This window comes from Odontesthes bonariensis, chromosome 22 (genome assembly GCF_027942865.1).
Source record: "Odontesthes bonariensis isolate fOdoBon6 chromosome 22, fOdoBon6.hap1, whole genome shotgun sequence".
Lineage (NCBI taxonomy): Eukaryota > Metazoa > Chordata > Actinopteri > Atheriniformes > Atherinopsidae > Odontesthes > Odontesthes bonariensis.
Window position 1 is genome coordinate 18,808,892 of NC_134527.1, and position 227,564 is coordinate 19,036,455.

Sequence of the window (227,564 nt, forward strand, 5' to 3'; positions counted from 1 at the left end):
CCGTTTAGTTGAAAGTGTGTATGAGAGTCTCAGGATTCGGTCATATCAGTAGCACGAATAAAAATACTCAGGAGATGGTGTCAGACACATTTGGGATTTGGTTTTATCTCATCGCCAGCTGCAGCGCTCACTGTCTGACCTCATCAACCACATCATGATGTGACTCAGCCCAGGTCCTCCAGCAAACTGATGTGGTCTGTTGGCCGCAGCTGCTGACCGTGCATGGATGTCTGTGAGGGCTTTCTGTAATCTAGAACTCTTCGCTTATGATGGATCATTCTGAAAACCAGTTGAAGGGTAGATAAACTCCTGAGTGTCCTGGATGAAATCCATATCAGTACTCAACGAAACATCAGAGCAGCTTTAAACAGACTAACCTGTGCTAGATGTATGGAAACTGTGACTCATTTGCTGCTGTTTGTTGCTATAGATACCTGTGTTTATCCGTATTTATGGGAACATCATCTTGTGGCCAATGAGACTCTTGTAAGAGTAAAGGATTCCAGTATTTTTAAAAGGGATTCTTTGTTCCTTGTGCTCAGACGTAGGTGGCTTAAAAGAGAATGCAAAAGGCAAGACAAACATCATTAAGGTCTGAAACTCCTCATCTCTGCCAAATGCGGCAAGTTGTGTGGTGCCAGACATGCTGACGACCTGCTTTCCGTTTGGCCAGCCGCCTGTCTGAAGCCAGTTAACATGGCTTGTTAAGGCATAAGCTCATGAGCACCCTTTCCTACCTTTACCTAAATATTGAAGGGGAACATTTAGGCATTCGGGAAAATGTGTTACTTTTGATCCCTGAGGAAAGTTAAAGGATGTCTATTTTTCAGAGAGTCTGCTCGAGGTAACATGAAAATTCACCCCAACCATGACTAAAAGTATTCTGGGCTCAAATTAGTAGAAAACATAACTTTGGTAGCCAAATCTGTGACTGAATTAAAAGCTGCTCAAGCCTGTGGGAATAAGTAGCCACCAGTAGGAGCCAATGTAAAGAGTTTTCCCTGATCACTCCTTCTCTGCATGGGGCCGTCTGAGGAAGGTTTTAAAAGCAGGTTCTGGCCCTAATGCTCCTCCCTCAATAGCACTCCTACGATCCCTTCTTCACATTCACAATTCAGACATACTCACAAAAACAGTCAACAGTTTATATTAGGTTGGACATGACAGCCTTGACTCACTTTTAATTCACAGCACTCAGCCATACAGACATCTCTACAGAAATACTGCAGATCTGAGACCAGTTGGAAGGACAAAATGGGTGTGTGGACAGCCCTTATTCTGGCCTCGCAGCTGCTATTAAATCTGCACGTGGAAGCCCAGGCTCTGAGTGAGTTTTATTTTAAGTGTTTTCATTTGCTTTTCACATCATAACAATTTTAAAAAATGTATCACATCGATTGGCATTTACCAATTGCAGTAGCTGTGGTTGGTGCTTGGGATGAGTTCACATTTTAAACCTCTTTTTATGTTTTTGTTTAAAATTCAACACTTTTTTTTTTTTTTGAGGGGTGTATTTTTTTGACATCCTGCTGATATATAGTGCTTTACCTTTAGAACCAGTCAAAAAAGATTGAATAGCTCCACCATTCTGTATTTTAACACACTATGTAAGAGTTTCATGCATAATGGATGAAGCAGACTCTGTGAAAGAGAATATCATTTGCAGACCCAGAGAACACAAAGGATTAGACACGATGAGTGACACTCACTGAGGTACAAATAAAATGCTAAATATCCCTGTCAGTTGCTGAGGAAATGAGCCAGTCGAATAATTTTTTTGTGTTTTTGACAGGGAGCAGAAGAAGTAAGAAAGCTCACCAAAACATAGAATTATGAAAATTCTAAAGCTTTTCATAGCCAACCAGCCAGATCTGCTTGATTAGTTCAGCTCAGGGGTTTCTGTTTTCTGGCTTGCATAAATTTAAACAAAGTTCCAGCTAGGTCACACGCATGGGAATAATCAAGAGGATCTGGGTGCAGTACTGAACTTCAAATCACACTCTCCACTCTCTGTCTTCAACACACACGCAGGCACACACAGACTTCTGCCCAAGGTCACACACAAACACTTTGCAGTTGCAGACGACGTGTGGAAATGTTGGAGTTTATGGTTTATCAGCTTCGTACAAAGCACTCGAGGTGACCGATGGTGTACATTTCTAGGACCCATTAATCTTTATAATATTTTGGTAATAAGTGCCTGATGTTATGTATAAAACAAGTCCAGACCAACAAGATTCATCATCTATCATTTCCCTTGCCAGTGGCTGTCTGCATGACATAAACTCACTGTGTTGGAAAAAAGGGGAGACCATTTTAAAGCAGCCATTATAGTCTTTAAGAATGATTGGAGCTATTGATCAATATTAAAATCTCAAGGATGACTTTATTGGTGGCTGAGATTACTGGAACTTGAAATCGATTCTAATCTGAGCTCAAAGACTTCCTGCTCAGGGCCAAAGTAAATGCATAAAGTGTCTTAAAATTGATATTTTTTCAGTAATAAAGTCTGAAAAGATAAGAAAATAATGTAAAAGATATAAAAGAGATAATTTTTGAAGGGAATTGTCACATGAATCAGCTTTGCAGAGTTTCAGCTCGTGGTTCACTCTAATTCATTTCACCAACAAAGCAGTGCTATCAAATAGAATTCTTCAGTTTTTTAGATACGTGTCACAAGAGAGTCGGCAAATTTTCTGTGTTGTTGTGGGATGAGTCAACAGGGTAACCAAAGGTATGTTGGAGAGGCTTGTTGCAGAATGCCAAGATTTTATTAACTATGTGAAAGAGGGTATTTTCACCCACACCATGAAGTTTTCCTAAACCTAACTGAGTGGTTTTATTGCCAAACCAAACAGCATTGGAATGAAATAACTGCAATAAAAAGTATATAATTAAGAGTCCAAGACCAGTTTGATTTGACACGTTGACTGTTGTCACCCGACAGTTTGAAAATACCGAAACATGTATTAAGACTGTTAAAATGTCCCGAATAATAGTCCAATATGACAAATTGGGAGAAAAAAAATCTTTTTTTGTTGTTAAATGGTAGTCTGGACCTGTAGATACTTTTTACCCTTCATATTAAATATAGAAATACTTTAAATATTAAAGTTGTTGATTTTTAAGCAATCATTACAAGCTTTCATTATAAACAGTTATTGTTGCTGGCAGGAAAATCCTCCTGTATCTTTCTTTTTTGCAGTGGAGATGAAGAAGCCTTAAACTGATCACAATCCACTGTTTCAACACAATGTTAACGGATGGTCAGTGTTGTTCTTTATGTTAACCAACTTGGGCTGCATTCTTAAGTTTGTTTGAGTCTGGGTCTGATGTTGCTGCCCCAACAGATGACTGTAAAGAGCGGATTGCACTCTCCACCACAGGCTTGTAGAGGATATGCAACATTTTGGTGCAGACACTGAAGGACCTTAGCTTCCTCAAGAAGTACAGTCTGTTATGACCTTTCTTTAAGACAGCCTCAATGTTGCAATTCCAGTCCAGTCTGCTGTCCAGGTAAACCCCCAGGTATCTGTATTCCTCAACCTCCTCCACCTCTTCACCTTGGATGGACACAATGTTTGGCTTTCCCCTGGTCCTCCTAAAATCCACAATCACCTCTTTTGTTTTGTTTGTGTTTAAGATGAGGTGGTTGTTCTCACACCATGCCAAACAGTGATCAACCAGTTCCCTGTACTCAGCTGCTATTCCATCACTGATACACCCATTACTGTAGATGACAGAACTCTGAGTTGTACTGGAGACTTGAGGTGTACAGAGTGAAGAGAAATGATGAGAGTACAGTCCCCTGTGGGGCTCCTGTGCTGTTTACCATCTTCTCAGACACACAACCCTTCAGTCTCACAAACTGTGGTCTGTTTATCAGGTATTCAATAATCCAGGTGGTTGTGGTGACATCAACCTGTATTTTCTGGAGCTCCTAACACAACAGGGTAGACTGAATTGTATTAAAGCGCTGGAGAAATCAAAGAACATGATCCCCACCCTGGTGTCTGCTTTGTTCTGATGAGAGTGGGCTCACTGAAGCAGGGAGATTAACACCAAATCCAAGACGATAAACAAACTGTAGTGGGTTCTGAAAGTTTTCATTGTTTATGTAGATGAACCAATAATAACAACCTCTCCACGACTTTTACGATGTGGGATGTTAGAGCAACTGGTCCCGTAGTCACTGAGGGCAGATGCATGAGAATTTTTAGGCATGGGAACAAGGTAGAATGTCTTCTACAGCACTGAAACAGCTTAGTTCTGATTCAGTCTTACCAGGTTCTTCTTAACCTGACTGCTGGAGACACATAGTCTGAAGGGGGAGGCAGAGAAGGTTTCAGTTGTGTCCTGATTGGGGGGAGATGTTAGTGAGGCTGCGTCAGGAGCTACAACTGAGATCAGTCTGAGCCTCTTTCACCTTTAGGCCTGTGATCTTTTTAATCCCTGAACCCACATCTCTCACATTATTTTCTTCACAGTTTTCTTCACAGCTTTTTTCTGTACACCTCCTTGCACTCTGTTGTCTTCTTTTTAAACTGTTTTTGAACAGTCCTCAATAACTGTCCTGTCTCCCTCCCTCAGGGCTTTCTTTTTTATGTTAAGCGGCTTTTTCAGGTCGCTGGTGATCCAGTCTGTTATTAACCTTACTGTCCTTGGGGATATAATACCCTCCACAGAGAAGTTGATGTAAACTGTCACATACTCAGTCATGGTATTGATTTCATCTCCATGTGGTTCACAGAGTGCATTCCGGTCTGTGATTCAAAGCATCCCTGCAGTTTATCTTTGGCCTCCTGAGAAAATATTTTCAAAGTTCGTACAGTGACAAGTTGCTTCTTAGCAATGGGTGTATAGTTGGAGGTGAGGAGAACCAGATTGTGATCTGATTTTCCTCATGGAGGTAGGGCAGAGGAGCTGTGTGCATCTTTGACAATAACATAGAATAAATCCAACCTTTTGTTTTCTTTGGTGGAGCGGTTTAGAAACCGCTGAAAGGTAGGAAGTGTAGCTGAGAGGGTGACTTGGGAATTTTTTAGGAATCTAAACTTCTTGGTAAGGGTTGAAAAAAAACATCATAGCTTGTCCTGAAACAGACCCTTTCTATGTCCACTTTCAAGCTTAGTGGAATGATGCCTAAAATTTCAGCAAATAGTGTAAAAACCTTAACCTGACTCACGTCATCTGGCTGCGTTCACCAACTACACGCGGGGGTGTTCCCTTTCCTCACACAACCATCTGAGGAGCCTGGGAGTCATATGTGTTTCGTCCGATTAGAAAATACTCAGAGCCAATCATTAATCGCTGGGTGGGACTTTGGATGAATGGGCGGCCTTATGGCGGCGTTATGGCCGCCTCATTCATGCTCCAGAGGGCGGGAGTCAGGTAAACTCGGAGCTACGTCACGGGTTGAGTCATTGGGAGTGGCTGAAGTGGCGTGTCAGTCAAGATGATGGACAGATTCTTCATCCAATCACATACACGAGTTTTAGAAAAAATAGCCCCATTTGAAATCATGTCGGTTGTGGGCTCGTCCCAGATGGTATGCGAATACCAGAGGGCGGGAGTCAGGTAATAAAAACCTACCACTGACAAGAATACGTTACCATGAACGTCTCCATGTGGTTCAACAAGGATTTACCAAGAAAAGAAAAAAAAAGTAAAGTTTGTGTCCCTCTACCAACATAAAATGAGTTTTTGCTTAAAAATGGATGAACTTCATGGAGACTCACAGAACAGAAAGTGAATGGGAGTATATATGAATGAACAAATAACAGATTTGTCAAATCAAGTCTAAGAAACGATATGTTGGTGCTATATTTTCAACTAATTTCTGCTGGCCTAAACAACGTGATCTTTAACTCACATAATGTAACTCAAATAGACACTATGAGAGTGTGGTCAAATATTCTCCACTGGAGACATCACTGTTGAAAGATGTAATTGGAAAGTGTTTAATCAACGTTTAGTCTAATGTCTGTAATAGTTGCATGTATTTCTCAGTTATCCGCTCCAGCAACAATTGGAACACAACACTTGGTTGCACACATTCATTTTCAATGAGAGTGCTTACTCTGGGGCTACAAGAGTGGGCACAACTAACTGTTTCTTTACAGAAACACACAGTTCTTCCAACGTCTAACATGGAGGCCCTGAAACTGATGGCAACAACTCATGGAGAAAAAGATTTTAACTGACTGCAAAACAGCTAGCATCTCACTCTCAGTCCTTCTGAAATGGTTTGCAATCCAGTCAAAAGTAATAAACTTTTCTAACTACCCCAGAAAATCTTGTCCAACATAGAAAGAAACATAGGTTGTGCACCCTTACTAAAAAAAAGAAGAAAAAAAACATCTAAACACAATACATGTGCTGCTGAAATGGCATTTATCGTTATGACACCTCACCTGGCATGATGCAAATGCACACTGTATGCTGAAAAATGATGGTGTTCAGTACATCAAAATGTGACTGACCAACATGAGCCAAATTGGGGGTGAAAATGTGTTTCCCACAATATCCAAAAAAAACTGTTTTTATTCAAACAAAAAGTGAAAATGAGATCATAAAATGATTTATGTACAGTATGTTTTTTTGCGTCCTGAAATATAGTGGAAGTCTGCCCTTATTAGTTAGCCGAGTAATGGCGTAACGAAACTTCACTGTTTATGTTAGCTACATTCTGATGTTGATGAAATAATTCCCTCATCATCGGTAACGTTTGACATGATATTTTCAATACTGCAACTATAAATCTGAGCTTTCTTTAAACAAACTCAAGTGTGGATTTTTTGTAAAGCACTAAAATGAAGAATGCCAACCATTTGTTTACTTTATAGTAAACTAGCTGTGGCAGATTTATATGTAGATGGAAAAGAAAGAACAATATGCTGGGTTACTTTATGGCTTTCAGCTAAAGAAGTTTTATGAAGCTTGAAATGTGAGGTTAATCAGGGGGTGAAATGAGGCGTTTTGTCAGGGTGTCTTGTGTAAGATGCCAGTGACCCCTCCAAAGCCCTCTGTCCAGAAGACTTATGAACAACGAAACTGTGCGCTTCATGTGCGTGAATGTCTTTGTAATGTACAGTAGCTCTAAGGGCATGAAGCATATGCTGAGCTTCTTCTGTTACCCTGGATTTTCAATGGTTCAATCATAGAATAAGATAAAATGGTTGTCTAATGATTACAAAACATATATGCTGGCACTTTTGGTTGGAACCAACATGTACTTATAGACTGTATATTAGCCTTAAAAAAAAAACAGAAGTGACCAGACTGAAAAGAAAAGAGAAAACTCATCAGGGGCGATCTTGGCTCATAACGACCAGTCTCTGGGAGCATTTGGGAGCAATTTTGCTCCCTCACAACAGTGGGCCTTGCAGACTGCTTTTATGGCACTTGTGTATTCATGATGTGTGCAGATGGTGGACTAAAGATTCCACGCACATCCTCCTGTGGTCTGCCCAGCTCACTTTATTAAAGGGAGACTAACGTGAGCATAAGTGTTTTGTTCCTCTTTGGCATTTTTCTCTTCCTGTCAGTCGATGCTGTATGTCAAAATTCTGACATACTTGTGCCTGTGAATAAAAGTTCAAATGCATTTTATAGATCTAACATAATAGACAAGAACAGTTGTAGTTCAAAGCTCTAGATTGACTAAAAAAATCTTGTGATTATCTCCTCTGAGTCTGCCAAGTATAGGTTTGCTAATTGACAGAGTCTCTCACAAAATTAACAAACACTGGGTCAAAATCATCCTTTTTCATGTTGACTCAGGATGTATTTACTCTGAGTCCAACTGAGTGAATCTGCAGGTTATAAATATTCACATCTCATCATCCATTGCTCATGTGCGTTAACGCATCTTTCTTGGTTTCCTGTCAACAGTCTATGATCTGCTCACCTCTCCTGATTGCCTGCCAGACCTGCTTCAGGGAGGTCTGGTTGAGCAAGGGGTGAATGAGGCTTTCATCCTCACCTCCTTCAAATTGCAGCCCAAAACTGGAACCACTGTGTTTGGTTTGCACAACCCCAGGGACAACAGCAAGTATTTTGAGTTCACAGTGATGGGGAAGCTCAACCGAGGTAAGAAGACACGAACGAGACTCTGTTATTTCAAAGCCTCACCATACAATAATTCTACATTTGCAAGTAGAAGCATTGTGAACCATCATAACACTATTCCTTGCACTTCTACAGTGCAGTTTAGCACATTTGAGCTCAATTATTTATTTCTGTGGCTTGCAACATTAATGCCTTGTTTAATTTTTCATCTCACTCACCAATTATGTTTCTGCTGCACATGTTTTTACCAAAACAAAAAAAAGAAAGAAAGAAAGAAAACAATCAATGCTCAGACTGATTGAAACTATTTTTATGCTCGGAGGATTTACGGTTTAATAATGAGTGGCTTATGAAACAGAAGGATACATTCTTCAGGTAAAAGTACTGACTTGAATTCTCCCGCCGCCCAAAAACATGCATGTCAGGTTAACTGGTGACTCTTAATTGTCCCCAGGAGTGTGTGTGAGCGTAGATGGTTGTTTGTCTCGCTTGTTTCTATGTGGCCCTGTGATGGACTGGATGGAAAACCCAGAACACTTTAAAAGATCTCAAGAAAGTCAGGCTCCTTGGAAGCAAAATATGAATAAATGAGATTTGGATTTATGCTTGTTTGGAAAGTACTGTATGTACCGTATCAAAACGGTGGTGTGATGTTATGCATCCCTCCATTGAAACCCTTTCTACACAGCAGTTGTTTTATGTAAAAAGAATATGCAATGTTCAACAAAGGCAGGACAGTTCAGTCTAGAAATTGTTCCAGATTACCTGCACCATGTCAGTGTAAAACACTCGTGCAGGGTTGAGAGAAGAGAAGTCACTGAATGAAAATTTTCTACTGGTTGTAAACACAGCTTTGAGTTGAAATATTAATCAACAGAATATTTTTAAATTCAGACTTCTTCCATCTGTTTTTCAGGTAAACACAAAAAATAATTTGTCTGGTGGAGGAGAAAGAATTCACTTGAAAAAAAAAAGATCATTCACTTTTGGTTTGAAATTATTTATGGGACAGTGCTTTGGGGAAAACAAAAATTTGGATGGAAGAAAAGTTGAAAAGAATCGCACAGTATCTGAGAAGACCTTAATGGTTGTTGAATATCCAGGTTAACATGACAATATAGCAAAATCCTAAAAAGTTTGTTCATTCATCTCTGTGAAAAATGAGTAGAGATCTCGGGACCATAAGTGTTAAAATTAGCTATAAAATAAAATAATTATGGTTTAGCCATTGTAGCTAGGTTGAAAGACGCGAGCCTGTCAATCCGCCAAATATTTCATAAAGCTTCTAAGGATTAAAATCAAATATGGGGGACGTTTATTTCCCTCCTTGTTCTCAAGTTGGACATCAGACTGATGATGTTCTCAGCAGCCTCAGCTGTGTTTTGTGCTATTACATGCTTTTTACCATATTAAGCAAAGGTGATAAAGATGTCAAATATTTTCGCTGTACCTGTATCTTACTGCAGTTGTAAAGTGGATGAATAAGTCCTCCACATTAGATTATCTCTGTAAAGCTCTCACTGTTTTCTTTCACTGTCACGTTCTCTCAAAGCTGTGTTACGCTACCAGCGGAGCGACAAGAGGATGAGCTCCGTTACCTTCAACAACTTGGTGTTGGCAGATGGCCAACAACACCGACTGTTGTTCCACCTGAAGGGGCTGCAGCACCAGGGGCCAGGTGGGGTGGAGCTGCATCTGGACTGCAGACTGGTAGAGACAGTTAGGGATCTCCCCGCTGCCTTCCAGGGTTTGCCAGCAGGGTTTGGTACGGTAGAGCTGAAGACCATGCAAACCAGAGAGCAGGTGATCTGTCACTGACAATATTTCCATACAATGATGACTACGTCTTTGTCTCAGCAATGGTTTTGTAAGGTTACAAATGGCTCGGTTGTCCACTTTTCTTTCATTGTAACAGGACAGCTTAGATGAGCTAAAGCTGGTGGTTGGGGATTCATTTGAGAATGTTGCATCATTGCAAAACTGCCATTTCCAGCAAAGAGACTCTGTTCAAACTCTGGGTAAGATTTTCTGTGTGCAAATAAATGTGCACAAAGAGGGTCAAACATTTCCCACGATTCCTACTGAGCCATATGAAAACAATACGCAGTGTTGAGCGGACGAAGCATACTCCGAGAATATCCATCTCTGTTCCACTTAAACAAAAATAACAGTCCCTCTCTCTTAGGGGTCAACACCAAGCAGCTGTCCAATCAAATGCTGGACTTAACAAAGGTGATAAATGAGCTGAAAGACGTCCTCATTCAGCAGGTAACTACATCGAACAGTTCCTCTGAGACTACTTAATCCCTGACCTCCCTGTCTGACAGCCTGGCTGCATACAAACCTGTTTATATTTGATCCATTCCAGGTTAAAGAGACCTCCTTTCTCAGAAACACAATCTCAGAGTGTCAAGCTTGTGGTAAGATCCCCTCCATTACCTTTCAGTCAACAACTCGTACGTTAGTATTAAGATTTAATGACCGTGATGAAGATTTTTTAAAAGATATCTTTTTTCTTTATCGTGTAAAGGTCTGGGTGGTACTGAGGTGGTGAAACCAAAATGTGGCCCAGGCGTCTGTTTCCGTAATGATATGTGTGTGGAGACAGCAGATGGTGTGGAGTGTGCACCCTGTCCTGATGGATACACCGGCGACGGTTTCAACTGTGATGACGTAGATGAGGTAAAGTCAAACATGCGTGTGTGTTTATATGTCTCTTCCCTTGTGACAATGACTCTTAATTTGACTTTCAGACTAATAACACTTTTACAAACTGTTGTGATCTAGTACATTGGTTATTGGCATATAAGATTATATATTTGGCTACAGTATGGATATGTTTATATATATATATATGTAGCATCAGGTTTATATTCTGGTCTTGGATGCACATGAAAACCACTGTGAATAAACCGCTGAGAGCATAACTAATCCTCTTCGAGGGGTGTCCTAAATAAATGTGGTGCCAGCATGTTTCACGCATATATTTGGTACCTAAATATCTGTGTGTGACTGTCTGTGTAAAAAGGAGGTGTATATTTACTCTATTTTTTGTTGTTGTTCTTGTTCTTGGTTGGTTTTGTTATGTGTCATTGGATTTCCAAGGCCTCTGAAGGTCTAAGATAAAATTCCCTGACATATTTCAGGTAGTTACAAAGAGAATCAGGCAGCAGGACCATTAAACTGACACCAGGTCTGAGGGCTCTCTGTGGTACCAAAGGTAGCATTGGTGCATATGTGTCAAATAAAGATAGAGGTTTCTATAACTAGTGTCTTTTCTTGTCTGCACTGAACTCTTTTCTGACAGCTGGCCCCTTCGGCATCCTCTTTTTTACATGAGCAAAAATGTCATCAGACCTAAAAGTTTTTGGGGAAAAGCCCTCAGAGAAACACATACATTTCTGCTGCTTCAGCAGAGCTCATGTCCTCTTTTTTTTCTTTTTTTTTTTTTTGTGCAGTGCCAGTTTAACCCCTGCTTCCCCGGAGTGAAGTGTGTGAACACTGCCCCGGGCTTCCGCTGTGACGCCTGTCCGCTGGGCTACATCGGCCTGCCAGTGGAGGGTGTGGGCATTTTGTTTGCTCAGACCAACAAACAGGTAAAAGACTGTGTAAAACATCGGGGGGGAGAAAAAAGAGAATAATGAATAAAATAAAAAATAGAAGTGTAGTCAAAATCATTATCACTTTATTTTTCAATAGGTTTTATTTGTGATTGTGCAAAAGGAAACTTTGGCACTAAAGATCATATAGACTCAGTGTACCAATACACATACTTTATATAAGGGGATAAGATTAAAGATTAAGGAATAACTTTGTGTTTCCAAAAGACTGCAAGTTGTTTAAACTCTACTAATATATCACTGGCAACCATGTGGGTTCATTTTAACGATTTTCAGTCCTCCCAAAATAGTCCAAATATGACAAAAAAACGAGAACAAAATCAAAGGCGAAGAACAAAGTGTATTGGAAACAGGGCTAAAAGTAAATAATGACTCATAAATGTGACTTGAATGCAGTTGCGCAGCTTGTGAGCAGGCAAGGCAGGCAAGAGCTCAGGGCCCCAGGCAGCTGGGGGACCAATGAAGGGTGACAAAATGTACTTTAACGGAAGGGTTTCAAAACATTAGCAACCACAGTGACCACAACCCCCTCCCTCTGAAACAACCAAACGTGCTCGGGAAGGATATCTCAAAAGAAAACCTCCCTGAAAGAACCACTTTCATATATAGAGAGAGTTGATGACTCTTACATTTAATACATGAAAAAAAAAACTAATTTAGCAAATTCTTTTAGCTTTTTAATGACTTTCTTTTCTTCAAAGATTGTGTCGGAAAGACGGACCTAGACATCACACACTTGTTGCTGGATGATCATTTTAAAGCCTTGAATCTCACATTTCACTTTTTGTAATCTTTTCTTATGTAAGTGGAAAACGCAACCTCGGAATATTACGAACACCCAAACCACACAGCAGTTCGTCAGTAACAAGGAAGTCCTGCCCTGAAAGATACCAACTTTTTCCTATATTTACTAAGAGTTTAGTAAAATAACCATCGGTGTTTTTGAGATGATAAAAGTAACAACTAAGGCAATTAAACAATTAGGATGAAGTTGTTTAAATTAAAGAAAAAAATTCAAGTGATAAAGTTGGCTCATGCTCCCAGTCTGATGGAGCACTGCACAGGATCGCTTTGCTGTTTACACATACCCGGGTATTTTGATGAACGAAGACCTTTCCCTTCGTTTGTGCCTTTCGTTTATACACAAACAAAGTTTTTTCCTCCGAAAACGAAGCTAAAAAAAAAACTCCGGCAAAAGTGGAGATTTTTTAAAAACTCCGTTTAGCGTTTGTGTGTAAACTGGTTGAAAGAGACAAAAACGGAGTTTTGGGAATGGAATGAGGAGTTGTCGTCATAGTACAGAGCCCCGCCCCTATCCGCCATGTTGGCAGAATGCTAGCGTGAAAACGCCATTTTCTCCGTCCATTGTTTATCTGGCAAGCATGGAGGTACTAGTAGCATTTCTGTTGTTGAGAGCTATACTCGCTTGTGTGATTTTGAAAATTACAGTCATACAATGTATTGAACAACAAAGACATTTTTCACGGCTTTAGCAGTTTTATAGTCCAGCGCAACGTGTAAAAGTAGCTCAGTCTCGCTATCAGTCCACACACATGAGCCTGGCGCCATATTTTCTTCTTGAAAAGGATCCGGAAGTTCTTCCTGTCCGCGGTTCTCTATTAGGCTTCTGATTGGCTTGTGTGGAATTCTCATTGTTCTAACACTGCCACTGTCAGGTTTGGCGTAATTTAACAGCTCTTGATAGCGTATTTATGCGGATCAATGTAGACGTGTTTTTTTTTTTTTAAAAACGGGGCTGTGTGCACCTAGTTTTTTTTGCAAACGAAGGTTAGAAAATATGCCTTTATCAAAATACCCGGGTACTTACTCCTGCCTGCTCCCGCTGTATTTTCAGCCACACTTGCTCCCGTGAGATTTGCTTTAGGTCCCACAGGACCTGATGTAAACAGAGGATCGAATCTCACTGGATGCAAAACAAAGGATGGTTGGTCAGTTGGTTGCAATCTGCAACTTTATAGCTAGATGTACTTTTTTTTCCCAATATACTGCTCCTTTAAAATGACATGGTCACAGATAGAATTTTGCTTTCAAACTTGGAAGATTTTAAATATGAAAGGCTTTTTACTCTGAATGTACAAAAGTGTGCATCAGTGATGAGGATTTTTTTTTTTAAAGGAACCAAGCCTGTGAAGAAGGAGCAGCCAGCTGTATCAATGTTTTAAAAATGTTGATAAATCCAAAGCTATATTTGGCAATGAACTCTGATTTTAAAGAAAAACCCAGAAAAACGGTGAACTATCATGAGATAACGTTCAAATTATACAAACCTCTTTGAGATTTAGGCAGAAGCTAGCTGAGGCACATTTTGTAACAGTATGGGAAAAAAATAACTCAGTTCAGAAAAAGTTCAAGTCTGAAGTAGTTATTTTTCAACACATCAAATTGTAGCCCTCAGTGGTACGTAAAAATGTATTATGCATCAGTGGTTAAACATTTATAACTTCCCATATGCTCAAAATACTAATTCTGTTCCTAAAATAAGTGTTACTGACTCCAGATACAGTATGGGAAGATCAAGCTCTGTCATCAGGGCCGTTGGTATCCTCTGCCTTTTTGTATTTTTCTTTTTTTAATGCAATATAAATAGAAACAACCAATTAAAAAAAACAACTTATTTGCTGCGTTTGCTTGATTTTTTTTCCTAATTCAGGTCTGTGATGACGTTGATGAATGCAAAGGACCAGACAATGGAGGCTGTGCTGCAAACTCAATCTGTCACAACTCTGCGGTAAGAAATCTGCACATTGCTCATTGGACTATTTATGTGACTTTTCAATCGTTGTTCAAAGAAGTTCATATAGAGCTGTCCTAATCCCCCCTATAGGGCTCTTATCACTGCGGCAGCTGTAAATCGGGTTTCACAGGTGATCAGGTGAAGGGCTGTAAGCCGGAGATCAGCTGTGGAAACAGCCTGACCAACCCCTGTGATATCAATGCTCAGTGTATTCCAGAAAGAGACGGGTCCATCACTTGTCAGGTAGGATTTTAACACCCCTCACAGACTTGTACCATAGCCTATATGCTACCCTTTCACACAATTTGGGGTCCTAGTGCATTTTCTGTAAGGTGTTTCATTTGTCTTGTCAGTGTGGCATTGGTTGGGCCGGAAATGGTTACCTGTGTGGGAAGGACACTGACATTGATGGATATCCAGATGAGAAACTCAAATGCAAGGATTCACACTGTAGAAAGGCAAGCAATATGGAAATCATCAGCCAATGCAATTTTGCTGTGATGGAAAGGACATTTCTGAGATTGTTTACCTGACACGTCTTTGCAGGATAACTGCATGTACGTCCCTAACTCTGGCCAAGAGGATGCCGACAGGGATGGCATGGGAGACGCGTGTGATGAAGATGCAGATGGTGACGGTATTCTAAATGAGCAGGTTGGTAGAAATAGTTCTACAAATGTAATCAAATGACATCCAAAAATGATTCTTTTCAGCATCAGTTAATCTGTTTAGTCTGTAAAAAGGGAGAAATTCACAGATGCAGTACAAGACAAATTCAAGCAGCACACATTTACATAGTTGGATGCAACTGAAGCTTTTTTCTTTCACCTTGAACACACATTCGTATTTGCAAACATACAGCGACGGGATGCAAATGAGACCTCTGTGTTCTCTCTGTTTAAGGACAACTGTCGTTATAAGCCCAATGTCGACCAGAGGAACGGTGATGAGGACAGCCACGGCGACGCATGTGACAACTGTCTTAAAGTGAAGAACCCTGACCAGAGAGACACTGATGGTGACGGCAAAGGCGACGCCTGCGACGACGACATGGATGGAGATGGTACGGAGGGAAATTACGTCACTAACACTGACGTTCATGTTATATAATCAGCACCACTGAAGGTTCTCAGTGTTATGACTTGTGATTCTGCACCCTCCTTCATGTTTCCACACATTATCCGATCATACAGAATGTGTTAGAGTTAGTTGCTCATTTCTCTAAACCAAATGTATCACTTTGTAGTAGTAATAATGTTTTAATACGCCAGATGAGGCAGAGCTGCACTGCAAAGAAGAAAAAAGTCAAAGCCAGTAGCCTTCTGACCCCAGAGCAAATACAAGCTTTGATCATTCGCCGGTATGATTACACCTCTAAAACCCCCACAGGACAGAAGATAGTTTCTCCTCCACCGCTGATGTTTGTGCTGCTTGACCTTCGTGCATTCATGGTGCAGTTGCTGCCTCCTTGTGATGAATAAAGAATGCCATCAGAACACAAACTACTCTGTCCTGCACAGCAAATACAACAGTGCCTCTTAGTGGTGAAACTGAAAAGAGCAGGCTGAAATTGTTATGTCCGTCACACATTGCGGTTGTTGTTGCCAAGCCTCAATCACACACGAATGGATGTGCATGCTTGCATCACTCTTATCAGCCCGTTGAATCATATCTGATGACAATTCAACAGGTGCTACGGCAACACTTAACCAAAACCTTATCTGCTAATATATTCATGACAATCTAATAGTTTGTTGGTCTAAAGATGTTCCATAAAAACTAAAATGATATCTTTTAAATATTCACTTTACTGTCATGAAAAAGAAAGAAAAAATGGAAACAAATAATTCCAACTGTCATGCAGGAAGTCACAATTACATTAATTATCTCCTGGGGCTGACTGTGGACAGGTCTGAAGAACTTCCTTGACAACTGCCAACGTGTCCAGAACAGAGACCAGCTGGACCGGGATGGAGACGGAGTGGGAGACGCATGCGACAGTTGCCCTGACATCCCAAACCCAAACCAGGTCTCTCAGAGTCAGATGAATGCCTAACAGTATTGTGAAGTAGCTCAGTACATTTACACAGTACAAAAGTTCACACTGAACAATTGATAAACTTGTGAATTACAAATATTCTAATCAAAGCATTGTTATGTATTATTGGTTGTATTTTTTCCTCCTTTCACACCATTCATCCATTTAAAGCATTAGTCCTAGAAAATCTTTTAAGCAATTTTTTTCTTTTTTTTTTCACAACTAATTGTCACAAGTAATTACACGTTTGCATTGATGCTGTCTTTTTAGTCTGATATTGATAACGATCTGGTTGGAGACTCCTGTGACACAAACCAAGACAGGTAATAACCCAGTCAGACTGTGTTGTTTATCTGAAGCTCTAGTACCACTTTATTATTTTTTTTATTATTATTGTCATGTCACCGTGTCACTTCCCCCGTAGTGATGGCGATGGTCACCAGGATACCAAGGATAATTGCCCACTCGTGATCAACAGCTCCCAGCTGGACACAGACAAAGACGGAATGGGAGACGAGTGTGACGATGACGATGACAATGACGGCGTCCCAGACTTTTTACCACCGGGGCCAGACAATTGCAGGCTCGTGCCAAATCCAGACCAGATTGATGACAACAGTGAGTTTCGATATCTGACACCTAATCCACCACACAATGAAAGCAGCGTATGTTCACATGTTGCTGTGGAGATCTTTGGCTAAAAACAAGATCTGTGCTGAGGATTAATTGATTTAAGGATCCTCATTCTGCATGAACTGACATTTATGTTTTTCTAGTACAATTTTAGTCCCACACAGATCTTGAACTGGCAGCCTTGAGTAGATCAAGTAGACTTTTTTGGTGCATGGATTTGCCAATTTTATTAGTTACTGTGACAGTGTTCAATTCAATTCAATTCATTTTTATTTATATAGCGCCAAATACAACAAATGTCATCTCAAGGCTCTTAGATAGTGCTTAGATAGATACAGTGTGTGTGTTAAATGGTCTGTGAAGCAAATAAGAGCAGAGTATCAAGCCAAATCAAGCCAGACAGCAATGCTCTCGGCAGCGTTCAGTTATCCAGAGCAAAAGGTGCCCAAAAGTTATTTTTCGTCCTAATGATGCCAAAACATACCACGGTTGGGGTTTTTTTTTCTGTTGGGGTGTGACCTGGGAAATTCAGTGATTGTTTTTTTAGACTTTAGACAACACTGTAGACTTGTAACCTCTGTTATCTTTGAGGAAATTTGACAAATGTAAATGGTGCTCTCAAAAACAGACATCTCCATTCTGCAAAATAACACAGCCTTAATATTATTTTATATTCACTCTCCATAAATAAGATGTTGATTTAAGCTGTCTAGTTCTGTTAGTTAGACATTGTAACCAAGTCTGGGATCAGGCGAAAAGAGACAAATTAGAAATTTGATGACATTTTTAAGTGGCTGTATATCAAATGTAACTTCTACTTGTCATCACGTGACTAGTGGGTCCTGACCTATCGTGTGACTTGTGGGTTGTGACCATCACTTACACAGACTTGGAACTGCACATTACATGATCAAGCACTGTAGTTCAGTAAAATACTTCCATATGAGTGCCACTTATGAGGTGCTGAGCACAGTGAACTTTAATACCTGCCCATGTCCTGACAGCATGGATGTTTTATTTTCAGCCCACTAAACAAAGACATTTAACATTTTTATATAAGCCTTTAATGAGGGAAGTCAGTCTAAACTATAGGTGAAAAAAGCTCTGACAACACATTCATTTACAAAAAGATTGCAACAGTCAGATTACCGAAGAAGTTTCTCATTCTCATGCTCATGTCACAACAATCCCATTGTCTTATTTACTTTAAACTTTGCTGCTGCTCATCAGATGATGGTGTTGGAGATTTGTGCGAGTCCGATTTTGACCAGGACAAAGTCATTGACAGGATCGATAACTGTCCTGAGAATGCAGAGGTTACCCTGACTGACTTCAGGGCCTATCAGACAGTGGTGCTGGACCCCGAAGGAGATGCTCAGATCGACCCGAACTGGGTTGTTTTGAACCAGGTGAGATTGTTAGCTGCTAAGACTCTTTATTTTGGACTTTTAGCTTACTGTGTTTGTTATAGATATATGTATCAAATTATGAAAAGAAATGTGAAAGGAGTATTCACTTGTATTGAATCACAACAGCCTGAATCAATAGCTCGCCTACTCTCTGTTTATGCAGCATTTATTCATTCTTACAGCTCTTCTTGCAGTTTCTGGTCTCAGTGGGTAGCTGTTTTGTACAGAAAACCTCTGAAAACACTCTCAGTCAGTAGCTGGTGAACAAAGGGGAGGATTAAGAAAAACAGACATAAAAGCAGAGTTGTACATCACGCACTTTGAGGCTAAACACATAACTCCAGTTGCAAGTAACAGCTGAATCTGTAAATTTGCCACTTTTTGCTGAAATGATGAAATGGTTGACAACAATGTAGTTGAATGCACAGCCAAACATTTACATTCAGTTGATGCAAAGCTCATTTTAGAGCACAAAGCTGATCATTATCATTTCTCTCCTGTTTCCAAACAGGGAATGGAAATTGTTCAGACAATGAATAGTGACCCGGGACTTGCTGTTGGTAGGATCCACATCCTGTCTGAGTTAATAAAAAAACAGTATTAATGTAGATTATGTACTAATTTCACTGTCTTGTGTCAGGTTACACTGCTTTCAGTGGAGTGGACTTTGAGGGGACATTTCACGTGAACACAGTTACTGATGACGACTACGCAGGCTTCATTTTTGGTTATCAGGACTCGTCCTCCTTCTATGTGGTCATGTGGAAGCAGACTGAACAAACCTACTGGCAGGCAACACCCTTCAGAGCTGTGGCTGAGCCCGGCATCCAGCTTAAGGTGAAAGCCGTGTTGCAAATCCCAAACAGGGGATTCACATTCATCACACCTTTACATTTATGCTTTTCCATTGTGTCTCTGTTTCCACATCGCACCTCACTTTGCTCTGTTTGCTTGTCAGGCTGTGAAGTCTAAATCAGGCCCGGGGGAGCACTTGAGAAACTCACTGTGGCACACGGGAGACACCAACGACCAGGTGCGTCTGCTGTGGAAGGACCCGAGAAATGTGGGCTGGAAGGACAAGGTGTCCTACCGCTGGTACCTGCAGCACCGTCCACAGGTTGGATACATCAGGTATGACAAAGTTTTTCTGGATACTTTAACAAGTGCTCATCGTCAACCTTTTAGCACAACATAGAAAAAAATATCAAGAGTACTCTCTTATATATGCAAAGTTTATTTCCATATGACAAAATTAATTGTATTTAAAAAAATTCAAAAAATTTGATGTCAGCAACACAGTTGAACACCACTGTTGGATGTGCAGCTCTAAAACAATACTGATTAACTGGTGACAGGTGAGGATGTCAGGACTGGGTATGAAAGGAGCCTCTAACCAAAGCTTTGCTTTTCAACCAAGAATCGGTCATGGCTAACCACGATGCACTAAACTTGGTCAAAGAATCAATGATCAGTTAAAACAAATATATTTCTCAATGCAAATTTGAAAGAAACTTTGGTCATTCAGCATCTACACTGCATGATATTGAGAAAAGATTATGGGAGTCTGGGGAAATCTCAGTGTGTTAAAGCCGGGTCAGGTTACACACATCAAAGTTAGTAACACATGACCTTCGAGCTCTCAGGAGAAACTGTCAAGCCTCCACGATCAGTATAGCCATATGGACTTAGGGGAGCCTTGAAAAACCCTTCCCAGTCAAAATAGCTTGCTAATGTTTCCAGAACTCAGCCTGAAACTGTGCAACACAGTGAGGGATCCTACTTTCATATCTGCACAGAAACACTGCCAAGTATAAGAGCTAAAAGAAAAGGTAAAAGAAAGCAGACGTGTTCGCTTATCATATGTTATCATATTTTGGCTGCTTTTTGCAAAAAAATGACACCTAGTGCTACATGCCAATGATAAGAAAGACCATCCAGGCTTTTATCAGCAAAAAGTGCAAAAGCAAGTGTCTCTGACGCTTTATGGGTGCATCAGTGTCCATAGCATGGAAGACTTTCAGACATGTGAAAGCACCATGGTTGCAGAGATGTATATTGGAATTTGGAGAGTACATGCCACTATCAAAATAACTTTTTCTCCTGGGAGGCCTGTGGTTATTACGGCAGCACAATACCAGACCTCGTTCTTCACAACTTACAACAGCATGGTTTATACACATGGTATGTTAGAATGTGCGTTCATGCTTTATTGGCCTGCCTGCAGTCCAAAATTCTACTGAAAATGGATCATCATGAAGATTGATCATGTAAGATCATGTATTCTACGAGAATAGATACAGATTTCTCAGCAAAACTGTAACAATTAGTCAGATTATTAGTTTGCAACCCATTTAAAAATGTAATTAAAAGGAACAGATATGTAACATGTGTATTTTTTTGTTTAGATTTTTGTGTTTCTGCCATCAAATTCTACATTTGTTATTTAGTCGGCGAACATAGTGAAAATCATTTCTTTGGTATCTGTTGAACAAAAGTTCAAATGAATTAGAAATTCTCAAATTGACAGAAAGTTAAGCTGTATATTATAGCTTTTGTTTGCAGCTGTCCAGAGTCCATTATCTCTTCTATTAGCCAGAAAACCAAAACAGAGGTTTAAAGAATAAGAATAATAATTTCTACATGTGCTTTGCTCAGAGCACGGTTTTATGAGGGGACTGAGCTGGTTGCAGACTCTGGTGTGACCATTGACACGACCATGCGAGGAGGACGACTCGGTGTGTTCTGTTTCTCGCAAGAAAACATCATCTGGTCCAATCTGAAGTATCGCTGCAACGGTATGGAAGCACACATCAGTACACTGTTATTTTTGTCTGTTTATTAAAATGATAAAATGCCAGAAACATCAAGTAGTTTCAGCGCAGTTTCATTTATTCCCCAAAGTCCTCGAAACTTTATGGACAATACTCAACTCAGGAGTCCTACTGTATTTTCCTCCATGACCTATTTCCTTTGTGCCTGGGACAGTGTTGTGATTCATTTTGTTGGAGAAAGACTTTGGCTGTGAGGGGAGTTAGTTTGACCTCACCAGGTTTTAGATTTTCAGCTTCCCTCATAATACCTGCCTTGTCACTTCCGCAGACACCATCCCAGAGGATTTCCAGGAGTTCAGCACTCAGCATGCTGTCGACTCAATCTAAAGTCGAGGCGGATATACGACACCAGATCTACAAAGAATGCATCTGTGTGTGGGTGTATAAGTGTGTGAGAGCATGGGAGTATGCATTGATGTGTACAATTTCTAAACAAACATGACCACAATCTTTGTACTGTATGTCATTTTACCCAAAAGTGTTGTCTAAGTTTAATCATCACTAAAAGTCTCCAGCTGAGCTTATTATGCTAAATATTGTAAGTTATAAAGAATTACACTAAACCCAATGTAACATGATGTGGCACAGTAACTAAAGAAACACGTAAAAACAAATAGAACAGCTCGTGATTTACACTATATAAGTCCTTTTTTTAAAAAAGAAAAGAGTTATACTGATACTTGCCATGGAAGAAATCATGAACAGTAACAAGGATCTAATAAACATGATAGATGAGCCAGGTTTGAGGCATCTACGTCGATATGTATGTGTCAGAATACACTTTGCATCCTGCAGAGGAAAGCAGAAGTCATTGATGAAACGGTTGTTTGTCCTCCAACTTTTAGTTGTTTAATCAGATGACTTGAGCTGTGTGAAGGAAGCTAAAGTTTACTTTATTTCCGCTTTCATCTAAAATGCTCAGTTGTCGCTTCGTGTTCCGGAGTCTTGTTTTCTTCTGCTGCACTTTAGATATAACTCGGGGAAGGTCACTATATTCTTAGTTTCGCAATAATACAATAAAATCAAGTCTGTACCATAAAAACCCCCAAAAAGCTACGTGTATACGTGACTATCAGCACTGTCACTGCATGTAGGTGTAGCTCTGGTTTCCTAGGTTATTTCTTATCTTTCAAAAATGAAAGATTGAAGCAGAACATATCTAAACATATTCTAAATGTGTTGAAGGAAATTCTAATTATGTTTCTGATATTCTAGCTCGTATCTGGTGTTATAATCATGCACTCTAGAAAAATACCAACACAGCTGCTTTGGATCTGAGATGTTTCCAGCACCATCATATATGGGTAACATTGTATTTTACTCCTTTTATGGAGAGGATGAACAAGTTATTCTGCCCTGTCTTGCTCAGTAGAGATGACTGAGGTAAACCTCACTGAAGTGCTGTTTTCCATCATTTGAGCCCTAAGATATTGTTCATTTCATATTCATGTAGTTGTGAACCCGGTCAAAATAAATACATCCAAATTTACCTTTGATGCTGATTTAAAGGCTTGATTTTTTTTTTTTTATTACTTGAAAATGTTTACCATGTTTAAATGTTCGTACTACCAATGAACCTACTGAGAACATTGCAGAGACCATTCATAACAGTCCCCTACTTCCTCCTAAGTCTCCTTTTCCCAGTGGTACCCCAGAAACAAAGGCCACTGTTCTGCTTCATCAGGAAATCCTTTCCTAATGAGAACACTCTTATCCCTGATTAGCTGCTGCATGGAGAGACTTTGGTCTCAGCTCCAGGCAGGAAAAGAGACAGCAATGAGGAATTTTTTTTTTTCCTTTTTTTTCTTTTGTTTTTAAAGGTAAGAATCGTGCAGATCTTAAACTTAGCTGTTGGTTGAAAGATCTGCAATTTATCTTCAACACGGTGAGGTAAGAAAAAAACTACCTTGTTCTGTTTTTTTCATGACACTAAATGAACAGATACATGTTCTATGTATTTGTTAAAAATATAAGTGGGCTTTAAATAGAAATGATAAAACTTGATTTCACCTGAATTCATTGAATGTGTTTGATACATATAAACTAATAAATCCTTTGCTTTAAGTCTGGAGTCAAGTCTGTGTACATACTGCACAACTTGATCTATTGACTGATTATTTATTGATAGATTAAATATGGAAAAGGCTGTGTTGGCAGAACCTTTTAAGACTTGCATAGGATAAACTCATAAATATTCTGCCTCAACCAGCTACAAACCTCATTATAAGAAATGCAAGGAAGGTTTCTAAACTGCCAAACAAACTAAAGATATTTCTACAGAGACAGCTACAAAGAAAATTATCTTCAGAAAATCTCTAGAATTTTATTGCCAGCAACACACAAAGAAAGTTGGGAGAGATGCAAAGATAGACAGAAAAGTTTATAAAGTGTACAAGTAACACCGTTCTGGAAGATTCTACAATCAGCAAATTATTTGGTGACAGGTGAGGGTGTCATGGTTGGGTATAAAAGGAGCATCCACCAAAGGTATGGACTTTCCAACCAAAATGGATTCAGGTTCATCACTTTGAGCAAAACTCCATCAGAGAATAATCAATAAGTTCCAAAGAAATATTTCAAAATGCAAGATTGCAAAGAACTTTGGTCTTTAAACAACTATGGTGCAGAATATTGGGAAAAAACTCCCGGCGTGTAAAGACAAAGGACGGAAACCACTACTGGATGGTCATGACCTTTGAGACTTCTGGTGACACTGCTTGAGAACTGCAGTGCCGCCATGATCAATATTGCGGCATTAGCTTGGGAGTACCTTGGAAAACCGTATCCACATAACACAGTATGTGGTCACAGTTATTCCTACATCCAGCTCAAACTATTTTACAAAATGAAGAAGCCATAGCCAGCACAGAGTTCTCTGGACACGGGCTCATCCCAGAGGGATAGAAGACAGTGGACATGCGTTCTATGGTCAGATGAGTAAAAGTCTAAGTTGCTTTTGAGAAGAAAAAAAAAACTCACCATCCACATCTTTACCGTAGAAAGTTGCAAAAGTCAGCCTCTGTGATCTTATGCGGGGTAATCAGTACCCATGGTGACTTCCATGTGTGTGAACGTAACAATAATGCATAGGTAATTATTTTGTATATATATATTATTTTATGGGTCATAACTTTGTTGTTGCTTTTTCCTGGGAGGTCCGTAGTTATTTCAGGAGGACAATGCCTTATTCTGCACAACTTACAACAGTGTGGCTTCATAGACACAGAGTGTGTATGCTTGAATGGCCTGACGACAGTCTAAATCTGTCTTTTATTGAAAAAAATGATGGTGAATCAAAAGGAATAGAATCAGACAACTAACACCACAGACTGCTGAGCAGCTCAAACATTATATTCAGCAAGAATGGACATAGTTTCCTGCAACAATTAGTGTCCTCTGTTCCCAAAATATTGAAAGATGTGAAAGGAAAAGGAAGAGTGATGTAACACAATGGTGCACACGCTTTTCTCTGAACTTTTTACATGTGCTGTGTTTGTGTTTGTAATTCTAGAATTGTTTGTACTTTCTAAATGCAAAGAAGTTGGTGTGTAGAAAAAAAAAGAAAATCACTTCAAATGTTGTGGTATCTATCAAATCAAAGTACAAACAAATTAATAAACTGTAGATTTATGTTTTTATTGCATGTTGTGATTTGCAGTGCAGTGCAATAAGAACATGGCAGTTGTTATGGTAAATTCTGTCTCTTAGAAATGCTTTAGAAACCCCCACAACCAACTTTCCAAACCACATCACCATTTGCTTGATGTACTATGTGCAGAGACACACTAATTGTGTTTCAGAGAAGTTAGAAACAACCCAACCCCCAACCCGCCCCTTCCTCAGGTATAAATGATTTTGATTCCCTTTGTCCTGAGTCTTTCCTCACCATGAACGCTGAATGGTGTTGACTGACCCTTTTGCAGAAGAAAATAAACACGTGGTCGGCCGGCAGAAAAATAGAAAGGTCTCTATTTCATTTATCATCAGATGTAATAGGAAGGTAAGCAAACCTTAATAGGAAGTTCAGAGAAAACTCCCACCCCACAGTCTGAAGTTTTATTTTCATTTTATCAAACCTTTATTTAACCAGCAAATTGCCACCTTTGAGATTTAAATTTCTTTTTCCAGCATAGTGTGCAGTGGTGTGTAAGGGTTTTAAGGTTTGTGATGAACCTCAGTGCTCCATGGTGGACTGTATCTAATGCCTGTGAGTGTTGCATGCATGTCAATAAAATCCCTGTAATCCAGCAAAGATATAAAAGTAGTGACAAGTCTCTTTTCAGTTTTAAAGAGACTTGATTTCAAAGAAAAAAACAAATGTTTTTACTTTTTTCACCAAATGCTGAATGCAAAGGTTTAAAGAGAAAGAAACACCAACTAAGATTCCTGAGTATTTGTATTGGAACACTGACTCATCCCCAAAGCTCTGAACAGCGATGATAGTCAGGACATTCAGGAGCTTTGATCTTGCATTTGAGAACATTATGATTTTTGTCTTGTTGGCGTTAAATCCCAAAAGGTTTTGTGAATGATGTGAAAAGTTTGTTGAAGCTGACGGAGAGCTTGATTAGGTTTAGATCCACAGTGTTGCTTGTTGTCTTAAGATTCAACAGTAGTGAACAGTGCTGTGAGCAGAGTCATGTTAGGACACATGGTTCAGAAAACAGTTCATAGGAGAGGTTACTGATCATTTTGTATTTGAACACTTTATAGCTTTTGTTTGCCGAGTTGTGCTGGGCGGCTGTCATGTTTGTTGACTCTTTGAAGTTTTGTCACACAGAAGAAAAAAACGGCAACCAGCAGAGCTGAAAGATCAAGAGACTCATTGCTTTCAAGATCACATAAACACACTGATGCTCTTGTGAATAGAACTGTGACTGGGGATGTGAAAGTGGGAAACTCCTTGTTAAATCTGCTTTGATCACTCCTTCAAAATACATATTAAATAGATAAAAATAAACGAAAAATAGCAACAGAAAATGGAGTGCAGCAGACGGGGCAGAGGTTTAGATTTCAGATCATACTTCTCTGCTGGAGTCATTTCCACATCAGGGAGCAAAAGGGAATCATGTTCACACTGCTACAGTTTGTGTGCAGGGAGGCATCAACATATCTGTGATTTGTGAGACGCAGAGGGCGGTTGACGAAGTCTGATAACATCGGGTCTAAGTTTGGGCACAGAAGCAGTAATACAGGAATGTTCAGAAACGTCTGAATACTATCACACAGGTAAAGTCATGAGGGGCTTTGTAACTTCATTTTGTAGAGCCGCAAACAGAGACCTCAAAACAGAAAAAAGAAAAAAAGGCAGAAAGTGTATAAACGTGCAGGCTGAAGATTGTTGCTTGAAATGACACAGAAAATCAGGAAACACAGAAGTCGCCTGGATATAAGTCAGTGCAAAATTCACCTAGCAGATATAGACAAAACATAAATGTATAGATGTCACATCCTGCTGATGATCGTACTAAGACAAAAAGAATCAGCGATTTAAAAATGTAAGTAGCAAGTATATGTGGGTGCTCAGCACTTTATGAGCAATCAATCTTCAAAATGGAAAGAAATTCCACAGAATCACTGTCATCACTGAGAGACTCAATGACTTTTAACAGTAGAGCGCCTCTCGGTGGAGCATTGTTGTAAACTCAGCCGTGACTCAGGAAGCTCTTTTCTCCTTAAAAGCTTATGATGGGTAAAAATAGTTGTGTCACTGCTGTATGTGGGCCTACCAAAGGACATTTGATCAGAGATGTGATCACTTTGCCATAGAGGAAGATGAAAAGACAACGGTGGTGATCCCGAGTTTATATCCCCTCATAAATATGATGTTGCGCATTATCAGATTTTCAAACAAATTTAAACAAATTAAGCAAAATTTCATACTCTGTCATTTGTGCATTCAAAAAAATTATTACATGGGATTGACATAAGTATGTCAATCTTTCAGCTTAACAGTTTTAACGTGTTATCAATCAGTGGAATCCAAAGTCTAAACTCCTAACCTGAGTTTCAAATTGCCTAATTTCAAAGGAGTCCACTATCAGGAAAACCCCATGCAAGTATGGTGTAAACGGTAGGGCAGCAAGAAGAAAGACAATCAGCCAATTAGTTAAACATGGTGGTGGTAGTATCGTGGTTTGGACTTGTTTTGCTGGATATGGACCAGGATGATTTTCTATTATTAATTGAGAGTTTTATTAACTCTGGCAAATAATTTATTGCATTTTTATTTATTTGCATTTTTGCACGCTTTTTTGGGTACAAAAAGAATGTGTTGGTCCAAGTCAGTGCTGAAAAGTTTGAGTTGGCATTGGTTTAACAGGCCAAGGGAGCCAAGAGAACATCCGGTTTCATAAGGGCTGCAGTGTTGGTAGATAGTTGGAAGGGCTTAAAACTTGAACATTGGAAGAATTCAGTCGAGCCATGGAGATGAACTTTCAGTTGACCTCAACGTTCTGGCAAACCATTTAGTGACTCAGAAAGGGAAAGTAGGGTGTATTTAAAGTTGTAGTTGGTATGGGTGGAAAACTGCTGACCGAAATGGGGTTATTGCCAAGCACTAGACGGAGCACTTTGAGGATCTCCTTGGTCCGGCCTCCATGTTTTCCATTAAGGATACAGAGTCTGAGGACTCAGAAAAAGACATGCCCATCATCTTGGCAGAGTTTGCTGGGGTAGTTAAAAAGTTTCCTTCCGGATGGGCACTGGGAACGGAAGAAATGTGCCCCAAGATGATGAAGACTGTGGGCATTGTGGGATTTTCTTGGATGACATGACTCTTCCATGTTACACTGAGGTTCAAGATAAGGCCATTTTTAATAAAGGGGATACGGAATTTGTCAGCAGGGCATTGCATTGGTCTGTTGTTGTAAGGAGGGAGCTGAGCTAAAAGGCAAAGCTTTTGAATGACTGGTTCATCGCCTTCATTACAACCCTCATCTATGGTCACAAGATCTGATAAGTGACCAAAAGAATAAGACTGCAGACAAAAGAAGCTAAAATTGTTGTCTTAGGAGGGTGGCTGGGTTCAGCCTTTGAGATCCCTTCAGAGGCTTTTCAGGCAAAACCAAGAGGGAGGAGACCCCGGGGCAGACCCAGAACTTATTGGAGGTATTATATATCCTTTTCAGCCTGGGCAGTTCTCCAGGAAGAGTTGGGGAGATGGATATCTAGGTTTCCCTGTTGCCTCTGTGACCCAGCCCCAGAAATCACAAGAAAATAGATGGGAGGATGGATATCTAATGTTTCCCAGTCATTAAAAGGGAAACAAATTACAAAAACAATCGCTATCAGACATTAGCCAAATTATCATCTTTAAAATCTGTGACAGCCCAGAATTTTACAATTGGTGCATAACTTCCCTGTATGCATGCTAAGCGTAACAAATATTTTCTTTATTTTGCTATCTTTATCTATTTTTCCCTTTATGTTACCTAGCCATCCTCCTTTTCTTCATCTCCCTTTTTATCTCTTCTTCTTCATTACTAATTGACTCTTGCATTGTGCGCATGTCATACTCTCATTTATCTGAATAAGTTCACGAATGGCGACTATCAAGGACTGCACTCTTTTTCACTTACTCTGTTTACCTTCATTTGGGCAGCAGTTTTTTAAACAGATGACACATTTAGTCTTTATTTAGCTTTATCTTTAAGTTATACATGTAGGTTTAATGTCAATTATTAATTTGAAATTGTATGTTTTGCACTGTGTCAGATTTGCAGCTCATATGTGTTTGTATCTACTTTTACTTGTGATTCACATGAACAATTTTGTGCACATGCCTTTGAGAAATAAATATTGCCAAAAGAACAGCAGTATTTCTGTTCCATTTCAAGACAAAACAACACAAAGTTGACCTTGTGGTGGCATTACAACAGAGGTAAGGGGATCATATGGCAATTAGGCCTCCCTATTTTTTATGCTAATTTTAACAGCAGTCCATTAAGCAGTAGCAATTGGTAGCAATATTTGACTGAAATCTAAGTGAATGAGTGCTGACATCAGCAATGTTGATAGCCAAGCATTTACTAGAAACCTGCTTTAGAATAATTTGCCATGTCATGTATTATATATACAGTATATGACAGCAAATATGGGGACCAGCAACCGGCCTTCACAGGAAGCTCCAGCTTGCTCCAGTTTCCTTAGAGTCGTTGGATTTTTCACAGGAGATATGCAACACTTTGGACAGTGGGTTAAAAGTAAGTGATTTGTCCAAATGACATGTCAGTTATACTAAAGTTTTAGGCCTTAAACATCATGACTCACCTCTGACAGGACAGTTTGTGGTAATCCAGCTGCTGGACTGCATTTTACGAGGGGTGGCCCAGGTCATGTTTGTCAACAACCCTCTTAGTGGCCTCCTCATTCTGATCGGCCTCTTCCTGCAGAACCCTTGGTGGGGTCTCAATAGCCTGCTGGGTACTGTGGCCTCCACTGTGTCGGCCATCTTGCTTAGATTAAACAGGTCAGATGGCATTTCTTCAACTTAACTTGAATTCATTGTAAAGAAAAGAAGAAACTTTTCATGACACTAAACCATCTTTTTTCATCTGTTTCAAATGTATTTCCTGGCGCTACACTGTCTTTAGCTTTTAACACTCAGCTATTATCTGTTTGTTTTCCATGACATATTTCACACTAATGTGTACGTATGTCACGTTTACCTCAGGGAGGCTGTTTTAGCAGGATTATATGGCTACAACGGGACCTTGGTTGGCATGCTCATGGCTATATTCTCTACAAAAGGAAACTGGTATTGGTGGCTCTTGGTGCCAAATGTGTTCATGTCCATGATGTGGTGAGTGTCTCCTGAAAAAAATGTCATAAAGCATGTCTCATACTGTAAAGAAAAAGAAAACAACGCAGAGAATAGATCTTACTGGAGTTGTATTGTTATGTTTGTCACGTAAAAAACAACATATGATGTATTTGTCATTAAGATTCCTGCATAGAATTCCACCAAAAGGTATACAATCAAGGGAGGATAATATTACGCTGCTGTTTTTTCCGTCTAATCAGTACTTTATTTCCTGCTTCTGTTCACAGCCCAGTAGTCTCCAGTGCTTTGTCCTCAGTTGCCATCAAATGGGACCTCCCCATATTCACTCTGCCCTTTAATATCTTGGTATGTTTGCATGTTGCAGCTACAGGAGCCACTCATCCATACTTTCCACAGGTATATTGCAGACCCACTACACACCAAGATGCTCCTACACAGTACATACAAAAGATGCAGGTAAAACTTTAACCTTAAACTTTCAGGTGGATATCCAGCCAAAAATCCATCTAAATGACTCGAAAGAAACCTTTGATATTCCTCAGGTGAATGAATACGTGCACATAATCCATTATACTGGATATTTTTGAATAAGTTGCACCACTTGTTTTAATAGTTGTTAAATTAAGGCTATCTGTTGGCAGCTATTCTTATCGGTGCCAGTTGGCGTTGGCCAGGTGTTCGGATGCGACAGTCCTTGGACAGCTGGTGTCATCCTTCTGGCCCTGCTGCTCTGCTCACCAACTATCTGTTTCCATGCCATGTTGGGCTCTGCTGCTGGCATGTGTGTTGGTAAAAGACTCATTTGCAGAGAAATATGCAAAATGTGCGCTGTGAGCTTTATCACTTCAAACGGCACCGTGGCATGTTTTCTCTTCTTAGACTGTATGTTTAATTTTTTTTAATATCTGCAAATGTTTTGCTTGACTTCACATCGGTCTGAAGATTATTGTGTTCTCTGACGTGTGATGCAGGTATTGCTCTGGCTGCTCCTCAGAGGGATATTTACTCAGGGTTGTGGGGATATAACAGTGTGCTATCCTGCATTGCCATTGGAGGGGTCTTCTATGGTTTAACATGGCAATCCCATACACTGGCTTTAACATGTGGTAAGCCTGAGCAATATGATTACAAACCATCATTAGATGCATTGAAAAGCCTGCATATTTGTCTGCATCATGTTTGTAATGTGTCGTTTCTTTCCAGCATTTTTCTGTGCATACATGACTTCAGCAACATCAAAACTAATGTCTGTGGTAAGTTTGAAAGTTTCTTCCGCAGACCAAATTTAATCACCTGCAGGTGTCTCTCAGTGTGTCATGCTCTCCTCTCCTTTGACATCCCCTCTCAGCTTGGATTACCAGCCTGCACGTGGCCTTTCTGCCTGTCAACTCTCATTTTCCTCCTCCTTTCCTCGGAGAACCCAGCCATCTGCAGGCTGCCACTGTCTGCAGTCTCCTACCCTGAGGAAAATCGGTGCTACCTGAAACGATTAAAAGTCTCTGAAAAAGCTCAGAGGAGCAGCCAAGAAGGCCCTTCTATGGAGATTGAAAGACCAAATGTCCATCTGGAAGTGGGGAATGGTCCCAGTGATTCTGTGTGATTTTAAGAGAAGCTATTGTTTCCTGATGTCTACCTTTATAAGAGTGTAACAGTAAATATGTGATAGCGATGTCCTGCTTTTCTCTTATCTAACCAGGTTAGTTACATCAAAATGTATGCTTTTGTAGTGACAAGCTTTCTACATAGCAAGTGTATTTTCTGCAGTAGTTCTTCTTCTCTGCAGAGGGCAGCATGTTTCAAGGAAAAATGCTGCATAGTCACAGTGCATCTAAATCTTACAGTGAGGGGAAATGCTGGAAAGATGTATACACAGTATGTATGTAGGCTTTAACCATAACATGTTTTATTAAAGGTCTTCTGTTAGAAATAAACCATTTTTATCATCTACAACTGCTACACAGTAAAACTCTCAAGGGGAAGAGCCGTTACCACACGGAGCGTTTCATCACTGCAGACAGTGAGCTATAAAGGAGATTTTACAAAATGCTCCCCCCAGCAGAAATGCCTTTGTTACTGCCAGGAATAATCCATCACTGCCTTCTGTACTCCAGTCTATTGTTTTCTCTTATTGTGCTCCTCTCAATTCAAGAAGTTTTATTAACATTTTATTGCTTATCTGTGTTTTCTACTTTTCTTTAATTCCAACCGAATATCCTCTTCAGGCAATCAGTAGATATAGCTATCTGTCTTCTGTCTTCAGCTCATCTTCCGAACACAACCTCTTTCTTCCACAAGCAAGAAGATATCGATCTCTGTGAAAAGAAGATGTCAAACGACGACACGTCCACAGCTCTGTCTGGGTCTGTGTCTGCATTTATATTTATGAGTGCATCTTTATGTGTCTCTCTCTGTTGCCATCTGCCTCCGTGTCTGTGTATCTAGCGCTCAAAGCACATGGCTTAAGTCTAGCCAGTGTGAAACATAAGAGCCAGTCACACTCATAGACATGTGTGGGAGTTGCAGTACATCGGGGGAGAAGGTGTGAGACGAGGGAAGGGGACCAAGTTGAGATTGAGAACATTTCATATCTTTGCCTGGTGGTAAATATGACTTGTTACTGGTTGTACTAATATACAGAATGTTGCTTCTTTCAGCCCCTCTGTGAGCACAATACAATACACAATACCCATTTATATTAAATACTCTTGCTCGTAAACTCGAAAGGCATTACAGGGGGAACCTTTCCACCCAAAAAGATGGTTTGGCTGTAATTGTTGGTCTAATCTTCTGCAGCCTGTAGGTAAAAGCAACCTTAGAATTTTTCTGTGGCATTTTACACTTTTGATTCATCTGCTGCCCTTTGAAGGGCAGAGTAAGTGTTGGCTGTGGGATGATACGAGATTAGGTTGGTGTCACCTCCCCTGTGCCAATGCTGTGTGCTCACAGCAGTGTGATTCACTTTCTTGAGTCCCCTGTAGGCAGCATTTGCTGCTCCCACATGGAAGGTTGAGAGAGGGCTGCACCTGTGAGGGATGATACCTCACCACACTGTCACCTACATACAAGCAGCTAAAAATACTAGTGTCTCTGTACAGGCTGTCAAAGCACATATCATTTAACAACGTAGGCCAATGCATGTCTTCTGTAAGCAAAGTTAAAAGTGGTTCAGAAATAAGAGAAAGAAGACAACTGCATAGAAAACAAAAATAATGGAAGTAAAGTACACAATGTGTTGCTAGATATATTAGGGATGTCACAGTTTCATCCTCCCTGCCTCAGTAATTTTCCTAATCAGCCCAACTACACTCACCTGCAAGCTCAGCTGCAGCTCATTCCCAATCAGCCCTGCATATAAGCCTCTCCAGCACTCTTATCCTTGCTAGATTGTTCTATTGCATCCATGCAAGACTTTTCAGTGCCGATCTGATCTTTTGTTGCTGACCCCGCCCTCCTCACCTGCCCTCTGTCCCTGACCACATGCTCTGCCTCAGCATCTCTGGTGTTTGTCTGTGCTCCTCTGCTGCTCGCTCCTCATCGGTGCCTCTGCACCATTGGCTGGCTCTGGCTACCTCGTCTCCCGTAAGGCCCTTCCCTTTACTCTGGGCTGCTAAAGAACTGAACTGTACGGGTCCTAGAAGATTGAACTGATTGCCGAGTCTCCTCATCTGCTCAAATTCCCATTTTGCTGTTGTAAAAATAAAGTTCATTACCAACTGTTCCTGATTTCCAGAGTGCTGCTTTTGGGTCCTAAATAACCCCTATACAAGGGAACTTAGAAGATGTGTAATTGATTTATTCACAAAAAAACATTTTAAGTTGTCACCAAATAACGGTATTATTCTCCTGTGCCTCCATCTTCCTTTATTTTAGAGTTGTGGAAGTGAAATGCAGATGGCTTGGGTTGAGATGAGCTGATTGACTGTTTTACAGCAAAGTGTTCTGCTACTTTATGTTTGCGCACTGTTTTCGCAGTAGGCAAGGCAAGGCAATTTTATTTATAGAGCACAATTCATACATAGGGCAATTCAAAGTGCTTCACAGCTACATAAAATCACAAGAAGGCAATAAAATCATTAAAAAGAAATAGAAAATAAAATAAAGAAATTAAAAACCCATTAAAATAATCATTAATTAATTAAAAAGCAAAGAGTGCAGATAAAAGTATGTTATGAGTCATGTTGCCGTCCAACCAGCTTTGCTGAATCTAGGCAGACCCAATGTAAACTTTAAAATTAATCTGATTCAGTCTCATCAATTAACAGTGACCAGCTGCTACTGGAAGCCACGCTTGTGCATGTCCTCCCACTGCCAGGTATTTTACAGATTACGTTGAACACGAAACTAAGATTATTCAGATCATGAGCCCTTCCGAGCTTAATAAGTTTTTCCTCCAATCATTTTGGTGCGGGTAGCATCAGTAGTTCTAGAACTGGTCTAACTTAAGATGTTTTTTGGCAAAGTCCAATCTGACATATCTTGAGCCTTATGTTTTGCACCTTGTAGTGAAACCTCTGTATTTGCTGTCCTCACTTTATGAGAGACTTTAATGATTTAATTTTTTTTAACAATGTAAAGATTCGGATTTCTTTTTCCTCTGGCAAAATTTTTATCTAGAAACCCCCAATGTTCCTAATGTCAACTGAACCATTCTGCTGAGAGTAAGCGCTTAATGCCAATATCCATTATATGTATTAAATGTGTCACTGATCAGAGCTGTGACATTCTCCTCGTCTTTACTTCTAAAAGATTCATCCTCTTGGACACTATACCCATTCATATATATTTCTGAGATGTTTCTAGTTATTTATAATGAATTGACGTCCTCAATATTTTCAAATGACTTTCTGTATGTCCATTTCAAACATTTGATGTCATTCTTTTTACTCTTAAATACAGTTTAGAGATTTATAAATCAAAGGAATGTAAAAAGTAGAGGCCAGACTATATCTTGCTGCTGCCTTTTTATTCTAAAATGTAGTCTTAAATAACAATGTCAATTTCAAGTGGATGCCACTTTAGATACCACTGCTGTCCATAAATACTAATATATTAGTTGATCAGAAAATTGCACAAATAAATTTTCCACAGAGGAAGACAAAGCTCCCTCTTCCTGTGCTGAACATAAATATTTCAGGTTGGTTAACATCTTGGATTGACTATAAATGTCAACTATAATGAAAATATATTTTGGTTATGACTGCCTGTATTGACCTTTGTTCAAATGTATCAGATATCAAGTTTAAAGAATCGTATTTGATTTGAATAAATAAAAGCAATTATTTACTATGCTGTGAAAACTGAAGCGGCAAACCAACAAAGATTATGACTGTTCAGTGCGCTTACTACTGAATGTGCGAGAACAGCAAACATCACAAGAACACCAGGCTTCATGTCAGCCTTCTTGTCACCTAACAATAACAGTCTCACTGCTGCTTGATGCTTTAATTAGCAGTATTTTCTCTGAGGCTGACAGGCCGCTTTGTAAGTGTCTCTGCGAGAAAGAACGAGATTGTGTGGAAAAACAAGCCAAACACACAGCCAAAGTGTTCCCGTGGGCAGCAGGGAGAATGAATGTTGGCTGCTCTGATTCACTCCATCCTGTTCTATCTGTGAATAGTATCTATGAAGTGCTATCTGGTGCATGACGCTTCTGGCACAACATGTTCGAACCAAATTTGTCGTCTGTTTCCTGTAAGACGACAGGAGAATCCTCAGGAAACTCCAGCCTCATTGGAGGAAGCTTCACGAAGGAGGAAGCACTGCCATGTATGTACACTCCCTATGACACTGCTTTCCAGATCCATGGCTGCAGTCTGTGTCGTAATTTTGTAGTATTTGCAGGAGTGCCTTGAAATAGTAATCCCTACTCTGCCACAATGGGAGTAAAAATGTCACTCAAGCAGATTAAATGCTGCATTTCACTGAAGTGTGACATAAATTACAGCTTGAAGCTCTGAGGGGTACTTTTCTCACATATTTTAATTATTTTTTATTTATTTCCTTTTTAAAAAAAAACTGCCACTTCTGATATCTTTACATGGTATTCTCTTGTGGTCTGATGTTTATTTTTTCATTTTGCTGAACTAAAGGTAAATGTGATAGTTTGAGGAGAACAGAGAAGAGTCAGCTTTCCAATCCCCCAAATTTATATTTGATTTCCTCTTTTCTCGCTGAGCTCCTGTAAAAACGCAATAAAATGATTATAAAACCCATAATTACATTCTGAGAAGATGATGTGTTCTCAGAGGGCATAATAATCCATTTTGCCATACACTGAGAACTAGAGGTAGAAAAACAATGTAAGAAACAGCAGACACAGATCTTCAGATTTCTTCCTTACATTATCTCTATATAAAGCAGACTCTTTCTTTACCTGCAAGTCTTTACTTAATCCTAAATGATAACAGCGCTGTGGTATAGTTGTAAGTATCTCATAATATACGACAGCCCACCATGTTTGTCTGAATGATTGCAGTGATGGTATTATGGTGCTGACACCTCTGCCCTCCTCACTAATTTACTGACAGCAGTAATATCAGTTCATTTAATGCTCTACCCACAGGAGGCAAGTTAATGTTTCCTTCTTGGCCAACTGTTTTTCTATGAACATATTGTTACATTAGCACATGTTATTTCCCTGCAGTTCACAGCATTATTGGTTTTGGAAAGCAACAATAATTGTAAACTCAATCTCCATCAAAACCCACTCTGGTTATCAACTCAATCTCCATCCATCTCTCAGTGGACACACTTGTGAGGTGATAGCTTGAGGTTTCGCACGATACAAGATATGACAACGCTTATCAAACACCACAAGCTTTTTTTATTTTCTAGCACATTCAGTTACATAACTGGAAGCTGCCTTCTCCTCCCACAGCTGTTTGCTATCAAGTGGTGCATTGGTTCATATTTACTGTTTCCAACACCACCATTGCTGTGCAGACCTACGGGGGTGGATGCATTTTTATGAACACCAGCACAATTGAATGTTTACTACCTGGACTTTCAAACATTAACAGCTGATTTCAGTGTCAGAAAATGTACTCGCAATGTTGGCCACTGGAACATCGTAAAATTGTTGTTTTTTGGTGTTTTCAATGGTGAGGTAAAAGGTGCAAGCTCCTTCTGTTAGTTACAAGGCAATGGGGATATGATATGGGGATATGATCCCACACAAGAACTCAATTGAAGATCTCTCTGACATGTGATTAAAATTTAGAATTACATATCAATGTAATCTAAAATGAACTAGTTTAGAGGTAATTGCAATGCAAGATATTGTAGTCCTCTATTGCATTTCAAAGGCATGTGTTGTCTTTATGCTTCCCTTAGCTGCTTGCTGCTCTTCAGACTAAAATTGTGCATCAGAAACTTTTTTGCCAGCCATGAGACCCCATGAAAAATGAGTATTTAGTGAAGAATGATTGTTTAAGTAGAAAAATTATCTACAGATGAGCAGTATCTGAATGTGATGTCCTCAAGAAATGGAAGAAATCCAGAAAAGGTCTACCCAGGATCTGTGAGATGCATCTGGATCTTCAGCTGATCCTTCTACTATTCCATGAAGCCTCATCAGAAATGGTCTCCATGGACTGGTGGCTGTCAAGAAGCTATTTTTAAGGAAGGTGAAACGAGGAGAAAAGGCTGAGGTATGCCGAATGACACAAGATCTGGACTGAAAATCAGTGGCAACAGGTCTTATGGAGGAATAAATCCTCCCCAGAGCCCAGACCTCAACATTATTGACATGGTGTGGGATCATCATGACAGAGAACGGAACAAAGGGCAGCCAACATCCAAAGAAGAGCTTTTAAATGTCCTTCAATGAGCCTGGAGAACTATTCCTGAAGACTACTTCAAGAAATTACAAGAAAGCTTGTCTAAAAGGGTTCAGGCTATGTTGAAGAACAAAGGTGCCCATACCAAATATTCACTTTCAAGCTAATTCGAATTTTATTTAAATTATGTTTTTGACTTTTTTTGAGCCCATATATTACACTTTATTTCCATTTCTATTTGCACATTTTCCTAAATTGCAACAATTATTTTCCATTTTCCTGACAACATACAGTATATAGAACAGAGAAGATGCTCAGGGTTTTTCCACAGAACTGCAACATTCATAAGACACCTATTACATTATGTGAACACATGTTCAGATGTGAATGAATTATCACCTTTTTTTTTAATTAAAAAAAAGTCATGTTTGTTGCTTTGTTATCTAAGTGGGTTAGACTGTGCATACATGTGCATACAGTGCATTAGACTGTATAGAGGTGTATGTTATGCACTTATTGAGGAGGTTATATCTTAATTTGGGGTATCACGACACAATTATTTATTTGTAATTACGAAATAGTCACCTACTCAACGCTTTTCTTAATCTTTTCATCCACATCAAAGATTTAAAAGTCTGGATCTTTACGAGCTTATATGTGAAATGTACAGAAAAATTATTTGACGACAGACAGTTCATCTCTGAGCAGAGGGTTGTCTGGGCATGTGTTGCTTTTTTTTAGATGTTCTTCGTCTGTCTGAGAAAAAGGACTCGGTGTACAGTATCGTGACTGTCTGCTCGGATCTGCATTCGAGATCTCCGGAAACAAGTCTCAAGATGGAGAGAGAGGCTGCAACTTCCGCGTGATCATCACCTGAGCACCAATGGTTTTTCAGCGAGTATACAGGACACCGGCATTCCCTGCCGCGCGGTAGGAAACAGGCGGTCCAGGGAAAGCTCGATCACGCAGCGTGGGCGGGTGAGTGGATTGTAAAGGAGCTGCGCCGGCGGTATTTAACAGAGAGCCGGCGAGAGCTCAGACAGGACGAAGCCTAGAGAGCCCGACTGAAAGCGCAGCATTTCAGCACCACTGCAAGCGGACAGCGACACTTAGCAACACTACAACACTTTCCATCATGGTTCTGATCTGGACTCAGTTCGGTTTGAAGCAAAAAAACGGCAATGTCAAGTGCAAGGTGCGGGTTATGCACAGGGGTGACAGCTCAGGCTCATCTTCATCAGCGGTAAGTACGTTTTTCAGAGAGTTTGTCGTTGTCAGTTCACTAAGTCATATTCTGAATATTTGTAAATGATCGTATTTTTCAATATTTGAATATAACATTAAGTTATCCATAAAACGGCAAGCTTTAATGTATCGGAATATCTGGGGTTCTGTTGCATTGGATTCATTCACATGCGAGAAATGCCAACTCGCGTTCAGCCAATCGCTGCTGAGAATCTCAGTCGTTGGGGCGAAAATCCTCAACACCCGACTTCCCCCAGTCTCTGTCGTTGCGATGAGCATCAGCCTATAAGATTCATGCGATTTCTCAGCAGCACAGAGATAAGAGTGTTTTCCCACAGAAAATCTTTGCTCAGGGGGATCTTCTGTATATTTATAGCTAATGCACTACATTTGGAGTAGAAGATGTCTGATGGATAAGTTTTCAGTTCTAGAAGGGGAATACTTTTAAGTCTTTTGTGACACAATTGAGATGTTCATGCATTTTTCCCAATACACAATAAAGTCAACTGTAGACTAAGTTGGTTGTATGATGAAATGGACTAAATGAATGTTTGTCTCCTTGCAGGAAAGCACAAAGTCTGAGCCGGACACGTCCTGCCTGGCCATCAAACCCACAGGGAAGGATTTCTACAAAGTCCTGGGTGTCACCCCTGAATCCAATGAAGATGAGATGAAGAAGGCCTACAGGAAGATGGCTCTCAAGTTCCACCCAGACAAGAACAGTGATGCTGATGCAGAGGAAAAGTTCAAGGAGATTGCAGAGGCCTATGAGATCCTCACCGACCCCAAAAAGAAAAGCATATACGATCAGTTTGGAGAGGAAGGTGAGCAGAAGGGAGATCTGACACTGCTGTAATTTCATTTGCTTCAATTAAATGGCTTCAATAACAACTGCCATCTGGCTAATTAATGTAGTGTAGGTGGGTACATTAAGTATCCTTGTCATCTTGAAGGCTAAATATTGATATGCACTGGGAAGTTCATGACTAAAACTCTCCCAATTGTTCAGGAAGCAATAAGACTTTTGAATTCACAAACAGTCTTTCATTACGACAGGCAATATATCATTTAAAACAAAGATTTTCCTGTTTAATTAATCAATATATCTCAACTCTTTCTGTTTTCTTTCTATTTTAGGCCTCAAAAGTGGAATATCAACGGGCCAAGGCAACATTTTCCGCAATAATTTCCACAGCGACCCCCATGCCACCTTCTCCTCCTTCTTTCACGGCTCCGACCACTTCGACATCTTCTTCGGCAGCGACGGCGACGCCGAGGATGACCTCTTCAACCCCTTCAAGCGGTCCACCTTCAGTCACATGGGCGGGTTCGCTGGCTGCGATGCCGGCCTGCGAAAAGGCCAGCGGCAGGGCGAGGCTGCGGTGCACGAACTGCTGGTGACTCTGGAAGAGGTGATGCAGGGCTGCACGAAGCACGTGAAGATCACCCGCAGTCGCCTCAATCCTGACGGCTGCACCCTGCGAACTGAGGACAAGGTGCTGAACGTGGTGGTGAAGAAAGGCTGGAAAGCAGGAACAAGGATCACCTTCCCCAGGGAGGGAGATGAGACACCTGACAACACCCCTGCAGACATAACCTTCATTCTCAGGGATCAGGAACACTCAAATTACAAGAGAGATGGCTCCAACATTGTCTACACTGCCCAGATCACCCTCAAAGAGGTAAGCTTGGTGCATTTCCATTAGGCTTTATAGTCTAACAGATTAGGTTATGAAACATACAATGTGATTGGTCAACATACAGATAGATAGATAGGTAGATACACCTTCTCAGAAGACTAAATTCCATCCACCTCACATCTCGTTCTTTTATATTAGTTTATACTTTAACGCCAAAGAAAAACAGTTATTAAAAATCCTAAATTACACAAATGGGCAAGATATTAAAATCTCTGGCAAAACCTTTGAATGTAGTCTGAGAACAGAACACAATGTTCTGTTGTGGGCATCGGAGGCTGCAGCTCACAAAGGGCTGACAGTCCCCCACAAACCGAACAGCAGCAGTCTGCCAACACCTCCTTTACCTCACCAGCCCCTGCAGAGTGCGAGAAACCAGGAGCTAAATTTAGCCTCAGTGCTGACTGCGCCCACAAACTGCACTTCAGCCTCGCTCACAATCACTACACTTGCTGCAGACTCCTCTGCCCAAACAAGCCAGGCAGAGAGACAGCTTTTTTTCGACTTGCTCTGTCTCAGCCTCTCACTTCCACCAGCCCACGCACAGATTAGCAGGATAGCAGTCACAAGGACTGACATTTCAAAGCCCTCCTCCATCGTCCTTTGGCTCCCTTCAGTCACTGAAACGCTTAACTCCCACACACAGTCAGAAAATAGAGCAGCGATTATAACATCTGTAACACTGTTGCATAACAGAAAGCTTTCAGAAGAACACATACTTCATATTTGTCGGTTACACAACTGTATATTTGTAAAGGTTCTATTTTAGTCAGAATGAGGCCACAGATAACAGGTTTGCAGGACTAACTATATCTTGCTTCTGTTTTTTCTTTGCTTGTTTCCAGGCTCTTTGTGGCTGCACAGTAAATGTTCCCACACTTGACAACCGGATGATGCCTCTACCATGCAGCGATGTTATCAAACCTGGTGCTGTTCGACGGCTGAGGGGTGAAGGTCTGCCACTGCCCAAGAGCCCGTCCAAGCGAGGCGACTTGGTGGTGGAGTTCCAGGTGCTCTTCCCTGACAGGATCCCACCACAGTCCCGCGAGATCATCAAGCACAGCCTGGGCCAGTGCTAGCCTCATATATTTCTAGTTGACACAGCCTCAGTGTGTCTTTGTTATCAATTCACAACCACAGCCTTGCCAAAGGTGCTAAAATCACAACCAATCACAACCTCTTCTTGTGCTTGGAGCACGGCTGAGTTGTAGTTCAGAAAGGACTTAGTGAGAAGTTGACTTTCTGCAGGTGTTTGACACAATGCAACTGGGATGCCGCTTGCACAATGAGTGCAGATGAGTGAAGTCTTTGGTATCTGAGGGCAAACGTTGATCCAACAGCCTTCTCTTGAATGAAAAGGTTATCTGTACTGTTATACTTGCAAATCTATGGCAGGTTATCAGTGTGCTTATTCGAGTCTGTATAGACTTCCTTAAACCTGAAAGGTAGAAATATGTGAAGAAAAAGAAACAACTTTCTTCTTATTATTCTTAATTTTATCATTACTAGTTATATGGTTCTCATATGACTGATTTTTTGCATTGATTTATTGCAATAGCAAAATGTTCTTGTGTACAAAGATCTACTTTGTGTACAAAATTAAAAAACATTGTCTCTAAAAGAGATTCACTTGTCAAATGTTCTATTGAATTATTAGAAGTGTTTTCTATATATTCTGCAATGAGACAACTAATGATGTATTGTTACCTGATTTTAAAGCATGAAAAATAAATATGTAAAAAAAAAATTATTTGACTTCTGTTTTCCACTTTCTTTAGTAGTAAACTTGTTTCCTGAACAGACCCCCACCCTGAATTGAAAATGGACTGCCTGCATTTGTTAAGTGCTTTTCTAATCTTGTTGACCACCCAAAGCACTTTACAAGACAGGCCACAGTCTCCCAGCATTTTAGTACAAATGGTCTTATAGCCTCTGCACACACTCACATGTCGATCAACACCATCGGAGGCAAAGTGGGGCTCAGTGTCACTTCGACATGTGGGCTGCTGGAGCCGGAGATCAAACAATCAACCCTCTGATTGGCAGAGAACGGCCCTTTATCCTGATCCGCAGCTGCCCCCCCCCCGGATATGTGGACAGTGATAAATATTTTTATTCAATGTGTTCACCAACTCTAATTCCGTTTACAATGGTTCAGTGAAAGTTGATTAAAGTACAGATCCCCATATTCTATTAGAGGGTATCAATATATACACATTGTAGAAACATTTAGGGATTAGAGCCTTTTGACATGCAGAACAAAGGCACAAGAGATCTCATGTATTTGGAGAAATAGGTTAGAAATAATGTGATCATTCTTAATACTTTTCTCCTTTGCAATTGTTCTAATATACAATCATTGTAAATATTATATTATGATGCTTCGCTTTGCTTTGCTTTTCAGCATGTGAAATGCTGACTTCAGGTGATTATCTTCAACACTGAAGAATATTTCACTTCCTGATCTTCAAAAACTCCTGGGTTGCTTTTGCAAAAAGATGTGGGTCATTGTACTGTCAAATCAGCTTTTCTGCATTTGAATCTGAGCAGACAGTATAAGCTTCAGAATTCAACTGCCTCTGTCTTCTCTCACATTATTAATGAACGCTACCAACACAGCACTGCTGGACACCACAGTCTCCTCTATACTCTTTTCTTACTGTCATTCTTGTACAGGTTGATCTAAGTTTTATCTGTTCAAAGAAAGCTGTTCTGTAGACACCTCACCTGGTCTTTCTATTCTTAAGGCTTGTGAATAGTTTGTACCTTGTCCTGTATTTCTTCCTCTGAAGTCTTCTTTCTACAGTCAAACTGGATAAGATGTTTGTCTCCTGTCTCCTTTACCTGGATCTAGTTAATTCATTTTTAATTACCTTGTTAAGTTTCCTGTGATCATTCACCACTGCCGTCTTCTGTTGATGTTCAGGCTATTTATGCTCTTTAAAATGTATATATGTGTATATATATATATATACATTAATAACTATTGATTTGGCCACTTATAATAGTTCTGCTATGTCTCTGGTGTTTTGTTTTTGCAGCCTATGGATGGGCGGTTTCACTTGTACTCAAAAAGGGACATATGCTTTGTTAATGCAGCTATTCCCCTGTAGGCTATAAGCACTGAAAATTGGCACATTTTGTAACTTTCTGTTTGTACCTTTGAAGTACAATTCTGCATCCTTAGTGACAAAAGAGTATACCTAAAGGACAATTTTTGCACCTTCACATAATACCTTTCTCTGAACTGTAACTTTATGCACAGAAAAGAAACCCTTATTTCAGACGAGGTTGACTGCATCTCCGACTGCATGTTCCGGGTTTGCAACAAGAACTTCTAAATGCAAGTGTCACACCTGGAAACCTTTCAGTCCTTTGACATCCTTTAACCAATGAGAAGATAACACGTGTTGCCCACACTTATCCATGAAATGCCTTTAAGGTCCACTGCCCAATTAAACTTTTACACTTGAAAAAGGAGGTTTGTGCATATTCAGTGTGAGCACTGTTGAATTAAAACTGATATTCTGTACTTTCATCACATATTCATTTAGTGACATGTATGACATACATTGTAATGAACAGCTAAAACACATAAACTGGCAAAAAAAAAAGAGAAACAAATAAGCTCTTAATATGTGTGCAGTGCCTGCTGTGTGTTTTTGTTGATTTTTGCCCAATTTGATTAAGACGGATCTACTTGTTTTGGGTTCATATGAGTCATTCTGGTCGATTTAATTATGTGCAGCTCATTCACAATTGTTTTTTGTTTGTTTTGTTTGTTTGTTTTTTAAACTTTATTAACAATTATATACATAACAAAACTGTTTAGCCAGGGGAATAAAAAATATACTGTATATATATATATAAAAGTATAAATGTACAAAGAAACGTATAGAAGCATCATGCATATAAATTGTATCACTGTAGAGAAAAACATATTATTTAAATAAAACTTTTTCCAAAATAAAGTTTGTTTTTAAAGCCTTAGGCATTTCTAAACCATTGATGTCGGTGCTGTATTGATATAGTTCTCTCAAAAAAAAGTGTAAAATTTGGTTTGCTGTCAGTCCATTTCCTTTTGTGGATATGAAATTTACCTAAAAATAAAACAAGTTATACAAAAAAAATTAAATCCTTTTCCATTTGGTTATTTTCAAAGTAAAGAAAAATGTCCTTTTCGTGTAAAAGTATTGAATGTCCAGTTTTTTTCTTCAATAAAATGTTGTACATTCAACCAAAACACTTAACAATATAAACAGTGAAAAAATAAATGTGCAATAGATTCATCATACAAGCCACAGCTCATACACAGTTGACAGCTCAACGACCACATGCTGCCATCTAGCGGCGAAAGATCGCTGTGACGACGCAAATCATCACACCTGTTGATCTGTAATTCACGAGGCTGCCGGCTGAGCTGTGCGCAGTGGTCGCGTGTCACAAAGTTTGCTTTGAGAACATTGACAGTATTAGTCAGCAGTGACGGAGGAAGGGGCGATGTGAGACAACATCCGCACACAGTGTTTGAGGAGCAGGAGCCTTTCAAAAGTAGTCCACACTGATTGAGACGTCAAAAACCAGCTGTGCAGAAACACACGGTGAAACCTCCAGTGAGATCAGCGATTCTCTAAAACTCACCCGTTATGTCCTCGGGAATGAAATGTCTCAAATAAGTCAGACCACACCGACAAATCTGACTGAAACTTACCCTGTGACAAACTTGACTTTGGTTGTCCTTCTGCTCATTCCCTGTGTGGTCATTCTGCTTCTGCTGAACTGCTTCTTCCTGGGTTACAAGATAGTGATCCTGTCAAAGAGGAACAGCAGACAGGAGCGGGGGGACACAGAGGAGATGCTCTTGAGGTCCACCCTGCCGAGAATCAGGGTGTCCGACGTGGCCTTCTCCCCGCTGCAGGACCAGATGAGAGCATACATGTCTCTGTCGGAGCCTGTCCTGCAGCACCCTGTCACTTCTTCCAGGGCGTCATCCAGGGAGAGGGCCGGGATGAAACACAGGATCCGGCTCCTGAGGCCCGATGGTGCAACCGGCTCAGGGTCCCTGAGGGCGCCAAGCACCATCCGGGCCGCTTCCTCCGCGGCTGGTTTCACCCCGAGACATGATGTCCCCCCCAGGACCTACAGCATGGGTAATGTGGGCTGGTGTAGAAGCGCCCCGGTTTTACCTCAGTCCAGTGCTTCGGAATCTGAAACCAGATTGAACCTGGTTCCACCAAACTCTCCAACTGTGAGTGGTCACAGGGACAGTGAGTAGTTGTTGTGGTGATGAAGAATGGCTTTGGTGCAGATGATTTCAGCACATCTTGTTCCTATTATCTATCAAAAGATCTTACAGTTGTGCCCATGCAGGTAGACTGACTTTGCAGCAACTGCATTCAGCCTGTGATTACATGTCTTTGTCTGACACTCCAGATAGTATACATCATATTCTCATTCAATCTGCTCTCTCAATAGAAGGGTTTTTATTTGTATTTTTACTAAAGGGTTAGGGTGTTGGAGCATAAAGTCATCTTCACTGCTAAACTGTGAGTGTGCCTTTGTTCACAGCAGGAGACAGAACATGTGGGTCACATTCAGCGGAGCAGCACTTTTGAGATGCTCACAGAAGTGAACCGAGGTGCTGCCGTGCATCCGTTTGACAAAGTGGTCATGGAGTGCGAGTACACCAACCCACCTTCAGAGAGCTCCTGCCTGAACATGTCTGCAGTGGGTCCTGGACTGGACAGTGACTTTGGAGCAAGCGCAGGTATACTTCAGCCTCCTGCAGCTGGGCTGTAATCATTGTTGCTCCAACATTAATCTCACTTAACAAGTAAACTTGAAACGGGGGCAAAACACTTTTTTTTTTCAGTAATTAAGAGAATCTTACTGCAGATAGTTGAAGATGATCTTTCTGTTCAGGGCTGAAACAAGAGGTGGATTATTCAGTTAACTGATTTATCTTCAACCTTTTTGATTTGGTAGAAAAAAATAAGTTCTGTAGTACCAGGTCCTCCAATGAGATGACTTCATGCTAATTTCTTAAGAAAATGGATTCAATCTACAGATTTAGTTTCTTCAAGTTAGTGTTGATCTCTACTGCAGAGATACACTTGTGCTGTTTGGCCCCAGAAAAAGCTTCATAGCGAGGATTCAGTGTTTCATACTGCTGATCTGTGTGGACAATAAGCAAATTTTGTGCCATGACAGTTTACACATAATGTGAATCTTCCAGAGCAAACACTCACACTACTTTCAGTTGAGTAGCACGTAGTCTGTGGATATTTTAAGCACACTGGACACAAATGATCATTCAAAGTAGTGTTTTGGCGGTCTTGAAACAAGAAACATTCTGTAATGTGGACATTTCGGCTTCCCAGGCGTCTCCCTTCGGATCCTGTCAGCAGACAGTGACGGCCTGTCCAATGGAGTCCTGTCCTCAGCTCTGGAGTGGGACTATTACGACCCCTGCTACGTCAAACAGAATAATATACCCAAACATAAACACCACAGGCCTGCAATGCACATAAAACAGTACTGGGTGTAATTAGTAGTTTTAAATATTCATTTAAATACCTGTTTTACTTTGACAACCGTTTTTATTTGCATCACAAAGAATCACTCTGAATGAACACCGAGTTTGACATTATTTTCATGTATGTAGCACTCCGCCACGAAGCTTTTCCATGTTGTATCCTGTTAACTCTGCACCTCAATTTCTGTTATTGTGAAATGTTTACTGTGCACCCTTCACTCATGTTAAGTTTAAATGTAATCCCTATTTAATTTCTAATGGTTGTTCAGTTAGTTCGTAGTTTCACAAACATTCATATTCATAAAGATTGACATCACTGTTAGAAACGCTTTGATTCACTCAACCAACAGACGGGATTATTTAATAAAGCACTTTTCAGATTCAATTGGATGTTTTTTTTTTTATCTTTCCAGTTAAAATAAATATGACAGAAGAACAAATAAAACATAACCTAAATTATTGTAAAAATTACAGAAGGCATCTAGGGCAGTATTCTATTGTACAATGGTTTGATTCTGGCACGTCCCCACAGGCATGTTTTAATATTTAAGGTTCAAGTTTTCTCACTGCAGCATCTGTAGTTTGCTACTTGTGATCACCAGAGGGCACTGTAGTTTAGCTCAGATTTATACTGGGTCTTTATTTTCGATTTGTCAAATATGAGCAATCTCAGGAAAATCATTTGGAATTTAATGCAGAGAAATCCTTTATTCATGCTCAGACAATAGTTAATTGTATTCGATGTACAGTCCTGGCGGATTGGAAGATTTTCATGTTTTTTTCGTTTGATCTGCTTGACGTGTGTATGCAGATTAATATTTTAGCATGAAACTGTATTTTTCATGATTTGAATTAGCTCAATGTTTGCATGTATGAAACTACTAAATGAGAGCACCACCAACAAGGAAAATGGAAACCAAGTATCCAAATCATAAACAACAGCACGACAAACAAAGAAAGACAACTTTGGCAGTTAGCTGGAATACTTTATTCTCCGTTAAGAGATATCTGTACATTAAAGATCAAGTGCCACTTGAATGTTTTAAGTCCATAGAAAGTATAACTGATGTTGTACTATGCAAACAACCACACCAAAAATTGCAACTTTACTCAAAGCTGGAGAGGAAAGTCAACACGATCTGCTTGAGCTTGGCATCAGAAGCCTCAGAGATTTGGCCATCAGCCCTGCAAACAAGAGGACATGGATGACAATAAATACCCATATGGGGAAAAAAAAAATTGCGCATTTGCCAAAAAAGATGCTTAACGTACCTAATAGCTGCCAGCAGATCTTGGTGCTGGCTCAGTATGTGCTGCAGGAACGCCTTCTCAAACTTTGTGATCTTGCTCGGCTCCATTTTATCCAAGTGTCCCCTCACGCCAGCATAAATGACCGTTACCTGCTCTTCAATAGCCATTGGAGCTGAGAGGTGAAAGAATACATGCAATGTGAGACAAGAATGGAATCCGTAATCCATGAGAGATGCTGAAATAAACCGTTCCACTCACAGTACTGGCCCTGTTTGAGGAGCTCTGTCAGACGAACGCCGCGGTTCAGCAGCTGCTGAGTGGCAGCGTCCAAATCGGAACCAAACTGAGCGAAGGCAGCAACCTCACGGTACTGGGCCAACTCCAGCTTCATGGTGCCAGCCACCTGATGAGGAGCAGGAATTGGTAAGTTGACATGTAAAGATTTTCAATGTGACAACAACTGGGAGATAATAAGGACGAACCTGCTTCATGGCCCTGGTTTGGGCAGCAGATCCAACACGTGACACGGACAGACCGACGTTGATGGCTGGACGAATACCCTTGTAGAACAGCTCAGTCTCCAAGAAGATCTGTGGGAGAAAATGGCATTTGACAAACTAATTTGAGACTGGTTTTATTAAGATACAGCACCGCAGGTCACCCGCTCACCTGTCCATCTGTGATTGAGATGACATTAGTTGGAATGTAGGCTGACACGTCACCAGCCTGTGTCTCAATAACAGGAAGGGCTGTGAGGGAGCCTCCGCCGAAGTTGTCGTTCATCTTAGCGGCTCTCTCCAGAAGACGGGAATGCAGGTAGAAGACGTCTCCTGGGTAAGCCTCACGACCGGGAGGACGACGAAGCAGCAGGGACATCTGACGGTAGGCGACAGCCTGCAGAAAGAAGCAAGCAAGGTTGGATTCGTTCTTCTACTTTCTTAAAATCCTCTGCAGCACGCAGTTTTCTGCGTGTTCAAAGTCCCACAAAGCATCAGATGAGAACCTCACCTGCTTGGAGAGATCATCATAGATGATCAAGGCGTGCTTGCCGTTGTCTCTGAAGTACTCTCCCATGGAGCAGCCAGAGTAGGGAGCCAAGTACTGCAGCGGAGCAGCATCAGAGGCAGTAGCGGACACCACAATGGTGTACTGCATGGCGTTGGCATCAGTCAGCCTCTTCACCAGCTGAGCTACTGTGGATCTCTTCTGGCCAATAGCAACGTAGATGCAATACAGCTTCTTCTTCTCGTCAGTTCCGTCGTTGAAGCGTTTCTGGTTGATGATTGTGTCGATGGCAATGGCAGTTTTACTGCAACACAAATTTAAAGACTTGGCAGTGTGGATTGCAAACGATTTTTAGGTTGAATAAAATATTTTTCTCCCCATCTTTTGTGTTTGGCTTGGTCAGAAATGCAATTAGAAATTATGTCAACAACCACCAACTGTCAAAAGGTTCAACTACCAAAAACCAGCCATCTTTAGGATTGCTTTAGCAGCTGGTTGCTCTAACCACATTTCAAAGGCGCTGGAAATAAAAGCGCATACTGCCATGTGCTAAAATATTCCCTTTGAGGAGAATCCTCTTACCCAGTCTGCCTGTCCCCGATGATGAGCTCACGCTGTCCGCGCCCGATGGGTACCAAACTGTCCACAGCTTTGATGCCAGTCTGCATGGGCTCCCTCACAGAGATACGGGGGATGATACCGGGGGCCTTCAGACCCACACGCCTGCGGGTATTAGAGCCAAGAGGCCCCTTTGAAGAGAACAGAGAATAAAAAATATGACAAAAATATAAAACTTTAAGTGACCTTTGTTGATTTCTTTGTTATATGGGATAATAAACCCAACGTTTTGGGGTAAATCATCAAACTGTTTCTTTTAATAATGATAATACTATAGCTCTGGGAGGGAATGAAGATGCAACAGCCTAACATACCTTTCCATCAATAGCATTTCCAAGAGCATCCACAACTCTGCCCAGCAGCTCTTCACCAACGGGCACATCAACAATAGCCCCTGTTCTTTTGACGATGTCACCCTCTTTGATTAGCTTGTCATTACCGAACACCACAACACCAACGTTGTCGGGCTCCAAGTTCAAAGACATGCCCTGTGTAAGAGACAAAATATTTAATAAAATAAAAATGAAACCCCGGTAGGTTCAAGGTGCCCAACTACCAATTCTGAATGCACATTTCTGATCATTATGACTTGCAAACTACTATTGATTTCTAATTGTTTAACAAGTAGATATTAAAGCAAATATTGTCAGACATTCATGCAATGCCATCAGTAGAAGGTCAGTCTCAGAGGTTTGCAGCACACACCTTCAGGCCAGAGGAAAACTCCACCATCTCCTCAGCCTGTACGTTCCTAAGACCGTACACCCTGGCAATACCATCCCCAATGGACAGCACGCGACCAGTCTCCTCCAAATCAGCGCTCGTATCAGCGCCCATGATCTTCTCCTCCAGAATGGACGACACCTCGGCCGTGCCTTTAAAGTGTGAAAAGTATTCATTGAACAAGAAACGCAAAATATGCACATCTTGCAACGCACAAATCTCCCAAAACACCTACCTGTTTTCTGGAGCCATGGGCGGGTGGTGTGCAGATTCTTGGCTCCTACACATGCTGCAGCGACATTCTTGGATACCTTTACCACAATCAATAAATAAATGAATAAGTTTTATCACTTATTTAAAAACTAGCTCATTTACATTAAGTAATCTTGTCCTAGAATTTTGAATAAACCAACAAGTACCAGAACAGTGTTTTACAATGGTGCAGCGATAAACCTTTTGTACACTAAGGTTGTAAAAGAAGATTAGAGTTTGTTGCCATTTTTTAAGCCCCGTGATGGTGCTGATGGGGAGTGTGCTTCATATATCTGATGATTATGATGAAAATACTGAAAGTAAAGCAATTAAAGAAGAAAAAACGATATAAATAAACTAAAGATTCCAAATTTGAGTTGGGGGGACTGATCAATGAGAGTCACAGTCACAGTATGAGATATAACTAAAAAAAAAAATACCGGGACGCAAAGAGAAACCCTTCTGTTGGGGAAGTAATTTGAAAAGAAAAACTCAAAGAAGCTTTCTATCAATACGAAATTTAAAGACATAACATCAAGGTAATTCTGCGTTTTCATATAATTCAAAACGTTTGCAGTTTTTGTTGTGTTGATCGAGAGACATTTAATGGCCCGTAAATCTTTATTTATGGTGGTAGAGTCTAAAGACAAAAACATATCAAACGGTTGTGCGCTTAAGTAGCTTTCTAGGTTTTTCAAACTTTGCCATTGTAAAACATAGGTGCTAACTTAGCAACACTAATGTAAAACTTGTACTGAAGCAAACTAAATATATATACTTTTTAAAATACAGTGCATATGAGCTGTGGCAGCTAACCTTACATTATAGACCATAATGAGGACTCAAAATCTATTCTTGTAGATCCCCATGACAGAGTCTAAAATACCTATAGTGCATTAGCAATCATTTGTCAGAACTCGTTTAATTCACATATGCACTATTCAGTCAGAGGAGAGCTTACTTCTGCTATGAATTGTTAAATGTACCTAATGTAACTACGAGTCAATGCAAGCCAAAATAGAGTAAGCTGACCTTCAATGCTTAATTACACTCATTACTGCACATTAGCTTACACTCTTCCGCTGACAGTTAGTAACTCTAAAACACACTGACCAGAGCTCAAATATAGAATCTACTATCACTCTGCAATAAAACTGTGAAGCTGTAACGGGGGCTTGTTGCAGTCTGTCAGCTGCGAATGAAAACAGTGGGAAAAGGCAACGTGAAGGGCCCGGTGTCCTCCAGTGCAAAGACGAGTGCGCGCACAGCAACGCAGCGGTTAAGTCTGGATAAATTTCGTTTTCATTTCAAGTTAAAATGAACGCAAATCTAAACTACAACAAGTTGAAGTTGCTTACCAATCCAGCCCTTCGTGGCAGGTTGCGGACAAGAGCCGCTGCGACGCGAACTGACAGCATGTTGGTGTCCTGTGGAGTCTGTCCTGCTCCCGGTGCCGAGAGAGAAGGATGGCGACCGCGGCAGCGATGAGTAGAAAGGTCACAGCAACCCGGAAGTACTTCAACAATTTTCTGTTTGCTTTCGTTTAAAATGAAAATATTTCTGTATTTCTTAAAGTTTAAATAAAAAAGATTTACATATAATTTAGTCTAACCGTACAAAAAGTTATGAATTTAATTTATTTATATTCATTTATATTTGATTATTTATAATAAATTCCTTATATCAAATTTCTGCATACTTTTTTTAAAGTGAAGGGGCACAATCAATATATACCACGAGCAATCAAATACAATTATACATCACTGCTTTATTTTATTTTCTAATAGGTTCAGACAAAGTTTTAAAGCATCGTGAGATTACAAGACATCAAAAGCACAGCTGCATTTGCCAAACATTACATTTTTTTACAGCTTGTTTTTCAATTCAAATGAAATAAAATTAACTAAATAAAATTAAATAAACTTCTAAGCATGACATAAAAAAGAAAATCTACTACAAAAAATGTCTTTGCTGCAATCTCATTGATCTTCTTCTCCACTGCCACGATCTTCACCTCTTTCTACCGATGGAAGCCGATCTGTCCAACGTTTTCATCATAATCTAGTCTAATGAAATAAGTCCATGGGAATACATACAGTGAATAAAGTAAATGCACATTTCTTATAACATCTCTTTACAAGTTCAAATACCTCTGGTTAAAAAATAATAATAATTTGATCATTGAAATTATTTAATCTATTAGATGTTTACGATCTATTAATCATTTTTGCCCAGTCAGGCCTAATGAAACTGATGAATACTGTGATATAGCAAAGTCATTTTTCAGTATTATCAAAGTTATATGTATCAATATGAGCCAAAACTACGTGGAGGCTTTAGCACGTACATAGGACAGAAGCACACTGACATGTTGCATTTCATATAACGTGTGCACTGGCAAGTTAGCATATTCAAACCAGGTGATCAGTCCAGTTCAGAGTTTTGAACCCCTAAACTTGCTAAATATTGATTTTCTTTTTTTTCTTTTCCTACCCATCCTGGGTGGAAGTTCCTGTAACTTCATAAGTTCATAACTAATAGTTTGTCCAAACATATTTCTCACCATTACAAAAGGAACATAATGAAATAATTGAGACAGGGGATGCTTATTATATATATTTTTTCATATTTAACTTTGACTACCAACTCCTATTCATTTTGTAATAATGTTGACCCATTGTGTTGTAATGGAAAGTTTTGCTTTTTAAGAAGCTGCTCTACTAACTGGTGTCGCACTGCTGTGCAATGCAGCCCAACCCATTAATTCCAGGACGGTCGGAATGGAAGGGAACACATGGGCGGATTTCTGCATTTTTCCAGAATCCTTTAAAATTCTTATTACATCACCAAGATATTCTAGAATAAAGTTCTCTGGTACTGTAGTGACTGAATTCTGATCATTTTCCCGACTCCAACTGGACAGACAACCCGTTCTGAATCAAGCTCAGAGTCAAGAATCAACGCATTCAAGCAAATGAGCTCTGAATGTTCAAACTGTGGACAACTGGTACCTTTTGGTTAAGTTTTTCTAATTTCACTTTTTCAAATCAACTAGTGGAAGAAACAAGAGAGAAATATGCTATGTTGCATTCATTTACTTACTCATTAGAAAAAGCACTTGCTCTAACATTGTATTAATTCATTTGACCAGTGATAGTTTAAAGGCAGACAACCCAAAATATTTTACTTTGTTGTTGCCATACTTTGTAAAAGAGCAGTTGCATTTTCCAAACTGATATTGTTAAACTCATGTTAGAGGCTTTGTGGTAAGTAGTTTGACTATTGATACATTTATTAAATAAAGAAGCTAAATTTATGATATTTTTTAAATTTGCCTCCCTTTTTATACATAGAATAATGGCTAGATTAACTTGCTAGAGAGCCATAAGAGCAATTACATGAAATACTCATGTTGTTTGTCAGTTTGTGATAATTTGATTATGGCTAACTGAGAGTTTTTTCTTCAGATTTCTGAGAGCACATCCAAAATGGGAAATGAATGTCCATCTCCCCCTGACCGCTCTCTTCAAGAAAGGTACCCACTCCCCAAGAGATACAAAATCCTGAGTGTTATAGGAATCGGCGCGTCCGCAATTGTGCTCAAATGCCTGGACAGACGCACAGAGAAACTTGTGGCAGTAAAATTTGCCAGAGGCAACGAGATTTTGCACCGTGAGGTATGACACTGACCACAGATTCACTAATCGAACTTGTGCATGCGAAGATGAATAAGAAAACACTTTTTATGCCACTCCAGGCAGCCATGATGAAACTTCTTATGGCCCAAAACCTGGATCAGCAGAACATCATCAAGTTTCACAAAGGGTTCAGGTCGAATTCTCGTCTGGTCTTCGACATGTGTGACATCAGTCTTGAGGCCTACATTGAACAAAGCCAGACCCCTATGCCTTTACAAGACGTTAGAGCAGTCATCCAGCAGGTATGGCATTAGCTAGATTGAAACAGGCCTAATAATTCCTTTGTGTTCTTTTTCTGTTCACACTGTTTCGTAAATCACTAAGATATGTATTCTAGTTGTTGGACTGTCATATACAAAGCATTTAATTAATATATCATTCCTTACTGTTGTTCTTCAAGATGGCCATTGCATTCAATGCCCTGAAAACTATTGGAGTTATCCACGCTGATTTGAATACAAACAACATTATGGTGGTGGATCGTAATACAAAACCTTTGCAGGTCAAACTGATTGACTTTGGCTTGGCCATCCACACAGGTCAAATCGGCCACAGCAGAATTGATCAAATTCCTTATTTTAGGTAAGATCAGAACAAGCTCTTTGTGTGATTCCTGTTAACAAATGTGAGGTCTGCTAACTTTACATTTATAATGCTATAATTTAGTTGGTCATTATAGGTTACATTTATTCTTCAATTTTCAATTTCAGGGCTCCACAACTCATGTTGGGGCTCCCACATACTGAGGCTGTGGATATCTGGTCACTGGGCTGTGTAATGGCGAAGATGATGTTCAAATGTTTTCTTTTCCCAGGGAAAAGACACTATGAAAACGTGAGTAATTCACCATAACTGGACGCTCTGTTTGCTTTCCCTTAATACACGTCTGTACTCCATGTATTCAATCCTCTGAAACAGTTAGCGGACAACAGTTTACATCTTGATGCACTTATAGCCTTGACTTATAGCCTTCTGTATGTAGGTTTTTGAGATTATTTGTTTCTTTTTCTATCTTTAAGATACTTCATTTTCATTCTTGAAATTAGACATGTCAGAAAAAATGAATCATCATTTAATCATCCATACCTTTCATGATCACAAAACATTTTTTTAACTTAAGGCTGATTATCATTCAATTAATTTAAAAATGCTATACATTCTAATATTCAAAATTCTAAGACTATATCAGAGGCTATGAGTTTGATATGATTACATTAAAGATTATCTTAATAATGGCAGTAATTCTTGACAAATACTAATGTGGTGCTGTGCTTTGTCTTCAGCTGTATTATATAATTGATCTTTTGGGACTTCCACCGGACCACATTATTAACACTGGTCCTAAGTCATCACTTTATTTTAAAAAGACAGACTCCAATCAATGGGTGCTGAAGGTATAATAGCCCCTATTTAAGAAAATATCTGTCTTGTTAAGACACTTCATGAATTAAGCTCTATATGGCAAATTCATATGTGCAAATCAAATATGTTAACCTTTTTACAGACACCTGAAGAATACAGGGGACAATGGCTGAAAGATAACAGGAGCTACAACTTCCGCAGTTTAGAAGAAGCAAAAATGGTAGGCCGTTAGTGGAATTCATTCATTGTCTTGTCAATATTGAGGAAGATTTCTGAATTCAGATTTGTTAACCAGGTCAACCTGGATGCTAAGGCAACTGAATGGAGGGAATGTATAGAGCTACTAAAGCAAATGCTCCAATGGGATGAAAAGAGGAGGATTACTCCCAGCAAAATCCTCGCCCATCCCTTCATTACCATGTGCTACAACAAAAACTGCATCCGTGGCCACACGTGCCGTGAATCTTCCACAAAACCACAAACTGAGCCTTGCACTACCAAAACAAATACCCCAAGCATGAGCCAGACTGAAGAGGCTTGTACCAGTAAGGCCGGGTTACAGCAAGAGAGGAGATATATATATGACAAGTAGGTGTCACTGCAAGCCACTGCAGCTTGGACAAACAGGGTTAGACTTCCACCTAATCAGTGCTGGTGACTGTTTTTGTGATCATTAATGACTGATATCATTAATGAAAGAAAAACAGCTTCTCTGTTGTGCCTGTAACTAACCCCACATATTTTTATTCAACAGCACACACAAGCCAGCAGCTCATGTCAAGTTCCCGATTCCAGTGTCAATGATGAAACTGCGATCTGGTGTCATTTTACTTCAGCCTGCTTTCGGACAATACAGTATTCACTCAGGGGACACATCTGATGAGTATTCCACCATTGAGGAAAGTTTCAAATCCTCCAACAAACAGGATGACTCTGATCCTACCCCTGCTTCTTCTTCTTCTACTTCTTCTGCAATGACAGTGGTGGACACCAACCAGGCCAATAAAGAGGACAGCGAGTCCAAGAAGAAGAAGAAAAAGAGCTGCTTCAACCTCTTCTGGTCTTGGTGGAGGAGGACATTTAGTTCTCACCGCAATACGGTCTATGTGGCAGACTCAGCAAAAACCTAATTTTCCCAAAGCTGCAGGGGTCTTAAACTAAACTAAGTCTCCTTGTGCATCCAGCACCTGAAAAAATAAACAACACATGAACACACCACAAAAAGAACCTCAAAAATATCATCCAGGACTTACAATCTATGCCTGCGCAGCGAGAATGGGACATTCTGTTACACACTGTATAACAAAGGAATGCTAAATCTCACAATGCCTGTTAGAGATGTTAGAAAGAAGAGGGTACATCAAATGAATTAGAAAAATTAGAAAACAAACCTTTTACAGTGCGCTGCCTGTGACAGTTGGGTTGTCTCACACAGCGAGTCACTAGTCCACCTGTGTCTTGGAAACCTGATGTCAACAGAGACATACAGTAAAAGTAGCTTCAAGGAGAGCAGCTATCTGCTATCACTCTCAAATCATTCTGCTGGGTTTTATATCTCCTCTGAAAGGATGTTTAATTTCCAGGTAAATAATCCTCCTGTCTACAATGAGCAACATATAAGGTCATGTTTGTTCTTACAGCTGTTTCAATTAGAAACCTTATCATCACCTGCACTAAATGCATTCAAGAAGGAAATCTAATTTTGTTAGCTCCTTTTAGTTAAAGAAAACAGAGGTATCTGTCCATAAAGGCTGAAGAGATAGAAAACACTATAAATCAACAAACTATCTTTATCAGAACAACAAAAACTCATTATCACTGGCATTGAACGAGCATCAAGTGCGAATGTTTGATGTCTATGTGAACTTTGTCAGCAAAAACATTTATAACCCCTGTACTAATCCATTAGTAAACTGTACGTGGGATTTGTACCACCTGAACTGCCTAAGCTGCTGAGGGACCTCCCATGACGCACTGAGCACCTAACTCTGCTCTTTCTTTTTAGATTTCAAATGACATTATTGTTGTCATTGACTTGTGTTGTATTGTTTTTTGTTTTATCTTGCTCAGCAGGTATCCCTGGTCTTGTGTTATGAATAGAATAGAATAGAATAGAATAAGACTCCATTCATTCCCCAGTGGGGGAAATTTAAAATTAGTCAAGTAGCTCAAAAATTTTTCTTTAAAAAAAAAAAAAATTTTTCAATTATGCTTGTTGACCACGCTTTCTCTCAACCACCAACAAGTCGGGGCACATAGCTGCCCTTAAGATGCCCTTAACCTTAACTGCTTGCACAGGTCCACGCTCAACTGACAGTTGGCATCAAAGTCAATGAGGGTTGTTGCAGATTTGGGCTGTGGGTTATCCCTTCTTTTCCAAAAATGCTTCATTAATGGCTCTTTAATGTCTAAAACCAAAGATTCTCTTACACCAACAAGGTACAGCTCTGTAAGTTAAGCTAACAGTACGAAATGATACAAACTTTCCCTAAGTAGGCGAAGTTAAAGTGTTGTCAATGTGGTGTGGAGGAATAAAAGTTAAATCAGCAAAGATAAGTAGGATAATGGGTAAATGTTGAAATACAGACAGGTATCAAACAAAACCTAATGAGACTAAAATTAAGACTCTTCCACCTGAAGTGTGTCAGGACCAGAGAATGGAGGACGCAGATGCAGGAGGTTTAAATCCAAGACTTTTATTTTGAGACGACAGATCGACCAGTTCCTCGTGAGAGAAGCTAAAAAGGGCTATGAAATATTACTCTAAGAATATACTTTCCAAAAGTGGAGAAGTATATCTATATAAAAATTATCAAAACTCAAAATCACTCCACTAGCGGAGGAGAAAACAAAAGACCATGAAACTTTACTTTTTAAAACTAAAGGTCACTCCTACTGAGGAGGAAAACAAACGGGCTATAACAAAAATTACCTCTGTAACTCTTACAGGTTCTATATTATCAAATATTACTCTAGGAAAAACAAAAATCTCTCTTACGAGGAAATACCACTGGGAACTCGGAAACGGGCTTGGGAAAACAGGCTTGGAACGAACGCGAGGATGATGCTCTATACGGGGACAGATACAACACACTGGCACAAGACAGGGGGAGACGCAGACTCTTAAGCACACAGGGGTAATGGGGAACAGGTGGAATCATTCATACAACAATCAGACTGGAACACGAGAGGAAGGGCAAGTGACCTGGAACGGTAGGGGAGTTAGTCTTTCAAAATAAAACAGGAAATGACGAGACAAGACAAAAACCCAACTTAACCTCACCACGGTGTGACAAAGTGCCTCACTTCCCATCCATTCTGACCTAAATTCCAGCTGCATTACTATTGGGATTTCAAGTCTTTATGAGAGTGCCTCCAGATTCTGAGCTTGAATTGTCCACCTTTTAACAGGATAAGTTTTCAAATACCCTCAAATGACTGCAGGGATCTGTTTAAATGAAAATATGTCAGGAAAAGCTTGTATGAATGGGTAATAACACTTTTTTTGTCAGTCCAAAATGTAATACATAATTTCCACCATTACAGCAACAACTTACTTTTTTGCTGCCACTTTTCAATGAACCTCCCACCAGCTTCCTTTTTCACTGGCACAATGGGAGCACTGCTTGAGCTGCTTTATGTGCAAAAATGGGTTATGTTTTTTCCTCAGTTTGTATTTAAAGAACATTTAACATTTTGGAATGTTGGCTTGTGAATGGAAAAAAAGATTGGAAGCAAAAAAAGAAAAGGATTGGAGACATAGCTTGGTATCATTGTGTTGAAAGATATTATGCAAAGAGGGATACACAGCTCTGCTAAATTTAGTAGAGTTCTGGCTTCGAGCCCACATGCTCATACAGAGCAGGAACACTCTGCACCTCACAGCTGCGGATGAGAGAAAGAAAATAAGAAATTAAGAAAACATTTGGATGATTCATGAAAAGAGCAAGCTATAAGATGGTTTATTTTTAACTGACATATATGAGCCTGTGGATCATATATGCTCAGTTTTCACATGATGTAAAAATTGTGACAAAATCTATATAACAGTCTAGAGACAAAAGTGCCATTAAATCAAATCAGTCTAACACATTTGTACTGGGAAAAAAAACATGTTTTGATCACTTAAACACAGATTACCTCAGAAATAAAAAATGGAATCTCATTGCGTTGCTATGCCAACAATTCCCACACTTTTTTTGTCCAAAATACCTTGATTCTTCTTCTGTTTCAGAGCTAACTTCGTATAAAAAATAGCCTGACATTGACCTCAAACAGCCCCGTGGTTTATATTTCTTATCCTATAGTACAAATATTCGATGCTGACCTCCCACATCACAAAGACCATGGAGAGACTGCTACTGCATGGACGACGCCATCATCTACCTTCTGCACAGAGCACACTCTCATCTGGACAAGGGGAAGGGTGCTGCGAGAATCATGTTCTGTGATTTCTCCAGTGCCTTTAACACCATCCAGCCCCTCAGACTGAGAGACAAGCTCGAGCAGATGGGTGTGAATGCCCACCTGGTATCCTGGATCACGGACTACTTGACAGAGAGACCACAGTTTGTCAGGTTAAAAGACTGCCTCTCTGACACTGTGGTCTGCAGCACTGGCGCTCCACAGGGGACTGTGCTCTCACCAGTCCTGTTCACCCTGTACACATCAGACTTCTCCTACAATACAGAGTCATGCCACATCCAGAAGTTTTCTGATGACACTGCTATTGTGGGGTGTATCAGGGAGGGGCAGGAGGATGAGTACAGGAGCCTGGTGGATGACTTTGTGAAGTGGTGCAGACACAACCACCTCCAACTGAACACCGCAAAAACCAAAGAGATGGTGGTGGATTTCAGGAGGTCTCAGCCTCCTCTGTCACCAGTCCTCATCGAGGGGGTCAGTGTGGAGGTGGTCAACACCTACAAATACTTAGGAGTTCACATCGACAATAAACTGGACTGGTCAACCAACACAGACGCTATCTATAAGAAGGGTCAGAGCCGGCTCTACTTCCTGAGGAGGTTGAGGTCCATCAATGTCTGCAACAAACTGCTGTGCATCTTCTACCAGTCTGTTGTTGCTAATGTCCTCTTTTACGCTGTGGTGTGCTGGGGAGGCAGCATAAAAAAGAGGGACGCGGGGCGACTGGACAGGCTGGTGAGAAAGGCAGGAGCTGTCGCAGGCACTGAGCTGGACAGCCTCATCACAGTGGCGGAGAGAAGGACACTGAGCAGGCTGCTGACCATCCTGGACAATGTTCACCACCCACTGCACAGAACTTTGGACAGTCAGAGGAGTATTTTCAGCGACAGACTCCGGTCACTGGCATGCTCATCAGACAGGCTGAGGAAGTCCTTTGTCCCCAGGGCCATTCAGCTGTTCAATGCCACATGCAAGGAGAGGAGAAGCGAGATGGACTTCACTGTGTGAATCAAACAACACACCCTCCTCTACTTGCTATTTTAGCCATTTGCACAGACTATCGTAATTGCACTCTCCCATTTGCACTGCTCACACTTTATCACGGACACACTTTGTTTCTGTTTTTTGCACTATCCGCACATTCAACACAAGCATCCCACTCCTCCTCTGGTACACTTTTGTTCATTCCCTGTTTTGTGTATCTGAACTGTGATGTTAGTATGCTGTGTTGTCTGTGGTTGTGTGTTGTGTTGCACTTGTGTTGTTTTTTGTATTCTGATTCGTATTCTGTATAAGCTACTGGATCCTTAAATTTCCCACGGGATAAATAAAGTATCCATCTATCTATCTATCTATCTGACTCACGGGGGCGCTCGTCTTTTAGGAACTGACCGGAAGTGGTGCTTAAAGCTTTGTGAACGACAGCCGATGGAGACATTTTAAAAAAAAAAACCGAGCGCTAACTGCTAACAGCTAACAGAGCTCGCAAAGCTGCGAGCGGACTGCGCCAAAAAATATATTCAAATTAATTCAAGTTTCAAAGAAGTTAAGTGAATTCAGCAGTGCACTAGTTGTACAAAACAAATCAGAGGGCCTGAAAATTATCGAAGATGTTGAAAAGTCCGACACTGGGAAACCAAGAATATAACTAACGCAGTGGTAAGTTGAAACCAGCCAAATGCTATGTGGGGTGTCGCTTTTGACTGTTATCGTTAGCTGTTAGCAGCTGACATGATCCTGCCTGGTAGTACTCTTGTCGGATAGATACTGCTTCCATTTATAGGATCTTGCAATGCAGCTGCCCTGCAACCTGAATGTTTTTACACGACTTGTCTTCTTCAAGCCAAGTTTGTAGAGGGTATGAATATGATCGAGATTAGCTCCCTACGCAGCTCTAAGGTTGTGTTAGCCTTAGCTAGCCACATACATGACAACGAAAGCAATCCTTTCAGGCACAAGTGAATATTTTCATAGTATGCATTCGAGCATTAAAATAGCTTGGTCTTATATGACTATTTTTTTTTTTTAAATATGAGATGCAAATATTTTATGGAAAACTTTGCACAGAATGTAGTTTTACGTTTTCTGAGATTGCTTGTTAAACTGTACCATAAATCTCTACAAAATAAACAAAACATGTGTTTGACAGTGTTTATTAAGATATTGCATTACATTGTATTCTGCCCTTGAATAAGTACAAAAGCAAAGTAGAGGTTAACTTAAGACAGTATATATCATGCTAACTAACTAAGCGATTATAGCATTTAAGTACTCAGTTATAGTTCGTATTGTAATGAATATTTGTCACATAAGTAGGAGGTGCACAGTATTGCTAATATGCTGATACATTCTAGTAAATCAGGTCTTTCCACTAGTGAGATAAACATGTTATAATGATAATTGTGACGGCACACTGGCATGTAAAAACTATAACGCTATACCTTTCAAATGCACTCATTTCCGATTAACGATTTCATAATATACATGAAGCATGCCATATTTATTAGTATGCAACACTGTCAAACAAAAACAACTATGGCTACACAATATAGGATTTTTGTTATCTGATTTGCCACTAAAGCCTATTTCAGCCAATATTTATGTTTGTACATTCATATATATATATGTATATGTATGCAAAAAAAAAAGATTCCAATGCTCTTGGGCAGCTGTTATCTTGCAACAGAGTGAGACTCTTTATTGGAATTATTGATGTTGTGTATTTCTTCCAGCAGGTGAGTTCCTGTCCAGGCACATTGGTCCATGTTTGCTGGACCTTTGGGCTCTGGGCTTAACTAGCATGAAGATGGCTGATTCAGAGAAGACAGAGGAATTTTTGGATACTGAATGCCCCCCAGAGTGCCTGGATGAAGCACAATCACTTATGGGTTCTGTTCAAGGAGAGCAGGATGAGCATCTGAAAACAGAGACCACAACGAGCACCAGTTCACCTCCAAGGGAAAAGGAGGAAGACAGCCCCTTGAATACTGAGGGTGAGCAGAGTCTGCTTTCCATGCCTTGCCTGATGAAGGAGCTCCGCCGAGATTCCCCAGAATCCCAGCATGCATCTACGGGAAGTGACAAGCCTGTGTTACGTCATATCTATGAGAGTGACTCTTCGAATCCCTGCATGCTCTCCCCTTCATCCAGTGGCCACCTGGCGGACTCGGACACACTTTCCTCAGGGGAAGAAGTTGCTGCTCCTCCTGTAGAAGGAGACGATGAGGGCCACATGGAAGCTGCTAATGATCCTGGGCAAGTAGCAAGAAGACAAACTTCTGCCACCGCTTCAGGGGGCAGAAAGTCTCGGCGGTCACGTTCAGAGAGTGAGATGCCTCCCAATGCAATGGCTGCAAAGAAAAATCGCTGCCAGCCAATAGTGGTAGCTGCAGCGGGGCAGGAAAAGCAAACCAATGGCAAGCTGACAAAAGTTAAAGGTCACCGGAGCCAGAAACACAAGGAGCGTATGCGTCTGCTGAGGCAGAAAAGAGAGGCAGCAGCACGGAAGAAGTATAACCTGCTGCAGGACAGCAGTACCAGTGACAGCGAGCTCACATGTGACTCCAGCACCAGCTCTTCTGACGATGATGATGACGACACTTCCGGAGGAAGCAAGACAATCAAAACCGATATTCCAGGTAACCACCAATATTCCCATCACACGCTTATAGTTCAAAACACGATGACACTTAGATGTATAAGGTAAAAAACTGTAATGGAAAACAAAAGAATGAAAACAGGTAAGCAACCTATGAGAATCAGTGACGATCAGTGGTCAATCAGGCACAGCTTAACAGTGCAAGGCTCCCTGCATGACTTTGACATTTTTAGGCAAACCAAATAGTTTGTTTTAAGAACATGTAATGGAAGAATTTGTAATATCGAAACAATGCAAGGCCTGCTTTGTTTGTGTTTGTTTTATCAACCATTTTCATGTTTTCATTTTCATTCATCATCTGTAGTCTTTCACCTTCTCTTTAGATACATGAACTTTGTTTAAATGGCCAATGCCCTATCACCTGTCGTTTTACTCGACACATTTTGTTGGAACTTTGTCTCATTGTTTGCACGCAGTCAAAGTCCAGTCGGCAATGTTCAGCTCACGATGTTATGATAATCTACCAAATATTGTGAGTTCTGCAGTTTGAACAAATGACCCGTTTGTATCCCCATCATCTGCTCTATACAGAAATGAACATTCTGTAATCCTGTTGTGTAAGCCTGAGTTTCAGCACATTTAATGTGCTATTTTATTAGAACGCAGCTCTAAAGTGCAAAAATTTCTTATTTTCTTTAGCGTAGGGGGGTTCACTGAATACCTAGATTGCGCAAAAGACTGTTAGGATTGTAGTATATCGTGCTTTTTTTTTTTTGGCCTTGATAAGTGGACCTGGAGCATTTGCTAAAACATTTTATTTTTTTTAGATCCAGATCTGTCATACGTTTCACTTTGCCCACATAGGAGGCAGTGAATCTTTTTACAGATTCAGTGAGGTGGTTATTTTCCCTACGGTTGATTTAGAATCATTTTTGGAGAGTGGAGTAACTCTTTTGTCGACGATCACTGGGAAATGTTAATGCATATGCATCTCTGGCTGAGGATGCTGTGACCTAAACTAAGGTACAGATACGTCCATTGCAAACAAATGCAAGAAGGCAAACACTGGTTGTACTGTCTGCATGCACATTGGCACTGTGTTTGTTTCCTCAGTTGTTGTAGAAATCTCTTGGGTGAACTGAGGTCTTGAACTACTTGCTGACTACTGTTTAAAGGTCTAATGCTGTGTTGGGAAATAGATGATTTTGTTTTGTTTTGGCAAATTAAAAAATATATATATATATCTTTAGGCAGTTACGAGAGGCAGTTTTCAATTAAATTTAGAATTTCTCTCGTGTCAAGGTTTTTTTTTCGTTTGTTTGTTTATTTTAATCGATCTTCTGGTGCGTTTTCACATTGGATCGAGTTTGTGTTGTTTGTTATTTTTTAGGTTTTTATTGATATTAATGCACCTCATATTTTACAAATATGACTCAAGTTTTAGCTGCAAACATAGTCGAGCCTATTTTTTTCCCCTCTTGCGCCTTAGATTTTCACATTATTACCCTTAGATGGATGTGTGTACTTCAAAGACTCACCAGTTGACACGTTTTCCAAACCTTCGTCACTGAATCAGTCATCCAAGACATCACGTTTCTATAGGGATTTGTAGTACATGAAATGTTTTCAACCATTTTTACATCCCGCACACAAAATTGAGAGCTACAACTGCATGATGTAGTCCATCAGCATGAAAGAGTCGATCTGCACGTAACCAAAACAAACTGTCATTTTCTCTTTAACACACAAGTCCACCTCCGAAGCATGAAAGTGCTACTGTATTTTCTTATGGCTTGGCCTCAATGTCTTTAAAGCTGGCTTCAGACGTGCATCGGAGAGATCCAGAGTGGGAGCCCAGATTCATGGGCTGCTGGACACCAGTTCGTGGGACAGGAACGGCATCGGCAGTGTTCTGGAGGAGGCCATGACGCGTTTTGCTGTGATGCAGCGTCAAACCGAGGAGCGCTTCCGCGTCTGGATGGAAAAGCTTGCACACCTCGACTCAGACAACGATTCGTCCAAACGCTCGAGTGATGCCCCAGAGGGGCAGCAGGGGGCACTGCTATCCCCACCCAGTTCCTATTTGCCGTCGTCAGAGTCTGCAGAGACTATGGCTGCCTACATGCTGGCACGAGAGAACAACAGCCTCACCCCCACCCCTATAAACAACAATAACAACATCCTCCCTGAAGTTGTCGCTCAGAATGGAAATCTAGGTGTTCCAGACCCTGGTCTCTTGAATATTTAGATTTCACTTCTGCTTCACTCCCTGCAGTTTCACACAAGAATTGTAGAACTAGTTGATTCAGAAAGCATGGCAACGGGTTATAATAGGTAAATGATATGAGGTCACTAAGATGTTACACTATTAATAGCAGCTGGGCCTGAGCTGGTCATTTGAACTCGACTCTCTGCAGACCTGAGGCTCAGTGTGTTGGCTGTCACTGAATCACTGTGAGATTTGACATTCAGAGTTATTCAACTCACTTGTTTGACTTCTCCAGCATCTGTGACATGGACACAAGGCATTTCTGACTTCACTGACGAGTCAGGGCTCTTATTGTTCTGCTTATTGTAAGGCTTGTTAGTTTTTTATTTTTGTTTTGTTTTTGTTCTTTGTTCTGTGTAAACGCGTACACAGATTATTTTATTCATACAACAGTGCATTTAAAGCACCCGAGCAGTCATCATTACAGTGCTAGGTGGGTGCTGCTGTGTAATAGCACGTGCCTTGTCATTCTGAACTCATGCTTGGAATGATTACTGAAGCATTTTAGTGCGTTTTTCTGTTGAAACCGGTTTAATGCTCCTCATTTCTCCTTTTTTTCGTGAATCGTTTGCATTTTGCTTGCGAATGGTCTTGGAAAATGTTGTGACATCTTATTTTGGTGGCATAGCTTTACTAAACGCAGAACATTTAAACACAAACACAACATACTAACACACAGAATTCCTTGGTTTTTAAGATTATATTACAATTTAGATTAGATGTGTTTTACTTACTTTTTTTGGCCTTCCTGTTACATTTGCTGCTATTGCTGCCTTTTTGCAGAAACCAGAAAACTAGTGACATGGGGGGAAAAAAGACTCCCATTGTTTATTTTTAGTAGCCAGCGTATAGATAATGGGTATCGGAAAAGGCATGGGTTTCTCTGTCGTGGTCGTTAGCTGCAATGCCAAGAGCCTCGTATAAGAACTTTCATTCATATAGTATTTGTCTAGTTATATTTTCTTGTTTGCACTGGTTTGCTTGCCAGGTTGGCCTGTGTTTCCACAAGACACTGTGCGTTCACAGCTCGACTTTAACTTTAAACCCAGGCAACAGACTTCCGGATAAGCAGCGGGTGATTCAGCTGCAGTATGGTGCATGGCAATGTTTACAGATTTTTTCTAAAAGAAATAGAAGAAGAAAAAAAAAGTCCGATCTGGGTGATCAAGTGGCCTTCTTTGGTTCAGATACTGTGGAAAACACTTGTACTCAAACCTCTCCTGAAACTACAATCACTGATTTAAATGACCATTCGTGTCCATTAGATCTCAGCACTGCTAACCCTGTGAAACATCAGACATTTGTGAAGGAGTCTTTGACCTAATTATATTTATAGTTGGGAGGGTAAGAAGTGATTTTGTATGTGTATGTCAGTTTTACAGAACTTCCAGCCGAAGGTATCGTTGCCCCACTGTTTGCATGTGATTATGAAGGTAAAATAGAATGTGCAAGGCCAAATTAGCTCTCATCAGCAGCATGTGTGCGAGGTATAACTGTGCTTATGCTGATACGTGGTGACTGACAGGACATTTGATCTTTTTAAATGTTTCCCCTTGCGTAATAGTTTTGTTTCAAATTGTATCGTATGAATATTGCTTTCATGTCATCATTTTCTTTGTCTTTTTGGAGTTACATGGATTCTTCTGTACATTTGTTCAAGTTTAGAATACCTTTTGAATCCACAGTTTTGTCAACACAATAAAGAGAACCAGGTGCACATGACCAAAATGTGCCATTTAAAAACAAAAAAAAAACTAAACTTAAAAACACGAAGGGACAGTCGTCTATTTACCAAAGAGACTACCCTGGTTTACATCCTTCCTTTCTCTATCTTTAACACATGGCCTTTACATTGGCAAGTGCTTTGTATGGTAGACCTGGTTACCTGTCTGATTCAGCCCAATCGGCTATTCATAGGCTGTGTTCTCTCATCGTACATGCTGTCCAGACGAACCCCCTCAAACACCTACACACACGTCTGGCTAGCAGAGTGTGTCTCACTCGAAGGGACTATTTTTACAGGGTAGAACTAAGATCCGCGTTCTCACTCTTCCACGGTCAGTTTTGTTGTTTGGCTTTTTTTTTTTAATTATTATTATCCAACCACATTTCATTCACTAAACGTTATTTTAAAGTGATTTTCTAATGACTGTAACCTAGTGTAGTTTTTATGTGAATGGCTGTTGTTTTAAAAGCAATAAATGGAAAGAAAAAAAGTCCGCTGCTGTAAAAGGTTTATTATTGAAGTAAAAACACAACCAACTCGTAATATAAAAGCCGGATAAGCATATTCATAGTTGCGATAGTGCTTCTTTTTTTTTTTTTTTTTTTTTTTTTGAAAGGAGAGCCGGTGCTGTCAAACCGATGACCCCCCCCCAAATGTTTTATTTTCAAGTTAATGCAAAGCTTCATCTCTAAAGTTTCGGGGGATGTTTCTTTATGTATATTGTAGATGCTGAACTAACGAGGCTGCGGATGCAGTGTCCAGTCTCTGTCTCCAAACAGAGTCCCACTATTCGCAGCATGATTTAAATAATGAAGTGTTTTCTTTGTTTCCTGCAGACGGGCCTCCGGTAGTGGGTCACTATGATATTTCAGACACTGATTCTAACCAGGAGAGTATGAGTGTGGAGAAAGTCCGGCCCACGGTGATAAAGCATGAGCTAAATACACACAGAGGCCAGGATATGGCAGCTCACTCTGGGTGTGTAAGAGCTCTGAGCTCTATCTCAGGTCAGTTACAAACCCGGTATATCCGAACTGATAACTTCCTCTTAGTGAAGGGAGGACATTTAAGAGCATGGGTGTCATCAATAAGCAACGTGGGTAAACGGCCTTATTAATCTCAGTAGGACTGTTCTGAAGTACTCCTCATCCTTCACACCGCTGGCTTGTGTTTGGCGCTACTTGCTGCCCCTAACAAGTGACCTGTATTGAGTCTTACCATCTAATGTGTCACTTCATGCTATCCAGTCAGTGTTTAACAGACGAGTGTCCATTCATTGTTTTATTTTTTGTCTGTGTCAAAGCAGCTGGCCTGAAGCTCTCTACTGCTCTGGTCCGCCTCACAATGTGTGACTGTTCCTTTTATTTATTTCAGGCCACGTGGAGGCAGAACTGTTGCACAAGGAGAGCTCTCAGCACAAGGGCCAGATTAACATTGCTTCCTCTGACAGTGAGGTGGAAATAGTCGGAGTGCAAGAAAAAGCACGGTAAAGGCACTCGACGGGCACACTGTCTGTAGAATGATGTTTTTACTGCGCCCCCCCCCCCCCCCCCCCCACACACACACACACACACACACAAACGTGATGAAAACCTTTTAATTTTTTTTCTTTTCTTTTCTTTTTTCTCCCCCTCTTTTCAAATCCAGATGTGCCCATCCATGTGGAGGGGTGATAAAGAGTTTGTCTTCCTGGAAGGAGAACTCAGTGGAGCAGTTTAACAGCACAAATCAGTCACAGCTCTGGACTACTGTTTCCCCTCAGCCCAACTGGGTGTCCCCTCCTGAGGTGGTGGACCTCACGCTGGATGAAGATGCCGGACACAAATATCTACTTTAAACACTGAAGACTGCTTATTTCCTCCTCTGACTTCCCATCCACCTTGCCTAGTCTCAGAATTTAGGCTGAAATCCTTTCTAGAATTGCAGCCTTGCCTGTAACCGCTCGTGGACTTTTCCTGCTCCAGAGCACTTTTGTGTTTTTTAACTTTCTGTCGAACAATCCTCTATCAAAGCCATTCTACTGATGTGATTCCCTGATCTCGGTTTGTCAGCTATGAATTTAGCTGCAATTAAATGGCACAGCACTTCAAGTGCAGGTGGAAATGTACAAGAGTGATTTGTCTGTTAATGATAGCAATATCCTCCCTTCATTTAATACCTCAGTTACCCCTACATAACTGATAAAAGTAATCTTTTGTGTCGTGTGCTCGCAAGATGTAAATTAAATACTTTACGCTGCTGCTTTAGAGCAGGTCAGTGTCACGGTGTGGCTGCCGACCTGCTTCTCTAAAGACTTTGAATGGAATGTTTTTAGATGACAACAAAAAACGGATTTTGCGCTTTCACCTGCCGTCAAACACAAACTACAGCTGGAACACGTTCATTGTACAGTAGCCCGTTTGTGGATGGCAAAGTTGACTTGGTTGCTGTCCAGGGTGACTTTTTTTTTTTTTCATTTTTATTTGATTCTTTTCTTAAGGTCCCAACACTGGATGTTCAGTCTGCATTAATAGCTTGCTTTACACAGTGTCCAACATAGCCACGGCCCAGGCTCCGATACTTTCAAGAAGTTTTTTTTGGGTATTCTTAAGGATATTTTGGGAAACGATTCGCTTTTTGTTGAGAGGCAAATGAGAAGCTAAAGCTCTCATAGCCTGATCTACCTACTACGGATGGTCCTCTGAAAGCTCACATTTCAACACATCGTATCTTGCACAGAAAACAACACCGTCACGGATCGTGTGCTCGGGCACGAAACTTTCTCAGGTCATCACTCTTTGTAACACAACCCCCGGCAAAGCAAAGATCTTCATATCGTAAACGCATCACAAATATGACTTTAATTTAACAGCTGAACATTTTGGCTTTGTAAAACTTGGCTGAAAAAAAATCGAATCAATTCAGTCATTTCTTTTTCAGATCAAATATACGTATATATAAAAAAATTATTGAATCACGAGAAAGACAATTTTGGCCTCGCCTTGTAATTTGTATTTCTAAAACAAATACTCAAAACAAATATGCAAATGAGTCTGAAGTTAAAAGAGGGTGCTTGCAGAAACTTAATGAAATGTTGCAGCTGGCAAATTGGCAGGAAATAGGCCTCAAACAAGAAAACTATCAGTTAAAGCAATGGAAAGATTATAAAACTCCTTCCTGAAGGATATTCAACTCTTGAGTGTGGCAAAGAATGTTGGCTGTTCCCAGTCAGCTGCGTCTACAATTCGGAGCTGGTACAAACAAAAGGAAACTCACAGGTCGACCAAAGAAGACTTCAAAGCATCGGGTCAGAAAACTGCAACCAGTCTGCCTGGTCAGATGAAATGTAGAAAGATAACTGCCTGAAGAAAACAAGTCAAATTCCACAACTGTTGACGATAACGGGGTAGATAGGACCAGAAGAGGTGGCAGTCATTACCTCCAAAGTATCGATCGAAAGGTTTGGTGATTCTGAGGTCATTATTCAGGATCCAGGCTTTGCTTCAGGGGAGGCATATGGGCTCAATTGCATGGCCAGCAAATGGTCTGGATCTCAATCCGATTGAAAATCTATGGTGGAAATTGGGAGAGAAAAAAAATTACCCATGACAAGGATCCAACCTTCAAAACGGCGCTCGGTTTAACTTTTTTAGCTATGTTTTCACAAAGCCACAATGTTTAGCTGTTAAAGGAAATGGTTTTGTGTCAATCCCCAATCTCTAAGCATTTAAGCTAAGCTAGCTGGCTGCTGGCTTGAGCCTCTTAATTTGACCGATAAACCTGTTCTCATCTCTTGGAAACTCTTCACCAGGATGCAAAAAAAAAAAACAGGCATTTCCCAAAATTCCTTTTGACTTATGCGAGCAGATTTTGTTTGTACTGTTACTACTAGATTACAAAAATATATATTTTGTAATGTATAAAATATATATAAATATATATATATATTTGTTTTTTTTCTTTTGTTTTTTCTTCTTCAGAAAACCACTGTTAAAATCCCAACTCTCTCGGAAAAACACACACACTTGCAAAGTACAGCTCACTTCCATCACAGCAGTGCGACACGTGTGTGTGCTACTGGTGGTGTTCTGGCAAACAAGTCATTTATCTTTTTTCTTTTTTTTTTTTTATATGTACTGGAAGCCATGTTTCTGTCTTAGTGTCCCACATGACTTGGTTATCACTGAATGTATGACCTCGCAGTGCTGGCTGGGTGTATTTACCGTTTGCATGCTTATCCCGACTCTTTGCAAACTCCTTTAAAACTCTGGGGACCCCCTTTCTAATAACAAGAGGAAGTGTATCTTCCCTTAAATACCGCAAAGCTAGATGGCCAGAATGCCTTGAAATGTGCACTATTTTTTTTTGTTGTTCCTTTTAGAGTAAAGTATAAAAGCTTATTCTTTTACCTTGCACAGCAGTGGGTTTTGCAGTCAAAACAGATATTTTAATAACACGTGAAATAAGCACACATAATATAAAAGTGGTGTTGAGTTTGTGGTCATGTGTGGGGTGATGTGAGACATTCACTGTATGCGCTGTTTTCACCCTGAGCCTCAGGGCCTGTTACTGTTTCCTCGCAGTCTTTTTTTTTTTTTTTTTTTTTTGCAGTACTGCAGCTAAGCTGGTAAAATGTTTTGTTTTTTTATATCAATACTCCCAACTTTACACACCATTTTCAATTTAATCTATCACATTTACTTTAGTTAAGTGATGCTTAAGAGTTATAGAAATGTTACATTTACTTCTGCTGGTCACAGAAAGGGAAAATTCAAAATCTACGAAACTAAACCAAAGCCTAAGTGGAATTTATGTTTTCACTTTGTTCACTTTCACTTCCTTTGTGTGTTCAAACCTTTCAATTGGGAAGTCGCTGCACTTGTTCTGAAAATATGTGACATGAATTATGTTTGGGACTCGAGATATTGTGTTGTATGCTTTGGTTTTTATTTGGCCAGTTATTTCTACTGTAAGCAGCTGTCACTGTAATAATTCTTTATCAGACCACTTCTGCTTGCAAAGATCTATTCCTCTGTTGTTCTGTGGGATGAGTTTAGAATGTGGGTAAGACATCGCTTGTGTCTTTACCGTTAGAGGTTCGGCAGAAAACAGGGCAGTAACGCTTGACTGTGGTTGCACATTGCATGTTTAATGGCGTTTTTTTTTTAGTCATAAATTTCCCTCATTACGAGTAATTCAGCCTTGCTCTTCTGTTGTTTTTATTCAGTTTTAATGTCAGTATTTTAAATTAACAAGAAATGTTTATTCTGTTGCTTCTGCAAGTCCCTGACTTCCTTGAAATTTAGTCTGTAGAACAAAAAGAAACTATTTTAAAATTAAATAAATTGTGTTATTTAATGAGCTCTGGTGCAGTAATTCATTTTTGTATTTGTAGGAATCTCAGAGAAGGCTTTCTAGTCCTCGCTCGTGTTTCATTCAGTATGCTGAACAAACGTCGGCTAATGATTCGGCACCAAAAGCTTGTCGAACTGACCTGAACAGAAAACGGTGACATTTTTGTTTTTTTCAAACATTCGGGATAAACTGGCTTCCAAAGGATGTGAATAAGGTAAATTCAAACGAAACTGAAAAGAAAAAGAAAGTTGCTCTAATAAGCGGAAAACATGCACACTCGCTCCAGGTGGTTTTTGCCTGCTTCGAGGAACGCTTGATGTACATTAGGTGGAATGAAAATGACCAGATGTTTCCGGCCTGAGCTGGCAAACTATAAACCTGCGTGACTGACCACTGTCCTCCCAGATCTGGAGCAACATACAAGATAATCCCAGAAATGAAAGTATATCTTGGATCTCTTCATGGACAACTTTCAAACTATTCCATTCACCAGCGTAACCCTCTAACACTCCGAGGTTTAGGTCGTCGGCTTCAAATGTGTTCATTGAAATCTGTTGAATTTTTATTTTTTATTTTTTTATTTTTTTTTATCTTTTACAGGTTTACAAAAGATCCCTTCAGATTTATTTGCTCTGTAGATAAAAAGCAAGTCACAGAGTCGCTAAATTATTTTCTATTAAGATCTTTTACAGTTCCAGCTGCACCTGATGCAAAAACTGGGTACACTGCACGGTCAGGACTTGGTCAGTAATACTCCCTTGTCAAGTATCGCAGCCTGTAAAGGCTTTTTTTTTCTTTTTTAAGCTGCTTAAGAGTCTTTTCATTCTTCTGTGATCTTACAGTACTTGTGCAGGTATTGTTGCTTCACCTTTCCAGGGTCAATAAAAATCTTTCTCAAGATGTTCCACAGCAAGCATTTCCCTTGTTCCACAGACTCCAACCTGACCTCTACTGCTCATGTTTAAATGCTCCTTTCTAAATGACACTACTGACTAAATGCTCTATAATCTTCTTACATACCTCTCCCGTGCAGGGAGTCATTTAAATTTACAGATACTTCGAGAAGCCCATGGCTGCTGAGCCCTGCGACAAGGTTTGAGAGTCAGCTTTGAGATCGGCCTCTCCGACTGACGACTGAAGGAGCAACAGTTAAATGAGAGTGAAACCTCATTTCCCTTTTTTTTTCCCCAACAAACTGCAGAAAATAAATTTAAATTGTTGACGACATTTAGAATAAAGCTTTATGCCTTTCAGAAAACAGTTCATCGTTCATTCACTTCAGCGTTCATAAGTAAATGAAACTTTAAACTTTCAAACGCAGCTCTATCTTTACAACTTTAGACACGGTCTCTGTAAAATTCAAACGCTGGAATAACGATATGGATAAATGTATCTTGCCATCAGTATGTTAATATTTATATCGGCACAAAACTTTGTGAAATGTCTCATTGTTTTCCTTTCTTCTGTAGACAAGTAGTCTAGACAACTGCCAAGCTGTGAACAATAAAACATCACCCACACCCACCAACATGGCATGTTGGGTCAGAGGTCATACTGTGACACCTGCCACTAGGGGGACATATGGAGCTCGCATGAACAGGACAATGAGGGAGTGGAGCAATGCAGTCTGCAGGGCTCTTTTCCTTAAACCAAAGCCCTTTAGATGCCTCTTTTCACCCTCGGGGCAGAATATCAGCTGTATGCTAATTCTTACAGGGGAGTGGTGGCCTCATTGAGCCGTGAATGGCGCCGTCTTAAAGCCAGAAATGGTTTTCCTTCTTCTTGCAGATGTCATTTCAGGCTGAATGATACCACTCTAACTTATTTCCAGGTTTATTCAAAGTGGCAGCTTGTTCATGTAGGACTGCACTGGTCACCACTTGCAGGGCTTTGCGAAAAGATTTAATAAAAAAGTCCCCCAGTTAGAGAGAAGGTGAAAATTTACTTTCAGGCTCTTCTACAGATCATTTAAATTTAGGGTTTTCGAAACAATGCCCATATTGTGTGGGTCAAACTTGGGAAATGCGAGAAAACAAATAATGATACAAATTTCTTGTGGAAACTTTGAAAATGTTAAACTCTTCGAATGTGGGGTTTTTTTGAGTAAAGGGAACTGATTTCAGAAGTTTGACCTGCAGTGGTAGTAAATAGATACGAAAGACCCTTTGTGTTTCCCCTCAGGCTTAAAGCATTATATGGTGGGAACTCGAGGACAAGGACATATGGGACTAAGAGCATCGTGACCCCTCAGCCTCACCGTGTCCATCTGTTCCTTCGTCCTTCAGGCTTAACACTTTGGGCTAAGAGATTTTCAAGACAGTATTTATGCTGTACAGAAAATGGTGCAATGTATATGAAGGAAGACGAAGGGGAGTTATTATGAGTTAAACATCACTCAAAGATCTCTAATAAATAGCAGGATTTGTTGTTCCCATGATGACTATATCTGATGGTTACTGCTCACTGAGAAAAGCAGAGGACTAATGATACAGTAGATGCAAAAGTGGAAAAGATTATCTTAATCTAATCGGGTTAGAGGTCTGTGATCTCTTTGTGCAACTTTTTACCCTAAAGGGATCCCCTCTGATACCACACAGGCTGTCTATTTCCTTTCACCTTTTAAAGTGGTCTAGAGCAATAATTCTCCTGGCTTTTCTGAGGTTGCTTCCTTTTTTTTTTTCCTCACTCATTTTTGTTTGTCAAGCCACTGAACACTGACCTATGGATCATTCACGCACACGAATGAACGTCACTCATGGGATGAACCAGCGTCGGCACACAACAGACAACTTAGCAGACTCATTAACAGACTCATGATCAATTCCCTTTTTTTCAGTTGCATCTATGACAAAAACCAAAGAGAACATAGTCTGACAGACATAAAACAGTATTTTTGTACCAACAAGATGATTCCCTAAGATCTACTAAATGAAAACTTGGTCTATCTCAGCATAGTGTGCAATTTGACTTTAAAATATCTGAGGAATTATATATATATATATATATATATATATATATATATATATATATATATATGTATATATATATATATATATATATATATATATATATATATATATGGATTATAGAAGAAGTGGCAGAGCTAAAAAAAAAAAAAAAAGTTTCTATAGCCAGTTAGCAGTATCTGAAAGTGATGTGCTTTTCAGTTGTTCCATCTACTGGTCACTAAAGCCTCATCAGAAATGGTGTCCACGGAAGGGTGGCTGTCAAAAAAAGAAGCCATTCTTAAGGTAGGTGAAACAGGGAGAAAAGGCTGAGGTGTGCCATGTCACACAAGAACTGGACTGAAAATCAGTGGCAACAGGTCTTATGGAAAGATAAATCCTCCCCAGAGCCCGGACCTCAACATTATTGATGCAGAGTGGGATTAACGTGACAGAGAACAGAACAAAAGGCAGCCAACACCCGAAGAAGAGCTTTGAAATGTCCTTCAAAATGTCCTTCAAGAAGCCTGGAGAACTACTTCTGAAGACTACTCAAATAAATGAGAACAAAGCTTGTCTAAGAGGGTTCAGGCTGTGGTGAAGGACAAAAATGACTGTACCAAATATTGACTTCCAAGCTTGCTTGAACTGTACAAACTCTGTTTTTACCTTATATACTGTATTTCCATATAGATTTTCACATGTCTCAATGAACTACCTCACCTAAATCCCATTTCCCTGGTAATATATAAAGAAATGAGAGGACAGAACTGTATATGTAAACTTTTTGTGGGTCCAGGGGATGTGTGTATGCAGCAGGTGCACCAAGACCCAACCAGTCACAGGGGATCAAACCCAAATCTGAGATTTTAAGGACATGTATACAGCACATCAAATGAAAGGATGTCAGGACAGGAGTCAGACACATGCTGTGAGGAGTTAAAAGTTCATGTTCAGTCAGTCTCAAAGCTAAATCGTAATTAACACTATTTTCTCTTTATGAGGGATATGGATGCTAATTCAGCTGTGCAGGAACAGGCCTGCTCCTCCTTTTCTTCTGAGGTGGACTTGTAGCCCTCTTCATGTAAAGAGTAATCATGTCCTGCAGGCATATTAACTTGTAGCCAATGTGGAAATTCAAAAAGATCATTTTTACATTTTCTGTTATTAAGTCAGAATGGTCACAAATGGTCACAGATTACTGCTCAATGTTTGTAGGTTTATATTAAATACTATATATTCAATATATATAATACACAGTATATAGCCTAATATGTAAGTACCACAAGTTCCGGACTGGAGGACCCAGTAATGAAGGGGCGGGCTGACAGCTCAGGCGGCCCCGCCCCGGCACTGATCCCATTGGTGGATCTGGGTGCCAGAGATGGAGGGGTCCTGCTCGTGGGGATCTAGTGATTGGTCGCTCGGCTTATTGTGTGCAGACTGCGCAGCCTGTCCGTTTGAATGTGCAGGAGAGTAGACTGGAGGGGGATCACTTCCATGGACCATCTGTCTCGCTGGCTGTACTCACAACAAAGAAGGACCCAGGATGGTGTTAGTCCATGTTGGATATCTGGTTCTCCCCGTCTTCGGCTCAGTTAGAAATAGAGGTATGACTAGCTCTACGTTCTCTTGTCCTTACCCTAACACATTTTCTCGGCGTTTCTCCCGTATTTATTAAATGTCCGCGGATGATGTAAACAGAGCTGACACCTGCTAGCTAAAAGGCGACGCAGCGCAACAGCGAGCGATGGACACAGCATTAGCCGTCTTGCTAGCTTCAGCGTCGCGTTAGATTAGCTCAGCCGAAACCGTTAAATCGCACTTAAGTGAGACCGATGTCATTTAATGTCCAAAGAGTCATGAAAACCTTGTTTAAGGTTGTTTCGGGGCCTGTTAATCGCACCGAACGACTGTAGCTGTCAAATGGCAGCCTTGCTTTTGTTTTATTCTCAGTGGTTAACGCGGTCCTGTCTCTGTTTATCTGCGCTGTGTTTACGTGCGTTTGCGTTCATTTTTGCCGTCGCCGCTTGCTGTTATTTTCTTAAAAGTAAAGTAATACTTGGTGAGCCTCAGCTAGAAATGTACTCAAATCTGTTTGAATTTAACATGAATTGGCAAACGGGTGTACAAAACCAAAAACTGCAGTGTGACAGGCTGTTTTCTTCTTTGTCTGCATGGAGCATGTTGGATTTCCTGCGGGTCTTTTTGTGTGTGTCTTTTTTAAAAAAATTTTTATTTAAATTCAATTTAGTTAGTTTCAATCAGTGTGTTTCCCCTTTTCAGACTATAATGGCTTTCATCTTGATAGCAGTATCAAAAATTAGCTGTGAATTGCTGGCATTTCTCCAAAACCCTAAAAGAAACCCTCAAATTTCGCTCCAGGTGCTCTTCTAGAGAAAATGTGAACAGCTTAAAAGGCGTCGAATTGGGCATAACAATACCAACATCACCCTCAACTGCATCAGGCTAGCTGTGCTGATCATATAATAATAATAGTAGTGGTAATTTGACTTGCATTGTTAAATCTACATGCAGTAGCACCAATGATTTCATTGTGCTTTTATTTGTGTTCTTTTTTCCTGTTCCATAGTATCGAGGCTGGCTCCACATTCCGCATTTCTCAGACCTTTGTCCCCCTCCATTGTGTAGCTAACGATCATCTGCTGCTGTCTGCCGTAGCCTCTGCCTGTTCTCTGCATCTAGCTGTATTGTGAACCCCTTCTTCCTCATTTCCTCTTTCCATCTGAAGACGACATTGGCATTAAAACCGAGTTCCCACTCATACCGTATCCTTCTGTGTAACAGACTAAAGAATAACACTTTCTGTAGAAAACAGTTTGTCTTTATTTAAACTGTCATGTTGCTCTTTAGTGAATAACCCATTGTAGCATTAGACTTTACTACAGACTGTCATTGTGATTCTCCCATTCAGTGTGGATAGACTACATTCTGCTGTAAAATTTCTGTAAACTGGATACATTTTGACCCTCCTGGATTCGATTATAGCCATGCTTGATCGAACTGTATGATTGCTGTCTCCATCCCCTATTTGGAAAGGTGCATTGTATCAGCTTTCGCTTTAATATTACCATTATCAGTAACCCTGTAATCCTAACATTCACCAATTCCCGTGGTACTGAAATCACAGCTTTTGTGATTTTATTTTCACCTTTAATGATCCACTGTGCCTGTTATATTGGCATCCAAACAGCTGGCCATAATCCTATCCGTGTGCCAAAACCAAGCTTCCCCGTTAACTGAATTGATTTCTCAATAAACTGGTGAGACGCTGTTCTAAGTCATTTTGCCATTTTGAAAGTAAGCCACGATCGTGCACAGCTCCCTCTCAAATCTTTCCTCCAGTACCTCCAGAATGCTATCCATTTTACAGGGATGTGTATATCCTGCACTGCTGTAGAAGTCCTTTTAGAATCAAAATGTCTTTTATTCTTTGGTTGTGGTTTTCTACCTTATGTTCTTTGTATTAGAACCTAATGCATGGTCATTTTATACTTTTGTTTTTCCACATTGAACAGCAGATTCCAATGTAATCTTTGTGTAGAGATGTCCCTGCTGTACTGAAATGTGCTGTAAGCATACACATCTACTCATTGGATGCTGCTTCTGTTCTGTTAACCCTACAGAGAGCATGGTCAGGCCTTGCCTTCGGTCTTTATTTGCATGGTATTATTATGGTTATATAGGATATATTACTCTTATTATTATTACTATTATCACACAGTGCCACACTAATATTTTCCAATAAAGACTAGTTCTCTTCCTAACCTTCAGTGTGCTTTTTGCTGATTTCCATGTGTTCCCTACCTCCTCCCTCCACACTGTGCTGTCACTAAGACGGTCCCCTCACTCTATATGTGCTCTCATTTTTCAGCTTTCTTTGACAGAGTCTCCTCAAGTTGCTGGTCTGCTTATTTTGGACTAAGGGCAGCTATATCTTTTACCCATTAAAACACGACGCAGTACATTAATATTTCCTGTTATTTGCTGTCATTCCCTCTAATCCATTCACTATAAAACAAAACACTACCTCCCTTGCATCCACTCATTGGTGTTCATTGGTGTTGAGTTAACATAGGAATCACTGGTAGTGGGGAAAAGTCACTTTAAAAAAAATATATATATATTTTAATTTCTGCATTCATGTTGAGGTGAATTTCCTGTGAAATGAGGAAGTTGTTTGCCGGTGGAACAGTATTTGTCTGCAAATTAAATGATACAGGTAAAAAAAAACTAAGACACATGATATCAAAATTGCCATTTATGGAAAAACCAGCAAATTAAAGGTGGTATGAACAGTACGTTGATTTAATTATCTGAGGGAATATTATGATCTTACCCAGTAACCCTTCAAGGCATTGATTGACCTTTCAAACCATAACGTCCTTTGAGGGTCACCCTTCACTCCTCGTGAACAAACCGTGGGCTGCATGCTTCTGTAAATTGTGTTTCTACGCAGTGTTTTATTAAAAAGATAAAAGGTCTAGTTGGAGTCTCGTTGCAGGAATCATTGATGGAGCTTTGAAGCTGGGCTTCACAATGGTAACAAGTAAATAAAGACTGGCAGTTTCGGTTTAATCTCAGTTGAGTTAATGAAATATGAATCTGTGCCAAAGGGGAAAAAAAAAAAGTAAACAGTCAGGCTTTCATTAAATCCACTTTTCCTCATTTGAATATCCAAACAAGATGCACGATAAAGCTGTAATCCAATCTACGTAGTTCACCTTTTAAAAATATGTTTATTTATAACATGTCCGTCGTGTAGCGCACCTCTCACCCCATGACACCGGAGACTGAAGCCCTGTGACCCTGCAAAGGATAAAGCAGGAATAGAAAATTGATGCAAGACCTTTTATCTGTAAACTGACATGAGGAAATGCATGTGACAGAGGCTGTATATAGAAATGTGAATCAAACGGTTAAGACAGCTGACCTATGAACCTATGATTGGGAAGCCACACTCTGGTGCAGTAATAAAGACTTTCACAAGTCACAACTAAAGAGCGCCTCGAGTAAAACTGAATCTACCTTTTTAGGAGTTTATTTACCACTCAAAATCTTGCTGAAAAGAATTATTTCAATATGAAACGGTTATTACCGCAGTAATGTCTTTGGTGCAGCTGCTTTAATGTCAGCAAAATGGAGTTGTGGTGAAAATATAGAGATGTCTTTGCCAAGCTGAGGATGAATCCACCTTTAATAACAGTATGATCACAAAATGTTTGTGTTTTATTTTTGGGGAACCATCTGATGTCGTAATACTTATTAACCGTGCGAAGGAGGAAATCAGATGGTGTGACAGACAGCCAGGTAACTTGATACAAAACAAGAAAAATACCTATTTTTCCTTTTACTTATGGTTAAACTGTTCCTACAAAGCCATCTTTCTGAAGCAGAATCAGTCCAAATCCGTGCGTTTTGACTCCAGCAATAGTTCTACATACCATTAATGACTGGTCAACACTTTCTAAAGGAAGTTTTTATAAATTCAACATACAATTTGGATTTCAAACAAGACCCTTAAAGTTACCGCATAAGTTTTCCGCACATCTTCATAATAACGTTTTGAGTTTGACTTCCTTCATACAACCGGGCAAAAGCCCTTCTTCTCCATTGTGCTCGTTGGTTTTCCTGGGCTTAGGACACACCCGCTCATGGTGTCGTCATGATTCCTGTTCACATCTGACTGACGCCTGGTTGCCACTGGGAAGCAACAGTTTTTAGGTTTGGAGCCAACCTCCTTTTAACTGAAACGCTGTTTGATTTTTGTTTTCCGAACGAGTCCCGCACTGTTTCCCTGCATGCAGACGATTTTATTAGAGGATCCACCACTTAAGTTTCCTCATGAAAATACGTGCAGCCTGTTTGCATAGCACAACCGCTGGAAACAAAGAGACAGCCTGACCCGCCTAAGAACTTATATAAACTGCAATAATGATCATTTTGTAAACCGAAGTGTAAAAATCTTGAAGTTGAGGGGAGACCATGTATGAGGCTATTGTCTGCGAAACTGTCATCTATCATTGTTACACTTCAGATTTTCTATGGGTGCAACAAGCAACAGGTCTACCTCATCAAGCTCTTCTTGGTAATTGGCGGAACAGACCTTAGCACATTTATAAATAAACTCCTCAGCAACAAAACAGAAGGCTGCTGCTAGCAGTTTTGTCATGTGAGAGTAAATGCATGCATTGTCAAGTCGTGTATTATCCATAATTAAGCCCAATCGGACGCCCATTACAAGTGTGGAGAAGGTCTTGGATTAATTAGTGTTTTTAACATTAAGTAATATAATATTTATTAAGAGACTCGGAGGTCACAGTTTTTGTATATAACCTGTATTTTAATTACCCAATGTTCATATTAGGTTCTCCTTCTTCATTTTAAACATTTAAATGTGCTGTCCACCTTCAATCATGAAACAGCAGTAAAAGCTTCTTGAAGTGTGAAGTTATGAATAATCGTCACATTTAGATGCAAACATTTCTAAGCATAAACTCAGAAATGTAAAGGGTTAAAGTTTGAATCTGGCTGCTGTCTGACGTCAAAAATTTGAGCCTTACATCTGTTCAAAATGTCTGAAATAGTCAGAGTTATTCATGTGGGGATAGAAAAGGAGTCCCTGAGATGCAGTCTTGTGTGCTCGGCACATTTCTCCAACAACTACAGCAGCAGATTTTTAAATAACTCAGCAGCTGTAATGCATATGTTCCTCTCCAGTGGCCGGGCTGGTTCTGAAGCAACCCTGTCTTTATTTATCCACTTCACATAAGTTAGGTCAGCTGGCAAGTTTTTAATGTAAGCAGGTTTTCAGTCCAGCTTCTGCCTGGGAGCATGTTGGTCAGTGAAATATTGGCAGTTGGGGTGATGATAATGTGTCACATGACGAATGGAAGATCGCTGGACAGGCACAGAACAGGATTAAGTTAGAGGCGAGGTGTGATTTGTGAAGCTGCAGTGATGGAAGCTGGTGGCGGTGAGGGAGGATCCATGTCAGACTGCTGCAGTCGCAGGTGGGCGGGGCCTCTGGGCTGTCATTCACGCAGGGAGACCATGCCGCAGCCACACCATGGGGGAGGGGATGCCTGTGCAGCAGCTCATGGCCAAGGAGAAGTGGATTGCGTGTATGTGTGTGCAGATGGGTGGGAGTCTGTTCTGCACCAATCAGGCCTATTCTGTCTGTTAAGTCGAAGCAGAGATGTCACAGCAACGTCAGAGGAGTTGGTGCCGGCAGCTCTGCAGTATGTGAAATATTAATGTCAGCAGTTAAAGCTGTGGAAAAATTCAGAGGCAAATAATTATATATTTAAAATAAACTTCGCACAGATTCCAGCCCTATCAGGTCACAGGCTTCATACAAAACTTTAACCAATCCAAACCACCACACTGCCATTTCTGCTCTACTTCCTCAGCCAAATGTCGTTTTCAGTTTGCTCATGGCTCTCTGGGTTCACTGGCTTCTTATGTCCCAAGGCTACATGCAATGAAGCACAACCATGCAAATCTGTCAGCAATGATGAAAGGAACAGTTTGACATTTTGGGAACCATGCTTATTTGTTCTGCTTATTTGATTTGTGCCACTTTTTTTTTCCCATCTCTGAATGTAAGGTGAGAAATAGAAACGGCTTAGCTAAACACAAAGACTGAACAAAACTAACCGAATAAGCCTGACTTCACCTCTAAATCTCACAAATTATTAAGCTATTGTCTTGTTTGTTTAGCCTATTAAGACGTCGTAAAATTAATATTTACCATTTGATTTAAAGTAATGCCTAATTGGAGTCTCATCTGCTTTTGCAATTTTCCTTTTCTATCGATGAAACAAATTAGATTGTGTTGATTGGCAGAATATTCATCGACAGATCACTGAACCAGGTTCAGAATAAAAAGAAGAAGTGATGTAACTAAAAATACGATATGAAAAGAAAACAACAGTATAGATGCAAAGTTACAACATAAAACAAAGTCACAGTTTTTCAGAATCTTATCTGTTATTTTGATCATTTTGTAAGGTTGCATGAGTATAAATGGCTGAATTGATTAATATAGTAGCAAAATGTGACATGAACCTACGACACGAAGACACATAAAGTTGCATCAAAGAGATGTAAAAGAAATTTGAAATGAAAACAATCACAAAGTGATGCAAAAAAGGCCATAGTGATCATCAAATGTTCTCACTGAGATGCAAAATGACCACAAAGTGACCAACATTAAACAAAAAAAATGTCCACAAAGAGGTGGAAACTGATGCAAAACATTTGCAAGACACAGCAGGACACAGAAAAACAAACAAAATCTGTGTGTTTTGTCATTATTTTACGTGTTTTATACTGCATGTCTTGATCCTTAGTAGAGCCATTTTTCTGTGCCATATGTCCATGATTGTTTCCAGTGTTTGTGTCAAACTAACCTGCAGGTTGTAACAATGCTCACATCACTTTCCTTCTCTAGCTACTGTATAATCATATTATACACAATGTTGAGCAATTGCTCTTGATAAATGAACTAAATATTTAGATGCACTTGCGTGTGAGGGATGTTTTCTACCTCACATGACATCTATTACGCCACAGATCAACTAATAAGCACATCCTCCCTCTTGCTCACATTAGGTATACTGTGTCACTCCTTATTACCACTAAGCTGATTAGCACCACCTGATTGAGCTTGAAATAGTTAAAATCACTTTAATGGACTCCACTTATTCGTGTTGGCCATGCAACGACGCAGTATATTGCCGTGCAGAAAGCATCCTCCAGACGCTGCTGGTCCACAAGGCTCGAGGGCTGTCATGGAATGGAAGGCTAAGTAGCAATTCTTTGTCTCCACCTCACCTTCCCTCCAGCCCTCATTTCTCTGCACTGAGAGTAACTTGTATTGATTGTGTTGAGCAAGTCAACACTGAGGTGATTTAGTGGTGCGTTCATACAACTTCATGTCTTCTCAGTGTCTGATATGAAGGGCAGGAGAGGGTAAAAACTGAAGCACTTAATCTGTTGAGCAAACTCTGTCTCTCGTGGTGCCTCACTGTTATCATACTCTTGATGAGAAATATTCAGTTGAACGTTCTTTAAAAAAGCTCACATATCGTAGAGCCAAAAGTTAACTAGCGGTGGACTGCTAATGAGCACTGGTGCCATATCTGTTTCTGGAAACTCCCCAGGCTGTTAGTGAGGATATGTCTTTCTTGATGGCAAGTCAAGAGACAGCCCGTTGGATCTGGATGTTGCTCCACAGTGGTCAGAGTATCTGTGTTCTGTCTGTTGTGTCTTTTCACCTCCTGTTAGGTTTATCTGGCTTATCTGGCCCAGTAGTGACCTTCTACCTTTATTTCCAGGAGCGCACTTCAGCAGGCATCAGCACAGCCATGCTACCTCCTGCCGACACTTTCACCTGGGCGCTCCTCAGGCACCCATCTCAGCCGAGTTCGCTCTCGGACACGCCAGCCAGCCCCCGCAGACGGGCCTGGCAGCCCACCTGCCCCCCACACACCACCCAACCCTCACTGCCCTGCCCGCACCCCCTCAGTTTCAGGATGTGCCGGGGCCTTCATTCCTACCTCAGGCCTTACACCAGCAATACCTCATCCAGCAGCAGCTCCTTGAAGCACAGCACCGCAGGATTCTCCCACACTCGAGGTAGAAATGATTCCACGTACAAATACGGATAGACACACATGAAACAAAACTAAACACTTTGTCTTTATGTAATTGCAGAAGAACCCAGGAGCGCATTCCCCTGAACCCACACCGACTGCGTTCAGGTTATGAGTACTCACCTCCCCTCCATGTTCCCCAGCCAATGACACAGCAGCCACGGTATCTGGCCGAAGGCACCGACTGGTGAGTCTCTGTCTGAGATTAATGAGGAAATTATCCTGCCTGTATGTCTCCGCACCCACTGGTCAGTCTTTCACACTGTAATAATCCTGTTTGTTGTCACATGCCTGTCTTTCTTCAGGGATCTCAGTGTAGACGCTGGCCTTCCTCATCAGTACCAGCTCCAGCAGCTTCCGCAGCACTATCAGCACTACCTGGCCTCTCCTCGAATGCACCACTTTCCCAGGAACACGTCGTCCGCACAAGTGGTACTTTCTTTTATTCTGTTGTATCTGTGCAGAAACAAACTCCTCTTTTAGGTGTGTGGTTTTCTGTTGATACCTTGATACACACATTAAGTATAATGTACAGTGGCCCCAAGGGGCAAAAAAGACAACCAATTAAAGACATAACAATAACGAGAAAAGCAAAACTGAAACACAAAATTGTATAAAACCCAAAAACAATCGGAGAAGACGAGGAGCACAACATTTTATGAAATGCAACCAAACACTCACACACACAGGAAGAGGAAGTGAACCCAGGATTAACACTGCTAAAATATGCTATTTTTTTTCTTTTGTTGTTTTACCAGGTTGTCCATGAAATCAGAAACTACCCATACCCCCAGCTCCATCTGTTGGCGCTGCAAAGTCTGAATCCTTCGAGGCATGCCACCGCTGTGCGAGAAAGTTACGAGGTAAACCTGTCTGGACTTATGTTTAATAAACTTCCTTCTCCTGTGACACTGTGCCATTTCACTAGCATTCAACTCTGCTCAAGGTATTTTTTAGTAGCTCTCAAGCTTTGAGTTTGTTGAAATTGAATGTGGACATCTGGTTTTTGAGTACTTGTTTCTTGACTTTGAAAATAAAAATGAACAAAAGCAATCTTAATATTATGTCAGTTTAAACTGTTCTGTTTTTAGTGCCATTCAACTGAGCATCACTTTTTTATACAGGAGCTGTTGCAGCTGGAGGACCGGCTGGGGAGTGTCAGCAGAGGAGCTGTTCAGACAACTATAGAGAGATTCACCTTTCCTCACAAATATAAGAAGGTATGTCTGATTCCATGGCAGCCTGTTAGACAGAAACGTTGGTTCATAGTGATAAATGTTGTAGTTTCACAATAAAGACTCAAAAATTGCACAGTTACCACATTTTCTTGATTCAATACAAAGCAGCTTTAGTTTCTGTCGATATGTCAACATCACAGTATGTGTTACAACATCGTGAAATGTACTTTTCACATCTCACTGGTGCTCATTTGGCCACACATGCATATAGGGATGAAGGGGGGGGGGGGGTAATGGTGCTAATCAATGGACCCTGTAAGAAATTGCTAATTTGAGATTTATCCAGCATAATTCTTTTTCCACCCCACCGCTGCTTGTGATCACTTACTTTTCTAATGCATTGTCATCCCCAAATAATTAGGGTTAGGTGTTAAAAGTACATGGTTAAAGTTAGAATTGATGCACATGGCTAGGTTTGGATCATACAAAAATCGAAATGTTCATGGCAAAAGGATTTTACTACTAACAGCTACTAACAGCTCAGGGATATGTTCCCATTAATTTACAACTATGGATTATAACACTATGTCTCGGGCATGTGAACAAACATATTACACATTGTCTGGTGAGTCTGGGCTGATGGCAACCATGAGAGCTACACACAAACACAAGAAATAGAACATTTTCAGATTTGACTTTTTGACTCTACTTTTGGTCTCTGTGTCATCTTACCTGCCAACAGAGAAAGCCATTGCAGTTGAAGATTGGGGAGGAAGAGGAAACGGATGTAGATGAGAAGTGTACTATCTGTTTGTCCATGTTGGAGGACGGAGAGGACGTCAGGTGAGAAACAGCCCCAAAAACCACCAAATATCTTTATGTTCTTTATGTTCCCCTCAGTTGGTCAGCTCTGCTTTGCTTGAATAATCCAAAACTTGTAGCCAATTAGTGACAACTTTAGCAATTAGCACATGGTACCTTAGATGACCAAGTGCCAAAGTAACTGTTCGATTTGTTTTCAGAGGAATATATATGTTCTTTGGGCAGCTATTAGGTAACTAGAAGATAGCTCTGGACATTACTGGTCATGGCCAAGAAATATGGTGCTTCTCAATGTCAAGGATGCTTCCTTGGAACGATGGGTTAATAATGGAACAGTCCAAACAAGCGGGCAAGAAAACGTGGTCATTTATCAATTGAGGAAAATGCTCAAAGATTAAATTTCTGTCATATATGAACCCTTGCTTTCGAAATCTGGTGTGAACACGACATGCAGCAGAAACTGAAGCTGCAAACTACTGATCAGTGCTGCACATACGCTTGGAGGAATTTTATCTCTTTCTTCTGCACCGAAAAAAAAAATGCAACACACTGCAGAACAGTAACTTTATCCTTCTTTAACCATCCTTTCATAGAAAAAGCTTGTGCCTAAGGGTCAAGCCTGATCCACTTGCTGTAGAGATGTATTTCATGGATAGATTTCCAAACATTTTCCTTTAGATTTAAAATGTATGAATTATTTGTGTCACCTTCAATGGAAGGTTGTTGTGGTCCAGATTAAGAAAAACAGGCTCAAATCATAGAATTACTAAAAGGTTTTATGGATGGAATACAGTTTTATTGCAGTGTTTCTCTTTCTCTTAACACAATGCTTCTCATTTAAACCGAAAACTTCTATTTTGGCTTCATTCATTCACAGAATATTTTTCCAACAGCCTTTTTCCAAGAGCCAACTGCAGATGGACAGCAGTGCTTTTCTCCTTGCAGTCCTGGCATGTGCACCATTGCTATTCAGTGTTCTTCTAATTTACGACTCAATAACATTAGTCAACATGAGAGATGCTTTAGTTGCTTAGGAGTTAGTCTTTGGGTTATTTTGTGATGCTGCAAACTATTACACACTTCGTTCTTTGAGTGATTTTTGCTGGTCAACCACTGCTGGTGAGAGTAACGTTGGTTTTTAATTTCCTTCATTTGTACATTTGATGAACTGAGGATTTGGGGAGCCCAGTCTCTTCAGCGATTGTTTTGCAACCAAAATGTTATGAGGATTCCTTTTTTCGTGATCCCATATACTTACTTTACACCTCATTTTTATGTCCCCTTCAAATCAAGTGCTATTTCTAGAGAATCACAAACTTTGTTGTATCATTTGTCTTAGTGTTTTGTCTGTGTTGTTTAATCTCCATTTTCTTCTGTGACTTAAGTGGAAATCACAATATTTTTGGTCATATTTATTCAGAAGTATGTCAAATTCAGTTTCTCAAACTTTGAAGCACAGCAGTGAGTATATTTCCCAAAGCGTGGATCTGTTCCTTGAATCATTGTGCACATTGGCGTGAATGCGAATTTCAAATCAAGTTGGGCAGGGAATTTTAGGAACTGCACTCTGGGATGAAGAAAGAGGGGCGGGTGACAGGGTATGGAGCCTCAGCTGTCTAAGAGCCTGTGGGACTGATGACTCAACAGAAGTCACCTCTACGTGCCCGAATGAACAAAATGAACTCCCCCTCCCCCCTGTGTCAGAAGTTCTTAACAAGCACTTAACTGTATGATCTGAGAGAGTCACGCATGCCAATGAATGAGTGACCCCATGTTCTTCTGTTTCTCTGTCCTCTAGGAGATTGCCCTGCATGCACCTCTTCCACCAGGGCTGTGTGGACCAATGGCTGGCCACCAGCAGGAAGTGTCCGATCTGTCGAGTTGACATCGAAACACAGCTGAACCCTGACAGCTGATGAGATTCGACTCCTTGTGATTTAACCACCACTCGTGTGGTTCTCTTTTTTCTTCCACCCCGGCTTGCCGGCCCTCCCCCCCTGCCCCCCCTTCCCACTTCTTGTTGGGTGCTTTGCCAAATGTCTCCAGACTTCATGTGACATCACAACCCTTCTGACTCACGCTTTACTGAGCCAAGCCAGGACTGCACGAGAGGCCGCAAAGGACTCTCTTTAAATAGAAGCACATCCCTCTGGAAGCAAAAGACACGCAAACACACACACATACACACACACACACACACACTCATGTACACAGGGTTAACTTGTAGCTTGCTGGTTGTAAGTGGGGTGTTGTTGCTGTTGTGGTGTTGTACTATAGGTAGCCACGGGTTGTGTAGCATGTCCTCAAAGCCATGACTTAATGTCCTGACAGTGGAAAAACATAATCCCACACTGAGCTGGCTGCTTTTCTCTCTTTTCTCTGCCTCTTTCTATATACACACATATAAATGAATATATATATATTTCTCTCTTTTCAAACATTCAATCAAATTAATATCCTGCCACAGGAGAAGGCTTAACAGAAACTAAATGCTCTGAGGTTATGTTTACCTAAAGATCATTTGTGATCATAGTAGAGTAGCAGTGATTAATAAGCAATGTCTGGTGCACTGTTGCCTTCTTAGGGCCAAGCACCAGCTAGCTTAGTGTTTTGATCCAATCATACAGCTTTGACATTTTGCAATACAGGTGTACTTACCTTGGGTTGGTGTCATGCGAGTAGTTCTCTTTCGTTGTGGAAACAAAACCCGGTGATTGAGTCATTTTGTGTTTGAAAATTAAAGATAGGTAAAACGTTTTTTTTTTTTGTTTTGTTTTTTTACCAAAATGCATTTTGTTGCAGTGTAGCTTGAATCTGCACACATGTTTCGTGTGTGTGCTCTGCCCTGCTGCGTGTGACTTCAAGAATGTGTCTAACAAACATGTGGATGTTGATCATGCAAATGTGAGTGTGCTTCAGGAGATTTAGACTCATTGTAGGTAAACAGCATGGTCACTGGAGTGCTTGCATAACACAAAGCCAAAAAAAGTTTAAAAAAAAAAATGAAAAAGAGGGGATAGAAAAAAGAAGGAAGCTCATCATGCACTGCAGAACGAGGTGGGAGGATTTAGCTGACCTTGTACCTGCAGTTTCATCTGGCGCAGGGCCAGTGGCAGAACAGAGTGAACTAAAAATGCATGTTTCCTTGTTGACTTGGGCTGCCAGATTTGGTAGCATTACTTCAGTTTAAAATGGTACAGACTGTGCATGACTTTGCTAATCTGAGCTCTGACTATCTTCTCAATACTAACAAACAGACAAAAAAAGTCAGCGGTTGCTTTCCCCTGACTCGTAGCGTGTTCATCCTGTCCTCTTCAGTGGAAACGATGGGATCCTCTTGATGTTTACCTTATTGCCTAATAAGAAAGCACATGTGACAATAGTTAGAGCAACAAGTTTTTCCTTGGTATTGCATTCGCATTGGTTTATATTTAGGTATAGATTCATGCAGTGTTTCAGCTGGGAGAGGAGCTTTTGCGTATTGATCTTGTGTATTTGTGTGACAGACCTCCCCTCGTGGTTGCTATGCTGGTTGCTATGCTGTACTGCTAGAACATGTAGAACGTGATGCGACGGAGGCAGCCTCCCTCTCACAGTGCACACAGACATGAGACGACACAACAGAAGGGAAATATTCAGGCTGTTAAAGCGAGTCGACTCCTTCACTCACTCGCCACCACCACTTTCTTTTCTTTTCTTTTTTATCATTTAGTTCCACAGAGCTGTGTGTGTAAGGATGCCTTTAGGACCCTCACTGTCCTATGCACTGTGATAGTAAAGGATAAGAATTTCTGATTACTTCTCCCTGTCTTGTGCACTGCCAGTGTTGACACTGCCTCCTCCTGTAGTGGAGTCATCTGTGATGAAGTTTTCATAGTTTACACAGGGTGTTGTCAGTTGAGATGCCTTAAGTATTTAACAATCATAATTTATTACTAACTGTAGATATCGTGGGTATGTATTTAATTTTATATAGTTTTTTGGGAGCAACTGAATCATAATTTATTTATTTAGAAATAACACAAAATGCTATGAAAAAAAAAAAACAATTACCTCATTTTTGCATTGTTTTAAATGGGAATGCTTTGCATGCAGATGTACTTTTTGAACACTAAAAGGAAAAACAAGGTTAGCCCTGCTGTTTGATCGCTACCAGCTGGCCGTGCGATGTTTACTGTCCAAGACTGAGCTACAAAGCCTGCTCTCCGATTCTATCTCTCATGTGGTGCTGTGGATCTTAGTTACATTCCATTCAATGCAATTTCTCTGATCCCCCATGCTGTGATGTAGTGGAAAAACTGCAATGAAGTGAACTGGTCTTTAATTTATTACTTATTCTTTTTGTTTTGCACTCACCTGTTTAAATATGGGAACCCTCTCACTGGCAAAAAAAAAAGGTAGTTTAGATGATTTAACTGGCTTTTATTCTTTATACTCTGCTTCTCTCAGCTCACTGTGGGTCTTAATGAAGCATGTTCCTTCACTTTTGTATCTTTCTTTGATTTCCGACTCTCTGGTGGTGCGTCTCTTCAGTTCTTTTTCCAAAATAGTTTGTGGACATGAGCATAACAAGTGCCTCACTGTAAGTGTTAGGAGATGTTTCCCTTATACTCAAACCACTAACAACAGTCAATTCCTAAAGCCACCATGCCTTTTTGGTTGCATAATTAATCAAAGGAACGAGACACGCAGGAGCCAAGACAACAGTTGACAAGTGAAAGCCATTCTACTCCAAATTTCAAAGTCAAACTGTTCAAAACAGCTGCTTGTTTGTTAGTGATGCATCACATATTTTGGAAATAGTTCTGACTATGAAGAGGCACGTTTCACTGTGTGCTTTTCAAACACTACAGTAATCGTTCTTCAGTTGATTTCTCCTCTACCTTCCATCTCTGTTCGATTTTACCGTCCGTCCCTCCTACTCTATTTCCTCTCACGGTCCAAAAGGAAGACAAGGAATATAAAGCACAACTTTTTCTAAAAATGCATGTTTTCTCAGGTTCCAGTGTATTCGCAATGGTTTAATAATATATGGTGAACACACACACACGAACACACACACGCACATATATATGTATATATATATGTGTATATGTGTGTGCGTGTGTGTGTGTGTATATATATATATATCTACAGTACATATACAAAGAATATAAATGATAAAAAAAAAAAGAAATACATTTCGTTGCTGCTTGAATCTGAAAAACAAAACTGAAGAGAAAATATGCCAAAAAGTGCCAGTGAAAGGGCTGCCAACATTCTTGTATGAAATCTGCTGTTTAGCTGTGACTGCGCAATGTTTTTCAATATAGGATATTTTATCTGAAAATAGAACTATTTATCATTAATATTAAAGCAATAGCGCATTAATGGTGATGAGTGTGTTGATGAAGAAATGAGTGAGCATATAATGGGTAAACGTTAGATTCCCATTTGGTGGAATTTTGTACTTTATTTATTATTCCTACTAATAATAATGATCACAAAAGTTGCATTGCTAAACCCAAACTTTTTTTTTTTTATTTTGATTTTATTCCATGGCTTGTATATTATCCTTTTTTATGTGCTCTTTTTGTAATAAACTGGATTAAATGCAAACGTTCTTGTTTTTTGTGTGTTATTTTTGTTTTAGGTATCCTCAAAAAAAAAAAATCACCCAAGCTAAATTGAAAATGTAACTCTCCAACACTTAAAGCAACACCAGAGAAGATTGTGGACCTCAAAACTGCATTAGATTTAATTAAATACTATCAGATATTAGACTATTAGATACTTCAGTTCAAATGTTTATGGACAAGAATGAATATCAGATTTTCGTACAAGCTGGAGAGCTCAGGAAAAGACAGGACAGATGCAGAACTGGCTTTGTAATAGTCAATCAACTCACTTGTTCTGTGTTGGGTCCTGTCTGGTTTGCTTGGATCTTTCAGGAAAGGTGAGGCTTTATAATCAAGAAAAGATGAAAGATAATGTCTCCCTTTGTCCTGTGCAGATTGAGAATCAAAGGGGATTTGAAGCAGTATTTTATGTCTACAATAAAACCGCTGAAACACGTTTACATATGCCAGACTTTTACTTTAGGGCTCTGTGTCAGGGCAAAAGGGAGAGAGAGATTGAAATGTACATTACAAGGTTATTGTTAGCCTCACAAATGAAATTTTATGTAGTCACCTCAGTTCCATTTCAGACTATGCAGCTGAGTCTCACGTTAAAATGTTTTTTCTTTCTTTCTTTATCTTGTGCTAAAGTCTTGAAACTTTGCAGTCTTTCAAAAAGGTTCATTGGTAAACTGCAGGGGTCCGTTTCACAAAGCAGGTTCAACCAACTCTGAGTCTATTCCTGATCTCAGTTGATCTGAGATTCTGAGATAGAAAACCCTGAGTTTTCGGTTTGAGTGAGGTTAATCAACTCTGAGTAGGTTCACCTTGAGTTTAGCGCGTGCACCACAACTTTAAAAAGCCAGCATCAATGGAGCCCCGATTCGACGAGTCACCTTGGCAACGGGGAAGAGGAGGGGCTACGTTTTTCACCAACCTCGAATTGGAAATCTTAATGCGCTTATACGGCGAGTTTCAATACGTTTTTAGAAATAAGTGCAACACCGCTGCAGCAGCAAAAGTGTAAGTTTAAATGTAGTCCTTTGCAATCACAATAATATTACAGGGAAACTGATTGAACGGTAGCCCATTCATTTATTTCATTTAGGTGCAATCCCGCGGGGGAGAAGCGCACTTGGCACCAGTTTAAGATGAAATATAAAAACATTGTTCAAACAGGTGAGACCTCGGCATGGAGGCTCATTTTGATCATGTTTTACACTGTAAAATAAATATTAAGTGGCTATTTGACTGTGCAGTTATTTTATTCCCAACATAATGCTGTTTTCACACACATAAACTATGTCTTCTCATCTATATCATGTTCTGTTAAATAATTAAGCCTAATTAAACTAACACAGACTTCTACTGAGCCAACAGAAAGAAGGCAGATGCCCGTAAAACGGGTGGTGGCCAGCACCGCCACCTCTAACGGGAGGCCAGTGGCTGAGGGAGTCCGTCCCCAAGAAACGAGTGCCTTTATAAAATATAATAGGCCTATATATATTTTTTTTATGCCTATTCATTCAAATATTTATTTGTCTTTTATGTCTTTTTTTTCTTTTGTCCCAACAAAATTCTGATGGTGCCGCTCAAAAAGATAATTGTCTGTAACTGCAAAAATCTATGCGCGGTCTGATAACCATCTCTGACGAATATTTATTTCTCTGCGCAGTAATGCTGCTCCTTCATCCACGGGATCGTTGTCAAAAGGACATGCTATGTTCGTGAAAAAGTCGCCTCCTACTGTGCCTAATGGACTTCTAGAAGTAGAAGAATCGCTCTGCTGACTGAATGAATGAGGAAATCAAATGGCGTGTGTGGCTGAAAGAGGGCGGAGACAGAAAGAAACTCGGGGTTTCTTGAATAAAACCTGGTCACAACCAGGTTAGGTTCAGAGAGTCTGTTACTACGGTAACTGACCGAGAGGTTAAGTTACCTCTCTTTGTGAAACAGGCTAGAGTTACCCCTCTTTCTCGGGGTTGAGTTACCTCCCTTTGTGAAACGGAAAACTCAGAGTTTCCCTCATTTCAGGGTTAACCTACTCAGAGTTTTCACTAAACCTGCTACGTGAAACGGACCTCAGTACATGGCACTGTGTATATACAATGCAAGTTATCTTACACATGTATTGATTCTACACATATGCCGTATTCAAATGCTACAAAAGTGTAAATCAGAACAAACAAACAGTATCACAGGAAAAATATAAGATTTCCATTATTATTACTATATTACTTATTATTAGCGTTGTCGTTGTTATTTGTTTTGCTTTTGTGTGAGTGTGTTCATCCTTGGTATCACAGTATATATAATTATGTAGTCTTTTTCTTGTTAAGTCTTGTAATATTAATATTAATATTCCAATAGGAAAGAAGTAAAAATGCATGCTTCATATCTATTTTGGCTCTGAAAAAAACATTTGAAATATGTTTTTGTCCCTTGTCTATGAAGTTCAGATTAAAAAGTCCACTGGATGTGTCAGTAACATTATTTTGGTGAAAATACAAACCGTAAATACTTGACATATAATCTTCCTATGATTTTGCAGAGGGGTTGACTGAAGATCCAATCCACACACTCTTGGTCGCTCTACGGCTAAATGCTCCCCCAGCTGGTCGCTAAATCAGTCTGCCTTGTGGCATTTAGTGCTGGACAAACTGTTTACAGTGTTTTAATTAGGACCGATTCTCTAAAACAGCTGTTTGATGCTGGTGACCATGAACAAAAGCAGATAAAAGATGCCCATTTTCTCCTGCAGAAAATCATTTGTGGGTTATACTGAGACATTTTTCACGTTAAACATAATCTCTTGATCTGTTGTGTTTAAAATGAAGGCTTTACAATTTGCATGAACCTACAAGTGAGTGTTACAAAAGAGTTTAATCTTTTACAAAACATCTGTTATTACAAAACAATGGGGCAAACCATCCCTGACTCCTGGAATTTTAAAAAAAAAAGGCACTTTTCTTTTTCCTGACCAAAGAAGACATTGTCACTATTGACCATTATATATTAATAGGTTCATATTTTTGAAAACTACAAATGTACAAAATCTCTATCATTACCTGAGATTTAACAGTTGCAAGAAGCAGAATCTCTTTGGTCATTATTTTCAAAAAACGCAGTTCCTTTTGCACTTATCAGAAATGGTTTAATCATCAGTATTTTGGGTAGAGGACCCTGGCAATCTGTCCATCTGCCCTCTCAATGTCCAACCACTTCCCACAGAGAAAGATGGTGGTGACACCATTGGCTAGGTTGGTGACTTCCACCCGATCCAGCAGCCAGCCTGGGCTGAGGCCGGAGTTGTCATGCTCCACTTTAACTCTCTGCAGCTCCCCCATATCCAGCATTTCCAACAAAAAGCGGTCCGTCTGCTCACGTTCAAAAAGGTTGCGAAACTTCTGCCGCAGTTGCCGACGACCTGAATCTCCATTGGAGCCATGGACAGTAATGAAAACATTGGCATCTGTTCCTGCTCCCTTCTCGTCACCTGTGATGACGATGATCTCATACTTGACGGGCACCAGGCTGCGAGCTTTGCTGGCAAAGCTCTCGATGGTCTTTGTGCACTCAATAGTCAGGAAATCATCCCTCTTTGGAGAAAGCGGGATGAGGGCTTTACAGCTGAAGATGTACCTAAACAGACAAGGAAGAATAAAGCTTTTAACTGGAAATGCCAACATGCATATGACCATGGTGGAAATAACGAATGACTGCTGTGGGCTGCTACTGAGCTGTAGCCAGTGTCTTTACTTGTTTCCGAGTTCTCTTTCAGTCACAACAACCTCCTCCACATGCCAGAAAGCCTCTCCTTTTACTTTCTTTCCATCCTTGGGTGTGTGGCCCAGGCAAATGCCGGCAATATCTCCCAGGTTCTTGGATGAAAACTCGAACCTGTCAACATTACCCCTGAAAAAAGAAGGATGTAGACATGTTTGACTGAGCTGTTCTTCTCAAAAACTGGCACACACATAGTTGAAATTCATGTTACTGCCAGTTTGCTTTGTGTCAGAATAAATCTTCAGCGGGGTGCTGTAATATTATAATAAATGGGTTAAAATAAATGGCTGCAGTGGATTCAAGTTCTTGCTGCTGGTGGGATTGTCATTAAATGTAAAAGGAAAACTGGAGTGAGCGCAGGAACATTTCTTTTTATAGCTTTATAATGCAAACACGTTGAAGCTGATTGAATTAATTTAGCAGAAAGCACCTACCGCAGGAACCTCTTCTTCTTTGAGGTGTTTTCCAGAACAAATTCTTTTGATCTGCCCTTCCTCCCTTCAAGCACAATCCATGCATTCTCTTTGGTTTCAGCGTCAGCCGTGTCTGCGGTTGTGGTACAAATTTCATATTCTTTAAGAGAGAAAACACAGACACGGTTAAAGCAAGTTGTCTAATTTTTCTTTAAACAGCAACTGCATCAGTTCCAGTGAAAATACATAAAAACACATGAAGATACTTTTGCACAAATGGAATCTACTGATGTTGGAGGGTGGCCTTACTTGTCTTCTCATTGAGGTCTAAGTAGTCATTGTTAGCACAGGCTAGCTCCCTCATTATCTGTCCATCGTCATCATTCTTAGCCAGCCAACGGTCACAAGGGAAACGAAATGTTTTGTCCAAAATCTCATCTTTAACATCAATGTGCTCCAAGTGCCAACCTGGAGCAGGACCTGGATCACAAAGCAAAAAAGATAAAGTGAAAATGAGATGATCTTTTGAAAGAAGCAAAGATGGGCAGAGGTTTGTCAATCTGCAAAAAGCTGGGTTTAAAAACTGTGGAGCAATTTCAGAAAAATGTCAACGAGAAATTGCGAGGAGGTTTATTTCCAATGAGTCTTTACAGTTAGGACTGACAGGGGAAAAAAACTATTGGAGGAAAAAACAAAGAGAGCTCGACTTCAATTTCTGGGAATATAGCATCTATATATAATATGATATGTAATATCTGGGATTGTGCCCGTCAGTCATGTGAGTTTATTCTTTACCAGCTGAAAACCGAAAACCGCTTATGAGTCACATCATTTTAATCTTTCCCAGGTCAGATGCAGTTTACAAGCCTGTTTCCATTCATCTTAATGTGCAACAAATCCTCTTTGAAACAGGCAAAAACAACCTGTGTTTCAGTTTTTAATTTCCTCTCACCTTTCCTTAAATCTCCTTTAAGTTAGGAAATGGAATCATTTAGGTCATTACATCAAAGGATTTTAAAGCAATTTTTCAAATGGTAAAATGCATTTAGTAAGGGTACAGTCTTTCTCTCTTTTTGTACTCCCTGGTATACTGCCACAGACTAACAGAGGTTCACAATGAGACTCCTACTGAGAGGCTGCTTAAGATGCAGCACAGACCAGATATTTGCTAACGTCTGTTTACCCACCTGCTCCTCTTCAATACAAGATTGTATTTGAAGAAAAACTGTATGTGTAGCTTATCTAAATCTGCTAACAGTGTTATCTTTCACCAATCCTCAGCCAAGCTCATTCTGGTTTCAGTGTTACATGTGAAGCCTCTGCCCACTGTATGTAAATGTCTGAGGCTGTGAAGTATTAGATTTTTACTCATATTTTCCATTTTCTTCTTTAAAAAAAAAAAAAAAATATATATATATATATATATATATATACAGTATATTTCCTTATTCATCTATTACCCCCCCCTGAGCTGGGTCCTTAAAAGAGCCTTTATTAAACAAATCCAGGAATCTTGTGCCAATGAGGTATTTCTAGGCTGCAGCTCCACAAAGACAGAAAGACTTAAAGTTTCACCAAAATCAGCCAAGAAATGACCCAGACGTCTCCTCCAGGCGCCAGACTAATCAACCGGTTACCAAATCTTAAGTTGCCCAGCCTAAATTGTGTTTTGGGAATTTCGCTTCTATTACACTTTTCAAAATGTCAAATTTTAATTTACTCAAGACAAAGAGTGACTGTTTATATGGGCAGCTGACCTGTGTTGTCGTGCCAGACTCGCACTTTGGAGAGGTCTCCCAGGCTGAGGATATCAGAGAAGCGAAATGTGTCCACCTGCTTGCGCTCAAACTTGTTAGACTTGCTGCATTCTTTCAGCGCCAGTGTCCCAGAGTCTCCGTTCTCTCCAAAAATGACGATCCACACATTAGCATCGGTGCCTGCCACTGAGAAGACAAAAGAAGGTCACCCATTTATATAATGTGTTTTCTCTTGTTTCGATCTTCTTGAAATAGACTGGATTGAACCCAAAAATCTTTGAGTGTGTTGGTAACAAGTTTTAAAGCCCTCGTACTCTTTTTCCTATTTGCAGGACATTTCAGATATGGGCAGTACAGAGAAAATAAATACAATGGCAGATGAGGGGAGAGTTCACTTAAAATGTGCCTGGGCTGTATCATTTCATTAGAGTATGGTAAATACTTAGTGAATGTATATAGGGCGATCTTGAGCACAAACCTCAGTCTGAAACTGTCTGCATTTTAAATGTGTGTCTATACAAGAGAGACGATATTTACCAGTCCTGTGGTGTTAAAAAGAAACAGTGGCATTGGAAATATTACTGATACTTTTAAAGTAGCTTTTAAGAATTGTATTCTATTTTGATTCTTATTTTGAAATTTCACAAACACTCATATAAACTCATGTGCATACTTGAAATTGAATGCCTCTTCAGAGAATACGTGGAAAACCCCGAGATCTCAAGGGACACCATCACGGCATACACAGCATGGCATTTTCAATGTCATTTGTATTCATGTGCTTGTACACGTGGGTGTCCATAAGCCAGGCTGAATTCTTCCCAGAGCCTTAGCAGTGATGCCAGACTGCATCTTAGCTTCGATTGACTGCCAGAGGCAAGAAGCAGCCCTTTGAAGTCGGTTAAGACTTCTAACCACGCTATCGCATTGATCGCCAGCATAAGTGAGCTATAGAAAATACTGCATGGAAAGAAGATGGTGCAAGAGAGTGGAGGGCTTCTAAAGAGGATTTCTTTCATTTCCACGTGGGAGTCAAATATGTATGATTCCACCTTTCCCCCCCCTGGGGGGGGAAACTAAAACCTCTGCACATGGACAGGTCAAATGAGGACAAGAAATAAGATGAACTGACTCAGTGGTGAGCTATAGAAGGGCATTCAAAGTGCATAAAGACAGACATTTAGTCATTTGTCTCTACAAGGTAATAGGCACTGATTTGCTATGGGGGGTTCACTGATCAGAAGTTGGCTTATATAAAGCCACTGACAAATGGGTCCCCTTTGAATGTGTGAAAACAAATAGACAACACACTTGAAAGAAATGTCTCTGATGACTGCAGAGCCCTTCAGGATCTCCCCAGGAAGAGCTGGATGATGTTGACAATGAAAGAGCATGTCTGAGAAGCTCTGCTCAGTCTAAGCACCCCTGGACTCGACCTGGCTCTGACCCTGAGATGAAAAGCTGGATGGATGACAGCAGGTCTGATAAGCAGACCTGAAATGGCCTCATCTGCTGACTGCCTTTGAACCTTTTAGTTTCTTTGCTTCACAAGCCTCGTCCAAATGTTAACATGAAAGTTGTTCCCCATAGAGTCCTCAACATTTCATCCATTATTTGATTAAACGCAGCCCTTCAGATCTTTCAACTTGGAGGCTAAGACTCTCGCATGATAATAATAATGAGAGTTTTCAAGGTAATTAAGATTAACTGAACAGGAAAAGCTGCAGCAAAAAAATTGTTCTTCTTTGTTTGAATAATGAATCTTTTTTTATCTTGTCAATTATTGAGTTGTTCAATGTCATGAAATAAGTTTCATAGCCGCCTGCATGTGTGGAAAACTTACTTGCAACATCACTGGTCTTGACCTGGATGATGTAGGTGGTGAGCTCCACCATCACCTCCTCGTCCACCACAGCAGCCATCTCGCAGATCATGGTCCTCTTGGGTCCACACGTCTTTGACAGCCACTCTTCATAGTTGAACACAGATACTTCCTCTGTGGTCAGGTCACGCATGATCACCTGGACACACAGCGATAGCTTTTCAAATATACTCTGCTCCATAAACATTGATTTTGGGACCAGCTATCAGCCAAAGTACAAAAAAGGTTCATTCTAATCAATCTATAGAAACCAAATAAAACTGTCAGTTACTTCTGTAATTTGAAATGTTGTAAATAAGAAAAAAATAATGTTGTTAGAATGCTGTTGGAAATATATTTGGCGTCAAAGTATCTGAGGCTGAGCATTTGGTGAAAAAGAATTAAAGAGGGGAATATTCAGCTGTTGTTGGTAAAAAAGGGTCAGTGGTAATAATCCTCTGGTTTGTGGCACTACATCCAATGATGCTGAGCTATTTTAGTCTGGATAAAAGTGGCTGATTGTTTTTGCCAGTATATCCAGAAGCCCTGCCTCTCTTAAGGTGTCTTCTTATAGTCCTGGGAAATATTTCATTGTTGGTCTTGCCTCCCTTGCACGTGAGCTCTCCTTTCTGCACATATATTTGGGCTGTTTACTATGCTGGAAGTATGCCCAGTGCACTGTTGAGTTCATTTCAGTGCATAGACCAAGCAATCTATAAAGGCAGCACATCTGTTTGTGATGCTGAACACACAAGGCTCTGTGCAGGGTCAAGTCAAGGAGATGTTCACAGTTGCAGAGTCCCAAGCTTAGACAGACAGGGCTTGGTATTCTTCCTGACTCTTCCGATGCTCTAAAGGCATGGTGCTTAAAGGATAAGACCGGTTTTTTGACATTGGGCCCTTGATTTCACATTATAACATGATGTTCTACTCACCCCTGCTTGTTGTTGAACATTTGGAGCTGTTCCGAAGATATTCGAGAGGCGTCTGGCTGCTCTCTTGAGATATTCGGCCATGAAACGGTTTCCTATGGGCAAGCTTATACAGGCACAAACTATGCTGTTTATAATTTATTAATTACTCTACACTAGCACTGATAACGTGGAGGTGCGTCGCTTACTTAAAAAATCCGGGTTACTGTAATTTTGATTTTTTTTGTCGTAAAGTGGGTGTTACTGACGTCCTCGTCGTGCTACTGCCACAGACAGCCCACAGACCTGCTGCCTATTTATTCATTCAGCTAAAATTCAAAATTAGTAACCCCGATTTTTTACGTAAGCGACGCACCTCCACGTTATCAGTGCTAGTGTACAGTAAATAATAAATTATAAACAGCATAGTTTGTGCCTGTATAAGCTTGCCCATAGGAAACCGTTTCATGGCCGAATATCTCAAGAGAGCAGCCAGACGCCTCGCGAATATCTTCGGAACAGCTCCAAATGACCAACAACAAGCAGGGGTGAGTAGAACATCATGTTATAATGTGAAATCAAGGGCCCAATGTCAAAAAAACGGTCTTATCCTTTAAGACATTTACATAGGAAATGCGTTCTAATTCATCAATGCTCTCTGCCTAAGACTTCAGACTGAATTTGAAGGTAAGCAGGGATGGTGCTCTCACAGGGTCATTTCAAGAGAAAAACCTTTTTTCTGAAAGAGTATTGCAGTCAATTATATCAAAGGAATCCTCATTAAATATCTAAAGCACATACACAAATAAAAGCTCTCCATCCCTAGCAAAAACTCAGCTTGTATGGGCGCATGTTTGTTCTTTAACAGTATGTGTGTTGGTCATTAGTGCAATGCCAGCATGGTGAATAAAAGGGGTCAATATGCTCACTCCAGGAGCCCAGCTCCTGCTGTGTATGTGTGTATGTGCCTCTGTGTCTGTGTCTTTGTGGGAGGGTGAATCATTTACCACCCTCCCACAGGCAGGGATAGATATGTGTATGCGTGTGTCAATTTGATATAATAGATTGAAACATCCTGTGACCTACAGCATACAGTTCCAGGATAAAAACACAAACCCCCTTCGTACTATTGATTTTTGAAGAAGCTATCAATTACTGTTCCACTTCAATGCTCGTGGTTTTGTATTTTTTATGTATGAGATCTGCAGGTTCATCTTAAAAGCTCATGAGCCTTTGATGGAAATGAAGCAACCAGATGTTTCAGAGGAGCAGAATCTACCAATTATTTTCTGTTTTTAGGATATAAGACATCTCCTGAACATGTACAGTATGTGTGTATCTGGTTGAGGCGAGCCGACCTTGTCAAGAAACCAATCAGGTCGACTGCCGGAGCCGTCAACACGAAGCCTCATTTTTCTCAGCGGGGCGATGTCATCGATCTCCATGTTGAAAGTGTCTTCCTGACCACGCTCGAACCTGCCGTCCACCACAAACAATGCAGAGTTTAAAATCTTGAGCATGATTTCATATTGCAAAAGTCAGAGTAGAAATATAAAATGGAAAGCAAATTTTTTTTTGCCACCTGTCCTCATTCTTCTGCAGCAGCATCTCCTCTGTGCTGCCGTTGGACCCAAACACAGACATGAAGATCTGGGTGTCTGTTCCTGCATTCTGCACATCTCCTGTTACAACCGTTACTTCATAGATAATCTGATGACGAAGAAATTAGACATTCCACTCATTATATTTGAATTGTAAAACCATTCAAATTAGTTAAGTAGCTCAAAAAATTATAAATATTTACAATGATTGTATATTAGACAACAACAACAATAATACCAATACTAATACTAATACTAATACTAATTCTACCACTACTAATGATAATTATAATAAATGGCTAAATAAATGAATTTGAGAAGAACATGTCAGCAGTCACTGTTAAAAAGCCTTATGTCTGTAGGAACAAAGGACCTCCTGAACCTCTCAGTCAAGCTGCTCCTCTGTCCTGCCATGATGCTGTGGATGTTTATTATTCTCCAAAACAGAATGTAATTTCCTCCTCATCCGTTGCTCCACCACAGCACTGAGAGGGTCCAGCCTTCTGCCTACAACAGAACTGGCCTTTTTTTTACCAGTTTGTCCAGGCGCCTACAGTTTTTGTCTGTAGTGCAACTCCCCCAGCAGACAACAGCATAGAACAGTGCACTCTCAATGATAGTGTGATAAAACATGCATATCATATCACGACAGACATTGAAGACACCCGAGCCGTCCCGAGAAGAGACAGCTCTGGCCCCTCCTGTACACGGCTTCTATGTTGGCAGAACACTCCAGTTTATTATCCAGCACCACCCCCAGGTGTCTGCAGGTCTGAACAGTCTGTATCTCCCCCCCATCAATGTAGACTGACTGGTATGGAGTTTTAGATCTCCTGAAGTCCACCACCAGCTCTTTGGTCTATATGATAATTATAATGTAAATTATAATAAACATTAATTATAATGTAAAAATAATTATTTTATTGCCTAAAGATTTAGATATGAAATTAAATCACAATAATCAGTGTTCTTGGTTTAAAGGGTCCCAGTGGTTTTATCTATGACAGTGAAATAGGAATTCGGTCATTATCACTTGTCAGTTGTGTAAATTTCATCGACAAGTAACCGTGGTGTATGTTGTCTGCCATATGGCTCCGCCTGCGACAACTTGTTCACATTTGCATACCTTCTGGGAGATAGAAATGGCGTCTGCATCCAACACGTTGAACACTCTTGCAGTCAGCCCATCTCCTCGATCTTTGGCCAGCCAGCAGTTGCAAGCAAAGACATATTTGACCCCTTTGGTTGGCACAGCAACAGACAGCTCATCAACGAGCCAGCAGCTCTCCGGAGTGGCCCCATCATGGCCGAGCTGCAGGGAAGGAGAGAAATAATGAAACAGCAAGGGAGTGATTTTCTGCATGTTGATGTGTGTGTGAGAGAATGCTCAGAGCGTATGATTGTCACTGAAAGGCAAAAAGCCTCACCCCTCACTCACCTCCACCTTTTTAATCTCCCCCACATCTGAACCTTGGACCTCAAAGCTCTCAAGGGAGCCAGCCTCAAAGCCCTTCCTCCCATCCAGCAGGTCCAGCCACAGCCTATCTGTCTGGGTGTGATTGACCCCGATAACGATCACGAAGGCCCTGCTGGTGGTGCTTGCATCACGCTCCAGTCCAGTGCAGATAGTGATGTGGTATGGTATGACTGCACAGTGAGGGCACTCAAATTATTAATTCATTTGAGCATGTGATAATGTAATTAATAGCAACCACCCACAGAGCAGTGGATGATGAAAACTCTTCATATTTCTTACTTGGGAGCTCTATTTCTTCCTCTTTCTTCTTCTTGTTCTTTTTATTCATGTTACTGTCAACACTCTTCATTGTCAGGGCTGGGTTCTTTTTACTGTATAAGCTCTCTCGAACTCCTTCATAATCCTATAAAAACAAACAAGACATGTTCAGTGATACACACACACACACACCAATGCAAATGTTATGACAAGTCCGCAATGTGATATAATGGAGCAGTAAAGTGTGAAAAATTTCAGCTAACAGGTGCACATTGTTAGGGGAGCTGTTGCATGACAGCAACAACAGCAAAATTTAACTTTGGGAGTGGACAGGTGTCATAAAAAGACAGAAAGGGATGTACAGAGTTGGAGTGTAGTATATTTTCCTGAAGAGCATATTTCCATTGGTCGTTTCAAACTGTGGCGACAAAATCTAGCAAAGCTTTCACGGACTACCTTTGAAGGACTGGGACACAGAGAGCTTGTGGCAATTTGTGCTACAAATAGATGAAAATGTTCCTGTCCACACACTACACCTCACAGATCATCATGTTTATAGTGAACATCTTGATAGTTTTTCTTTAAAAAAAAAGAAGCCATTTCAAGAATGCAGAAACGCAGCAGACTAACTGAAACAAACTTTTGCTAAGATGCAATTTTCCTTTGGCAGTTGCTATTCTCTCTTTCCTCATCCTTTCTATAATTTCTAGAAGCTCTTCTTCTGTATACTCTTGTTCAAATGAATATGGATGGTCATCAAATCAAAAAAACGCACCGTTAAAGTTCATGTCAGCAAAATATTCTGCTCTGACGTGGAAATAAATCAATACCAGCAGGTTTTCTATGTCTAACGCCTACGAACACTTCTGAAACCCCCCCAAAAAACAAATATTACACACAAAATGCTAAATATATATAAATGATCCAGATAACATTTAGAGCCTTTAAGTTGCAAATATAAACACTTGCTTTTTTCATTACTCCATTATTTTTTACAAACCTTCATTAAGCAAACACAAGTATAAAAAAATAATTTCAATATTTTCGGTGTTGAAACGTAAACAGTCTTTAGGATTTGATGACAGCAACACACAATGAAATGGTTCAGGGAAGGAATATGAGTTCCATTGTGATAGATAATCCTTCTCTTTGACTAGAAGAAGTTACCTCAGAAATTGATATCTCAAATCCTCAGCCAAGAAATGTTAGGCAGATACTATGAAAGTATTTTGGGGGAACTGACCCATTAATTATTGTGTGCAGTGTTTGAGATGTAGTTCTCTCCTTTTATCTTTGTTATTTCTTGAAATTCCTTAAGATCTAATGTATATGTTTCCAATTTGTCCACATGATTAAAAGGCAATCCAACATTCACATTATGCAGTTTTTTACAAGACATCATACCTTGACATAGAAGAGTCTCTCAATGCGCCTGTCCTCCCTCTTCCTGGAGAGCCAACGTTCACATAAGAAGAGGAAGACCTCCTCTGTGTCAACGTCAACAATCTCCACTTGGTCCAAGTACCAGTCAGCACTCACCATGCTGTTATCATGGCGGATTTTTATCTTAAAAACCTGGCCAAGGTCAACGGCCTCTATAGTGAACTTATCCACCTAGAAGGAAAATATGATTGATGTAACATCAGCATAATTGTCAGTTTTATTGTTATTGTTATTATATATATATATATATAGTACATTTACTGTTATTATACTGAATACAAAAAATGGTTTATCATCACTTCAAAATGATACAGTAGATGATTGTAAAATGGCAGATTAAAGAGATTCACGAAAAAAGTAAGCTTCCTTACAGATCCTCGTTCAAACTTGTTTCTGTTTGTCTCCGACTTGCTCAGTTTTCTCTCCCCAGTGTCCCCCAGGTCCCCATAAATCGTCAGGAAGACGTTGGCATCGGTGCCGGCTCCATAAACATCACCTGTCATCACTGACACGTTGTATGTGTGAGCTGAAGTGGGGACAATGATCAGACACGAGCACAGATGGATCAGTTTTAGGCAATTGCAGGAAATTCTAAGCAATTTTCTAGCGTTTGATGCTGCTGTCATGACAGAGGCTCAGTCGGGAATTTAAAGAACACAGAGTGAAAATGGTTTTTGAAGGTTTTGAAATCATGCTCAGAAAGGCAGAGAAAAATTGGGACACTACATACTCTCTAGGGCATCTTCCACCTCGACCTCAGTTACTTTCAGGCTGCCATCTCTTGAGAGTTTCTCTGTGATGATGTCAGAGGGCACCAGCTCTGTCACTGTTTCTCCATCTTCCTCTGACTTGGCGAGCCAGCGCTCACAAGGGAAGATGACAGTCTCCGAGCCCTACATAGAGAAAGACGTGTTCATTCTGTGATATGATCTCTATCTGTATGTCTTAGAGGAGAACAAGTGAACAAAGAGGTGAAGAAAAAGCCTGAGCCATGACTCAGTATGTAAGACATAATGAAATAAAACCAGTCATCTGTCAGGAGAACATCTCCACCTGCTGACCAAAAATGAAGCTGGGTGTGAGTGAGAGGATGCTAGGAAACACATCTCAATGTCTGCTGCTACAATAAATAATGTTCATTTAAAAATTTCTGTCAAAGTACAGAGATGGATATTATTGAAAAGGTTTGGGATATTTGCCAAAGCTTTTATGCTTTGCACGACGCTGCCCTAAACTATTGCACTTTGGCAGTTTTTTTTTTTTTTGGGAGGGGGTTGGGGCAGTTTTCACCACCACTGTGTGACTCTATTGCTACTGCAGACAGTACCTTTCCCTTCCTGAGCAGACGTCTGATCTCCACTCTGTCCAGGTGCCAGCCTGGATTAACCCCACGGTTATCATGGCCAATACGGATCTTCTCAATTACATCCCCGACATCTTCTAGCTGCAAAGGGAACAGAACACATTCATCACAGTAAATACAAAATACTCTTCTGCTTTTCTAATCTCTAAAACTCTGAAAAAAGTACAGTCAAGTCAGGTTTGTCCAAGTTAAGTTTTTTCACAGTCATAGTCAGGTTTTGTTTTTTCATAGTTAGGTTTTTTGTATACCGGCTCAGCCGCCCTTTTGGTTTGTTTTGTTTTAAATAAATCAAGTTTTAATTTTTTTTAAATATCTTCATCAGGGGCCTGCTTCACCACGCCACGCCACCCAACGTGACAACCTGTTGCTAGGTAACCTAATAAATAGCAACATGCTCCTTCAGCTTTTTATTTTTGCTACCACTTAGTTTTCCATGTTTTGCCTTTGGTTTTCGAGGAGTGTTTAAGTTGAGCTTGTGTTTTTATGAATGTAAAATGTCTCACTTTCAGTATTTGTTTTCTTTTTTTGTGATCAAATTTTTATTGTATTTTTATGTCAAACAAACAAAAACAAATACACAACACATGAAACGACAATGGACGACAATCAACATCCATACCAGCACCCCCCCCCCCCACACACACACACACACACACACACACAAACAGGTCTCCTTCCCAGCTCACTCATCCGGTCCTAATAGAAAACACAAAGAAAAACGTTTACCAAAAAAAAACAGCTCAGAATAGTTGATGTGTAGATGCTAGAAGTAGAAGAGGATAAGAAAGTGAAAAAGAAAGCAACAGGACATCATCCCAAGCCATCAATCCAATAATCTATCAATAAAAGAGGACCACAAGTTAATATTCTTGCTCTGAGCACCGTGCATACTGGCCACAGATTTCTCAAGTTTAGCCAGATCTATGACTGTATTAATCCATTGTTGTTGTGACAAAGCATGGGGAGTTTTCCATCTTTGTGCGATTATTTTTTTAGCGGCAGTTAGGGCTACCAAACACCAGCGTTGATGCATCAAGGAAAGGTCTAGCTCAGTAAAATCGTTCAGTAGCAAAATCCTTGGAGAGCAAGGGATGGTACTGTCAAGAATAGAAGAAATCTTTTTAGAAACAATTTCCCAAAATGTTTTTACCCCGGGGCAGTCCCAGACCATATGTAGAAATGTTCCTGTAGCTCCTAAAGAGCACAGCTCGCATATCGTATTTGTTTTCTATAATCTACTATGAATAAAATATTGGTTTATGAGATTTGCAAATCCTTGCACTCTGTTTTTTCTTGACATTCTGTCTCAGTTTTGTTTGAATCTGGGTTGTACTTAGTGATGTTTTCCCAATGTTATTTTACCTCAACAATAAACATATCCTCAGCTCCTCTCTCAAAGTACATTCTCCTCTCCCTCTTGTTGACACACAGAGACTTCTGCTGGGTGCACACTGCATCTCTTCCATACAGGACCATGAAGACATCTGCATCTGTTCCAGCTCCAAACACATCACTCGTGAAGATTTTAATCTCATAGGGAACAACTATAAGGACAAAAAAAGCAGTTGAGCAAAAATAAGTAAGTTGAAAACCAAATCTCTTTGATTTAAGTTTTCTGCAATGCTGTGAATTACATGGTGTGTAAAACTCCGTCTGAAGAGAATTAGGGAACAGATCCCTGACAATGGCTCCATCATCTTCCCCTTTATCCAACCAATGGCCACAAGGGAAGCGCAGCTTTAGTCCTTGAGATGGGGCATCAATCTCCACCCAATCAAGGAACCAGCCTGCTGATCCTCCTCCTTAAACATTGACAAAATTCACTGTGATCACGTATGTAGATTAATTCTGCGTTATTAACCACACAGGCCAGAGCTGTGTCTTAATGTACCACAATTGTCGTGTCCAATACGCAGCTTTTTCAGGGGTCCAATGTCCACAGCTTCCACCGTAAACTCTTCAGTCATACCCCTCTCAAACTTGTTTTTATGGATCTTTGAAGCCTTCAGGTTAATTATCCCTATAGACGTGCACAGCACAGAGTTACTTGATATTTAAATACACATGCATACAAATATAACAGAGAATAATGATCTGGAGTACTACCTGTATCATCCTTGGTGCCGTACAGTGTCATAAAGACATTAGCATCTGTTCCTGCATACTTCTTGTCACCAGTTTTTATCCTTACTGTGTATGTTGTTGACATCGCTATAATGGTAACAACATTTTAAAAGAAATGTGGGTTATTTTTCAGGTCAGTTTGCAACTTCTTAACATCTTTCTCTGGACAATTATAATGTTCCCTTCACCCTTCTGTTCCAGACCAAGTGTAGCATCAGAGTCTTCTTCATCATCATCCCCCATCTTCATAAAGGCTTCGTCCACAGGGACCAGCTCCCTAGCAAGCTGTCCATCATCCTCATCGATAGCCAGCCAGCGTTTACATGGAAAAAAGTACCTAATACAAAATATATGCAATATGAAAGCTGTAAATAAAATGCTTTGGGATACAAATATGACCAGAATTCCTGTTTAGGATTGTTTAATATTTTTTGGTCAAAAACAACTCTGAGAAGATGGACACCTCTCTTTAAATTGCTGCAGTCAAGTACCATCTCCCACCACACAGTGGAGCTCTGCAGACATATTATGTGCAAATTTTCTGATGTGCCTCTGTTGTTGAATTGGTGTCACCCAACAAATAGTAAATATATTCTATAACATTAATGATTGATAGATTATTCAATTCTTCTTTAAAATAATACAAGGGATTTTTCTGAAGATGCAGCTACAGATCTGGATTAAAGCTCTCATGGATCACTGTCCTCTTTCTAACATCTTCATGTCTCACGTTGTGTCATCTTTGTTGTCTACTATCTCCACTCGGTCCAAAAACCAGCCGGCGCTGGCCTGGCTGTTGTCATGTCGGATCCTCAGCTTCTTCAGGATCCCCAGATCGACCGCTGTGATGTCGAAAATATCTTCCTAGGTTACACACAAACAGAGCTGTGACAAAGGGTAGAGAAACCAGAAAAAAAAAAGATAGCAACAATACAAAATTATTAAAATCAAATATATTCAAAACTGTGGAAAGACTGATGGCAAAAACATGGTTCTTCTTAATGTTGTAAGTTTTTTCAAGTTTTTTTAAAAAAGAATTTAAGTTTCTTGGCCATAAAGATGGATAAAACCATGGTTGTTCACACTTTTTTTGAATGGGTTAAACAGGTATAATAACATTAATACAATTGCTTTAGAAGTGCTGATGGGTAGAATTGCTGGGGGATTTTTTTTAACCTTTGGACAGAGTCAGTCTTCAGGGACAGACATGACAGTTTAATGGTTTAGTTTTGTCTTTTAACTCTTGGCAAGACAGTGAGTAAGCAGACTTCCTTAAATGCCAAACAACTTCTTCAACACAAGTTTACATTACCAATCAAAGTTTACCTGGCCTTTCTCAAATTTGTTTAGGTTGTTGGATTTTCTTAGCTGTCGTTCCCCCGTGTCGCCAGTCTCTCCATAGATGTCGATGTACACATTGGCATCAGTCCCCGCCCCCCACATTAACCCAGTAAACACATGAACTTCATATGAGTTTACTGTAAGGAAATCACAGGAAATCATCAGTGACATATTGATAACATTACATCAGAATTTGATAGCTGAAACATTGCCTGGTGGCCAACATATCAGCAGGTCAACACACTACATGCACGTTCTGCTTACTTTCCAAGTCTTCATTGTCTTCAGTGAGCAACTCAACCACAATCTCCCTGTCCTCTTCATCTCTGGCCAGCCAGCGGTTACAAGGGAAAGTAAATGTCTCTACCACTTCTTGCAGTTCCTCAATTATCTCCACCTCCTCTTCTTCTTCTTTCTTCTTCTTTTTCTTGTCCTTCTTCTTGTCTTTCTTGGATGGCTCCTCTTTCTTAACCTCAACTTTCACCAAAGCCGTTGTCAGCCGCTTGATGTCCACTGTATCCAAAAACCAACCATCTCCAATGCCCTTCCCATCGTGGTAAATGCGAATCTTATAGATCTTGCCAACATCAAGAGCTTCAATCTGGGTTGTGAGGAGGAGACATTATTTAAAGTAGGAACTCTAGTCTCCAACAGGTGCTGACAAAACACAAGACCTAATACAGACCTTGAAGATCTCAGTGGTGCCACGTTCAAAATTGTTGGAGCGACTTTTCAGGGTGAGGACTTCAGTCTTTCCTTCCTCTCCATAGATCTGGCAGAAGACATTAGCATTGGTACCTGCTGCACGGACATCACCTGTGGCCACTGTTACTTCATAGTTGATCACTGTTATAGGGGAGATATGATGGTATAAGAGGAAAGAACATATAAAGAGGAGAAACATACTTTAGCTCATAATCCCTTTTTACTGTTTTACTGGTGAATTCAAACTGTGCAGTTTGCTTGTTTTTGTCATTTACATTTTTCAATGTCCAAGGTTTCACTGGGATAGATTTCCACCTCCACTTTTCCATCAGCTTCATCTTTGCAGAGCCAGCGGTGACTTGGGAACATGTACTGCTTCCCATGAACGGGTACGGAGATCTGCACGCTGTCCAGAAACCATCCAGCCCGCAAGCCCTCATTGGTGTGACCAATCAGAAGACGGTAGATCTAGAAACACAGAGCACACAGATAAAATAAAGAAAAGAAACACAAGCAAGTGTTTGAACCTGTGTTCTCAGTCAGATATATGCATATCTAAAGAACTTGCCTCTCCCACGTCAAAAGTGTCAAGTGTGAAGATGTCAGTTGCTCCTGTCTCAAAGTAGTTCCTCAGGTCATTGTCGGAAACTGCCAGTATCACCTTGTCTGTATCACCCTTCTCCCCATACAGCTTGACAAACACCTTGGAGTCAGAGCTGGCTCCATTTATGCTGCCTGTCTTGATAGCTATATGGTAGCTGACATCTGTGGATGAGTGAAATTGGTTCTTTCAATGTTATCAACTTTTCTTGTTACATACGTATGAAAATTGCTTGCTTTAAAATGTTAAAATCTTTTAATTGTACTTACTAAAGAGACGCAGTCCATCTCCATCTGGAACTAACTCACGGATAATCTGTCCATCATCTTCATTACGGTCCAACCACCTGGAGAAAAACACGACAGAAGTCGATAGTTCCAATTATATCGGAGTAACCATAGAGTAAAATTGCCTTCCTGTGACTTAGACATCCAAGAAAATGGAATCTGGAAAGAGGATCAACTTTACTGTTGATGAATGGACAAAGACCAAGAACTGTGTAACGGGATTGGCACTGACTGAGCCTCTAAAAGTCCACATATACAAGTCCAAACATAAACCAGATTTGTGCATTATCACAAAAGAGGTATCCCTAAGTCTAAGATAAGCCTGCATCGGATTGGATGTGATTTATTTTATATTTTTCTTCAAAAGCAGTAAACACATTGGGAGGTAGTGAACCATCCCCAATTAACAAGACCGACAAATAGGATCAGCCTTTTTCCAGAAGTAACACTGCACCCCAGCCTTGCGGTTTGACTCCAGTTACTGCAGGAGAAAGCTAGCTGGCCACATGTATTTAGTGTCCATTTGTAATGGCAAACTCATCCATCAGGTGTCTAACTACTTAAAGACATCATGTGTTTCCTGCAGGATTTCCTTGAAGGTGCGGTGGCCGGACCCCGCCAACCATGGAGACCCCCTGGGGGCCCCGACCCCCAGGTTGGGAACCAATAATTTATATCACGCTGATATCACGATATAACACAATTACACATGTTTCCAGTTATTCTCTTTATTTACAACTGTCACTCAGAAATGCCCATAACATAAAACAGTGTTGTGTTACAAAAAGTATCTTCTTCTATCTTTAAAATGAATCTTTTTATTGTTCCTTTTTCAGATAAACTTAGTGTGTGCCTAATGACAACACAAAATGTTGTTAAATTATATTAAATTAAACATTTGCTAATGGATAAAATAAGTTTGTCACGAACAGACACGAGAGAGAGAGACAGATCAATGGCACATCTGGCAGGCTGGCTCAGAGCATTTTATTCTCCTGGAAGAACAGCTCTAAGGCCTTCTGATAAGGGAACTCCAGGACCGATATAAATCGTGCACAATGTTCAACAACTTGTTCACAAATATAAAATAATAATTGGGAAATAACATCAATTCAACGTCACGTACCTCTGATCCCGTTATCCAGTTAGAGAGCCGGCCAGTGTCAGATGAGAGAGGGCGGTGGAAGGCTGGTCAAGCGCGGGAAAGGCAGACGAATGCTTTGCTAGTTACTGTAGTTTGTCTCTATTCTTGTGAGTCACGAATAGTTGAAGAGTTGAATCAAAGTGGTTGTTTATTAATAAATCTGATGACTCGCATCCAACACGTTGCTTCAGCTATCGCTGGTACAATACAACGAGAATCTTGCGATACATTAATCTGAACCCACAACTTGGACAGCTCCAAAATTAGTACCGCAACAGATACAAAATACAAAGCTTGTATTCAGATATCTTGTGATAACATCCTAATATAAAACATTTAGATATCTTTCAGGCATTTTTCTTTTCACATTTCATCTAACTCATGTACTTTTTGTTAGGTCTAGATACCCTGCCAAACCCGGTGAGATACCCGGAAGGGTTGGGTTGAGTTGGGCCTTCTGCATGCACCTTCATGTGGTGCTCCACCACCTTGCTGGGAATCTTTTCTTGATTAAGTTCATTGTGGCATGACTCTGGTGCTGTCGTTACAGAGTTCTCAGACAGTGTTGTTTTGTTGATTAGCGGCTCAGGTGCGTGCTGTGATGTATCCAGTTCCTCTGTGTGTGAAGGTTGTGGCTCTTTAACAGGCAAGATGTGGCGTCTGTTTCGTCGGTACTCCTTTCCTTCAGACTCAACGATGTATGAACGTGGTTCATTGCACTTTTTCCTTACGATCCCCAGTTTGTCAAACACCTTTGTGGTTTGTAGTCTAATCACCTGGTCTGGTGCGAGGGGTGTCAGTGGCTTGCTGGTTCTGTCACAGTAGTGTTTCTGTGTTGTGCGCCTCTTTTTTAGCTGCAGCCTAACCTTGGTGGTGGCTTTTGCTGTTGGTCTCAGTAGCTTTTTGCAGATGGGTAAAGTTGTTCTGGTGCGTCGGGACAGTAATCTTTGTGCTGGTGATCCCAGGACCGTGTCGCGGGGCGTGTTGCGCATCCCTAACAAGTTCAGATAGAAATCAATTCCATCACGCTCTGTGGTCTCTAGCAACTTCTTTGCACTCCTCACAGCTCTCTCACTGAGCCCATTAGACTGCGGGTACTCTGGGCTACTTGTCACCAGCTGAAAGTCCCATACTTCTGCGAATTCCTGAAGTGCTTGGCTAGTGAACTGGATGCCATTGTCAGAGTATAATTTCAGTGGTATGCCATGTACAGAAAAGTGGCGCTTCAGCTTCTGTATGACAGTCTTGGAAGATAAGCTGCTGAGCTGGTCAATTTCAAACCACCCGGAGTATGAGTCCACGAGCACCAGGTAATGATGGCTTTTCCATTCAAAGATGTCGGTGGCAACAATGGACCATGGTAGGTCAGGGACTGTGTGCAGTTTTAATGGTTCCTTTTGTTGGTGTGGTTTCAGGCTGTTACACACACTGCATGATGAGATGACAGTTTCTATGTCACTGTTCACTGATGGCCAGAAGACACTCTCTCTTGCTCTTTTCTTTGTTGACTCTGTCCCTGGGTGTCCTGTGTGTAGCACGCAGAGGTATTCGGACTGCAGAGAGTCAGGCACTGCTCTGTTTCCTTTCATGACGATTTCATTCTCCAGCAGCAGCTCATCACGGAAGTTGAAGAATGGTTTTACCTTGATGGGTACGCTGCTTGCATGTCTAGGCCAGCCATTCCGAATGTAATTGGTGACTTTCTGAAGGACACTGTCTGACGCAGTGTGCTGCCGAAGTTCTTCAAGGCGCTGTGTAGATATCAGTTGTAGGGCCATTACCTCGAACTCTGCATTTTCAGTATCTTGTGGGCCAACATTGCACTGTGGTGCACGAGAGAGGGTGTCAGCCAGGTACAGGTGTTTGCCTTTTTTGTAGGTGAATGTCAGGCTGAACTTTTGTAACTGCAACATTATGCGCTGCAAACGTGCTGGGACCGTGTGGAATGGTTTGTTGTGGATGGTGACAAGAGGCTGATGGTCATTCTCAATCAAGACAGGCTTGCCATAGATGTAGTCATAGAAACGGTGACAGGCGAACACTACAGCGAGTAGTTCCTTTTCGATTTGCGCATATCTTGTCTCCGTCTGTGTCAATGTGCGTGATGCGTATGCTATCGGATTTCCGTCCTGGAGGAATGCAGCTCCTAGGCCATGCTGGGAGGCATCACAGGTGAGCGTTACCGGCTTTTCCACGTTGTAGTAGTGAAGCACAGGTGGGCTGGTGATACATGCCTTCAGTCTGGTGAATGCGGTCTGCTGATGCTCTGTCCAGCTCCACAGCACGTCCTTGTGTAGCAGTTGTCGCAGAGGTGATGTCAGTTCGCTCAGATTTGGAATGAATTTTCCTAGGTAGTTAATCATTCGTAGGAAGCATTTTGTCTTCCGGAGGTGGCATGTCACTGATCGCTTTGATTTTTTTGGGATCTGCTTTGAGGCCTTTGTCAGTGAATGTGTGACCAACGTAGTTCACCTCCTTGAGTCCAAATTTGCATTTTTTCGGGTTCAGTCTGAGTTTCACGTGTCTGGCACGATCCATCACCTTTCGGAGGTTGGTATAGTGCTCTTCAGGTCCTTTGCCGCCTACTATGATGTCATCCACGATAATGGCACATGGACATCCAGCAAATATTTGTTCCATAGCCCTTTGAAAAACCTCTGATGCTGTGCTGATGCCAAATGGCATTTGCAGGAACTTGAATTTGCCATGAGGAGTCGTGAACGTGGTGCGAAGCGATGAGGCCTCATCCAATCTGACTTGCCAGAATGAGCTCTTTGCATCCAGAACAGAGAAGATGGTGGCACCTGACATCTGGGCTGCCACCTCCTCCACTGTGCGCATTGGATGGTGTGGATGCATGAGGGCCTGGTTCAGGTTCCTGGGATCAATGCAAATGCGAACGTCCCCCGTTTCCTTCTTATGTGTAGCCACCATGTTGGACACCCATTCTGTGGGCTCATCCACGGGTTTGATTACCTTTAATTTTTACATCCTTTGGAGCTCTTGTTCCACTTTTTTCTGCATTGCTGCTAGAACACGGCACGGAGGGCTGACAACTGGTGTTACATTTGGATCCACTTTCATTGAGTTACAGGTAAGTCACCCAGTTCATCTGTAAACAGATCTGCATAATCTTGAAATATTTTCTCTGACATTGTCTGATCCTGAACAGTCTCAATGTGATACACTTCACTGCTGAAAGTGACAAGTTTCATTTTCAGGCTCTCTTCCAAGCCCAAGATGGACTTCACATTTTCACTCACTATCTGAAATTGGAGACTGTATTGTTCTCTGTTCAGTCTGCACTGTAGTGTCACTGCACCAATTGGTTTAATCAGAGAACCACCGAATGCTACAAGTTTGATTTGTTTGATTGGTTTACACAGTTATTCATTTCGTTTTATCAGATTGTATGTGCGCAAAGACATGACGTTGCATTTTGCCCCTGTATCAACTTTTAATTTCAGGTTTTTGTCATTTACTGAGAGGAAACAATGTCCTTCCTTGTCATGAGCATCACTGTTTTTGCCTTGCTCATTGTGTATGGACAACCCATCAATGGTGAATGTCTCCTCGTTGTCAGCTTCAGAATCTGATTCAGCACAGAGCTGATGCACCTGTTTATTTGCTGTGCTTAACTTAGCAGATTTACATACACTTTTGAAGTGGTTCAGTTTGCCACAGTGGTGGCATTGCTGGCCTAGAGCCGGACACTGATCACGCTTAGCTTGATGTGTTCCACCACAATTTCTGCAGTTGGTAATTGTTGAGTTATCTTGCTTTGTTGAGCGTTTTGTCTGTCTGTTGAATCCCCTTTGTTTTACTTGTATGACATCGACACTGGCAGTTGCCACGGTTTTTTGGGCAGAGAGGGTTTTGGTGTGCTTTTCTGTGAGCTCACTGATGTGACAGAGGCGTACAGCTTTGGAAAGCGTGAGGTCGGTCTCCTTTAACAATGTACGTCTGACGGTGTCACTACTGATTCCGCAGACCAGTCTGTCACGTATTAGCTCGTCTTCTAATGCACCAAAGTTACAGTTTTTTGCTTGATTTCTCAATGTACTCACGTATGCCTCGACCGTCTCGCCTGGCTTTTGATTCCTGCTGTTGAAATTGTGTCTCTCCATTATCACGTTTGTTTCAGGGTTGCATATTTCTTTGAATTTTCTTTTAAGACATTCGGGATCCTCCCTAGATTCCACTGGTCTTAACACCTCGTTCCCTTCACCGTAGATTGCGGGTGCATACGTGAATGTCCGCTCCCTCTCTATAGCCTCGGGTTCCGCGAGATTAAGGAGTATGTAGGCTCTGGTCCTGGCTGGTTTGTCGCTATGAGCAGCAGCAATGAAGATGTCATATTCGCGTTCAAACCTACGCCAGTGCACTGCTACGTTCCCATCAAAGATAAGGGGGTCCGGGCATCTGAAGCCGTCCGCCATGGTAGCTTGTTATTGCTAAGTAGTTGGGTAGCCTACCGTCGTGATGTCTTGGATCCAAAGCAAGTCTTTGATAACGATGTGTGTTCATATCAGATATCCCACTTCTGACACCATGTAGTTTGTCTCTATTCTTGTGAGTCACGAATAGATGAAGAGTTGAAACAAAGTGGTTGTTTATTAATAAATCTGATGACTCGAATCCAACACGTTGCTTCAGCTACCGCCGGTACAATACAACGAGAGCTCGCGAGCTAATCTCGCGATACATTAATCTGAACAGTCCAATAACGAAACAGCACTGCTGTCTACAGTTACTATGGCAACTTGCACATTAAAAGAGGGCTCCAAAAAGTCATCTCTCATCCCGTTATCCAGTCAGAGAGCCAGTGTCATAAATGAGAGAGGGCGGGGCGGGGGAACGCTGATCAAGCGCTGGAAAGGCAGACGAATGCTTTCATGTGGAAAATTACACAATAACACAGGGTTCCGAATTTATCCGTGGTGCGGCGGGCAACGACGAAGGTGAGGCGGCCGGCCACAGTGAAATGAATGTAACGGTCATGCCACGGTAGAGCCAGTGAGCCTCAGCATAGCCAATTTACATCACTTAGAAGGATTTTACAATTAGGATACAGTTAGGAACTGTTAGGATAATTTTTTTCATCTGGCCTGTGGCTGGATGCTTTCAGATCAGAGAATTAAGAGGAAAACTCTTCTTTAAAAAAAATGGGATATATTATTAATACATTTCCATATAATATATATATATGAATATATATATAATTAGATATAAATGCTATACAGGTTATACTTATATAGCCCGATGAGTTTACATCAATATAATAAAGAACAACACTGAAATACAATCTGTCAGATTTGAATTTTTTTAATCATATGGCTTTCCACTGACTGGAAATAATCATGGTAATACTGAGAAATTTGTTGCAAACTGGAAGGCATGTTAATATTCACTGCATGAATAGATGTTATCATGCACAAATGTGCACATTATGACATTACAACTGTAGATTCCCGGGCATTATTGTGAGCTAATTTTAGGGTCATAGAAAGGCAAGTGGAGGAATGATAGACAGTTTGAAAAAGAGAGGAGATCACTACAAGCCCGTCAGACGGACTCCAGTGACATAGATAAGGAAATCATTTCCAGGCTACATGGAGAGATGGACTCAGCAAAAGAGAGGCGAGAGAGATCCAAATTATAAAAAACAGCCTACTTGTTATAGAAATTCTGTAAATAGATATGAATAACTTAAAAAAGTGGAGTTAAAAGAAGCCAGACTAGGGGCAGAGAGAGGGGAAAGACACGCAGCACAGGGCCGCTCGGTGCAGGAGTTGAACCGGGGCCAGCTGCAGCGAGGACTGTAGCCACTGTACATGGGGCGGCTGCTTAACCCACTATGCCACCGACCGCCCCGGAAATGTTCTATTTTGGTGGGAATGTGATAAATATGAACATGAAATTGTTTTTTTTTGTTAATTTTTCAGTCCTGTTCAGTTTTAAACTGATTCTTTAGTTCCTTCTACAGCATCTGGATGATATTTTGTTCTGCACTTGAGATGGGTTGCTCTAAAATAATAATATCGTTCTGTTTATTGTGGCAACAGCTTTGCCTGAATGTGCTGCCAAAGGCATTTTTTTCAGCAGATTGCTGTCTCTTTTTTCCAGGTTTACTTTGTAAAGCTTCGTTGAGTTTTCATCTGCCTATCTTGTTAAAATGGGACTCTTCTTGGTCCCAGAAGATCACGCTTGAATATTTACAATGAGATGTTGGAATAAGAGTTGCTCAGATTTAACCAGAATGGCATGATAAAGCAGTTGGTACCAAGTTGACAATATGAAACTGAAATGACAATTGAAAAGAGCACCAAAGAAAAACATCATGGAATTTTGCAGAAAAATCATTTGGCAATGGACAGCGGTGGAGCTTTCAAGACAATGATCCACGCCATATGGACAAAGTGGTCAAGAAGTGGTAAACAGAGAGCAGTGTCAACATTTTAGAATGGTCCAGAAGAGCCAAGACCTGAATAGCATCAAAAATAAATGAAAGGAACTGAAGAGCAGAGTGATGGCAAGAAGCCTTTCGACCACAAAGACCCTGTCGCAATGAATATATGCAAAACTTTAGGCAATTATAAAAAACATATGATTGCTCTGATGGCAAAATGATTATTGAGGAAGTCTGGAATAATTTTGAACATGGTTTTTTTTTGGCAGGAATTTGAAAACGAACAAATTGAAAAAAGTTTTTAGAATTTAAAACAAACATCCCAAACACAATGTCTGACTAAAGTTTGACATGGGCTCACATAATTTCCAGCCAAACAAGGTTTTGTCTGATAGTCAGATAGAAAATAAGCACAAATTTCAAACAAATGTGATACTGTTGCTTAAGGTTATGTGCCATATTATCTTGCCTGAAACAGGGAAACTGAACGGCCAAGGATTCTGGCTGGCCCTCCTCTCTGACCATCACCTTATCAAGGAACCAGCCACAGCCTCCACCGCGGCCATCATGACCTACTCGCACTCTGCGCACTTGACCCACCGTGACAGACTCTATGAGAAACTCATCATGCTGAGGGAAGACGGAGAGAAAACTATGTAAAAAATTTGTCAATACTCAAACAATATCCATACATTTTTACATTTATACACATTCCTTTTTGGATAATAATTCACTCACATTTCCTTTTTCAAATTTGTTGACATTGTTTTTGCTCATAAACATGAGACGCTCCCCTGTGTCGCCCAAGTCTCCGATTATATTGAGGAAGACGCTGGCATCGGTGCCACTGCCACTGACATTGCCAGTGCAGATTGTGACACGATACTTTATCACTGAAGAAAGAAAAAAAAAAGAAACCACATTCAGTAGCAACATTCACTCAGGACTTACATGGTGTCCTGATGATTATAAAAGTACTGTTACAGTGACTGTTCTAGTTTGCATTCTAGCAAATGTCTTGTTTCTTACACGGTAGCGGCTCGTCAAGGAGTGCTCCTGTGGCTGGAAGCTCTCTGACAATCTCATTGTCATCTTCATTGATGTCCAGCCAACGGCCACATTCAAAAGAATACTTGTCCATTGTCAGCATCTTGAGCAAAGTGACCTGCAGAAAGTCACAGCTTCATGTGATATCACACATGCGTTCATCTGCACCTCTGATTCAGGATCTTCTTTTCAAACAAATAAAGACTGCAATCATGCCATTGAACTATTAGAACCTGCAGCTAGTCCAACAGCTCTGCAAAGTTTGCTAACGTATGTAAGCTAACATCCTCCGATGATGAGTTATTTTGTTTGCCATGTTTATATCTTAGTTTAACAAAATAACATGCAAAAAACTTGCAAAATCACAGTGGAGGCTGGTATGAAAGTTATTAGTTATGCTAGCATTTTAACAGCAAATCAAAGTTTATGTGAAAAATTGAATACTATCTTTTTCATTTTTACTGATAATGACAACTGCTAATGCAGAGAATCCCCAAAGTCACATCAAAGATATGTGTGAGGAAAATCCTGTTGTCGTCATATTCCAGTCCGACACTAAATGGCACACTGGTCCATCAGCATTGCTATCCACAGTGAAAGAAACATTTGAACCATTTTTTTAAGTGCATGATTAAACACTTAACAAGTGTCTATCATGTCGTTTGAAAGATACAGTGAAGAATAGTATCAACAGCTTACACTGACAGCTGCAGACATACAGAGCAGAATCTCACCTTTGCTAAATGCCAGCCAGCAAATGGATGCCTCTTCTCATGCCAGATCCGCACTTTCCGAAGTTTTCCTATGTCTGGCATTTCAATCTACAGTGACCCAAAAAAATCGAAAACATCAATAGATGCATGAAAAATGATCAAATGTGAGAAATACCCAACAGAAGAAGGTGTCGTGCAATCAGTCAGCAGCTGGACCAAAACTTACCATGAATTTATCAATCTGGGCCTGTTCAAAACTGTCTGAGTTGTTCTCCAGTTTGATCTCATCAGACTTGCCTTTTTCTCCATAGATCTGCAGAAACACTTGGGCATCTGTGCCTGCCCCCTTCACATCTGAGGTCCAAATCCAAAGGGACCATGGGTACTCTGGAGTGGAAAAAAAGAAGGTGCATAGTGGCATATGATGTTTCTTGGACTATTTTTCTATCTACAATTTGCTGTTATTTAGGTAAAGGACTGACTTGAACAAAAAACTAAACTCACTTTTCTGTTTTTTCTGCCTGAGAGAGACCATCTCATACAGCTCCCTCTCAATCAGTCCATCTCCCTCGTCCTCATCTAGCCACATTCCACATGGAAATGTTTGCTCAATGCCAGTGAACGGACAGTATATTACCACCTAGAAGAGAAATGTCTAAATGGTGAACGAAGGACGTTTTTAGAATCACTCCGTTTCCAATAAGAAATGAGCAGTACCTTTTCGCAGTACCATCCAGCACCTACGGCACCATTGTCGTGCCCAATGGTGACTCTGCTCAGAGGGCTGATAAGTTCACAAATATCCACATTGAAAATGTCAATGAGACCACGCTCAAAAGCGCCGCCCTCAAGGAAAACTTTGCCGCTGTTTTTTAAGCCCTTGGAGCCGTGCATGACGATGTGGATTTTAGAGTTGGTCCCTGCACCTCTTATATCTCCAGTCATCACTTGCACGTTGTATACAATTCCTAAATAGATGCAGAAAAATACATAAAATATTACTAATCTAAAAGAAAGATGTTTGCAAATGACCAATATACACCAAGACAAGCATACAACAATTTTTTTTCACTCCTCAGTTACTTCCGTTCAATAAGACAATGCCATTTTACTTGGATTTAGTCAATAATATGAATGGTTAGAGTTAGAAATCAAAATTATTTGGTTTAGAGAAAGAAAATAATGTGGTCAGGACAAAAATACATTCTTTTTACATGGAGTTATTTTCTCTCCAGTATCATAAAAATATATCTGTGGACGCGAGTCAACAGATTTTTGTGACATGACAAAATGGTTTCAAAATTGAAAGTATTCAGGGGTGTGAAATTCTAAAGACTTCTGTACAATTTCTTAGCATTGTTTGCCTTCTCAATGCCTGTCAGCTGCTTCCATGGGAAACAAAAGCCTGAAACTTGAAAAGTAGCAACACACATAGAAAAATTAATTTTAGATTACATTTCAAATTTCAGCTCAGTTTCATATACTGAGGTGATAGCTTGTGTTTTCTCACCCATTGGCTGCATGGATCCTACCAACACGTCTCTCTGTATTTTGCCATCAGCTTCATCCATGGCAAACCATTGATTAACTGGGAACTCATATACTTCTTTATTCCCCATGTCATCAATCACCACCTACAGGGAAATAAGTATCATGTACTATCATATGAGCACCCATCTCTAAAGGCTGTGTACAGTATGCCTGCATGTGCTGGCTGTACATGCCTTATCTAGAAACCATCCAGCTGATGAGCCCCTATTGTTATGGCCAATGGTGATTTTCTTCAGACTCCCCAAGTTTGGAGCCTCTATTGTAAACTTATCTTCGGACCCACGTTCAAAGTTGTCCTTGTCGCTATCCAGTCTTCTCTCTCCTTTCATAATAAACAAACCAATTCTGAATGAGAATCACATTAAAACAGTAAAAATAGCCGCAGTCATTAACAGCGAATGTGGTAAATTATGTTGCATGTAAATATTATGTTGGGGTTTTTGATCAATAACAATTTAATCACCAACTATTTTGGTATTTAGCTGACTGTTAAAAAATTTAGGTAACAATATCAAATATTTACAAGTCAAAGATTAATAATTGTGAAGCTCTAGTATTTCCTCCGTTTATATCTTTGTATATTTAATCTGAACATGTGATAAGCATTTATCTAAAATTTCTTCATTGTACAAAGTCGTAAAATTATAATGAATAATGAGGAAAAAAAACTTTACCACACTACCTGTGTCACCATTTACTCCAAAGATATTCAGAAATACATCAGCGTCAGTTCCACTTCCCTTCATGTCAGCAGTGAATACACTCACAAGATATTTATTCACTGCAAGACATGGAATGTGATACATTCAGTTATCAATTAAATTATTTACTTTATAAATAAAACCAGAGAAGCTAAAAGTGTTATTGTTATTTTTGATAAGATGGATTTTATTCTCATTCTGAAGTTTCCTTGCAAACTGACTCTAGGATTGGTTTCCAAGTTAAAAATTCATTACACGCGTGTCTATTTGTGAAAAAGCTTTATTGCTCCAACCACTCCCTCACACCACAATGACTGCACAATGCCCTGCTTAATTGACTGTAGGTGCTAAGACATGATATCACATTGCAACAAAGGTTACTGGCACTGGTTTTACCTGAGAATTACACTCTGACGGAATTTAGTTACAACCTGAAATAGTAGGATGCAGACAGCAGACTATCAAGCACAGTGGTATGCAACTGGTCAGACACACAGCTTTGCCATGGTCACTTTTATTCTAAACAAAGTTTATATCTATATGTGATGGACATATTTCAAAATATATTATTCTACTTAGATTAACTCATTGAGTTGTCAAGGTGCATTTTACAGGGGCTTTTTGAAATCTTAAGAGTAGAGTCTACAACCTTTAATCCCTGTGGTTTATCTGAAATCTGGTGCATGTATTTTAAAGTTTAATCAGTTATTATGATGTTTTAGCTGTTGTGAACCTTTGTGCCTGCTTTGTGTTGGGCCTTTGTCCCAGAGTGACCTACATTTTGGGACGTCCATGGGATTCAAGCTGCCCAGCAGGTCTCTCACAAACAGGTTGTCCGCCTCCTCCCGACTCAGCCAGTTGTTGCAAGCAAAATATAAGCGCAGATGGGGTCGGTTCATCTCGGTCACCACCACCCTGTCCAAGAACCAGCTGGCGCTCATCCCTGTGTTGTCATGCTCGATCCTAGTGAAATCAACAGAGGTGGTTTCACCCAGTAGGTAATCTTAAATGAGATAAGCCTTTGTTTGTTAATACTGAACAAAAATTACTTTTGTCTTTAAGCATTGTAGTTCACGTGTCACAAATGATCAGCTTCGAGGTTTATAGGGCTGATTAGGTTAACAGGAGGGAAAAATCTGTGTATGCCTTGTCTGATTTTTATAATACATACAATATATGGCATTTCAAAAAATGTTCTGAGGCACTGTAAAAATGTAGAGTTTTTACAGTTAATTAATTTAAGATACATCCACAAGCCTTATCTAATCTTAGAATACTAGCTTAGTGTGTAAAAGTATGTGCCATGATTACTCTTATAACTGTAGAGCCTCTAATTTCTAGCCATGGTGCAGCATCTCTATGTTTAGAAATCTCTGACCGTTAAATCTTTGATTATTTCATTGTTCATGTTTTCTGCCTGTGATGCAACTCTGCCTCTCTCCTGTCGAGTTAGACACTAACCCACAACAACAGATGGAGCTTAACCTTCTGTCACTGCATGAAATCGCTAGAAGGCCAGCTGTGCAAGCTGGGGAAAAAGTGAGAAGTCTTCCTGTTGGATGGGCTCTGTAAGATGCGGTTAACTTGTGTGCATATTTAACTATGAAGCATGAACGACGTTGTTGTGGGTCACCTGTAATTTTACATTCTGTGTATTTGATCCATTAATGGAAACAATAAAATGGATTGGCGAGTACAGTGTTAAATCATACAGTACCTCATCTTTTTTAGAGGCCCCACGTTGTATGTTTTGATACGGAAAACATCAGTCTTGTTCTTCTCAAATGCAGTCCGGCTTCTGTAATTTGAAACATGTGGAGAAATATTAGAATTTGTGAGAACGATGCATTGAGTATTTTCCTGTATTCAATCAAGAGAGATTAGTCCAGACGGATAAAGGAGTTGAACTCTGAAACTGTAAATGGCATTCCCTGACTGATCTGGCTTAGGATACACTTGTGGTCTCATGGCAGTGCTATAATCTGAAACCTTCCTGAGGCTTTGCCACTTCAATGCCCACTCCTCCACCTCCTCATCTTTTTCCTATTTGTATACTGTACTTCTACCCCTCACAGAGATGGACTGGACATGGAAGCACATCAGACCCCCTGTACCGAACACCGTGAATGAGATACCTTCTTTTCCGTTTCCAGAGAGTGCATGCCTTTGTGTCTGACCCACATCTCCATCTGTTCTCTTCTGTTTGCAATGTTCAAGCTTCAGATAGTGCCATGGATTGCATAATTATGGCACAAAGTGTCACATACTGCAATAAACTGCCAAATACTGTCCAACACACATGTATTCATGCCCTCATTCTCTATGTTAATTCACCTGAAAGAAATGATGAAGAGATCATTATTTTGTAAAAGCCAAACTCACCGCAAACATTGGAATTCAAGTGATTTGAATGTGTTACAATTACACTGAATTTCCAAAGATTTGCATTTTTATCCTGCTGCGATTTTTCAATCGGGCACTTATGCTTTTAAATGTTAAAACCCTTCCATACCTGTATCATGTGAAGTTTCAAACAGTCGTGACACAATACAGGAAGGACCTAATGTATATTGGAGTAAGGCGAAACTCCTTCCTATGCAATATGCTTATTTTATGACAAAGAGTCATTCACATCTGCATATGGTATTTCATCAGCTGAGCAACATGACAGTCACACAGCATGGAGATACTGAATACAAGGCATGTTGATGCTAACCAAAGTAGATGAATGAGACCACCACAAGGTGTGGATGACATGGTCCAGAGTGACTGACAATAAGTTGGTATATCCTATGTGCTTCACAGGTAACCCTATATGACAATCAATGTGTGCAGAGATAAAGGGAGCCTGCTGCTGATAAGATACCCTGAGAGTCATTTGATCATCTGCATAAATGACATCGTGGTCTTCTTTCATTTCTTTCAAAATGGAAAAGAAGACCGGCCATGTCAAATAGTTCCTCCTTACTCCAGATATTCTGAGTCCGAAACCTCATAAACCTGTATGAAAGAGAGATTCCAGTTTCACAAGCACACTCTTGTAGATAAAAAGGCTCAGTCATGGGCCCTGCTGTCATCAGGTTAACGTTGAAAAGGAATTCTCTCTCATACAGCTTCACATTCAAAATACAACACAACACAACACAAGAACAGAATCATAGCCATCCTTTTGTATGTTTATTAGAAAATACCTCTTTGCTGTGCTGAAGAATAAGAGAAGAATAGACAAGATGAAAAAAAATTATTGAGTATTGAATAGTGCTAAACTGGCAACACTTGTTGGTCATATACACAGAAAATCAGCTCACTACACATAATAAAATAAACTCAAACTAATCAGAGCTCATTGAGACTTGATCTGGATTTAAAAAAACAACACATTTATCAAAAAAATTCAATAACAACAACATAAACTTTTAAACTCACTTGCTTGCCAGGTGAACCTTGGGTGAGATGCCAAAGTCTCCAAAAAGGGTAACAAAGATATTAGCATCAGTCCCAGCTCCCTTTACATCACCCGTGACAGTGACCACTTCATACACTGAAAGAAAAAGAGTAGAATGGATCCTAACAGAAGAAGAGATGGAAACTGGTGTATTATTGCAATAAACCACAATTCCAAATCGTGAAGCAAAATCATGGTGACTAACGGGCGGATTTCATGAACAATAATGAACAATAGCCACATCCTGAGACAGTGTTAAAAAATCTATGAAAATTAGCAAGCATTATGTTTCCCTCCATGCATGGCTGCCAGGGAATTCAATGCTGCAAAACTGCAGCCAATCCATGTCTGGCATGATACACCAGCCAAGCCTCTCTCACATTTCACACCGTGTCATCGTCTGACAGTTACACCATTTTGTAACATTTGATCCAGTTTGTGTCTTTAAAGGTATCTGGATGTTGATGAATTGTTACTAAAATGTTGTACAGAAATCCAAAGGATGCAGATGATGAACCCTAAAGTAATCCATGAGAGCATCATGAGTTTTACATTTGCAGTTAGTGTATCATCATGCAAAAAAAGAACATTTTGATTTTGCTTATACCTCGGCTTATGACTAATAGCTTACAAAACATGACATTCCTATATAGCTGAGTTGTAATTTGTGTTTCACCAAATTTAAAAATCATTAAAACAGCCTCTGTTGCAGCAACAACATTAAATCTTTAAAGGGAGAACAGTCAGAACTAGCTGTAAACTTGCCCTATATAATTCTAACTCTATAGTCCAGCTGCATTGCTGCACCTGTAAAGGTCAACTCCTCAGTCGTGCTATTATGTAATGGTGAAACATATGAGGACTTAAAGGTATGTATAGGACTTTGTGTCAAAACTCTTCAAAACAAAGACTAACAAAACTAAGACCCACTCAATATAGTTGATTTTTAAGAGCTTGAAGACATTTCTTGTAGAATAACCACTGAGATCTAAAGGGGTCACGTCATCAGAATGAATATAAAGAGAGCATTAAAGGGGAACTCCGGGGCATTTGAAGCGCGTTTCCATTGCTAGAGGCTGTCAAATACCGATAGTAGGACACAGAGAGGTGCAAATCTGCGCTCCCTGTGTGGAGATCGCGCTGTTCGCACAGCGTGTCATGCGAGGCTAATACGTGGTGGCTAAGGGGCAACTGCTAACCCTTCCACGTAAAACAACAACTTGCACTCAGCAGAAACGTCACACCACTTTATAAACCATCCGACAATAAAGTCACAAGCCTTACCATCAAAACCATATGCATGGTTCTCACATTACTGGCATGGGGACGTTACAAAACAACTTTATAAACAGCATGTAACTCACCGGCTGGTTGTAGGCTCGCGCATGTGAAAGCCCAAAAGAGTCGATGGACGATAATCCCATATACAAAACAATTATCTTCTCTAGAAAAACTGCGTTCAAGTATTTAAAACATTACAATAATAAATGCCCAGTAATATTGTTGTAATGTTTTAAATACTTGAACGCAGTTTTTCTAGAGAAAATAATTGTTTTGTATATGGGATTATCGTCCATCGACTCTTTTGGGCTTTCACATGCGCGAGCCTACAACCAGCCGGTGAGTTACATGCTGTTTATAAAGTTGTTTTGTTACGTCCCCATGCCAGTAATGTGAGAACCATGCATATGGTTTTGATGGTAAGGCTTGTGACTTTATTGTCGGATGGTTTATAAAGTGGTGTGACGTTTCTGCAGTGTGCAAGTTGTTGTTTTACGTGGAAGGGTTAGCAGTTGCCCCTTAGCCACCACGTACTAGCCTCGCATGACATGCTGTGCGAACAGCGCGATCTCCACACAGGGAGCGCAGATTTGCACCTCTCTGTGTCCTACTATCAGTATTTGACAACCTCTAGCAATGGAAACGCGCTTCAAATGCCCCGGAGTTCCCCTTTAAGTAGCTTGGGATCGAGGATAAGCTCAAAAGGCCAAATGGCCAAAGGATAACCTATAGAGGAGGAAAGGAGACTTGGTAAAGAGCTGTATAACTGAATTCAATCCAACAGAGACATGGATGCTATGACATTTTGGCCACAAAAAAAAAAAAAAAACATTCTAATGTTTGGTCTGAAGATCACTTGGAGCTGACTTTACTTTTTTCACATTCAGTGAATGGGAATCTATGAATATTCTAGTTGGCCCCTCCCACATCTCACCAGCAGCTGACAATGGTTGTCCCTGTTTATGCTGACTCTGTTTCTAAGGAATTTTGTTGATACGCTTTGTAACGCATTACAAAAAAAAAGCCTTATAGACATGTTGAAAGGATAAAGCTTTGATTCCAGCAGTGTTGGAAGGAAATTTCCTCGTTCAAAAAACATTTGACTTTGAGTGGTGCATTGCGTGCAGCAACAGCGACAAACCCAGTTTTCTATACCAGAATTTGCAACCTGATTCTGATACAGTTTAGGCAATGCAGGCTCTTGCTATGCTCTCAGTTTAACTTCTTTGGTATATTTTGTTAAACCTTTGTTAAAGACAGCTTCAGTGTTACATTTGTTAAGCTTTGATAGCAAAAACAGAACTTGAATGCAACATACTCTTTGTGAACCTAAAAATACAATTTAAACAAGGAATGATTTGTTTACTTTTGCATCTTTGTATGAAATAAATGTATTTTTGTATTGTGTACAAGCAAGGAACCGAATCAGCTCTTATGCATTTTGTTGTTTGATGCGAAGTAAAACCTTTTGGTTTTGGTACCCAATCCTCACTAACCTCAGCAATTTTGAAATACACTCTTGACTTTAGGAACTGCATGTAGTGAAACAGAATTATAAGACTTATAAGAATTCTAAAAAAAAAAAAAGACTATACCTTTAAAAAAGGTGTTCAACACTGTTGGAGTGTCTCTGCTGTGCTTTAAGAATGCTCTTTCTGGCTCCCGGCCCTACCTGTCGCCCCATCCAACAGTGCTCCCAGTCCCTCAGACCGGGACGGCACCCAGCACCTGTCTACCCCTGGGCCTCTGTTCGGCTCCATTCATGTGGAACATAACTGAGCTTTCACTCAGAACAATCACAGAGGGAATCCCCAGGTTGCTTACAGTCAGAGCTGAGGGGAGCTGGTGGAAACCTTTATTTCGAACAGATGGTAAGTCCCACCAAACGTTCTGTTTTCATGTTGTTAATATTTATTTACTTTAAATGAGCATGTCAGGCCTCTCTATGCGTACGCCAGTGTTTTGTCCTTACCTTTCTTTTTGTAGTACTCATCTTCATATCCATCAGAGGAGTCTGTGTGGTAGTTAAGCAGCTCATTCTGGTAGACCGCAGCATAGTCCATCTGTTTATTTTTGGATTTTTTTCCCTTTTTCTTTTTATCTTCATCACTGTCTCCAGATCCCTTCTTTGCCTTCTTCTTTTTCTTTTTCTTTGAGTCCTCCTCCTCTTCCTGCTCCTCAATTAAAGGCTCCTCATCATCATCATCATCGTGAGACTTTTTCTTCTTCTTGCCTTCTTTAGACTTTTTATCCTTGGACCCCATCTCTTCTCCCTCTGGGTTCTCTGCGGATGACTTCTTCTTCTTCTTCGGCTTTTTCTTTTCTTCCTTGACTCTCTCGGTCAAGTCCTCTTTGAGCCTCTCAGATTTCTCTTTTTTGGGTTTGGTTCTCGTCTCATTATTGTTCTGCTCCCCCTCACAGTCTGTACTCGTAATCACAGCATCAGCTTCAGCATCACCTTCTGGTTTCTTTTTCCTCTTTTTCTCTTTAACCTTATCACCCTCCTTTCCATTCCTCTCTCTTTCTGAGAGCTCCTGAATCTCAGAGCGCTTTGCGCTCTTGTGCTTCTTCCGACTCTTCTCTCCTTTTGTGGTGTCCCCATGGGTCGATCCCTTGCTCTTCTCCGTTAACTTTGGCTCAGTTTCCTCCACCTCATCATCAACCTCTTCGGTTTCCTCTGAAGCTGTGGATTTTTTCTGTTTTGACGGCATCTTTTATTTATCCACTTCCCTGGCCTTTAGTTTCGTAAGTGCTGCCTTGAGTTTCTAATAGTGTAAGACAATTCATTTGACCCTTGGCTGCAGGGAGGTTCTGGGATCATGGGGTTCAGAACAGCCCGGGTAAGCAAAGCTGCAGATAGACTGACTGAGGACACGCTGAGGGGATGACTGCCTAGTGAGCTCCTACCTGGGAAGCATATGAACATACAACCAACAAAAACTACTCATGAAAAATTACTGTCACCTCTAAAGTCACGTGAACCACAGGAGAAAGCCCTGTGAAAAAGGAGCCTTGCACAGAGAACGTATCCTCTCTGCCATGACACTCTCCATTATTCATAGTGTCAGGATCGCTTTACGGGCCGGGGGCGTCTCGCTTTTACATGCAGTCACACACATGCAGACAGATAGACAGAACATGCACGCAAAAATAGAAAAACAAACACATTCACTCTCATTTATACCGGCTTTTCTTTGTTTGGGCATAGTGTGCGACTGGGAGACTAAATCTGAGTCAAAGAAAGCCACAGCTGCCATTAAAGTGTCTCTATGGCAGCAAAGTGTCTCTCTCTGTCTCTGAATATTTATAAAGTAATTTTGCATGAACGCAGTGTGTAAAAATAGTCCATCTCCATCAAACATGAAAAAACCTCTGAAACTCACAAACAATATGCCAGGGGTCTTCAACGTTTTTCAGGCCAGGGACCCCCAAACTTATGGAGAGTTGGAGCAGGGACCCCCCTACTATTTATATGGCATACAATTGTGTTTTATATTTAATGGGGCCTAGTGCCGTGCATAAACATAGCTACTCTGTTATTGTACATTCAATACTAAGCTATTCAAATAATACACAGGTTAATATATTCATGTTTTTATTTTAAACATGTGCAAGGTACAGGGTGGCCGTGCCACTGCCTTTTATAAACAAACATCTTGCATACAAGACTGAGCTATTCAAATAATCCACAGATTTTAACTTTAAACATGCATGTAGATGGGACAATGAATCCTCAAACCATCTGTGGATGGCACACGTTTGCACACAATTTGTGAGAAAAAACTGTTTGAAAAAAATTAATTATTATTATTTATTTTTTTTTTTTTTTAAATCGTCTAATCAACCAAAGATTTTGCGACCCCCCTGCAGTACCTCCATGGACCCCCTGGGGGTCGCGGACCCCCTGTTGAAGACCTCTGGTCTAATCAACCAAAGATTTCGCGACCCCCCTGCAGTACCTCCACGGACCCCCTGGGGGTCGCGGACCCCCTGTTGAAGACCTCTGCAATGTGCGATCATTTAATACAAGAATCTTTCAAAAGTGCATAACTCCAACTTGTTTAAATGCATTTAACAGATTAAACAGACAAAATACATTCAAACTTGTTTCTTTGAATTACCAAATCAAATAATTAATCAGTATGAATCAGACATTATTATATTACTTGAACATCAGAATTCATGATTTCAGAACCTGAATGTAACAATGTTCAACATGCAGAATAATATTGTGAATGTCTTCTACCTTATGATCAGAAAGTGATTATTTACATTTTTTAGTATTTGATTAAGATAGATTTTACTGTGTTTCTGTATACTTGAGGAGTTGTGGTGATAAATGATATTAAGCTGAAACAAAAATTTAAATATGTCTGTGTTGCGTTTTGATGAATTGTGAACCTCATTTTACTAAGGAAAAATCATATAAAAACAATATGTTTTTTCTGTCTTTAGCAAGTGTTTCATAATTGAGTAAATTACTCTCAACTTTTTTGCTGGACTTCTTATCGCACTGGCAGATCACATCTGCACTTGACTCTGAGCCAAATCATCCCATTAGCCTTATTGCTGCCATCTGACACCTGATAATGTAGACATCGAGGGTAAGGGCAGAGTTTGGTCATATTGATCTTTCAACATCAGATTACCAACCGATGGATGACAGCAGAGTCAAACCTCATTTACCTCAGTGAAATCCCTCTCCCAGTTTCATAGACAGAATGTTTTTCATTAGGCTTGTTGTTGTTAGTATCACTGTTCTTGAAAGGTAATTAGGGGTTACAAAATGTAAAGTCAAAATAAAGTATTTGTTTGTATCCATCACGACTCTATCTTGAACCATTAAGCATTCCAAACCCTGAGCATCCTCAGATCTTCTTAGGATTTTCTGAGGAACTCAAAACTTTACTTTAAAACATTTAAATCGAAGCATATGCAGGAATTTTGAATATGATATCAATCAATCAGGCAGGTTAAACCTTTGGCCTTTATCTTACTTTGTTGACTTTGCTCTAATTGAAACATATGAGCGCTACAGTCTTAAACATGCTGTTGGCTTGAAAGGTCAAAGCATTTATGTCCCTCGAGGTTTGAAAGGGATGTGCAGCATCAGGTCTGATTGGGTTGAAGTTCTGCAGTAACCAGCGGCATGTTTTCTATCGTATTTATTTTAAACTGTAACTGCATGTACATCATGTGAAGGCATCAGACTTACCTGAATTTGCTTTTTAATTGGTTTTTAATGTTGAGTCAACTCAGACACGTTTGCTATGTCAGGCTTATAGGTCACGAAAACCTAATTGGGTTTTTAATAAGAATATTGTTTAGAACGTGACTGATTGCCAACATAGTTCTGTCTGCTGGCAGATATACACAAACAGTGATGAATATTTTCTATCACACTAAATTTTACTAATTTTATCCATTGTGATCATCGACACTTGAACATAGGGGTTCGAAGTTCCTCCAGGTGCTCAAACCTTTATTTAAAGTTGTAAATCCATCATTTCCATCATAAACTGTTTATTTACTAGCTAAGCATGTTATATTTTAACAATTATCTTTAAAAAGATATATTAATTAGGCTCTTATACCTTGAACTCATCATCAATAGTTGTTTTTTTAAGAACTTCTCCATTAGTAACTTTTTAGCTTGCCATCTAATTCAACTGTTTATCCGTAACTTTTAGTGGACCCATCAGAGTGAGGCTACTCTTAAAAGGGCCTATAGAGGGTTTATGAAAGGAGTTCAAAGTTCTCCCGTCATACTCACCACCGCATAAATGGAAATTTTCTGAAAGCACAGTTTTCATATCACATACACACCTTGTCACATAAAAATCCCAAGCAGCATAACTTACATATATGTATAAAAAAACACTATATTAGCCTCTAAAAGTTAGTTTGAGCTGTTCATCAGTAACTTTTATTTTAAAGGAGTATTTATAGTTATTCAGCTATTTGCTTTACTTGACTTGTCTGTTACTTTTGTTACTTGATTGTTCAGCTGCCCTCATTTTCACGCCCTCTCATTAGTGTCCAGCTGGTTTTTACCTGTGAAGCAATACAGTTTTTAAAAAATAATCCTCAAAATGTTTTGCATTGCCTTCCTTGGTCACTTCACATCTGCACACCTTGCCAAAGTAATTTTACATCAGCATGAGTACCTCCATTTGAAAATAGCTTCTTAACGAATCAAAAAGAAAAATCCTTGGACATTACGATAGGACTGGGACTGGCTGGAGAAATATTCTTCTACAACCTGGATGGGTGCATGTAAAAATCTTCTACTGTCAAACTCTGCACATATCACCAACTTACTGGCAAGATTTAAGAATAAAAACATATTCATAAGCAATGGCTCAGTGCAACAAATAAAAAAGGAGTTTGATTCCTCTCATATGTGCAGCCTCAGCAGCACCACAACCTCTCACACACACATCCAAGAACATACAAATGAGAAAATCCAAACTAGTTTATTTACAAACACAGTAGGCCTACCAGTAAAAATGATCAAGAGTCAGTTAAGAAGCACTGTGTTACATTTCTACCTCTTTCTTTTACACAGACTAGCTCTCCTTATTTTCCATTCCTAATTTACTTTTGATTGTGGAGCAATTTAGTTTATAAGCCAAAAGATTGCGGGCTCCATATTTCAGAAACTCATGTGTATAAGCACAAACAAGCGTCTGTAAAAATGATGACAGGAACAGCATTTTCGTAGTGAATCTCCTTCTAATGTAAACTGAATAATGGACAAGTAGCCAACCAAGCATCAACAGAGGAGTGATAAAATATTATTTTTACAGTCTCTTAAAATCTTTTACGGTGTACACAAACAAAAACAAAACATAAATCTGCTTTCCAGTCGCTGCGAAATGCACAATGTTTTTCTTCAGCGCAGACTGAATGCTCACAGTTCAAAGTAGATGGTGAAATCCATACAGCATTAACAAAATAGTTGCAATGCAACAACAGAGAGGGGCAGCAACCGTCTTTATTCATTCTTGCATCTATATCCTCAGTGAGAACTATACAACTCCTTTTAATTTCGTGTCTACATCTCTGAATGCACTGTGACCGATAGAGGCTCAAGTGTAAACATATTTCAGTGATCATAGAAGCAGGCACAAACAAAGCCAAGTAGAGAGTAAATTCATGCACAGCATTACATGGTTTATGAGCGGTGCTTACAAGGAACCACTCTGAATAGAGCCAGGAAGGGCTCATGCATATCTATTCCATAGAGTGTGTTAAATGTCCCTTAATTCAATAGCCAAACCAATCTCTATTAAGATGATAATGTACTTGTCGATAAGCAAAACACACAGGTGCGTTGCAAATCATACAGAGGGGTTTAATACCTCATAAGGCAAAAATGGCTTAAGACAAGACTGACAGCAAAAGGCCGGGTTGCACAGCAGCTGCTATGCTGCTTCACCAGTTGGATGACTTTAAATGTCAAAGGTTTGTTGAAACACCGTATTTATCTGACTATTATCCCAACCGTGGCAAGCCAACAAAACAAAAAGAGAGGGGTGGGGGTTGTTTCTAATCACTCTCTGTGAGTTCAACACAAATATCAGAGGATATTTTCAATTGGAGAAAGTAGGCCACTGAAAACAGGCCATTTCAACAGTGTTTTAAAATATTCACCCAGCGAATCTGGCGAATAGGAAATAGATTACAAAAGTAGACAATAAGATGTTCACGTTATATATGTGTAGATTTTTTTTCTTTTTCATATTAGCTCAATAACAATGTTCAGGCTTGGTTTTACACATACATTAAAAGCTGCCACACCCACAGAGTGTCCAGGAAAAAGAGGAAAGAAGAGAGCAGGATGCAGGTGCACAAAGACACCCACTGCAGCACCGTCTCAACTTAAATATCTGTGCAGTTGAGTAGAAAACAACACTTCTGTACATCAGAGACACTAAAAAACTTCACAGAAACAACATTACATTGATGAACACTTTTCACATTAAAAACAAGCATCGTATGGTCTAAGAGTCAGAGATATCTGTAGTGATATGACACGCTGAAAAGAGAAATATCTTCTAACGACCAATCTTTCAAAAGTAGGCAAATTAATGGGACTAAATAAGTGTTAGCTCCCAAAGCCACTCCTGAAAACGTGAACAAAAACTGAAATAAAACATTGTGGATAAAAAATAAAAATGAGGGATCACGTGCACTGCTCTGTGTGTACATTGATGATCCCACGTGTGTGCATGTGAAGGAAGTTGAAAATTTCGTGAGGCATGGCATGGAACCCTGGCCGTGGCTTGACGTTGTCATAGTAGTGGTGAGTGATGAAGATGCCAGAGGGGTTCATGGGAAATGCCCAGAACCCGTAGAGATGGACCTCCTCACACATTTCTAAGGCAGCGGTCACAAGCATCAGCCCGCTGCTCAGCCGCTTTGCCCGGATGCCTTGAACTGCCCAGAAACGCTGCACATTGAGCAGGTACTGCGGGTGGAAGAAGAACACGCCTCTCTGGGAGTCAAAATCATCCAGCATGTACTTGACTCTGAAGGATACGTCTGTGTTGCGGGTGTTGTAGAAGGCAGGTAGCACCACTGAGGAGTTCTCAAAATTCTGCAGTACCTCGTAAAACGGTCGCCGCCATTTCTCCAGCTTCTGAAATCTAAAGAGAAAGTGATTCATACAAGAGAACACAAGAGGAAGAAGCATACTGTAGAGACAAAGAGCTTTATGCTTCCCCTTAGATCCATATTTACAGTACCTCTCAGTAATAATGCTCGGATTTATTGTCACCAGATCTGTTTTAGTGCCCACATCTGCTGAGTACTTCTCATTTATGGGGGGTATGTTGCACCTGAAAAAAAGACAGAAAGTCAGCAGGAGTTCACATCATCTTGACTTTAACTTGACATATTTCAAAATAGGCTTCTTGGGCTGTTTGGATCAACTAAGCAGAACCAATATGGCACACCCAGGTGGGTGAAATTAATCCAGCCACTGTTGTAAAAATCCATTTTTATGTGAGCCCTGCAAATTAACAGCCATACACATGTTTTTTTTTTTCTTTTACATGTTGAAGAGGCCACAAAGATGCCACAAAAATGTGAAGGATTCATGTAACAACATAATGTGGTGCAGGGCTGGAAACCAAAGTTGTGAACTGTAGTATCTCTGCCCCCAGGTGCTGAATTTCAGTTTCAAACATGGAATTAATAAAGATCAGTGTACTTTAAAATGAGTTAAAGCACATAGCCCAAAATAATCACAAACTTCTGTAGTGTTTCTTGAAGGACAAGACCGTTTTTTTTAAATTGGGTCCTTGATTTCACATTATAACATGATGTTCTACTCACCCCTGCTTGTTGTTGGTAATTTGGAGCTGTTCCGAAGATATTCGACAGGCGTCTGGCTGCTCTCTTGAGATATTCGGCCATGAAACGGTTTCCTATGGGCAACGTTATACAGGCACAAACTATGCTGTTTATAATTTATTAATTACTGTACACTAGCACTGATAACGTGGAGGTGCGTCGCTTACTTAAAAAAATCCGGGGTACTGTAATTTTTATTTTTTGTCGTAAAGTCTGTGTGTGTTTGTCCGTGGGCTGTCTGTGGTAGTAGCACGATGATGACGCCAGTAACACCCACTTTACGACAAAAATTAAAAATGACAGTAACCCGGATTTTTTTAAGTAAGCGAAATTATAAACAGCATAGTTTGTGCCTGTATAACGTTGCCCATAGGAAACCGTTTCATGGCCAAATATCTCAAGAGAGCAGCCAGACGCCTCTCGAATATCTTCAGAACAGCTCCAAATTACCAACAACAAGCAGGGGTGAGTAGAACATCATGTTATAATGTGAAATCAAGGGCCCAATGTCAAAAAAACGGTCTTGTCCTTTAAATGCCTTAACCTAACCAACAGTTTGTGTTGCTAAGCCTAACCAAAACACCAGTAGAATTGTGGTAAGTGAATGAAAACAAAGAGGTGGAAAAATTGTTGTCAAAGGTGAGTCCCATGTTTGGGGATCCTGGGACTTCCGTCCTGCTTCTCCAGACACCTTATGGCTACCTTGCTGTCTATTTATAACTAAACTCTCCAAAAAACTTTTCTCACCACTGCCATCTAATACTGCTGAGACTGTGTCTGGCATCAGTGCCAAAGCACACCAGGTGCATATCTCAGAGATGTGCAGTGCTTTGACAAAATGGCAGTATGTTGAAGGTTTAAGAATATTGAACATTAAGCTACGGATATTAACTTTAAGATCTTCTTGTAGTATATAGTAATCAACTAGCTAGCTAGCTTCAGCTGACATTAGTCACTGAAACCAGTCTGAAATGAGAAACCCATTTTGTTTGCCTGTGTGAGAAATCAAGGATTCACAGTTTACAAAATTACTGAAAGATATTCACGAGTTAACATTGAACAACAGCCTAAATGGGAGAAAATAGTCAAACTACTAGACAGGAACATTCCTAACTACATATGCAAAGTTTTGGATAAAAGTTTTTTTGTGTGATTACATGTTTTGTTGGCATTACAAACTTCAAGTCATTATCTCTCCAGCAGTACAAACAATATTATCATTCTATTACACCATGTACAATTTACAATTTCCACAATCATAAATCACAAAAAATAGTCATGATTATCCTTGTGCAGCCAAACATAACAAAGAGGGAAAGATTACATCCTGCCTACCTAAAAACGAAATCTGCTGCGTCAATTTCCTTTCCACATTTACTGTTCTTGATGATCCCGCCATTTCCAATAACAGCACACTTCTTGTATTGTGATTTGGAATACGGCATATCCTGAATGAAACGGACATTGTTGTAAGAAAGACAGCGCAGTGGAGCTTTTGACATTAAAAAGATCTTTTCAAAGGGTTTAGAAACGTCAGGACAACAACGAAATAAAAGGGAAAAGAGCAAGAACAGAGAGCCGCACATTAAGGAGCGATTAACTCACATCTGGGAACATCTTAAAGACCTCTGTGGTAATGGGAAGGATACCGCTGGTGTCCACCTCGTACCTCAGCTTGGTTCCTGCAGGAGTGTTCCTCTTGGTGGTGAATAAAAAGGATGGAGCATTACAGCAGCGAGACAGAGACATCCTTTAGGAGGATATCAAAGAGTATTAAAAATAAGTTTGACTGTAAAAGAAGGTACAGCAACATGAAGACCAAAAGTATCACAATAGGTGTGTTTTGTTGACATTTTTACCTTCCGACTGTCTGGGGTGTATATGTAAAACTAGTACTAGTACAAGTCAACCAACTTAATTATGGATTTTAATTTGAAATTTTTCTTTTTCTCTGACCTTACTTAAAACAAAATGTACAACAAAAAATGCTTACTTAAAGTTGCTGGTCTCCTCCTTGTTCTGCTCCCACCTACACACCTGCAGGTTTCGCCACCTCTCAAACAGCTCTGAGGTTTTCACCCTGGCAGACAGGCAGAGAGACTTGTGGTATGAGGAACGATACTCATGTCCATGTATTTTCCGATTAACCAAGTTTCTACAAGGGTATAAAGTTGAAGAAACATGGTTTAAAGAAAAAAAATAACCAAAGACAAACAAGCAGGGCAGAAATTCCTGTAATCGGCCTGTCATAACGCTTGTAACGCCACTGGATGTAGACAATAGAAAAGCTTCAACAAATGTGTCCATTTTTAGCTGTCCTTGAACTGGCATTTCCTTTGAGCTCGTTGGGTGATGAGATTTGCTCTGGGAGGCTGGCTTGGGCCATCATTTTGCTGTCTGGCAGAGGGACAGCAGCTGTTCTCTGCCACAGCTAAAGTGGCTCAGGGCCCAAAATGAGTTTGACTATAAAAGTCTGACAACCGGAGGACTGCGTATTAAAGTTCACCCGGACAATGTTCCTTTTCATTTTAGATGAGAGTTGCTTCTCAGATTGCTCTCAACACAAATGGTTGATTAAGAACTGTAATGAATGTGAACAATAATCTTCTGCCGGACGTGAAATGTTCTTTTATAGCATGCTTCAACTTAGCTGAAAGGTGTCAGAAATAAAATAAACATCGTACTGTATCTACAAGCGCTCTTTCTCTGTCAGTTTAATTTCAGATTTCCTTCATCTTTTCTTTTTACCTGCGTACACAAAGTGCGGTTTGTTAAATATGGTACGTATTTACCAAACAATTGGAAAATGCAAAAGCTCAACATCAGTTTTTAGCTCAATAGCTCTTTATCCACTCTTAGTCTCTTGGAAAATGTCATGAAAAATTTGAAGAACAGGATGTACAATCCTGACAGACTCTAGAAAAAACTTTTTTTTTTCTCAGAATTATCTCTCCGCAATGTGCAAAAATTAAATCAAAACGCAGCTTCATTTTTGGTTGATTGTTCTTACATCAACTGGAAACTGCTAAGCTTTGTCAGAGACATGTTATATTTACTGACTTTGGCATTAAATGAATGATTCCACTGAATACCAGGGCTTTATAATTGCACATGGTGATATGCTCTGTCAGTAGTAGTGGTAGTAGTTGGTTCAACATTTTTGGTCCATACTCAAACTTTTGTAACAAACATTTGTGCAGACATTCATGGTTCCCTGAGGATCCTTTCTCTTGATATTCTTTTTCACCTTTTTCTTCTAACACGATTGTCAAGTTGGCATTTGTGGTTTGGAGTGAAATGATTTAGCAACAACTGAGTTGCCATGACAATATCTGTATGTGAAAACTTCTATGTTTCTGTAAAAAGTGCTCATGACTGCTAAACAAACGACTTCATGTTCTTTTGACTTTAGCTCTATTTGTCAGTTTTTTTTCCAAATAAATTACCAAGACTTATTGGATTGAATTTGAGGCAAAGATTGAACTCATTACATTTTGTTATGGATCTGGATCTGGATCTCTCTCTCTCTAAAACTGCAAGAAAGACTGTTGTTCTTGGTGAAGGTGATCTCTGAGTCCCTTTTGAGTTATAGTATCAGATATTTGCATGTGAAAAGGCTTAACCACAAAGGTGAGCACAGGAAACACCAAACCTGCTAAACATGTCGCCTGCAACTTCACAAACTCAAACTCAAATATGATGCCAACCACCTTAAGGTATTTTTGAGGGCACAACTCTAAAGGCTGAAGAGGTCAGAAATCCAGCCAGTCAGGCAACACACTTTGTCTTGTGCTCTTTATTAGGGTCATCCACATGCTGGGGCACATTGGTCTGACAATAAAATGGTTCTTCCCCAGGAGTTTTGAGCTTCTCAAAAGATTCCATTCTTCTCCTTTAGTGGAAATAAATAGAGCGTATCTGGTTAAACAAAATGTTAAACACTGTTATTTGGATGTCCAAAAGGTAAGATTTTTGTTGTAATTTATAATTATGATGATAACTCAAATTTGTCTCATGCATTGACCTCCAGGATATTGAGTTTATTTCTGTACTAATATTTAAAAAATTGTGAGGCAAATTATAAGATAATAACTTAAGGTGAAAAAAAAGTCTAATTCTAAACACATATTTTTCTATCACATCCGATAAAAGATAACTCACATTGTCAGGACTTTGACGTCCATGATCTCTTGTCTTAGTTCCCTGCATGCAGTGGAGTTGTAGTCAAATGAGCCATCATAGTTTTCCAGATACCTGGAGGGATAAACACAGTCATCCCCTGCCTACAGCAACTAACACACAAGAGAATAAACAGCATAAACAAAAAAACTGTGCCAATCATTTGTAACAAACATGTATAAGAACATATTTAAGTAAACTATTTCTAGTTGAATACTAAATGTTTATGGTTAGAGTTTATGAAATATTAGAGTAAAAGTACAGCATTGTGGGATGACAAATGACAGAAGTGATGCAACTGATTTTAGGCCTCACAAGCAGGATGGTTATGGTGTTTATTTGACACTTGCACCAGATTCTATAACATCTTAGTCTAAACCAATGTGGTAAACTAAGATGGGAAACATAACACCTCTCATATTTTCATTAAACTGAATACAGTGAGAAGTCGCATGGTGTAAAACTGCTATTGTGGGGTTTAAATGTGTTTATATACTGTACATTCATTTAGAGGAGGAACAGGACACAGTTGGAACTGGAAAATAAAATGATTATTTTGCAGTTAGTTAGAATGGTGGATTAGATGGTTTTAGTGTAGTGTCTGGTGGATATGAGCGTGAGTGTCTGTGCTTTTGTATTAAAATATACACTGATTATCAGTTGTGCTGGCTGCAGTGTCAAGACATTTTATCTGACAGCCTAATTTTATGATACTCCGGTTCATTGTGCACATAGATGCTTTTTTGGATGATTTATGCTGATTGGATCATTTTAAATAAGTTGACATTTTTCAGTGCATTGATGCCTCGTTTTTTTTGCAGCACAGCATTAAGGTACTTCTGATCAGTATGAGCAGGCTGAATAAAGACTTTTTACGGTGTTTAACGAGCTGATTTAGTTCCCTTCTCTTAAGGCCCCATGCCCAACTCCCAAAGATAACACCCAAACATCTCTTTTTGGTATATGTGACGCTCAGTATCTGTTTAATGTGTGGTGGGATGTGGAACGGCCCAAATGACACCATAGCAGCTGGTGCGCCAAGTACTGTAGCATCAATATGGGGGAATTTTGGAATTTGTGGAGTCAAGATTGGTGAGCATAAACAATTTATACTGTATGGTTAAACAGATATGTAAAACGTTAAAAGATACTAAAAAGGGAGAACTGGACATCAAGGTTTACATTTGCCTAATTACTTGTTATATGACTCGTCTGCAGAGTTGCTCATTTTAGCCCTGATCCATAACCTTCCTGTTGAGTCTCAGCAGTGGGTGACAAAATCATCTGTCTGGCTGCATTAATTGGAGTTAAATTTATTCAAAGAATTACCTTGATAAATAGAGAATCCTTTCATGGAAAATGTCACCTTTTGTTACAATGTGCACTGGGCATTTAAATATTAATTTCATCTTCGATTAAAATGAGTTATGTCTACAATTGACAAATATACCTCTTCTCTTTTGTATCTGAGCTTTGGAAAGCTCTTGATTTGTGATTTGTCCTTTTATATGAAATGTATGACACTTGGGGGGGTACATCATGGGATTTGGCGGCAATGTTTATTTGTTGAAAGGGATGTTAGTTTTGTCAAATTTTAAATGTAGTGTGGCATTATGAAAGATGGAAAAAAAATTTGAACACATTACCTGAGCCTGTGGAAGCAAACAAGGTGAGTCTTTTTGTAAAAACCAGTCATAAAAGAATGCAACAAGCAATATAATGTCAAAATGCATTAAAAGAACAAGATGCTGGGATGGAATGATACAAAAAAGGAATGATGAAACTGGTTGTCTACATCCACCTGATGATGCAGTGTATTTCTGAGGTTATACTTCTTGGGAGTTTATGTAACATATGAGACACACTGAATTGGATTGTTCAATCTTGTTTTAGCTAAGATGATGAAACCTTTGCAAGTGTTCTCTGTTTGGTTCTTAAAGCAGTACAACAAATTACTCACGTCATGAGATGAAACCCATCTCTTACGACAAATTATTAACTGTACAACGCTGGTTTCAAACCAGTCCAGCATTTTACCACAGATACTGACATCTGCTGCTGGGTGAAATGAGGATTTGGAGATTTAGTGAAGGTCCCGTCCATATGGACAGGGAGAGTAAAGTGGAGAAGGGGGGTAAATCCAAGTCGCAGAGAGAGACAATGCAGATGTGAGAAGAGGAGATAGGAGAAGCAGAGAGAAGTGTCTACACATGTGCATGGCATACAAACAGAGTTGTGCAGAACACATGAGACACAGGTTGAGGGGGACAAGGCATTCAGAGATGGGTGCTGGATGGGACACAGAGGTAAAAGGAGAAGCCAGTACATCAACAGGAGACCGTGGTTCAACCAGCTTCGAAAGGGGGAGGGTGAGGGTTCTGGGGTCGAGGTGGACGGGATCAGACAACATGCAAGAGCAAATCTGAAGTGCAACCAGCACTGAAAAATATGAGAGTATATACCTTTCAGACTAATGAAAAAGAAAACAGCATTCTTGGGTTCTGTGAAAAATACTAAAAATGCCTTCAAACCGGCCTACCTTTGAGGGCGTTTTTTTTTCTTCTTAATGTCAGCTAGGCAGGGTGTGATTACTACGGAGATCTGTGAATCTGGCTGAAAATTCTGGCGAAAACATCTGTCAACATGCAGACAGGTTAAGTTAGAGTTAAATGTATGATGTAATCCTGTAACATCAGCACCCCTGCAAATTGTCCATCTTCCTGAAGCTGCAAATTTCAAAACAAGTAAAGAACAAAACTGTGAATGAGCAGCTGCTTGTGTTCTTTCTACAGCATCTAAGGAGACTCGTGGGCGTACACCAGTCCACACATGCAGGGCTGGGTCGTCCCGAGGTTGGCTTTGAAACTTGTGTTGTCTTTCACTCTATTTTTCTCGCTCTCTCACACACACACACACTCTCTTTTCTCAGAGATGTTGTGTAGTCAGTCATATTGGAAAGATACCTTTTCCTTCCAATTCTGGCAGGCCTCAGAGATCCATCATCGGAGAAATTAATGGGGCCGGTCCAATTTCCTGTCTCGTCCCCTTTGAGTCGGCTAAACTGTTGCGCACTAGTAAGAAAATCAGGCAGTTTATTTGGGATTTATTATCCTTTTTCTGCACACACAAGTCCATACATTCACTCATGAATCTCAAAAATTTCACATTCATACAAACATATGAAATTAAGGGGGACCAGCTTTTGGGCTGTCAAAGCTGTCAAAGTATGACACCAAAAATGGTATAAAAATATATTTTAGTAAATGACACAATGGTTTAAATGGTTAATTTATGCTCTACTGAGCTGTTGCAACGATTCTGAAAGTGATTCAGACATTCACACTTTGCAATTTTGGCTAGCAAGAGTGTTAGGCTCGTAAGACTATGTATTTAAGTCACTGTAATTTAAGGGAGAAACACTAGTCACTGCCAAATAGCTGCAAATTTCAAATTGTGTCCAAGGAACAGATTTGCCAAGTGTACTGTTGCCATTATCTGATAGCCAATTTGGGCGGCCTTTTTTTGCCAGCTTTCACTTATAAAGGGGATGTACACCAAAGATCATTGTACTCAATTTGTCTAGCATCATTCAGCCTATGAAAACAGTGAAAATCCAGCCAAGGTAACATCAAGTCTGTCAGAAACAGAAACTATGGACAGCAGGGTGCAGGGTGCAGTTTTGGACTCTGACAAGGTAAGGATGTTATTTATGTAACGTGAATAATTCAACAAATCCTGGACTGACTTTTATATTTTCTATAGAACTGTCTTATTTCTTGTTATTAGAAACTTGCCAAACACATTTAAATCATTTCAATCCATCTATCCAAACATGACTGGTTGTTCAACTTCTGCTATCATCTGACTAACAAATTCAACTATTCATGTGTGACTCATTTCTGTGAGTGCTATGTGGGCGCTGTTCTAATTTCAGTGAGGAGACTGAACCCAAAGAGCCTCTCTGGATGCATTATGAGAGCGAGTATTCATCACCGGGGACTTGTGTCAATACCAATCTGCAGGCACATTTAGCTTCTCTGAGTGCCTCTTCAACGTCTCCATAACTCTCAAAGCGACAGCTGAACACACTAAAACCAGACGCATTTGGGCTTTGGATTAGGATGTACAGAAAAAGTTAACCAAAGCAACAAAAAATAAAAGATTTGTCACCATTCCCTAACAAAGATCTTACCCATCACCAAAACGCTAATGATATAACTTTCAATGTCATGTGATGACTTGTGACTACATATCAGTTTAATATATCAAATAAGGAGGAAATCAAAATCCATTCCATCCATTTTCTCTAGCCACTTCATCCTGTTCGGGGCTGTGGGGGTTGGAGCCTATCCGAGCTAACCCTCAGCAAGACCATTTATCTCCTGCTGACTCAATTATGAGCACAGTTCAGACATTACTCCAAGCATTAGTAGACAAACAAGCACAGAGTTGTTTCGCATGTCCTCAATCTACCCTGAGGCATGACAGTCAGTGAGACTGGGACTGAGACTGAGAAGGAGGAAAGGACTTATTTTCTGTGACTTTTATGACCCTCATTTAATACGGTCTATCTAGAGGTTTCTAAATCTGAAAATGCAACATGCAAGGTTAAAATTGAAAAAGGTTTTACTTTGGGCCAAAGGATGACGGTTTCCAAACTCTAACCAGGTAGCTCTGTTGCATGGACCCAGATAAAAATCAAAACTTAACTAAAATAGATAACCATAATTTCACACAGTGGGAACCATGGACATCAACACAGTGGAAGCACAGTGGTCTCATTTTTCTCCAGTTTCTTTCAAACAGCAAACATTCCTGCTTTCAGTGAGTTTTTGTTCTCCGCCTCTAATTTTGCTGCAGTCTGTCCAAAATGAAAATGAAAAAAAGCAACAGAAGGCTGCTCAGAAACAGGGAGGTATTGTGCAGCCCGCTGACAAAATGCATCAAGAGGGGTCAATAAACAGTCCAGTCAATTAACAGAATTATCTATATAACTTTAAAGGATTGAATAACAATTCCACATGCTTATCAGTTTTTTTTAAAAATGCCAAATATTTGCTGGCTCCAGCTGCTTCAATGTAAGAACAAGCTGTTTTTCTACTTTTTATTTCGCTATAAGTATAGAGTGCTGGTAGATAATACTTCGGAATTTTCTTTTTTTTTTTTTTTTTGCTGGCCCATCTGCACAGCCAGTCATTTTTGGATGGTAACTTGCAACCTTTGCTGCTATTCCTACTGACAGGGAGTATGTTTAGCTGTCACCGTCTTCAAGTCAAGTTCTGTGCCCTCCTTCATAGAAATGTGTCACTCACTGGGATCATAATGAGCTTCTTTCAGCACTGCCATTTTACAATCCATCCTTTTCCACTACCTGATGTCAGTGAACACAGGCAGAGAGCTGATTCGTGCTATATCATAACATGGAAGCTCGGCGGCCAGATTCACAGCCAGTTTATCAAGTACAACATTGCTCATGACCTACGTTTGACATAAATGGTTGATGTCGAACATTTACAGGAGAGCCGCTTGCCTTTTTGATGGTTTGAGATTGATGTGTACACAAGGTGAGTTGGTGTAAGAGGGATGATATATTTGAAATGTAATGCAAACACCCAAATACCTCCCCTGCTGCATATCTAGATTTTGCTTTTTTTTTCTGTTGAGCCCCAAAACAAATAAGCGTGTTGTAAACATGCTGTTCTCAGGTCTGACTTTACAGGGAGAAGAGGCTGGGTGTGGTCAGACCCATGTGGACGACTTCTGATTATTTACGCTTGGGGAAATATAATACGTCACCTTCTCTTTAGTCTCCCTTTCTCTTTATTACACACGCTCACAAGCACACTCATTTCCTCACTCCCTTTCAGTCTCTCCCTGTCTCCCTCTTGCACTGTAAAGACAGACTGTAGCAAAATGGCTGCTGCTGAGCCCACTGGTTTCCGTTGTGTGGCTTGTTCCCCCCCATCTCTCTTAGGCTGAGTGAGCACTAGAAATAAAGTCAGAGCACAGGCGAAGAGAGGTGTTGTGAGTGTTGGTTCTGAATTCATGCATCTCTCTGCAGAAGACCGGATGCCATGAATCCACATTGAGTTTCACCAGACCAGCTCAGCAAGGTAGCAGGGGAGGGGTTAGTTGTGGGGGACTCTCGGATTGCAGCACATATACGTTTGCCCTGTAGTAAGCATATATGTGCTGTCTGCAAAATATCTGCAGGTGAGGGGGTAATTTTTTCATTTTTTTTTTCAGAGTGAGATCTGGTGTTCCTCATGAGCTTTTTGAAACCACCTAAAAACATCAAACATACCAGGTTCTCAGCATCTGCTCGTCTCGCACGTAATCTTTCTTAGAGTATGAAGAAAATCAGTTTGCAAGCTAGTGAATGGGCCTAAAGTAGACCACCAAACAGGGCTCAGCTCATACAAGAAGTAAGCTACAGAGCTTTGATGGAGCATGGCTCTGCAGTGGCTGTAAGTGCACTAAGTGCAGCCTGGTGAAATGATTTATTTAACAGGGACCATTAAGAAATACACATCATCTTTATCATGTTGCTATCTGCATTCATCATTGGCTCCAGTAGCTTTCATATGCATTATGATAATCATATGCCTCTGTAAGATGTAGCTATGACCAGTCAGGAAGACTGAAACAAAAAAAATCAAATAAAGATATTTGGGAAAAGAAAGGGAAAGCATTACCATACACAGCTGGGAAACTGTGTATGGCATGAATCATGATGTTTATTCCTCAGAAAATATCAAAAAAATAAATCCAATGGAAATTGTTTCTATAGAGCTGGGAAAAAGATGGATGTTTTATTGCTATTGTTCTTTCCAGTCACTAACGCTCGTCATCCCCCTGCGTCTCAGTAGTAGTTCATTCAGACTACTCCCATTTAGTGTGAGAAATTTTTCAATTTATCATTCATAATCAGTACAAGGGCGTCTTTTTAGGGCTGGATTTTATCCATGTAAGTGTGCGCAAATCTTTTACACTGTAGGGCCTGCGCTAAAATGCCCTGTTAATGACGATTAAGGGGAAATAATCAGCACTTACCTCTTGATGTAGTTTTTGCCATAGAGAATCTGTTGCAAAAGTGTGACGAGTCCAAATGCGCAAATAAATATGAAACACAGAGATCTACTGCCGAGTATATCTTTACCCGACGATGGGTCGGAGTATGCCATTCTTCGGCGCAGCATCCAGGGCTGACGGTGACACCCGGTTAGGTGTCTCTCTCCACGGCATTCAGAACCAGGATTGCAGGTGCTGAACTGGAAATTGTCCGTCACATTTCTAGGCTATTTCGCTGCTTTGCAGCATTATTGGTTATGGGTGATATGCATCGCTATTTATCACCAGTTGCGATCTCTTTTACAAAGCATTAATGATTCTGCGTCCAATTTCTAAATACCTCCTATATATATTTTCGTACGCAAACCGGCAGGTAGCAAATCGTCAAAGATCCCGCAGGTATTTGTTGATTTCTATCGTGCTTTGCGCTTCGATGGATGTCGCTCGGATGGATGTAAGCAGATTGCAGATTGCCCAAAATAGCGCGCTCCAAAGGTTTCCAGATTAAACTGAAATGTTAAATCAAACAAAGCATTGGTGCTGAGCCCGATTTTTTCTTTCTCTATATAGATTAGGTTATGGATTGAATCTGGATATGATAAATACACATCCCTTATTCTTCATCTCAAATCTGAGCAAAGCGACGTGACTGAAATGAAAAACGAGGAGGATGCGCCTTTTCTCAGCCTGGCAGCCGGGGGCGCGCCGCGTTTCTCTCACATGCTCCTTACTCAGCCAAAACCCAAGGTCACGGTCTACTTTTCAAGGATGCTTTTGCGCACCTACAGCATCCCCAAGCACTTAATTCACCTGAGGCGGCTGACGACTTCGCAGGGCCTGCCACTAACCTCTCACGACTCCATTTAAAATTAGAAATTTCAGACACAGTAACGGCACTGCTGACTCTGTGTGTATGACTGGTTCATGTATGTGTCATTTTTCAGCATTTAGCACCGTTCCTTCTGTTTTATGACCCACATGCTATGATAAACAAGAGCTGTTCTAAATTGCATTTCACTTGTAGGTCAGCCCTCAATGGACCACGACATTATCGAAATACAAAGGCTGATTGGATTCATGTCAAAACTCCTAAAAAAAGATATTGCTCATTCAAGTAAATAAGCTATAAAGTAGTGCCTCTGATTTCTGCTACAGAGCTGTTTCATTGTGTGAGTGGTGTCATCCTTGTTCAAGGTTGCCACGGCAGCGTAAACTTAACATAGCCTCCAGATCCCAAAAAAAGGCACTGTCATTATATTTTAATCATTGCCTGTGAAATGCAAGGATTTCAAAATACTGTATTTGCTGGTAGATTCAAATAACCCACAACCCCTTTTGCAAATCTAACAAACCCATATAAGCCAACATATATAATACAGAGCCACATTTTTTTCAGTGACTGGCAAACCGCTCTCCATAAATGCCAGTCATTAAGTATTTTCTCTATCTGGTTTCAAATCTTAGTGTGAGCAAGGCAAGTAAAACAGCACAGGCGAGCCTATTCGAGAACCAACAAGGCTGCATTTCCTCAGAACTCCAAAGTAAAAAGATAAGATGCAGTTCCATCCATCCATCCATTTTCTGGAGCCTGGAGCCTATCCCAGCTGTCATTGGGCAAGAGGCGAGGTACACCCTGGAAAGGTTGCCAGTCCATCACAGGGCCACAAAGAGACAAACAACTATGCACACTAACTCCTAGAGACAATTTAGAGTCATCAATGCATGTTTTTTGGAAGGTGGGAGGAAGCCAGAGTATCTGTACTGGTGACAGAACACCACCATGTAGCCCAGGGTGCAGTTCCTCTACCTCCATCTGGGTCTTTCTTTGTACTGATCTCCTGGCACAAAGGGGGTGATCCGAGCTCGTTCCACACCAGGAGCCTATACACAGTATGTTGGACCCCAAATTTGTGCCTTGTATCTAGCATACAATCTTATTGGAACAATCATGGTTTATATCTTTAAAGAAAAAATAATTCTACACTTAAAAGTATTCCCTTGGTTGGGTTGTGTACAGGTTGTGTGTGCAGAATTGCCCTGTATGGCATTTATTTATATATATTTCTGGACTAGTTTGTCATACATTGAATACTGGTTACTTTAGAAATGTCAACTATTTCATACTCCATTTTACTGTCATCTTAATTTGGCTCCCTCTGTTGGGGCAGTAACTTGCTTCCAAAATAATGCAGGTAACAAAGCAATACCATGATCAATTAGGCCCAAAAATCAAGCTGGATGATATGTACCTGTTTATAAATCATATTGTTTTATGAGTGCAATGGGGTCAGCTAATAAGTATTTCCAGTAAAATTGTTAAAGTTCCTCAAAGAAGTAAATGGATATGATCAGACCTTCTTTACTGCTGAGTTTCACATGATGTTCTACAAAAGGCTGAAGTCTGTTATAATGCTCTTGATGCATCTGACTCCTGGAACACATACCATGTCCTTAAAACTAATACACATGTACCTTTTTAGACATTTTAGAAATTTGATTTTAATCTTCCAACAAGCAATTGATTCATTTAACAGTATTTGGTTTCATTTTACATTTTGATTACTTAAGTTAAATGATGAAAATGTATCTGAATTTATACCTTCCTTATCATATTGATTACAATACCGTGTGATTTTTGATTATCACGTATATTAGGCTTACTCAAACTTTTTGTAAATTAATGTTTTAATGTCTCCCACAAGGACAAAATACAACCAAAAAAAGATGTAAAACAACCAAAATGTATCTGCTTAACCTACAGTTGGAGAGAGAGAAAACTGTGAGTATGGATCTTGTTCCTTTGTAGGAGCAGGGTCCTGTTAAGACCCATTGTCACGGGGGGAGCTCTTGTCATTCGTCCAGGGATGTGTGGAAATAAACTAAACGTTTCAAAATATTTCTTCTTTTAATAATAATCGAAGCATAGGCTATGAAATTACTTTACTGTCGCTTTTCGATCATTTTTCCCCATTGCGGTTTGAAATGGGTGCATTTATTATGTGCTCTTAAGGGTCACATTTCTGTGTTACACAGGAAGCAGCACGGATGTCATTTTGTGCAACGCAAGCTCCCCTTCCGGTCTCTTTTCCCAAAGCCACCGGGCGATAATGGTAAGAAGCAAGGCTGGCAGAGAGAAATCTTTTAACATCTGTTTATTGTTCGGGTCATCTGGCACGGATTTATCGTGACTTGTTGTCGGATAAATAAAGTTAGCGTTTGGATGATGTATTTTTGAGATGAAGCTTCATTTTAATACATTTACAGTTCCTGTGTCATCTGTTCAACGTTGTATTTGCAGCCATTAGCGTTGTGGTTCAGTGTGCAGGATGGGATTAAATTCACCAGAAGAAGACTACTTAACGTTAACATTACTTGAACTACTTGTTGTTTTTCAAATAAATTATTAGTTTTGGGGAAACAAGCATAGGTTAGATGCTAGTGGAATTGCTAATTACCTCTTCGGAAGTAGTTAGCATAGCTAGCAGCTAGATGTGGCGAAATGTTCCTTTTATCGAAAAGCTATCACCGTCAGCTCGCGGTGGTTAAAATTGGACAGTTGGTTTTAATGTTCAAAGCTACTATTTAAATCATTACTGTTTATTAAGTATTCGTTTGACTGTTCACCAATGTTGCATCCCTCCCATAGTGTGCTAAATGTTTGGTTCCATCTGAGCTGAGGTCTTGTCAGTGATGCATTCAAACACAAATGTCTGAACAAATGACTTTCTGTGATTCACTCCTTTTTACTGAGACAAGACACTCGCATCCTTGATCTGGACTTGAGGATTGTAGTGAGTTGTTTCTGACCCTGATCTGTCTTCATCTCTCAGACGAAGGGGACTTCATCTTTCGGAAAGCGTCGGAACAAGACGCACACCTTGTGCCGTCGCTGTGGGTCCAAGGCCTATCACCTGCAGAAGTCCAGCTGCGGCAAGTGTGGCTACCCCCAGAAGCGCAAGAGAAAGTGTAAGTCCTCCACCGGGAATTTGCATTTCTAGTTTTTAAAGAGTTGTATAAGACTGTGAAGTCTGGTCTAATGTGGCAAAGTAAACATAAATAATTTAAGTTCATGTTTTGATTACAGGCATGGTACCTCGTTAGCCGTCTATCAGTGTGTTTTAGTTTTGTAGCCTTGTATCTGCTATCATGATGTGACGTTTGACTATTGGAGCTTGTACTTTTCAGACAGCATTGACTGTATATTATTTAATTTGTCTCTGATATACTTGGCAGCCTTGATTGATGAAAATGATTTGTTTCACAGACAACTGGAGCGCTAAGGCCAAGAGGAGGAACACCACTGGGACTGGCCGCCTGAGACACCTGAAGGTTGTCTACCGCAGATTCAGGTGAGGTATTAGGGTGATATATAGGCAAAATACATCAGAGCTTCCAAAGTATCCTCAGACAGCTACAAGTGTATCCAGTGAGCTTTTTCTTTTAGCTCTGTGTAAACATACCTGTTTGCTGTATGTCTTCTGCTGTGCTCTTTTAGGTAAATAGATAGGACTTTGCTTAATTCATAGTGGCCTCTCAAAAAGGTGACCCTCTCAAACCTGACAGATTCCTGGACAAAATTAGTGTAAACATTTGTCTGGGTTTTTTTTAGAAATTAAATTGAGAGCTTAAACTATTGACTTTTAATGCAAATGGTTATCCTTGATGTATGTCTGCCTGCATCTTTTTTTTTAAAAGTCCTCCGTCTTAAATTGTGCAACGTTGTATGGTGGGCTAAGTGTATCTCAGGACTTAGTTGTGGTCCTACAATCGGTGGTAATGGTGCATTTATCCTCGACGTCCCTCGTTAACATGTCAAAGTATCCTCGGGCAAGATGTTTATCCCTGGATTTGTTACTTGTTAGTATATTTTAAGTAAATTGCAAAATGAACCTAATGGTTATCATGTGGCTTTAAATTGGATGAAAAATTGGCATGTGTTCTTAGTAGACATGCATGTAATTATTTTAGACTTAGTAAATATGTGATCTGAGAAACGCCATCAAGCTAAACCTGAATTTGGTAAATAAATTAGATTTATCAGCTTCAACTACAAACATGTTAGTGCATCTTGTTGACATATTTCCTGAAGGTAATCTAAGCAAGATTCCTGCCTCTTAGCTTAATTTACTAAGAGGAAAATGGCTCGTGTCAATTTTTTTCTCCTCCTTTAATTGGATGGATATAATATAGGTTTTTCAAATTTAAAAAAAAAAAAAATGGTTTGGGTTTATGACTAAAGTTATTAATGTGTGTTGTTGGTTTTGTGGAAAGTTACTGTTTTTAAAACCAAAAAAAACAGTATAAACAATTAAAATGTAGTGCTTACAAACTAAATGTAATGTCATTACTGAACTGTTTTGACAGTTGATCTGAAAGTGTATAATACCACAGCTTTTTATTCTAAACATGATGATGTAAACTAAATTCCTGTGAGAACATGATCATGCAGGTGGGCCTAAAGTAGAAAATGTTTTCCATCTATATTTATTTGGTAAGAGAGATGTGCACAGAAATCTTTGGGCGGCCACACTCAGAAATCCCGCTTCTAGTTTAACGATTCTGATAGAGTAGCGGGGAAAACAACAAGTTGTGTATCATTAAAGATTATAATTACATGTTATTCGCAGTTATGTTATTGCTGCTGGTTGTTGGCTTACTTAACAACTGTGGGAGACGAACACTTATTTTTGCTTGTCAAATGAAGTAATGAGGCTCTCTGGCAGCTTACCTCCAGTCCTGTTAAAACTTCAGTAACGCTTACCAATGATGGTGAAAAGAAAAATGTCTGAACAAATGAACTCATTGTGATATCAGTTAATTTCTCTGAGGTAAGCGACTTTGTAAGACAAACAGTGACTGTAAACTTGAGGAATATTTTCCTCCTGCTTGAGCCTCTTGGTTAAACTGGTGAATTTGTTTTAATTGAACACATTTTTTTATAATAACTCTTATGACTTTGAAATTTTTTTTTTCTCAGCTCTGTTCCTCTCAAAGACTCGTTAGTTTAAATGCTACATTTATAAGTATCCCTAATTTCCCATCATATCCCCATTTCTTTTTATTTAACCCAGTTTGGAAGAAACATTTTTAATTTAAATGTAGTCGCCCCTCAGCCAGGCTGGTCGGGTAATCCGCATATAACCAGTGACAGAAGCAAGCTGAGTGGGATTAAAATGAAGTATTTTGATATTGAATCTAGAATGTTCTGCGTCATTGTGGAGTAACAAATATAAGATTTCTTTCTGCCTTACCAGGACTATGCATGAGCCAAAATACTTTGTTAGCAGCACAGTCATGTTTTGTTTTCTTTCCTTTTGTCTTCCAGAAATGGTTTCCGGGAAGGTACCACACCAAAACCCAGACGTGCTGCAGTGGCCGCCTCCAGCTCATCCTAAAAAACACATTTTTGATTAAATAAATGTGCTGTTAACAGGAGTTTCGGTTTATTTTCTTGATTTTTAAAGCATCATTGTTTGAGCATTGAGGATCAGAAATGGACATTGTTTTCAACCAATTCATATGTGACATCATTTCTTACTTTTACAAGTTTCCATTATAATGGATCGTTGTATCAAGATGAAACAAACCTGTAAAAATAAAAAAAAATTCAAAGCATTGCTCTTGTATGGCACTAGAGTTCTTGCAGTTTATACCTATACTGGCATTATACATTAGGACAATCAGCCTCAGTGGGTTCAACAGAATAAAATCAGATAAAGGAAAGTAACGAAGTGGGGAAAAAAATATGTAACTAATTTCCTAAGAATTTAGTTAATAGATTTTAACTTATTTAACCACTTATTGTGGGCAAACTTAGACCTTTTAAGCAGCGGTGCCCCGCAGTTCGTGACCCCTTTTGAGTTTTCTCTGCAGAAATGAGGAAACATAAACATTTGACATTCACTGAGAAACGCAACTGAATTAGTTTTTCTCTGGCGGTGGCAGAAGTGTTAAACATCGTTTTTGCGCAGTACCAATGTAGATGGTAACCTGCTGAGACCTGCAAATCAGCGTCCGTTCTGATGAGACCATTTGAGTCTGTAATTTTGATTTGTTTCTCCACATGAGTCCTCAAGTCTTTTTGCAGCATTTGGAGTGAATTAAGGTCAGGGCTTTGAAGTGGCTGTCCCACAAAGATAATTATTCTTCAGAACTTTCCTTTGTCAGAACAAGGGTTTACGGGTCATGTGGGAAATGATCCAATTCAAGCCAATATTCAGATCAGATGTTAACGTGCTTCTTTAATCATTTCCCGGTAAGATTCAGCGTTCATTGTTTCATCTGTGATGGGAAGCTGGGAAACCTTTTTCCAGCATACAGTGATGTTAATTTTGAACAGCAGGGACTTTCTCCGTGAATTCCCGCCATGAACACCATTGTTACTCAGTTTCCTCCCAATGGTGAACTCATTTTTAACAATCGTTTGATCGAAAACACCCAAGTCCAATTTCACCTTAAAAGCTATCTGTTAATCTGAAGTTTACATACTTTTCCCAGTATAAGGGGATCAAATGTTAGGTTTTTCCCTCTTGAAAAATTGAGTACTCCTCATCTACACTGAGCCTTGTGTGAAAATGGAAGAATTCACAGAAGAAAGGGGTATTCACCAAAAAAAACCTTTTATAAAAAAAGGCTTTACGTGGCTGTAAAACACCCTCAATACCAAAATAAGACTAAATATTTATCGGGCACCAGACAATGCAGAGACTTCTCAGGTGATGACTGAAGGGAAGTTTCTTTACAAATGAGTCAAAAGACTGACTCTCACGGTCACAGCTGGGAAATGCCCGAGGACGCACCGCACTGAGGAAAACCAGCAGTCTTAAGTTGAGGCAATGTTTAGTGGATGATAGAGTACGAAATATTCTAAATGCATTATGTCACTGTAGGGAGATTGTGGGTGGGATTGGGAAAATCCCAAAGTGACTTGTGACATTAGGAAATCCTTTTGTGTCTCTACACACGAGAGCACTCATGAATCAGAAACTATTAAACCTTTACTGTTTTTTTAACATCCTATTTCCACTTTTCTCTCCTTCCCAGTGGAGGTTTTATCTGTTGGACTTGGAGGATCGGACATCAGTCTGGTTTCAGTCATAGATAAGCCCAGAAGTGTTTTACGGCAGCAGTACTTCTAAACATTTTTGAAACTGTGGCCGGGTTTCTCCGCTTTAAGCTGCCGAAAACACTCCTCCACCTCTGTGAAGGTAGCTTTTACCCAGTTTTCACATTTTTTATTTGTAATTTTACCTCTCTAAGTACATCTGATCTGTTGTTCTCTTCGGTTGCTATAGTTTAAGAGCAATATTTTGGATTGAATATTTTACACACCCTTTTTCTTAAAAAAAAAAAGGATTTTAAAATCAATAATTCATGGGAAATAAACTGAGCTTCACAGCATTTTAGGTCTTTTTCTACAGATGTTTTCATTAGAGGAATGAGGTTGGCTATTTTACAAGCCTAAAGGCTTTGAAATAATTTCACTGGATTTGGAAAAAGTGTGAGACCAGGACATGGAATTAATAAGAGAAACTCCTTCTACCAACCCGGGCTTTGATATGGAAATTTACTCATAAGCAAGCCAGGGATTAGGAAATTTTTACAGAGAGAAACCACCAGCAGGAGGCAGTAAGGAGTTGCCCACTCACTCTTATTCTGTTGCTTTGTTGGTAGATAAAGCTGAACGGTGGGGCTGAATCTCTCAGAGACAGAAGGTGACTTGTTGAACAGCCGTTCAATGCTGCTTCTCCTGACTCTGACACAGTCTCCATCTCCTAGACAGCCTGGATTACTTCACATTTCCTTTTACAGTTGGAATGACATTCTCTTGAACTGAGGCTGCTGTAATGAGAGGTGAGTATGTGAGTGTAGCCCCACTTTTTTCAGGTCTCTCATGTATCAAGGCGTACTCAGGAGGCTCAAGCTGGGGCCAGCGTGTTTGCCTCCTTTTTGGTTGCTGTATATTGAATTTGTCTCCTATTAGAAACGCTCTGATTTTAAAATTTGTCGTAAGCCTCTGTCCTAGGATCAGTTTGTGCTCTCCTCCTGCTGCTGCGGGAGTCTGGGTGCCAGGGCGAGGAGGTTACCTCCAGCACAGGTGGGTGAGAAGTCAGTGACTTTGAAGTTGCAAATAGCAATATAATCGCCTAATAATAATCTAACCTATAATCTGAGACAGGCAACACATGTCGGGTTTGGGTCCAAGTGCGTGCATGCGCGTGGTTTTCTTTAGACCTTTTAGGTGTTATCAGATCTTCCTCAGAAGAAGTGGGTTAAGCTGCCAACAGACTCCTTGGCATTCCTGTTGTGCGTCATGCCCAATAACAAAGGCAGGCCATGGCAGGATGATTCCTGGTATAACGTGACATCTTCTAGGAGAAGCATTGCAAGGGATATCATTTTCATGCTCATCTGTGACACCTTTCTTTTCTTCCAAAACTGTAAAAAGGACACAGACTAAGGAGGACTGGTGGAGAATCTGAACCAACTTATTTCCTTTTACTTCAAGTGAAACAGAGGAAGGATTTCAACTTTTAGCCCTACAGTGTTTATAAAAATGGATGGATTTATTTCTTGAAGCCAAGCCCCTTCAGCAGACTTTTCCTGCCTGACCTGTAGGTCTGCATCTCCCCTCACACCCGTTACGTACACAATATAGGCTCTTACCCTCAGGAGAATGTTAAAAGCTCTCACGCCTTTCTCGCCCTCCTCATTCTCTTATCTGATTCCAGCTTTAATGTCCTATCTGAAGTCTTGTGTTATTGCCCAGACTCAAATATTTTAACCTAGTCACAGGAGGAATCCCTTTCTCCATAAAGTCCTGACTCAGCCACAGTGATTTTTTTTCTTTTCTTTTCCAAATTTAATTCTGTGAGGTAGGTGTATGTCAAGTAAAACTGTGTGAGGTTTGAATTTCTTTTTGACCTGCAACATCAGATAGTTTGGCTGTGGTTTACATAACGGTCTGATGTTGTTTCCGATAAACTGAGGGAAGAGAGCAAGGAGAGGCATGCCTCTGCTTGTCAAACAAAGGTTACACAAGCTCCCTAACGCAATGCTTTTTCTTAGAAGAGATTGGATGTTTTATAGCTTATTGCATTGTGCTCATTACTGGTTATATCTGCCCACATATGGAGACCTCATCAGAATAAATTGTGCATGAGTCTTTGGGTGAGGAAATGTCTGATGTTGCCTCATCTATCATTAACTGGTAATTTGAGGGTGTTTATTCTATCACCCTGAGACGAACATGAATAGACTTGCTTTTTATGTCCGGCTCATACATGAGACAAACCCCTCCCCTCCGTCTCCTTCTATTTCTTTGTGTGTGAGACAAGAAAGGTCTTTTAATGCGGCTGGATTTAGCACTGTCACACTGACACTTTTTGTTTGACTTTGAGAAGTTTAGGATTATTCTTTATTGGACGCTATGCTCACACGTATGCTGTCAGTGAAATGCTTTTTCACTCAGAGGCTAGTTGCCTCAGCTCAGCATACTGACATGGAAGCAAGTAGGGGTGGCACGGATCATAAAACTCACGGTTCGGTGTGTATCACGGTTTGAGGTCTACGGTTTACGGTTTTTTAACTTTTTTTAACTTTTAGCCCCATAATACACACACTTACACCAGTGGAACACTGTAATAATCGCTGAAAAGATTTTACTACCAGAAAGCTAGTATTTTGAGAGAGAAAGAGGGAAGATAATGGATGATTTCAACAAAAAAAGTGTCAGGAATGTTTGCTGCGATCTGGTGGCATCTACAGGACAACCACAATAGAAATGGGAAAAAAAGTTCCAGCACCTTCAACATGTTTCTAAAGCCTTCAGCCTCCACCACGCTATAGGGCTGCATGTGCTTCGCAATGAATAAACCAATGGCTTTGGAAATTGATTTTGCTTTTGCGGTGTCTTCAGCCAGAGGCTGTTTAAATGCAGCGCTGAGTGTAAAGGCTTTTTGGCAGGCTCTCCTCTCCTCCCCTCCACTGACTCACTTGGGTGATGTCTGCGCAAATGGCCGGACATATTTGAAGTGTTTCCACTAGCATATGCAAGACGGGTTTTGCAATGCTTGCATGTCGTAATCGTTCGATCCACGGTTTTGTTGCCAGCATCGCCCGCCTTCACTACTTCCACTTGCTTCTTTGACGCGAATTGAAACCACGTGCTAACATACAGGCTACAATGCGAACGTCTGGACACAAAAAAAAAAATATATAAAGAAATCAAATTGAACCGTGGACCCCGTACGGTTTGCACACGCTCCGCCCCGTGAGAAGTAAACCGTAGGTTCGGAGCGTCCACCTAAACCGTACCATGCCTAGAAGAAAGTGAACTCTTTACCTCTGCAAAAAAAAAGGCTGTATAGAAAATAATTTTTTCTGATGCCTGGCCAAGAAATAGCTTTGTGCATAAAAACCCTTGAAACTACTTTAATCTCTAAAACAAACAGGATGGAGTTTGTGGAGTTCTTAACTCATAAAGAGAGTTACAGATGCTCATAGGAGCAGTCCGGTTTCCAGTCTGTATGGTAACTTAAGCTAAAGAACTGCTGGCTGCAACCCCTTTTCCACTCTGTCTATGAACAAACATTTGCTCAGAAACAAGTTAAAATGTGTGTGGCCACACTTTGTTTTATGGGCCTATAAATTCCTTATCATTCATTCCCCGAAGATTTCCTTGGAATGTTCCTGTAATTTGGAATTCAACCATCCAAAATTTGGCAAAAGTAAGCTGTCCATCGTTATTGAGGAATAATGCTTGCACTCGGAGGTAGATGGTAATATAAAATAATATACCATTATTTTATAGATGTTTGAAAGTCTCAACATTTAGCCCCCACCGCACCAATCTTGGGTTTTACAGCAGGAAAAGATGTGTATTGGAGGGATCTGAGCAGAAACCTTAAGGCTACTATGAACATCCCCTTGAGTAACTCTCCTGGCAGTCAAATCTGCCCTGACTGGAATGATGAGGTGACAAACATGAGAGTGAATGTAACTAACAACCTTAGTGTTAGATGGGGTAACTATGACTGCACTGTGACTCGTTTAGTCCGACTATGTATTCAGTTAGTAATGTTTTCATTTTATCAGAGGAGACAAAAACATAATTGTAAATGTATCATAAACAAAAAAAAAATCGACATTTTGTTCTTTTGATATCACAATTCTCTTGGAATACCAGTATACCGCGCCACCGTCATTGGACCCTATTTGGAAGAGTAACATCACTAAAGTGTTACAGCTGAAGAGGAGCAGAGAAGAAGATTTGAGATGAGGCACTTAGGAGTGGGCATAAACATTTTAACATTTGTATTTTTTTTGGAAAAGCCATCCTGTGGCCCTCACAGAGATCAGTCCACAGGCTGTGATATATACACATATTTTGTTTTGTGTTCTTACCTTTAATCCTAAATGGGCTTTCGTTTCATAGCTTTGTCCACTTTGTGAAGTGATTAGGGAAAAAGAAGTGTTAACCAAATGAAGATGGGTTGAAATGTTTCACCTCTAACTACAATAATCCGTTTTTTTTTTTACGTTTCAAATTTCATTATCAGCTGGATATCTGACTAAAACATTAACTCGGAAGTGCTGGTGCAGACACTGAAACAGATGTTCTTTAATGGGAAATAAGTCACCATGCAGGAATGAGAGCTGCAATCAGTGCCATGTCAACATTTGATCTCTTTCTCAGTCTCTTTCCATGCTAGAGTCATATATATGTTCTTACTGCCTGACTTATGTAAGCACTTCTCAAGGTCTTGTCATGACTTTTCCGTTTTGTTTCCACAGTGAATCCATGCTGTTATTTTCCCTGTCAGCATTGGAGTGTGTGTGTACGCTACGATGAGGACAAATATGAGTGTGACTGCACTCATACCGGCTATTACGGAGAAAACTGCACCATCCGTGAGTCTGCTTAACTTTATGAAACCTCTTCTCATATCCTCTTTTAGTATTGCATTTTCAAGGAATTTGAAACGTTCTTTTGTTCATAAGACAGAAGGGGTCAAATGGCCTTTGGAAATGGTCGTTTCATGTTGTTATTGTTAAATCAGGAAATAGTGCAACATAGCTCCTGGCTCACAGAGAAGCTTCTTGTCTGGACACAAATATTTGGAAAAAAATAGTGAAATTGTGCAAAAGAGAGCAGCTGAATCAGAGCTGTCTCCACTGATCTCTTCTACACAGGCTGTACTGGTCTGCTTCTCATTAAAACAAATCCTCCCACACTGCGGTATCTAATCAGCAGGGATATATCCAGCTGACAGTCACATCATGCGTAAAAACAATGAACATTGATTGTGCGGGGAGAAAAAGAGAGACAGAGTGGGAGAGAAAGAAGCGAGGAAATGAGATGAGGAAGGAAATGGGTTTGAGTGGTAATGTATACATAAAATAATATTTTCACTTCTTGTGCAGGGTAGAATAGGCAAACACAAGTGCTGCAAGTATGAACCTTGAAACATTTTTAAACTTGGGACATGCACTGTCATGTATGTCCAAGTGGGAAAGATTTTTTGTCTCTCTGATTGCCAAAAATGAGTCAAATAGAATTTACTGTGTCAAAAACCTCAAAAGTTTACATGTAAAATATCAGCCATTTGCTAAAATTTTTTTTAAACATTTTTTTAAAGTTAGGGTTACAATCAAGCGTTGTTTTCATTTGCCAATTCTTTTTTTTATCACAATTTTTTAATTTTGTCTGACAAATAGACAGAGCATTTGGAATGCTGCTCCATAATTTAACATAACGATATCTTACAGTTTTTTTGTATCTTGGACCTGTTGGGTTAGGATCTGGGGAGTTTGGGTGCCCAGGGTGGCTGACTGCTGTAATTCCTCTCAGGGAGGAGTACAAAATGTGCTGAAATTAAATTTGGCCTAATTTTGCCCAACGAAACACACCTTCAGGTTTATCTGAGCAATGCATCTTGTTTTTTGTTAATTTGTGGCTTCAAAGTATCCCAAACTAATTTTAAAATTTGATTAGCGCAAACCAGCCAGAGCTCCAGGAGCTTTGGATTAGAATGACTCGCTCCATACATGAGCATAAATTTCTGTATCATTTCATTGGACTAATTAATTTAGTGAAGCGAGAACATTGACCATTCAGAAAACTGGAGTCAGGCTGTTTGAACAAGTCAAGCTTGTCAAGTGTTCTGGTGTTGTGTGACATGATCACTTAGCACAGAGTGAATTTTCACTCCAATACCCTAGCACATTTCCAGTAACAACAAAACTGTATGTTTTGTTTTGTTTTTTTCTCATCAGCCGAGTTTTGGACCAAAGTGCGTAATTTCCTCAAGCCTAGTCCAAATGTGCTGAATTACATTCTCACCCATTTCCATTGGTTCTGGGACATCATAAACAACACCTTCTTACGGGACGTCCTCATGCGGCTGGTTCTAACAGGTCCGGAGTCACTAGTTCATTCAAAGAACTTCGTTGAGGACTGTCACATGGTCAATACACCTGCTAACTCTTCTCTGCCTATTTACAGCGAGGTCCAACTTTATACCAAACCCTCCTACCTTCAACTCAAAATATGACTACCTCAACTGGGAATCTTACTACAATCTCAGCTACTACACTCGGATTCTGCCCCCTGTGCCAAAGGACTGCCCCACACCTCTAGGGGTCAAAGGTGAGATCTAAGAAGTTCTATATTCCCATCTGGCACCAATAAAGGGGCTTAAATACTGGAATTGCATGTTATTTTGAGGAAACATGACCTCATATATTGCTTGTAACAGCTACATGTGTAAATGAGTCATCAAATTACTTGTTATGCTGCCTAAAATGGACCAAAATCATTTATTTCACCTTTAAATGTATTCGTCAAATAGGGCCTCCTTTTTATCAGGCTGAGTTCTTAAACCCAGTAATGCATTTTTTTTTTTTTTTGTCAAATGTAACTGTTTCCATAGCACTTTTAAAAGTGTAAGTGTGTATTTGTGGTGTAGCGTTGTGTGTTCCCTTGTGTTTTGTGTGACGCCGTGTTTTTTCTTTCTGTTCAGGCAAGACTGGGCTGCCTGACCCCAAGGTCCTGGTAGAGAAGCTGCTGAAAAGAACGGTGTTTCGACCTGACCCCCAGGGTTCCAACCTCATGTTTGCTTTCTTTGCTCAGCACTTCACGCACCAGTTCTTTAAGACCTACAATCGCATGGGCCTGGGCTTTACCAAGGCACTAGGGCATGGGGTCAGTCCATGTAAAACTTTTATTTTGCAACCAGTAAAATCCCTAGAGAAGGAAAAAACAGAAAGACAACTTAACAAAATCGTTAGGATGACATTGTTTTAAGCTTATCCAAGTCCATTGCAGGAGATATTTCTGAAGCTGCGAAGTTGCAATGAGACACGAAACCATTGATTGAGAAGATTTACCTTATGTTACAGACTGGAAACAACTAGCTCAACAAGTTTGTACTTGACTAATCAAGTTAGTGCCTTAGTTGATTTTCTTTTTCATATGTGTGTCCATGCAGACGACTGTGTGACCACTTTTTGGTGTGTGATTTTGAGCTTGTCCTTGGACTAAATCATTATGCGCATGTGTGGCATTCTGTACCTTGTTCATTGGCTGAAGATCCCAATCATTACAGTCTATGATCCCCATCTACAAAAGAGGTGTGCCATACATGTGGACGATGAGTCATGTCCACAGACAACTCCGTGTCATCACAACAAATGTCTGGCTACACAGCCATCTTCAGAAGGTCACGTTCACATCTTCTGATTCACTCGCTATCTTTGTCTTTTTCCTGTGACTCGTGCAGGTGGACGCGGGGCACATTTATGGAGACAACTTGCAACGTCAGCTCACGCTCCGGCTTTTAAAAGATGGAAAACTGAAATACCAGGTAAGCAACTGAAACCTTAGATGGAGGAAACTTATCAAGACTCAGCCTATGTTAACAAATTGATCAAGATCAGAATAGAAAAGAAAGATGGTTTTTTTGCTCTGCGGTGTCCCCTTGATTACTATATAATTTTCATTTGTTCACATGGCAAACTATGTCACTCCTTACTGTTGATATTTCATCTCCTTTAGTTCCTAAATGAATTATTCTGAGGAGCCTCTGTAAACTATAATATCTGGAGACATTCTGAACAAGTTTTAGAGTAATAAACTGTCATAAAAAGGAAAGCATTGTGAACCCCAGATTTCACAAAGAGATGTTCTTCATCATAATTCATTTTTACTTTTTCCCATCAGTTAATTGATGGAGAGATGTACCCTCCCACTGTTGTTGATGCACCCATTAAGATGAGCTACCCTCCTGGGGTCCCTGTTGAGAGTCAAATGGCCATCGGTCAGGAGGTGTTTGGACTCCTTCCTGGTTTGGGGCTGTACGCCACGCTGTGGCTCAGGGAGCACAACCGAGTGTGTGACATCCTAAAAGCAGCGCATCCCACTTGGGATGATGAGCAGCTTTTCCAGACCACACGTCTCATCATCATTGGTGAGCCGACCACATCTTATCATCATCTCTAATTTTATATGAAACATTAGAGGAATTTCCATAGTTCTGTAGCTCACATATTGCTACAAATACAGTATGTCTCTTGAGAGATACCTTCATTTTTCAGTGCGGCCACACTTTCAGTCTGCAACTAGAGAAAAGAAATCCAAGGATTAAACAATTTTATCCTTTAATCTACAAACCAACCGTAAAATCCTGTTTGGTGCGCACTGAATCTGTGCGGATGAGTGATTTCCTAGGTTTACTGCTAAAGCTACAGCCAGTGTCCAGTTGGCTTATCGTTTCCACTGGAGATGGCAGTTTTCGAAATGCAAAAACAAACAAGGAAAAAAAAAAAGCCATCAAATTCATTTCTTATTGCTCCGCTGATTAAAATAAAGATCAACATTATCCTTCTTTTCAATATGGAGTTCTTCAATTCTCAAGTATAATAGATGAGGAAACAGGATTGCTGTATCAACAAATTTCCATGTTGCTAAAAAATGTGAGAAGGATATCCAGCAGACGGTCAGGTCATGTTTGGATGTTTTCGAAACTTTTAGTTTGGCACTATTTTAACAGCTGGTTATTGTAAAACTGCTGGGAAAGGATCAGGATAAAAGTAGCATCATCGAAAAGTTAGATGCACTTCTCAAGTGGCTCAAAATTTCAGTTCAGTTTCAGGAGTCCACGGGCAGAATAAGGACACAGCATCTCTTTGATATGAGCAGTTTAAAGTTTACCGTAAGACAATTTGGTACACGTGAAAGTTAGACTACATAGAGTATGAATATTGATTCATCACGATGCTAATTTGGGGTTTGAACGTTTGTGGTGTGTTTCTTAATGCTTGGTGCAAGTGTCCAATGGCTGCTGGCGACCTCACAGGTACAACACTAAATATAGTGATTAAATAAACAAAAGATTAAATAGATACAGGGGGCATTTTTGAGATTTTCGAGAGGTATTGGCAGACATATTTAGTTCATCTTCTGACAGATCTGCCTGATCTTCATGGTAGACTAAGACAGCTGGCTGCATCTTTATATTTATCTGACAGTCCAGCAAGAAGAAAAATCTTTTTCTTTAACACATTCATAATGTATGTTTTGTCCTTCTTTTTTAGTCTGTGTGCCTGGCCTTCATTTTGTTGGACTCAACTTAGCTGAACCTTTCCGACCGTGACTCAGTGTTCGGTTGGTGTGTTTCATTTTGAACGTGTCCTTTTTGCATCCTCTCTATATTTCTCTCAGGTGAGACAATCCGAATCGTGATACAGGAGTACGTGCAGCACCTCAGTGGCTACTTTCTGCAGTTGAAGTTTGACCCCACGTTGCTGTTCAACAGTAACTTCCAGTATGGCAACCGCATCTCGCTCGAGTTCAGCCAACTCTACCACTGGCACCCTTTGATGCCTGACAGCTTCCATATAAACGGAGACGAGCTCACATACTCACAGTTCCTTTTCAACACGTCTGTTCTCACACACTATGGCGTGGAGAAGATGGTGGAGTCCTTCTCTCGGCAAGTCGCTGGCCAGGTAACAAACAGGCATTATTTAATCATGGTGCACGCAAACACACAGTTTTCCAGTGCGAGGTTGTTTTGAGCCTGGAGGTTTAAGACCTACTCACCAACTGTCACATCTCTTAAAGTATTGCCAGATTAAGCATTTGTGTGAAATGGCTTTTGGCATTCACTGGCAGTTTTTCTGTTTTGCTGCAATAGTTCCCGGTAAGTGATAACAACAAATACATGTTGAAACGTTTGGGTGATAACTCAGGTTGGTGCGGACTGTTAAATACATGGCAATGCTTTTTTTTATTATTATTCTTGGACTAAAACCAAGGTAAAACTGATGATAGTACCATGTTTAGTAAAAGCAGTGTTGGAATACTTTATGAGGATTTTTGCCTGCTACATACTGTACTGTCTGCAACATGTCTAAAAAAAAAAGTTGGGACAGGGCCATGTTTACCACTGTGTAAATCACTGTACTTCAATAGTGTCCCTATAATAATTTCACACGTGAACAAAACCAACCAACAGATCGGAGGTCTCTGCTACGAAGAATTAAGGCTATAAAGTGCAGTGGTGGTCAGAATGCTGAGGGGCCCAACAGACAAACAAAAACAAGAAAAACAATCCCTAAAGACAAGAAGTCAGTGCGCCCTTACAAGGCACACTCCCAGATGTTTTCATCCACAGGCTGTGAAAGAAGGGGTGGACAAACCAACACAAACAAATGAATCCAAACCAAACTGAAAAAGAAACAGTGAGAAACAGTGCAACTGACTGCTCAGCAGCCATTATGTTGACATTCCCCTCACACAGAAGATGAATAAATCAAAGCACCTCTTAAAATGTTGTGTGGCCACACTGCAATATCATCAGGAGCCCTTCTTCCACAGCTGGTAAGCACGGTGCTTGTCTGGGGTACAGAGTCTCTGTCAGGGTTCGTGTTGAGCTGAATGTGGAAGGAGACTCACATTCCAGGATTTTCCAGAAGAATGATGCTTTATTTGACAACCAAACAAACTTTGCTCTTCTGTAATATCCCCATCATGTTGGAAAACTGAATGCCTGTGAAAAACAACAAGGTTACAAGTGCATTTTGACCATTTAAAAAAAAAAAAAAAAAAAAAACCTTTAACAGCTTTTGATTAAACAGTCAAAGATGCCAGAGCCAAATATTTTTCTAATCTTATCTCAAGTAGCCAACACAACACAATCCCAAAATCCTGTTTGAAACCATTAACAACATGTTTTTTCCTACATCACCTCCTGTTCCAGTTTCCTCTGTTAATGAATGCAATTATTGTTCTGTTAACAATTAAAAACGCCATTCCTTTTTCTTCCACCCCAAAAGCTAGTCCATTCCCAGCCAGTAATCCCTTGAAAGATTTTCTCCCATTTTACCTCGAGATCTAAACAAAATGGGAAGCTCCTCAAGTCCAAATGACATTGTACTTACTCCCTTGTTTAAAAATGTTTGTAACTGTATGGGTCCATACGTCCTCTAAATAATCAATAACTATTTGATAACTGGTTAAATTATTGTCTATTTCAAGCAAGCTGCTGTTCAACCTCTTCTAGAAACAAAACGATCCCACCTTGCCACAGAATTACAGGCCTATTTACGGGCCTAAAAAGATTCCGGTTCTTTTAACTGAAGGCAAACATGTCAGATGACATATTTGACATGCTAATGTGAGAAGAGACATTTCCTGCTTGTGCACACATCAATCTGTCTGTCTGTGTGAGCTAAACGTCTCACATATACTTGATTTTACGATGTTACCATTTTCTGAGGCAAATTGTACTTAATTAGCAAATGTCTGTACTGCAGATTGGTGGAGGCCACAATATCAACGCAGTGGCGACCAACGTTGCTGTGGGGGCAATAGAGGAGTCCCGCCATCTCCGGATCCGGCCTTTCAACGAATACAGGAAGCGTTTTAACCTTGAGCCGTACACATCATTCAGACAGTTCACTGGTAAGACAAGCAGCTTTGTGCAGCTCACACAGCTCGGAGGACACACTTCCAGGAATGCGATTTATGACTTTTAAAGGTCTGTGAGAACAGCTGAACATACATTCCCTGAGAAAATACCCATTTTAGATACTAATCTCTTTTAATCATTTCACTGTTATCTTCTTAAGGTGAGCATTTTTTATTCGATAGTTCAGAATTTGTTAAGTTATATTTTGCTTTATCTTTATGTTGGTTTGCTTCCTGTAGGTGTCAGTGAAAATATTAGCCTAAAGCCACAATAGTGATTCTGGGAGGTTGTGTACAGACACAATAGTGCTTTGAGCTGATATTCCATGCTGGTAATACCTGAGGATTACCCACAATATAGTGCTTTTGGGAAACATTAATGCTCTTCATAACAGAAGCTCATGTTGCTCCAAGACAGGTATATCTTTTTTTAATTGCTTTCAAACCAAACTCTAACGTGAAAGCACAGTCCCGAGATGTTTCATTCATATCAGAGCGATATAATTATCTCATTATTTCTTTTTATTCAACCAGGAGATTAAAAATGTTTAAATATATAATCTATTTTTTCAACTGGCCAAGACAGGCAGTAAGCAGCTCAGAATGGTTACAACACACACTCAATGATAACATTTAAACATCACATACAACAAACAACAATGCCAGCGTCGTGCTGGACTACATGTTCCATAAATGGGGCGAGCAGCAGGATGGTCCAGCTTTCAGTGGAAACTACAACATCTGTGAACTCACAAGCAGAACACATAAACCAAGTGAAGGGGAGCCTTCACTTCACAGCAAAACACTCCATTAACATTATAGTTTAGAGACTAAATAAACCTTTTTTTTGCCTCAAACCTGTACAGTTTTTTGGGAATGGGAAGCCTAAGCTTAAACTCAGTTGTTGAGAGTTTTACTTCAAAGTTTTGTGCAAACCTTCAGAGAAGAAAGAAAAACAGCCAGAACATTTATTGCCACATCAGTTTCCATTTCTCCACTTCATCACATGACCAGAAGACACATACCAGGCTGAGCATGTATTTACATGAAAGCGATCAGATTTAAACTTCACCGAATCCTAGTTCAGAATTCTCATTGGAAAAATCAGCATTTAAACACCTTAAACAACGACCACAGTCCCACAGAAATGCTCATGGTTCAAAGAGAAAAGCAATGTCAGAGAAATACGGGAAAGGTTTGGTATTGAAGAGTTCACCTCCATAAAAAGCACATAAATGGCTGCAGACTTTGAGCCATTAGATGTCGATATCACACTGGGTAAATGAAAATTGGTGGGTATGTATTGCACAATTCAGTGGGTGCCAATATGTGGTCACCAAATTTTTCAGCATGGTGTCCTGCATTTGTTAAAATTCTGTTTGGTATTCTATATGACGATAAAATTATTTGATTGATTGATTTTTATTTATTTGTTTATTTTGCCATTTAGTCATTTATTATTATTTAGTTAGTAGTATTATTATTATTGTTGTTTTATTGTTGTTAATTCAATCATTGTAAATATTTAAAAAAAAATGTTGAGCTACTAGACGAATTTGAATTTCCCCCATTGAGGGATAAATAAAGTATTTTTCTATTCTATGTAGACGCTTCAGTCTGGTCCAAGTTGATGGACTGACAAGGCACCGTTACCATTTTAGATCCATGCGGGGAATATTTTGAAATGCTTGATACACTGCATTGTAAAGGTGCCTTTTTAACTGTTTAATGCTTGTGATTACTTTTTGCAGATGACGAGGAGCTAGCCCGCGCACTTGAAGAGTTCTACGGTGATATTGACGCTCTTGAATTTTACCCCGGCTTGATTTTGGAAAAAACTCGCTCCGGAGCCATATTTGGAGAAAGCATGATAGAGATGGGTGCACCCTTCTCCCTTAAAGGTCTCCTGGGAAACCCCATATGTTCTCCAGACTACTGGAAGCCCAGCACATTCGGAGGCAAAGTCGGCTTCGACATAGTAAACTCTGCCACACTTAAGAAGCTGGTCTGTCAAAACACCAGGACGTGTCCATATGTGGCATTCAGGATCCCAACAGAGGAGCAAACACGACAAGAGAAGGATGGCAGGAAAGCGCACACCGATGAGCTTTGACCCTTCAGAGGGTTGTGCTTTTTTACATCCCTATAAAACAGGTTGCTGCATAGAACAGGCAAGCGTTGAGATGAGTGAGAACACAACCTTTTCCTTAACTTACTGCCTCCTAAAAACGTGTGGAGGTAAACTAAACTAAACTAAACTAAACTAAACTAAACTTTTTTTTTTGTTAGATGCTTTGTGCCAAAAACTAAAGTACTGTTACAGGCCACTCTGTCTGGTAATTAGTGTATTTGGTGCCATTTGTTTTTAAAGAGTTTATTGAAATTCATTATCAACATTCACTGAAATAAAACTATAGACATAAGGAGTATGAGTGTTCATTTAAATCGGCAGTAACTGCAATAGTTGTCACTCTCCATTGTTTTGTATATCCCAATCCCACCTGCTATCTACTGCTGCCTGTTTGTTTTGGCCTGAGACTTCATACTGATGGGAATGGAAGGTGGTCACACCCAATATTGTGTAAGTTTTTCCGATTTCAGAGACATCAAAGCTTGGATTTCTTGAAACGTGTCATGCGAGAGATTGCAATATATTTATTTGGGATTATAAATGTCCAGAGAAAACACATAAATCCAAACACACCTTTTGACAGGATCTAACAACATTTGATTGCTCAGCTCTACGAGATGGGATTTGTTTTAACAGGAGGGTGAATGAACCCATATCCTGTTATTGGCACCACGACACCTTTTGTGAAAATATTGGAAAGAAAAGAAGTAAATTCAGGATGTTTGACTTGGCAACACTGCAGTGGCTGTAGTAGGAGTTGTAGTAATACGTAATATATTTTACTATCATACTGTCCTCTTGTTGCAAATGTGGGAACTGCATTGTAAGTGTTGCCTTCAAATGCTTTCAGTAAAATCTAGACTTATAGCAAAGTCACTCCAGAAAGTCACATGCTATGCTCTGAAATACTCATTTCGATTCCTGTAACATGATTATTACGGCTAACTATTTTTAGTTGCTGCAGGATGGTCAAATTATTCTGTATTTACTAAAACAAATGTAAAAACAAAAAACTTTTAACCTTGTAAATTTGGTGCTTTAGTTTTAAAATGTGTGACAGGAATGTTTTTGAACAGGAACTATTTTTGGGGGAGAAAGAAAATCCTTAAATGGGGGCATTATATCATGATGATACACTAATATTGCCAGTATGTAACAAGTAACAACACCGTGTCATTGCCTGAACGTAGCTTTGCAAAAACAAAACTGCAAACAATGCATTGTCCACCATCACCTAAGGAGCATTTGAAGCACCTGGACAGGAGGCTTGGTAAACTTTCTGTCTAACTATCTTTCTTCTTTTGACACAGATATATGCTCTGGAAATATATTACATTAGGGGGAAAAAAAATCTCATCAATATAGAATAGCAAGAACTACCTGGCAGAAGTCTTTTTTTTTTACCTGTTTACTGTAAATTTTCTCCCAAATTTGACCAAGTTGTTACAATTTGAAGTCCCATGGTCCTCATGTTAGTGTTCTTGTTTAGCAACATCCTGCCTTTTTTACTATTGCAATTAAATATAAGCAAATGATTTAAGATGCATCAAACTAAAACATTGCTAAGTAGAATTGACACACTTAGCAATTGTCTGTCTTTTTACTCATTTACTCTTTAGTTTTGAGATTGAAATGTTTTGACTGAGATCAACACCAACTTGTTTTCCCACTGTTGAGTGCATTGTGGTTTTGCTGCCCCAGATTTAAACCCTGCAGATCATTTTACCAGCTGAGAGCAAGGAATAAGACCGAGAGCCCCTGTAATATACATCAACTAAAGGCAGCAGCTTTGAAGGCCTGGAAAAGCACTTCCAGAGAAGAAATGTTCAGTTCTGTTAGGGCTTTTTAAATTTGATGCTGTCTTTTAATCAAAGGGCAATGTATGACTTTCATCTGCTAACGAATGGATATGTTCATTTGTTGTAAATGTTATGGAAAAAGGATTACAAACAAAAGAAGTGGCTGAGTACATCTGAAAAATATTCAAATTGAGAAGGTGCCTCATTTGCAAGCTTTTCAAAGTAGCTGGAATTTTATTTCTGGCTTGTTTTGCCTTGCGGTCTTTTGGTTTCTCATCTCCAACTCTTTCTTTCCCGAGTCAACTTTGATCTGCTACAAATTCTGCCTATTGCTCCTGCTGAGGTCATAAAATGTGAATATAAAACAGGAAACACACTCAACTGAAAAAGAAGTCTGTGTTTTAATGCCAACATAAATAGATATATGTGCGTCGGATTGTTTATTTTGCTGATTCAGAACGGAGAAGTGGTCAAATGTGGACTGTCTGTTCTTTCATCTTCTAGTTTCTTTTGGAGGAATTCCGTAGGTATTATGCCAGTCAGCTTCTCCTCCTGCCTCCTCTCTTTTACCCAAACAGGCTTACCATTAATACCCGTCATCTCCTCCAAGAGAAGCTGCTGCTCCATCCTTTTCATCTTCAGTGCCTGTAAGAAGTTTGCCAGAGAGAAAATGAACACAATTCTAAATTTCTTTGAGCATGTATGGTGTATGTTTCGGGTGTATGTGATGTCTTTCTACTTTGGCAAACACAAAAATGCTTATCTAACTTATCTAATTGGCCTAAAGTGAAAATAGCAATCTTCTGAAATAAACTAAATATTGAAAAAACGTTTAAATGTCTCCACAAAAGAGCAGAATCAGGGCTATATTTTAAAGCTCATTTAAACGCTGTGCATAGTTCTGAATATCTGGGAGAAAGTACTATTCATTGTTTCCCCTTCTGTGACACCAACTGTCATAATTTCGACATTTCTGTTAGTCTTGAAGGCATTGCAATTCGGGGGCGTGGCTTGTGACAGCTACACTACCGGATTAGGGAGAGTTAAGAGTCGCTTCAGGTGACATTTTACAACGTCAGCTGGCTACAGATCCAAGGTAAGAAAGGATTGATGAATACGTGTAAATTATGTGTAAACAATAAGAAATCACTTATGTTTTCCGTCTAATCAATGTTAAAAACTGCCTAATATTGTAACCGGAAGCCAATTCGCTAGCTCTTTGGCTAATGCTAATATGTCTCGTTACACTTAACTCCTTTTCGGTTCTCGTCTCACTTTCTTAGCCTAGATAATTTGACAGTCTATGTCCCTTTCACAGTAGGGCATTGGCGCTTAGACGGTTAAGGAAAATGTATTAAAAGTCACCAGCTGGAAACGACAGCTAGCTTAGTTAGCCCTTTTTAGTCTGTAACAACGGTAGTTCTAAGGCAGGATTGGTCTTGGCTACAGGGCCTTATAGCTGCTGTTTACAAGTGTTGGACACGTAATATTTTATGGCAGTGAAGACTTGTTTTTACTGTCGTTAAATTGCAGCCAAACACAGCAAAAGAGCTGTACACTAGCGAGACACAATGTGGCCACTAAACAAAAGAGTGAGAGCGATTTGTTAATGGTGTCTGTCTTCCTGTCTCTCCGTCTGTGCACAGAGGATGGATTACATACGGATCAGTGCACCACCAAAGGCTTTTCAGTCTAAGTTTAATGAACTGGCCTGCTCACTAAGCTATGTATAGTATATATGTCCTAATTTTGAAAAGAGGCCCTTTCTATCCGTCTTATAGCAGCTTGGGTGGCTGTTACTCTGGATTATTATGCTGCATCAAAATAATGTGCTTAGCAAAACTATTATGAATTTAGTGTTGTTATTTCTGAAGAGGATGTAAGAAAGTGATCAGTAATGTTGTGTCTCTGCCACGTGCTATTGTCGCACAAAATTATTAGTCAAATTACCAAGAAGGAGGTTATTGAGTTTTATAGTCACCGACTTAGGAATGTTTGAAATATATCCATCGTGGTGTCATTCAGTGTTCTGCCTCCCACAGTTGAACTGTTGTCATGACTACTCTGGATGACAAGTTGCTGGGAGAGAAGCTGCAGTACTACTACAGCAGCAGCGAGGATGAAGGCAGTGAGGATGAAGATGGGGAGGGCAAGACCATCCGCGATGCCGGTGTCAACGAGCCTGAGATAGACTCCAGTGCAGATGGGAGCTCTGTCAACACAGGTAACGTAGATTTGCTAATCTAATAATCTGTGAACAAGATATCAGAGAGAAGAAACCTGGGAGTGACTCTTTACTTTTTTCCGCAGCCGTGTGGTTCCCATTATTATGTAACGATGTCTCATTTACATGAATCACTTATGTATGATTGTAAGAATATACATTGACAGCGACATTGGCTATTCCATCTCAGGACCAAAAGGTGTGATCAACGATTGGAGGAAGTACAAGCAGCTGGAGGTGGAACAGAAACAAGAGCAGAAGAATGAGATGGAAAGACTGATCAAGAAGCTTTCAATGACTTGCCGCTCTGACCTTGACCTGGACAAAGACAAAGAGAAACAGAAGCAGCTGCAGGACAAGATAAAAGGCAAAGTAAGCAGGATGGGGGCTAAATTCATACTTAACTTTTCCTCTTTAATCCTGGAAATACATGGGAGTTGCTCTTTTTCTTACATCAGTTGAGTTAGTGGCACAGTTGATTTGAACAGAAGATATTGGAGGATTCAGATGTTACCTTTATTCAGAGTCCAGCTTGAATTTTTACCACTTGTTTTCCATGTATGTGCAGTGTTGAATCTACTTTCTCTTGTATGTATGATCTTATCAAAGAGCTCTTAGCATATATACTGTCAAGTGTATCTCCCAAAATGTTGGACTATTCATTGAATTAATTGCATGCGTTTTCCACTATCTGCACCACAGATGACCATGCAGGAGTACAACATGCTTCAAGAGGAAGAGGATGATGAAGACTTCCTCCAGCATTACCGTATGCAGCGCATTGAAGAAATGCGACGCCAGCTCTGCCGTGGAAAGCGCTTTGCGCAGGTCTACGAGCTTAACAGCGGAGAAGACTTTCTGGAGGCTTTAGACCAAGAAGACAAAAGCACGCTGGTCATGATCCACATCTATGAGCCGGACGTCCCGGGCTGCGAGGCCATGAGTGGCAGCCTGCTGTGTCTGGCGCAGGAACACCCTCTGGTGAAGTTCTGCAGCGTACGCAGCTCAGCCATCAGCACCAGCGCACTGTTCAGAGACAGCGCTCTGCCTGCCCTGCTCGTTTACAAAGGAGGGGACCTGATCGGTAACTTTGTCCGGCTCACAGACCAGCTCGGGGAAGACTTCTTCGCCGTAGACCTTGAGGCCCTGCTGCAGGAGTACAGCCTGCTGCCTGAGAAGCCCCCCATCGTCCCAAAGACGATTCGCAATGGGGCCATCATACAGAGCAATGTGAGTGATGAGGACTCTGACCTTGATATAGACTAGAGCCATAACATGCATTATTTGCTTGAGAAACGTGTGTACATAGTTTGCATGGACTTTACGTCGTATCTATGAGTGTGGACCCCCTGTAGTGACGAGGGACTGAGGAGAACCAAAAGTAAATGCACACATGACACCGGCGGGTTGCTTCATATCATTCCATTGTAACCACAAATTAACTCGAAGAAGAGTAAATACTAGCTCCTATCATCTCCATGTTTTTCACAGTAAGAATGCTGCAAGTTAAATGTTTCGTTTGAGCTGTGATTGTCGACTATTTATTTGTTTGTTAAAACACATTTCCCTCCTTTTGTTTCATGTGCATCTCCACTACATTATCCATATTTCACTCTGCCAAACATAAAACCTTCAACCCAAACAGATCTTTAGTTCATTTTATAACTTTTCTATGTGCTGTATCATTACAGATAGTGAGATTAATAAACTGCAATGTGTTTGAACTCACGGCTCGTTGTGTTTTTATTCGTCAAGAGTTATCCAAGTGACGTTTAAGCTGCGTGAATCAAGATCTTAATAGATGGAATGATGTGTCATGATGTGTAAAGACACTCGGTTACAAAGAGTTATCCCATGGATCTGCAGTTTTGTAGAGCAATATTAATCACCGGCGCATCATCAACTTTGTTTCAAGAAGTAAGAGACTGGCACTCACCAAGTCAAGTTACCTTTATTTATATAGAACGTTTAAAAACAACCGAGGTCGACCGAAGTGCTTCACGGAACAAAACTACAACCAAACCTCAGATGAACTGCACTATCATTTATCCGGTAAACATGAAGCATTTATCAGAACATTTGCTGGAAACGGCTCCATGTTAAATTCTACTTTACAAGTTTGCAATAAAATCATCTTTTGTTTTCATTTGTCATACAACAGATGGTTCACTCACCCTTTTTTGTTGCAATTTACACACTAAGAGTTTTATATTAGGGGTATTGGCTCGTCTGAATACCATCTCCCTTCTGCACATTCAACAAATCCTCTCTTCAGAGCTATTAGCGTTTTTTTTTTTTTTCCTTTTGACTTTAGACCAAAACGTTCCCACAGCTGTGGTGTTTGTCTTTGCTGCTAAATCTATGATTTGAATGTTAACAGAAGAACAGATGTTAAGGCCTTGCGATAAACTGCTTTGTGCCATTAAATCAACGAAAGAAGGCTGTGCAACTGCTGGAAAATTCTTTGCAAGTTTCCTTTAGATGTTGTTATCCAGGTGTATGGAAAGAAATCTAAATATAGTGCAAAAATAATCCTGGTCACCTCAGATTGTTGCAAGTGGGGCTAATTGAAAGATTAAAGAAAACAATCACACTTTCAGAGTATTTGTGTACAGTTATGTTAATATTTCAGGTTGCTGAAATTATTCTATTTGTAAGCATTTACTGTAATAAATGAATGGCAACAAATTTAACACGTCACAATCAACTTGGCACAATTCAGCTTCCTCTGTTGTGATACACCAGCATCAGCTTTCCAGTTCAGTAAATACTACAGAGATGATGTACCTAATGCCTGCTCAATAATCTCTCCAAACAGGATGGACCAGGGGTGTGATGATCCCTGCAACATCCAAACTCACGGCTCCATTAAAATGCATGGTATAGTTAACACTTTTTCCCTTTGACGTCAGGCTAACGTAGCCTACAAGCAGCTCAGCAGCAGCAGAGTGAGACAGGGTAACGCCAGCAGCAGGAGGGTTGTTTCTTCATGGAGGGGGGCAGCTGAGCTATGCTCGTCATGTCCACAAAAGGCATGCTCCAACAGCAGATGAGTTTCAGCACTGATGCCTACAATGAAGGAAGAAACGCTGATTCGTAATCTCAGAGGTGTAAAATGCAGCTGACGGTGTGTGAGTTCATCTCTGCATTGACAGTGAAATATTTCAGTCAGATGTACAGATACACACCGTGCTGTGACCATTCATCCCACAGGTGCTGAGAGTCCTCGCTGTGATGTTCGTAATGATGATCTGGGTCTGTATTAGAGACACATTGGCTCTGTTAGTATCTTTTTTGCACAGTGCAGGCTAATGTGTTGCACAGTCTGCACTGACAGCAGCCATGCGAGTCCACCGCAAAAGGAAAAGCTACGTTATAGTGGTGCAGAGTGCACGGTGAGCATGCATGAGTCAGTAAAAACAGCAGGGAAAGGATTAAGAGACAGTAACATAGACATGGAATGAAAGGAAACAGCTGTTTTGACCTTGGATGTCAGCATCTCATTACGCCCATGTGCATTAGAAAAAGAAGTTATCATATTGTACATCCTATTGAGGTCATAGCTTTTACTTGTGACATACAAAAGAAGTGCATCCTGGAATTGTGTTGTAGACTCTGAAGGATGTCAAAAGACTTGTGGATGATGAATGAAAGCACCAATAAGAAGAAATTTAAAGGATAAAACTCAAAAGATGGTTTCTGAATGTTACATTATACTGAGAACTGTTGGTAATTCTATTCATGTTGAACAACTTGGAGCAAATACTGCAGCGCTTCGTCCTGTTGTTGTGTTTGCACCTACCTGCATTCACACTGTAACTAGAAAGGATAAAGAGGACTCCCTACCATTCGCATGATGCCACAGCATCCGTTTGAGCTCCCTGAGGGCCTGGGTGAGGTTTTCCAGCTGGTCATGGAGGTGGATGTTCTCCTCTATCAGGGCATGGATTGTATCCTGTAGCTCAAAGCTCCAACTTTGCAGAACCAGCAGAGTCAGGGCCACCAACAGAAGCACCGGCCTCGGTCCTCTCATAGCGACCACGGCACACAACCTCTGTCACATCTTCACTGGCATCAGACCATCGTCCTCATCGGTACATCTGAATCCCTTAACGATTGGTACGGGATATTTATCAGCTTAGACTCAACAGCGGTGGGGGTTGACAACAGTCTGATGTTTAATTCCAAAGCCATGGGTGGAAAGCTGCCAGCGGGCTGCTTTAAAATCTATCTAATCATTCCACATCAGTGACCACAGCAGCAGAAGGCCTGTTTGCTTTAAGATGATCCGCTTTAAATGAAAACAATAAGCTTTTTATATGGAGACCTAACGCACAAAACAAGGAGCAAGGTATGCCTTTTTAATAATTTGTACGAAATATATCAAAACCTGGGCAAAAAAAGATGCCAAGTCTCAATTGTTATCACACATAATGCAGAAATGATCCAGATGTCAATACGATTCTGCTCACTTCTGCCACGTATTGTCCAAACATGTAAACACAAATCTGAGATGTGAAGTCAGGAGCTGGAATCAAAGGCCAACTGTTTACCCATATACTAACACTTTAAAATTATGACAATGCAAACGGATTGATGCACCTTAGTCCTTGAATCCATATATCAGTTTGATAAGCTGAAGTGGCCAAGACCTTCAGATCACTCCAGCCACGAAACAGAAGATGTACCGATAAGCTGGCCACTGTCAGGCTCTTTCATGTTTATGCATTTGGCCGACGCTTTTATCCAAAGCTCTGTCTCTAAAGCTTGGTGCGATGCTGTAGATGTAGAGGGTACAAACTTGGAAATAGGTCAGTTAAACCAATTGCCCGCTTGTTGCCCTACTTCTTGTCGCTACATATCGATCAACATTATGTTGAGGGATGTTTAGAGCACAGAGCAAAACAAAATATAAATTAACATCACGTTTTTTTTTTTGCACATTTGTACTACCAGACAAAAATTCATTAGACCGGTAAATCTCTTCACTGGATCACAAAATGTTACAATTCAAAATCCATTATGTACACTAAAATGGACATAGTGTGGCTGGCTTTCATTTCTATATTGCTAAAAGGAATTAACGCTGGCATGAAACTTTGAGACAAACTATTTGGAAAGAAAATTATTAACACATCTAATGAATGTTGTTAAATATCTGTATATTAGAATGCACAGACATACTCAAGATCCAAGACCAGTTAAGACTCAGGACAACCTAGTGTTTTTTTTCCCAAACAAAAAGATTTTATTTATTCATTTTGAATATCGTTTTATGCTGTCTTGGTAGCCCTGGTGCGCTTCTTTTTCACCACAACTGGCTTCTGGCTCTTCAGAATAGCGCTCGCACGACGAAGGGCAGCCTGAGGAAACAAACGCAGACTTAAAATCTTGGAATTTTTCAGAGATCCATCATAACTCATGGCACAAACAAAAATATTGACTAGATGTAACGTTTTGCCCTCTAAAACGAGAGGTCCAACTCACCATGCGCAGGTCCTTCCTGTAGCTGTTCTTGCGAATGATGTGCCTCAGGCTGTTGAGGGTGGCACGGGAGTTCTTGTTGATGGTGATCTTTTCATAAGAGTTGGCAGGTTTGTGCTGGCCTGTGCAACAAGAAAACAAACAAAAAAAAAAAGCCCTTTAACTCAAGGACAGTAGCAGAAGAATTAATAAACGAATATATATCAGAAAAAGATGCTTCACATTTTTCTGTAAGTGCAGTGCTCATACAAGTTGCATGTACATATTTTCTTCCCTTGACATTCTGCAAATATATATATATATATATATACACATCCCTGCAGAGCTAAAAGAGTTAAAGTTTCAGCTCTGAAGTTCTACAATTCAAATGAGAAGCTCCACTTTGAATAACTGCAAAAGGAACTTGGAAGCACACTAGCTGGACACCATTGCACATGATGGCCGATTTAAAAAAAAAAAAAAAACTCTTAATATTATAACATTTTTTTCTTAGAATTTTTTTTCTCTTAACTTAAACAAAAAACGGATGAGAGGTTTTCCTGTTTACACTACCTGCACGCTTCTTCAGCACCACCACAACACCCTTTCCATCGGCAGCTGGCTGCACACCAACAGTCTTCTTGTGCACCAAACCATTGAAGCGGAAAGAGTTCCTGGACTTCAGGTTGTTGGGCTCCTGCATAAAGAATGTAAACACATATATATATTTGTAGAGTTTGTCATAATACCATCTACTCCGCCCTTCTTCCAAGACAAATAAATGATTTGGAAATGGCTATTGGATGAAGGTTTATAGCCCATTTTGGTCTACTTAAATATGTGGAAACATAGTTTTAACCGCTGCTTTGCTGGCCTACATCTATACTCACAGTGCTGTAGGTCTGTCCATTCCTCTTGATGAGGAAGCTGGAGCAGTTCCTGATGACCATCCACTGCAAATGGGACGACATGTTGAACCTGGAAAAAAGAGCGAGAGTTAAAAAAAAAAAAAAAAAAAAAAAACTGCGGTAGCAGCAGGCAGCTTGTAACAGTAACCGTTCGCGAATGACAGGCGTCATAGAAGTTTGCCATCATTTCTCGAAGAGCCGAATGTGATTTCCCGCGTTTCACCAATTGAACGGATTTAGTTGTGATATTGAGAGGCAGTAAATGTTTAATCAGATTGAGTGAATTTCTAGAAACCCCATTAAAATTTAGCAAAGCTCGCTAACATTAGCTTCTCCGCTCATCCCGGTGGACCAGACCACGACAAGGCCTAAGCTAAGCGACGAGCTTACATCTTTATGCTTTCTATACTATAAAGAGTAGACACATTTACAGTCACAATCAAGTGAAACAATAAATACAATAACAATAACTTATTTTTTTTAGTGTAAACTGAACTAGGGAGAGTAAACAAGTATATTTTAATGAGCGGCTATTAGCAGCCGAAACGACCACGTTACCTTATAGCGGAGGAAAAGGACCAGAAAGACCGGAAACCGTTTTACGGAACCTATATCTGAGATTCGTGCGCACAAAAAGTCATCACTATATAATCACATTGCAATATAAACCTGTCATATACATACTTAAATAATATAAACAAAATAATAGTTGAATTAATTATACTAATATTAATATTATGGCACTGTACTGAATGTTTATTGTAATTTTATAGAGTACTAGTTATTTGCACAAACAGCGGAGGAATACCTGTTCCGCTTTGTCCAAAAAGGTGACGTCATTGAGATGCGCCGCATGTTTACAGACTAGTCGGAAATCGGCTCCGAAATATCACTTCGTCTGAAACTTAACAGTGAAGTGTTGTTGATACCAATACACGAGCGGACATCAAACAACCACAGAGTAGATTAGACGATTATTATCGAGAAAATATTTGTTGGACTTGTTTTCGAAAAGTATTTCGTCCGGACGTTATTTTGGAGAATGTGTACTGGTCTGAGGTGAGAGTCATCTAAAAAAGTATGTATTGTAAAGCTATGGTCTGCTTTGAAATGGCAGGTGGGAGGTCTTAATGTGAGAGGCCAAGCATGGATGAAGAAGACGATCTGGAGACACTTGGTGAACAGCTGTACTCTCTGATTTACCCCAAACAGAAAGAGAATGCTGGAAAACTCACAGGTAAGGGGTGATCTGCGTATTCTGCTACTAGAAATAATCTTCTGTATCATATTAAAGATATATAGCCCTATTATTATTACTAGCAAAACCTAATATGACAGTAAATTTGCCATAAAACTGAAGTTTTGGACCCTGCCCCTGTGTTTCAGGCATGTTGCTGGAGCTGCCAGCTCCTGTGCTGAGTCAGATGTTGCAGGACGAGGCCATGCTGACAGCAGCAGTGGAGAAAGCCCTCAGAGCCCTGCAGCTGGCAAAGGAGTCCAGGTACATGAATGATCAGGAGACATTGGCTGTGATAGTGATCTCTGAATCTGATGCTTCCCTTGCAGAGGAGGTTTGCAGTTGTTAGATGCACAGTCGCACCATCTCATATTCAGGGTTACGACACTGTACAGAAAAAGGGTTCTATAGTACCGTAGCTATTCCTGAAGATCTCTGATGTTGTTCCCAGGATCTGCTGGAGCCATTCTCCCAGTTTCTAGGTCACAGCCCTGAGTGCTCTTATTACCACTGCTACCAATGCTGCCTTCAATTCCCACATCTTTTCAACTTCCTTGGGGGTTTTGAGCTTCCTTCTTCTTGATATTGCTCCATTACTTTTGGAGATATCTCCCATTTTGACTTTGGGACTTCCAACGCATACTCAACACAGATGTTCCTTTACACTATTCCCGCCACTTAGTTATAATCTTCCATGTATGCCATACCTGCCTGCGTCTTACAGCCTGCACCTGGGGTCCTACCCAGTGTGGTAGACCCCAGCCTCTATTGCTTAGGGCCTGTTCTTCAGCTGCCATGATTAGTGTCTTTCTGCTGTCTTTCAGACCAGCCTTTTCTAGCCACCGATAGGACTTTCCGATATCTGCCACGTACTTCCATTATAGTTCCTCTTCGCCTCCCCTGGGTTTCAGCAGCCTGAGTAACTTAGCAGTTCATCCCTAGGGGCCATCTTCCTGATGCATTCCTGGATATTTGTTGTTTTTAATCCTAAATAGTGGCTCTGACGTTTACTAGACCCTGGCCTCCCTCTTTCTGCTTTGCGTACAATATCAGGGTGCTTTACTTGGGGTGTAACCCTCCATGCATTGTGAGAAGCTTCCTTGTCTTTAAATTAATGGCTTCTCTCTCCTCCTTTGGCCAGGTTATTATGCCAGCGGGGTATATGTTGATAATAATAATAATAATAATAACTTGGACTTATATAGCACCTTTCAAGGTACCCAAGGTCGCTTTAACAAAAGAAAAGAAGGGGGGAAGGGTAGGGCTGGAGGGGTGGGTTTAAGAAGAGTAGGACATGGAGAAGAGATGTGTTTTTAGATTCTTTTTGAACTGTAGTAGAGAGGGGGCAGAACGGATGTGAAGTGGCAGATTGTTCCATAGGGTAGGGACAGCTGGACAGAAGGCCCTATCTCCATATGTTTTCAGTCTGGTACGAGGAATGGAAAGTAGGTCCTTGTCTGAGGAGCGCAGGATGGCTTGGACTTTGTTTATCCTATTCAGATGATACTTTAGGACCTGCTTTACTCTTTGTAGGCTGACTTTCTTGAGGCCTCCTCATGGTTGCCATTTGTCTGTGGGATCCCATGATATTTGTACCTGTCCTGAACGTCTGCTAAGGTGCCCTCTGGTAGTTCAGCCTCTTCAGTCGTGATCATCTTGCCTTTTTTTTTTTTTTTACATCATTCGGCCTTATTTATCTAGTCAGAACGACATCCCGATGTCCTTACTGTATATCCTAGTGAGGCGTATCAGTAAGTTGGTATCTTGCTCAGTCCTGGCATACAGCTGATGTCGTCCATGTAGAGGAGGTGATGATGGTCGCTCCACTTCGGACCTGGTATCCGTTACATTCATGAACTGATTTTTTTTTTTCTTTCATCTTGGCTACTTTTGGTTTAATTTTGTTCATCGTGTCAGCCTCAGGCATGTGATTTGAGTCTCCCAAACCTTTCACACTGTGTCGTCTGATGTCACTGTGCTTCTTTACAGTGAATTTACATACAAGGACGAGGATGATGTGTCTGCATCCTCCGACTCACTGGGGGAGCAGCTGTTCGAACTGGTGGATGTTTACAATACCGGCCACTCACAGAAAATCACAGGTGGATGAAATGTCCTCACACTCAATAAATGAGGATGATTCCACTGTATTTACAGACTAGCTTGACATTTTTCATGCATCACTGTAGTTCCATTTGTAATATTCTGTCAAAATAATGTCAGTTTAACTTAACTGTGGTTAAAACATTATGAAGTGATATTAAAGCAACCCCTCAGAGTGGTCTCTTTAATTAAATATATATATTGGTCTTTTGTTTACATTTGTAATGGTGGGATGCTTAACTGAGATGGGAAACATTACATTCATTATAGTGAGTGTTAGCACATTGCCATGCTAATAGTAGCATTTGGGTAAAAACATTACCGTGCCTCCGTCCATTGTTCATTACCGAGTCATTATTTCTATATCTAAATAAGGTTTCCTGTTCGTCCACAGGGATGCTTCTGGAGCAGCACAAAGATGCAGTCTTACACCTCCTTTCGGACTCCAAACAGCTGGAGGAGCAGGTGAACATCGCCCTGAAGACTCTAAAAGAGTATGTTTACTGCTGGCTGTGGGGTATACATGGATTTGCTTTGCTTTGTCTGTGTGCAAGCTTTATGTTCCTTCATTTCTGGCGCAGCCTTAAGCTTTTGAGCCAGATAGATGTTCAGATTAACATTAGAAAATATTGCGGAACTAATATTGATGGACTGCAATAACGTCCCTGCCTCCCTTCAGGCAGAACGTAGAGGAGACGGACGTCAGCGACTCATCGGAGGCCGATGATATGGACAGACTGGGAGAGAAGCTCTTCTCACTGGTGGAGGCGATAGATCCTCTTCACGCAAATGATGTTACAGGTGACTTAACACTGTGAATTCGGCATAAATATATATATTTTTTTATCCAGGATGCAGCATCTTTTGAAGTGTTCCTCACTGCTTGGGCCTTACAAGGCGTTGAAAAAGACTAGATTACTATAAGCATAGTACTTAAGATCTCATTTGTGTTCTAATGCATGTATGTAGGCATGCTCCTGGAGATGGACCCAACTGCCCTCCAACAACTCATCAGTGACCGCACAATGCTGGAGGTTGCGGTTCAGAAAGCACAAGCGGCACTGGATACGTAGAGCCGAGCCTTCTCTTCTCCAACGGAAGAGGACAAAACTTCACACACGGATTAATAAAGCAATGACGTTGATAAACTCAGATTTAAAAAAAAAAAAAAAAAAAAGGCGTTTAAAGCCCTCTTTGGTTGTACTACGTGTTCAGACGACTGCGAAGACAGTTTAGAATGGATGAACAGAAAATAACTGGAAAGCATCCACCAAGCTGAAGAGAATTTAATGTTGTCCCTTTGTGATTTGTCACATGAATGGACTGAACATGTGCCAGCGACTAATGAAAAATAATGATCCATCAATTCTGCTCCGCCTGGGAGCAAACCTTCCACAACAAGAGGTCAGACTCATTGTTGCTTGATGAAATTGTTTACAGTGACCCATAAGAGAGGATCTCTTGATGAGGATCTGAAAAACGTGTTAATCTAAATGCTGCCAACCATTATATAAATAGTTTTGTTTCGTTTTTGCACCGTAGTCACAATGATTCTGTGAATGAACTGTATTTCCTGTAAGAAAATACTGCAGGTTATATATGACTAAAGGTGTTCTGTATTTTTAGCCTTTTTTTTTTTTTTTTTCGCGACTGAAATGTCACAAACGCTACATTGCATTGCACAGACACAGACGTTTGTGATGTATGTCGCTAACGCATGTATGGGCTGTGTGTCTCTGCAGCTGCAACAGTTTGTTTGTGGGCAAAAGTGCAATGGATAACTCCCCACGGTTGTAGAGCATCTGCAGCTCCCAATCTTCCCTTTCATATCTTACATTCTGAGCTGTAATCATACTGTTAATTTTACTTTATGTGTGCGGAAACAGTTGTAATGTAAGAAAAATCTGCCGAAATGTTAACGACTCAGATACGTGGTTCACCCTCGATTCTGCAGTCACCCAACAGTCAGCCTCGTAATGAATTCTCATTAACCTTGTGAAAACGTCTCAGCCTGGTGAACTGTTCTAGTTTCAAGCATCAAAATGGAGGAAAAGCATTTGAGAGTTTGTTGAGTAATTGGGCAGCTGATCACACCTGTGCATTCACAGGTAAACTAAGAATGCATGCATGCAAACGGCATTCTGATTAGACTGGATTTTGAATTTGATATGAATATTCTAGGATTAAATAAAATAAATAATGACTTGTTTTCCCTTTAAAGTAAATATATATATAATGTGTTTGTTTTATTACCTTTGATTTCCAGCTGAAAAATGAAGGTAGCGGTTCTCCCTGGTGGACAAACTGTCTAATATCGTCTTTAATTCTGAATTACCTCAAACCTATCTTGGTTTTTCTTTCCTACCATTTCTCAACATGCATTAAGTGTTGTGTATTACACATTAACCATGGTTTGTTAGTTATGGATTACTTGTGTTTGGGATTGTGTAATTCCATAACTCAAAGTAAAGGAAAACAACCAGTCCTGGTTACTTGCATGTGCAGCGATGAGAACATTTTCGTTCCATTTTTAATGGAAACGATATAATAAACTTTACATAAAATGACTGTTTCTCCAGTGTCGGACTGTCAGTTTTGTCACCAGTGACTTGATATGTGGTTTTGTTTTTAAATGCTTTTTAGATCCGTTTATGCTTGCACTGGAATTAATTTTTTAATCTATTTTGCGTACTTTTCTAGACGAGAGAAAATCCATATTAAATCCTCCCTCATCTTGTTAAATACACACTGAACACCTCACTGTGTACCAGCACTGGTCTGTTTGACGTGGCCTTTTGTTAATGATAAACATGCAAAATATGTTTCATTTGCAATGAAATATCATCACAATTCTTTTTCCTGGCAGTGTACATGTTTTTTAGCAAAAGTGCAATATATCCAGTATTCCATTTTAAAGTATTCCAGAAGGATTTACCAACTTAATTTCAAAGTAATTTGACTCTACCCTGACATTGTATATTCATTGATGTACCTGCATTAACCAGTACTGCCCAATAACCAAGCTCGGCTCCAAAGCAAAAATAAGACCCAAAAGACACTGGACCACGTTTCAGCTGCTTCACGTTATATTTAAGCTCCGAATTCAGTTTTGGGGGAAAAAAGAAAGTGAATGCAAGTTTATTTAAACAAAAAAAACATTTTATGTAATTAATGAAACTATTAGACATCTATTTCAAAATGCTACAGAGAGCAAAAAAAATACCTTTACTACCGTTTGTTTGTACCCTTCGTATTCAACGTTTTCTGTCAATTTTACAGGAAGAATCCTAAATCACACGAAAACAACTGCCTCTCTGAAACTAAAGGAAATCTTTTAAAATCATAAACCGGAACATTTGGGATCAATGTTGACAGATGGAAAATTAAAGTATTTAGAGCACGACTAGCTCACAGTTCACAATTTAGATAAAGATTTATTTGTATGCAGAAGCGGCCGATACAAATGATCAGAAATATGATTCTTGTCATCTTTTCAATCATAAATGCATTTTTTTTGTCAAAGCCTATCAGAAAAATTAGTGGCCTCTCCACACACACACACACATACACACACCTTTATGCCTACAGGTCATAAATACAATCAATCTGATATACAAATATTTGGATAATTTCATTTTCAGAAACATTTAAAATGTGTCCGTTATCCTGGCTCCCGCTAGTCTGACCGCCACGTTTCTGTTTCATGTTATTTAAATTCCTACGGAGAGAATTTAGAGCTAAACATGGACCAAAAGACCTTGCCACTTCTTACAGAGTGAAAAGCAGATGGACACAAGAATTTTTAAATAAATATCTGTAAGGAGCGGCATCCTAACACTGCAGACTTTCTCTTTCCGGTATCATCCAACATGCTTTCTCTACTGGAGGCCGGGTGAAAGAAAAGCCAACAACACAGCTACACAAAGCACTATTGACAAAATTCATTCCAACACAAAATGCCCTCCCCAGTGAACCGAAGAGCTGTACATACAATGTCTGAAATATGAAACTCAAAAAAAGGTGCCACTTTCTTTCGATCCTTCACGCATATGATTAGACAATTGGACTTCAGACAAAAAGAGAAGAGTGAAATGGGACATGGGATGATTATTCTGTTAACAGCTTTATATTTGAGGGGAAAGCTGAGCAGCTTTAGTGGAGCAACACATTTACTGTACACCAAATTATGCCTACATAAACATAGTTTGTGTATGAATCCATCCATGGATAAAAATTCATTATTTAACTCCGTTTCCTGTTTGGATACAGGGGGAAAAAGCCCTTCGAGGAAACACCAAAGCCTGTGCAACAGTTAACACCTACTGGGGTTAAGAAAAAGAACTAAGTGGTTAAGCTTTTGGACGAAGACCGACATAATGGGATTATGCTCTTCTTGAGTGAAGGCAGAGGGAAGAATCCTGAAGACGGAGAGCAGTATGTCCATGTGCTTTCATTTACTCTCAACAAGGATTTCTGTCCAAGTCTGTTTACACAATCTCTCTCTGTTAGATCACGTTTACTTCAAAACTGGGTACTGGCGCTGACCACCCAGGCGGCCGGAGCGTAGTCCACCTCTCGATGGTGCACTTGTCTGGGAAAAACAGCACAGAGGACACGTGATTATGAAGTGAACTGAAGGCAAAAAAAAAAAAAAAAAAAAAAAAAAAAAAGAATTGAGCCACTGTAAAATTAACTTTTAAAACTATACCTGTGCAAACTGTGCAGGGTTATAAAAGGGGACGCCTCCAGCGGGTGCAGTTGCCTGGGCAGGATGACTCTGTCCAAGGAAAAGCGGGAATGCTCCATTTATTAGAATGGTATTCTGACATTACAGACAAGAGGATGCACTTACAACACCACACCGTATACCGATTTGACAAAAAAAAAAAAGAAAGAAAAACGAAATGTGGGAAAAGTGGGAGAGCAGCGTGAGATGGATCCAGTGAGGCAGCATTACAAACCACTGTTATGGATATTTTAGTAGCCATGCAAGCTGTACGTCAAGTTAATAATGCTGTGAGCTCCGATGACAACTAGCAACGGAGCTCTCCTGCGACAGTCTCCAGCATGCTGAACTCTGGTCTTTGAACTGACTTTTTATACGAATGTTTCACTGCTGTAAACATGATTTATACCCCGGCGGGCAGCTCTACTGGAGCTGTACTTTGACGCTTTGAACTGAATGCTTGCGTCAACAAACTTGCACTGATAGTACTAAGGAGCTTTTTTTGTTTGTTTGTTTTTTTTTTTTAAAAAGGTAAAAGGTTTGATTTGGTTTCACATCAAATCAGAAAATTCCACCATCTTGGAACCACAACTGTACTTTTGAGTGCTTTTATTCTATTCATTTATTTATTTCTACAAAGTTATGGAGCTTGACAAGTTCTTTTTTTTTTTTCCCCTCCTAAAACAGATACAGAGTTCAATTATCAATGCTGGAGACAACAGGAAAGTGAGCAGGCAGACACTGTGGGTTTAATGGCCGGCAAAGCTGTGGGTGTAAAAGGTGAAGCGTGCTGGTAATGATGCAGTGAGCCAGGCGAGGTGAGAGTGGACTCTTTGAGGCCCAACTACAGGTACCTGGTTTAAATGCTGACTCACTTCGCGAGATAAAGAACTCATTGAGCTAGAACGTGAGAGCTAAAGAAAAAAAGAAAAAAAAAAAAAAACAGTAGACAAAAACACAAACCCATTTTAATAACCTCCCATGCACTGGATTAAATCCGTTTCCACTGACCAACAGTTCAGAATGAAAATGAATTTGAAAATTATGGTTCTTGAAAAAGAGAGACATGAAGAAACATCTTAGAGCAGCACACGGAGCAAAAACTGGAATTATTCAGGCATTTAGCATGATAATGAGGACATATTTTAGGTTGACATGCAAGCATTTTCAAGTTCTTTCCCTCTTACATTACATTTTCAAATAAGCAATCTGCACAGGCTGTTAGCTGTCGAGCATCAGGTTTCATTGTTTCACGACTGGAGCGACAGCAGGTTGGGTCTTACCTCCCCGGACTGTGAGCCATCAGTAACAGGATGACCTTCTGGAGCTGGCGGTAACACCGTCGGGTTGAACATCTGAACAGATTAAAGTGCAACAGAAGAGATTCTGGATGAGTGGAGATTTGGCTTTATGAAATTAGGTCAAAATGCATCTTTGTATCTACATTAAAAAAAAATAAAAAATGTTTGAATACTAAAACAAATTAAGATTCTGAAGTAATATGAGACACCTGTGGTGCAGCGCTGGTGTTTGGCGAATTCTGTTCTTGATTTCCTCCTTCACTGCCCTCCAGAGGTTGTTGATCGTCAGGAGCTTTTCCAGGAGAAGACAAAAATATTTAATCACTTTTACCGTGTATTGCTCCATCTTCCAGAGTCAAACAGAAATCACTTCTACGCTCTACAAGGCCCTGGCACACCAAAGCAACATCAAGAACCAGCAGTGATGAAGACATCCCTGCAGTTTCCTCATGTCGCCGGCAGCTGTGCAAAAAAAAAAAAAAAAAAAAAAAAGTTGCACTTGAACACATCGCAAAGACACCAACTAGGAGCAATGAGGATGCAACTCTCCACCATAGGAGGGAGTCCATGGAAATAAAAACCTAAAAAAAAAGCAATGTTTTCCTAAAGTCAGTTTATCATGTGTTCAGTTTTTAGCATTCATCATATTTATAGCCCAGTTAGGTGTGCTGGAATGTGTCTCGTGGGCTCAAAAACCTGCACTTAAACTAATGTGCTTTAACTAGAACATTGACAGATTGTTTGGTACATTTATGCTTTTTATAGCTAATCGCACTAAAAAAAGAAAAGAAAAGTGAACAGTGTTTTCTCTACACATTCAACTAAGTGAAGAATCAATGTTAAACTGTATCTTTAGAAACTTTGCACCGTACTATATGACAACCTATTTTTACATCATCATTTAACTCATCGTAATTAATGACACACACCCGAACTAGGCACAAATAGGTTAGTAGGCATGGGCATTGGTGCCAAAGGAGCAAAGATGTCTGCTGGAGCAGGGGCCATTCCAGTCGGTTGAGCTGTTCTACTCGGGTTCAGAACATCCACGTATCTGCTCTTTGTACCTGAGAAGAAAGGAACACATCTAAGTGGCAAAAATACATATCCAAGAGCAGGTAGCTCTACTTTACTCATTACTATGCAGAGTCAAATATAGTGTTTGTAGAGTGAATAACCCTCATCTCACCTGCCTTCCTGGAGAACATGTTGACAGGAGGACCACTACCTGGTGGAGCAGAAGGCCCTCCAGGAACAGGCATCTGAGGCATCTTGGGGAAGCCAGAAGGAGGCGGAGCAAGGGGCTTACTCTAATAGATGAGATGAGGGAAAACTTGTTGATCCATAAAGTTTTGAATTAGTCTTGTACACAAATTTAAGATCAATTATTACCTCCTCCTCTGGCTCATTCAAGTCAACCCATCTCTGCTTCTTTTCATCCCACACAATCTGACAAGAAAGACCAAAAAGCTTCATCAATACAGTCATATATGCTAAAGTGAAAAACTTGTTAAACTGTATGCAAAGGAGATTTGAAACATGTAAATATAACAGCTACAACTCACCGATGGGTTTTTGTCATCTGGCAAGTGAGCCTCATTCTTCCCCTTCCCAAAGATCCACTCCCGCCAGCCACGACTCTGTACAAAGAAGAAACGCTGCATTAAACACTGCTGAACACTGTCTGCACACTGGCTGGGGATCTAAAACCCATAATGTTTGAAACGTTAACCTTTTTTGGAGAATCTCTCTTGGCTTTCTTTGCCTCTTCTTTGCGAGGCTGTTCGGGAATAGAGGGCGGAGGAGGAGAGGACTGCTTCACAGCGGAGTTGCTCCGCTCTCGTCCACCAGAATGAGTTGAAGACTCGGAGGCTCTGCGAGAGCTGCGTCCTGATGGCTGCACAACAGAAAATATGGATAAGAACAAAATGCAGTATATATATATATATATATATATATATATATATATATATATACACACACACACACACACACACACACACACACCTTCATTTTGACCTTCCCACAAGACAAGTAAAAAAACAAATAAATAAATCTCCCATCTCATTTCTCTACAGTTGTCAGAATATATATCTAAGAGTGGGAAATAGATTCTCCTTTTCTCCACGGAGGATAATGCAGTAGCTCAAAAAACAATTGACTTTATCAGTGAGACTAGACTCCTTTGGTTTGAAGAAGACACACAAAGAGGCAAGCTTATCAAGCTTATCCACAACCTCTTATTGAAGCAAATATCTTGGTGCTACATTGGCTGTGACCAGCACAAGCATGAAATTTGCAGTCGAGTCACATTATTACATTTCACTGTTAAATTGTGGCAAACAAACACGAAATCCATCAAATGACGGAAGCGAAACATTTGGATCACGTCATTACAATTAGTGCGATATTCTGTCAGGAATCACTTTGGCTCGAATCCACTACCCGGAAACCAAGCCACATTACAACTCCTTAGTAATAGCAGCAACCTCCCCAAGCAGGACGATGTGCGCCCTGCCACATCACAAAAACACTCAAAGTGCTGAGTACAAAACGGGGCAAAACATGTCTCAGATCCAGATTTTTTTATCCCGCACACAAGGAATGAGCCATAAAAAGCCTGATTCACAGTGACCCCACTCGCACCACCCAGATGATTCACTGTCAAAATCCTACTACCAAACAACACAGGACAGCATATGAAGCACTGCGCACATTGTCTGACGGGTCACAGCTGTTTTGGTGGTCCCAAAAATATCAATTCTATAGTTTTAATGTTTTGTTTGTGTGCAGCATGTTAGCGGTTTAATCAGGACACACAAACCTACCATGTGCATTGAAGATTGCGAAGTAGTCCGTGTTCTGCCAGAACCCTGCAGGACCACAAAAACAGACATTTAATAAAACTGAGGAATGTAAAGCTGTGCAAGTAAGCTGTTAGATATTCAGGCTGGCAGACACTGACCATGTTAGCCATGTGGTCATACAAGTCCATCTGAGGTGTGAAGGTGCTCCTGGGTGGGGAGGATGATATCGGTTGAGCGGTGTACATCTCTGGAGGGCCCTGAAACGGCTGCTCCACAGGTGGCATGTGCCCTGGAGAAGGTGGCATGTGCTGTGGCATGTGCTGTTGCATGTGCTGTGGCATCTGAAAGGGTGGGTGGTTCATCTGCACAGGTGAATGTGGCACCTGTGAAGGAAACATGTGTGGTGACATGTGGCCCACTTGTGGAGGAGGGCAAGGCTGCTGGTGTGCTCCTGGATACACCTCTGGCTGGTCAAGTTGAGGCTGGAAGGGGGGAGCGGCAAAGCCCGGATCCTGTTGAGGGAAACCTGGGATAGGGACGTGGCCTGGTGGTCCGCTAGGGGGCACAGGGTAGAACTGGGGCACATCATTGGAGGGTAAGAGGTGAGGAGGAGCCATCCCATCTTGGAGGATGGAGGTGGGAGCTAGAAAAAAATTAATTAAATACAAAATATTAGATTTTATGTTTACTAAATCCTTTTCACAGTACAGAGATGCACACGGACAAAAGCTTGAACACATCAACACGCACCTGGAGGCATCAACTGTACTGCTTGTGATGGAGGCCCAGGTAGTAACGAGCTCATGAGGGGGTTGTCAGGGGCTGAGCCGTCCACCCCCAGCGGCAGGCAGTAAGGTTCTGGTGGAGTCGGCTGGTCAAAGTCAGAACTTTCGCTGATGCAGTCGAACTGTGCGGGAGTTGTTCTGTCCACGCTGTAAGTAATCACACCTGTCTGAAATTTAAAAAAAAAAAGCACAAGAAAACAAAATGATCAAACATTTAAATGCATACAAATGACAACGTATGTTTAAAATGAACACTTTAATTCAAGCATTATTATTATCAGTTAAGTTTAATTATGATTAAGTAGAAATACAGAACAAATATCACTTTGGAAATACTTATTTTCTAAATACAGCTAAAATCTGAATTACCATTAGAGCGAACCTTTTGCAACCAAAACTACTTGTTCTCTTTACTCTCTTTCTCACCCTGATCTGTCCATCCAGCTGTCTGAGGTGAATCAGCCATTCAGGCTCAATGAACAACTCCTGCTCTGGCCTCTCCTTTAGTTGTGGATCGAAAAAGCGCAGCTTTTCCGACATCTGTCAATAAACAGAATAAAAATGATGTGTCAGCAATCAAAACTTGGCATAAATCTTTACTTTACTCTTTAAACGAGAAAATAAGGGAAAGTGGCAAAGAGGGTCAAATGAGGGTCATACAAACCTGTATGATCTGACTGATGAACACAGGAGAGTAGTAAGAAGGCTGTGTGAGGACAGTCTTTGAGATAACTTCACAGTAGTGAAAGGCCTGGGCACACAGGCCAGCTTCAGCCAAGCGGCATGCATAGATCAACTTGAACACCTGATGGGAGATAAAGTAGTGCAGAGAACTTGTTCCTTAGAAATACCCCAATGGTCAACAACAATGTAATAATATAGCCCAGGAAGTATGGAAAAGTAAATAAGACTGTTCAAATGAAAACCTACCTGGAAATTGGGTAGCGAACAGTACTGGGAGCCCAGAGACTGAGCATACTCATAGGCCTCAGTCCTTTGGATGGCTTCATTGGTGGCAAACTGATAAAAGGGCAAACTGAAGAGAAGAGGAAGACAAAGTTGCATGTGACTTGTTTTCAATAGACTTTACGTTGATCTCAAACAGCCCCTTAATGCTGTGCGTCTCCATCTGTGTGGCTAACCTGTGGTTGGAGCCAATCAAAACCATCTTGGTGCTCTTCTTTGTGAAAACTCCCAGACCAACTTGGGCCATCAGGTAGCAGAAGTGTGCAGCGTCCATCAGCCCCTTAGAAGCTGTCCAATTGGAAAACCAGAGTAGAGATTAAACAGCTGCATTATTTGTGGTCAAGAATATGAATGCTGTTCAGTTAAACACTGTTAAAGAGGGGATTTTTGACACAATCCTACCAAGAGTGTCTCCCATGGTGGCGATTGTGCGAGTATCCAGGTCCAGGGTGTGCGTGAGGTTTGACAGCACCATGGCCAGGTGAGGGCGCCAGTCACCCCACTTCTCCTCACCACAGCACTGCATGTATACAACATATAACTCAACTGAGGTGGCAATAAAAACCTGTTGTACTGTACACCCAAAATATAATTCCTGCAAAAAGAATGAGCACAAAAAGGATTGAAAGCCAAAGCAAAACTTACAGTGGCTGATGCAGGCATCCTTCCAGACATCAACTGGTATATTGTCTGAAGAGGATCATTCATTGGCAAACTGTTGGCAAACCTAAATAATGACAAAAAAAAAAGGTATAAAAACCTGTGTCATAGATCATAGATTACAAGTCATAATCTATGGCAAAGGTACTTCACCTTGTCATGACACGTGCATGTGTCCTGTTGTCCATCTTACTGGCCAACAGCAGGGCGTGACCCCAGAGACCTCCCTTCATGGCGGCTTCTAGTCCATCCTATTCCACAGTCAAAGTCACAAATATTTCAGATCTCAAAAGTTCAAATTTAATGACAGTAATACAGGCGGCATAAGTATTTCTTACTTTTTTGCGGCCAAACAGTAGCAGCTCCCTGAACCGTTCCGTTTCCTTGCCAACATTTTCTGGGACAATCATAAAAGTGTCTGATAGAAGGGATAGAGGTCCGGCTCCAGGTTCCTCCTCAGCTCGTGCCAGCGGCTCATTGTTAAAATCAATTAGGTTGGCTTCATTGGGACTCTTGCCCGGTAGCCAGACAGATCGATGCTCCTTCAGCAAGAGGTCGGCAATGTCTGTGCCGACGACAGTCTGAAGAGGGAGATAACCACAATAAAGATGTCGTTTCAAGCAAATACCGGAAGTCTTATTTTTTATTCCCAGTTATGTCTGCAAAGACTTACCCCATTCTGTCTGCACAACAGTACAATGAATTCCCAGAGCAGACGGGCAGAGTCTCTATCCAACAGGTTGTTATCACGGGAGCATTCCAGCGCTTTGTTCTGGGAGAACTTTATCACATCCACCTTATGGGTCTCTTCCCTGGTGGCACAGTGCAAGATGTTAGTCAGGATAGTGGGGACTAGTAGAGCCAATGTGATATACATACTAACAAAAAGAAAATCGAACCCAATGAAAAAAACCTTATGGCACTTATTTAAGAACCCCAAGCAATAACTAATTCACTCCAAAACAACACATCTGCAATATATTTTTGTGTTCAGTTGTGAACTAGATTGAAGGGCTGCATTATACTAACATGTGCTTTAATTTCATTGTTGTTTTTTTTTGACAAGTATTGTTGACTGAAAACTATTTCTGACGAACAAAGTAGAATACACTTACTTAACAAGAGGTCCAGGGAAAGCTCGTAGTTCTGCTTGATCTGAGGTATCCTGCAACATGGTCTAAAAATGGTTGAATTAATAAGTTATATGTTCTTTACATTATGTTTTTTTTTTTTTTACTCTCAACAGTCTATAAAAGTTGTAAGGGTGCTGTCTAAAAGGCAGACAACAGCACAAGTTCAATCTTGTATTAACAAGTTAAGGGAACCCCACTCCATCTGCACAATAAAACACCAACATTAACACCCTCATGCATGCTGAAATCCTGAAAATCTTTATATGTCCCCCAGCTCTAAATTCTCTAAAATCTTTCCACAGAGCGATTAACAACAGCTCCCTAGAATAAGGAACTAAACTATCTATTAAAACATACTTCCATGTTGTAGATCTCAACCAGAGCGGGCTGTCCAGCTGAGGGGAGATTAGGCAGAACCTGAACCAGATGACCACCAGGTCCAAAGCGGGCACAGCGGTGGGGTATGGTGAACTTCTCTGGGGTTGCAGGACGGGGTGGAGCTGGATGGGAGTTAAGAAGCAGACTCTGATGAGGAGACTGCTGACATTTAGATACTGATAGTTGAAAACTATACTGAAACTAATTTTTGCGTGCTTACGTTGCTCAGGGGCAATCCATGTGCTGTTTGCAGAGTACTCTGAGGGATAGAGGTACTGACTGTAGTTCTGGGAGGCATCAGTCTGATTTGGGTATTGCCCATACGAGTAGTCCACAGGCAGAGTGGATTCTGTGGCGTCATATACCGCAGACACCAAATCAGGTTGGCTCCTGTACACCTGGCTCTGCAGTGTGGGACAAAATATAAATTAATTTAAAAAAAAAAACAATTTAAACCATGAAATCCAAAATTTGAAGCAAGACATGTTTACTACTTTTTGGAAGTTCATAACATCAAATGCTGTCAGAATGCCCCATGTGGCTCTGAGATTGTAAAATCTGATTCAATCCGATTATACTGAGCAACTTCTGCTGGTCAGTAACTGCTTCAACAACAACTGCAAATTGTACAATTTAGAGAAAGACTCTCATTACTAAACAGGGCACAAAAATTTAGGAAGTAAATAGAATGCGAAGTTCAGTTAAAACAGATTCAGCAGTTCTGACCAATTGTCATATTACAGCCTTGCAGATTCAATCGAGATATCAGCCTCAACTACCCTCATACATCGATGTATTGCTACAAAGAACCAGCCACAAATGCTCCTTCTCTACATCCCTGTAGAGATTGAGGCAAATAACAATACCAAGTAAAGACACCTTTAAAATGCATGCATGACATATAAGCTACCTGTTGGGATCGCGAGCTGAAGCTGCTCCGTCTGCTGTGGTGACTGTGGGAGCTATGCGCACTGTGCGCCGACTGCTCACTGTGTACGCTGCGCCGGTCGAAGTCATCACCATAAGCGTCTCTGCCGCGGCGATTTTCATCGTCAAAACTGGTATCATAACCAGGATAATACCGCCACTGGTCCTCATAGCCATCTTTTCTGTGAATACAGTATTTGCAAATAAAATAATGCTAAACAGTAAGCGATCAACTGGACATGACAGCACGCATAGATGCAATTTTTGTCTACACTACCTTTCATTACCTTTTGTCAATCATACACCAACAGTCTCATTGTCAAACCACTCAAGACGAGGAAAGAGTTTTAATTGCATACCTGGAAGGATACATTTGCTGATTATAGTAGTTGCTTCTATATGCTTCATCATAATAGGACCAGTAGGAATGATCATAGTATCCTCTGAGTCGTGGGTCATATTGTCCATAGTTGTATCCTTTCCAAAGAAAATATTGAGAGAAAAAAAAATATGATTATCATCCAATATGACAATAATAAGTTTAGGATTGATTTCTTCAGCAATTTATCTTGAAATATTATAAAACAAAAATATTTGCTGCCTTTAAGTCAGTAGCTCATACCTCCATAATCATAGTGTTTGGGATAATCTGCATAATATTCATTATAGGCACTTTGGTTTGCTCGTTGGTAATCATCAGGCTGGCCTTGCCTTTAGACAAAAGCAGAAAAAACGTGGGATTTACAGATCAACCATCTGAATATATTTAAATGGATACTCTTCATAAAGATCAATAAAAAAAAATTTTATGTGTAGTGCATCACATATAAATTGTGAGATAAGAGTGGAACTTCAATTAACCTTGATGACGGTCTGTCAGAGTACTGACTGGCTCTTGAGCTGGGTCGATCAGGTTGTGGCTCTCTGTACTGGTAGTTTGGATCACGGTAACCTGGGGCCTGCCCATCATATCTGCCATACCAAGGATCAGCTCTGCCTCGGTATGGACCATCCTATGGAAAAAAAAAAAACATTCATATGGGGCAGTTGTAGCATAGAAATTATGACAAAAGTCGCCCATGTCTGGTCGTCTTATCAGCATTATGCATAACAAAATCCCACAAACGATGGCAAATGGACATTTGTAAACGAGCAACAGAAAAAAGGACTAACACTTACTTGATAATATGGCTGTGCTCTTGGATCCCCAGGTGGAGGTGGGTACTGGCCAGGAGGAAAGGGAGCTCTGCTATCTGGACCTTCTCCATAGTTACCATAATAGCCACTGTAGGCCTGACCTGGCACAGCAGGAGGAGGCCCATAGCCTTGATGGCTGCCTGCAGAGGAAGGTGGTCGAGGTGGCTCTGCTGCAGCTGGCTGGAATGCCCCTGGAGGTACTGGCCCTCTTGGCCCTGGAGGGTATGCAGTGGCAGGTGTAGGAGCACTCCCTGCAGCAGGCCCTTGAACTGGAGCTGAATACTGACCACGGAAAGGTTGTGCTCCACTCACAGGAGCAGAAGGGGCATCTCTTTGTCCCTGCAGTGCAACCTGAGAATCTGATGTCTTAGAAGATTCACTTGGGGCCTGCTGGGGGGTTACAGCTGCTAGGGAGGGCGTAGATTGTAACTGTGGGGTAGATGAGGAGGCTGGGGTCTGGGCAGAGGCATTCCCCTCCACTCTTACCCCCTGCTGAGAATCTTTGGTGACCTGTAGGTAAAATCCATTACTAGACTGCGGAGACTCATGTAGAGAGGAAGGTTGACCGGATGCTTGGTTCTGCGAGTGCGATTGGTGCATAGAAAAATCAAGCAGTTCGTAATTTGATGGCTGATTGTGATTAGAGACATAAGCAGTTACAAGAGAAGAAGCCTGTGAATTAACCGGGATAGCTGAGTGGCTATCTTCCCCAGATGATTGGCCCCTTGAAAAAGGAGGGTGGACTAACTGAGACTGCGGCGGAGTCGTTATTTCTGATTTTGCAGCTTCAGTGTTGTCTCGGGTCAAGTTGAGTGGACCTTGGCTAGAAGTTGAGGAAGAGAAAGCCATGGTACCAGAAAAGAGTGAATTCTGATTAGAAGGTACTGAAGGTGGTTGGAAGGTACTGCCAACCTGCCCTTGTACAAGTGATCTCTCAGGTGGGGTAGTTTCCCTTTGACTACCCTGACTGGATGATTGAGTAGGATTACTGGGAGGAATCACACTGTAATTGGATACTGGCGGGGCAATTAAAACAGGCTGATGGACCAAGCCAGACACAAGGAGAGATGCATAGCCCAGGTTGCCTTGAGAGTCAGTTGGCTCTGCATCACTCACCTTTGGTGGGTTCTCTAGGTTCTCCAAGTGTTGTTGAGATGCTGGCTGGATTCGCTGGGAGAGCTGCGAGTCTAGTGGACCATCCTCTGGCGGTTGGATGACATCAGCACTGGGCTCTCGTAAAGGTGCTAAAACTGTTGGGGCTGCAGGGGCGAGCAGGATGTTTGCACCCAAGCTTGTAGGATCATTTTGAGCCCACAGAGTTGTTGCAGGACTCTCACAGGGTCGATTGGCTCCAAAAGCTCGGGATGAAGGCCGAGAAAGAGAAGGACCCACTGGGTGTGTCAGATGAGGTACTCCACCACCAGTCCCAGCAGGCTGGGGGTGTCCTGGAGCATAAATATTTTCCATATTATCTGGTGGCTGCTCCAAGTTGCCGGAGGTATAGTCAGTGCCCCCTTCTGCCACCATTTTAGCCCTATCAACCTCAGCAGGACGTACCCCAACAGCATGTGAACGCACTGGTTCAAAAGAGCTATTAGCACTGGTTTGAAAAATACCAGTCGGTTTTGGAGGGCTGGGTGTGGGAAGCCACATCTGTTCTAAGGAGCTCTGTTGCTTGGCCGCATCTCCAGCTGGAGATGTATCAATTTGCTCAAAGTAGCCACCGCCAGCAGCAGACGGACTAGCATCATCAGTGAGACGTGGGCTTTCCTGTTGAATAAAGGTACCTACGACTCCCTGGTGCCGACGAGTTCCAGTTCCACTTCCATGGCTCATATTACTATAGTTGGATGATACACTGGCAGACCTCATTGGTCTTGGAACCGAATCTGGAGTTTCCAGGTTGGGACCAGTTTCAAACTGGTCTGCTCCATGGGGTGCAGAGGCAGTAGGACTGCTATGAGTTTCACTGGGCAAAACTTCCTGGTTTGGGACACACTCTAAATTCTCTACATGGTCAAACTGCGTATCAGGAGGCTTCTGGGTATTTCCCTGTGAAAGATGACTGCCCTCATTCAAATAAGGTAAGTTTGAATTATCTTGAGGAGAAAGTCCTTGGTAATCCAAAGAAACATCAACATGGCCACTGTTGCCTTGTGGGCTGCTGTGATGCTGAAAAGATTCCGCTATACCATTCATTGCTTTGCTTCTCTCACTAGCCAGTGTTTCCTCATTTTCAACATCACTGTCTTTGAAGAACATTGAAAGTGTCCCAGACTCCTGAGAGTATGGATCTGAGGCAGGGGCAGAACTAGGCCCAGGTTCTGAGCTGGGCGCCTGCTGAGGTCCAGCAGGGTCAGCAAGGGGCTGAGGGTGGCTCAGGCCAGTGCCCATTTGGTGGTAGCCTGAATCATGCGGAGGGTGATTGAACCATGAGTCTTGGGGGGCAGACATTTGACTGAAGTAATTCTGAGTATGGAAATGCGAATTATGCTGCTGGGGTGCATTTGGATCTGGCCACTGGGAACTAGGTGGTTTTTGATTTTGAGAGGGGGGAGGAGCTTGATTCTGTGGATGTCCAGGCTGGGTTGGAGGGATGGGGGCATTGTGATGTGGTGATTGGCTGTGGGAGGGGTACATCTGAGAGTGTGGAGCTATATTCAAAGGCTGGGGTTGAGGATCACTAGTGGGCTGGAAATAGTTCTGAACTGATGGAGGGCGACTTGAGTGATCAGGGGCCCACTGGGAAGAGGAGGAGGAGGAGGGAGGCAGTGGCTGGAAGGGCATAAGATGAGGAGGAGGCTGTCCTTGAAATTCCGGGATGAAAGGTGTCTGAGTAGGTGTTGGGGCAAAAGCCATAGGTGGTGATTCTGTAGATGTTGATGGTGTCTGTTCTTTTGAATTAAAATACCCCTGTTCACTATGTGAAGATGCATATCCTGTGGGACTTGGTGCTAAGAAAACACCAGCGGACGCTGCACTATGGGGGTTGAACAGGGTCACGCCTGGCAGAGAGGATGGTGGGGGACCTGGTGGTGCCGCTGGGAAATCCTCCTGTGTCTGCGGTTGAGGAGGAATCCCTGAGCCAGGTTGAGTGTACATGGTGTTAGCTGGGGTTTGAAATTGCAGAGGGTTGCTGCTGGGTATTGTTGGGAGACCACCTGCAGCCATAGGAGGAGGAGTTCTAGCATAAGCAAAAGGGTCTGTCATGGGTTGGGTAGCAGGAGGCATTGTGGGTGGAGATGCTGCTGCTGCTGCTGCTGCTGCTACTGCTGCATGCTTTTGAGGCCTGGTCCTTCGGAACATATTGGGCCCAGAGGGAGGAGGGCCAGAGGCTCCTGGAGGTCCAGTCCGAGGAGGGGGCTGCATATCTGCAGAGCCGACAGGTCCGCGGACCAGGTCACTCTAATAGGTATCACTGAAGAGACTGAAGTCAGGCGTAGCTGGGTGAAGAAAAGTAGAGAAGGAGCGGTTAACAAAATCCTGCATGTCTCATAATGGACCTCACCACACCTTTATTTGTGTAAATAGTACAACGTGGCAATTTCTACATCAGCTATTACATACTGTGAAAGTAACACACAGTACCAGCCAAAAGTATGGACGTACCTGCTCATTCAAAATGAATGATAAGGTGCATCCAAACCGTTTACTGCTGCTGTACTTAAAGTACCACACTGAACAACCGTTGTGACAGATTCCAATGAATGCCAAACTTTACCATAAGCTGTCCATGTCAAATGGTTTAAATGTCTGATCCTCAATTCTGTAAGTAGGTAACATGCTTACGAGATGAAATGTGTCACAAAATCCAACAAAATATCTCTTTTGTGAAAATAGATTTGTTTTCTATGAAAAAACAACAATTAAATCACTTTGTTATAGTTCGATTCACAAAGAAATTCTTGAGTTGCTCAAATGCTTTTTATAATCTGTAATCATATGTTTTAGTCCTTTTATCTCGCCCCAAAGCCCATAGGAAATTATAAAAAGGGGAATTTAAATATGCTGCTCCCTCCTCTTGGAATTAGTTGTATAACCACTCTCTTTTGGAGCTGGTCTCACTGCATGAATCCAAGAAAATTTTAAGACTCAAGGTAGCCATAGCTCACTGCAAATGTTATGAAAATTACTGCCCTTGTTTGACCAATGATGACTGTGATTAAATATTATTTTATTTTAGGGTTTCTGTAGTTCTGATTTCATTTGGATTTTTATGTCATTCATTATTTTAATGTATTGTATGTATTGTAATGTGGGTGCGCGTCTAGCTATTGCTGATCCAGCTGCTGCCTGTAGTGGACAAAACACTACGTTAATAGATATTTTAAATCTCATAAGTTCTGTCTTCTTGTTTAGATGAATTTCAAAAACTTGAAAGAAAGAAATAAGCACATTCCAAGATTGCAGACATTCCCAAAGACATTATTTGATATCAAAGTTACTCTATGTTGGGTTATGGCCATTTCCCAGCTTGGTAAAATCTTCTATGCATATCTATAACTTTATAAGTTACTCGGCTAACAACCAGACAAATACAACAACAATACAAAACAACCTTGGAAGAGGAAAATAGCACCTGCTTTTTGGTCAGTTTTTATTTAAAGGTCATAATGAATCTGTCTGCACTAAATCACTGACAAGACGAGCGTAGTGTCCTTACAAATAAAATACCAATAGAGTAAGAATATCTCAAATGGAAGATAGATGCTTGTTTAACTTCCAAAAAGGCGAATAAAATTCTATCACCCTTCAGATAAAATCACTGTGCATCTTCTGTTGAAATCTCAGGCATACTACGACAATCTGAAATACTAAACAGGGAGATCAATAATGGCCAAATGCAACATTGGAGGCAAGTTAGCCAGGTGAGTTATACGTGAACCCGGATCTTTCTAGCGACCGGGTTATGAATTCATCAAGAGCTGTTGCAACCTTGCAAGCTAACGTTAGCACTGACCACATCTCAACTTGCAAAAACTAAAAAAAAGTTAGATGTAAACAATTAATTGATCACCAATATCTGAACTCTGTTATATAAACGAGGTGAACTCTCTTTGGACTGGCACGACAATAAGTTACTGTTAAACTTTAGACTACATAAGAGGAAGGGTCCAGAGCGCTTGACTTAATAGCTAACGGGAACGCTACACTGCACTACATGTCCTGAACGCCATAGCCAGCAAAACACTGACATCTTTAAGTCGTCCGATTTTCTCAAATCCTTGTAGGAAAACTAAAGCATTATGCCTTTCGAAACAACTCCACAATGGCAGGCACACACATCGCTAAGTTACAGGTCGTTTGCCACTCGTCGAGCGTAATTTAACAGGTTCACTGCCTGGTCAGCTAGCCTAGCATCACTGCTTAGTTAGCATTGCTAGCTGACTAGCCTGCGCTAACTACAGGGTAACAGTTAAATACCTTTTCTTGACACCAGATTTAAATGTTCAGAGTGCAGCGTTATTAAGTTTTTTAGATATTTACTCTTACCCGATGTCGAAAATGTGTACATATAAAAATAAATTCTTACATATATGCAGGACAGTGAGTCTGACACACCACCACCATCTTCAATGAACACATCCTACTAGGCTACGTGTACAAGCGGCGTCACGGGCCAAACAACCATTGCGTCGCCACGGGGTGGGGCCTGTTAAAAGTCATCCATGTAGTTATCTAAATCAATATAAGTGTGTTGAAGAACTTTCTGTCGAATTGACTCGGGTTTATGTAACTCCAGAACAATGCTATTATTGTTTACCCGTTGCCCAGGCAAAGAAAAACTGAAACTGAAGCCTGAATTTTAATAAACAATTTAGGTGGAATAAAGGGAGGTTGCAAATAATGGCAACAGGTGTTTACACTCAGGTAAGGCCCCAAGATACACGCACGGTAGTATAAGTTATACACTGTTTAATGTATATTGAATAAACAGTTACAAACCTAGAGTTGAGGGCTTTCTATTTGTTTGAGGCACATGCTAAAAAAAAACGTCAGTGAGGAAGCGCACGAACTGGTTGTGTTACTAAGATCATACAATTTTATGTTGCAACAGCTCCCCAAATAAATACAGCACAAGTACAATACAAAAGAACAGCAAATACAGTAAGAAAGTAAAATACAATACATTAATCTTATGCGTGCATCAATTAACATTTTTTGAAGAATAAATACTTTCAAATAACCGGTCCAAATAAGACTACCAGGTAAATTAATTGATGTGCACGTTATATTCATATGTTCTAAATAAAAAAATTCCCCAAGCATACATGCAAATATGTAAACAACTCTGATAGCAGAATACAGCAGAAAAATATGCATATGATCAATAACAGACTACAGAGGTCTAGTCGTTACAATGCATGTAACCCCCACCCTCCCCACAAAATAGAGTGCATGTGCATCATTTTACTAATACTTTGTACATATATTATTATCATTTTATTTTTTATTATTTTGTTTTATTATTATCATATTTTTTGTTTTATTGCACCAAACAGACCAGGCCAAATTCCTTGTGATGTGAAAATTACTTGGCAATAAAATCTTATGTGATTCTGATTCTGATGTGCATTGCAGCGTTAACAATACATTTGCCCACTGGGAGGCGCTGTGGTCTCGAGTATTGGTTTAATGGTGGTAAGGCAGGCTGTTGACAGCTACTGAAAACAAACCACATGTTCTTTTGTATTGTCACACTTTAAACTATATTAAGAACAACAAAAAAGTAACAAATTAGATGGTACTGATACAATAAAAAAATTATCCAAATTCTCTCACTAATTCTATGACTCCCTTGCTGGTAGATAAAGAACTGAGATAAAGATTGTGATATGGAGTGTGCTAAACCTTAATTCTGTCTATGTACAATATGAAACGAGTAATTTAAAAAAAAATGTTTAGATATCCACAGATAAATAGATACTCAGTATTTATAAATATGCCTTTGCTTTAGAAATGAATCAGAAACTTCATTTTGAGTTCAACCAACAGTCAATCACAACTCGGTGCACTTATGACATACAGTAATGTAGTAATGTGTCATGTACAAATCCCCTGCTTCAAAGTGGGGGAAAAGTACATTTGGTAAAAAAAAAAAACGAATGAGAGAAACCACATGCTTTCAGTGCAGAGTTCAACCCATGATTCGAACACAACAGTGTCGTATTCACAAACCACCTTTTTCTTTACTTTCGCTCAGACTTGTCAACCGAAACCTTCCCTCCCACTAGACTGTGTCTGGAGACTACAGGCCGAGGGGCAGGTTTGAACAGACCTGCACGTTTACACCTACAACCTCCTGGATTGTCCTCTTGCTGCACCAGGAGTGTGTTGAGTAATACTGAGCTCCACCTGTGTGAAACCTATCTGCTTATAATGTAACAACTTGTCAAAATATTGTATAGTACCTCTATGACAAAAAAAAAAAGGAAAACATGATAAATACTGTAATGAAATGTGATAAAAGAAACTGATGTAAACCATTGCTTTGGTGATCCCTTTACATTTTCAGATTTGCAAGCAACTGTTGCCCTTTAACATGTCTGACACAACATTTGAACACAGAATAGGCATTATATGGAATAAATTAAACTTTCTATATGACGTGCTTCCAATGCAATCTCAAAGAGAAGTGCTTCATATACTAGTGAAGTGTTTATAAACAAAACTGGTAAACATCTGGGAAGAATTTTCTTCCCATGCCTCCAGCCACATATCTCACACCATCATGAACCCGTAGTATCCCTATCACATCTCTACAGTGTTACCATACAACTCAGTTACAGACCTTAGCATAGCTCCATCATCGTCTCCCTTCACATCTGGGCACACTGATGCCTCCTCTGCCTCTATCCATCTGCTCTTAGTGACTACAAACCAGTTGGCCTAACATTCCACATCTGGAAAATTCTGTAGATACTGTTATCTATCCACCTAAATAAGCACCTCAGGCTCACAAGGTGTACAACAGTTTGCTTGGTGTTGGTGTTGAAGATGACATCATCCACCCGCTTCAGGAAGCCCTCAATCACCTACACAAAGTAAGGATCAATGTCTTTGATTTCTCCAATGCTTTTAATACATTTCAGTCTGAACTGTTCTGTGAGAAGCCCCAGAGGCACATACCTCCATAACCATCCAAATTATGGACAACCTGACAGACAGACCACAGTTTGTGAGACTGAGAAATTGGGTCTGAGAAAGGTTTTTTTTTTTTTTTTTTCGGCACTCTGTATACCTCAGACTTCCAGTACAACTCAAGAGTCCTGTCATCTCCAGAAATACTCAGATGACTCTGCAGTTGTGGGGTGTATCAGTGATGGAGAAGAAGCTGAGTACAGGGAACTGGTCGACCACTTTGTGTCATGGGAAACACTCACCTAATTTTAAATGTAAATAGGGCAGAGGGGATGTTTGTTTATTTTAGGAGGACCAAGAATAAGCCAAATGCAAAGTGAAAGGACCGCAGATACCTGGATCTTGATGAAGAGCAAACAGAGCAAACTCTACTTCTTAAAGCAGCTCAGGCCCTTTAATGTTTGCAGTGAGCCACTGCATGTCTAAGAAAAGTCTGTGGTAGATTGTACAATTCTCTTTGCAGCCATCTGTTGGGCCAGCATTATCAGAGCAATGGACTAAAAGAAACTGAAATAACTTGTGTTAAAAATGGCTGTGCTGTGGACTACTGTGAAGCCCATACAGCCTGTTGTGTAATGGACAAGACTGCGAATCCTCTACCCAACATACTTCTGCAAAAAGGACAGGTACAGGAAGTCATTTTTAGCTTTACATAATGATCCTTCTTAATCACTTGCTCTAATTTTGATGTAGCTTTTGTTCAATAATTCATATTTTCTTTTTAATTGAGCTTAGTTCAACTTTATGAGCATAATGAAAAGCATATCAACTTATTCCTCCTCTGGAAACTCACGAGTGTAAACAGGTGAAGATAAATATTACTTATGATTCAATGACCCCGTTTACAGTTACATTACACTATGAAGCAAACCTTTGTGAAATGGTCATATGGTGTACTAAATCTATAGTCTAACCACATAGCTCAAGATGGGCTGCGACTAAAGTTGCCCTTTAGGTTTCACATTACAATATGTGCTCATGCTGTTTCTCACACTCCTTCCACTGTAAACAACATGTGCAACCCCACCAGCAGATGCACACCACAACCACAAACGCCTCGCTTCTCATTTCACATTTAATCCACCCTGGCTCAGTTTGCAGCAAACAACTTCATCACGGCTTTTACTCGGTGTAGAAAAATGAAATATTGTAACTGCTGCTGAATAGTGTTCAACTGTGTATAAAATCATCAACAGTCACATCTTTCTACCACTGACACTAGTAATGCTTTATTGTTAAAAACGTTGCCTTTAAAGTTGTAGAAGTACTACTTTTTTCATTTAGGTGAAATATCGAAAGAACCTTTCATCATTTTTGTGTTTGACATTTTAATAGGAAATGGTGGGTCAGTTGCAGCCTGCTGTGGTCTATTGCAGATCTTATCACTGTATTACAATAAGCCAATGAGCATTATCTGTGGCTGTCACTTCCTGTGGGCACGCAGTGATGGTGACACTGACATAGTTTGTCCTATGAGACTCTGTATACCCTGTCATTAAAGTCGTGTTTGCAAGAAAGCCTGGACAGTGGTTAATGTTTGGTTAACCACCTGAATATCAACCTGAGCCCTGTGGTTTGCTAATAGCACAGGGTCCCCAGATAATAACACTGCAGGGAGTTCTTCCTTGCTAAGGCACGTATGCTTGTATTCAGCTGTCGTGTTCGGCAGGTGTGTGATGACTGAGACATTCGCTCAGCATAGAGATATGTTTTGAAAAGTCAGAGAAGGGAAAAACAAATAATGTCAAGACTCCCATCATCTTTCTTTGTCTTTGTTATCTGTCTGTCTCTCCCACACATAAGCATATTTGAATGGCATAACAGATTTACCCAATCCCAGCTAAACCTTACAACCCTAAAACCCAAATACCTTTAACAGCCTGCTAAAGGTGGGCCTTAAAGGGAAAACTAAACCAGGTCCAAAACTAGAACTGGTCCTCTCAGAGACAGCCACATGAGAGCACAAAAACACAGTTGTGGTTAATAGAGTGATAGAAAAGATAGCATGGGCAGGTGTGGACCTGATTTTACAATGCAGGAGGCAAAGATTAGGACGATAGAAGAACACCCTCCTATCAGAGAATCTCTCACTTTCCTGCATAATAAACCAGTGTTCCAGTATGAGCTCTAACTGCCTGAGAAACCCATTACCCTGCTTCAAATCTCTCCCTGTTTGCACAATCTTTCAAGGCGAATGAAAAATAAACTGGGCACGTCTAAATTGATTTAAAATATCGTGCTACATGATTAATATTGAGAAATACTTTCGCTAAGTAAAAGCAGGAATACAAAACTCAATTGAATACTTTTATGATTTAAAAAGTGAACAACCAGTGGAGAATTTTTAACAAGGTGCATTCAAGTGTAAAAAAAAATTGCATGCTGCAATATGCCACCCAGTTGTTTTATCTGATTCTACCACCCCATATCAGAAAAAAAATTGACGGTAAGAAAAAAATAAAAATAAAAATATGGCCCGGAATAAAATCCCAATTAAACCCAAGATATTTTGTCTTTTGTCTCATCAGTTTCACTCAATTTCTGAATGTGCATTCGAAAGCAAGTTTGCAATTGAGAAATTCAGGGTGAATGATGGGGTAAAAAATAGATAAATAAACAATAATGATGATGTTATTTCAAACATTTTGATTTTGTACAAGCCCATTATTTTTGATACAAAGAGGAGAAAGTAGAACAGTTATGACTCATCTGCATCCTTAAGGATGGGGGAAACATTTCATTGCTTTGTACACTTAATGCCAGAACATCTATAGGTGCTGTAAGAAGAAATAGCGATAACGTAAAGTGGTAAAGTTTAACTGACCTAACATGTTTTGGAATGTGTTGCAGAACTGATATGCAAGAATAGAAAGAAAAGTATGAAGATTGGATAAATTACAAAATATTTTGGGTTCATACTGTCTGTGATTAAGTAAAAACAATCAAATAATCAAAATCTGACTTGGATTCAGACCCTCAACTTTTCTGCCTTTTTCCTTGGTATATATTTTATCTGTTGTTTAGAGATAACATCAAACGTTACCTGTGAGTCAGATATACAAAGCGTTATAGTATAAATGTATGTTTGATGATATGTGAGGTAACAGAGAGAAATGATGAGCCAGCAGCCAACAGGGAACATAGGCCACCATCTCGCTGTTCAAAACACCACCAGATGGTGACGTTGTTGCTCTGGTTGCTTTACTTATGGCAAAGGTGAATTAAGAAGAATTTCTTGTAGAGATTCCCAAAAAGGGCCGGAATAAAACAAGCAACTATTTAGCTGATTCAGTCCTTTTCTGACATTCCATTTAATGAAAGATTTTTAGAGAAATAAGTTTCAAACTGCATCTTGTGTCTGCATCACTGAAAGAAATTAAATGACAGCTTGAAGGCACTTATTAGATTACACTAACGGTCCTGTATCACATCTAACCATCAGTTAGGACTGGATGCAATTATCGCGTCACCAAATCAGGGATAATTTTGTTTCCGTGCTGATTAAAGTGGGAGTTATGGGATGAGACAATTGAAGCAGAGAGCAATGTTTTTACAAGTGGAAGATGGATTGTTTTACAAGCAGCAGAGGGAGAGACCAAAGGTGGGACAGAGTAGGGGAGTGTAGACGTCACATCTGTTCCTGCCAATCCCTGGGGGCCCGGGAGCATGGGAACCTGCACCAGCTGTAATGGTTGCAACAGGCTTTGTAAAGTGTATTTCATTTATCAATTTAAAAGGTAAATTAAGTCATTCAAGGGTACGACTGTGTTGTACTGGGATGTAAAAAAAAACAAAAACAGTGCAACAGGTCCCATTCCACTCAGCATCCGATTGTGAGATGAAATAAACTCAGCATGGTTAGTCTTTGGGTACAGCGAGGAAAATAAAAGCATCTGTCATCAGTGTTTCATGCATGTGTGGTTCTCTGGCTCTGTTAATACATCCAATATAAATATCTCCGAATCTGGGGCTTCCTGTCTGCGGCTCGTGGCCTACCCCGTGTTCAGAGTGCCAAAGGCGGTTTTGAGTTTCCCTGACTGTTATGTTCGTACTGGCCCCCCAGAATGGTGACCACCACACTTTAATAATCCATATCACAGGGGTCAATTCTCCTTTCTCCACGGCGTCAGCTGGGTCGCCACATTCACCCTCTTCTCCCCTTCCTCACCCAGGCTCCCCCACTGGCATGTGTTCAGCCCAGCGTTGTTTACTGGACGGAGCATTTAGCAGGGTTAGCGTTTCACCATGGCAGCTGTTGGCACCATGTGCCTCCCCCTCGGGCGGCTGGCTGACGGCACGCACACCACTGCTTCACACACCCTCTAGCATCCCCCAGAGGACGCAGCCCTCCCTCCTCACTTCACTCCGCTTGGCCTTGGTTGAAACCAGTAGCCTTGATCGGGTATCAGATACCAGTTTAATGGGAAGAAAGTTTAGGCTTTAATTGATGGCTCCCGGTTGATTCTCACAGTTTACAGACAACGTAGGTTGAGCATGAAATAGTCAATTCAGTGTCAACAAGGAGGATCGGCACTGTGTTGAATTGGACATGTACAGACCGCTGTCCCTCTCGCGCAACAGCTAATGTCATGTCTGTCATTGGCCGGATTAAGAGTCCCTGTCACTGCATTTTCCATGTCACCTCTCTTAATAATGTGCTTTTGACAACTATAAAATCAAGGCTAAAATCATGTTTCACTTTAAGACATCAGGTTCTGTTTCCTATCATGATTTCTAAATATGATATCATTTTGTACAGATATTCAGGATCCTTCGCAGATTCATTTTGGATCACCAAAATCAGCTGGAGCCTTTTTTCTCTGCAGCCATCAGGTTGGCATTTTTGGTTTTAAGCAGTGTCTCCACGAGTATGTTTTGGATTTGCAGATCATCTGTATTGGTTGATATGTAAGATTTCCAACCGAATGTCGTAACAGCTACAGGTGGATGACAATTTTCTTAAATGAACTGTAACAACTTTTGAATCCCTTAAAGTTTCAAATCATCATAATGTAAAACTTTGATTTTGATTAATGAACAAACACCTGTAAAAATCAGTGCAGATTAACTAATGCTTGCGTGACGTCTAGTCTTACTAAAACTGGACTTTTATAAAACATTTAAACATGACGTTAGTCCATTTGAAGTGGATCTAAATCAAAATTCTCTAAAGATATCTAATTCACTGTTCAACATGGGGCTAATTTGGCAGCAGGTTGCTGTTTTTTGTTTTAAATTTGGAATCAGGGACGTACAGATGCATAAACAGATTAACTTCAGCAGATAGCAGTGGTGATATGTATCTGGTGTGTCCTGGTTGCACTGACTTTGCCCTCAAACTGATGAGATTTATATGAATATTGAGCACAGAAAATTCTATTGGGTCATGTAAGCACTGAGAAGTCACTGAGTTATTCATAGTTAAATGGGACAAAAAACCTTTTGAAAAAATATTTTTATTGTTTGTGATGTTATAATAGTTTTTTTTTCTTACATCTCAATGAAAGAATTTCTTTAAAATTGTTTAGAATTTTTTATATTGCATATTTCAATGTATCCTGGGCTTTGAAGGGAAAATACATGAAAAACACATGTATGTCTGTAGTGGGTATTTACAATCGGCAAATTATTAAATAAATATCGGTATCAGCATCCTTACTGACAAACTGAAAGGAGGGATATCACCACATTTCTTACTGAATTTGGTCAATAAATCTATATCCTTGTCCAATTAAATGGCCTAATTAAGCCATAACCTTAATTCCAAATTAAACAAGAGTATTAAGACTTTCAAACAAATTGGAAGATAGTAAATAAGTCTATACTGTGCTGTATCATATAGTCATAAGATATAAACTTGTTCAAGAACAAGATATGGCCCACATAGCAAGAGAGGACAAATCTTTTTTCTGTGGAGATAAGGTCAGTTTAAACTGTGATGATAAGATAAAAATGTTACAATAAAGATTAGTGAAGAAAGCAAGTTAAGATGTACAGTAGAATAGAAATAGGTAGGTATGTGACCTATTTCTTTGACATTTCGTGTTGCCAGTCAGATGCAGCTAGCTAATAAGCCAATTAGCCAGTCAGTAATTCCTGCAGTCTAGCTGCGCCGCTTCTGCTTCAAGGTGACGTGGAAGGAGGTACCCACATATAAGCAATGAACTTAAATAGAAACCCATCTGAGATCCTAACATGTTAGTGGAGTCAGGCTTTCAGCTACCCCATCATGACAGTATATCTGTGACTGGCAGATGGCTTTGAGAGACAGGGGAGATTGTGAATGTTGATAATCTCGTCCCACCCTACCCCAGTCCAGGGAGTCTGTGAGAGTGGTGCAGAGAAGCAAGGTCAGGGTGACAGTTGTCAGACCCCCATCCATACCATTTGGATGGAAAGTGATACCACAGACAGCTGAGGCTGCTTCTGACACTCTCAGAGTTAATTTGGAGCGTCTTAACATTCACTTTACTCAGACAGATTTATAATGAACGTGGAACTGGACGGTAAGTGGAAATCTCAGCATCTGTCTCGCTCACACACACGCATGCTGGTAACCATCTCGAGGCCACAGAACAAATTCCTGAGGTCGTCTTGTAACCACAGAGTCATGCAGTGCCCATAACTCTTTCAATCATAATCACTGAGGCATGGCCTGTCACTCTCCTGCATACATCCCACCCCACCCACTCACCCCTGGGGACCTGGATCACGATTAGACCCCCTTGGTGGAAGTTCCCCTTCTTCACAACAGTCAGGCTGCATATCAGGGGTGATCTAAAATAAAGAGGAGAACTGGAATGAAGCTCACTGGTCACCATCCTCAAATGATTTTACAGATGCCAGCTATGCCAGCATATACTGTACATACAAGGAGATATTTGGTATAGTGAGCAGGAGCATGCTAATTACTGTGTGCTTAACTGTAGCACACAGTGAGACCACAGTAAGATGCAGATGACGTCCTCTTAGGATCGTAAGATTAAACCTGCTAAATATCAGTGCCCCGTGTGATTCATGCATGTGTGTTCCTCTGTAACTATCCTACTGAACCACATACAGTACAAGCATATGGACCATCTTCTCTGTGTCTTGGAATGTGCTGTGAATAGAGGTTTCTTGATAATTTCACAATGAGAGAAGTGGAGGAGGACTGGATGAACAAACCCAAAAAAGATCAAATCTTCCTTTAGTCACAAAAAAACATTGAGCTTGGTATTGGAAACTGCATTGTGATATAAGAGTTTTGCAACAGCATTCTAAGTAGATCATAACTGTACACATGCAGTATGACACAACAAACTTGGGAGACATAGTTTCAAAAATATTCGTTAGATTATATTAAAAAAATATTTGTTCGTAATCAAATGAATAACTTAAATGTTTGTGATGTGGTTAAAGAGCTTGGACACATCAGTTTGGGGGGAACTGTTTTTTTTTTTTCCAATGCCAGAAGCTGATAAATAAAACCATTCACGTATTTAGTGTCATGGAACATTTATACGCAGATTACTTGTTAGGTGCTGATGGGATTAAACATCACCATCATGATGATATAAGCATCCAGGAATTTAGTGACACAGAAAAGTCGCAGTGAGTGAGTCTTTTGTTTTAGCAGCAGCAAGAACCTCAGCAGACGCTTTGATGCTGCCTGTTTTAGGGTGGGACTGTTGTGCCGAACCATATAGTTTGTCAGGTACAGAAGCAGAAAGGGGGTTTATAGTTAATGCAGCTCTGAGCTGTAAATACAAGTCACACAACCAAATCAACATTTGTGTCGTGTGATGTTGTTATCACTGCTCTTCTTGCACAAATATGACATGCTATTTGAAAACACTAACACGGTGTTTAGCGACCTCTGTTTGGTGAGTATGAAAAAGGAAACGTGACATCCTCTTTGTAGTCTTGCGTTTCAAGATCAGTCTGTTGAACTGAAGACTTTGAAATTTAGACCTCCAACAGTTTGCTTAAAGTAGAGTTCATAACATGCATTTATCATGCAGAGACTCACATCGGGTAGTGAAAGGGGCTGTTTGCGAGGCCATAGGAAAGTATGCATATCAATTTGCTGTGGCTGTGACACTCAACAGAATTTATTTGCAGTTTGTATGCATGAACTCAATTTTTTTTGTACATTTCGATCAACTGCACAGGTACATATTCTGTACGCAGATGCAACAACAACAATGAAACATCTGTGGTGCCTGTATTTTTCTGTGTGCGCAATCACAACTGAGTAAAATTGGGCCCTTTTTAGTCTTTGGGTTCCTTTTTTTATCTTCCTACCTTCCTACCCCCTTTTAGAACTGAAATTTGGAAATAAGCATCAATGGGGGAATCTGCGTAATATTTTTTTCCAACGGTTGCCTCTTGTTTACATTCCACACTGTTAAAGCCCCTAACCACAGCTCCAGCACCTAATCTCATCAGTAAATTTTTCTGCTGAAAACGCTCTCTCACACATACACATTCATAACGCACAGTTCAAGCTAGTTTCCTTGTCTTTGAACCACATTATAGATTCAGACCTTGGTTTACTTTTACTCTCTGCTGTGGACAACCAGCATGTCAGCAGGATATGCATGTGGAGGTCACATTCTCACTTCTCCATGTCATTGTTTCAGCTGTCAGACTCTCATAATTTCTCCTAACTCAGAAGGCAAATCAGACCCAAAACAAGAGAGGTTTGGGATGAAGTGTTTGAGATCTGTGTGATGGGTTATTGAGGGTGATGTGGGTTCAGGAGGATAACAAGTTTCTTTGTTCAGTCCTGCAGCATTTGGCTGGCAGGAGATGCACACGGAGATGCTGATCAGGAATAGACCTTCGGCCACAATGGGGACACAGATATGAAAGGCTGGGTAGACAGAGACTGCTCTGCCTTGTCTGTAAGCCACGGAGCAGAGCATAGACTTCAAACTGTGCAAGCCCAGTCTATTTGAGCAGCCATTAGGGTTTGGATCACTGGGCCTGTAAAGACCAACTGCCTGGCCTGCTGCACAGACTTCAGCCAAGGCAATGTCCCTCATTAAAGGCTATGAATATCTGCTTAGTGGAGCAGCAAATCTAATTCATGATAAATTTTGGTGATTTGCTGATACCAGTGATTTTATTTTATTTTTCAGTTTGCTTGTTTGAGGATCAGTATGAATTTTAGACCTTGTGGTTTGGGGTGGCTTATGTTACTCACTTAGGACAAACCTTTAAGGGACGAATTGAGAGTTAAGCTGGGCTATAAGCTTTGAGGTTATAGACTAAGGCGCCGTTTACACATACCCGGGTATTTTGAAAAACGCATATTTTCTAACCTTCGTTTTAAAAAAAAAACCCGTGCACACAGCCCCGTTTTTAAAAAAAACCCCGTCTACATTGATCCGGAGAAATACGCTATCAGGAGCTGTTAAATTACGCCAAGCCTGACGGTGGCAGTGTTAGAACAATGAGAATTCCACACAAGCCAATCAGAAGCCTAATAGAGAACCGCTGACAGGCAACTTTCTTCACATCAACAGAAGCGCGCATGTGAGTACTCTCACCCTGGATGTGCGGGCGTAGCAGTTCTGCTAGGGAAAGGAGTGAAAATCGTGACATCCTGAAATTTTCCCTCCATTCCTCCGGGACAACAAAGCCATTTTCAAAATTTTCCCACCATAAAGCAGTCCGTCCTGGTCTAATCCAGAATCGCCGTCGCTGGCGGTGGTATGGCCGGGCTCTGTCTGCCAACAGAAGCTCCGCAATTGTTGCCCTCCGCGCCGTAATGCGCCTTTGTTGTTCAATACATTGTATGACTGTAATTTTCAAAATCACACAAGCGAGTATAGCTCTCAACAAAATAAATGCTGCTAGTACCTCCATGCTTGCCAGATAAACAATGAATGGCGTTATCCTGCCACTATGGTGGATACGGGCGGGGCTCTGTACTATGACGACAACTCCGCATTCCATTCTGAAAACTCCGTTTTCGTCTTTCAACCAGTTTACACACAAACGCTAAACGGAGTTTTTAAAAAATCTCCACTTTTGCCGGAGTTTTTTTTTAGCTTCGTTTTCGGAGGAAAAAACTCCGTTTGTGTGTAAACGAAAGGCACAAACGAAGGGAAAGGTCTTCGTTTTTCAAAATACCCGGGTATGTGTAAACGGCACCTTAGGTTTAGGTAAATTGGGGTTTTGGGGTTAAGTGATGGTAAAAGCAATGCAATACATCAGTTAGGCCCTCACAAGCTTAGTAGTATTAACATTGTTTGTTTCTCATTGTCCACTTGTCCTTTCTGTCACAAGGTTGTGAATTAGAGCCTATTTCCTGCACTGTTCTCACTTTGGGCTGTATTGGTGGGGGAAGGACCCCAAGTGTTAGGTATGCATGCCTTTTCTACACAGACAGCACAAAGCTGGCACCTTCCTGTCCTCCATTGTCCTTCAGGAATAATGTGAACACACACATATGTGCATGTTGCCACCTAAATTTCAGACGATATAAGCCTTTGCCTCTGTGCTGATTTCCAAAATATACCATTAAACATGCTTAAAAAAAAACATTTTAGCCTGATCTGGTGATGCAGCATACAAATATAATTACTTAGTAAATTTAGTGTGTGATAAGTTGGGTCCAAATGCCATCTCATACTCTCAACTGGATGATTAACTCGTCGTTACGTGCTGACATGCCTCTCGGGGTTTGACATGATACACACGTGCTTGATCCGTGTCACTTCTCCCATTACTGAATGTCTGGGCATGTTTGACATTAGCATCGCTTACATACATACGATAGGCTTGTCTAAAACCTGAAGGCCATCAGAAGGTGATAATTGGAACACCTGAGGACCTCTGTTGTTTGAGCCAGAGCTGGGAGGGGGAAAAAAACAAACAGAGGCACCACACCGCACCACAGGGGGGACCATGCTTCCCTCAACCGAATGGTGTTCTTTTCCAGTCACTTATCTCCGAATCACCAACAAAGGGATTGTTTACTTACAAACAGCCGTCCTAGCCCTTCAGTAAATACTGAATCAGACATGCAGAGACAACTAAGGTAGAGTCGTGTTTTTTGTTTTGCATAATCTGATTAACTTCTAAATCTTGCATTACGTTCATTGTTTCGTAATCAGAGTAGACATTGATCAAAGTTTTCAGTCATCATGTTGCACTTGATGAGAAATACCTTGATATGAAGAGATATTTTTCTGCTTTCTGTACAACTACGAGGAAAACGATCAAAGCATGTTGTGTGAATGCATGTGTAACTGGTTTTCAAAAACAGTATTTACAGAAATGCCATTCATTCATGAGGGAAAATGTTTCTTTTGTGTTAGAACTCAAAATATACTTAGGTATGACATATTCCTTTAGATCAGTCTTTATAAATCACAAATCTGTTATCTCTCTGTAGGCTTAAGTGTTCATTTTATTATTGTTTGTGGCCATATAATAGTCAATTAACCACATACACGTACACAAACTTGAATATCTATTTGAGATATTGGAAATAAAAAAAATGAATAGAGAAATATTTCTGATTCATCTTTATAGGACTATCAGGAAGTTGTACAAAGTCTACATAAATAAAACCGCCAAAAAATGGTTATTTTACATTTCAGAAAAAAAGAAACACAACTAGAATAATTCAGATATATGAAATGATGAAATAGTAAGTGGACAGCTATTGACCACTTTCATTTCATCCCAAATCGTAGGGCAGCAATAAATAACTGACTTGTTTAGCTTATAACAAGAGGAGGTGACAGTAAGATTTCAACCAGTCAATAACTAATCCCTGTGAAACTTCCCAAAATGAGAACTTACATTAAGACAACATTACATTAATTTAGCAAACGTTTTTATCCAAAACAACAAAAAAACATTGTAGTGGTTGTGAAGGTTCAATATGGCTTTTTCAACACATTGACTGTGGAAGCTATCAAAGTTCAAATATTTCAAGTTCCAGAGTGCAACTATCTGATCCTTTCAGTGCCACGTAACCCCACTGATTTAGATCCTGATCTATAGTCCGGAATGCAATACAAGATTCATAAGTTATAATGTTTTCATTGGTGCAGAATCTCCTAAAAAAAAATCATCTTTGCATTTTCATGAAATTGGAGGGAGCGACATGTTCCACAAAGGCCCAGTGGATAAATCAAACACTGGCTCCAGAGCAGAGCTTTTCTGTTTTCCATGCTCGGAAGCAGAGGGTGATTGTAGAAGGTATTCAGTTTATTGTAATATGCAATTTATGCCTCTAGACTTTACTGCATCCTAAACACTAGACCTATAACAAAGAAGAAACACAACTAATGAATCATATATGATGCTTTAGCTTTTGAGCTTGATGTGTGATTTTACAAGTGAAATATGAAGCACTCGCCTTTCGGTTGCAAAATGATCAATTCAGTCGCAAGTGTGAGTCACTTTAAACAGCAAGCTGGTGATTTTTTTATTTTTACCCACTCCCCACTTCTACATTCCACTACCGTTCCACTAACAACATCAGGTTGAATACTGATTCTGGTAATGTTTAAGTCCTGGTTCTGTTGGACCTCAGCGCTGCGTTTGATACTGTAGATCACAGAATCCTGTTGCACAGGCTGGAAAACTGGGTTGGACTTTCTGGAGCGGTCCTTAACTGGTTCAGGTCCTACTTAGAACCAGTTAAGGAGTTCTGAGTTATTTTGTTACAATTGGCAGCTATGAATCTGAGCGAGTGGCCATGACTTGTGGAGTCCCCCAGGGGTCAATTCTTAGACCTCTTCTGTTTAACTTGTATATGCTCCCTTTGGGTCAGATATTGCAGAACTTTAACATCAATTATCACAGTTATGCAGACGATACACAACTTAATGTGTCTCTGTCACCGGACGACTGCAGCCCAGCAGACGTACTGTGTCAGTGTCTGGAGGAAGTAAACACCTGGATGAGAGAGAATTTTCTACAATTAAATGGAGACAAAACTGAGATCATTCTGTTTGGGAGCAAAGAGAAGAGTGTTGATAGACTCAGATCTGACTTTCAGCAGCCACATCAAAGCTGTCACCAAGGCAGCTTTTTACCATCTCAGAAACATCAACAGAATTAAAGGTTTCCTCTCCCAAAAAGACCAGGAGAAACTCATCCATGCATTCATCTCCAGTAGACTTGATTACTGTAACGCTCTTTTAACTGGACTTCCCAAAAAGAGCATTAAACATCTGCAGCTCATCCAGAACGCTGCTGCTAGAGTTTTAACCTGGACTAAAAGATCTGAACACATCACACCAGTTTTAAAATCTTTACACTGGCTTCCAGTCAGTCACAGAATAGATTTTAAAAGCCTGCTGATGGTTTACAAATCCCAGAACGGTTTAGGCCCAAAATACATCTGTGATATGTTCAGAGAATATAAACTTAGCAGAGCTCTTAGATCCAAAGACTCAGGTCAGCTGATCCAGTCCAGAGTCCAGACTAAACATGGAGAAGCAGCATTTAGCTGTTATGCTGCGAACAAGTGGAACAAACTGCCAGTGGAGATTAAACTTTCACCAAATTTAGACATTTTTAAATCCAGGTTAAAAACATTTCTTTTCTCATGTGTCTATGCATGAAATCTGCACAATATCTTTTAACTTATCTTGACTGTTGCTTGTTTTTAAATTCATTTAAATGATTTTATTTGTTTCTCTTTATATTCTTTTATGAATTTTTAATGCGTCTTCCACTCCCTGCTGCAATGCTTTTATTTTATGTAAAGCACTTTGAATTGTTTGTACATGAAATGTGCTATATAAATAAATTTGATTTGATACCGTTCGTTGAAGTGGTTAAATCCACAGTATTTCACTGTGTTGTTTTACATGTACTTTCTCAGGAAATTACTGACTATTGTTATACTACTGTTATTTTACTTTAACTGTAATTTGCAATGAAAACAGTGAATTTGTAGTCAGTAATTTCATGGATTTACGAATGCCAAATTTATTTTGGGGAGGCACGTAATGATTTTTCTGTGACTGTTTGTACACTGGTGTCATGGAGGGTTTTTTCTGATTTCACTGTGACTGCTTGGGTGTGGACCAACAATATTATCTCCAACCCTGGTCAGGCTTTCAGACCTGATAGTAGGATGACATCATGTAGTCTTTGACAAAAAGGGCTACTTTTTATCACAACCTCTGGCTTCGCTCCATTCCTGCTCCCATAAAAGGAAGGAAGGGACTCGGAGTTTGAGGAACTACAAAGTCCTTCGGGTCAGACTATACAGCCCGAGCAGCCAGGGTTCATGCTGCAGGGGGCAGTCACATTCATATTTAATCTAAAAGAAATCGCTCTGTTTTCTTGCACTTTGTGCTGACCTCACTGGGTTTTGTTTCTATATTAAGCTTTGATAGAATTTGTTTTTCTAGCTTTGGGTCTTCCCCTCTCCAACCTTGTGAATCCATTTCAGAGCGTTTTCTCATGGCCTCCAATTTTTTACCCCAAAATAAGTATCCAAAGTCAGAGAGAGCTTCACAAGAACAACCAGAGACTCAGATTTCATTACAGATTAAAAAACAAAAAAACAAAAAACAAACATGCTCTGTTTCTGAAAAATCAGCACTTTCTGATCCAAAGACCAAACCACACCTTACCATGGATGCACAAAAGCAAGTATTAACAACCTGCCAAGCTAAGGTTGAGCGTGTGCTTGAGAGATCTGACTTTTCTCACGGTGGGTCAGGTGTTTACTTGCATGCCCGTGCACATCTCTTTTATTTCATGCATCCAATAGATTCCCCCAACACCACACATTTACTTTTCTGTTATGAAATACATTTGTAACTAATTGCTCACACTCCCTTTTTCCTTCTCAGTTCTAGTGTTTCCCACACTTCATGCGCCTCGAGAGACCTATCCCCCTTTGGCGCTGGTCCATTTGGCAGTTACGCCAACAGAGGGACCAGCATGTGCGTGGGCTTCATAATAAAGTAATCTTTGCCCTGGGGTGCTGAAACTCTGCAGTTACTCCCTGACAGTTTCACTTGCCCTGAGAGAAGAAAAAAAGGAATAATAGGAATGCGGCACAGACATGCACTCTCACTGTCAGTGCAGTAATGTATGTTGTAGCTTAAAGACCATGTAAATACAAAGTAAGATCATGCCGTGTGCAACAATACGTGTGCACTGCAAACACGACAAGTGATTACATGCTTTGAATGTCCTGGAAAAGGAAAAAAGAAAAAGGAAAAGGGGATGTATGCATTGAATTATAATGTCAAACTGAAACTGTGGTGCTGAAATGTATCTTTATTTCATGTGATACAGTTTGTGTGGTTTGCACTCCAGAGTTTCACATGTCAAGGAGATAAACACAGAATGTAAGAAAGTTGTCAGGTCTTTTTTGTTTTCATTTCCCTATTACTGTTGCACATTTAGAAAGTGTAAAGCAAAATGTAAAACCATTTGTTATGCAACTGCATGACTGCAGTCAGCCTTTTAATACATTTCTTGCATTTTTGGTTTATTGTTGGACAATTGAGCCGTATTTATATCGTAGAAGCCATCTCGCTCCAGAATGTGTAAAAGCGGCATTAGTCTCGAGCGCAAAATGTTGCATTCACAGTATGAGATCAGAACTTGTCATTTGAATGCTCCATAATCATTACAAGTCTACGTTTGCCTTAAAACATGGTTGTATGCCAATGTTCTGCAATACGTTAAACTGTCACAAAAGTAACGTTTGCCACTTTTAAGATGCCAAAAACAAAAAGGTGTTTGAGTTATACAACCCAACAATGTTTAGAGTTATTTCACTTGTGAGATGAGATGGGTTATTTTTTTTTTTTTAAATACATGAATAGGGTTTGGCACGAGAAAATACACGACACAACTGAAAAAAGTAGGGTGGCAGGAGATTTACATGAAAGGAATGAGAACAGAAATAAAAAATGATTACAAGTATGCAAAAAACAACCATAGGTACATTTATAGCACATGTATATTGAGTGGATTAATGTTAAGTTGATTCAAGCGTAATAAAGTAAATATATGTAGCAGAAAAACAAAAGGCATAAAAGAGAGATTTCAATTGAGAGTTACAGAGGTTAGGACTCAGTCAAGCTCAATAATGTTGTTGAAAACTTGCGCTTAAACAGTGGCTGTACCTTGTCTGGTTCTGTCTTGAGGGTCCTGCCACTTGCAGAATCACCCTGCTATAAGTGACTGATTGATAAACAAGTCTTCTCTGTTAGTTTTTCAAGTAGCTGGGAGCCAGTGTAAAGCTGGAGTTACGGATTCAGCTCACATGATCTTTGAAGTCTGGCACCAGTGATGAGTTGACGAAATGTATCTTTTTGGGAAGACCTGAAAAGGTTGTTGATTGCTCCTGGCAACTTTAAAATAAGGCATCAGTAAATACCATCAAACTCTTGTTTGGACACAAAACTTTGGATTGGAAATTTCTTTGTTATGACAACATGCTAATTTATTTACTGCCCTGATGTGGCTGCTAAAGATGAAATCTGAAGTTCTGACTTCTTTTTTAGTAATTGCTCTTAAACACAAGCTGAAGCATCACTGTCTTCTTCCTTTGGCACAAAATTTCCATCTTTTTATTTTGTTTGTATGTTTAATTGGAAAGTATGAAGTGTATGAAGGTATTTATTTGCTCTAAACTTCTTAAAGAATGATTCATGTTTGGCCAAAGTCAGTTGATAAAAGTGTGAAGTAAATCGGAGTCATCTGCATTGCTGTGATACGCTGCATTACTGTCATGTCTGATTTGACATACAGTGAGTATTTATAGGTTGAATAACAACAGCTCATAAATGGAGCCCTGCTGGATAGAGCACCATTATCACCACCATACAGTAGATTTTCCTCCAGGAAATTATATGAACCAACCGAAGAACAGAGCAAATAATCAAACCAACCAGCCAGCCAAGTATTCCAGAAATGTCCATGTGTTGAATTAGAAACAAAATTCTGATTTGCTGTCTTGAAGTCCAATTAACATTTACAAAGCTGGATCAAAACATTTTTTCTCAGCAGACTTTTCCAGTTTAAGATTTGGGCTATTATTTAATATGGAAGGATCCCGGCTGCTTCTATGTGGAGGGGTCTCAACAGCTGCTTTTAGTGATCCTGGAAAAATGCCAGATTGGAGTGAGCCGTTGATAACTACCATCATACAGTGCCTTGCAGATCTCTTGAGCTACCCACATTTCTTTACATTTTGCATCGAGGCAGCCAGATTTCTTTGTTATCCTTTAAAGTGGTCTTTAACAATAGTTCTTCGGGTATTCTGAAGGCTTGTTAAGCCACATAACACTGAGATATGATTCATGCGTGCATGTAGGCCCCTAACTCAAGGGATGGATTCATTGTTGTGTGTGTGTAAACAGGTTTTTTGTCATTGTATTCATAGAAAATGCCAAAGATGCCATACAGTTTGACAGGCACAAATTAATTCATTATGGAGTAATGAATCCTCCCCAGAGCCTGGACCTCAACATTATTGAAGCAGAACGGCACAAAAAGGCTGCCAACATCCAAAGAAGAGTTTTAAAATGTCCTTCAAGAAGCCTGGAGAACTATTCCTGAAGACTACTTAGAGAAATGACAGAAAGCTTGTCTAAAAAAGGTTTTGGCTGTGTTAAAGAAATAAGGTGGTCACCAAATATTGACTTTCAAACTTCTTAGAGTTGTACAAACACTGTTTTGCCTTATTTACTAGTTCCATAATGTTTAGACATAGATAAATGGCTGCACTTATTTTGGGGTTAAGTGATGGTAAAAGCAATGCAATTCCCACTTTCCTTGCAAAATAGAGAGAAATAAGGGGAGACGTGAGACTTTATACAATAAGATCATGTAAGTGAAAAAATTAGGCTGTAGCTCATGTCAGCAACTCTACAAGTTACTTGATCACCTGTAAAAATGTACCATTTCGTTTTTTTTTATTTTGACCCAAGCTATGAAATAAAGAAACCAAAGCCAACAGGAGAAATATTCAGGTCAAGTGCTTTTTAAGAATATGACTTCAGTAAA

The 227,564-nt window shown here is 40.3% G+C and overlaps 14 protein-coding genes and 2 non-coding genes across 25 annotated transcripts; 11 read left to right on the forward strand and 5 right to left on the reverse strand.

The window, feature by feature from the left end:
- The first annotated feature begins 1,079 nt into the window (after window positions 1-1,079).
- thbs4b (thrombospondin 4b) lies at window positions 1,080-22,845 on the forward strand. The gene is made up of 22 exons (XM_075455194.1): window positions 1,080-1,327; window positions 7,894-8,091; window positions 9,623-9,873; window positions 9,986-10,088; window positions 10,256-10,338; window positions 10,439-10,490; window positions 10,601-10,752; window positions 11,529-11,666; window positions 14,362-14,439; window positions 14,536-14,688; window positions 14,799-14,903; window positions 14,992-15,099; window positions 15,349-15,508; window positions 16,356-16,474; window positions 16,754-16,806; window positions 16,908-17,101; window positions 18,347-18,525; window positions 19,037-19,085; window positions 19,166-19,362; window positions 19,484-19,656; window positions 21,181-21,320; window positions 21,625-22,845. Exons 1-22 carry the CDS (start codon window positions 1,255-1,257, stop codon window positions 21,681-21,683), a joined length of 2,817 nt encoding a protein of 938 aa, XP_075311309.1. The 5' UTR covers window positions 1,080-1,254; the 3' UTR covers window positions 21,684-22,845.
- Window positions 22,846-29,451: 6,606 nt separating this feature from the next.
- LOC142373348 (urea transporter 1-like) lies at window positions 29,452-33,823 on the forward strand. The gene is made up of 9 exons (XM_075456548.1): window positions 29,452-29,560; window positions 29,607-29,826; window positions 30,031-30,159; window positions 30,408-30,537; window positions 30,624-30,683; window positions 30,783-30,930; window positions 31,113-31,247; window positions 31,345-31,394; window positions 31,490-33,823. Exons 1-9 carry the CDS (start codon window positions 29,452-29,454, stop codon window positions 31,739-31,741), a joined length of 1,233 nt encoding a protein of 410 aa, XP_075312663.1. The 3' UTR covers window positions 31,742-33,823.
- Window positions 33,824-38,910: 5,087 nt separating this feature from the next.
- LOC142372994 (dnaJ homolog subfamily B member 5) lies at window positions 38,911-42,608 on the forward strand. The gene is made up of 4 exons (XM_075456042.1): window positions 38,911-39,162; window positions 39,730-39,988; window positions 40,302-40,846; window positions 41,707-42,608. The coding sequence occupies exons 1-4, from the start codon at window positions 39,055-39,057 to the stop codon at window positions 41,938-41,940; spliced, it is 1,146 nt and encodes a 381-aa protein (XP_075312157.1). The 5' UTR covers window positions 38,911-39,054; the 3' UTR covers window positions 41,941-42,608.
- Window positions 42,609-45,524: 2,916 nt separating this feature from the next.
- hwa (huluwa) lies at window positions 45,525-47,408 on the forward strand. Its single transcript, XM_075455521.1, has 3 exons — window positions 45,525-46,109; window positions 46,430-46,628; window positions 47,242-47,408. Exons 1-3 carry the CDS (start codon window positions 45,525-45,527, stop codon window positions 47,406-47,408), a joined length of 951 nt encoding a protein of 316 aa, XP_075311636.1.
- Window positions 47,409-48,361: 953 nt separating this feature from the next.
- Window positions 48,362-52,732, reverse strand: atp5fa1 (ATP synthase F1 subunit alpha). Its single transcript, XM_075455828.1, has 11 exons — window positions 52,604-52,732; window positions 51,229-51,304; window positions 50,976-51,145; window positions 50,585-50,758; window positions 50,235-50,401; window positions 49,656-49,956; window positions 49,317-49,541; window positions 49,130-49,237; window positions 48,906-49,050; window positions 48,669-48,819; window positions 48,362-48,581 (listed from the first exon to the last, which is right to left on the reverse strand). Exons 1-11 carry the CDS (start codon window positions 52,661-52,663, stop codon window positions 48,503-48,505), a joined length of 1,656 nt encoding a protein of 551 aa, XP_075311943.1. The 5' UTR covers window positions 52,664-52,732; the 3' UTR covers window positions 48,362-48,502.
- A 9,440-nt stretch (window positions 52,733-62,172) lies between these two features.
- ark2n (arkadia (rnf111) N-terminal like PKA signaling regulator 2n) lies at window positions 62,173-70,433 on the forward strand. Of its 4 annotated transcripts, none has more exons than XM_075455240.1 (5): window positions 62,173-62,389; window positions 63,463-64,368; window positions 69,160-69,330; window positions 69,698-69,809; window positions 69,971-70,433. In XM_075455240.1, the coding sequence occupies exons 2-5, from the start codon at window positions 63,531-63,533 to the stop codon at window positions 70,158-70,160; spliced, it is 1,311 nt and encodes a 436-aa protein (XP_075311355.1). In that variant the 5' UTR covers window positions 62,173-62,389; window positions 63,463-63,530; the 3' UTR covers window positions 70,161-70,433. The 4 variants fall into 4 exon arrangements, with proteins under 4 accessions (XP_075311355.1, XP_075311356.1, XP_075311358.1 ...); XM_075455241.1 differs by having other exon boundaries at window positions 63,466-64,368; XM_075455243.1 differs by lacking the exon at window positions 69,160-69,330.
- Window positions 70,434-78,058: 7,625 nt separating this feature from the next.
- ark2ca (arkadia (RNF111) C-terminal like ring finger ubiquitin ligase 2Ca) lies at window positions 78,059-93,880 on the forward strand. Of its 2 annotated transcripts, none has more exons than XM_075455281.1 (8): window positions 78,059-78,212; window positions 85,965-86,265; window positions 86,344-86,469; window positions 86,588-86,714; window positions 87,041-87,145; window positions 87,407-87,502; window positions 88,203-88,303; window positions 90,081-93,880. In XM_075455281.1, the coding sequence occupies exons 1-8, from the start codon at window positions 78,152-78,154 to the stop codon at window positions 90,196-90,198; spliced, it is 1,035 nt and encodes a 344-aa protein (XP_075311396.1). In that variant the 5' UTR covers window positions 78,059-78,151; the 3' UTR covers window positions 90,199-93,880. The 2 variants fall into 2 exon arrangements, with proteins under 2 accessions (XP_075311396.1, XP_075311395.1); XM_075455280.1 differs by lacking the exon at window positions 78,059-78,212 and adding an exon at window positions 79,264-81,933.
- A 2,907-nt stretch (window positions 93,881-96,787) lies between these two features.
- On the reverse strand, window positions 96,788-132,809 carry loxhd1a (lipoxygenase homology PLAT domains 1a). Its single transcript, XM_075456063.1, has 41 exons — window positions 132,071-132,809; window positions 128,799-128,913; window positions 127,090-127,170; window positions 126,151-126,335; window positions 125,354-125,452; window positions 124,845-124,993; window positions 124,631-124,754; window positions 123,838-124,088; window positions 123,625-123,760; window positions 123,347-123,507; window positions 123,142-123,228; window positions 122,390-122,525; window positions 122,099-122,253; window positions 121,830-121,990; window positions 113,790-113,866; window positions 113,488-113,684; window positions 113,195-113,387; window positions 112,900-113,060; window positions 112,479-112,815; window positions 112,200-112,351; window positions 111,604-111,737; window positions 111,062-111,210; window positions 110,856-110,960; window positions 110,641-110,769; window positions 110,384-110,551; window positions 110,112-110,293; window positions 108,714-108,830; window positions 108,117-108,279; window positions 107,758-107,912; window positions 107,348-107,557; window positions 105,965-106,088; window positions 105,647-105,855; window positions 105,335-105,520; window positions 104,190-104,317; window positions 103,966-104,083; window positions 101,679-101,856; window positions 99,836-100,021; window positions 98,388-98,558; window positions 98,100-98,238; window positions 97,639-97,794; window positions 96,788-97,521 (listed from the first exon to the last, which is right to left on the reverse strand). Exons 1-41 carry the CDS (start codon window positions 132,807-132,809, stop codon window positions 97,041-97,043), a joined length of 7,284 nt encoding a protein of 2,427 aa, XP_075312178.1. The 3' UTR covers window positions 96,788-97,040.
- Window positions 132,810-137,077: 4,268 nt separating this feature from the next.
- st8sia5 (ST8 alpha-N-acetyl-neuraminide alpha-2,8-sialyltransferase 5) lies at window positions 137,078-151,558 on the reverse strand. 4 transcript variants are annotated; one of them, XM_075455448.1, is made up of 9 exons: window positions 150,691-151,558; window positions 146,601-146,708; window positions 146,177-146,272; window positions 143,620-143,712; window positions 141,452-141,613; window positions 141,064-141,208; window positions 140,794-140,906; window positions 138,849-138,941; window positions 137,078-138,749 (listed from the first exon to the last, which is right to left on the reverse strand). In XM_075455448.1, the coding sequence occupies exons 1-9, from the start codon at window positions 150,834-150,836 to the stop codon at window positions 138,287-138,289; spliced, it is 1,419 nt and encodes a 472-aa protein (XP_075311563.1). In that variant the 5' UTR covers window positions 150,837-151,558; the 3' UTR covers window positions 137,078-138,286. The 4 variants fall into 4 exon arrangements, with proteins under 4 accessions (XP_075311563.1, XP_075311564.1, XP_075311565.1 ...); XM_075455449.1 differs by having other exon boundaries at window positions 141,452-141,538; window positions 150,691-151,554; XM_075455450.1 differs by lacking the exon at window positions 146,177-146,272 and having other exon boundaries at window positions 150,691-151,556.
- A 2,183-nt stretch (window positions 151,559-153,741) lies between these two features.
- On the forward strand, window positions 153,742-157,323 carry rpl37 (ribosomal protein L37). The gene is made up of 4 exons (XM_075455452.1): window positions 153,742-153,818; window positions 154,539-154,674; window positions 154,973-155,057; window positions 157,034-157,323. Exons 1-4 carry the CDS (start codon window positions 153,816-153,818, stop codon window positions 157,101-157,103), a joined length of 294 nt encoding a protein of 97 aa, XP_075311567.1. The 5' UTR covers window positions 153,742-153,815; the 3' UTR covers window positions 157,104-157,323.
- Window positions 154,387-154,466, forward strand: LOC142373431 (small nucleolar RNA SNORD72). Its single transcript, XR_012768486.1, has one exon. It is a non-coding gene; the product is annotated as a small nucleolar RNA SNORD72 (small nucleolar RNA).
- Window positions 156,463-156,543, forward strand: LOC142373430 (small nucleolar RNA SNORD72). Its single transcript, XR_012768485.1, has one exon. It is a non-coding gene; the product is annotated as a small nucleolar RNA SNORD72 (small nucleolar RNA).
- Window positions 157,324-159,388: 2,065 nt separating the features above from the next.
- On the forward strand, window positions 159,389-178,558 carry pdcl (phosducin-like). Its single transcript, XM_075456556.1, has 14 exons — window positions 159,389-159,561; window positions 159,722-159,805; window positions 163,504-163,620; window positions 164,986-165,126; window positions 165,215-165,358; window positions 165,732-165,913; window positions 166,491-166,574; window positions 166,931-167,177; window positions 168,431-168,717; window positions 170,527-170,674; window positions 172,432-172,790; window positions 176,657-176,834; window positions 177,025-177,206; window positions 177,537-178,558. Exons 1-14 carry the CDS (start codon window positions 159,555-159,557, stop codon window positions 178,098-178,100), a joined length of 2,724 nt encoding a protein of 907 aa, XP_075312671.1. The 5' UTR covers window positions 159,389-159,554; the 3' UTR covers window positions 178,101-178,558.
- Window positions 178,559-182,056: 3,498 nt separating this feature from the next.
- rpl28 (ribosomal protein L28) lies at window positions 182,057-183,824 on the reverse strand. The gene is made up of 5 exons (XM_075455267.1): window positions 183,764-183,824; window positions 183,188-183,275; window positions 182,871-182,994; window positions 182,322-182,440; window positions 182,057-182,197 (listed from the first exon to the last, which is right to left on the reverse strand). The coding sequence occupies exons 2-5, from the start codon at window positions 183,266-183,268 to the stop codon at window positions 182,108-182,110; spliced, it is 414 nt and encodes a 137-aa protein (XP_075311382.1). The 5' UTR covers window positions 183,269-183,275; window positions 183,764-183,824; the 3' UTR covers window positions 182,057-182,107.
- A 222-nt stretch (window positions 183,825-184,046) lies between these two features.
- LOC142373077 (uncharacterized) lies at window positions 184,047-189,195 on the forward strand. The gene is made up of 6 exons (XM_075456145.1): window positions 184,047-184,442; window positions 184,592-184,706; window positions 186,432-186,544; window positions 186,940-187,039; window positions 187,225-187,346; window positions 187,515-189,195. Exons 1-6 carry the CDS (start codon window positions 184,352-184,354, stop codon window positions 187,616-187,618), a joined length of 645 nt encoding a protein of 214 aa, XP_075312260.1. The 5' UTR covers window positions 184,047-184,351; the 3' UTR covers window positions 187,619-189,195.
- Window positions 189,196-189,959: 764 nt separating this feature from the next.
- sec16a (SEC16 homolog A, endoplasmic reticulum export factor) lies at window positions 189,960-207,017 on the reverse strand. Of its 3 annotated transcripts, none has more exons than XM_075456516.1 (31): window positions 206,959-207,017; window positions 201,408-204,868; window positions 201,090-201,241; window positions 200,851-200,939; window positions 200,588-200,705; window positions 200,212-200,410; window positions 199,522-199,705; window positions 199,281-199,423; window positions 198,906-198,967; window positions 198,464-198,602; window positions 198,129-198,371; window positions 197,944-198,041; window positions 197,776-197,857; window positions 197,533-197,650; window positions 197,307-197,418; window positions 197,095-197,200; window positions 196,829-196,969; window positions 196,591-196,704; window positions 196,130-196,331; window positions 195,538-196,022; window positions 195,401-195,445; window positions 194,305-194,469; window positions 194,138-194,212; window positions 193,965-194,021; window positions 193,762-193,882; window positions 193,502-193,639; window positions 192,782-192,864; window positions 192,555-192,626; window positions 192,147-192,185; window positions 191,254-191,322; window positions 189,960-191,136 (listed from the first exon to the last, which is right to left on the reverse strand). In XM_075456516.1, the coding sequence occupies exons 2-31, from the start codon at window positions 204,792-204,794 to the stop codon at window positions 191,062-191,064; spliced, it is 7,113 nt and encodes a 2,370-aa protein (XP_075312631.1). In that variant the 5' UTR covers window positions 204,795-204,868; window positions 206,959-207,017; the 3' UTR covers window positions 189,960-191,061. The 3 variants fall into 3 exon arrangements, with proteins under 3 accessions (XP_075312631.1, XP_075312630.1, XP_075312632.1); XM_075456515.1 differs by having other exon boundaries at window positions 192,126-192,185; XM_075456517.1 differs by lacking the exon at window positions 192,147-192,185.
- Between the last annotated feature and the right edge of the window lie 20,547 nt (window positions 207,018-227,564).

Excerpts from the sequence above, each read along its gene's own strand:
- rpl37 (XM_075455452.1), top strand. Across the intron at positions 154,675-154,972 it reads CCAGAAGCGCAAGAGAAAGT|ACAACTGGAGCGCTAAGGCC; the intron begins GTAAGTCCTCCA and ends TTTGTTTCACAG. Across the intron at positions 155,058-157,033 it reads GTTGTCTACCGCAGATTCAG|AAATGGTTTCCGGGAAGGTA; the intron begins GTGAGGTATTAG and ends TTTGTCTTCCAG.
- sec16a (XM_075456515.1), bottom strand. The coding sequence starts at position 204,794 with ATGCAGCCCCCTCCTCGGACTGGACCTCCAGGAGCCTCTGGCCCTCCT. Across the intron at positions 196,023-196,129 it reads AGTACAGTTGATGCCTCCAG|CTCCCACCTCCATCCTCCAA; the intron begins GTGCGTGTTGAT and ends ATTTTTTTCTAG. Across the intron at positions 194,470-195,400 it reads CGCAATCTTCAATGCACATG|CCATCAGGACGCAGCTCTCG; the intron begins GTAGGTTTGTGT and ends TCTGTTGTGCAG.
- ark2n (XM_075455240.1), top strand. The coding sequence starts at position 63,531 with ATGAAGATGGCTGATTCAGAGAAGACAGAGGAATTTTTGGATACTGAA. Across the intron at positions 64,369-69,159 it reads AATCAAAACCGATATTCCAG|ACGGGCCTCCGGTAGTGGGT; the intron begins GTAACCACCAAT and ends TGTTTCCTGCAG. Across the intron at positions 69,810-69,970 it reads GGAGTGCAAGAAAAAGCACG|ATGTGCCCATCCATGTGGAG; the intron begins GTAAAGGCACTC and ends TTTCAAATCCAG.
- loxhd1a (XM_075456063.1), bottom strand. The coding sequence starts at position 132,809 with ATGCCGTCAAAACAGAAAAAATCCACAGCTTCAGAGGAAACCGAAGAG. Across the intron at positions 123,229-123,346 it reads CCCAGATTGATAAATTCATG|ATTGAAATGCCAGACATAGG; the intron begins GTAAGTTTTGGT and ends GGGTCACTGTAG. Across the intron at positions 100,022-101,678 it reads CAAGACCAGTGATGTTGCAA|TGGCAGGCACCGATGCTAAT; the intron begins GTAAGTTTTCCA and ends TTGTCTTCTCAG.
- LOC142372994 (XM_075456042.1), top strand. The coding sequence starts at position 39,055 with ATGGTTCTGATCTGGACTCAGTTCGGTTTGAAGCAAAAAAACGGCAAT. Across the intron at positions 39,163-39,729 it reads CAGGCTCATCTTCATCAGCG|GAAAGCACAAAGTCTGAGCC; the intron begins GTAAGTACGTTT and ends GTCTCCTTGCAG. Across the intron at positions 39,989-40,301 it reads CGATCAGTTTGGAGAGGAAG|GCCTCAAAAGTGGAATATCA; the intron begins GTGAGCAGAAGG and ends TTTCTATTTTAG.
- LOC142373348 (XM_075456548.1), top strand. The coding sequence starts at position 29,452 with ATGGGGACCAGCAACCGGCCTTCACAGGAAGCTCCAGCTTGCTCCAGT. Across the intron at positions 29,561-29,606 it reads CTTTGGACAGTGGGTTAAAA|GCCTTAAACATCATGACTCA; the intron begins GTAAGTGATTTG and ends CTAAAGTTTTAG. Across the intron at positions 29,827-30,030 it reads ATCTTGCTTAGATTAAACAG|GGAGGCTGTTTTAGCAGGAT; the intron begins GTCAGATGGCAT and ends CGTTTACCTCAG.
- LOC142373077 (XM_075456145.1), top strand. The coding sequence starts at position 184,352 with ATGGATGAAGAAGACGATCTGGAGACACTTGGTGAACAGCTGTACTCT. Across the intron at positions 184,707-186,431 it reads CAGCTGGCAAAGGAGTCCAG|TGAATTTACATACAAGGACG; the intron begins GTACATGAATGA and ends GCTTCTTTACAG. Across the intron at positions 187,347-187,514 it reads TCACGCAAATGATGTTACAG|GCATGCTCCTGGAGATGGAC; the intron begins GTGACTTAACAC and ends GCATGTATGTAG.
- ark2ca (XM_075455280.1), top strand. The coding sequence starts at position 81,831 with ATGATCACAAAATGTTTGTGTTTTATTTTTGGGGAACCATCTGATGTC. Across the intron at positions 87,146-87,406 it reads CTGTGCGAGAAAGTTACGAG|GAGCTGTTGCAGCTGGAGGA; the intron begins GTAAACCTGTCT and ends TTTTTTATACAG. Across the intron at positions 87,503-88,202 it reads TTCCTCACAAATATAAGAAG|AGAAAGCCATTGCAGTTGAA; the intron begins GTATGTCTGATT and ends ACCTGCCAACAG.
- hwa (XM_075455521.1), top strand. The coding sequence starts at position 45,525 with ATGTCTCAAATAAGTCAGACCACACCGACAAATCTGACTGAAACTTAC. Across the intron at positions 46,110-46,429 it reads TTCCACCAAACTCTCCAACT|CAGGAGACAGAACATGTGGG; the intron begins GTGAGTGGTCAC and ends CTTTGTTCACAG. Across the intron at positions 46,629-47,241 it reads TGACTTTGGAGCAAGCGCAG|GCGTCTCCCTTCGGATCCTG; the intron begins GTATACTTCAGC and ends TCGGCTTCCCAG.
- st8sia5 (XM_075455448.1), bottom strand. The coding sequence starts at position 150,836 with ATGCTGCGCCGAAGAATGGCATACTCCGACCCATCGTCGGGTAAAGAT. Across the intron at positions 146,273-146,600 it reads GCCAGAATTGGAAGGAAAAG|ATGTTTTCGCCAGAATTTTC; the intron begins GTATCTTTCCAA and ends GCATGTTGACAG. Across the intron at positions 141,614-143,619 it reads GACGTCAAAGTCCTGACAAT|AAACTTGGTTAATCGGAAAA; the intron begins GTGAGTTATCTT and ends ATACCCTTGTAG.
- pdcl (XM_075456556.1), top strand. Across the intron at positions 168,718-170,526 it reads CTCGGCAAGTCGCTGGCCAG|ATTGGTGGAGGCCACAATAT; the intron begins GTAACAAACAGG and ends TCTGTACTGCAG. Across the intron at positions 177,207-177,536 it reads AGGACAAGATAAAAGGCAAA|ATGACCATGCAGGAGTACAA; the intron begins GTAAGCAGGATG and ends TCTGCACCACAG.
- thbs4b (XM_075455194.1), top strand. The coding sequence starts at position 1,255 with ATGGGTGTGTGGACAGCCCTTATTCTGGCCTCGCAGCTGCTATTAAAT. Across the intron at positions 15,100-15,348 it reads ACGGTATTCTAAATGAGCAG|GACAACTGTCGTTATAAGCC; the intron begins GTTGGTAGAAAT and ends TCTCTGTTTAAG. Across the intron at positions 15,509-16,355 it reads CGACGACATGGATGGAGATG|GTCTGAAGAACTTCCTTGAC; the intron begins GTACGGAGGGAA and ends GACTGTGGACAG.
- atp5fa1 (XM_075455828.1), bottom strand. The coding sequence starts at position 52,663 with ATGCTGTCAGTTCGCGTCGCAGCGGCTCTTGTCCGCAACCTGCCACGA. Across the intron at positions 49,957-50,234 it reads ATCGGGGACAGGCAGACTGG|TAAAACTGCCATTGCCATCG; the intron begins GTAAGAGGATTC and ends TTTGTGTTGCAG. Across the intron at positions 48,582-48,668 it reads GATCTGCTGGCAGCTATTAG|GGCTGATGGCCAAATCTCTG; the intron begins GTACGTTAAGCA and ends TCTTGTTTGCAG.
- rpl28 (XM_075455267.1), bottom strand. The coding sequence starts at position 183,268 with ATGTCGTCCCATTTGCAGTGGATGGTCATCAGGAACTGCTCCAGCTTC. Across the intron at positions 182,995-183,187 it reads ATGGACAGACCTACAGCACT|GAGCCCAACAACCTGAAGTC; the intron begins GTGAGTATAGAT and ends TTCTTTATGCAG. Across the intron at positions 182,198-182,321 it reads ACAGGAAGGACCTGCGCATG|GCTGCCCTTCGTCGTGCGAG; the intron begins GTGAGTTGGACC and ends TTGTTTCCTCAG.